This window comes from Staurois parvus, unplaced genomic scaffold, assembly GCF_062004578.1.
Source record: "Staurois parvus isolate SC_StPar_1 unplaced genomic scaffold, SC_StPar_1.0 ptg000678l, whole genome shotgun sequence".
NCBI lineage: Eukaryota > Metazoa > Chordata > Amphibia > Anura > Ranidae > Staurois > Staurois parvus.
The window spans coordinates 1,698,421-1,962,338 of record NW_028318474.1 but is presented as its reverse complement, the minus strand read 5'-3'; the positions used below and the strand labels follow the sequence as shown (position 1 = coordinate 1,962,338).

At 41.8% G+C, this 263,918-nt stretch overlaps 4 protein-coding genes across 6 annotated transcripts; 2 read left to right on the top strand and 2 right to left on the bottom strand.

The window, feature by feature from the left end:
- Positions 1–25,244: 25,244 nt before the first annotated feature.
- Positions 25,245–116,801, bottom strand: LOC149447653 (platelet-activating factor acetylhydrolase-like). 3 transcript variants are annotated; one of them, XM_089652280.1, is made up of 12 exons: positions 93,350–93,486; positions 65,586–65,748; positions 56,518–56,670; positions 52,736–52,886; positions 46,684–46,777; positions 46,421–46,489; positions 44,166–44,313; positions 42,956–43,069; positions 42,368–42,459; positions 40,159–40,329; positions 35,547–35,695; positions 25,245–29,743 (listed from the first exon to the last, which is right to left on the bottom strand). In XM_089652280.1, the coding sequence occupies exons 2-12, from the start codon at positions 65,643–65,645 to the stop codon at positions 29,631–29,633; spliced, it is 1,314 nt and encodes a 437-aa protein (XP_089508406.1). In that variant the 5' UTR covers positions 65,646–65,748; positions 93,350–93,486; the 3' UTR covers positions 25,245–29,630. The 3 variants fall into 3 exon arrangements, with proteins under 3 accessions (XP_089508406.1, XP_089508404.1, XP_089508403.1); XM_089652278.1 differs by lacking the exons at positions 65,586–65,748; positions 93,350–93,486 and adding an exon at positions 116,715–116,801; XM_089652277.1 differs by lacking the exon at positions 65,586–65,748 and having other exon boundaries at positions 93,350–93,547.
- An 8,919-nt stretch (positions 116,802–125,720) lies between these two features.
- Positions 125,721–147,491, top strand: ANKRD66 (ankyrin repeat domain 66). The gene is made up of 4 exons (XM_089652276.1): positions 125,721–125,908; positions 141,546–141,704; positions 142,081–142,309; positions 145,605–147,491. The coding sequence occupies exons 2-4, from the start codon at positions 141,557–141,559 to the stop codon at positions 145,852–145,854; spliced, it is 627 nt and encodes a 208-aa protein (XP_089508402.1). The 5' UTR covers positions 125,721–125,908; positions 141,546–141,556; the 3' UTR covers positions 145,855–147,491.
- A 7,322-nt stretch (positions 147,492–154,813) lies between these two features.
- On the top strand, positions 154,814–203,945 carry LOC149447651 (meprin A subunit alpha-like). The gene is made up of 14 exons (XM_089652275.1): positions 154,814–154,944; positions 157,740–157,761; positions 167,634–167,681; positions 168,991–169,025; positions 172,217–172,292; positions 176,547–176,664; positions 180,049–180,224; positions 183,400–183,621; positions 186,012–186,161; positions 192,362–192,577; positions 194,724–195,197; positions 197,983–198,153; positions 201,365–201,572; positions 203,711–203,945. Exons 1-14 carry the CDS (start codon positions 154,876–154,878, stop codon positions 203,856–203,858), a joined length of 2,133 nt encoding a protein of 710 aa, XP_089508401.1. The 5' UTR covers positions 154,814–154,875; the 3' UTR covers positions 203,859–203,945.
- A 7,564-nt stretch (positions 203,946–211,509) lies between these two features.
- LOC149447650 (adhesion G protein-coupled receptor F3-like) lies at positions 211,510–262,534 on the bottom strand. Its single transcript, XM_089652241.1, has 16 exons — positions 262,454–262,534; positions 257,183–257,225; positions 254,619–254,783; positions 251,452–251,649; positions 246,472–246,575; positions 240,843–240,901; positions 240,623–240,753; positions 239,255–239,482; positions 235,428–235,649; positions 233,774–233,905; positions 230,839–231,038; positions 227,495–227,677; positions 221,057–222,424; positions 217,833–217,871; positions 215,596–215,631; positions 211,510–211,709 (listed from the first exon to the last, which is right to left on the bottom strand). Exons 1-16 carry the CDS (start codon positions 262,532–262,534, stop codon positions 211,644–211,646), a joined length of 3,255 nt encoding a protein of 1,084 aa, XP_089508367.1. The 3' UTR covers positions 211,510–211,643.
- Between the last annotated feature and the right edge of the window lie 1,384 nt (positions 262,535–263,918).

Below are 263,918 nucleotides of genomic sequence, written 5' to 3'. Positions count from 1 at the left end.
AGGCAGGTCTTTGAGCCGCAGGCAATTCCCAGTTCCTGTAGTTTTTCTTGCGCCTATCTGTAATTGTTTGCTGTGTTGCCCTCCTCCTCCGACTGCTTTTGGACATCAAAAAGGTTTCAGACTTCTTGTATCTGTCAGTAGACGAGAAAGAAAAAAAAAAAAGGATTTTGGGCTCACTGTAAAATACTTTTCTTGGACTGCACTGAGGGACACAGATCCCACTCCTCTGTGTGTATGATCATGCTCTTTATACTGCTTTGCTAAAAAAGTTAGCTATGCTGGTTGTAGTTGAGGTAATACATTTTCATTGTCCAATCTTCCTGAAAGTGGCAGGATAACCTGAAGGCTTAAGATTTCCTGCATCCTTCAGTGGCCTTGAAGTATAACTAAAGGCAATCTTTTTTTTTTTTTTTTTTTTGGGTAGAGCTTTTGAGCTCTGACCCGCTTATTGGCCTGGAATTGGTGCCCCTTGTTTTACCATGGGGACTGTACCCACACCCTGCTGTAGACTGCCAAACTGCAATGTTTGCTTTGGGCACTGTATTCTGCATTCACCTTAGCATGGACTGAAACACGTGAAGTTAGCTGCAGGGTGCTTATGTCTATGGAAATGATCAGACCTGAAAGAGATGAACGGTCTTGATGTCACATTTTTGTTTTGTTTTTTCAAATCTGTTTGTGACTTACAGTTGATTTCTAAGCAGACCCGGCACTGACCTTATATTTGCATCCCCTCTTTTTAGTATACTGGTTGATTTTCTATCACTTTACCAATGTGGTAGCATCTCAGAAATGTGTTCCTAAATACAGTTCCTACAAATATGAATTTCTGGGGAGCCTACCGGTTTATTTTTGTACCTTCTGGTTATGTACCTAGGCTGTAGAGCAGTAGTCTCCAAAATGCAGCCATTTTGCCTGCCTTTATCCTGCCCCTGGGGCACTTTTCCTTCCCCTGATACGAGGCACAAATCCTCCAAATTACACAAATGATAAAGCACCATTCTTTCCACTGACCGCAACAGTGGGGCATAATTTCCTCCACTGACTTCAACTATGGGGCACTATTCCTTCCACTGACATCAACGATGGGACAGTATTCTTTCCATTGACACCATCAATGGGGTACTATTTCTCCTGCTAATACCATGGATAGAATACTATTCCTTCCACTAATACCACTGATTGGACATTATTCTACCCCCTACTGACTGCAGGTCGTATGAAATTTTTATACTCCCATGGACAGCCAAGCCTGAGGCATTGTTTACTCTCACTGACACTGGGGCATTTTCTACTCCCACTGGCCAAAATACCCAAAGTCTTAATGACAATAAACTGGTCCTTTTTTATTAACAAAGTTTTGATACCCCAGCTCTAAAGAACCTCTACTTTCAGTATACCAAAGGTGCTTGGTCTAAATCAGAGGTTTCTAAACAAGGGGCCAGTTTACTGTCCTTCAGACTTTGCGAGGGCTGGACTGCAGCCAGTGTGAGTACAAAAGGTCCCGATGTTAGTGGGAAAAAAATAGTGCCCCATTGTTTGGTGTCACTGGAAGGAATTGTGCCCCATCATTGGTGTCATTTGAAGGAGTTGTGCCCCCTTCATTTGTGTAAGTGGGGGGAATTATACCCAATTGTTGGTATCAGTAGATGAAATAATGCCCCAAGGGCCAGATAAAAGCAAGCAAAGGGCCGCAGTTTGGAGACCACTGGTGAGTGAACACCATTTTAAATACAAACAAAGCTACATTATGGGAAGGTAATTTTGTTTCTTAATCTGGTTGCTTTTAGACTGTCACTCATGATGGTCTGGTTTCCATGGAAAGCTGTTTCCTAAAAGCTGCTTGTGCTAGAGAGGGAAATTCCTCTTCCTTTTTTTACTTTTTTTTAAAAAGGTTTATTGTTTTTTTCAACATAAAATGATAGAGTACCAGCAATGGAAGAAGATATGGGGTGGGGTGGGGTGGGGGAGCTAGTCCAGATAGACATTGAACATATCTGTAGCATATTATATCATTGTGGGGCAGCACAGTGACTAAATGGTTAGCTCTTCCGCCTGGCAGTACTAGGGTCCTTGATTTGAATCCCAACCATGACACCATGGACGTTCTCCCTGTCCCTGCATGGGTTTTCTCTGTGTACTCCAGTTTCCTCCCACACTCCAAAGACATGTTGGCAGGTTAAATGTCTAAATTGGCCCTAGTATGTGTATGTAGGAATGTGAATTAGGGACTTTAGATTGTACGCCCCTTGAGGGTTAGGGACTGAGGTGAATGTACGAATATATACCGGCGTATAAGACGACTTTTTACCCCTTGAAAATCTCAAAAGTCGGGGGTCGTCTTATACGCCGGTATACGGCATACTGACACTTTTTAGGGGGGCGGCGCGGTGCCGCCGCCGCCCCCCCCTTCCGACGGAAGGGACACGAAGTACAGGGGTGGGCAGGGGCTGTTTCTTACCTGGCTCCGGTCCCACGACGATCCGGTCCAGGAAGTGCGGCTGCTCCTACAGTTCGGCCACTGGATGTTCGCGTGGCTGCTCGGCTCCGCCTCCTCACCGGTGATTGACCGCCAGAACTGTAGCTCAGGAAAGGCACACAAACGGCCAATCACCGGCGAGGGGGCAGAGCCGAGCGGCCCCGTGAAAATCGAGTGCAGGAGCAGCAGGTAAGTGTTCAGTGTAGAGGTGCTGCTGCAACCACATATGCTGGCTGCAGCAGCACCATACTAGAACAGGGTCAGCAAGTGTAATTGGTGTCAGTGGGAGGAATAGTGCCCCATCACTGATACCAATGATGGAGCACTATTCCTCCCACTGACACCAACGATGGGGCACTATCCCCCCCCCCCCACTGACACCAACGATGGGGCACTATCCCCCCCCCACTGACACCAATGATGGGGCACTGTTCCCCCCCCCCCCCCCCCTCTGACACCAATGATGGGGCACTATCTCTCCCCCCCCCCCCCCACTGACACCAATGATGTGGCACTATTCCACCCCCCACTGACACCAATGATGGAGCACTATTCCACCCCCCACTGACACCAATGATGGAGCACTATTCCACCCCCCACTGACACCAATAATGGGGCACTATTCCACCCCCCACTGACACCAATGATGGGACACCATTCCTCTCACTGACACCAATGTTGGGACACTATTCCTCCCACTGACACCAATGATGGGGCACTATTCCCCCCCACTGATACTAATGATGGGGCGCTATTCCTGCCACTGATACCAATGATGGGGCGCTATTCCTGCCACTGATACCAATGATGGGGCACTATTCCTGCCACTGATACCAATGATGGGGCACTATTCCTCCCACTGATACCAATGATGGGGCGCTATTCCTGCCACTGATACCAATGATGGGGCACTATTCCTGCCACTGATACCAATGATGGGGCACCTATTCCCCCCACTGATACTATTGATGGGGCACTATTCCTGCCACTGATACCAATGATGGGGCACTATTCCCCCCACTGATACTAATGATGGGGCACTATTCCCCCCACTGATACGAATGATGGGGCACTATTCCTGCCACTAATACCAATGATGGGGCACTATTCCTCCCACTGGTGTGCATTGGAAGAGGGGTAGTCTTATACGGCGAGTATAGCTCAAACACTACATTTTAGCAGGAAAAGTAGGGGGTCGTCTTATACGCCCAGTCGTCTTATACGCCGGCAAATACGGTATGTAAAGCGCTGCGTAAAATTGACAGCGCTATATAAGTACCTGTAATAAAAAAATAACTTGTACCACATATTGTATTGGCATATGATAGAGTAAAATAGAAGAGACCATGGCCAAACATCCATTCCTTTTACCCCTATATGGTAAGCTTCTCAAAATGGAGAAGTAATGGAGGGTAGGGGACCCCTTCCTTTAACTAGTTTGTCACAAGATCTAGTGCCAAGTATAGTCTTTATTTCCACACTTTTTCCAGAAGATACAAACAATAGTAGCTATATAAATAGCAAAGCTAGAGTTTGAGAACAGTTCCAGGAGGGAAGTGCAGTTTTAGCAAACATCTTGTGTTACATTGGCCTTCAGAGCACCATTTATATCCAAATGCTTAGGCAGCTGTGTCATAGTTCTCCTTTCATAGTTCTGCAGATGGGATCATATTGTACCCTCTACACTTAAAAAGGTTTAGAGAGGAACCCTGCTTGTCTTTACATGTAATATTACTTGTGCTTTATACGTATGCATAGGTGGGTTTTCCTACACCTTCACAGCATTAAAATGGATCTCCAGCCACAGTGGGAAAGGGTTAGAATCTTTGCTGGGTGGTCATTGTCCTCTTTGAGAATTTCCTCACATTCTGTCCTGAGGACCATAGAGAGAGTTGCAGTGGTTGTAAAGGTAGAAGGTTTTCTTCACCTTACTGCATTCTATGCAACAAGGTAAAAAACCTTCTGCATGCAGCTTCTGCCACAACCCACCCTAAATACATACCTGAGCCTTGTCTCCGCTCTCTCTTCCCTCATTGATTTAGATACAGCAGCAGAAGCCATTGGCTCTCGCTGCTGTCAATCAGAGGCAGTAACAAGGGGTGAGGCCAAGCCCTATTTTGTATGGACACGAGCAGGGCTCGGGTGCAAGCACCCATGAGTGCCCTCGGAGCAAACGACTTGCTCTGGGGGCGCTTGGTGGGGGGGGGGGGGCCCAGAGCGCCAGAGAGGGACCCCAGAAGAGGAGGACCTGGGCTGCTCTGCAAAAACCATTGCACAGAGCAGGTAAGTATGACGAGTGTTATTTTAACCACTTGCCAACTCTATAGCTGAATGACTGCTACAGCGTGGTTGTCCAGTTCTGGGAGGACATCATATGACGCCTTCCCGCGTGCATCCAGAGGTCTCCTTGATCACTGTGTCCTACGGACACACAGCTGATCACTTGATGAGGTAAAAGGCCAATTACAGCGGCCTTTTACCACATGATCAGCTGTGTCCAATGACACAGCAGATCACAATGTAAATAAAATTTTTGGTTATCGGCACCACTTTCCTCATGCTGTCGCAGCGTGAGAAAAGTACTGCTGATAACCAGCAAATGACACAGAGAACATCTGCACTGATCATCAGGGCACTGATAATCCGTGCCCATCAGTGCTACCCAGCAGTGCCGCCAGTCAGTTCTTTCAATCAGTGCCGCCAGTCAACGCTGCTTATCAGTTCTCATCATTGCTGCATATCGGTGCAGCATCATCCGTGTCTCATCAATGACCACCAGTGCCACCTATTAGTGCCCATCAGTTCTGCCTATCCGTGCCACCTCATCAATGCAGCCTCATCAACGCACATCAGTAAAGAAGAAAAAGTACCTGTTTGCAAAAGTTTATAATAGAAGCAAAGAAAAACTTTTTTTTTTTTCTTGTTTAACCAGAAGCCTACAGGGCACTTATACCCCCTTCCTGCCTAGGCCAATTTCCAGCTTTCAGCGCTGTCGCACTTTGACAATTGCGCGGTCATGCAACACTGTACCCATATGAAATTTTTGTCATTTTTTTGTGACAGAGCTTTATTTTGGTGGTATTTAAACACCTCTGGGTTTTTTATTTTTTCTTAAACCAAAAACCACTGAAAATTTTGAAAAGAAAATGTTCTTTCTTAGTTTTTGTTGTAAAATTTTGTAAATAAGTGATTTTTCTCCTTCACTGATGTGCGCTAATGAGGCTGTAGTGATGGGCACTGATAGGCTGCACTGATGGACACTGATAGGTGGCACTGATGGGCATTGACAGGCAGCACTGTTAGGCGGCACTGACTGGCACCGTTAGGCGGCACTGACTGGCACTGTTAGGCGGCACTGACTGGCACTGTTAGGCGGCACTGACTGGCACTGTTAGGCGGCACTGACTGGCAGCACTGATGGGTGACGCTGAAAGGCAGCGATATGTGGCATTGATGTGCACTGGTAGGCACTTATGTGGCATTGATGGGCACTGGCACGAGGCACTGATGAGCACTGACACAAGGCACTGATGAGCACTGACACAAGGCACTGATGAGCACTGACACAAGGCACTGATGGACACTGACAGGTGGCACTGCTGGGGCCACACTGATCATCAGGGCACACTGATCATCAGTGCCCTGATGATCAGTTTACATGTCCCCTCCGTGGAAAGCCGATTACCAGCTCTCCTCTCCTCAAGAGCTGTCAGCGTGACAGCTCGAGAGGAGAGAAATGCCGAAAACTGCATTTCCCTGTTTACATGTGATCAGCTGTGATTGGACACAGCTGATCACATGACCAAGCCGACATCTTCGGCTCTTTCCGTGATCGGTGATCCGCTGTGCCGAGGGACACAGCGCACCGCCGATCACCGCGCTGCGCGCTCCCTGAGCCGCGCATGCGTGGTGAGAATGGGAGGGCGCCATATGACGTCCTCCCAGAACGAGAGAACCACCTTTGCGTCTTTCATATTACTATATGGCCGGCGGGAGGTGGTTAAAATGTTTTGCTCTTTTTTGTTTATAGTGCAAAAAATAAAAGACCCAGTAGTGATACCACCAAAAGAAAGATCTACGTGTTTGAAAAAAAAAAAAAAAATTCATATGGATACAATGTTTCATGACCAAGCAATTGTAATTCAAAGTGCTACAGCACTGAAAGCTGAAAGGGGGTAAAAGTGCCTGGTAGTCAAGTGGTTAAGAAAAAAAACTTGAACCTTAGCCCTCATGCACACGGGATGTTTTAATTTGTGGTTTGTTACTTTTTACCGCATTTTTCAGCATTAGAGTTTTTTTACAGCTAAAAAAACTCTAGAAACCCACTAGTCCTGGGTTTTTTTTCCAGCCAAAAAACGTTGATTACAGTCTATGTGTGCATATACACAAAGGATAACATGCTGGGGGGTTTACTGGCTGTAGAAAAAAACGTCAAAAGCCAGAAACAGCAACTGTAAAAACGTCAAGTGTGCATGAGGACCTAATAGAAAGCTCTTAATGGGGCCACAACAACAGTAAAAAACCTTTTTCTATCTGTTCACAGCAATATCCAAACCATAAAAAGGCTGGAGTTCCACACAATAAAATCTTAAAGGGAGTCATTGCAAATAGACCAGGATGGTACTTGGTACAGATATCCATAGCAATGTTCATTTTAATCAATAATTTTTATTTTTGGAGGTAATCAATACATCTATGCTGTGAGTCAGTCAAGACTCTCTCTCTACACTTTGGGGTGTAGTTAGGCCAGACTAGGACCTTCTGATTCCCCTTTGGACAAATACTGTATATAGTTATGTGACCCACATTACAAACCTATTAGTTACTCCGTTGTCTTCTCCAGTTATTTCCATTCTAATGTAGCTTTGCAGACTGCTACAGTAGGATTACATTGTTTTGAACAAGGCTTTTTTTTTTTTTTTTTTTTTTTTTTGAGGGACATAGAAATCCAGATATGGTCAGATTATACTGTCACCTAAAGGAGGATTGGACACTGGCAAACAAAATAGGAAAAATTGTAGGTCAGCCCAGGATGAGCCTTCCTCCTACCAGCATGCCTCATTTTTTTGCTTTGTCCTGGGGGATGGACATCTTAGGCTAACATTTTTGCAAGCTTTTTCTTCAGTCAAGATTCTTCCACAGTATAGCTGAGCTAATCTGTATATGTGGCTATCCCAATCAGTCTTTCCTAAGTGCCACACCTGACCCCACTAGACTGGATCTCTGGAGCTAGCCTGGAATGGGACCTTTGGGCACTTGTCTTTGTATTGTGGCACTTTCCAGACCTGTACATACTTGTAAATGGTAGCCACTGATTGTATACCATACAGACCACGAACCTATAGCTACCTCAGTACTGTGACTGCTGAGCGTGTTTGAATTTCCTGCTTTCAGTCAGTTTTACACAGAAGGGGTTAACACCGAAGGAATGAGTGCCGACAATGTCTGCTGGGTCTAGTTTTATGGGCGTGCTATGTACTCTTTTCCACGGTTAAGCATTGAGGAAGCATATTCCTACTGCTGCTAATCGCAGGAGCCATATATAACTCCAATCATGGGTTAATTCCTACTGTCCACCTACAGTGACCAGGTCACCTTCAGCCATCTGACCCTGCTGTCCAAGCAACCAGGTCTGAGTATCTGGGGACCTGTTTCATACTGTCAGATCGCCCTCCACCTTGTGGGGAAACACGCCTGATTCTCGACACAGGGACCAGTCCCGCTGTACCAAATGCGCCCAGCTCACACTCTTTAACAGTTTTGGTACTGCTTGAAGTGTACAGAAATCACCTATATACATCAATATGCAGCCTGCAGTGGACCTCAGCATTATTGGGTTAGTAGAACGTCTTCTCCCATCAGGTAAGAGAGATCCATCAACTGGGTAGATAAAAGTGCTCCTGCACCTGTCAGTTATATCCCATGGGCTTCATTTCTTCTGCTACACACGGCATAACTCCCTTATTTTTATCACTATCATTTTTATTAGCTCTATTACTTTTGTTTTATCAGTCCAGAATATTACTGGAAGGTAGGATTTTTTGCTCACTATGTACAGTATATACTGCTACATGAGGCTGAAATAATTCTGCCATATATATATTTTTATTCGAGTTTATTTTTACACATTTATCTGTTTAATCATTCTTTTTAGAATGTATTGATTTATTTTATATGTCTATTATATCCTTTATACGTTTTAAATGGGTCATTTCGCATAGTTACATAGTCAGACTGGTTGAAAAAAGATACAAGTCCATTTAGTTCAACCAAAAAAAAAAATATATATATTTCCTATATACACAATCCAATACCCACAGTTGATCCAGATGAAGGCAAAAAAACCCAGCAAAGCATGATCCAATTTGCTCCTGCAGGGGAAAAAATTCCTTCCGGATTCCCCAAGAGGCAATCAGATACTCCCTGGATCAACTATACCTATAAATGTTAGTATCCAGTTATATTGTGTACATTTAGGATATAATCCGTGTCTTTTTAAAACCCATCTACTGAGCTGAATAAAATAAGAGCTTGTGAGCTGCTATGCCAAATACTCAGTGCCAAAATGTGATAAGTGAATTTTTCCTATGCAAATATTAGCAGATTGCTTGCACCATACACATACTCATACACATGTGCCAATAATAAAGAGTAACAAAACAGTACTGCGCTCCACTTAAAACTGATGAAGCCACGTAACACGGTGGCACAATGCCTAGGGGAGGAGCATTGACGTCATGATGCTCGACGGACAGTGAGAGGTATCAGCTGATTATACATGTCAGAACTGCTAGCGGCATTTGAAGCACTTGTTTTTTTGCAATAAGTGCATCTATACATTATACATGTGAGTGGAATATATCTTATTACAAATTAATGCTTTTTTTAAGGATAAAGCACTATGTTCTGGTTGGTTTTTTTTTTTTTTTTTTACATTTAAACTGACGGAGGAGGACAATTAGAGTGAAGGAAATCCAGACCTGTTGGATACAAATCCCATCTTTACATAACCAAATAAAGGGACACAAGCTCTATGTGAACCTTACTTAACAGTTCAGTCATATATATATATATATATATATATATATATATATATATATATATATATATATATATATATATATAAGGTTAGAGCACAACTGGTGGAGGCACACAATTGTTGGTTTGGTATTAAACACCAGAGGTGAACTGAGGAGCACTTGATTTGTCATACTACAGGGATTTCAGAGAATCACGGATGTAATTCGGACACTTGGATATATTTGTGTTGGAAGATTTTGGTATATATGTATATATATTTATAGTTTGTTGTAGATTTAAGTGGAGCGCGGCACAGTTTTGTTACTTTTTAATCTATTGAGCTGGCCAGAACTAGCTCTTGAGGGAGTCTATTCCACATTTTCACAGCTCTTAGGGCTAGTTCACATTAGATGCAGTTCAGTGCTCATTTTATCTGCAGCAAAAATGCATGCACAGTGTTTTCCATGTATTCCAATGGCCTTGGGTGCAGAAGAAAAAGTAGAACATGCTGCATTTTTTATGCACAGAACCATACTGGAACATGGCAAACTGCATCAAAACTGCACCGGAACTGTGTGTGATGTCAACTGTAAGCAAAAACGTATCCAGAATACATCCGGAGTGTATTTTTTGAAGTGCGATCTGGCCCTTACTGTGAAGAAGCCTTTCCATATTTGGAGATTAAATCTCTTCCTCCTGAAGTAAAGAGTGCCCCCTTGTCCTCTGTGATGACCTTAAAGTGAATAACTCTACACCGAGTTCACTATGTGGACCACTGATGTACGTATACATGTTGATCATATCCGCCCTTAATCTCTTTTCAAGAGAGAATAAATTCAGTTCTGCTAACCTTTCCTCATAGCTGATCTCCTCCATGCCTCTTATCAGTTTGATTGCCCTTCTCTGCACTTTCTCCAGTTCCCCGATATCATTTTTGTGAATTGGTCCCAAAACTGAACTGCATATTCCAGATGAGGTTATGCTAATGATTTGTCCAGGGGTAAAATTATATCTTTCTGAATCTATACCTCTCTTTCTGGCCTTGGGAACTGCAGCTTGGCATTGCATGCCATTTTTCAGCTTATGATCTAAAAGAACCCCCAGATACTTTTCCACCATGGACTCCCCCTAGTTGTACCCCCCTAGTATGTATGATGCATGCATATTCTTAGCCCCCGAGTGCAGAACCTTACATTTATCAACATTAAACCTCATTTGCCACATAGTTGCCCAATTAAACAGTGCATTGAGGTCGGCTTGTAAGTTGGAGACATCCTGTAAGGACGTTATTCCACTGCACAGCTTGGTGTCATCTGCAAAGACTGAAATAGTATTTTTAATCCCAGACCCTATATTGTTTATAAATATATTAAAAAGTAAGGGTCCCAACACTGAACCTTGGGGTACACCACTGACACCCCTAGACCATTCAGAGTATGAATCATTAACCACTACGCTCTGATACGATCTTTTAGCCAGTATTCTATCTATTTACAAACAGATTTTTTTAAGCCTGTAGAGTTTACCTCACACATTAGCCGTGTGTGGGGAATTGTGTCAAATGCTTCTGCAAAATCCAAGTATACCACATCCACCGCCACCCCTCTGTCCAAAGTTTTGCACAACTTCTATCTTTTATGAATTTATGCTGTCCATTACTTAAAATATTTTTTTTTTTTAGCAAGAACTCATCTATGTGGTCTTTTATTAACCACTTGCCCTCCAGGGGATTTACCCCCCTTCCCAACAAGGCCATTTTTTGCGATACGGTGCTGCGCTATGTTAACTGACAATTGCGTGATCATGCAACGTACATAAATTCAATTTCTGTCCTTTTTTCCCACAAATAGAGCTTTCTTTCGGTGGTATTTGATCACCTGTGTGGTTTTAATTTTTTTGCGCTATAAACAAAAAAAGACCAACAATTTTGAAAAAAAACCCCATATTTTTGACTTTTTACTATAAAAAAAAATTTTAATAAAATTTCTTCATAAAAATAAAAAAAATCCCAATACGTGTAAATGAATTGGTTTACATAAGTTATAGGGTCTACAAATGACGGTATGAATACTGGAATTTTTTTTTATTTTTTACTAGTAATGGCAGCGATAAGCGACTTATTGTGGGACATGCGGCGGTTATTCTGACACTGGATGGGAACTGCCACTGACATCCCCAGTGACACTAATACAGTCATCAGTGCTAATAAAAAGCACTGACACTGTACCAATGACACAGGGCAGGAAGGGGTTAACATCTGGGAAGATCAAAGGGGTTAATGGTGCTCTGTGTGTGTTTTACTATGTAAACAAGCTGCTTTGTATTGCTCTGCTGTGCAGAGCAATACAATGCAGCCTGTATGTGCTGATGGGAGAGATCTGTGTTGTTTACACACAGACCTCTCCCCTGTCCGCTCCACCAACGATCACCTAATCCCCGGTGATTGACATGCTGAGGAGCCAATAGCGGCATGGGTAGGGAGCGTGTGCACCCCCTACCCAGAAATGGAAATCACATATATATGTGATTTTGCGCATCCCTGCCGCCCTGTAGCAGTACTTCTGTTATAGGGCGGTTGGTAAGTGGTTAAACTCTCCAGTATCTTCCCAATTGTAGAAGTTCAACTAACAGGTCTGTAGTTACTTGGCAAATACTTTGATCCCTTTTTAAATATAGGCACCATATCTGCTTTGGGCAAGTCCAGTGGTACTATGCCAGCCATTAAAGAGTCCCTAAAAATTAGAAAGCATGGCTTTGCAATGACAGAGCTCAATTCTTTTAGGACCTGTGGGTGTATGCCATCTGGTCCAGGTGCTTCTGGATTTCTGGACCATGTCAATTTTGTGGATCATCTGGAGCTGTGTCAATACCATCCCCATTATGGACAAGAGCTCCCCCATGCTCCTTTGTATACACAGAACTGAAGAAGGTATTTAATAAATTTGCCTTCTCTTTGTCCCCAGTCACCCACTCTAGATTATTTTGTAAAGGACCTACATGTTTGGACCGGACCTTTTTACTATTAATACATTTGAAGAATATTTGGGGGTTTGTTTTTTCTTTTGCAATCTGTCGTTCATTTTGAATATTTGCGTCTTTGATTTTTACATATTCTGTTACATTCTTTGTAACATTTAAATTATAGTGTTCCTTCATTTTTATGTTTTTTAAAAGCTCTTTTCTTATTATTTATAGCTTTTTTATCTTTGGATGTGAACCACATAGATTTTATTTTTTGCCTTATAAATAAGGGCAATAAGTATAAAAGTGTGTATACAATTTTTTTTTTTAAGAATTCGCATTTCTGTTCTCTGTTCATCAATGCCAATTTTCCCTCCCATTCTAAGTCTTGGAGAGCAGTCCTCATCCTTGGAAAGTTTTCTCTCTTCCAGTTAACTGTTTTTTTTATGGTTGAACTAGGTGGATTTTGGTCTTTTTTAAGCCAGACTAACTATGTAACTATCTTTCCAGTATGTTCTTGTTTACAGCTTACATTAAATGAAACCATTTTATGGCCACTGCTACTCAGATGTTTTATATGAACATTCTTAATAAGCTCTGCATGGTTTGAAATTACCAGGTACAGCAGAGCATTATTTCTAGATGGGGCCTCTATGAACTGTACCATAAAATTGTCTTCTAATAGGTTTATAGATTTTTGCCCTTTAACTGTTCCAGCAGTGTCATTACTCCAGTTAATATCAGGGTAGTTCAAATCCCCCATTATTATCCCTGTTCCAGCCCTTGCAACCCTTTCAGTCTGTGCAAGGAGCTGAATCTCCACCTCCTCATGAACACTGGGAGGCCTATAACAAATTTCATTAACTTTGATCTACACACATTCATGCAGTTCCACCCATAATGCTTCAGCCTCATCACACCCTCCATCAACAGGGTCCTCTTTCACACTCGCTTTGAGATCACTTTTCATATAGAGACAGACACCACAATCTTTGCGTTTTACCCTTTATCTCCTAAAGAGAACGTAGCCAGGAATATTTATAGCCCAGTCATGTTAGGAATGAAGCCAAGAATCAGCAATACCAATTAAATCATAGTTCTCTTCGTGCACCAAAGCTTTCAGCGTTTGGCAATTTTCTTGCATTGGTGAACAAACACTTTAATTCATTATCACATTTTGCTCTTGTGTTTTGCATATCAGTTTTGTAGTGCAAATAGTAATATAATTTCCAATGGTTGTTTGTATCATGGGAACCATCTTATCAACTGCCATAACCCTCCCCCATCTATCCCCATTCCACCCACCATTATTGTCTGACCCCTAACTGACCTGTCTTCACCATTCCAATTCTCCCTTCCCCCTCAATCCTAGTTTAAAGACTCCTCCAGCCTTCCCATAAACCCCTCCCCAAATGCAGCAGACCCCCTTCTAATTAGATGCAAACCATCTTTAGCATATAGGTTGTACCTAGATGATTTAAGATATCCTGTAAAGGTGTTAACAGTTAAGTCGGACCAAAGAATTTTTAAAGTTCTTACATCTGGTTACCTTACAGCTTGGACAAAGGGGGACCTGCCCCCGAAACATATTGCCAAAGTAACTTCTCAGTGGGAGTGTCCAACAGTTGTGTCAGCATCAAGAGTTTTCATACTTGTCAGAAGCAGCTGCAGCCCTCCTCTATACAGGTCTCTGTGCAAGGCCTCCTGGCAAGTTATAATTGGCAGGCATGGGAGTGCAACTGTGGGGTAGATTTACTAAAACTGGTTCACTCAGAATCTGGTTCACCTTTGCATGGTAGCCACTCAGCTTCTACCTTCAGCTTGTTCAATTAAGGTTGTACAATAAAACCTGGAAGCTGATTGGTTTCTATGCTGGCGTGCACCTGATTTTGCACTTTCCATGTTTAGTACAGTAAATCAACCCCTGTGTGTAGCATAAAACCCCTAGCCCATGGAGCACAACGAACAGGTGTGGGAGTGCTCTTGTTTCTATTACCTGATGAGGAAGACTTGCTACTACACTACTAGCACTGAGGTCCACAACAGGCTGCATCTTGATGTATAGAGACAGTCCTTGCATCCTCCATGTGTGAGTGCAACATTATGTTTGCTGTTTTATAAATACATTTTGCTGCACTAGGTCTATGTGCTTTGTTTTCCTTAATGTTTTTTTTTCAGCCATACCTCTGCCAAGTGGTGATGTGGAAGCTGTAAGACACTCTGGCGGTTTATTTTCTGGAACCATAGCTCCGTGTTTGTGGATTGTTTTGGGTTTTTTTGGGTGTCATAAACTTTTATTACTCATGTTTATTCATATTTGTAGTATAACTACTTGCCCTCCTTTGGATTTACCCCCCTTCCTGACCAGGCCATTTTTTGCGTTACGTCGCTGTGTTAGTGTGACTAACAATTGCACGGTCATGCAACACTGCACCGAAATGAAATTAACGTCCTTTTTTTTCTCATGAATTGAGCTTTTTTTTGGTGGTATTTGATTGCTTGTGCGGCTTTTATGTTTTGTGCTATTAAAAAAAAAAAAAAAAAAAGCGACAATTTTGAGAAAAAAACTATATTTTTGACATTGCTATTAAACATGTCCAGTAAAAAAAATTAAAAAAAGCAAATTTCATCATAAATTGAAGCCAAAATGTATTCTGCTACATGTCTTTGCTAAAAAAAAAAAAAAAAAAAATCCCAATACCTATAAATTAATTGGTTTACGTGAAAGTTATAGGGTTTACAAATGGCAGTATAGATCTAATGGAATTTTTTTTTTTTTTTTATTAGTAATGACAGCGATCAGCGACCTATAGCGGGACTGCTGCGGACCTTGACACTGAGGGGAACTGACTTGGTGTCACTGATACAGTGATCAGTTCAAATAAAAACACTGACACTGTACTAATGGCACTGGGCAGGAAGGGGTTAACATGAGGGGTGATCAAAGGGTTAACTGTGCAGGGAGTGTTTTACTAGGGGGCCGTGTCAGTGTGCTTCACTGTAAGCACACTGCTTTGGGTGGCTGTGCTGTCTACCCGAGCTGACAGGGAGGAGAACTGTTAGTAAACAAAACAGATCCTTGGTAATCACCGGGCACTGGCGAGTAAATACCCGGAAATGCAAGATCACTTATATATATCTGATTTTGCAGACACATGCCGCTCTAGGGCGGTCGGGAAGTGGTTAATTTGGGGATCCGAGGACCAATTTCTTTATAGAGACAAGTCATTTATACCTTCTGAGTCTTGTACCTGTTTGATAAGGGTTTGGTTTAAAAGTGTACTGCCCGCTCTGTGAATCCAGCAGTATCCCATCTTAAAGCATTTTTCATGCCTGTAGAGGATAAACCTATCTTTAAAGATCCCACCGACAAGCAGTTGGAGGGCCTTTTAAAAAGCTTAGTACCCTCTGGCAGGTCTTGCACTGCAACCTGTCTTCGCTGTGACCTAAATTTTTCATACTGGTCTAAGTTCATTAGAAAGGATCTGCTTTACGGCAGGTTGATTTACTAAAGGAAAATAGACTGTTCACTTTGCAAGGGACATTTGCCCAGAGCTTAGTGAATGAGGTGAAGCTCACCTAACTTCAACATCCAGTTATGTGCATGCAAAAAATGCTGTATTGTCTATTTTCTTGCACATAATTGGGTATTCTTTGCAAAGTAAAATGTGACCACTTTCAGTAAGCTCTGGGAAAAATTACCCTGCATGTTGCAACTTTCCTTGAAAATTCTGTTCACTTGCAAAATGAACAGCTTATGTGCCTTTAGTAAATGAACTCATTCAGATATCTCCTGTACTTTTGAGTATGCAAAAAGGCTAGTACACAGGGGCCAGCACCTTGGAATATACCCAGAGTATCCCTATTGTGGGATATCTTGACAGCCTCCTGCTGAAGGAATAGTTGTCACAGGTTCTGGCAGATACAATAGCCTTTACAAGACCTTTACTCAGGCCTTGCAGAGGTTAATTTGGATCCTGAACCTAAACTGACTCATTGCTCAAAAGTCTAGTCATAGACACAGCTGAATCCAGAAGTTTCCTTTGCCAGGCGAAACTTCAAACTCTACACTCCTAGACCTGGACGACTCTTCTGTCCAGAAGTTGCTGTTGCTCCTGATGTTTACAGGTGTTAATTAGTATCTAGAGGGAGTGGTCCCTACACCCATAGGGGCTTGGGACCTGTATCACAGGTGAGGGATGCCAAAAGTGAACCTCTTGGACTCAACAACAAACTAGACAGGTTTGTATCTAGGTACAGGGAACTTCTAGCAGAAGCAGTGGATTCTCTTGTGGTTCTGTGGCATGATTGCAACCTGGTCTACACATTTCCTTTCCTGAAATTCCTTTCTTGTCTGCTTCACAGGATCAATATGGTGGGCATTCCACTGATCCTCATAGTTGTGGACTGTCCCAGACAGATTTGGTACTCTGACCTGATAAGACTAATAACCGTCTGTGGGCTCTTTCAGACTATCCAAGTCTTCTTTTTCAAGGACTGATTTACTATCCTGCTTAATGGTCATTGGCTTAAATTGAAGCCCAGGTTCTGATAGACAGGATGGGTACCACAATGATGAAAACCAGAAAGTCTATTACAGCCCATGGAAGGCATATTTCATTTGGTGCGAGGCGAGAGCCTTTTTATCCTAATAAATTCTCCCAGGGACAAATGTTGGTCTTTTTGCAGATGGGTCAGTTCCAGAATTCGGCTGTTAGCATCATGAAGGGTAAGGTCTCTGTACTTGCTATCTTGTTCCAGAGATTGCTGGCTTCTTGTCCTTTTGATCAAGATTTTTGTGCAGGATATCTCCCATGTGGCTGTCTTTGCTCGCTCCCCAGTGACTCTGTTGGTTCTAAATTTGGTTCTCTTGGCCCTTCAAAAATCACCTTTTGTACCTATTAGGAAAATCTCCCTTTCCACTACCACAAGGTTGCATTTCTTGATGCAATCCTCTGTGAGGTAAGTGTTTAAGCTGACGACCTTACCCTTTAAAGAACTTTCTTTGGTCTTACACAAGGATGAGGTGGTGTTAAGACCCAAAACTTCTTTCCTACTGAAGGTAGTTTCAGCCTTTCTCCTCAATTAGGTCACCATTGTTCTCCTGTAGGCAGCAGTATAACCACACGGTATCTGAATTCTGGTGAGTACACAAATCCTATTGTACACAAGTGGAGGCCTGTGTGTACAGACACATTCCCTCCATATGTCATTCACTTATCCTGATCTTAATGCAGTGCAGTATGAACCCCGGTGTGATTTCTTGGGGAAATATGTGCTAAAAGCAGATCTAGTCTCCCAACCGATTTCCCAGGGTATCAGTGACAAACCCCCATCACATGGCCTGGGCTCACATTATTCCTGGACTGAGCGGTGTTCAAACTTCACTACTCGAGCACTGGGGGGGGGGGGGGGTCCACACACTGCCGAGGAAGGCCCTGTTAAATGTAGGAGAAGGGGGCTTTAGGACCCTTCAATAAAGATTTGTTGTGGTTATCCTTTGGTTTCCCCAATATGATTGATGTTTTCTAATATCTCATGTTTGGATGTAGATGTTGTCGCCATCTCTCAAGAGGCAGTAGAATGTGCATTGTGCAATGAAGGTACTTGAAGATGAGGAAGAGCACCAATGATCGTGATCAACAGTGACTGCAAGTGTTCTTTACCTCCTGGATGGAGACAAGTTGGACTTTAACAATTGTGTTCTTTTCAGTTTAAATGTCAGTTTTGTTACATTCAAAACACTTTTTGTTACTATATGCTATTATATGCAATTATTTTTCTATGTTGATAGCACATTTGTTTATAAAGAAACCTAGTACTGTCAGGTGACAAATGTTTGTGTGTAATTAAAGTGGTATGAAACCCAAAAGCAAACATTTATTATATTGCAACTTACCCATTTTTAAATGTGATGGTTGTACTAGTTTTCTGTTTTGGGCATTCCTTAATTTTCATCTGGTGATCTAGGCAGTAAGTCTGTTGTTTTTCAGCAGAACAAGTTCTGCTTCAAATGTATTGGTTAAAGTGTTGAGACAACAGGGCATTGTAATACAAGAGGCGAGATAGTGGTCAGATCACCAGGTGAAAACAGGGAATATGCCTAAAAAAGAAAATGAATGCAGCCATCACATCTAATGATTGGTAAGCTGCAATATATTACATTTTGGTTTTGGATTTAATACCACTTTAAGCTCAGCTGACTTTTCATGTATATTGCCAAAAGTGTGCGATTTGAGGCATTTTTTTGTTTGAATTATGCAGATATTGTTCTTTCAGTAAAGTATACTGAATTTTCTTTTTTGAGCCTGTTTTTCTTTTTTCACTCATCACACATACTGGCTTCAACAGTGCTAAAAGATGTGTAAATAGCCTGTACAGTCAAAAACTTGCTTTTGGCAACTAAACTGACCATGCAGAGTACAATGCAATTATGCATCCTTTGTTAGATCTACCAAAAACTGTGTGGTATGAAGGCGTGCCTCATGGGAATAATATTACATAGGTTGTACAGGTATGCCCTTGCATTATATGATATATAACTCTAAAGGAGATTGTACAATCAGATTGAAATGTTTTTTGGCCGATAATCATTGGTGGGTTCTGCAAACTGCAGGGGAGCTGCATTTATTTAAATGACTATTTTCTGAATGGTCTGGAGTTGAGTGAAGTGCCCCAGGGCTCTGTCCTGAGAACAATTCTGTTTAATGTGTTCATAAATGATATGGAAGTTGGAATAAATACAATCCCAATTCCAAAAAGTTGGGATGCTGTTTAAAATTTACAAAATAGAATGCATTGATTTGCAAATCTCATATACCCATATTTTATTCACAATAGAAAATATATCCATTGTTTAAACTGAGAAAATGGGTGATTTTAGGGAAAAATCATGTCATTTTAAAATTGATGGCAGCAATACATCTCCAAAAAAGTCGAAACAGGGTCATGTTTACCATGGTGTAGCATCCCGTTTTTGTTTTATCAACACTTTGTACAGGTCTGGCAACTGAGGAGACCAGTTGAAGTTTTGGGGCAGGAATGGTACCCCATTCTTGCCATATATATGATTCTTACTATTCAACAGTCCTGAGTCATCTGTTATATTTTTGTTTCAAGATGCGCCAAATATTTTCAATTGGTGAAAAGTCTGGACTGCAGATAGGCCATTTAAGCACCCAGAATCTTCTACTACAATGCAATGCTGTTGCCATAGATGCAGTTTAGAATTGTCTTTCTGAAATATGGAAGGCCTTCCCTGAAAGACTTTATCTGGATGGGAACATATGCGGCTGTAAAACCCTGGATATATCTGTCAGCATTGATGTCGCCTTTCCAGATGTGAAAGCTGCCCATTTCATAGAATGTCAAATTTTGATTCGTCTAACCACAGATCAGTCTTCTATTTTGCAACAGACCTTTTTAAATGTGCTTCGGCCCAGAAAAGACAGCAATGTTTTTGGATCATGCTCAAATATGGCTTCTTCTTTGCATGATAAGGCTTTAACTTGCAATTTTGGACAGGACGGTGAACTGTGTTCAGTTTTTTTGGAGGTATTCCTGAGCCCATGCAGTGATGTCTATCACAGAAGCATGCCTGTTTTAATTTAGTGCCGTCTGAGGGCCCGAAGATCACGGACATCCAGCATTTTGGCCTTGTCCCTTGCATGCAGATGATATGTACTGTAGATGATGAAATAAAGTCTTTGAAATTTTATGTTGATGAACATAATTCTGAAATTGTTTAATTTTTAGACAAAGCTTTTTACAGATTGGTGAACCTCTGCCTATCTTTACTTTTGAGACTCTGATTCTATAAATTTTTTTTTATAATCATGTTACTGACCTGTTGCCAATTAACCTAATTAGTTGAAAAATGTTTGTTCAGTTCAGGGGTCGGCAACCCGCGGCTCCGGAGCCACATTTGGCTCCGTCATCAGTCTGCTGTGGCTCCCTGTCACATCCGCCAATGTGTGACAACCGGCCGGACACCTACCCGCACATCCAGCCGGACACCTTGCAGGACACCCCACCAGACTCCTACCCGCATATCCGGCCAGACACCCGGAAGGCTAATCTGAGCAAAAATCATTTCAAGAAGTGGATGAAGTCTGCAAATTCAACACATAATGCTACTAGTTTTGTGGCCGCTCAGGATATAGCTAGGCACGGGAAGCCATTCACAAATGGAGATTATATATAATAATCATTAATATTTCAGAACATCTATTCTATGACTTCAAAAACAAGAGTGAAATTTTGCAGAAAATCAGAGATATGCCCCTCTCTGTAAAGACTGTCAAAGACAGAACCATGAAAATGGCAGAAAACCTCACCAGACAGCAAATTAAAGACTTAAATTCAGTTGTGGTGTACTCAATCGCCTGTGATGAGTCCAAAGACCAAGGCGATATTGAACAAAGGTAAAAAATGATCTATGCAGTGTTATCTTCATTTTATATGTCATAAGGGTTTTATGGCTCCCAGTGTTTTTTTTTTTTTTGTGGGAAGTGGGTCCAAATGGCTCTTTGCGTGTTCAGGGTTGCTGACCCCTGGTCAAGTTCTTCCTTGTTGGTACCACTTACTTTTCCAGATTTTTGTTACCCTGTCCCAACCTTGTTCGGATGTGGTGCTGCCATCAATTTCAAATGTATTTTTTTCTTAAAATGGTACATTTTCCCAGTTTAGTCACTTGCCTACCAGGCCAATTCTGACACTTCTTACATACATACAAAATTCAGCAATTTTTTGCTGGAACATTACTTAGAACCTCCAAACGTACAGTTGTGTTCAAAATAATAGCAGTCAGACATCACTAACCTGATCAATCACTGTTTTTGGTAGAAATGATAATTCTACATGGCAAATAATTTACTAGCAGGTGTAGTAGAGTAATAGAAATCCAACAGACCCAACAGTCATGACATGCATGCTGCTGATTCTGTGTAATTGAATCACTAATTGAAAGGGGCATGTTCAAAATAATAGCAGTGTGGAGTTCTATTAGTGACGTCATTCATTCTTTGAAAAACAGGTGGCACTTATTGCCCTTATTTAAGGAAGGAAGGCAGCAAATGTTGTACATGCTGGTTACAGTGCATTTCGCAGACATTGTTCAGAAGAACAGTGTACCTTGATTAAAAAGTTGATTGGAGAGGGGAAAACATATAAAGAAGTGCAAAAACTGATAGGCTGCTCAGCTAAAATGATTGCAAATGCTTTAAAATGGCAACCAAAACCTGAAAGACGTGGAAGAAAGCAAAAAACTACCATTCGAATGGATAGAAGAATAGCCAAACTGGCAAGAACTCGGCCAACATTCAGCTCCAGGAAGATGAAAGAAGGTGTAAAGTTCCCTGTGAGTACTGTTACAATTAGAAGACGCCTATGTGAAGCCAAGCTATCTGCAAGAAGCCCCGCAAATTCCCACTGTTGAAAAAAAGACATGTGCTGAAGAGGTTACAATTTGCCAAAGAGCCAAAGAGCACATTGACTGGCCTAAAGAGAAATGGTGCAACATTTTGTGGACTGATGAAAGTAAGATTGTTCTTTTTGGGTCTAGTGGCCGGAGACAGTTTGTCAGACGACCCCCAAACACTGAATTCAAGCCACAGTACACTGTGAAGACCGTGAAGGATGGTGGTGCAAGCATCATGATATGGGGATGTTTCTCATACTACGGTGTTGGGCCTATTTATCGCATACCAGGGATCATGGATCAGTTTGAATACATCAGAATACTTGAAGAGGTCATGCTGCCTTATGCTGAAGAGGAAATGCCCTTGAAATGGGTGTTCCAACCCCTCAACGACCCCAAACATACCAGTAAACGTGCAACATTCTGGGTCCAGACCAACAAGATTGACGTTATGGAGTGGCCAGCCCAATCCCCGGATCTTAATCCAATAGAAAACTTGTGGGGTGACATCAAAAATGCAGTTTCTGAGGCAAAACCAAGAAATAGAGAAGAACTGTGGAATGTAGTCCAACCATCCTGGGCTGGAATACCTGTTCACAGGTGCCAGAAGTTGGGTGACTCCATGCAACACAGATGTACAGCAGTTCTCAGAAACAGTGCGACTACAACTAAATATTCATTAAGTGATTCAAAGGAAAGCAAAATCTTCAAACATTTTTCAGTTTATATAGTGAATGTTTGAGTTTGTAAAGAAGAATACAAACACTGCTATTTTTTTTTTTGAACAGTCTAATATTCACTTTTCTTCAATTTTTTTTAGAGGAACACAAATTTGATCTATTTTTCTTCATGTTTTGATTTGGAATAGAATGTATAATGTTCCCAATGCATTTGTGTGTATGGAAATAAAAGCTATTAGAAGGATTTTGATCTTTATTCACGTTTTTCAACACACTGCTATTATTTTGAACACAACTGTATATGTTTTTAAGCAGAGGCCCTAGAGAATAAAGTGGGTGTTTTGCAATTTGCAAGAAAAGGTCCTAAAGTTGAGGTAGCTGGTAGCACATATAGCAGAAGGGTGGGAGAGGCCACATAAATAGATGCTGCAGGCTGTATTTGACAAGGCGTTGCAGGTGTTACAAAAAGGCAAAATGTTCACTGTAATTTTAGCAGGCACACAAAGACACTACAAAGAGTCTGCTACCATCCACATGCTACCTTTCTTCCTCACTGGTGCATTTTAACAGGGAAATGTCTGGCACCTTAAGTCATTACCAAACACTGTGGCTTCACACAAGTGCTGTATTTAGGTTTTGTGCTGCCCTAGGCAACACAAAAATCGTCTGCCCCCATGGATACCGACCAACACCCCCCCCCCCTTCCCTCTCCCACGGAGAAAGCCTGACATTGAACCCACCAGCGATAGACTCATCTTCACAGCTCCGGACATCCCCAGGAACCATACAAACACCATCCGGACATCCCCAGGAACAATACATACACCATCAAGCAGCCTGTAGCCTCCCTTGAATCCCACTTGGTTCCCATAGTGCATGTGTCTCATCTTTCAACCCTTCTTCTGGGGGGGGAGTTGCTGCCCCCCCCCTGAAAATGCTGCCCTAGGAAAGTGCCTTATTTGCCTTGTGGTAAATACGCCCCTGCGTTACACCCTTGAGCCGGGTCACAGGGAAGCAGCCTTTCCAAGAAATTGGAGCTTTCTCCCTAGGGACATTGTACTGATGATGACTTGTGCTCCAAGTTGGGCTTTGGCATAGAAAATGCAGTCTGGAATGAGGGAGAGGAGCACATGTGCCAGCGGCTCCCCCCCTTCTAGTGAGGTTATGCCAGTTTCAGGCTCCAGAAAAAAGTAAAATAGGAAAATGTGTTCCCGCTCACTATTTTACGCTGGTATATTCAAAATTGTGCATACGAGCATAACTGTTAATCTATTTGTCATAGGCATGTATGTATGTAGGTATGCACAAAACAAACATCCAAAACTATGTCCACAAATGCTGATGCTCAAACATCAGTACTGCATGCAAGAGACCTTATGCAGCACAGTTTGTTCTTGATATGTTTGGTGTCAGCAACAACTGCAGGGAAGCACAAAGTCTGAACCAATAGTAACAACCTCCAGGAATGGTGCTAAATTGAGGGCCTACATTTGAGACACATCTGAGATCATTCAAACTCTGATTTGACAAGTGGCCTACATCAACCTTTCTTAACTGGGGTGGCATCTGAAGTCCTCAGGGGTGCCGCGGCATCCTGGCTGGGAGAGGCATTCATATCAGAGCTGGGTTCCCGAGTCCCGCTCCTTCGCCTAACATTGGTGTACCAACAGCTCGACCAAAACAGTCTTGTGTAGGTTAGAGGAAGGGGGATGCTTCTTCCAGAGCCCTGAGCTCTCCCCCTACTGGGCAGAACTGGCATTGCAGGACCCGGTAAAGAATACAGGTACAATACTTCCACATTTTAAGGTGTATATGTTACTTTTAATCCTTTCTTCTAATCCTGTATGATTAGAACAACTTTTTTAGGGCTTGTTCACGGAAGTGGAAAGCACTGCCACTCCTCCTAAAAGCAATCCATGCTTGAATTGCTTTTCAGAGTCATTTGAAAATTGGTGAAGAGGCAATATGTTGCCTCCTGAATGCCCGTTTTAACCCTCTAAATGCAGAATCACCACACCACAGCCACATGCTATCCACATGGTTGTGGGGTGGTTGTAGCGTGGTCCCATTTACCTGGGTATATATTTGCTGCCGCAATCACAGAACGTGTACAGCCTCTGCAGCTAAAGGGGGAGCAGTTGGGAGTTGTTAAAATGTGACCCAACCATGTGGTTTTACCATCCCCCAACCACATAACTGAACGAGCCCTTGGTTCACAAAGGTGCAGCTGCGTAATGCGTGTAGGGCAGCCTATTCATTGCAGTGGGCTGCCCTATCCACAGAAACACAGGGACAGAAGTCCTTGACCCTTTTTTTTTTTGGTCACTGCACCAAAAACGCATGGCGTTTGCCAATGCACGGGGGTACTATTAAGAGTTAATGGCACCCCTGCGCATCTGCTAAAGAGCAGTATGTTTGTCTACATGTCAGGATCACATTTGATCTTTGCATGTTTCCGGCTTGCAGTGATGTTAACCAAGGCTGGGGTGCCTTGAAACTGAAAATACTTTTTAAGGGCACCCCAACTGGAAAAAGGCTGAAAACCACTGACTTACATTAGCTTGGATTTTCTTTCCTATAGACCTCTATGGGAATGCAAGACCTGGTTAAAGTGATGAAAAAGCATGCCAACACAAGCCCTTAGATATCTTAAGGGACCTAAATTGCTGGATTCAAGAATCAGACATATATTTTCAAAATTTAATCCAAATCGCATAATATCATCCACACTACACTTTTGTTTTCTCACGCCATAATGTATATTGATTAATTTCCTGTGTTCTACTGCTATTATATATCAGGGAGAGGGTGATGACTCTATATTAACACGGCAGGAGAGAGCAGTTAAGACAACAATTCGGCTCTAATGTCTTACAGCCCCAGAATAACATCACCCTGACATAAAATAACCGATGGAGGTATTCTTGTAAAAATGACAATACCTGTCATCTGTGTTTATAGCATAGAGTTACAAAAAAGTAACCTAACAATGAAAGAACAGGTTCTATGTTGCTTGCACATAACCATTTTCTCTTCTCTTAAACCCCTATATCAGTTCCTTTACTGCTGTATGCCCCAAACACAGATGCAGCATGAGCTCACTGCCTTTGCCCCTCTGCCAGTCCGCACATCTATTTTTGCCCAGGCCCCTGTGCTGTAGTACACAGGCTGGACATTGAGTTTCATAAGAGATGAATGGGAGAGCCAAGATAACTCTCCCATTCATCTCTACAGAACCGGATATTGTACCTGCATACTAAAGCACTGATGCCCAGCCAAAAAAATAATAGCCAAACTCGGCAGAGGGTGCAGAGTGGTAACTGGGTTTGGACTGTACTTGAGGTCTGTGTGGAGGGCACTAAATAGGAATGGGATATGGGGGTGCCCAGTTAGGGTTCTTAGTAGAAAAGTGTACTTTTAAGCCTTCTCCTGATGGACTGGAATCCATTAAACCTGGCAAAACATGGTACCCAAACGTCAAAGCTCTGACATCTCTCTGAATCCCATATCATTCCTCTTGCTATATTATGGAAACTAGAGGAGGTGGAGTGCTTGACTGGGCTCCAACTTAGAGAGAAGGTGGCCGCTTGCATATGCAGTCAGTAGAAGACTTAGGCTCCATGCACAATAGCGGTTTTTTCTTTTTTAAGCTCGTAAAACGCTGGTAATAGAGTTTATAGTAGCGTTCAGAAGCAGTAGCGTTTTTACAGTACATGTAGAGAGGTTTTTTTTTTTTTTTTAAGCTCGAAAAGCGGTGGATAAAAAATGCTGGTAATAGTGTTTATAGTAGCATTCAGAAGCAGTAGCGTTTTTACAGTACCTGTAGAGAGGAAGGGGAAAAACAAAAAGCTTTTAAGGAGCGTTTAGCATTTTTTTTCTGCTGGATAAACTCTCCAAAAATATGTTTTTCTGTCCCAGACACTGAAGCTCAAAAAAATTCTAATAGCCTAAAGTAGTGTGCATGGACACATAGGATAACAATAATTACCTTCTAGGAGCGGAAAAAAAATATGCAGATAATGGCTTCTAGGGAGCTTAGAAAACACTAGTGTGCGTGGAGCCTAAAAGAACTGAAGAGTATGTGCAAGCATCTTGATTTTACTCCTTTGTATAAAAGGTATAGATTTACAATACAATAAAGCAATTCTAATATCTTGCAATAGCACCTGTTTGTGAAGTCAGGTATTGCAGCACATCCATACATATACTGCATATTAGTTTTCTGTAAGCAGCACTGTATCATGACAGACTTCGGGGTTGATTTACTAAAGTCAAATAGAATGTGCACTTTGCAAGTGCAGTTGCTCCAGAGCCTGGTAAATGAGCAGAAGCTTTGCTGATTTCCATCATCCAATCATGCACAAGCAAAAATGCATTTTTGTTTTAATTTTCCTTGCATATGATTGGGTATTTTTTGGAAAGTGAAGCCACATACCATTTATGAATCTCTGGAGCAACTACACTTTGCAATGCCTTTAGTACAGGGGTGGGCAACTGTGGCCCTCCAGCTGTTGTAGAACTACAAGTCCCATGAGGCATTGCAAAACTGAAAGTTACTAGCATGATTCCCAAAGTCAGAGGCATGATGGGATTTGTAGTTCATCAACAGCTGGAGGGCCACACTTGCCCACCCCTACTTTAGTAAATCAGCCCCTTCATCCCACCAAGCTCTATAAACAGAGAGGCCTGATTATTGTTTGCACTAGCTGGATACTGCACCATCTATGCAGGTGTCTTATGCATTCAAACGGAAAAACCCCTTTGAAGTGCCAATGATCAGCCAGCTAGACAACTGTACACTTCATCTGACAAACTGATTAAACATTCGGAGAATCCAAAAGTATAAAGACCAAATCCATCCTCATATGTTTTTTATATTGTTTTCCATGCTGCACAAGAGACCATCAGTCACTGAATCCATTGCACAAGTATGGCACTGCTACAGATTGATCCATCTCTGTTCACATCTTCACTGTATTCTTATATAAAAAAAATATGTACACAAGCAGCAAGTCTTTGTTTTCAAGCATGTAGTGTTGCTACGGTAATACTTAAAGTGTATCTGAACAAAGATTTACTATATTGCAGCTTACAAATTTTTAGATGTGGTGGCTTCATTAGTTTTCATTTTTCAGGCTAGGTACATTTTTGCAAGTACAAAAAATACCACTTGATCTAGCCAGAAATCTTGTGTGTATGTACCTTTGTTGTGCGTTGAACTGAAACCTCTAGCAGTGTCATCAGCCTTCCCAGTTCTCTTTTGTGAACAACAAAACAATTCCCCTCTATGTAACAGAATGGAGGAGAGTAGGAGGTGATTGTAGTTCAAATGAGAATTGTAGCCTAGGATGGCAATGCTGCTCCTCTGCAGAGTACTGAGTGAACGCTGTCACCCTAGGACAGTGTTTCTCAACTCCAGTCATCATGGACCCCCAACAGGTCATGTTTTCAGGATTTCCATTATTTTGCACAGGTGATTTGATCAGTTTCACTGCCTTAGTAATTACCACAGCTGTTTCATCTGAGGGAAATCCTGAAAACATGACCTGTTGGGGGGCCATGAGGACTGGAGTTGAGAAACACTGCCCTAGGACAAGAAATGTGTTACTAACAGGATCAGCAGACAGAAATATGTACAAAAAAGCCAGAAAAAGAAAACTCATGCAGACAATACATCTAAGGACTGGTAAGCTGCAATATATTACTTTTTGTTTTTAAGTTCAGAAACACTGTAAAACGGAAACAAACCCATCGATTTACCTGTTTCCCAAAAGAAAGCTCAAGTTATAAATGTTATTAAGCCTGGGTTCACACATATGTCGTGCAGGAAATGCCGTGAACTCTGTGCATTTCCTGTACCGCATTGCAATCACACAGTCTGATGCGGGTGTCAATACAAAGTTAACCACATCTCAAATGGATTGCATACGCAGTGCAGTGGATTGCGCGATACAAAATGACCATGCAATCTGGATGCAGTGCGGCTCCAAAAAAGGTGCCTGCACATCTTTGGTGTGATGCGGTGTGATTTGAGCCCATTCAAACCGAATAGGCTCAAGTCGAAACGCATGTGAATTGTACAGGAATGCGTTGCGGTTCCTATGCGATTCATATGTGAGTTATAGTGTGAATCAAAGCTGAATCCTTAAATGTGCCAATGTTTTCTGCAGTGCTTTTATTTATATTCCTACTAGCGCATGTGCAGTGTATGTTACAATAAAGGCTCTACTGAGAACTGTAAACCCATTCTCAACTAAATTTTCAAGCCCTCAAATGGCTGGTGTCATAGCTGGTCGTGTGCAGCACCACAGCAGATTCAGATCTTAATAATGGTTAACATGGCACCATTTTCGGCTGCAAAAGGATAGGGTTTGTTCCGCTTTAAAGCGCAGTAATGAGCCATGCCCCCAAATCCTTTTTAGCAATGTAAAGCATTTGCACAGAACTCATTATATTGCCAACAGGACCACAAAATGTGTGGGCTGAACTGAAGATAATTCCAGCTGAGATTCTGTTGTAATGAATACCTGAGAGTTCCTAGGACAGTGTCTTCATCTGAATTCTGATCATTTTTACATTTACAATGCTAAAAAAGGTGGTGGTGGTGGGGGGGGGCATTGGTTATGTAATGTTCAGAACTACATATCATTTAACACTGGTGTGTGAAAACAGCTCACAGCTAATGAAAAGCACCATAGAATTGTTAGGTGGTATAGTTCACACTGGTAAGGCAGAGCAGCATTCAGTGCTGGCACAGGGCATAGTGCTTTGTTGGCTTATGATGTTACTGAAAGGTATAATACAGTCCTATATAAGGAGTTCAACACTTACATCACAGCCAGCCAAAATCCATCACGTACAAAAGTTTCAATTTAAAAAAAAAATGTCCTTCATAACACTAGATGACAGACTATGGAAAGTCTCTCATTCCTGCACAGATAGTAGTGGTCACTAGTACTGGGTGTCAGGGCGTCCCATGGAAGAGGCACAGCTCTCTCTGCCATCACATAGCAGAATGCTCCCATGGTAGGGAGGAGGTAATAGGCTGCGGGTCACTTCTCATCACTTCGAGTCATTTGGAGCTCTTAGACTGTACTGGAGGTAGATCAAGATTTGTTCCTGGGATGACAAATTCTCCTTCACCTTCAATGAGATGATCCCACTGATTGAAGTCCTTCTGGAGACCTGTTCAGCAGACAAAAAATTAATACAGGATATAAAATGTTTTTCCTTCACAAAAAAGTCATCTTGGCTTAAGGGCGGCTTTATATTGTGTTTCTTCTACTGTTTCTGTATCTCTGATAGAGGGATTCCCCACCCTTCCTGCCACATTCATATAACCAACAAGAAACACAGTAGCAAAACCTGAATGAGGTACTAAACCTTAACTACTTTTTTTTTTAAAGTAAAACAATTGGATGGTGCCAACTCCAAGCAGCTTTTTTTTTATTAGCAAAGTGTGGATAATGTTTTACTTTAATTTGTCACCCTGACGGGGAGATCTTTCCTGATTTCCTGCATCTGTATAACAAATAAACGGGGACAAGAAGGCAAGTACAGTAATAAAAAGTCCGTAGTTTTAACCCATCCCCTCTCTCCGAATGCAGCTTTTTTGTTTGCCTCTGTTGGAGAGATTCCCCATCACTTCCTGTTCTTACAACAGGAATCCAGATGGCAAAAATTGTTAGAATCTCCAAAGCCTGGCACAAACAGGCCGCATATCGGTTGGTTCAACAGAAAGCAGCTGACATTCGGCCCATATGTACAGCAGCCTGGCTGGCTTCCATCGAGTAGGCATGCTGGAAAAACCGTTGCCAACTGGAGGCTGATCAGCACTCACAGCCAATGGCTGCGAGCGCTGACTGGTGTGTTCTGTTGGGGGGGGGGGGGTGGCAGTTCCCATGTCAGAACACAATAGCTCAGAGGGGGAGATGTTGGTATAGCAAGCTCCTCAGTTATTTTTCATTTGGCCCGAATGGAAAAAAAAAAACAAAACAATATGTACCAGGCTCAACCCTTTTCTGCTATATCTAGAACAAACTTTCTGGCTGGAGGATACATGGATACAGTCATGGCCACAAATATTGGCAACCCTGCATTTCTGTCAGATAAAGCCACACTTTGGCTAGAAAATTGTTGCAATTACAAATGTTTAGGCATTCTTGTATTTATTTATTTTGTTTGTATTTGTATGACACAAAAAAGTGGAGAAATAGAAAAGTAAAATCTGATAAATTCCACACAAAACCCCAAATTAAACTGGACAAAATTATTGGCACCCTTAATTTAATACTCGATAGCATACCCCTTAAAAAAAATAACTGAAATCAATCACATCCTGCTCCAGGTCTCCCAGATTGGAAGGGTTCCTTTTCCCAACTGCTATTTTGAGATCTCCCCCCAGGAGCACTATGGGACTGAGATCTGGACTCACTGCTGGCCAATTCGGGTCCTCGCCAGCGCTTTGTCTAAAACCATTTCTGGGTGCTTTTTGACATGTGCTTTAGATCATTGCACAGCCACCCAGAGCAGTGTGTCCGAGCTAACAGGGAGGAAGACCGTTAGTAAACAAAGCAGCCCTCCTCCCCCATCGGAGATCCTCTGTAATCACCGGGCGCCAGCAGGTAATCATTGACAGCCGTGACCACGAATGGCAGCGCGGGTAGGTTGTGCGCATGGCTCGCACGCGCCCACTACCCGGAAATGCAAAATCACATATACAGCTGTGTTCAAAATAATAGTCAGACATCACTAACCTGATCACTGTTTTTGGTAGAAATTATATTTCTACATGGCAAATAATTTACTAACAGGTGTAGTAGAGTAATAGAAATCCAACAGACCCAACAGTCATGACATGCATGCTGCTGATTCTGTGTAATTGAATCACTAATTGAAAGGGACATGTTCAAAATAATAGCAGTGTGGACTTCTATTAGTGAGGTCATTCATTCTTTGAAAAGCAGGTGGCAATTATTGCCCTTATTTAAAGGAAGGAAGGCAGCAAATGTTGTACATGCTGGTTACAGTGCATTTCTCTCTGAAATTCTGAGGAAAATGGGTCGTTCCAAACATGGTTCAGAAGAACAGCGTATCTTGATTAAAACGTGGATTGGAGAGGGGAAAACATATAAAGAAGTGCAGAAAATGATAGGCTGCTCAGCTACAATGATCGTAAATGCTTTAAAATGGCAACAAAAACCTGAAAGACTTGGAAGAAAGCGAAACACTACCATTCGAATGGATAGAAGAATAACCAAAATGGCGCGGACTCAGCCAACAATCAGCTCCAGGAAGATCAAAGGTGGTCTAAAGTTACCTGTGAGTACTGTTACAATTAGAAGACGCCTATGTGAAGCCAAGCTATCTGCAAGAAGCCCCCGCAAAGTCCCACTGTTGAAAAAAAGACGTGCTGAAGAGGTTACAATTTGCCAAAGAGCACATTGACTGGCCTAAAGAGAAATGGCGCAACATTTTGTGGACTGATGAAAGTAAGATTGTTCTTTTTGGGTCTAGTGGCCGGAGACAGTTTGTCAGACGACCCCCCAACACTGAATTCAAGCCACAGTACACTGTGAAGACAGTGAAGCATGGTTGCGCAAGCATCATGATATGGGGATGTTTCTCATACTACTGTGTTGGGCCTATTTATCGCATACCAGGGATCATGGATCAGTTTGAATACATCAGAATACTTGAAGAGGTCATGCTGCCTTATGCTGAAGAGGAAATGCCCTTGAAATGGGTGTTCCAACCCCTCAACGACCCCAAACACACCAGTAAACGGGCAACATCTTGGTTCCAGACCAACAAGATTGACGTTATGGAGTGGCAAACCCAATCCCCGGATCTTAATCCAATAGAAAACGTGTGGGGTGACATCAAAAATGCAGTTTCTGAGGCAAAACCAAGAAATAGAGAAGAACTGTGGAATGTAGTCCAATCATCCTGGGCTGGAATACCTGTTCACAGGTGCCAAAAGTTGGGTGACTCCATGCAACACAGATGTACAGCAGTTCTCAGAAACAGTGCTTATACAACTAAATATTCATTAAGTGATTCAAAGGAAAGCAAAATCTTCAAACATTTTTCAGTTTATATAGTGAATGTTTGAGTTTGTAAAGAAGAATTCAAAAACTGCTATTTTTTTGAACAGTCTAATATTCACTTTTCTTCAATTTTTTTTAGAGGAACAACACAAATTTGATCTATTTTTCTTCATGTTTTGATTTGGAATAGAATGTGTAGTGTTCCCAATGCATTTGTGTGGATGGAAATAAAAGCTATTAGAAGGATTTTCAGCTTTATTCACTTTTTTCAACACACTGCTATTATTTTGAACACAACTGTATTGCGTACCCCTGCCGCCCTGTAGAAGTATATCTGTTATAGGGTGGCAGGGATGTGGTCAAACATTTGTAATTGCAACAATTTTCTGGGCAAAGGGTGATTATCTGACAGAAATTCAGGGGTGCTAATATTTTTGGCCAAGACTGTAGATAGATTAGATTGATAGATACTGACATTAAAGCCCAATTGAAACTCTCGGCTTAAATCTTAGAACTTGGAGAACATATGAACAAAAGACCTGCAACCTTGGAAATCTGAGAAACAGTTGCCTGATGCCAAAAAGCCCATGAAGCACGCATAGGCTTAGTAGAATGCACTTCAACAGGAAACGGTGGAACCTTGTCTTTAAGACCTTTGATGCCTGAGCCACCAAGAAATGATCATGTGAGAGGCTGGTTCCCCTTTACAGGGACTATCAGAAATCACACAGAATGAGTCAGACTTTCTAATAGAAGCAGTGGTTGAGAGGTAAACCAGCACAGCACAAACTTTATCCAGGCAATGGCGGGAAATTTCCTTCTAATGTACAGAGGTTGGACAGGGAGATGTGAATTGAATCTGGTTGAGGTGTAAGACCAAAATCCACCTTGGAAAGAAAAGAGGTTCTAGGCCTTAACTACACCTTGTCTTTTTGTAAGATCAATAGAGGTTCTTTACAAGATGAGGCACCAGCTTCAGACAAACATATGGCGGAGGTAATGGCAACAAATAATAAACCTTGTGAGTGAGGGTAGAAAGGAGACTATCTATGATGGGTTCAAAGGACAGTGCAGAGAGAGCCAAATTCAAATTCCATGGAGTAACAAGTGACTACAGGAGAGGCTACATGAACGTTCTTTACCAAAACAATGGGAGCCTAGCGGTCTCCGGAATAAGAACGCAAGGGCTGAGATTTGCATCTTGATGGTACTTGAGGCCAAATGCTAATCCAGGCCTGATTGGAAAAAGATCAGGATCCTTCATACAGAGTATTTCCTGGGACAAAAGCATCTTTCTTCACACCATGTAAAGTATGCTCTCCATGTGCGATTTTAAACTTTACAAGAGGTAGTTTTAGCAATGTGGAAATTACCAATTCAGAGACCCTGTCTCTTAATATTCTTGCCATTAAGACTATGAAGCAGAGTGGTAACCTGGCCCTTGGGATAGTAGGCTGGGTTGGTTTGGAAGAGCCCATGGAATGTCTGCTAGAAATTTGATAAGGCTTACCAAATCCATCTGGTCCATTTTGGAGCTATGAAGATCACCAGAATGACCACAGTCTTGATCCTTAAGGGTCAAAGTGATCTCCTTCAACTTGAGAATAACATCAGTTGATTAAAACTCTTTATTGGTAAGCTCATCCAGCAAGGGCTTGAGGGATGCCCTGACACTCAAAATCAGCCTTTGCAGACGGTGGCTCAGAAGTCACTAGTTCCAGAGTGTTACTGTAACACACATTACGTGCATTAGCCCATCACAGAGCCATTCATTTTGACAAGACAACACAGCTTCAACGCACAAATACTGCAGCATGCTAGTGCATTGTCAAAAATGGTACATTTTCCATTATTTTGGATGTTTTGGTGTATTGCCAGTCCACACATTCGAATAGGTTGCCTTAAACCACAAGTTAATGCAATGCACCAGGACTCCAAGGTCTGAATGGGTCCCTACAGAATCTGCTGGGGAAGGAGTAGAAGTGCACTTTTGGTCTTTGCAATCAGAGTAAAAAAAATGAGGCTATTTAGGTCATAAATTCCTGCATGACTGCAATAAAAGCTTTAGCCAAGAGGGCAAAGAATCCAGCCAAGGAGAACTCCAAAGGCAAAAGAGACTACAAGCAGAGGACACCATGACTCCAAGCTGCAGACATCAGCACCAGAGGTGGATGTGCTGCAATCATTCCCCAATCCGTTAGTAGAAATTGCTTGGGCACCTGGTACAGTGGAGACCGAATTGAAACAAAAGCAAATAAATTCTTGAAAATCTGGCTGATGGGACAGAATATACCCTGGGCTGGTCTACATTTTGTCTGCCAGTGTGCAGTCCTCCTGTTGATGCTGAATACCGTGACTTTGTGTCCCTCAATGGATAAGAAAAAAAAAGATGTTTAATGTCTTTCTAAAGCACTTCATTTTCATTTTTTAAAGCAGCCACAGCATCAGTAGAAAAGCCTGTTTCTCACATGCTGTAGAGGATCCTTGCTCTGTGTAGGAAAGCAGTGGCCTGCTGAGTTAGACCTATAGATCTGCAACCAACAAAGATCATGCTCCCAGGTGATTGGAGAGCTCCGGGTCTGACTCAGCAGGGGCATGTCAAACCTCTGTAGAGAGGCCACTACTTCCACATAGAAAACAAGGGTCCTTACCTATGCACATCATGCTGGCAGGGGTCATGCTTTCTAATCATGCTGTGGCTGATTTATTAAGAAAACCAACCATATGACTTTTGTCTGATGCTTCTGGAATTTACAGTATTTAGCCAACTTAAACTAAAAGTCCAATTGGGATTTAGGTAATCTTCAGAATATTGGCATGACTGTAAATTAAGTCTATGATGGCCACACAACAGTGTGATCATAGCTCTTATGATCCAACATCACAAATGTATACAATGGATCATGTATGTACAGTATTAGTTCTCTGTAAATACTCACCAAGGTGTCGCTGTAGGAAAGCTAAAGTTACATTGATAATAATGTCCATCCCCACATATGGATCAATTTCTCCCTTTAACTTGAATATTTTCCCTATCAGGTAACCAGTGAGGAATGTGAAGTCAGGGAAGCTCTGATGTACACTGCCCCTGTAGAGGGAAAAAGAACAAACCCATCAGACAAACTGAAAGAGCTCACATACTAGCATGTCATTGTAATCAGCATAGTATTGTTAAACTGGCCATACAGGTAACAACCTGACAGTACAATCCCTGTTAGATTTACAGAGAATTATGTAAGGGTACTGTCTTCAGAATCCATTTAACTCTTTGAGGCAAGTTCTCACACTAGATGGTTGTTGGTAAATCTAACACAGATTATAAAATCGGATTGTAACATGGTCATCTTAAAAGGAAACTTGTAACTAGGACTGTACTCCTGAAAATGGGGTTTTTGCACTCACTGTAACATCCTTTTCTCTGAATTCATTGAAGGACACAGCCATAGTTATGACAGGTGGATTTGAGGTTGCCACCTACAGTTGCAAATCCATTGTGAAGTATGGCTGTGTCCTTCAATGAACGGATGAGATCATGGGATTTCTGTACTCACCGTAAAAATCATTTGCTCTGAGTCCACTGAAGGACATAGCCATACTTCATGATGTGCTCCTGTAGGTGGCAACATTAAGCCCATCTGAAGTATGACTAATGTCCTTCAATGAACTGAAGAGAAATACTGTTTGTTTGACTATCTGTTCTTATCCCTTTCAATGATCTGGAGCAAGCAAACAGCTGATAATCAGACTGAACTGCATATACCCATCCAGCTTGCTTGGTATCTGCCTGGGTACATAATGGGCAGGTGTATATGTATAAATCTGTTAAAGGACAAGTTCACCTTTTGACAAAAAATAGTAAATGCAAATTTTTTTTACAGGTAAAAAATGCATTTATTATTGTTTGTTGCAGGAGCCTGTAAGGCTAGGTTTACACCTATACAGTTTGCATTTGATCCATTTCTGCAGTGCATTTTTGCCACGTTTTCAATGCGTTTTGTGTTTTTTTTTTCTTGTTGCTAGGCAGATTAAAACGCAGCAAAACGTACTACATGCTTTTCTGCAGCGTCTACATTGAAGTCTATAGAAACAAAATGCAACTTTTTGCATTTAAAAAAGTCACTGACACGCACCGGGTGAAAACGAAGAGATGTGAGTGTGTCCCATAGGAAATCATGTTAAATGGACTGTAGCGAGTTTCTGCAAAATGCTGCGGAAAACACTTAGGTGTGACCTTAGCCTAAGACCTGTCAGTATATCTGCTTGCACATAGGGGACGTACAGGCAAGCAGATATACTGACAGGAAGAATCAATGAACTACCACGGTGCTCCACAGCACTGTGGTATTTCATTGAGGACTACAAGCTGACAGCTGCTAAGGCTGCCAGGACTTGTAGTTCATTTATTCACAGAACGCTGTGAATGAATGACACGGCTGTGTGGGCGGGGGCTGCAGCATTGGGAATATGTTACATGTTCCACCCTAAAAACAGGTGGAACATCTAACATGTTCCCAAAGATAAATTTTAACCCCTTGGCGTTTCGTCACATCCGGACTTTTTCAACAGGGATATGCAAGATCCCTGTTGAAAAAGTCCGGATGTGACGAAACGCGTCCGGGGCACGTGACGTGGTGACGTATTGCCGTTTTCCGGAAGTGCCGTGGCGGCCATTTTGGGTTCTGGAACACGCGGTTGTTCCAACCCTGGATACTTCCATTTTTGCCTGGCTCTCCTTCAGAGTGGTATGGTGATTGTAAAGAGTTACCGCTAAGGAGGGGGGTCTCTTCTTCTGGATTATTTCACTATATGGAAGCTGGTTTCATCAAATTTATATGTCTATGGGAAAAGGTTGTAGAAGATGGGAGAACAATGTTTGGAGGCTTTCTCATCTATATTATGGACCCTATGCTGATTGTATTTATGTTGGGGTAATTATGCACTCTTTATATTGTGTGCAGTGGAATTACTAATTGAAGTATTAGAGTCCAGAGTTTTCACGTTTGCTGTGGCACTTCTGTGTATCTGCATGTGACACGTGTGGCACTTTATTTTAATAATTGTGGTAATATACTATGTTGAGATTTTTACCTTTGAGGTATTTGAAGATTTTCTGAAGCACACCGCTAATTTGATTCAGGAAGAAAAGAGCTATTGGGAAATCACGTACAAGGATCCTTTTTGACTTTTGACTTTTTGGACTTTAGGTGTATGGGACTTTACATTTATATCTTATTTATTTATTTAAGTTTGCTTATTATTATTTTTAAAATTTTTGTACTTCAGGGGAAGGAATGCTAAGTAACTTATTGGGTTTTTTGTAGAGGATTTGAGTGCTAATTTTTGTATTTGTCTACTCCTCTCACTGACACCAATGATGTGGCACTACTCCTCCCACTGCAAAATTACAGTTATGAAGTAGCAACGAAAGTAATTTTATGGTTGGGGGTCACCACAACATGAAGAACTGTATTAAAGGGTCGCGGCATTAGGAAGGTTGAGAACCACTGATCTATAGGGTTTACATAGAATGGTCCGAAAAAGAGAAAATATCCAGTAAGTGGCAGTTGTGTGGACAAAAATGCCTTGTTGATGTCAGAGGCCAGATGAGAATGGGCAGACTGGTTGCTGCAAAATTCAGATGGTAGGATCAGAATATGGTGTAAACAACATGAAGGCATGGATCCATCCTGCCTTGTATCAATGGTTCTGGCTGGTGGTGGTGTAATGGTGTGGGGGATATTTTCTTAGCACTAGCAAGGTTTACCTAATAAAGTGGCTGGTGAGTATATATGGCCAGCATTAAGTGCTAGACTAAATGTGGCAGGGGTGTTCAAAGAGCAGGGGGCACTTGATGATTTGATAACCTGTTGTGGGCCACAATGAACTATGGGGTCTTAACACCCCCCAAACCACAAATGTAAATGAGCCCTTACTGTCCTGAGCCCCCTATAATGCTGATGTACTGCAGTTTACCCACACTGTGGGTGCAGCACAGTGCACCTGCTGCTTTCCTGCGGGTCCATTGCGCTTTGCCATAGACTTATATCTGGCAGGTGCGGTGCACTTTCTGAAAGCACACCAAAACTCATGCATTCAGGATCTTTGGTGCACTTTCAGAAAGCACACATGATATAATAGAAGGCTATGTCTCAGTGCAGCTAACCTGCAGGCACACTATGATGCACCCATGGATCGGTGTGAATGCAGCCTAATAGTTGTTAACCCTTTAATAGGTACTAACATGCCCATTGAAAAAACTATTATGCCCAGTGAATGTGTTGTTCGATAAAATGACCTTCTTTTCCTCTTGCAGCTGCTGCTGGTATCACTGTCCAGGGTGCTAGAAAGTATTAGAGTTAGAGTGCAGTTGGTATCACGCCTTGGACAGAAGTCAGTGCTACAGAGGAAGCATCGGTTTATACGGCTCCTGCTCCCTTCACGCCTGCCTACTTCCTCCGCTACTGCCACTGACTCATTGCACTCTGATGCTCTAGGGATGAGAGATTGCCAAGCCTTGATCACGGTCATTGGGTTGCCTACTCCAGGCATGAGCTTCCCTGGTTTGAGGTCCGTGGCCACATCAGAGGGCTCCGTGGGTCACATGTGGCCTGGAGGCCACAGTTTGAGCATCCCTGTCTTATGCTATTCAAGACAACTAATCTATTATTTTTTTTCTGCATACAGTATGTGGCATGGTGGAAACAACAAAATAAATGCTCCTCCATCTATCACTCACAGTGAATGAAACCTAAAGGACAAAAGATTTTGGGACTAGTCATCCTCTCTCCATTATAATCCAGTGTTACTCAGTATCAAGGCCTGCACTTTGCATCTCATTCATAAAATGCAGGCCACTTAAAGTGTAAACCCTTACACAGACTGAGTGAAGTGACTGGCCTCAGGTGATACACAAATATCAAACATCCTCCTACATAAGTTGCACCGGTTTATCTGTAGTCTTCTCTTCTCTAGAGCCTTTCAAAGTCCAGAATTTTTACAGCTTGTCTGAGCTTTCAGAAAGAATGGGGTGGGGAGCTGAAGTTGCACACTGCAAAACTCAGTGAGGAGAGCTTAGGGCTGATTGGAGGGAAGAGACATAGCCCTTCACACAGCACACATGAACAGAGCTGAGACTTTCAATCAAAGGCTGTGTACCGGAGGTCCCTCCCTTGTCACCTTTTTTCTCTTGCTGTCATGAAAACTTGTGAGATGTGACCCATGTTGATAGCAGAGAAATGAGGCAGCAGACAAATGCTCTGGATTGTGACAAGTACAAACTATAGAGGGATATGCTTTGTTCATATTTCATGTCAAAGGTTTACACCCACTTTAATACAGCAAGTCGGTAATGTGGCCTTGAGATGTGGCATATACAGGCTATCATCCAATGTTTTTAACTTCCAATTTTATTGCAATTGGCTTGATTTGGACTTCCCAAGCTAGCAGTGCACAATGTACATATAGAAGCATAACACCGGGCTTTATAAATATGCAGAGCTCTTTTTTTTGCTATTGCAGGTCAGTACATATCTGCAGGGGCTGTAAACATACTTGATGGTAATCATCTTCCTCTCCACGCTGGAGGAATCCATCTTCTTCATAATCATGACATTTTCCACCCACTGGAACTTCTCTGAGTTGACAAATAAAACTGGCTGGTGGATTGTTGTGAAGATTTCGTCTCTGAGAGAGAACATCCAGGAATCCAGAGCTACACCACATCTACAACCACAAGCAGACAAAATATCAACATGTAACTAGATGGCTTCTTGTATTAGGAACACAGGTTCTCATCTTTTTCTGAGTTGTGACACCACAGGCTATCCCCACTTCAGTCTATCATGAATGCTGCTGCCAGACTCATCCACCTTACTAACCGTTCTGTATCTGCCACCCCTCTCTGCCAATCCCTCCACTGGCTTCCAATTGCCCAACGAATAAAATTCAAAACGCTAACACTGACGTATAAAGCCATTTATAACTCTGCCCCAAACTACATCACTGATCTTGTCTCCAAATATCACCCAAACTGTACTCTCCGCTCCTCACAAGACCTCCTACTCTCTAGCTCCCTTGTCTCCTCCTCCCATGCTTGTCTCCATGACTTCTCCAGAGCTTCCCCCATCCTCTGGAACTCCCTACCCCAATCCATCAGACTATCGCCTACTCTACTCACCTTTAGGCGCACTCTGAAAACCTCTCTCTTCAGGGAAGCCTACCCCGACCCCAGCTAATACTGAACTCCTCTACTCCTCCTACCAGTCCATCCCCCACAGCTATTTCCTCCTGTACCACTATCCCCTCCCTCCTAGATTGTAAGCTCCAAGGAGCAGGGCCCTACAACCCCTCTTGTATTGAATCGTATTGTTACTGTACTGTCTCGCGTACTGTCTCCCACCATAATTTAAAACGCTGAGCAAACTATAGGCGCTATATAAATCCTGTATAATAATAATATAATAAGAAATGGAATTATCTAAACTTCATTCCAGAGGAATCTGGAAGATGCAGCTCCAGCCTAACTGCTTTCTTTTAAAAAAAAAGTGTGCTGTCCCTTTAAATCATAAATATATGATTATAGTGCAAAATAAACTAAATGTAAAATATTGTAACACAATTCAAGTATAATATAAATCACACCAAAAGTTCATATACATAAATAGTCCAAAGAAGTGACAAAAGTGCTCCGTGCTTGTAAACTTCTTCACAAAAAGTGCTGAGTGTGACGACATCACATTCCGGCATGCCAGCTGACATTGCGATTGGATGTTTTTATGATAAACTGCTTGTATTTACCTACCTTATGTAAGTGCAATACTTTTATAAATAAATGGAAGTTTACGTTTACTGCACCATGAGGCTTCTCATTTATGATTTACACGTGACTGCAGTGAGCGACATTTGAGACTAAGGCTGCTATTTGGTTTGTCTACATACTTCATCGATGAGGTCACTTAATCTGCTGAGGGTCTGACAGCGAGAATGCCAACCTGGAGTTCGGATTCAATCGCTTTTGATCTGTGTAATTCAAGACCACCTACATTTGGTAAGAGGCCCCTTTATTCTTTAACCACTTGCCCTCCAGAGGATTTACCCCCCTTCCTGACCAGGCCATTTTTTGCGATATGGCGCTGCGTTATTTTAACTGACAATTGCGCGGTCATGCAACGCTGCATCCAAATGAAATTTACATCCTTATTTTCTCACAAATAGAGCTTTCTTTTTCGGTGGTATTTGATAACCTGTGCGTTTTTTATTTTTTGCGCTATAAACAAAAAAGACCTACAATTTTGAAAAAAAAAACATTTTTTAATTTTTGCTATAAAACATATCCAGTTTAAAAATCAGAATTCGTCATAAATTTAGGCCAAAATATATTATGCTACATGAGCACAGGAGCACTTTTTGTGAAGAAGTTGGCAAACACGCAGCACTTTTGTCACTTTTTTGGACTTTTTTGAACTTTTTGACTTGGTTTCTTATTGGTCTGATTTATATTATACTTGAATTGTGTTACAATATTTTACATTTAGTTTATTTTGCACTGAGTGACGGATTGGCTATTTATTTGCAAGAAGGTAAGGCTGGAGTTCCGTTTTAAACAGCCTTCCCCAATAAATAATGGGGCTCAGTTTCAGTAGGTGCAGGTCAAATAGATCATGACGGATGGATGAATGGACTGTAACAACATCAACATCTCAAGTGTTTCTTAATTCCAAAAGCCTGCAGAAAACCTGGTAAGACAGAGTCATGCCCTTACCTAAATCGTGAATCCCTCCCAAGTGCTTTGATTGCTGTAGCTGCCCCAAAGGAGTGTCCCACTGCTGCCACTCTCTGTACATCAATAGAGTCCTAAAAGAGAAGAGTCACACTTGTAAAAATGTCAACCAGAAAGAAGCTTTTGTTAGTGTTTTCATCATGTAATTCAGGCTTTATCAACCAGCAGCTTCAGAGCTTTGTGGAAATAAGTCCATGTTTTTCCTGCCAGATTACCTGCAGTGGGTATAGAAAAGAATCACCCCCCTTTAAAATAATCATATTTTGTTGCTTTGCAGCCAGAAATGAAGACAGACACAGCTTTTGTTTAATCTAGCTGTATAACATTATAACTTATAATATCCAAGTGAAAGATATAACACCATCATGTCAGAATTTTTTTTTTTTAATTCAAGGAGGTCAATTGCAGGCCAAATGCACATGTCAATGAATTCTGAATGATCTCAAAAGAGTGACTGATTCCAAAAGCAGCTGCATTTGTCCATCAAATTTGTCGATGGTGGTCCTACGTAGGAAGCTGCTCGTATAATTCTTTATGTACAGTAAGTGCCTATGCCTCCAATTTACCCACCTTTAACAGTAGCCAGTCAAAATTGGATGGTAATGTGTTGGTTACTGATTTTCCAGCATTGATATCCAGCACAAGGTCCAGAGCCCGGATGCATTCATCCACCCTCTTCTGTACCTACAAATAAAAAGCAGCCAAGGATAATAGATCACAAGAATACATTTATAAAAGAACATAGCACAGGTATAAAGATAACAATTAGTAAAAGATCCTCCCTCTTTCACATTGTAATATAATGTGTGTAAAGTTAGCAATGCTCCCAGAAGTATTCAGTATAAATGCACACAATTAATTACTGGCTTGATTTTCTAAAGATCTATCTGAGATTTATCTATTGGTTGACTCCTCTCTCATTCACTGATGGCAATGAAGTTTGAGGGCCTATTCACACTTGTACTTTAAAAAACATGATATACACTTTCTTGAAAATGCATGTTGTATTTTTATTGTGCTTTTAATGCATTGTGCTACAAATTAGTGCAAAGCGTAGTGCATTTAATCCCCCTCAGGCGCCTAGGAAAAAATGGACTTGTGACTCAAAAAGCACACTAATAAAAAAACATGTTGCGATTTTGGTGCGTTTTTTGTGCACTATCATTGACTATAATGTAAGGTGCGTTGGGAAGAAAATGCACAGAAGATGCAGCAAGCAAGACATTTCAAAAGTGCAGCACAAATTCTCGAACAACAACGCCTTGATATGAACAGTTTTGTATCACTTAATAGTGATTAGCTCTCATGCGCTGGCTCAGTATCTAGCCTAGCCAGTGCTTCCACGTAAGAGCTAACAAACTCATTGACTATTTATACACTGACACTAATTGCAATTTAAAAAGCCACAAATGTGGGACATTAACTGGCATTTTAACCCGTGTGTGTCACCTTGTGTGTCTGTACCAAGGCCAAACATGCCAGGATATGTAAACTTTGGATTCGGGCCATTTGGGTGATTTCTGTTATCATTATGATTTAAAAAGGAGCCAAACAGCTATTTTATAATAAATGGCTTCATATGATCATCATCCTTCAATAAAAGAGCATTTTTTGGCATGATCAGTCATATTTTCAATATCAATGCCAAAATTTCACAATTTCTGCCAGGGTATGCAAACTTTTGAGCACAACTGTATGTAATTAAATGACAGAAAGTGTTTCAGTCCGCTGCCTTCAAGTGGATGACTTTTCCATGTCCTCCTTTCCAACAATCTCTTACCTGCTCAAATCGGAGTGGGAATTCATCTGAGCCTGGTTTCGGAGTCTTGTTATAAATCCACACCTCCTCCAGAGTGTCACACTCCTCCTCACAAGCGTCAGTAGAGGACCTCTCCCGGAAATAAAATGTTGCAGATGCAGATTCATCTCTGTTAAGAGGTAATCCATCAAAGAAATTAACCACTTGCCTACCGGGCACTTATACCCCCTTCCTGCCCAGGCCAATTTTCAGCTTTCAGTGCTGTCGCAATTTGAATGACAATTGTGCGGTCATGCAACACTGTACCCATATGAAATGTTTATCATTTTTTTCACACAAATAGAGCTTTCTTTTGGTGGTATTTAATTGCCACTGGTTGTTTTATTTTTTGCGCTATAAACAAAAAAGGACAAAAATTAAAAAAAAAAAAAAAAAAGTTTCTTTGTTTCCATGAGACACATAGAGCTGCAGTTTGGCCCAGCCACAGGCTCTCTCTTCATTGACTTACTGGCTGTGATTGACAGCAGTGGGAGCCAATCAGGAGAGAGAGACCCAGGACAGCTGAGGCTCCTGTGCACATTGATGGATTGAGAGGTGAGTATAAGGGAGGAGATGTGCGAGAAGCAGTATATAGAATGTTTATACCTCCATTAATATAATTAAAATAAAAAAGCCTTTACAAACACTTTAATACTTTAGCAACCTATAATGCTCAGCTAATGTCACTGTTATTTTTTTTTTTGCTAAGGCAATAAACACAGAATGAATAATATAGGTAAGTGTTTTGTGATGAGATACTCAATGGGATGCTTCCAATGAAAATATGCCTAAAACAAAGGAGGCACAGCAAAATTAGAGTATAACACTAGACTACTAGAAATATACATATATATACACCTCCCTTGCTAGCAGAATGGCTTTACCTAATTAATGCAAATGTACCACTTTTTACATTAACGTATGAGCTTAGAGGGACTACAGAACAGTTTGATAAAATCTGGGTACATTGGATCTCCTCCTTCCGCACACTTCTCCTATTATCCCCTGGTGAGACTTCCACGTAAATGTTTTTCTTTTCTCTCCCATTACTTGCAATATATCCCTTTTAATTCAGGTTAACATGATGGCTTCTTGTTTGGGACACTGTGGACTGTATGCAAATGTCCAGACTTTTCCAGTTTTTCTATTGTAATGTTTACTTTATTGTTCATTTTTGTATTACCTTTATTGTAAAATGTAATTAAAATTACTGTTTAAAAAAAAAAAAAAAAAAAAAAGGATATATACATATACAAAGTACATTTTCAAAACAGGCAGTATATAGAAGATATTTAATACTTGCATAACTAACTTTAGTGTACAATGCATTTGAAATTGTACTGCACTACATTGAAGAGGCACAGCTCTGTTCTTTCCAGGTCTGTGCAATAATCCAGCAATAAACATTTCCTGCACTTTACCTTTGTGCGGGTATACTGCACACACCTGCATTCAAGAGTTTTGGCGCTTTCAGAAAGAGCACTAAACCCGCAGGATATAATAGAAGTCTATGGCTAAGCACAGCAAACCTGCAGGAATGCTGCAGGTACACTGCACTGCCCCCGTGGTGTGGGTAAACCGCAGTGCATCAGTGTGAAAGCAGTCCTATACTATTATGCCCAGTGTATTGCTGCACACTGACCTAAAGATCTCTTTCCTGCTGCTGGCACCATTCTGGAGACCACTAGCCGGGATAAGAGGTGGAGTGCAGTTGGTATGACTCCGCACGGAACATGAGTCAATGCTATACAGAAGGCATCGGCTTATGCAGCTCTTGCTCCCTACTACAGCTCCAACATTACAAGTAGTCCCTCTGCATTGCACTTGGTTTTATGCTCTGGGATAGCAGGTCCCAATCTACCAGTCCCATGGCTGCAGTCTACTGGTAGATCACAATCTACAGGTTGCTGACCCCTGCTTTAAGTCATAAAAGAAAGTTTGTTGCAGAAGTTTATGGCAAGGGGGGACTATAGGAACCAAAAGCCCTCCACTGAACTAGTGAATATAATACAAGGGTCTTCTTAGAACGAAAAAGTATTCACACGTCTCTATTCATCGCAAAAGATAGGACTATTACTTTTTCCAGGATAGTGGGCAGAGCCATACAAATTGTTCTTTCTTACTCTGTTGGCTAACTGTACATCCAGAAACACAGATGTGTATGTTACAGTCATAAACACATTTTTCCAGATAGTACTGTATTCCATCTATAGTATCTTCTAAATGCATCCACTTACCTATGTTCAACTGCGGCAACTATAAAGCCCTGCGATGCCAAGCCGATACAGATAGCTGAATACAACGTTCTGAAAGGATACACCAATTTTAGCAGTTTTTATTGGTACAGACACTTTACCAGCAAAAACAAGAAACAGTAATAAAGAAAATGCATTATGTTACTATTTTGTTTACGTTGAGGTCTGAAAAATTAAATATGAAAATGTTTTAAAAATTGCAGACCATTTCCTCTTTACCTTACATCTGATGTAGTTGTGGTTACCTGAAAGCTCCAAGCCCATGGGAGAATATGACCAGGGGGTATCTTTCTCCTGGTTTGAATGGTGCGTTCAGCTTTGCTGGACATTTCACAGAACCTGCATGTAGAACACAAAGTACATGAATGCCGAATGGCCATAAAAAAATTGGACACAACTGGGGCTTGTTTAATAAAGAGTGCACAAAGTTAAGCACTAACTGTAACGTGCAACAAACAGTAGTAACCAAATCAGAATGCAGACAAATCAATACAAGATGGATTCTCTCTGGTCGCGCCATCTTCCACTTTGCATTCTTGCTCATTACATTATTTTACTGAATCAACCAATATGTGCCAACTTCATACACATTCACAGCTCAAAGTGCCTTTAAAGTAAAATTTTACTTTTGTAAATTGGAGTTTCACTTTAAATGCAGCATTAATTTGTCCCAATGAAGGTAAAGTTGGAAAGTGTAAATCATAAAAATATTGTATCACTTTACAAATTGGCAGGTAAACAATTCTATTTAAACCATATATTTAGTTGCTTGTCTGACATAATCTTCAAATATATGTATTTTTTTTTAATTTTGATAGTGTAGTAATGGGTTAAAACTGTCAAATTGTTATGCCCTGCCAGAGATTTCTCTTCACTTTCTGTCCTTAAAGTACATTTCTCCACAGTGCCTGCAGCTACAGAAGTCAGTGAGAGTTTGTTTTTTTCTGTTTTAGAATATGAAAATACTTTAGCCAGTTAACATCCGCCCTATAGCAGTTTTACTGTTACAGGGCGGCATTCCTGTGCAAAATCACAGCACAAACAGATCTACAAGCACCTGCAGATCATCAGTCAGACAGGAAGAACAGAGATGTATCCAGTTCTTTTGTGACGAGGAGAGTTATGAATCGTGTATCTCTACAGAGCTGAGAACATGATCCATCACTTCCCATAGTAAAAACTAAGTGTGCACCAAGCACATAGCTAGGTGCACACTTAACCCTTTGATCACCCTGGATGTTAACCCCTTTTTCCAACCAGTGTCATTAGCACAGTGATTAGTGTATATTTTTAGCACTGAACACTGTATTAGTGTCACTGGTTCCCGCAAAGTGTAAAAATGCCCACCGCAATATTGCAGTCCCGCTATAAGTCGCTGATCGCTGCCATTACTAGTATAAAAAATAAATAAAAGAAATTCCAGTATATGTACCATAGTTTGTAGACGCTATAACTTTTGCACAAACTAATCAACATACAATTATTTGGATTTTTTTTACCAAAAATATGTAGCAGAATAAATGTTGACCTAAACTTCTAAAGAAATTTGATTTAAAAATTTTTTTTATTGGATATGTTTTATAGCAGAAAATAAAAATATTGGTTCTTTTTCCAAAATTGTTAGCGGTTTTTATAGCGCAAAAAAGTAAAAATCAAGAGGTGATCAAATACCACCAAAAGAAAGCTCTATTTGGGGGAAACAAAAAGGACATAAATTTAATTTGGGTGCAGCGTTGCATGACCATGCAATTGTCAGTTAAAGTAATGCAGTGCTGTATCGCAAAAAATGGCCTGGTCAGGAAGGGGGTAAATCTTCTGGAGGGCAAGTAATGTCCATAGTCTAAGCCCAGGTACACTTTAACACTTTAAATTCCTGTTGAGTTAATATACCTTCACCTTTTGTCCAAAAGACAGAACAGGAAGTCAAAAGAAATCTAAAGTTAGGAAAATTCTCTTTTAAGCTGTCCATACACTTTTAGTTTTTTTTTTTTTCGAACCTGCGAGTATTGATAATGTCTCTATCTTGTTGTGGGAAAAAAAGAGTTTTTCTAATGTTTTTATATGAAGTGGGTTCTGTTATAGGACATCTGAGCCAGATTTTTGGGCAGCAATCCACTTCTGAGCTGATTAGTCGCATTTGCTAGTGGGATTTATAAAGGTTACATAGTTAGTCTGGCTGAAAAAAAAAAAAAGACAAAAGTCAATCCAGTTCAACCATTAAAAGAAAAAAAAGTTATAATCCTATACCCACAGTTGATCCAGGAAGGCAAAACCCCAGCAAAGCATGATCCAATTTGCTCCTGCAGGGAAAAAAAATACCTTCCTGATCCCCCGAGAGGCAATCGGATATTCCCTGGATCAACTTTACCTATAAATGTTAGTATCCAGTTATATTCTGTGTATCTAAGAAAGAATCCAGGACTTTTTTAAAGCAATCCACTGAGCTGGCCAGAACCAACTTTTGAGGAAATCCATTCCACATTTTCACAGCTCTCACTGCGAAGAAACCTTTCCATGTTTGGGGATTAAATTTCTTTTCCTCCAGACTTAAAGAGTGCCCCCTTGTCCTCTGTGATGACCTCAGGGTGAATAGCTCTACACTGAGTTCACTATATGAACCACTGATGTATTTATACATGTTGATCATATCCCCCCTTAATCTCCTCTTCTCAAGAGAGAATAAATTCAGTTCCTCTAATCTTTCCTCATAACTGATCTCCTCCATGCCTCTTATCAGTTTGGTTGCCCTTCTCTGTACTTTCTCCAGTTCCCCAATGTTCTTTTTGTGAATTGCTGCCCAAAACTGAGCTGCACATTCCAGATGAGGTGTTTTTTCAGATGAGGTGCTCAGTAACTGGTGTGATAAGGTTATGAATAACGGGCAAAACGTGTCAACCTTCCCCTTTTCCCCACTGTATGGTGCATTGCCTTAGATTTGTATATGTTAATAAAGAGGATTAAGTTTGGAGTGCGGCTGCTCGTCGATTTTTCTTCTACCTTGTGTGCAGCATGCGAGCTCAGTGAGCAACTTTGCAGCAATGAATTTCTGCAGCCCAGAATGACCTGGAGCAGCGGTATCTCTTGTCTCTGACATGAGGTTGATGAAGGAATCCCCCACTGCTACAACATTCACTGATCAGAGGGTGCACCTAATTGGCTGTAGCTGATGATCAACAAGTTTTCCAACTTGTTCGTTCAACAGAAATCAATCTGACAATGGACTTCTGTCGAACAGGAACAGCCACACACTGATCAAAATTAGGTCGGACCCTGCTGAACTAACCACACTTCGATCATTGTATGGCCAGATTTTAGTTTTCATTGGAACAAATGTCCTCTGGCAGATTTCTTCTCTATTTCTCTTCTAGTTTCTCTTCAATTTCAATCCTGTTATTAATGGTCACCAGGACAAAGAGAAAGGGTGAATCTCCCCAGCAGGGACAGAGCCAATGATAAACACCTGACAGGGGTTCTCCACACTCCTTCCAAAACTAAAAGCAATTTTTGGCTTTAGATACACTTTAATAATTTTCCTGTATAAACAAATTTATGTTATTAACCTTACCAAACTCAACTATAAAACGACTTTGTGCAATATCTTCAATCTCTTATTCTCATAAAAGGTGCTTGACAGAAGAACATATCAAACACGTTCATTAACCGTTTCAATACCGGGCAATTTTACACCTTCCTGCCCAGGCCATTTTTCAGGTTTCAGCGCTCTCGCACTTTGAATGACAATTGCGCGGTCATACAACATTGTACCCAAACTAAAATTTTATCATTTTCTTCACACAACTAGAGCTTTCTTTTGGTGGTATTTAATCACTGCCGGGGTTTTTATTTTTTGCTAAATTAACAAAAAAAGACCAAAAATTTTGAAAAAAACCCACATTTTTCTTTGTTTCTGTTATAAAAGTTTACAAATAAATAATTGTTCTTCATAAATTTAGGCCGAGATGTATTCTGCTACATGTCTTTGGTGAAAATACCCCAAATTAGGATGTATTTTTTAGTTTGTAGGAAAGTTATAGAGTTCACAAACTATGGGATAGATCTGAATATTGATCAATCCTGAAGTACTGACAGCCAATCTAATTTCTTGAGGTCCAAGAATGTCAGAATAGTACACATATCCCCAAATGACCCCTTTTTGCAGAGTAGACAGTCCGACGTACTTCATAAGAGGCATGGCGAGTTTTTTGAAGTTGTATTTTTTTGTCATAATTTTTCGGAAAAAAAAATTATTTTCACTATTTTTTTTTTTTTACATACTGTCACCAGTGCAGTACAGCATCATCATATAACTGGCATGGCGGTGAACAGGGACACTGACTGGTGACAGTATGAAAAAAAAAAAATATATATATATATATATATATATTTTTTTTTTTATTATATTTAATTTTTTATTACATTTTTTTTTTTTTTTTCATATTTTACTATGACCAAAGTAGTACAATGTTACCATAGTAACATTGTACTACTTTGGGGAAGTGATCAGTATTTTTTTTTTTTGCACAATTTGCTTATAGCAAAGAATTACTTTGCTATAAGCAAGCATTTACCTGAATGAAATCGATTCATTCAGCTTTTTTTTTTTTTTTTTTGTACTTAGCTGTGATTTGGTCACAGCTAATCACATGACATGTGCATGTGATTAGCTGTGACCATTCACAGCTAGGCACTAGTATACAATGGATGGCATCATGAATGAAGCCATCCATTGTATACAACGGTCATGTGACCTGCTGTGATTGGTCACAGCAGGTCACATGGTACCAGCAACGGGAGCCGGTACTCGGATCTGTCATCGGCTGTGTCCGAGGTGCACGTCCGGTGACAGATCGCACTGCTGCGCCGCTCTGCATTAGCGCAAACGGCGCATGTGCGGGAGCACACCAAATGGCCTTGCACCCGGAATGCAGGGACACAATTGAAGCCGCCAAACGGCCATTGGCCGGGCAGCTAATGGTTAAGATAGAATCTCCCTCAACATGCTGGATGCAGGTGACCTGCTATCAAATCCATCTAGCTTCATTTAGACACAACCATACAGGTGCCCCAAGTGGGCAGCACAATGGCTAGATGTTTAGCACTTCCGCCGGACAGTACTAGGATCCTCCCAAATCCCAACCACAGCACCACCTGCCTGGAGTTTGCATGTTCTCCCTGTGCCTGCGTGGGTTTCCTCCAGGTACTCCGGTTTCCTCCCATACTCCAAAGACATGCTGGTAGGTGAATTGGCTCCTATCTAAATTGGCCCTAGTATGTGTATGTATGAATGTATAGTAATTTAGGGATCTTATATTGCACACCCCTTGAGGGTTAGGGACTGATGTGAATGTACAATATATATGTAAAGTGCTGCGTAAATTGACAGCGCTATATAACTACCAATCATAAATAAATAAATATGAGATTTTGCATAAGGTCATGTAGCTCTGAAGAGGTGTTCCCCTTGAAATGCAATAACATTGCACACCTGTATGTTTGTGACTAAGCCCCCAGTCATATTGAGTGCTATTTTCATGGCATGCGACTTGCAAATCGTATGCCAAGTCGCACCCTATTGTCCACTATTATTGGTTGGAGCCGCACCAATTTCTAAAGGAGTACATGCACTACTTTTGTTGAGATTTGCATACACATCTGTGTCAGATGTCTTGCAAATCGCAATGAAATCGGCAGGTCACCCGATTTTTAAATCGTGCGACTTCACTGTAAGTCGCACGATTTCAAAATCGGCTTTGATGTGACCCGGGTGTAAGTGAAGCTAGATAAACTCAGCAGTGGGTCACCTGCATCCAGCATGTTGAGGGAGATTCTATCTTAATGAACATGTTTTTTACATTATTTGCCAAAAACATTTTGTGAGCAAAAGAGACATTTTAAAAAATATTTAATAAAAGATATTGCATGAGACCGGGTGATTTCCAGGGGCGGACTGATAACTCATGGGGCCCCTGGGCAATAGGGGATCATGGGGCCCCTGTGTCCTTGCCCAAACTCAAAAAAGCCTATGAAAAAGGTACCAGGGGCATCTCATGGGGCCCCCTACTGACCCCGGGCGGTGCCCGAGTTTCCAAATGGTCAGTCCACCCCTGGTGATTTCTTTTTGTTTATAGGCCAGTTTAAAGATTTCCAAGTCTGGATAGAGCTGCAAGGCCTTAGATATACTTTCATACTGTGTATTGTTATGAGAACATTCTTTGCATGAAATATTGAAAGAAAGTAATCCACTATGAAGATTGTATCCTTTTAGCACTTGAATGCTGACAGTTTTTACACACTTACCAAAGTAATAGCTAAAAACGAAATCAATTAGAGTCCTGTTCAGCTTCAGAGTGTCTGCGAGTCCTAAGTAATACTCTTTACGGGGAATCCATAGAGCCGCTTCATATTCATCGCTATCCACACAAGGGTAGAACAGTCGAAGAAAAGTGCCCTGCACAAAAGACAACCACTCATCAGAATAACATGTAACTATAAGGGGAGCGCAAATAATACTGGCCAATGGAAAAATTCAGATGAGGAAACACATACCAAACACTTTACAATGTCTTCAGATTCTGTTACAAGCAGAAGTTCTGTGACTGTGAAAGCATTCCTGTTTAAGTAATGGATAAAGAAAAAAAAATGGGGAAGAATATGCAGAAAGGAGGAAATGGGGAGGAAAATGGAGGAACTCTCATCTCTGACTTACCTCGGTGGAAGAAGTAGTGATTGGGAAAGATGTTCTAACCTGACCAATAACTACAGTATACTTCCTGGGTTATTGGAGGTTGCCCTATAGGCCTAATGTGGTCCTTTAACTAGTTGCTAAGGTCTACAGGCACCTTAACAGATAATTGGTGGACTATGTTGTCAGTTATCCCTAACATTCTGACATATACAGTTGTGCTCAAAAGTTTGCATACCCTGGCAGAAATTGTTAAATTTTGGCATTGATATTGAAAATATGACCGATCATGCCAAAAATGCTTTTTTATTGAAGGATGATGATCATAGGAAGACATTTATTATCAAATAGTTGTTTGGCTCCTTTTTAAACCATAATGATAACAGAAATCACCCAAATGGCCCGAATCAAAAGTTTCCCTCCCCTTGAATGTTTGGCCTTGGTACAGACACACAAGGTAACACACACGGGTTAAAATGCCAATTGGAGGTTAATGTCCCACATCTGTGGCTTTTTAAATTGCAATTAGTGTCAGTGTATAAATAGTCAATGAGTTTGTTAGCTCTTATGTGGAAGCACCCGGACAATTCTTCTGCCAGTTATGGCTGCAATCTTTCTTGGTCTACCTGACCTTGGGGAGTGTACTCATCCGGAGCATGCGCTGGCCGGGAAAGGCAGAAGTGAGCTCCTTTTTCAAGCTGCTTGAAAAAGGAGAGCACTTCCGCCTTTACCGGCCAGCGTATGCTCCGAAACACGTAACAGTGCACCTTGGGATACTGACGTCATCACGCTCACGCCACCGATGCATTCCAGCATGCGTTCCACCCGGCTCAGAGTGAGGACGTGCACACTGGCCGGAAACTCAGCTGTCTCCCCTCCAGTCACCACGCTGCTCCAGCGGTACGCTGAGACCTTTTACCGATGACAGCTCAGTTATACGGATGACTACACTACCCTGTCCGATGTCACATCATACCATTATACCATGCATTACTTTTACCTCATAAATGTGAGTGTTCCTACCTTTTATCTTCAATAAAGTGTTATGTCGCACTTAGAGGCACTTCTTCTCATCGATGTAAACATTTGATCAGGGCCATTTGGGTGATTTCTGTTATTATTATGATTTAAAAAGGAGCCAAACAACCATTTGATAATAAATGGCTTCATATGATCATCATCCTTCAATAAAAGAGCATTTTTTGGCATGATCAGTCATATTTTCAATATCAATGCCAAAATTTCACAATTTCTACCAGGGTATGCAAACTTTTGAGCGCAACTGTACCTCAGTATGCACCCTTCCTATTCAGAATTAGTGACCGATACTTCACACAGCTGCTAGCTCTGAATACCAGCTTTCTCTGACAGCTCAGTTCCACACTAATGCCCGGTACACACGATAAGAAAATCGTACGAAAAATGTTGTAGAACCACTGATGGAACGATTTTCTCTTCATTGATGAGCAGGATGTTTTAACCAATAACGATATTGTGAATGAAAAAATCCGGTTGAACAACAGTGAAAAATTTTGTCGTTTTGCATACGAACGACTGATTTTCTATGCGGTGGTATGACTGTCGTACGAAAAAAATCTATCAAGCGCTATCACGCATGAGCGGAAACAGAAGATGACCCAGATGTTTATGTCTAAGGAATCTTCGTAAACACGAACGGAAAATCCAACAAAAAGTAACAAAAAGTAAATTGGCCTAATGAGATCATGAAACCAGAATTCTGTATATTATATTTTATGTATCACTATTTATGTATATAGGTAATATAATAAACTATATTATACACATTGCTGTTAATTGCGGAGTATATCGTTCGTTCTGGCCGGAAGGGCGTGGCTACAAGGTCACACGCACACCGCATCACTTCCACTTGTACAGAAGACGTCAACACTACATATTGCCCGACGAACAATTTTTTTAGATTGGTTAATGTGGGCCACGATTTCGACCAACAAACGAATGCCTCTTGATCGTCGGATGACCGATCAGTCAATTTTCTAATCGTGTATTCCCACCTTAAGAATTGAGAACCAATTAGGGTGGATCCTGATCCTGTGATCACCATGTCAGCTAAGAAATAGAGGTTGATTTATAAAAACCGCAGAGTGCAAAATCAGGTGCAGCTGTGCATGACAGCCAATCAGCTTCTAACTTCAGCGTGTTTTAGTAAATCAACTCCATAGTGATCACATGGAAGCTTCAATGACAAATAAAAACTTTAGTCTTTAGATGGCACTGCTACCTGAAAGTGTCAGCATGTATTTGTTTAATACTGTAATTGTGGGATATACTTATGGTATTAACAAAAAATGTAACAATGGTAAGCTTGTACCAAATAAAAGACTTACTTCCTTAGGTATGCAAATGTGTCAGATAATTAGGTTATTAGCAACATACACTCACTGGCCTCTTTATTAGGTACTCCTGTTCAACTGCTGGGTAACACAAATTGCTAATCAGCCAATCACATGGCAGCAACCCAATGCATTTAGTCATCTAGTGGTGAAGACGACTTGCTGAAGTTAAAACCGAGCATCTAAATGGGGAAGAAAGGGGATTTAAGTAACTTTGGACATGGCATGGTTGTTGGTGCCAGATGGGTTGGTCTGAGTATTTCAAAAACTGCTTATCTACTGGGATTTTCACGCACAACCCTCTCTAGGCTTTACAGGGAATGGCTCAAAAAATAAAATATCCAGTGAGTGGCAGTTGTGTGGACGAAAATGGCTTGTTGATGTCAGAGGTCAGAAGAGAATGAGCAGACTGGCTGCTGCAACATTCAAATGGCAGGGTCAAAATTTGGCATAAACAACATGAAAACATGAATCCATCCTGCCTTGTATCAACGGTTCAGGCTGGTGGTGGTGGTGGTGGTGGTGTAATGGTGTGAGGGATATTTCCTTGGCACTAGCAAGGTGTACCTAATAAAGTGGCCGGTGAGTGTATAATGACAGAGTCACTTAAACAATGATTTGTAGAAAGATCACAGTGGTGCAGTAGTTACATATTTTATCTGCTTCGCATTTCAATGTGTGGGTCTAGATGCAGTGAGGTCTAACCTTTGAATCAGAGAACACACCGTTTTGTATTTTTGAAGCTCAGATCACAAGCTGTTTAGCAGAACAGAATACAGCCAACTGTAGGAAGCTTGCAGGGCAGCCAGCAGTAGCCACTAAAAGCACATTAGTCACTTAGAAGTGGGACTGTGTCCTATGAGTTCACATGCACAATTTTCAAGGTTAATGTGTCATGATAATAAAGTTCTGAAATGTTTTTCTTACAGATCCAGAACATTTCCATATTTAATTCTTAATGCTATTATAAGCTATTTTTTTTTTTCAATAACTTAGAAAGAAATGTTCAAAACAATGCTAAATACCTGAATGGTGTGATCACTCATCAGGTCCGTACAGCCCACTGCATGGGGTCCTTTCCCCTTTGGTATCCCACAGAAATGGACGCTGCTGTAACTTCCCATCCTCACTGCTCCTCTAGAGTCTTTCAAGCGTCTGATGGGAAAGCTCTTCAGAGCCTGCAATAAAGTAAGAGATTCATGGATGTGTCTGCAGAAACAAGTCAAAACATTACAGTATATCCAAACTTAAAAAAACAAAAATATAATGTACTGCAGCTTGTCAGTCTTTAGATGTATTGTCTGCATTTGTTTTGTTTTTTTAATTTATCAAAACTTAAATTGAGAAATAAATAAGCAACATAAGAGGAAAAAAACTATAGTAAAAAAAATGGCATACAAATGTAATAAAATGCTAATAAATCAACAAATCTTTGTTAACCTCTGGTTCACATATATGCGCCCGTGCGGGCCACGTTTTGCACGGCACGAGAGCCTATTCATTTGAATGGACTCCTATGCCCCGTAGGGAAGACGACCCTGCACTTCTTTGGAAACCGCAGCCCGCACGGGAACCTCGGTTCCCAGTACGGTTGCGTTTTCCAGTGCGGGCGGCGTGCCATTAGAACTATTGGCACCTGCCCGCGGGTCCGCATTCCTCTATGCAGGTGGTGCGGCTGCATGGATTTTCATGCGGAATCCGCAGCGGCACCACCCGCACATATGTGAACCTAGCCTTAATGGACCTTTCACTTAAACATAAAAAATTATTTTTAAATCACTAGGTGTAAAAAAATTTAGAAAAATCCATTATCCCCCATAAAAACATACTTAGGCTTCCAGCCTGCTGGTCTCACCTAGGTGCCAGGGACATCACTCAGCCTCCTAAGAAAGTCAAGGATGCTACATGACACAAGGATGTGCTCCTGTACGGCATGCAGAGTGAAGTGGAGCAGAAAATATAACAAGGCAACTTACAGACTATTGAATTTTGCAATAGAATACAGTGGTCCAGAAAGTCATGTTTAACATGGTGTACAGAGTGCAATGGTCCATATATTTAATGTACAGCTCTATATTGGGCTGTTTGGAGTACGTAGCATACAGTGCAACCAGTGTGAGGCATGTAATGTACAGATAAGCATGGAGGGCTGTGGTCCAGAGTATGCAACTTATCCCCAAGTCATCTGTCATCCTTTGGTCCTAGCTATTGACCTACTGAAAGCCAAACTTCTACTGATGGGGTAGGAGCAGATAGGCAATGCAGATGGACTTACTTTCAGCAGAGTGGAAGCTCCCAGAAAGAGCCACTCTGTGTCCAGGCAATCATTGGGGGCCCCATTGGGATGTTAGTTACCCCCTGTTGTGAAAGTAGGATTTATGGCTTTGGTCTCTTCCCAGTCGAAGTAGCCATGTCTTCTCTTCACAGTAGGCTTTCTTGTGGAATCAGTGTATGTATTGTACGTGGCACAATAAATAGCAGTTAAATAAAAGGATTTGACCAAAAATTTGCTAAATGATATCCACCCTAATTATAACTTGACATTTGCATAAAAAAAAAAAATCTCTGATATTTGCAACTTGTGTTTTTCAGTTTTGAATACAGCGGAGCAGAGCTAAAAAAAAAATACCATCAGGTTATTTTTGTCTGTGACAACATTGGGGGACTTTGGATCCCTTCTTACCCCGTGACTGACGTACATAAAACTCAGCTTACATTTCATTCCCCTTCATGAAGAGACAGAAGCAAAGCCTAACAACAGATTAGAAAAAAATTCAGGCTATTTGGATGCCCTGGATATCCTGTTTTCTTCCCTCAGGATTTGACCGGAATCTCATGTCGCTATGAGGAATTGAGTGGGCCTGTCCACCATTTACATTTACTCCTGCCCCATCACCCTGTCCTTCCACCACATACCTCTTTGATCTTTCTTCCTGAGGTCACCCCTTAAGCCCCCTCTAGATTATTCCCTTTGCAATTCCCATAATCTACTTGTTCCCATTGGCTGTTATGCCTATACAGATATTTTGTCTATATGAAATCTGTGACACAGTGGACTGTAAAAAATGTACCCATTCATCTCTTTACATAAAATAAAGAAGGTTGAACAAGAAAATTCAGCTTATTGTCCGCTGGTCTCAGGGACAGGATGCATGGCAAAAAAGCCCAATGCTTCCAATAATGAAACTAAACACATTGGCTGGAGTTCCACTGTATACGGAGCTTTTATTGAGACACATAAAAGCCTCTGCTTTTCATATTATTAGGACAGAGATAACAGAAAAACTCTAATAGCGACTCTAATAAAGTTAAATGTTAGTACGTTTGTGTTAACGCGGCACTAAACTGTTTTAGCCACTTGCCCGCCACCCTATAGCAGAACTAATGCTACAGGGCAGCAGGGCTGCGCAAAATTACAAATATATCTATATCTATATATATATCTATATCTATATATCTGTGATTTGCATCTCCAGGTAGGGGGCGCGCACACCGCCCTACCCACACTGCCATTGGTAGCTAGGTATGTCAATGACCGGGTCCCAGCCAGAGATTTCCCGCCGGCACCCGGCTATCGACGTGTAGAACTGACAGGGGAGATACCTGTGTGTAAACAACACAGGTCTCTCTCCTGCCAGCAAGGACATGCTGCTGTGTATTTCTCTGCACAGCAGGGAAATACACAGCAGCACATATACCTAGTAAAACACATACAGCACATTATGTAAAACAGCACACAGCACACTGTTAACCTTTTGATCGCTCAACATGTTAACCCCTTCCTGCCCAGTGTCATTACTACAATGTCAGTTTTTTTTTATTGGCACTGATCACTGTATTAGAGTCATTGGAATGTCAGTGGCAGTCAGTTCCCCCCCAGTGTCAGAATGCCTGCCGCAGTCCCGCTATAAGTCACCGATCACCCCCTTTACTAGTATAAAAAAATAAATAAATAAATAAATAAATAAAAATTCCAGTATGTATATTGCCATTTGTAAATGCTATAACCAATTAATTTACATGTATTGGGATTTTGTTTTAGCAAAGACATAGAGCAGAATTTTTTTTTACTGGATATGTTTTATAGCATAAAATTTGAAAATAAAAAAAATAACATTTAATTTTTTTGTTTATAGCGCAAAAAAATAAAAGCGCACAAGTGATCAAATACCACCGAAAGAAAGCTCTATTTGTGGGAAAAAAAGAACATATATTTCATTTATGTACAGCGTTCCATGACTGCACAATTGCCAGTTCAAGTATTGCAGCGCCGTATCACAAACAATGGCCTGGTCAGGAAGGGGGGTAAATCCTCTGCATGACCGCGCAATTGTCATTCAAAGTGTGATAGCGCTGAAAATTGGCCTGGACAGGAAGGGGGTAAAAATGTCCGGACTTGAAGTGGTTAAGCATTCAAACTGTATGAAAATGGCATCTTGCCATTGTTCATTTATAACTCAGGGCTTTCACAAAAATCAATACAATATGGACTATTATAGGCCAAAGAACACTTGCTACTCTTCTGTGCATATTTTTTCAAGCTACTTTAAAATGAAGTGGCTGTAACTCGTGAATGAATTCCTTTCTTCTGTTTTGCAGTACATACACACACCATAGTTCAGCGATACAGTGAAAAGCTAGCCGTGTATAGAGAAAGAGAAGTGTTCTCTCATAATAAAGAAGAACAGCCAGCTCACAACATGAACAGTTATAAACACATTATTTGGCCATGTCTTCCGAACATGATTGCAACTGCAAGTTTATTTTCCATTCTACGTAAAAGAATTAATAAAAAAACTAACTTTACCCAGGATATGCTCCAATGCATACATTAGCCTTTTTCTACCAGGGTGCCTAGGCACCCTGGGGTGCAATCTGAGGTCTTCAGAGGTTACTTGGCTAAATGTAAAAAAAATGCCCCAAATTACCCCAAAATTGTGTGCAAGCCAACGGGTGGATAAGACTTTTTTTTTGTTACACAAAGCCACAAGTTTTCTTTTTAGGGATACAGGGATATGGATACTAAGATCTGTATCGGTGCCTGTACTGAGCTGCTTTACGAGTACTCATGAAAATGCTCCCAATACCTGGAACCGAAACTTTGCCATGCGATTTGCATCAATACAAAATGTATGGAAGCAAAATGACACCACAAAGAATACTATGTGATTTGAAGAGGAATGCAATTCCTGTCCAAATACCACGCAGTTTCCCACTGCTCCTGTGTGAACCCAGGCTTGTCATATCCTGAGTTCACACAGGAGTTGTGCATGGATCCCATGTTGCCACAGAAGGAAAAGCTAGAGATTTGAAACCCCTGTGGCTTTCTCTCCTCTCAGTGCATGGATGACATTATGGGCTAGACGGCTTTTTATTAGCCAACACCGTGGCACTGCTGACCAATCAGGAGCCATGTAGACTGTACTGTTATCCCTGCAAGGAGAAGAGAGAAAGCCGCTTCACAGGTCTGGAGATTTAAAATCCACACGGCTTTAAAAAACGGTACCAAGGTGATGCATGCAGCTGCATGCATCATTCCAGTATACCCACCAAAAATCCATTGGAGTACAGGTACATCGCTGGTCCAGAAGTGGCTAAAGATCCTTTTCCAATGCCTATAGTAAAATCGTCTTTTCTTAATGAGCAGTTGAAATCCCCTTTTCCTTTCCGGTTATCCTTGGAAGAAAGATTATACTTGCCAATTTTTTATTGCTTTTGGATATATTGATTTATCTACTAAGGTGTCTTTTTTGCAAAACAAACAAGCCCAGCGCATGAGCACTTTTTGCTGGTAAACTATCATTTGTAGACTACAGAAGACGATGCACTTTCACATGCATCTATTTACTTGATATAGTAAGCTTGCACTTGAGTTTGGAGTGCACACTGCATGAAATTCTTATTTCCCAGACCGTGGACATTAACGTATTTACAAGCAGCAAAAGAGCTTGTATTGTGGAGCAATTGATTCCCAAAGGTCACAGCAAAGACTCTAAACTGGGGTTTCATCAGTTTTTAACATTTGCAACGGTACTCATTCATAACAGCAGCTGCACTGAATGCATGGCCACCAGTCTACCAATTAGCCTAAAGCCGGCCATACACGGGTCGAATTCCGAAAGAATTTTCTTTCGAAAATCTTTTCTAAGAATTTTCTTTCCAATTTCACACCATTAGTGGGTCACAGAAACGGCCAATTTTCGTGTGACCATCAAATTTGAGTGATCGGGCATGTTGAAATTTTTTTCGAAAAACAAACGAATTTCGAAAATCGTGCAAGAAATACAAAGCTGTGACCTGGAAAGAAAAGAAAATTCTTGGCCACAAAAATTCTTTTCTGTAGCAACACGAGGCGAAATTGAAGGCTTGGTTGGTTGAATTTTGAAATCAATGGTGGCACCATCGCATTACAAAACGTACAAAATCTCTGATTCATTCGGAATTCAACCCATGTATGGCCTGCATAAGCCGCTGGTGTGCCAATTAGCCTAAGCAGACTTCTAGGGGGATTTACTAAAACTGGAGAGTGCAAAATTTCGTACAGCTGTGCATGGTAGCCAATGAGGTTCTAATGCAGGCCATACGTGGGTCGAATTCCAAACTAACTTTCTTTAGAAAATCGGAAATTTTGTGTATTTTGTAATCCGATGGTGCCACCATTGATTTCGAAATTTGACCAACCAAGCCTTTAACTTCACCTCATGTTGTTACAGAAAATAATTTTTGTATCTTTTCTTTCCAGGCCACAGCTCATGCTCATTTCTCGCACAATTCTCCCATCTTTGATTAGAAATTTGTTCACTTTCAAAAAATATCAAACATGCCGATCACTCAAATTCGATGGTCGCTCTAAAATCAGCTGTTGTTGTGGCCCACTAACAGTGCAAAACAAAAAATCTTAGAAAAGATCTTTTAAAGAAAATTCTTTCGGAACTTGACCCGTGTATGGCCAGCTTAATTTCAGCTTGTTCAATTAGAGTCTTTTCATACGGACATTTCGGTTTTTTATCAGTTCAGTCATGCTTTTTTCCAAGAAAAAATGGATCAGTTCACATCAGTTTTTCATCAGTTCACATCAGTTTTTCTTCAGTTTACATGCATTTTTCATCCACTTTTCATCAGTGTGCATCCGTGTTTCTCCAGTTTACATCCTTTTTTTTTTACATCTTTTACCAACTCAAAAACAGACTGTATATCTGTTTACATCCGTTTTTCATCTGTTAATTTGTTTTCACGGAAGAAAAATAGGGTTTTGTTCCATTCAAAAAAACGGATGTAAACAGATGCGGACATTAAACGGATGTAAACAGATGATCATTCGTTTACATCTGCTAGTTCATAGAAATACATGGGTGTCTGTTTTTCATCTGTAAATGGACATATGAAAACAGACATACGGAAAGAGTGTGAAAGAGCCCTTAAGTTTTGACAAAAAAAAACCTGGAAGCTGATTGACTGATTGGTTTCTAAGCAGAGTTGCATCAGATTGTGCACTCTCAAGTTTTAGTAAATCAACTGCTAAGTACAGAAGTAAGCAGAGAAGTAGACATGATCTCTTACCAGTCAAGCAATTGAGGGATATTTCCTTAGGGTGAACTAGAGCAAGACAGAGAAATGGAAGAACAATGTCTTGGTTAAGGTGGAAGGTAGAGGCCGTCTAAGGCTGGGTGCACACTATCGTTTTTTTCTTCCACCCAGAGGGCTGAACAAAAACAAAATGAAGAGCTCAGAAGGAGCTTGCTGTACTAACGATACAATGTTAGTACAGCGATCTCCTTCCTGAGCTATTGTGTTCTAACAGGGGGAATGCCCCCCCAACCAGAACACATCGTCTGCCAGCACTGCTCAGATGCCGATCGGATGCTTGTTTTTCAGCATGCCCGTTTGATAGACAGGCAGGTGTACACACAGGCCAAATGTCAGCAGGTTTCTATTGAACTGGCCAATACCGGTCGATATTTGGCCTATGTTTAACGGGCTTTAGGAAGAAAAATGGCTCTGGGCCCCAAAATAACTTTATCCTTGAGGAGGTCCAGAAAGAATTGTTTACAAGACAAGGATTCCAACTTTGACAGAAATATGGTTGCAATAAGGAAAGCTGAATATCTCTCATGGGTTCAAAAGGGTGTTCTTTAAACTAAGGAGAAAACAAGGTTGAGATTTCCACTATAGGAATGTTATGTGAGCGTAACAAGACTTGGAGGTCTTAGGAGCCCAGGATTTACGTGTGATCTGGGTCTCAGATTTTGTTTTGGACTTAAGAGGCCTGAGAGAAAGGAAAGGAGCTCCTCTTGCCTTCAGAGGTAGAATAAGTTTTGCCAGTTGGATACTTGGGTTTCTTTGTTGTTGTAAAAAGGTACTTTTACCACCAGTGGCCTCATTAATTAAGTTGTTGAGGGAAGCCCCAAAGAGACTTTCACCATTGAAGGGCTTGCAGAGCAATCGCTTTTTACATTGTTGTTCTGCAGACCAGTATTTTAGCCAGAGAGTCCTCTGCATATTAATAAACAGAAGACTCATTCTGAAAATGAGATGAACAATTATCCACTAATAATTATCATAACAGTACAATGCAGCAGGCACAAGCTGTAAACATTCCATAACTGATTGATCAGTAAGGATGGTTTTGATTTCTTTAGATATTTCCTTAGACTACACCCTCAGGGTTTTGCAAATTTACATTACAAAAATAGCAGGTCGCAGGGCAGGACCTGCTAAGCATACAAGGACTTGGAAAGGGTTTCCAGACGCTTATCAACTTTGTCTCTAAACACCAGAATGGCCACAACATTAAGCCAAAAGTTTTGTTTAGGACTGAGAAGAACGCTGCAGACCACCCCAGAGCTGCAAGAGGATCATGAGCTGGACAGGCCTGTGGGACTTCTCCAACTGTGCTTATGATTTAACATACTGTGGAACAATAGAGGCAGCAATGCACACCAGAAGCATCTGGAATACTCACAACCAACTGCAGAGGACTACGTTATATGGAGCTGGAGTAACTATGAGGTGGCAAATAGGAAAAACAAAAGGTAAAGCCCTGATCACAGTGTCACATACAGAACCCAATTGACATATTACATTCCAGGCAAACGTTGCCCCTACCACGTGCATACTCCTTACAGTGTCTTCAGGGATCAGGATCACACCAGAGGCTATGTCAAGGCCCTGGACCTGTAAAGCACTATGTGGATAACACACCAGTGCATTAGGTGTTTGGGGAGTGCCACAAGCAGAGCCCAGTGCTCAAAGATCACTTCACAGACTAGCCCCACAATCTTCAGTCCAGCAGGGTCCAGGTACGGCTCCAAGGTAGTGCTGAGGATCACCTGATCCAGATAGCTGCATTCACAAAGTCCCAGCTCAGCAGCATAATAAAGCTTTCTGAATGAAGAAACAGTCTTGATATCAGTAAAAAAAAGATCTAGCTTCTCTAGTGGGTCACAGGAATACACTTACTTTTGTTCCCCTTTGACCCAGAGCCAGCTGATAGCGGGATATTGTTCAATAGCAGCTGACGGGGCAGGGCCAATCCAGGCTTTGGAAGGATTCCAACTGTTGAGTTCAACTCAGCGATCTGATTGACAGCTGGCTTCGTCTCTCAGAACGTGGCTGAGAGACTGAGCCAGCTGCGCCCACCCCCTCTCCTCCCTGGCACTACAGTGAGCATTGAAGGAGCAGAGCAGAGAGCAGTGACTGACATTCACTGCTCTCCACTCCGAGCAGGCTAAGAATTGAGCGATCAGCAGTCATGTGATTGCTCAGTTCTCTGTACTAGAGCCGACATGGAACAACCGCACCATCACACTGAAGCTGCAGTATAGCAACCAGTATGGATGTTTATTTATTTTTTTTTTTTGGTAAATGTAAATTCTGTAGTGTACATAGTCTGGGTATAGGTTCACTTAAGGTAACTTGTGCAAACCTATGCTGTACTGTAAGATATATTTTTTGCACAACTTCAGAGTTTTGTAAGAGAGGCATTGCATAACCATAACCTTTTAGTAAATAGTGAAACATATAAAAGCCATTGAGTTGTGAAAGACCGTTCAATGCTACAAAGGTCAAAAGCAAAAAAAAAACACATTCTCACCCTGTGCAGAAAGCGGTTAAGGCCAAACAAATGTCTTGAAAACCCTATGACAGGAGACATCCCAGTCACTCTTCACCCAGCGTATGCTCACTGAGAGTGCTGAGACGAAGTATGTTTCTGTACAAGGATTCAACGTCATGTATCTCAACTATAGATTACAGCCCTGTTTTACATAAAAAAAAAAAGAAATGTCAAATAAATGTCAACTACTTCTACTGGTTAATATGATCAGTTTCTATGCTGGAGAGAAGGTAGACGACAGTGTAAGTAAGAGGTTACAAGGTTCGTCAGAGAGCAAGCCACACAACAAGCAGAGATGCGTCATGCTTAGTATGAAACATTGCCTTCACATCCAACCAAGCTTCTCCTCTGAAATGGCCAACCAGAAGTAACAAGTGAAAATAATTAGGGAACTGCTAATGCAGTCAAGGAAACACTCCAAGCCAGAGAGCCAACTCAAAAATAAAAATGTTAAAAAAAAAAATGTAGGTTTCAAGGTCACAAGCTTGTATGTATCACTTCCTCGGTGGTCTGATAAATGAGGTGTTGCCTCTTGGTAACAAAAAGCCTGAATTGTCACCTGCCAGGATGCCTCTCTCATCCATCCAGTTGGCAATGACACATGGAAACAGATAAGTACGTATTAATATGCTTTGCATAGGAACAGATCGCCATTGTTCCATGACCCTTACTTTGTCTCTCATGGGTGGGAACTTGAGTACTGTAGCAATAATTGCATCAGCACTTACATTTACATTATTGTGTCATTAAGAGGCAGGGGCAGGAAGATGCTGACCATGGATGATGTATAGTGCGGATTGAAGCTGAGGTTTCACAACTAATTGATACGGTAGTTGTTCAGCGGTTCCTGTCAGGTTCACATCAGGTTCAGGACAGGATTAAGTCAGGATTTTATCCTCTTCACACATACGAGGTTTAGAAACGGTTCCCATAGAAGTCAATAGCTTGTAGTCCGCACCTGAACCTGAAGGCACTGCTCAGAAATCGGACATGACTCTTTTTAAATCCATACTGAATCCACATCGCCAGTGCACCTGACATATGTGAACAGGCACCATAGGAAGAAATGTTATTTCACATGTCATGCAGATTGGATGTAATCCAAGCCACATCCAATCCGCATATATGTGAACTGGCTCTAAAAGTTTTGACAGAAGAGTTCTGTAACCTACGTATGTGAGCAGTAACCCCTGCAAGCATTACCCTTCCACATTACATCTGATGCTAAGTGCACTTATAATCTGTTTATATGAACCCAATAAGATGCCAGTTATTAAAGAATCCAAAAAGCAGGGGGTCTGATCACGATCGTGTCTTCAAGAGGATCTGATTCTTTCTGACTTATATCCCAGCCAGAAGAAACTGCCATGATTACACAGTCTTTGCCAGATATGATTTTGCAAATATATGCTGAATTTAGCTCAAAATTTTCCTCTGGTCACCTAAAGGCCTATTAAAAATCTACACTTGCTTCACAATCGCTGATCAGCTGCAGTGTCCCACTTAGAACCCCATTTCTCAATCATCCCCTTCACTTGTAAGGAAGGTTTGGTGGAATCCAGCTCAAGATAAACAGTGTGAGCCAGGGGCGGACTGACAACTCATGGGGCCCCAGGGCAATAGGGGATCATGGGGCCCCTGTGTCCTTGCCCAAACTCAAAAAAGCCTATGAAAAAGGTACCAGGGGCATCTCATGGGGCCCCCTACTGCCCCCGGGCCCTCGGGCAGTGCCTGAGTTTCCAAATAGTCAGTCTGCCCCTGGTGTGAGCACATGCACATGCCTTTCGGATTCGATCAGATCAAATGTGCATCAGTCCCTCGGTCAGTGAGGAAAAAGCTATTTCTAAGTCATTGGCTTTTTTAGACAAATCACAGAAAAAGGAAATAGAGCCAGGAATAAGAGGACAAAAAGTAGGTCCAGCCGAAGGAGAAAAAGGAGGAGGAAGAGAGCGAGAACAACCAAGGGGGAATCTAGTGAAGAATCAGAAACAGGGCAGAACGTGCAGTGGGTAATAGAAAAGGTCCCCCCAAAGATAAGAGAAGTACCCGGTGTTAAGGACTCCCAACTAGATATGAAAGTTGTGAATCTGTCTTACTTTCAGCTACAAGAAAGACATATGAATCTCCTAAAAAAGGTCTATCCTTCTCACCAACGACCTCGATGGACAAATTTGAGGTTTACAAAGATATCAGTCTTTTCCTACGCAAGGTCCTCTTTAGACTGTGGCATCAAAATAGATCGGACACACAGAAAGAGAATAAGCAATCTAGAATAGCTCAGACAGAAAATTATGCTGACCAAGAGGTTCTTGATATATTGGTGTCATTGCTAGACGAGAACGATGATCCAGAATATGAATTAGGTGAACAATGTCCTTCAAACAGGAGATCTAGTTATTTATTGATACGATCAAAAAAGATGCCCCTGCTACACAAATATCAATGGGTTAAAATGTTTCTTGATCTTGTGAAGGAGGATTTATATAAAATTAACTGGACATGGTCAGGCTTAGACAATTTAACAAGCAAAGAGAGAAGAGCCCTATCTGAACTCCAAATTTGGTAATCAAAAAAGTGATAAAGGAGGCAAAGTGGTTCTAATTTCAGAGGAGCAATACGAGAGGGAGGTGATGAGACAACTAAATGATCAGACCACATATGAAAATATTAGAGATAATCCCTTTCCAATTTTAGTAGATTCGCTTCCCATGCCAGAGAAATCTTTTCATTTAACGATTTAACTATCTAAAAAGAAGGATTATCTTACAGTAGATGAATACAATAATCTGATCTTTTCTATCAGCCCTAAATTACATAAATCTCTAAAAAAATCCACCTGGGAGACAAATGGTGTCAGCCATTAAGGGGCCTTTGGAAAGGATCAGTAAATATGTAGATGGACTAATTAAAGATATGGTCTTCAAATTGCCTTCGTTTGTCCAGGATACGTTGGATGTGTTGCAGAAATCACAAACAATTGAAGTCCCCCCAGAGGCCCTGTTGGTCAGTATTGACGTGGAATCTCTACATACTTCTATTCCACATACATGGGGCCTCAGGTGGGTAGCATACTTCCTTGATAGAGACTTCCCCGAGTTCGGAGCCCAAAATGAATTTATACTGGAACTCCTAGAATTTGCATTGGAGAATAATTTCTTACAATTCCTAGAAAAATGATTACCAACAATTGGTGGGAACCTCCATCGGAGCACCATGGGCCCCAGCGTATGCTTGCCTCCACCTGGGTCTGTGGGAGGCGGGGGAAGTCTGTCGATTAACGATGTATCTCAGACATGTGGCCACTTGGCTGAGGTACATCGATGACGTGTTCATGATCTGGAAAGGAGATATGATTGAGCTGTGTCAATTCATTGAGATACTCAATAACAATGAAAGGAATATAATACTGACATTCATAGCCGACTACGCATCTATCTCCTTTCTGGCTCTTTGGATCTCTATCTTGGCGGGGAAGATTGCCACTTGCACTTTCAGAAAGAGTACAGCCGCTAATACACTTTTGAGAGCAGATAGTCATCACCCTATTTCACTGCTTAAAGGAATTCTAGTAGGTCAGTTTCTGCAAGTTCACAGAAATTGTTCAGATGACAATGACTTCAGGAATGAGGCAGTCCACATGTATGATAGGTTTAGAGAAAGAGGCTACAAACGTATTAGAAAAGCTAGAAAAAACGCATGGTCAAAAAAAAAAATCGAGATCACCTGATTAACCCTCCCCCTCATATGGCAACTGAAAATGATCAGAAGGCTCCAGTGAGAATTACAAAGTATGGAGCACAATGGAAACAAGTAAGGAGCATACTAACTAAGCATTGGAACATACTGACCAAGTCTCCAGCTATTGCTGAAATAGTTGGCACTTGCCCCAACTGGTGGCATGACGTGCAAGAAATCTGAGAGATTCTTTGGTTCATTCTGAGTTTAGCAAGAAATTGCAGAGGCCTTGGCTAAACAAAACCCCTTCACTAAAAGGCATGTATGCATGTAGTCACTGTCATATCTGTAAATATGTAGACAGGACGGACATGTTCGCCAATTGGGATCAATCAAGACAGTATATGATTAAAGAATTTATTAACTGTTCGACATCATGCCTAATCTATATGCTAGAATGTCCATGTAAAAAATATTACATAGGAAAGACTAAGCGACAACTCCGAATATGCACTGGTGAACACGTCCGCAGTATTAGAAATATTAAAAAGAACAAAAATAAGGAGGAGGAAAGCCCTATAGCAATACACTTTGCTGAACGCCATAACAGAAATCCAGATGGTCTAAAAGTCAAAGGAATTTTCTTACTTCATCTGTCACCCAGACGTAATACAAAATGTGGATTTTTAGCCTAGGCACCCTGGCCCCACAAGGCCTAAACAGTGAGTGCAATCTACAGGTATTTTTGGAATCATAATATATTAATACACTTTTGTTTAATCGGGATATCCTAAATTCTTGAACTGATATCTTTAATATATGATTTATTGACTCTTTCCCCCCCAATATCTGTATATGCGTGTATATATGTGTACATAACATTATTACTATTTTTTCTCTTGTTAAGAGGCTTTGGTCCTGAGTATGAGAAATATTGCTTTATTTAATACAGCTCTGAATGGAGTGAATTAGACCAATAATAGTATAGAAATGGCTTATTACTCTGTACCCGGTGGAGACACCTGGCATCAATTTGCATGAGTGTGTGTATTGGAAGGCGAATGGGTGGCACCTAGTGGCCAAATTAGCAATAGCTAGACAACTAGCTATAAATATCCTTTGTGTACTGGCCCCGCCTATCTCTGAAGAAGTCCAAGAGCATTAGGTGAAACATGTTGGATTACACGCCCCCAGATATGTCCTGTACGTGACATCACGCACAGCGACTTCATCTCCGGCCTCCATTGCCTTCATGGGCAATACTGCTGAGAATCCCTCACCTACAGTGATGTTCCCCTCCAGCCGACACTACATTATTCAAAGCTCAACTCAATCGCCGCTTGGCGGGACTGTAATGCCTCTGCTCCAAGGATGGCTGGAACCAATGGAAAGTATCTGTTGCAAGGGAGGGTGAGACACTGATGATGGTATATGTCCATTTATGACCACATTAGTCTGCTTCCCATGCATGTGGCCTCAGGACTTTTAGAGCATGAAGAAATCTATTGCCCATTTGTGTTTCACTTCCTAATGTCATTATGTACTTATAGATGGTCATCTAGTGGACATATTACAAGTCACAGACTTCTTTCATCTTTATTATGTGCAGCAATTAATCTTTTTATATGTATTCCACGTGTGGACACTTGGCTGATCAACTATACCTCAACACTATGGAATTCATGTGCCATTCAGGCGACCTATGGGATTGAACTTTCGCGCCCGCAACTTTGATGGCCTCTAACTTATAGGATATCAAGTGTACACTATGGTACCACAGTCACAGTTTTGATGGCTGCAACATTTCTAATGTGACTTAATTTGCTTCTATCCAGCTCATTTATTCCCATGTATGCAAGTGTGTGGCCGGATGAGACGTTCCCTGGGTGTTTAGACAATGTTGTCTATTTAATTTAGTGAAGTGCCCGTGGTGGTTGTTCATCTTTTTAGTTTGTTATGTTACTTTATACTTTTTTCTAATAAAGCCAATTTTTGATAAAGCTGCATGGTCCCTAATGAAACTTTCTCTAGGGGTACCCTTCAGTACCTCTGTCCTTTGTCTATAAAAATACATACTACTTTGCATTTAACCGCTTACCCGCCGCAGTATAGCAGATATACTGCTACTCGCCGGCACCCGGTGATTACCGATAATCTCCGATGGGGAGGAATACTGTTTTGTTTACAAACAATCTTCCTCCTTGTCAGCTCGGGTACATAGCTCGGGATGGCTGCCATTTCGATCAGTGTGCTTACAGTGAAGCATACACCCCGCCCCCTAGTAAAACACTCTCTACACACAGTTAACCCTATAATCGCCCCTCACATTAACCCCTTCCTTAGTCATTAGTACAGTGTCAGTGCTGTTTTTTAGCACTGATCACTGTATTGGTGTCACTGGGGATGTCAGTGACACCAAGTTAGTCTCCCCACCCCCCCCCCCCCCCCGTGTCAGAATGCCTGCTGCAGTCCTGCTAAAAGTCGCTGATCGCCGCCATTACTAGCAGGAATGAAATAAAAATCACAGCATCTATACCACCATTTGTAAACGCTATAACTTTCACGTAAACCAATACATTTACACGTATTGGGATTTTTTCTTAGCAAAGACATGTCGCAGAATACATTTTGGCCTAAATTTATGATGAAATTTTATCTTTTACATTTTTTTACTGCACATGTTTAATAGCAAAAAGTCCAAAATATTGTTGTTTTTTTTCAAAATTGTAGGTCTTTTTTTGATTATAGGACAAAAAAATTAAAAACGCAACGGCTATCAAATACCACTGAAATAAAGCTCAATTCGTGGGGAAAAAGAGAACATAAATTTCATCTGGGTGCAGCGTTGCATGACCGTGAAGTTGTCAGTTAAAGTAACACAGCGCTGTATAGCAAAAAACGGCCTGGTCAGGAAAGGGGGTAAATCCTCTGGAGGGCAAATGGTTAAAGGATTACATATAACCAACTTGTAAATAAGGCTTACCTTATTGGTATACATTTATATTATTTATTAAACGCACACCCGGCTGGTCATTTTTTTACACCCAATAAAATGATGGATCACACGAATGAAAACATCAAGTTCACAACAAGACTGAGCTTTCATGGACTGGGTAAGCTCATCATAAAGCTGAAACTAAATGTAAATGTGCTTTGCCAGAAAGAACATTATAGATGTCCAGCACAATCACAGTGGTGTCTGCTTTGCATTCACACAGAACAAAACCCACTGTACAGCTGAACAGTAGAAAAGCTTTATCTGAAAACAACGTGGGAAGCAGGGGCTGCGTGCTGGACCTCTTCAGCTCTTGGTGTCACAAACATTCTCAGCAGACAAAGAGCAATAAAGTATACATCTACTGCATACAATTAAAGTGAACCTGAACTCAAATGGAGGATCTGCTATCCTATAGAGCAGCCTTTTTCCACCAGGGTGTCATGACACACTGTGGTGCCTTCTGAGTTCTTCAGGGGTGAAAAATGCCAAAACAATTTTCACAAAGTGCCCAAAATAGTCAACAAGCCAGGGAGTGGATCAAGACTGACTTTGGTGTACAAAGCCACAGGTTTGTATTGCTCAGTATTACAACCTTGGGCAGCCACTGGCATCTTAAAGCCAATGACGTCATTGGTTAATAAGGAGGGTTTCAGGCACCTGCACATCATCCTTGTTTGCCCCTCTCTGTCAGCATTGGGGTCACATTAGCAGAGAGAGGGAGAGAAACTGAGGAAGAGAAACACTAGAATACTAGTCTGTACCAATTTGTAAAGTTGGGGGAATAAATCACCTCTAATGTTGGGTGTCCTACCTGTGTGGATGCTGAAATATGTAAAACTATTAGTTTAGTGTTTCACATTTTAGAATGGGATGCCTCTAGATTTTTCAGAATTTAAAGGGTGCCACAACTGAAAAAACACTGCTATAGGGAATGTCTAGAGATGTTAAAGGGGAACTCTGGGCTCAATATAGTGTTTTGACATTTATCATGTAAAAAAATAGATCTCTAGTTTTGAAAAAACTACTTGTCCAGGGACTAAATCAGTGTCCCAATCTACTTGTTCAGATAAAAAAAAAAAAAAAAAAAATTTTTAACCAAAACCGTATTTAAATAAGAGGCGATTTTAGGAATGTCTTTTAACAACAAAAGGGGCTTTATGGCGACTTGTTTTTTCAGTTTTGGATAAAGTGGAATTAGAACACCTGTCAGGTTTTTATTGCTGTCTATGTTCCCTGTTGGGTAGATTCACCCTCTATATTTGTCCTGTTTTACTTTTTTCAAAAGTGAAAGTAAAAAGGAAATTCCAAATTTTGAGAGGACATGGAACATCAATAAGGGGGACATTTTCCAATGGGGATACTAGTTCTGGTGACCCCGGTGACACTCTGGGATTCCCTTGTTTTGCAGGGATTTCCTCTCACTTCCTGTTTTGGCTATTGGACAGGAAGTGAAGGGAAATTTCCCCAATGACACATAGATGACAAAAAAAAAAAAACAAACAAAACGGGTTATACCCTTCCCTTACTCTATCCAAAATGAAAAAAAAAAATGGTTTGCCTTTAGTTCCACTTTAAACTTGCAGGAAAGAAACAGCACTATTTTAATAAAAGAATAATCAAATAAAATCCACAATGATATATGTTCACCATATATGAGAGGATGTTTCCCTGGCCAGTCTATTATAATTTGACTGATAGGCAAACTTCAATTAATTTCAGCGACAGCTATTCGAATTTCCACCAAATTCAACTCAATTTTCTTTAACTTGACAGACCATCAGTAGATAAATATAGTCTGCAAGTGTCATTGAGTAATCCAGTGTTACAATGTATTGCTCCACTGCAGTTTTTATTCAGTTCATATGTAGATCAAAGGTGTGACCTTTGATATGCATATGACATCAGTTAAAGAAACTTTACAATTTTTTTTCAGTTAAATGTATTCTGTTTAACCCCTTATTAGCCACTAGCTAACCCTAATCAGCCCTAATTAAAGTGGTTCTAAAGGCTCAAGGTTTTTTACCTTCATACATTCTATGCATGAAGGTAAATGGCTTTCTACGTGCAGCATCACCCCCACCCCCTCAATACTCACCTCAGTCCCCTCTCCATACAGCAATGTGCGCTGGAGTCTCGGCTATCCTGGGACTCCCTCTTCCCAGTGGTTAAGACAGAAGTGGGAGCCATTGGCTCCCACTGCTGTCAATCACAGCCAGTGAGCCAATGGAAGAGAGAGGGGGTGTGTCAATGGACACACGGAACAGCGGGTGCCCCCATAGCAAGCTGTGTGCTGTACAGGGGGCACCTGACAGAAGGGAGGGGCCATGAGAGCCTGCAGAGGACCCAAGAAGAGAAGGATCCGCACTGTGCAAAACCACAGCACACAGCAGGTAAGTATAGACATGTTTTGTTATTTTTTCTTAAAAAAAAAAAGCCTTTAAAAATCACTAACTCCTTCCTCCTCTGAGCTATTATTTATATACCTATACACAGTGTATATATATATATATATATATATATACACACACACACACACACACACACACACACATACACAAACACACACATATACAGTGGGGCAAAAACGTATTTAGTCAGCCACCAATTGTGCAAGTTCTCCCACTTAAAAAGATGAGAGAGGCCTGTAATTGGCATCATAGGTAGACCTCAACTATGAGAGACAAAATGAGAAAAAAAATCCAGACAATCACATTGGCTGATTTGGAAAGAATTTATTTGCAAATTATGGTGGAAAATAAGTATTTGGTCACCTACAAAGAAGCAAGATTTCTGGCTCTCACAGACCTGGACCTTCTTCTTTAAGAGGCTCCTCTGTCCTGCACTCATTACCTGTATCAATGGCACCTGTTTGAACTTGTTATCAGTATAAAAGACACCTGTCCACAACCTCAAACAGTCACACTCCAAACTCCACTATGGTGAAGACCAAAGAGCTGTCGAAGGACACCAGAAACAAAATTGTAGACCTGCACCAGGCTGGGAAGACTGAATCTGCAATAGGCAAGCAGCTTGGTGTGAACAAATCAACTGTGGGAGCAATAATTAGAAAATGGAAGACATACAAGACCACTGATAATCTCCCTCGATCTGGGGCTCCACGCAAGATCTCACTCCGTGGGGTCAAAATGATCACAAGAACGGTGAGCAAAAATCCCAGGACCACACGGGGGGACCTAGTGAATGACCTGCAGAGAGCTGGGACCAACGTAACAAAGGCTACCATCAGTAACACACTACGCCGCCAGGGACTCAGATCCTGCAGTGCCAGACATGTCCCCCTGCTTAAGTCAGTACATGTCCGGGCCCGTCTGAAGTTTGCTAGAGAGCATTTGGATGATCCAGAAGAGGATTGGGAGAATGTCATATGGTCAGATGAAACCAAAATAGGACAGTTTGGTAGAAACACAACTCGTCGTGTTTGGAGGAGAGATAATGCTGAGTTGCATCCAAAGAACACCATACCTACTGTGAAGCATGGGGGTGGAAACATCATGCTTGGGGCTGTTTCTCCGCAATGGGACCAGGACGACTGATCCATGTACAGGACAGAATGAATGGGGCCATGTATCGCGAGATTTTGAGTGCAAACCTCCTTCCATCAGCAAGCGCATTGAAGATGAAACGTGGCTGGGTCTTCCAACATGACAATGATCCCAAACTTCCCGCCCGGGCAACGAAGGAGTGGCTCCTTAAGAAGCATTTCAAGGTTCTGGAGTGGCCTAGCCGTCTCCAGATCTCAACCCCATAGAAAACCTTTGGAGGGAGTTGAAAGTCCGTGTTGCCCAGTGACAGCCCCAAAACATCACTGCTCTAGAGGAGATCTGCATGGAGGAATGGGCCAACATACCAGCAACAGTGTGTGACAACCTTGTGAAGACTTACAGGAAACGTTTGACCTCTGTCATTGCCAACAAAGGATATATAACAAAGTATTGAGATGAACTTTTCATATTGACCAAATACTTATTTTCCACCATAATTTGCAAATAAATTCTTTCCAAATCAGCCAATGTGATTGTGTGGATTTTTTTTCTCATTTTGTCTCTCATAGTTGAGGTCTCCCTATGATACCAATTACAGGCCTCTCTCATCTTTTTAAGTGGCAGAACTTGCACAATTGGTGGCTGACTAAATACTTTTTTGCCCCACTGTATATACACACACTCACCAGCCACTTTATGAGGTACACATTGCTGTACCGGGTTGGACCCCCTTTTGTTTTCATACTTCGTGGCATAGATTCAGATAAGTTGTTGGAAACATTCCTCTGAGATTTTGCTCCATATGGACATAATAGCATCAAACAGTTGCTGCAGATTTGTCGGCTGCGCATCTATGATCTTCTGCTCCACCACATCTCAAAGGTTCTCTATTGGATTGAGATCTGGTGACTGTGGAGGCAACTGGAGTACAGTGAACTCATTGTCATGTTCAGGAAATCAGTTGGAGATGATTTGAGCTTTGTGACATGATGCATTATCCTACTGGAAGTAGCCATCAGGAGTACACTGCCACCTGCTGAGGTCTTCTGCTGCTGCCCTTAGGGCAGTGCCTTTGGATGTGAAGTTCAGCACGCTCCTGGTCTGCTTGCACGTTGCATGTGCATGTTTGCCTGGGTCTGAGTCGCTTGTATTCATTACACACGCTGTCTATACTGGTGTCAGTCCGGACACCTTGCTTGTAAGTGCATTTCTTCATTAAAGTTTGATGTTTTTTAAAACAAACTGCACCACGATTGTTCGCTTTTTTCTTTCGAGTGACGGTCTGATCATCTCTCAGTTTGGATACTAAATCACCTTTGGATTGGATTTTCAGCTTTGCAGAACATAATCTGTTGGAGTTCATCCCTCATTTCTTCAGTGTTGCTGTCACCATATTAATCATTGCTCCCAGAGTAACAAGTACTATATGCTGGTTTTAACAATCAGCATATTACTCTGGTGAGTTTTAACAATTAATTATTTTGGACATTGATTATTTGAACTTTCTTTTTTGCTGTATTTCACTTTGATTTAAAATATTGTTTTATCACAATTTTTGTTACACTTTTGTATGTATTTAAGCGCAACCTATTTTTTTGAACTTCTGCTGCTGTAGCCCATCTGCTTCAAGGTTCAACATGGTGTGCATTCAGAGATGGTATTCTGCATACCTTGGTTGTAACAAGTGGTTATTTGAGTTACTGTTGCCTTTCTATCAACCAGTCTGTTCAGTCTTCTCTGACATCAACAAAGTAGTTTTGTCCACACAACTGCCACTCATTGGATGTTTTCTCTTTTTCGGACCATTTTCTGCAAACCCTAGAGATGGCTGTTTGTGAAAATCCCAGCAGATCAGCAGTTTTTGAAATACTCAGACCAGCAGGTCTGGCAACAACAACCATGACATGTTCAAAGTCACTTAAATCCCCGTTTTTCCCCATTCTGATGCTTGGTTTGAACTTCAGCAAGTCATCTTCACCTTGTCTAGATGCCTAAATGCATTGAGCTGCTGCCACATGATTGGCTGATTAGCAATTTGTGCTACCAAGCAATTGAACACCTGTACCTAATGAAGTGGGTGGTGAGTGAGTGTATATACAAATATATGTATTTTTTTTGAATTTTGATAAATACCTTTTTTTATTTGAATTAACTTTTGACCAGGGGCAGACTGACCATTTCGAAGCACTGCCCGAGGGCCCGGGGTCAGTAGGGGGCCCCATGAGATGCCTCTGGTACCTTTTTCATAGGCTTTTTTGAGTTTGGGCAAGAACACAGGGGCCCTATCAACCCCTATTGCCCAGGGGCCCCATGAGTTGTCAGTCCGCCCCTGCTTTTGACATGCTTTGCACCACAAACAGAGTTTTAGTGTCATTTTAAACTAGGCAGATAACAGATTAAATATATACTTGCTTTTTTTTAACTAACATTGGTCAAAAGAGAAAAAAGCACTTTTTTTCAAGGTTTTAATTTTTTTGTCTACAGACTACATAGAAAATATAATAATTTTTGCAAGACTATATTGTCAAAAGCCCAGTCTACAAAAGGCATTCAGGGGAATTTCTAAAGCCTGTCTAAGATGCTCTTTAGATTTCCATTGTGCCTCTACATGACAGATCCACTTACCTATTGTAGACAGACAGGTACATAAATCTGGGGCACACACTGAGAGTGGAGACACAATGGGGGAGATTTACTAAAATTTTAGCACTCAGAATCTGGTGCAGCTGTGCAAGGTAGCCAATCGACTTCTAACTTCAGCTTCGACAATAAAACCTGGAAGCTGATTGGTTTCTGTGCAGAGATGCACCATATTTTGCACTCTCCAGATTTAGTAAATAACCCCCAATGAGACCAGAGCATCCACAGTGGTGTATTTAGGATTTTTGCTGCCGTAGGCAACACAAAAATTGTCTGCCCCCACAGACACCAACCAACTCCACCCCCCCTTCCCCCTCCCAAGGAGAGAGCCTGACATTGACCAACAGCCTGAGCCTTCCACTAACCCACCCCCAGGCAATAGAGAGAGACACTCATCTTCTCAGCTTTGGACATCCCCGGGAACGAGAGTCAGGCTCTACATACACCATTAAGCAGCCTGCAGCCTCTCTCAGATCCCACCTGGTTCCTATGGTGAACGTGTACCTTCTTTTATCCCTTCTTCTGGGGGGAGGTACTGCCCCCCTGAAAAATGCCGCCCTAGGAAAGTGCCTTGTTTGCCTTGTGGTAAATACGCCCCTGTCCACAGGTACACTACGCCCTCACATATAACTGTGCTTGGCCCTGCCGCTGCACCTATCAGACAGCACAGCGGTGGGCAGTTGGCAGTTTTGTACTCGGAAGAGCCAAGCTTGATGGAAATTCAGAGACAGTAAAAAAGTGTAAAAGGATCAGCAGGGACCAGCCAAATTTCAATTTATATATGGGCTAGCTCAGCAATGGGCAAACTACGGCCCGGCGGACCTTTTAATCCGGCCCGCGGAGCTAGGCTCCCGCTAGGCTCCTCTCACAGTCCGCCCTGAAGACCGGTGTAGCATGAAAATCTGTCTCCTATGAGGATCTGTCCCCCTCGACGTATCTGCGCATGTGCCGGAGATCGCCGATCGGCTGCCAATGCCTGAAACTGGCACATGCGCAGATACGTCGAGGGGGGACAGATCCTCATAGGAGACAGATTTTCATGCTACACCGGAACGGCGCGGGAACACGGCGAGAGGAACGCGCGGAGCAAAGGTAAGTGAATTGACACAGGGGGACTTGGGGGCTTAATATGGGGAATGAATTACTATATGGGGGATGAATTACTATAGGGGGGATGAATTACTATAGGGGGGATGAATTACTATGGGGGATAAATTACTATGGGGGATAAATTACTATGCTTACTATGGGGGAATATTACTATACTTACTATGGATGACACATACACATCATTCATCTACTCTTGGTCTGGCCCCCGGGTCCAATATATGAACCCATTGCGGCCCTCAAGTCAAAAAGTTTGTCCACCCCTGGGCTAGCTGGTTGTACACAAGTTAGTTTATCGATCACCTTGTGTACAACCGGCCTGTCGGGGTTTGTTTTGTGGTCGGCTATAGCCGGCAACACTGATCATTGTATTCTGCCGGCAGGGAAGGATCCCTAATGGCAGAACACAATAGCTCAGTGGGAGGGATTCCATAAAACATGTGGAAGGGGAAATCAGCACAAAATGTATAATGTATGGTCTGCCTAATAACTACCTGAATCTGCCGCACATGTCAGTAAAGTTACCAAATAGGGAGGAAGGGATTTGCTAATCTGGCACAGGCCATTTTAAAGGGCCATAGCGAAGAAAAACTGTAGAGAGTCCTTTACTGAATTCCCCCGAATGTATGTTATCATGTAATGACAATGTTACTTCTGAATACACAGGCTACTAGAGGACGTGGAAAACTGGCTCTGGTCCATAAGGGGTATACAGGCACGAGAGCTGGAGTGGTTCAGAAAAAGGGAAGTCTGTGGTATGCCAGTTCTATCATGTGGTTGTTCCTTTGACCCTGGGACACTTCAGCAAGCTTGACATCATTTTGGAAGTTACATTCAAAAAGGAAGCTATAGGGCCGGTTCACACTATAGAAACACAGTCCAGATGCACTCCTGATGCCTTTCTGCATGTGCATTTTTTGCATGTCCCGGTTCGTTTTTGACACATTCCAGTGTGTTTTTGATGCTTTCTGGTTAATTTTTCCCCTCTCTTTTGTTTCAATCTAAATAGGGACATATGTGTTCCAGTGCATTTTTGGTGCGTTTTGATGTGTTTGATTTTACCGCGTTCCATTTCTGAGCAGGAAAAGAAGCAGCCTGTTCTACTTTTTTTCTGCAACTTGAACGCACTGGAACTGCAAGCACTGATGTGAACTATGACAATGACAACCATATAACCTACTTTCTGTGTGTTTTGGATGCAGAAAAAAAGCAACTGAAGTAATGTGAACTGGGCCTTACTGTGCTGTACCAGTATATATATGAAATATTTCACAGCACAAGGTAGCTCAATGTACAGTTCAGAAAAAGACACTTGGTTCTAAATACCAGCCACATACCTTCAACATCTAGCCAAAATGTAAAAAATATATAAACTGACAGAGGTTCTATGCTGATGAAGCAGTAAGCCACACAAGTAATTGGGTGTCATAGGACCATACATACTCCATAATAGATCATGTGTTCTAAGCAGGTTCATAAGTGTAAGGAATCCAGAATGGTAAAATGTCAACATATGTATGCCTTCCTTTAAAGTGTTACTAAACCCACAACAGTAAGATCAGGCTGTATATGCAGTAAAGCATGCTTGTTATACTCACTGTGGAACCTAAGGGGTTAATCCTCTGCATTGTGTAAAAAGGCCATTTGATCCTGACTTCTCTGCCCCTCCTCTTGTTCAAATGTCCTCTCTGATAAGACAGACAGAACCCATAGCCCTTCTGTACATGCTCAGTTTAGTGTGTATTGCTAGAGGTTTTTTTTTTTGGGAGAGTACATGTGATCAGCACAGGGCCAATCAGCACTGCCCAGACAGAAGGCCAGGGGTTCTGCATCCTCCTAGAGCAGAAATAAAAAACTCATCCTACAAGCTTTAACCAGTGCTCAGCTGAAGTCACAAAACTGCTATATACTGCTGATAAGAAAAGGTATTTAGCAGTTTATATTTATTCAAATAATTGCATTTCCATGTTCTCTGTACTGTGGGAGACCAGATAGAGTGAATGCGGGGTCCGGGGAGAGCGGATATAGTGAATGCGGGGTCCGGGGAGAGCGGATATAGTGAATGCGGGGTCCGGGGAGAGCGGATATAGTGAATGCGGGGTCCGGGGAGAGCGGATATAGTGAATGCAGGGTCTGGGGAGACCAGATATAGTGAATGCGGGGTCCGGGGAGAGCGGATATAGTGAATGCGGGGTCCGGGGAGAGCGGATATAGTGAATGCGGGGTCCGGGGAGAGCGGATATAGTGAATGCGGGGTCCGGGGAGAGCGGATATAGTGAATGCGGGGTCCGGGGAGAGCGGATATAGTGAATGCGGGGTCCGGGGAGACCGGATATAGTGAATGCGGGGTCCGGGGAGACCGGATATAGTGAATGCGGGGTCCGGGGAGACCGGATATAGTGAATGCGGGGTCCGGGGAGACCGGATATAGTGAATGCGGGGTCCGGGGAGACCGGATATAGTGAATGCGGGGTCCGGGGAGACTGGATATAGTGAATGCGGGGTCCGGGGAGACCGGATATAGTGAATGCAGGGTCCAGGCAAACTCTGGGTCATTAAAAAAAAAAAAAAATGTATTATGTTCAATTTAACCCAGTGAACTTACCAAAAAAGTCTACTTCACCCCTGTCCCCTGTAGGGTGACAATGCTGCTCCTGTTAATATAATAAATAAACCCTTTAGTAAACCTACCCATGAATTCCCAGTATTAGCAAATAAATAATCAAATAAATATATGATAAACAAATAATAAATCAACTACGTAATTAAAATAAATAATAAATAAATGAAAATCCATCAATCCATGCACAAACCATTAGTCCATAATGTGTCCAATTAAAATCCAAAACTGCAATCTCAAATGTGTCCAATAAAGTCCAAAAATTCAAATTTCAAACTCAATCCAATAGGAAGGATTTCAATCCTAAAATAATCCATGAAAAACCTCAAAGAAAAGAAATAATCTATAGTGCATTATCTTCAAACATATACATATATAAATATACAAACTCCAATCAGTGCAAAATCTAAACCACTCCTAAATGTGTCAATAGTGCAAACACACCGCAGAAAAAAAAAAAAATTATATAAATGCTATATAATCCGTGAGTACTCCAAAACCGTGAACACTCTGTGGCCTCACTCAGGGGCGGACTGACCATTTGGAAACTCGGGCACTGCCCGAGGGTCCGGGGTCAGTAGGGGGCCCCATGAGGTGCCTCCGATACCTTTTTCATAGGCTTTTTTGAGTTTGGGCAAGGACACAGGGGCCCCATGATCCCCTATTGCCCGGGGCCCCATGAGTTGTCAGTCTGCCCTGACCACACTAATACAGTGTACACTCTGTGATCCAACCAAAAGTGATACTAAATACTATTACCCTCTGGGAGTATTCATATGCATAGCCAATATCTCTAGCATCAGTTTCTTCTGATTCCTTCACATCAGGAGTTGATCCTCCAAAATCCTCATAAAAGATAAGAAGACTCTTATACAGATATCCAAGTATAGGGACAATTGTATTCGAAAAACTTACATGAAGATAAACAACTTTCAGCTCTCTGGGTGGCTCTGATACAGCCCTGCAAAAATGGCATAAAACCACGTTTTGACAACCAACAAAATGGCCGCAGCGCTGCTCCTCCTGTTGTCACCCTTCAAGGTGCTTCCAAAAAGAACTGCAGGCTGAAGTGCCAACATACAGCACATGTGTACGTACTCACAGCTTGTCCTGGTATGTGCAAAAGCTGTGCACTTGTGATAATATTATTGCACTATGTAATGGAATCTGAGTGACACGCCCACTAAACGAGTGCACAACAATGGTGAAAACAAGAGATAAAATAGTTGAGACAAAAAAGAAATCAATATATACAAATAAAACTTGTGATCAAGCTTTGCCAAGTAGTAGAGCATAATGGGGTGGATTTACTAAAGGCTGTGCACCTTGCAAGTGCAATTACATTCATAAATAAATTATTGTGCTGCGCTCCCTAAAAAAAAAACAGCATGTGCATATATATCAATTTTCAGAAACATGCAATAACCCTCTTAATTGTGTTCCACTAAAAATCCACCCATGTAGCAAAAACATCCCAATATAATACACAAAAAATCCTCATAGAAAATCACCCATGCATCAAAAAACATCCCAGTGTAATAAACAAAAGTCCTCTTTCCCATAAATCAGCTTCAATCAAATGGATTAATTCCAGGTTTCCAAGTTCCTTTATAACAACACTGCTGCTCTATTATGCGCTCACCTCAGTTCATAGCCTATCAGGCTAATAAACACAGTTTATCCCACATGAGGATGAAGGATCCCTTGGATGACCACCACCTTCTTTGGATCTCTCCACACTTCAGTGTTCCTAATTAACCACCTGGACACTTAATCCTCTTCTATGGACAAATGGATAAATGGATATAATATGCCTCTTCCACCCCTCCTGGGGAATGAACCTCCTAAAGATTACTCCAGCAATCTCCACATGTATGGTAATAAAGGGAAACAAAGAATAGTGCTTTATCCTTTTAAAACACTTTATTGCAAAACTAAGTTTGCCACACTCACATTGTAACAGATAAAAACAAGCCCATCAGTAAAAATAGCCATCAGTGTGTATCACACTCTCTCTCAGTACTCGCCGTATCACAGCAAAGCCGATCGAACGCGGTGACGTCAGAGCCCCTCCCTTACATGTTACGCCTCCGGTCACGTGGCTTCATCAGGGGGACCCCGCATTCACTATATCCGCTCTCCCCGGACCCCGCATTCACTATATCCGCTCTCCCCGGACCCCGCATTCACTATATCCGCTCTCCCCGGACCCCGCATTCACTATATCCGCTCTCCCCGGACCCCGCATTCACTATATCCGCTCTCCCCGGACCCCGCATTCACTCTATCTGGTCTCCCACAGTACAGAGAACATGGAAATGCAATTATTTTAATAAATATAAACTGCTAAATACCTTTTCTTATCAGCAGTATATAGCAGTTTTGTGACTTCAACTGAGCACTGGTTAAAGCTTGTAGGATGAGTTTTTTATTTCTGCTCTAGGAGGATGCAGAACCCCTGGCCTTCTGTCTGGGCAGTGCTGATTGGCCCTGTGCTGATCACATGTACTCTCCCAAAAAAAAAAACCTCTAGCAATACACACTAAACTGAGCATGTACAGAAGGGCTATGGGTTCTGTCTGTCTTATCAGAGAGGACATTTGAACAAGAGGAGGGGCAGAGAAGTCAGGATCAAATGGCCTTTTTACACAATGCAGAGGATTAACCCCTTAGGTTCCACAGTGAGTATAACAAGCATGCTTTACTGCATATACAGACTGATCTTACTGTTACGCCTCCGGTCACGTGGCTTCATCAGGGGGAATTGAAGCCACGTGACCGGAGGCGTAACGCGTAGGGGAGGGGCTCTGACATCACCGCGTTCGATCGGCTTTGCTGTGATACGGCGAGTACTGAGAGAGAGTGCGATACACACTGATGGCTATTGTTACTGATGGGCTTGTTTTTATCTGTTACAATGTGAGTGTGGCAAACTTAGTTTTGCAATAAAGTGTTTTAAAAGGATAAAGCACTATTCTTTGTTTCCCTTTATTACCATACATGTGGAGATTGCTGGAGTAATCTTTAGGAGGTTCATTCCCCAGGAGGGGTGGAAGAGGCATATTATATCCATTTATCCGTTTGTCCATAGAAGAGGATTAAGTGTCCAGGTGGTTAATTAGGAACACTGAAGTGTGGAGAGATCCAAAGAAGGTGGTGGTCATCCAAGGGATCCTTCAATCTCATGTGGGATAAACTGTGTTTATAAGGGCTCGTTCACACTAGGCTGTTTTGCCAACGCTTGCCAAACGCCCCTATAGCTTTTGGCAAGCGTTGGTCCGGCGTTTGCGGAGCGTTATTAACGCTCGGCAAACGCCGCATGCGCGGTTTAGCGGCTGTTGCTAGGCGTTTGCCGAGCGTTAATAACGCCCCACAAACGCCTATAATGCAGTTTGAGTGGTGTTACCGCTCCGCAAACGCCCCGCAAACGCCGGCCGGGCGTTTGCGGAGCGGCACCATAGACGAGAATAGGAGGCTTCAAAGCCTCCTGACTCGTCCAGAGGCGTCCGTTTTGCCGCGACGCGACGCAAACGCTCCCGTTAGAACAGCACCATGTGCTGTAATGTGCAGAATTGGCAGAGGTGTTTGGGAAGCGGTAAAAACGCTTACCAAACGCCTCTCTGCCGCCTGCACACAAGGCTAGTGTGAACGTAGCCTTAGCCTGATAGGCTATGAACTGAGGTGAGCGCATAATAGAGCAGCAGTGTTGTTATAAAGGAACTTGGAAACCTGGAATTAATCCATTTGATTGAAGCTGATTTATGGGAAAGAGGACTTTTGTTTATTACACTGGGATGTTTTTTGATGCATGGGTGATTTTCTATGAGGATTTTTTGTGTATTATATTGGGATGTTTTTGCTGCATGGGTGGATTTTTAGTGGAACACAATTAAGAGGGTTATTGCATGTTTCTGAAAATTGATATATATGCACATGCTGTTTTTGTTTTTAGGGAGCGCAGCACAATAATTTATTTATTTACTATTATACACACTATTATATGAGTTGGGTGTGAAGTGTTTGCGAACCACATTGTTTTTATTTTATTTTTGGTTTATTTTATGTTTTTATTCATTTTTTTAAAGAATAGTTACACATTTTGAAGGTGAAAGTCACTATATTGGCTCACGAGTCCTTTTAAAAAAAATTTTTTTGCAATTACATTCATGTTCCCGGGAGCTTAGTAAATGTGGTGACGCGCTGCTGATTTCCATCATCCAATCATGTGTATACAGAAATGCATCTTGTATTTTCCTTGCACCTGATTGGGTATTCTCTACAAAGTGAAGCTTCACCATACTTACATTTACAAAGGAAAATGAGTGCAACTGCACTCCAAAAGTGCACAGTCCATTTGCTTTTTAGTCAATCCACCCCAATGAGTTTTATAGCAAAAGTTTATGCTGGGATCAATCGTGATCTACCCATCAGCAATGTGACGAGTAGCTCACGACCCTGCTGTGCCAGCCATCAGCTGACCCCCGCACTGTGTGCTACATATTACTGACCTCTGAAATCTGCACTGCGTACTACTGATCCTTGCTCTCTGTATTACTTACTACTGACCACTGCAATCAGAATTACATACTCCGGAACTTTGCATTAAATACTACAGACCCCAGCACTCAGAATTTCATACTTCTGAACTTTTATTACATGCTAGTGATCCCTGCACTCAGAATTACATACTTCTAAACTCTGCATTACATACTACTGACCCCTGCACTCTCCATTACTAGGGCTGGTAAGTACATTTTACAGAGGAAGGGGGAATTTGTATTGTGAATGACTGGAACGTAGGGAGGAGATGTTCTGACTGGAAGATGAACATTTTTACTTGTGGGGTGATGTTACTGCCAATCTTTGCAATGTGTGCTAATAACCTCTAAATTATGTCTTGCACTAAAATCTGCATACCACTGACCCCTCCACTCTAAGTCACATACCACTGACCCCTGCTCTCTGCGACATACCACTTGCCCCTCCCCTCTGTGTCACATACCATTGACCCCTGCACTCTGCGTCACATACCACTGAACCCTGCACTCTGCGTCACATACCACTGACCCCTGCACTCTGCGCCACATACCACTGACCCCTGCACTCTGCGCCACATACCACTGACCCCTGCACTCTGCGTCACATACCACTGACCCCTGCACTCTGCGTCATATACCACTGACTCCTGCACTCTGCACCACATACCACTGACCCCTGCACTCTGCGCCACATACCACTGACCCCTGCACTCTGCGCCACATACCACTGACCCCTGCACTCTGCGTCATATACCACTGACCCCTGCACTCTGCGTCATATACCACTGACCCCTGCACTCTGCGTCATATACCACTGACCCCTGCACTCTGCGCCACATACCACTGACCCCCCCACTATGAGTCATATACCACTGACCCCTGCACTCTGCGCCACATACCACTGACCCCTCCACTATGAGTCATATACCACTGACCCCTGCACTCTGAGTCACATATCACTGACCCCTTCAATCTGAGTCACATACCACTGACCCCTGCATTCTGCCTCACATACCACTGACCCCTGCACTCTGTGTCACATACCACTGACCCCCGCACTCTGCATCACATGCCACTAACCCCCCCACTCTGCATCACATGCTACTAACCCCTGCACTCTGCTTCTCATATCACTGACCCCTGCTCTCTATGCGACATACCACTGCACCATGCTGTTTTGTAATCTCTTCCATGTTGTTCAGTTAGCTCTCTGCCTCTGCAGGATTGCATACCACTAGATTCCAGTCTAAAGCTATGTTTAATCCCCCCCCCCATGCTGCCTAAGCTGTGTAAAAAATGTATTTAATTACCTATTTTTAGTCCTCTCCGGTCTCGTCATGTGGCCACTGTGTCCGTGAGCCAATGAGCAGCTGCTGCAGGGGAGAGGACAGAGTGCCAACAACGGCCGGGACAGCCTATGGGTAACATCACAGTTCCTGGAATTCCCAGCCATTGTCAAGCTCTCCCTCCTCTCCCCTGTAGCCCCTCACTGACACGGGATCATGTGACCGGACCTGAGTGGACTGAAAACAGGTTAGTATGTCCATTGAAAGAAAATCCCACATTTTTGGGTTGTCACCAGAACAGGAAAAGAGGGGGAATCTTCCAATGGGAACATTAGTTCTGGTGACAACAAAAGATTTCCTCCCTTTGGAGAGACTTCCTCTCACTTTCTGTTTTGGCTATGGGACAGGAAGTGAACTATAATCTCCCCAATGTAACGCAGGTGGCAAAAAAAAACAAAAAAACTGCCGGGGTTATAAAGCTCCCTTACTCTATCCAAAGTGAAAAAATGTAATAAAAAAGAAAACGTGAAGAGTGTGATGCGTTCACATGCATCCTGCTTCTCCTACACAATGAACACCAGTGTGCAAGGGTTGTATGGAGCGTAATACACATAGGCTGGTGTAAAGGGGCCGTAAGGGCTCATTCACACAAGTGTAGAGGCCCATACAGCATGAAGAACAGGTCTGTTTATGAATTCAGAGCAATTTGAAGAGCAGGCCTGTTTATGCGTCCGGAGCAATATGAAGAACAGGCCTGTTTATGAATTCAGAGCAATTTGAAGAGCAGGCCTGTTTATGAGTCAGGAGCAATATGAAGAGCAGGCTTGTTTATACGTCTGAAGCAATGTAAAGAGTAGGCCTGTTTATATGTCCAGAGCAATGTGAAGAGCAGGCCTGTTTATGCGTTTGGAGCAATGTGAAGAGCAGGCTTGTTTATACGTCCGGAGCAATATGAAGAGCAGGTTTGTTTATGCGTCCAGAGAAACGTAAAGAGCAGGCCTGTTTATGCGTCCGGAGCAATGTGAAGAGCAGGCTTGTTTATATGACCGGAGAAATATGAAGAGCAGGCTTGTTTATATGTCTGGAGCAATATGAAGAGCAGGCTTGTTTATACGTCTGAAGCAATGTAAAGAGTAGGCCTGTTTATACAGTCATGGCCGAAATTGTTGGCACCCTTGATATTTTTCCTGAAAATCAAGTATTTCACACAAAAAAGGTATTGCATTAACACATGTTTTGCTATACACATGTTTATTCCCTTTGTATGTATTGGAACAAATATAAAACAGAGGCAGAAAAGCAAATATGACATAATGTCACACAAAACCCCAAAAATGGGCTGGACAAAAGTATTGGCACCCTTAACTTAATATTTGGTTGCACACCCTTTGGAAAACATAACTGAAATCAGTCGCTTCCTATAACCATCAATAAGCTTCTGACACCTCTCACCCGGAATTTTGGACCACTCTTCCTTTGCAAACAGCTCCAGGTCTCTCTTATTGGAAGGACACCTTTTCCCAACAGCAATTTTAAGATCTCTCCACAGGTGTTCAATGGGATTTAGATCTGGGCTCATTGCTGGCCACTTCAGAACTCTCCAGCGCTTCTTTGCCATCCATTTCTGAGTGCTTTTTGACGTATGTTTGGGGTCATTGTCCTGCTGGAAGACCCAGGATCTTGGACGCAAACCCAGCTTTCTGACACTGGGCCCTACAGTGCGACCCAAAATCCTTTGGTAATCCTCAGATTTCATGATGCCTTGCACACAGTCAAGGCACCCAGTGCCAGAGGCAGCAAAACAACCCCAAAACATCATTGAACCTCCACCATATTTTACCGTAGGTACTGTGTTTTGTTCTTTGTAGGCCTCATTCCGTTTTCGGTAAACAGTAGAATGATGTGCTTTACCGAAAAGCTCTATCTTGGTCTCATCTGTCCACAAGACGTTTTCCCAGAAGGCTTTTGGCTTACTCAAGTACATTTTGGCAAACTGTAGTCTTGCTTTTTTATGTCTCTGTGTCAGCAGTGGGGTCCTCCTGGGTCTCCTGCCATAGCGTTTCATTTCATTTAAATGTCGACGGATAGTTCGCGCTGACACTGATGCTCCCTGAGCCTGCAGGACAGCTTGAATGTCTTTGGAACATGTTTGGGGCTGCTTATCCACCATCCGGACTATTCTGCGTTGCAATCTTTCATCAATTTTCCTCATCCGTCCACGACCAGGGAGATTAGCTACAGTGCCATGGGTTGCAAACTTCTTGATAATGTTGCGCACTGTGGACAAAGGCAAATCTAGTTCTCTGGAGATGGACTTGTAACCTTGAGATTGTTGATATTTTGCCACAATTTTGGTTCTCAGGTCCTCAGACAGTTCTCGTCTCCTCTTTCTGTTGTCCATGCTTAGTGTGGCACAGACAGACACACAATGCAAAGGTTAAGTGAACGTCTCTCCTTTTTATCTGCTTTCAGGTGTGATTTCTATATTGCCCACACCTGTTACTTGCCCCAGGTGAGTTTACAGGAGCATCACATGCTTGTAACATTCTTATTTATCCGCAGTTGTGAAAGGGTGCCAATACTTTTGTCCAGCCCATTTTTGGAGGTTTGTGTGACATTATGTCGAATTTGCTTTCTTTCCTCCCTTTTTTTGTTTTGTCCCAATACACACAAAGGGAATAAACATGTGTATAGCAAAACATGTGTTAATGCAATACGTTTCGTGAGAAATACATGATTTCCTGGAGAAATATCAAGGGTGCCAACAATTTCGGCCATGACTGTATGTCCAGAGCAATATGAAGAGCAGACCTGTTTATGCGTCCGGATCAATGTGAAGAGCAGGCCTGTTTATGCATGCGGAGCAATGTGAAGAGCAAGCCTGTTTATATTAAAGAAATAAATAATTTTAAAATTAATAAGTCCAGTGACAAATAAATCCCAAAATAGCAGTCCCGTGACAAAATTAATTATATTGTAGTTATATTGTAATTTTCATTGGATTCTTCCGTGCCTTTGATCCCTTCACCATCCACCAGTGCAAAACCAACAATAACCGCACTCACCAGATAATGGTGAGTCAAACGCCTTTCAGGGATATTAAGGGCTCCTGGACCCCCTTTGCTTTATATAAGACCTCCAAATAATGCCTCCTCTCGGATATGGATACCTCTTCTGGTTACTCCTCTCACCGAATCCCCCAAGGAAAATCAGGAAGAAGAAAAAACCATTGTGTGATACCGTAGTGGTTTCTCATCAAAAGAATCTCTCCAGACCACTCACATTTTAGCAAGATATAACCCGCATTTTATTGAAACAAAAACGATCTTTCCTTAAAAACGATCCACTAATAATGGATAACGCCCTGTGGGTGGGGCGAAAACGCGTTGACGCACTTCCGGTTGCCTGTTCCGGCGTCTGACGTCATTTCCGGTGAGTGGAACGCACGCCGAGCGGTGCGTTCCAAGGGGCCATTTTTTGCATAGTGGATGAGTCTGCATCTGAGGTCTGCCATCCTGCTGTATACTAGGCTGTGGGGTCTTTATACAAAAGTCGCTGTACATGAAAAGTGGATCGTTTTTAAGGAAAGATCGTTTTTGTTTCAATAAAATGCGGGTTATATCCTGCTAAAATGTGAGTGGTCTGGAGAGATTCTTTTGATGAGAAACCACTACGGTATCACACTATGGTTTTTTCTTCTTCCTGATTTTCCTTGGGGGATTCGGTGAGAGGAGTAACCAGAAGAGGTATCCATATCCGAGAGGAGGCATTATTTGGAGGTCTTATATAAAGCAAAGGGGGTCCAGGAGCCCTTAATATCCCTGAAAGGCGTTTGACTCACCATTATCTGGTGAGTGCGGTTATTGTTGGTTTTGCACTGGTGGATGGTGAAGGGATCAAAGGCACGGAAGAATCCAATGAAAATTACAATATAACTACAATATAATTAATTTTGTCACGGGACTGCTATTTTGGGATTTATTTGTCACTGGACTTATTAATTTTAAAATTATTTATTTATTTATTTATTATTTCACTAACACAAAAGTGGTTTTGTGTCACAGTTTCTAAAGTTTGTTATTTATTTATTATTAATTTAATAGGTTGGGTGATGCAATTTATTATGTGGGTTTGCGCTGGTATTTGATATAAGTTTTTTTGGTTTTTGCACCTGTGTACAGCAGCATCTCACGGGGAATTGTGTGTGTAATAAGAGAGTCCTGGGCGCTGAGGTTTTTTCTTTTCTACAAGCCTGTTTATATGTCCGGAGCAATGTTAATGGCAGGCCTGTTCATATGTCTGAAGCATTCTGAAGAGCAGGCCTGTTTATGAGTCTGGAACAATGTGAAGAGCAGGCTTGTTTATACGTCCAAAGCAATGTGAAGAGCAGGCCTGTTTATACGTCCAAAGCAATGTGAAGAGCAGGCCTGTTTATACGTCCGGAGCCATGTGAAGAGCAGGCCTGTTTATACGTCCGAAGCCATGTGAAGAGCAGGCCTGTTTATACGTCCGGAGACATGTAAAGAGCAGGCCTGTTTATACGTCCGGAGCCATGTGAAGAGCAGGCCTGTTTATACGTCCGGAGACATGTGAAGAGCAGGCCTGTTTATACGTTGGGGGCAATGTGAAGAGCAGGCCTGTTTATGCTTCTGGGGCTGTATAAAGGTGTCCTGTGGAGATGGAGTGGATGGATGATAGGAGTGCAGGGACGGGTGCATGGCTCTGAATGTAGTGTGTGTCCGGAGATACACCCCTGTCCCTCAACTCCTGCAACACTAGGCTGTGTGGGGGAGTTTATACAGCGGCTCATCTCCACAGGCCACCTTCATGCTGCTCTGGACAAGCCTGCTCTTCCAAACACATAAACAGGCCTGCTCTTCATGCAGTACAGACCTTTGTAAATGAGCCCCAAATCTCCTTTCTATGCCCAAGTATTTCCACAGAGCGTTCCTCACACTGCAGCACTGTGCCTGGAGATCAGATTCAGGGATCAGGTCAGCTGACCAGCATGACACACTAAAACCAAGATGGAGGCACAGTTGCTCCTGGCAGCCTGTCTGGGTTGCAAAGTGAGAGGAGAAGGCAGACAAGCACATAGGAAGAACTACCCAACACCTTCACACACATCAATCATTCGAAGCCTACAGATATTAGTCAGCAGGATTAGTTGTCAGTTGCATGCTGGGATATGTAGTTCCACAGCAGAGGGAGGTCAGAGGTTAGCATGTTTGTCTGCCTGTTAGTCATGCATGAAGGCGTTTGTCGGACCCATCCCAGCCCCGGTTATAGGAGGCACTAGACAGAAACAGCGCCTCGTGTTGCCATGGTAACGGCGTCCAGGCCCGGTTCCTGCCCAAACCTCCCAGCGCTCCTTACCTTGCCTGAGGGGTGACCTCCAGTGTGAGGAGGCCGGGCAGACCCCGGTGTGATGGCGGGGCGGCTCCTGTGCTGTGTGGGAAGTGTGTGTGAGCTGTTTCCGTGTGCCTGCCCACTGCTGCAACACAGCCCAGCCATAGACACTGACACAGTGCTGGACGAGCAGAGCCCACTTCCTCCATGTCAGTGCTCCTGGTATTCGTTCTATAGGCCCCAGTACAATCCATGCAATGGCTGACGAGTGAAGAGACCCTGTCACCACTTGTTACAACTAGATATTGTATTACTGCCCAGGAAAAGGCAAGGCCTTGGACTCACCTAGTGCCCAGTCACATCGGTGCCATTTCAGGTCTGATTCACGATTGAAATCGCATCTTACACCCCGGTCACATCAAGCCCGACTTACAGTGAAGTCGCACGATTTCAAAGTCGGGCGAGATGCCAATTTCAATTGCGATTTGCAAGACATCTGCAATAGATGTCTATGCAAATCGCACCAAAAGCAGTGCATCTACTTCTTTAGAAATCGGTGCGGCTCCGACCAAGTCGGAACCGCACCGATTTGACTGCTCTAATGGCGGACAATAGGGTGCGACTTGGCATACGATTTTCAAGTCGCATGCCAAGTCGCACCCGATGTGACCGGGGTGTAAGTCTAGGCTGATACCTATGCATTATCCGCTGCTTTTTACAGAAACGCACAGCAGTCCATTTAACATTTCCTATGGGACAGGTTCACATCGCTGCATTTTCGCCTGGTGCGGTTTTTTGGACTTTTTTAAACGCAAAACATTGTGTTTTTGATTCAATAGACTTCAATGGAAACACTGCACAAATGCATGTAGTGCGTTTTTGATGCGTTTGGCATTTTAATCTGCCCAGCAACAAGTTGGCAAAAAAACGCAAAACACGTCAAAAACGCACTGCAGAAACGGATCAAACGCAAGCTGCATAGGTGTGAACCAAGGGTAATAAATGTGAATGTCGTTGTGTTAACGTGCGATTTGCTGCAGTGCGATTTCTAAAGTAGTTCTTGCAATAGTTTTGCTGCAGTTTTGTTGCAGAATATAATAGAATATAATGGAAATCGCACTGAAAATTGCAAGAAATCATTGACAATCTTCACAAGTAGCAATAAAGTCTGCAGAAATCGCACCTGAAATCGCGCTGAAATTGCACACAAATCACAAGATTTTAAATCACAGAAGTAAGACCAATGACTAAAGGTGGGAAAACAAACCCGCACAAATACCTGCAGCCGCACCACCCGCACAGAGGAATGCGGGAACCGCAGAAATGCAGCCGCACCACCCGCACAGAGGAATGCGGGAACCGCAGAAATGCAGCCGCACCACCCGCACAGAGGAATGCGGGACCCGCACAAATACCTGCAGCCGCACCCCCCACACAGAGGAATGAGGGACCCGCACAAATACCTGCAGCCGCCCCACCCGCACAGAGGAATGAGGGACCCGCACAAATACCTGCAGCCGCCCCACCCGCACAGAGGAATGAGGGACCCGCACAAATACCAGCAGCCACAGTCGCACTGCTCATACATGCCACAGTCGCACTGCTCATACATGCCACAGTCGCACTGCTCATACATGCCACAGTCGCAATGCTCATACATGCCACAGTCGCAATGCTTCACTCCGCGTCTTTAGCAAAAACTGCACAACATGTCTCAAGTGGCGAGCGCGCTGAATATAACCCGTTCAAGCAAACAAGGAAGCACTGCAAACACCAGGTCATCATGTGCAATGCACACAGTTGTGGCACAAAAATTGGACAGTGAGAGGAATCACATTACCCCTTCAGCAATCTGAACGCGGATCGCTCTTCAGGGCTGGTTCACACTATAGAAACACAGTCTAGATGTGTTCCAGATGCGTTTCCACATGCACTTTGACACGTTCTGGTGTTTTTTTTATGCGTTCCAGTGCGTTTTGTATGCATTTAAGTTCATTGTTCCCCTCTCTTTTTTCTTCAATATAAATAGGGACATGTGCTTTCCAGTACCTTTTTGGTGCTTTCTTGTGCATTCTGGTGCGTTTTTGATGCATTTTACTGCGTTCTAGTGCAGTACTGTGCAGCAAAAATGCAGCATGTTCTACTTTTTTTTCTGCAACCGGAACACACTGGAACTGCAAGCACTGATGTGAATTATGACATTGACAATCATATCGCCTACTTTCTGTGCATTTTGAATACAGAAAAAAGCAACTGAAAGGCATGCAGTGTGAACTGGCCCTAAGGCGCTCTGCAAGGGAGTGGTGGATGTAGTCACACGGCTAATTTACCCTTCTACTTACTAATACAATAGATTTAGACATACGGCTACGTTGCTGTGCCTCTGAAAAGTGCCATTGACTACTGTTACTGTCGATCAAATGCTGTGAGGAGGGAGCAGAGGGTGGGGCCAACCCATACTGTGTGTGTCTATAGATACACATAGCCCGGCTGGGGATAGCGCTTGCAAGTCTGCTGCCATAGCAAGCGGCTTGCTGTGTTGCCAAACACAGAAGAGGAGGAGCCTAGATTGCCAGCGGTGAACCCCAGAATAGGGGGTTGGGGGCCACCCTGAGCAATACATTGCACAGTGCAGGTATGTATTTTCATTTATAAAGAATGTCTTTAGAAACATTTCCATTGACTTCAAAGGTAAATGCAGCAAGAAAAAATGCAAAGGTGTGGATCCAGCCACGAATGACGTGCGCCCCCTACCTGGAATTTCAAAATTGTGTATGTGTAATATATATATATATATATATAATGTGATTTTGTGCACCCGTGACACCCTATAGCAGTAGTTCTGCTATAGGGCGGTCGGGAAGCGGTTCAAGTAACGCAGCGCCATATCGCAAAAAATGGTGTGGTCAGGAAGGGGGGTAAATCCTTTGAAGGGCGAGTGGTTAAGGAAACCAGCCGCTGCATCCTTAACAACGGATGACTCATCAGCTGTCAGCGGGTGTCCCACTGACAGCTGAATGTAAACAAAACATGCCGGGTATTACGATGGAAAAAAACAGTGTGGGGTTCCATCCTGGTATGGATTTTAAAGGAAGACCCCACACCAAAATGAATTTAAAGAAAACAGCCCACAGGTCTGGTATGGATTTTGGGGGAACCCCTCACCAAAATAAAAAAAAAAGAAAAAATGGCGTGCGGGTCCCCTCACAATCCTAAGGGATTTTGGGTCTGTTATGGATCTAGGAGGAACCCCATGTCTTTTTTTTATATTTTAGCAAGGCGTTCACCTTAATATCTATACCTGACGCCTAGGGGTTTGGGGGGACCCCCTCGCTGCATCTGAAAAAATACCACCAGCAAATCCCTAGTGATAGATATTGCATCTTTTTTTACTTCCTTTTCTGTTTGTGATTTGGACTTAACAGCTTACAGCATAGTTTTTTTGTGGTATTTACCAACACATTTTAAATTTTTCGTTAAATACCTCAGATACGTGATTTTTTTTTCATGTTACCACACGCAATAATTTATGCAAATGAGTCACGTGACGGTGTTATCACATGCGGTAACCTTTAGTGGATTGACCCCAAAGGCTTTTATTGACAGTTACATGAAGTTTATGCAAAGAGTCAATATTTGCAGGGTTGACCCCTCTTTTTCAAGACCTCTACAATTCACCCTGCCATGCTGTCAATCAACTTTTGGGCCACATCTTGACTGGCATCCCATTCTTGCGCAGTCAATTCTTGGAGTTTGTCTGAATTTGTGGGTTTTTTTGTTCACCCGCCTCTTGAGGATTGACCACAAGTTCTGAATGGGTTTAAGGTCTGGGGAGTTTCTTGGCCATGGACCCAAAATTTTAAAGTTTTGTTCCCCAAGCCTCTTCGTTATCACTTTTGCCTTATGGCAAGGTGCTCCATCATGGAAAAAGCATTGTTCCTCACCAATCTGTTCTTGGATGGTTGGGTGAAGTTGCTTTCAGAGGATGTTTTTGTTCCATTCTTTATTCACAGCTGTGTTCTTAGGTAAAATTGTGAGTGAGCCCACTCCCTTGGCTGAGAAGCCACCCCACACATGAATGGCCTCAGGATGCTTTTGCTGTTGGCATGACACAGGACTGATGGTAATGCTCACCTTTTCTTCTCCGGACACGGTTTTCTCCGGATGCCTTAAACAATTGGAAAGTGGATTCATCAGAGAAAATGACTTTCCCCCAGTCCTCAGCAGTCCAATCCTTGTACCTTTTGCAGAATATCAGTCTGTCCTGATGTTTTTCCTGGACAGAAGTGGCTTCTTTGCTGCCCTTCTTGACACCAGGCCATGCAAAGATGTGTCACAAGGCTTCAGGTCCTGGCATCGTGCATGCACAAAGATGTTCAGGTATGGAAATCTCAAGCTTCAATATCTCTGCTCATGCAGGAAAACCCCCATGCATATGTGCAGCAGGGTTCTGCTGGAACCCAAAGGCTGAGCAGAGCACATGCACCAGGCCAACAAAGATGGTGGTGTTGGATGTGGGGCCAAAGGTAAAGGGGACTGACATTCCTCTGTATTTATTTTTTTTAACTTCACTTAATATGGGTTCTGTTTATAGAGACATCAGGGGACAATTAGACCCCTTGCACTCTCTCCAAGTTGATGAAGGACAGAAAGTCCCTGATCAGCTACTATACCAGTCACCAGCAGCTGCTATATGACATCCGTGAACCAAGAACTGCTCACAACAGGACACTTTTGGGTTCAGGCTTTGGAACTTTATGAATGCACCACTTTCTACTGGGGCTTTGTACCAGGGCTGATTGTACCACTTACTACCAGGGCTAATTTAGCACAGCAGAGACTGTTTGCCTTCGGACTCTCTATTTCTGAGTCTACTGAGCCATCTAAGCACAACAAGGACTGGGTAGGTGAGTCCTCTGCAGTCCTCTGACTTCTTCAGCTGTGTGTAAATTTGACGTCTAGTTAATAAGCTCTGTAAACAACCAGCATTTTTTTTATCAAAACAGTTAAGGTTAGCCTGCACAAATGCGAAAATGAACCTACAGCTCTACCTGCTGGCTTCATATGAAAATTTTAAGTAGTAATTTGCATTATTTTATATGTTCTTGACAAAGATTTTTTTTTATTGTATTGCAATCTATTACAAAAACAAGAAAAACCTTTTGATACCTAAATCCTGTTGCGCAGCCAGTAGTAACTAACACAAAACTTTGTTTGGGACTAAGGTGCAGCGTGTTTGTAGGTCACATGAATACAGGGGCTATTGCCAAATGTCTTTGTCACTTCTTTCAAGTATAGGTCAAGTGTGCCAACGTACATTTAACTGATTACAAAAATGTACACATAGGACTAAAAATACAGTTCTTCCTCTTGTGGTTTATATGTATCAGATGAACTGCCAATCATAAAGAGAGAACCATTCTTATCACAAGTTAATTTGTAGAAGTTTGGTTTCCAGTCTCACCTAATCTTATACAGCAACAAGTAAACGAAAATAACAGCAAATGCTATCCAGAAAGCAAAGCACCTGTGCTTAAAGCCCACTCCAGGCATGAAAAAAACATTTGCCCTCCTGCACTGCAATGGTTAAATGCTTGGTAAATCTAGGGGTAGAGGACACGGCTTTCATACTTACCTTATTGCTTCCTCCCACAGCCACTGGGGATGAGGGGGGTGAGAATGCATTACACACCCCTGACCTCTGCACTCTGTGCATTCCGCACCCCTGCCCTCTGTGCATTCCGCACCCCTGACCCCTGCACTCTGCATTATGCAGAGGCATCCCTAGGGTTGTTGTCACCCGGTGCGGTAACACATGGTGTCACCCCTCCAGAGAGGAAGGAGAGGTGTCAGTGTAAGGGTAAATTGAGTATCCCAACCCGTGAAGATATGTATCCCCTGAAGCAACTACGCATGTACCGGTTTCAGGCCAAAGAAGCCGGTCTCTGACTTTAGCACAGAGCTGCAACAGTTAACCCCTTACAGGCTGCAAACCGCTGAAGCTGATCCCGCGGATCTCTATGGGTTGCAAGATCAGTTAACCAAGTATAGGTTTAACCTATACGTGGGTTAACTGATCTTGCAACCCATAGTGATCCGCGGGATCAGCTTCAGCGGTTTGCAGCCTGTAAGGGGTTAACTGTGGCAGCTCTGTGCTAAAGTCAGAAATTGGCGATCGGCTTCTTCGGCCTGAAACCGGTGCATGCTCAGTTGCTTCAGGGGATACATATCTTCACGTGTCCGGGATTCTCATTTTACCACTACTCCGGGGACAGCTGTCACTGTGCTGGGAATCCAGGATCACCCCAATAACTGGCCAGGACCTTCACAGAGCCCAGAAGCTCTGCTGGCATCCTGCTCCTGCACCCCCTGTGATGGTGTCACCCGGAGCGGCCCGCACCCCCCTAGGGACGCCACTGGCATTATGTATTCCTAAACCCAACAATGACTGCAGCACTCTTTAACTCTTCGCATTACCTTGACCTCTGTAACCATGCATTACACACCCTTGACCCCTTGTGCCCCTTGAACTCTTTGCATTACCTTGACCTCTGTAACCATGCATTACACACCCTTGACCCCTCGTGCCCCTTGAACTTTTGTATTATGCGGTGGCTGCGCAGGTGTAGCAAGACCTTGGCCTTCAGTCATTCTGATTGGCAGAAGGCTGAGATCGTTCCGCACACTATCGCAATCAAATGAATCACTCATTTTAGGGGAAGATGTAAACAACAGTGTATAGGTATCAGCAAAAGTGCAGGCTCAGAATGACCTTGGCCTCAAACTATTCAGCATGAATGCAGGCTAAAATTCTGCGCCTGCTGTGTATATATCTTCCCCTGCCTCGAATTCATTAGGCAGCATTGGCAAGACATATGGCTATACCCATTTACACTTTATGCATGTAAACGGTTGCCCAAACGTTTACATGTATACTGCGTAAACTGGTCAAAACCAGACTGAGGACACACCTTTTTCTTGTTTTGGTTTATGTAGCTAAATGCTACCAACTGAAACATAGCTGTGTGAATGGACAACATGAGCCCTAACGTGCTGGATGTAAATTCAACCAAGCGTTTACTTTTTTTCTTTGAAAAGCCCAAGTAATCTAATTATTTGCTATTTAGTTGCTTGCACTCTTACTATTCATGAAGTGTTGCATAAACATAAGTGTAGAGCAGATTTTCTTGGCCAAGGTGCCAATTGGGTTCCTCCAGAGTACCATAAGCATATGACCTAGTTTGCCCTGGATCAGTGTCATTAGTGTCCATGGTGTGGAAGGGACGGCGACGGGCACCATAACAACCAATGACGTTCTAGGGCATTCATTGTTTTGGTGTTGGTGGCTGGCTTGCTTGTACCTTGGAAACCCATGATGCTGATCCAGGGTAGGAGGCATACAGAGCTACACCCAGCATTCAGGAGAGAATGGAAGTCTGGCTCCTCCAGATCTGCTCCACCCCCTGCCCTCTACCGTGCTGCTGGAGCCAAAGGGTAGGGCTCGATGTGAAGGGTAAGACTCAGTTTTTAGGGGCCTCTGTTATGGGGTGACTATGTGATCTGGACACTTGGTGGTAAGGGGACTCTAATGTAATAAGAATACTCGGTGATGGGAGGAATCTCATGTCATGGGGGGACACTGACCTATAGGGTGGACTCTGACATTAAAGGGGGACTTTGATGTATAGGAGGGACTGACATGATGATGGACTGTGACATTATAAGGGGGACTCTGACATGATGAGTAGCCTCTGACATGAAGAGGTGCTCTGATGTGAGAGGGGGCTTCTGATGCAAAATTATTTTAATGGAGGTAGTGGTGTGCATCATCCCAGGCTCAGGTTTCCCATTGAGAAATAACATTTACATTTTCACATACACTATATTGCCAAAAGTTTTGGGACGCCTGCCTTTACACGCACTTTAATGGCATCCCAGTCTTAGTTCATAGGGTTTCATATTGAGTTGGCCCACCCTTTGTAGCTATAACAGCTTCAACTCTTCTGGGAAGGCTGTCCACAAGGTTTAGGAGTGTGTCTATGGAAATGTTTGACCATTCTTCCAGAAGCGTATTGGTGAGGTCAGGCTCTGATGTCGGATAAGAAGGCCTGGCTTGCAGTCTCCGCTCTAATTCATCCCAAAGGTGTTCTATTGGGTTGAGGTCAGGACTCTGTGCTGGCCAGTAAGTTCCTCCACCTCAAATTCGCTCATCCATGTCTTTATGGATCTTGCTTTGTGCACTGGTACGCAGTTATGTTGGAACAAGAAGGGGCCATCCCCAAAACTGTTCCCACAAAGCTGGGAGCATGAAATTGTCCAAAATGTCTTGGTATGCTAACACTTCCACTAAACTTTACACTTAGCACAATGCAGCCAGGCAAGTACCCTTCTCCTGGCAAACGTCAAACCTAGACACATCCATTGGATTGCTAGTCTGCCAGACAAAGAAGCGTGATTCGTCACTTCAGAGAACATGCTTTACACCATTGCATCCAACGCTTTGCATTGCACTTGGTGATGTAAGGCTTGGATGCAGCTGCTCGGCCATGGAAACCCATTCCATGAAGCTCTCTATGCACTGTTGTTGTGCTAATCTGAAGGCCACACAATGTTTGGGGGTGTTTAGCTGTTGACTCAGACAGTTGTGCGCACTGTGCGCTTCAGCGTGCACTGACCCCGATGTGTCATTTTATGTGGCCTACCACTTTGCGGTTGATTTGCTGTTGTTCCCAGTTGCTTTTACTTTGTTATAATACTACTAACAGTCAACCATGGAATATTTAGTAGCACGGACATTTCATTGATGGACTTAATGCACAGGTGGCAACTTATCATGGTACCACGCTTGAATTCACTGAGCTCCTGAGAGCGACCCATTGTTTCACAATTGTTTTTAGAAGCAGTCTGCATGCCTAGGTGCTTGATTTTATAAATATAAAATGTTGTGCAGCGCTAAAAGAGTTAAATAAACATGAGGTAATATTCAGATGTCAATTGCTGATAAACGTTCATATAGTGATTGAAGTGCTCAATAACCATTTGTCTTCTTGGACTCGGTATGTGCATAAAGATATTATAAGCAGTGCGCACTCACCAGAAGGCGCATGAAAATGCGCATGTGTGTTATTTATGATGTCGTCAAAGGTCACTAAGGGATGACACCAGAAATCCAAGGCTTTTCCTCTGTAAGCAGGAGGGCTTTACCAGTATCGAGGTCTTCCAGAGCTCCCTATAGGTGCGTGTAGTCCTCTATGGTTAGTGGAGGCTCCTTTTCTGGTAGGAAAGCTGTGGATCAAAAACTCCTCACAGGTGTCAGAGTAAAGGGATGCCCATAGTGTAGTAGCTTGGAAAACAATTTATTGCACAAATCCAGGTAAACAACGGGGCATATAAACCAAATGGACTAACCGTCCAAAATAAAAAGATGGCCGCCAGAGCTCCTCGTTGCTCTGGCGGCGTGGCGTCAACGGCGTTACTGTCTCCTGATTTTATACACCTGTAGCCATGGAAGTGATTGGAACATCTGAATCCAATGATTTGGAGGGGTGTCCCAATACTTTTGGCAATATAGTGTATATGTGGATTGGATGCGGTTTGAACCACATCCAATCCGCATGATGTGAAAAAACATTGCTTCCTATGGTGCCTGTTCACATACACTATATTGCCAAAAGTTTTGGGACACCCCTCCAAATCACTGGATTCAGGTGTTCCAATCACCTCCATGGCCACAGGTATAAAATAAAGCACCTAGGCATGCAGACTGCTTCTACAAAAACCTGTGAAAGAATGGGTCGTTCTCAGGAGCTCAGTGAATTCAAGCGTGGTAACGGGATAGGTTGCCACCTGTGCAATAAGTCCATCTGTGAAATTTCCTTGCTAATAATTATTCCACGGTCAACTGTTAGTGGTGTTATAACAAAGTGGAAGTAACTGGGAACAACAGCAACCGCCACCAAGTGGTAGGCCACGTAAAATGACAGAATGGGGTCAGCGCATGCTGAAGTGCACAGAAGTCACCAACTGTCTTCAGAGTCAATAGCTAAAGACCTCCAAACGTCCTGTGGCCTTCAGATTAGCACAATAGTGCATAGAGAGCTTCATGGAATGGGTTTCCATGGCCGAGCAGCTACATCAAAGCCTTACATCACCAAGTTTAATGCAATTCGTTGGATGCAGTGGTGTAAAGCACACTGCCACTGGACTCTAGAGCAGTGGAGACGTGTTCTCTGGAGTGACCAATCACGCTTCTCTGTCTGGTAATCCAATGGACGTGTCAGGCTTTGGCGGTTGCCAGGAGAACAGTACTTGGCTGACTGTATTGTGCCAAGTGTAGAGTTTGGTGGAGGGGGATTATGGTGTGGGGTTGTTTTCAGGGGTTGGGCTTGGCCTGTTAGTTCCAGTGAAGCGAACTCTTAAGGTGTCAGCATACCAAAACATTTTGGACAATTTCATGCTCCCAACTTTCTGGGACCAGTTTAGGGATGGCCCCTTCCTGTTCCAACATGACTGCGCACCAGTGCACAAAGCAAGGTGCATAAAGACATAGTTTGGGATGGGGGAACTTGACTGGCCTGCACAAAGTCCTGACCTCAACCCAATAGAACACCTTTGGGATTAATCAGAGCAGAGCCTGCGAGCCAGGCCTTCTCTTCTGACATCAGTGCCTGACCTCACAAATGCGATTCTGGAAGAATGGTCAAACATTCCCATAGACACCCTCCTAAATCTTGGGGACAGCCTTCCCAGAAGAGTTGAAGCTGTTATAGCTGCAAAGGGTGGGCCAACTCAATATTGCACCCTACGGACTAAAACTGGGATACCATTAAAGTTCATGTGCGTGTAAAGGCAGGCGTCCCAATACTTTTGGAAATAGAGTGCATGTCAGGTGCACTAGCGGTGCGGATTCAGTGTGGTTTGAAAAAGAGTCATGTATGATGTCTGAGCAGTGCGATCTGGTTCAGGTGCGGATTATAGGCTATTGACTTCTATGGGAACCATTTTAAACCACGTATGTGTGACCAGGATAATCCTGAGAGCTAATCCTGTCTTGAACCTGATGTAAACCTGACATGAACCGGGGAACAACTACTGTATCAATTAACTGTGAAACCTGAGCTTCAATCCGCATCAGTGTATCTGGTGTGTCTCTGGATTTTCCATACTTATAAAGAGGGCAGCGACTGAAAAAAAGCTTGAGAAATGCTGCTGTCGACAATGTGTATATGCAGCCTACTGACTTTATAATCATACAGTTGCAAGAAGAAGTATGTGAACCCCTTGGGATTACGTGGAGTTTTGCATGAATTGGGCATAAAATGCGCTCTGAACGTCATCTAAGTCACAACAATAGAAGAACACAGTCTGCTGAACATAATACTACACAAACATTTGATGTTGCCATGGTTTAATTGCACATAACATGTAAACATTCACAGTGCAGGGAGGAAAAAGTATGTGAACCTTTGGACTTAATAACTGGTTGACCCTCCTTTGGCAGCAACAACTTCAACCATACGTTTCCTGTAGTTGCAGATCAGACCTGCACAACGATCTGGAGTCATTTTGGACCACTCCTCTTCACAAAACTGTTTCAGTGTAGCAATATTCTTGGGATGTCTGGTGTGAATCACTCTCTTAAGGTCATGCCACAGCATTTCAATTGGGTTGAGATCAGGACTCTGACTGGGCCACTCCAGAAGGCGTATTCTGTGCTGTTTCAGCCATTGTTTTGTTGAATTACTTGTATGCTTTGGGTCATTGTCCTGTTGCATCACCCATCCTCTGCGGAGCTTCAGTTGGCGGACAGATGGTCGTACGTTTTCCTGCAAAATGTCTTGATAAACTCTGGAATTCATTTTCCCATCAATGACAACAATCCGTCCAGGCCCTGAGGCAGCAAAGCAGCCCCAAACCATGATGCTCCCTCCGCCATGTTTTACAGTGGGGATGAGGTTTTGATGTTGGTGTGCTGTGCCTTTTTTTCTCCACACATAGTGTTGTGTGTTCTTCCCAAACAACTCAATCTTGGTTTCATCTGTCCACAGTATATTGTGCCAGTAGTGCCGTGGAACATCCAGGTGCTCTTTTGCAAACTTCAAACGTGCTGCAATATTCTTTTTGGACAGCAATGGCTTCCTCCGTGGTGTTCTCCCATGTACTCCATTCTTGTTTAATGTTCTCCTTATTGTAGATGTGTCAACAAAAATGTTAGCATGTGCCAGAGATTTCTGTAGGTCTTTAGCTGACACTCTGGGATTCATCTTTACCTCATGCAGCATTCTGCGCTGTGCTCTTGTAGTCATTTTTACAGGACGACCACGCCTATGGAGAGTAGCAACAGTGCTAAACTTTCTCCATTTGTAGACAGTCTGTCTTACCGTGGACACGTGAACATCAAGGCTTTTGGAGGTACTTTTGTAACCCTTTCCAGCTTCATGCAAGTCAACAATTCTTGATCGCAGGTCTTCTGAGAGCTCTTTTCTGTGAGTAATGGTTCACATCAGACAGTGCTTCTTGAAACCAGTAAACCCAAAACAGGTGTGCGTTTTTTTTAAGGGCAGGACAGCTGTCAGCAACACATCCAATATCATCACACTGATTGGAGTCAAGGTTGGCTCACTCCTGGCTCCAATTAGCTCTGGGAGAAGTCATTAAGCTAGGGCCTCACATACTTTTTCCTCCCTGCACTGTGAATGTTTACATGTTATGGCAACATCTAATGTTTGTGTAGTATTATGTTCAGCAGACTGTGTTCTTCTATTGTTGTGACTTAGATGACGTTCAGAGCACATTTTATGCCCAATTCATGCAAAATTCCACGTAATCCCAAGGGGTTCACATACTTTTTCTTGCAACTGTATTTGGATCATTCCTAAAATGTTAAGCACAGACAATACCAAAACAAAACTGAATGCGGCTATATCACTGAGGACAAGTTAGCAGTTTTCACAATTTTAAAAAGTCTGAAACATGTCAATAAGCTACTTCTTTTTTTCTTCAAATTGCAAAACAACATTTTGGGTAAAGGCAGGTTTTGAAAGTTCTTGGCACGGTGAAAAACAACCTCACAAAAAGAAAAGAAAAAAAAAAAAAAACACAAACAACTTACCGGTACTACTAACAACCTACTACTGCCAGAAAGGCAGAGCTTATTCAAAACAGCTACTCTATGGAAAAATTTCAATCAGTCAGTATGTAACTATTTCAGTACATGGATAAACCTAGGAAACGAATGCACTTCAGCTGGCAAAACCTTACTCATAGCTATGAGTAATGCCGGCCATAGACTGTTCGAAAATCGTCCAATTTTCGCACAGTTAGTGGGTTAATTGGTCGGCCGGTTTTTGGGAATTTTAGATTATCGGGCATGTTGGAAAATTCGTGGAAAACGAACGATTTTCGCGGCAATGATGGCCAAATCGGCCGATCGTTTTAACGATAAACAAATCTGCGCATGAGCCGTGACCTGCAAGAGACAGAAGTTTGGCTGTTATATGGGGTGAACTTTATGATTTAGTCGGCCGATTTTTTTTAATCGGTGGTAACGTCGGTTTAACGAACGACCGATTTTTCGTTTATCGTTTGAAAAATCGGCCGATGTTCGACCCATCTTTGGCCTGCATAAGGCTTTATAAGCCCAAAGGAATTAGATTTCTGCTGTAAAGTGGTCCAGTTTAGTAAATAAACTCTGTGGATTACAGTGGGTATAAAAAAGAATCACCCCCTTTAAAACAATCACATTTTGTTGCTTTGCAGCCCGAAATGAAGACAGACACAATTTTTGTTTTATCCAGCTGTATTTACTAGGTGCAACTTACAACATCCAAGTTAAAGATTTAACACCAACATGTCAGAATAAAAATTCAAAAACGGAATCACCGAGTTGGAAAAAGGATCACCCCCTCCTAAAAATGACTTGTAAACTCAATCAGGTGTAGCTAATCAGCTTCTCAATGGCACACAAAGCCATTTGACTTTCAGCTGTGGTCATTATGAGTAGCTCAACATGAAAATAGATTCCTGGAGCATTCCAGTCCCTAGCAGTGCAACTGAAGCAAACAATCAACTAACTATGGGTGGCAAGGCACTGTCAAAACATCTCCAGGATAAAGTTGTGGACAGGCACAAGTCAGGAGATGGATACAAAACAAACTAAAAGGCTTTATCAATGCCTAGAAGCACAGTGAAGTCTATTGTTAAGAAGTGGAAGATATTTGGTGCAACACAGACCCTCCCTGGATCAGGATGTCGCTCTAAACTGGATGAAAGAGCCAGGAGGAAACCAAGAGGCCTACAGCAACTCTGAAGCAGTTGCAGGAATTTATGACAAAGGGTGGTCATTGTGTGCATGTAACAACAATATAATAGAATTATTTGGCCTCAACACTAAACAGTATGTCTGGCAGAACTCCAATACAGCTCGCCATCCAGATAACACCATTCCTACAGTAAAGCATGGAGGTGGTAATATACTGTTAAGGGGGGGGGGCTTCTCTGCAGCAGGGACTGGAGCACTTGTCAGGATAGAAGGAAAAATGGATGGGGCAAAACACCATCAAATTCTTGATGAAAATCTGCTGCCCTCTGCCAGAAAGTTGTCAACAGGAAGAAGGTTTACCTTCCAACAATGACCCAAAGCACACAGCAATAATGACCACACAGTGGGGTTTATTTACTAAAGCTGGTTCCCTCAGAATCTTGTGCACTTCTGCATGGAAACCAATCAGCTTACAAGTTTTACTGCTAAAGCTTAGGTTAGAAGCTGATTGGCGACACGCACAGCTGCATGAGATTCTAAGTGAACCAGCTTTAGAAAATCCGCCATTGGTTCAAGGAGAAAAAGGTGAATGTCCTTTCATGGCCTAGTCAGAGCCATGACTTAAACCCCATTGAAAATCTGTGGAATGACTCGAAGACTGCAGTCCACAAATGGTTACCATCAAATTTAAATGAACTTGAGTAGTTCTGCAAAGAAACGTGGGCAAATACTGCAAAGTCTAGATGTGCAAAGTTAGTAGAGCCATATCCCAACAGACTAAAGGCTGGAATTAAAGCAAACGGTAGTTCAACAAAATACCGATGGGGGTGATCCTTTTGCCAATTCAGTGATTCTGCTTTTGATTTTTTTTTGGACATGTATGTATGAATGATCTCTAGCATTGACTTTTTCAAGCACCAAGTGGATGGGGCTGACAGGAGCCCAGCTGTGAGACTGACACTTGCTGCATGACAATACTAGCTAGCAGGTAGAGCTACATAGTTACACAGTTAATCTGGCTGAAAAAAGACAAAAGTCCATCCAGTTCAACCAAAAAAAAAAAAAAGTTATAATCCTATACCCACAGTTGATCCAGAGGAAGGCAAAAAAACCCAGCAAAGTATGATCCAACTTGCTCCTGTAGGGAAAAACATTCCTTCCTGATCCCCCGAGAGGCAATCGGATATTCCCTGGATCGACTTTACCTATAAATGTTAGTAACCAATTATATTCTGTGTATCCAAGAAAGAATCCAGGACTTTTTTAAAGCAATCCACTGAGCTGGCCAGAACCAACTCTTGAGGTGAAGAAACCTTTCTGGATTTAATCTATTTTCCTCCAGACGTAAAGAGTACCCCCTTGTCCTCTGTGATGACCTCAAGGTGAATAACTCTACACCGAGTTTACTATATTAACCACTGATATATTTATACATGTTATTATGCAGGATTTATATCGCGCACACAGTTTGCTCAGGACTTTACAATATAATGGGAGACAATACAGTTCAATACAAGAGGGATAGGAGGGCCCTGCTCCTTGGAGCTTACAATCTAAGAGGGAGGGGCTAGTGGTACAAAAAGGTAGTAACTGTCGGGGATGGACTGGTAGGAGGAGTAGAAGATTCCATTATTAGCTGAGGGCAGGATAGGCTTCCCAGAAGAGATAGGTTTTCAAAGATCGCCTAAAAGTGAACAGAGTAGGCGATAGTCTGATAAATGGGGTAGAGAGTTCCAGAAGATGGGGGAAGCTCTGGAGAAGTCCTGGAGACGAGCATGGGAGGAGGAGACAAGGGAGCTAGAGAGCAGGAGGTTGTCCAAGGATCGGAGAGTACAGTCTGGGTGATATTTGGAGACAAGATTGGTGATGTAATTTGAGGCAGAGTTATACAGTCATGGCCGAAATTGTTGGCACCCTTGATATTTTTCCTGAAAATCAAGTATTTCACACAAAAAAGGTATTGCATTAACACATGTTTTGCTATACACATGTTTATTCCCTTTGTATGTATTGGAACAAATATAAAACAGAGGCAGAAAAGCAAATATGACATAATGTCACACAAAACCCCAAAAATGGGCTGGACAAAAGTATTGGCACCCTTAACTTAATATTTGGTTGCACACCCTTTGGAAAACATAACTGAAATCAGTCGCTTCCTATAACCATCAATAAGCTTCTGACACCTCTCACCCGGAATTTTGGACCACTCTTCCTTTGCAAACAGCTCCAGGTCTCTCTTATTGGAAGGACACCTTTTCCCAACAGCAATTTTAAGATCTCTCCACAGGTGTTCAATGGGATTTAGATCTGGGCTCATTGCTGGCCACTTCAGAACTCTCCAGCGCTTCTTTGCCATCCATTTCTGAGTGCTTTTTGACGTATGTTTGGGGTCATTGTCCTGCTGGAAGACCCAGGATCTTGGACGCAAACCCAGCTTTCTGACACTGGGCCCTACAGTGCGACCCAAAATCCTTTGGTAATCCTCAGATTTCATGATGCCTTGCACACAGTCAAGGCACCCAGTGCCAGAGGCAGCAAAACAACCCCAAAACATCATTGAACCTCCACCATATTTTACCGTAGGTACTGTGTTTTGTTCTTTGTAGGCCTCATTCCGTTTTCGGTAAACAGTAGAATGATGTGCTTTACCGAAAAGCTCTATCTTGGTCTCATCTGTCCACAAGACGTTTTCCCAGAAGGCTTTTGGCTTACTCAAGTACATTTTGGCAAACTGTAGTCTTGCTTTTTTATGTCTCTGTCTCAGCAGTGGGGTCCTCCTGGGTCTCCTGCCATAGCGTTTCATTTCATTTAAATGTCGACGGATAGTTCGCGCTGACACTGATGCTCCCTGAGCCTGCAGGACAGCTTGAATGTCTTTGGAACATGTTTGGGGCTGCTTATCCACCATCCGGACTATTCTGCGTTGCAATCTTTCATCAATTTTCCTCATCCGTCCACGACCAGGGAGATTAGCTACAGTGCCATGGGTTGCAAACTTCTTGATAATGTTGCGCACTGTGGACAAAGGCAAATCTAGTTCTCTGGAGATGGACTTGTAACCTTGAGATTGTTGATATTTTGCCACAATTTTGGTTCTCAGGTCCTCAGACAGTTCTCGTCTCCTCTTTCTGTTGTCCATGCTTAGTGTGGCACAGACAGACACACAATGCAAAGGTTAAGTGAACGTCTCTCCTTTTTATCTGCTTTCAGGTGTGATTTCTATATTGCCCACACCTGTTACTTGCCCCAGGTGAGTTTACAGGAGCATCACATGCTTGTAACATTCTTATTTATCCGCAGTTGTGAAAGGGTGCCAATACTTTTGTCCAGCCCATTTTTGGAGGTTTGTGTGACATTATGTCGAATTTGCTTTCTTTCCTCCCTTTTTTTGTTTTGTCCCAATACACACAAAGGGAATAAACATGTGTATAGCAAAACATGTGTTAATGCAATACGTTTCGTGAGAAATACATGATTTCCTGGAGAAATATCAAGGGTGCCAACAATTTCGGCCATGACTGTATATGGCTTAATATGTTATTGTTAATGTTTTTGGGAAGCCAGTGGAAAGATTGGCAGAGAGGGGTGGCAGATACGGAATGGTTAGTGAGATGGATGAGTCTGGCAGTAGCGTTCATGATAGACTGAAGAGGGGATAGCCTGCAATTAGGCAGGCCAATGAGGATGGAGTTACAATAGTCAAGGCGAGATATAACCAGGGAGTGAATAAGTTGCTTAGTGGTTTCCGAGGTTAGGAACGATCGTATCTTGGTGATGTGATAGTGTAGTATATTTATTTGGCAAAAAGGGGATAATACATCCAGCACATATATCCAAAAACAGAAAATCAAATGGTCACCTTTAACAACACAGCCTACTGATCTGCTTCCAGGTTTGTATTATAAAGGTGTCCACAAGATAAATAATTGGTGCGTAGGCTGATAAATAATAACCACTCTCAGCTTCCCAATGTACAATAAAAATTGCTGACAAGTGAATCAAGCTGTAGTAAAAAAGTATTAGTCAGCAACAGAGTTCTGCCAGGTATGAAGTAAAGTACTACTGTTGCACAGCCCAATAATCAGCTTAAAAATATCACTAAAGTAGTGTCAGCAGACTAACATATAGTAAGCAGGTAAAAAGGTGTACAGGGATGTGGTGACAGGTGAAAGCAGCTGCTCTGAACAAATTCCACAATGGCCACCGGACCCACGTGCGGCCTCGTCAGCGTGACACCAGCACGGCAAGGCACCCTGACGCGTTTCATGTCAATACACGTTGTCAAAGGGATTATAGACGAAGCGTTCTAGGAGTTTAGAGGTAAATAGCAGCAGGGAGATAGGTCTTAAGTTGTTCATGTTGGTGGGGCCCAGGGAGGGCTTTTTAAATATGGGAGTGATGTGTGCATGCTTTAGAGGGGTGGAGAAGGCACCATTAGAGAGGGAGAGATTGAAGATGTGAGTATGGGAGCATAGGATGAAAGAAGAGGGTGACCGTAGCAGTTGTGAGGGGACAGGATCCAGTGGGCAGGTAGTGAGATGGGCTTCTGAGAAAACCTTAGTGACCTCTTCAGTAGCAGTAAGCTCAAAAGAGGAAAGTGTTGAGGGAGGTTTATGCAGGCCATAGATGGGTCGAAAATCGGCCGATTTTTCGGCCCAAAAAAAAAAAAAAACGGCCGATTTTCAGATTTTTTTTATCGGTAAAGTTTGAAAAAAATCTGCCGATTGGCCGATTTTCGCAGCAATGATGGCCAAAACGGCCGATCTTTTTACCGATAAAAAATCTGCGCATGAGCAGTGACCTGCAAGAGGAAGACAAAAAGAAGAAGATGGAGGATGATGAAGAAGAATTCCAGTCCAGCAAAAAGTATCCCTGCAGAGAGCTCCGCTATTTCTTTGACAGTTCTTTGACATTTATAGCGGCTGCAACAATGTATCTATTTGTTTCCGAATAAAAACAACTGTATCCGAAATGGATACAAATAGATACAATGTTGCAGCCACTATAAATGTCAAAGAACTGTCAAAGAAATAGTGGAGCTCTCTGCAGAGACACTTTTTGCCAGCTGTAGACGGGATGAAAATCGGCCGATTTTTACCGTTCCTGGTAACGTAGGCTGATTGAACAACCGATTTTTGTTTTTTTTTTAAAGAAAAAAAATCGGCCAGTTTTCTCCCCATCTATGGCCTGCATTAGTATAAGGTATGCCAAGTGGGATGGATGTTGTAACGGTCGGGGCTTGATGCTTCGTGCGGTTAGAGGAGCAAGCGAGTCTAATGTGGATGAAAGTGAACTGTTGTAGACAGCAGTGGCCAGGTCAGGGCAGGACAGGGGAGAGATTCTGTCATAGAGGTGGTCAGTTGCAGAGTAGAAAAGAGAAGGGTTAAAGTTGTGAAGGTTTCTGCGGGTAATTATTTGCTGCTTGGAAGGATAGGTGTTTGAAGACGAGGACACTGTGAAGGTGATGAGATTGTGATCAGAGAGAGGAAAGGGGGTGTTTGTGAGGTTGTAGGGAGTGCAAAGACGGGAGAAGACAAGGTCTACTGTAATGTATTCCCATCAGAGTGAGTGGGGGACTGTGTCCATTGCGTTAAGGCAAAAGATGAGGTTAGGTTGAAGAGTTGGGATGTAGCCGGGTTGTTGACAATAATGGGGATGTTAAAATATCCAAGAATGATAGTGGGTGATTCAGAGGAGAGAAAGTAGGGTAGCCAGGCAGAGAAGTCATCAAGAAAGCGGGACACCGGTCCAGGAGGTTGGTAGATCACTGCAATCCTCAGAGAAATGGGCGAAAACAGCCGAATGCAGTGAGTCTCGAAAGAAGAGAAGGACAGGGAGGGAGGGTTATGGAGGACTTGAAAGGTGCTCAGTGGGGATAGAAGCAAACCAACTCCACCACCTTTCTGACCACTGGGTCTGGGTGAGTGAGTCCAGTGGAGGCCTCCATAGGAAAGTGCTGGGGGAGAAGCAGAATCTGCTGCTTGAAGCCAGGTTTGTGTAATTGCTAGTAGGTTAAGGGAGCGGGAGACAAAAAGGTCATGGACAGAGGTGAGCTTATTACAGACAGAGTGGGCGTTCCAGAGCGCACATGAAAAAGTGAGGGTGGTTTTTAGGGCACGGGGATTGAGATTAGATTAAGCGGATTGTGGCTATTCCTGGAGGAAAGAGGGTGCCTGGTGTGGGGGTGAGATAGTGACTTTACCGTATACTTTACCTTACACATTAGCCATGTGTGAAGAACTGTTTCAAAGACTTTTGCAAAATCCAAGTATATCATGTCCACCGCCACCCCTCTGTCCAAGGTTTTGCTCACCTCCTCATAAAAAGAAATCAGATTTGTTTGACAACTTCGGTCTTTCAGGAATCCATGCTGTCTGTTGCTTAAAATATTTTTCCCAACAAAGAACTCATCTATGTGGTCTTTTTATTAAACTCTCCAGTATCTTCCCAACTATAGAAGTTAAACTAACAGGTCTACATTTACTTGATTCATCATTAACCACAATAACACCCACCCCCACCAGCACACACACGCACACTTTATAGTTAAAATTTTAATGGAGTTTTGCAGGTTCTCCCTATGTTCATATGGGTTTCCTCCCACACTCCAAAGACATACTACTAGGTTATTTGGCTCCTGTCTAAATTGTATATATGTACAGATTGGCTATGCACATGTATATTACTTTTTGCATGCTGGTCCCAAGCCAAGCAATTGGGGAGGGTTGAGGAAAGACCTGGTGACCTACCATGTAAAATATTCACCAAGAAAGTTCTATGGAAAAAGGCTTTCAAGCATACCAGACATAGTGACCAGAGAGCGGACCCACTGAATTGCCAAGAGTTGGAAATGACTAAATGGATTTATACACTCTGTGATAATATGATACCCTATAATGGTGTGAAAAGAGGTATGGTTCTTACCCAGGTTAAGGGTCTCCAAGACGTGTTTTTGGTTGTTCAGTATCCACTAGGATTAGGAAGTCCTGGTATGGGTCCTGAAGCCTGGAGCCTTAGTAGAGGGAGGGATGAAGCCTCCAATCCTGGGTCCATGTTTTGCCAGTAGTCAGCACCCTGATTGGGCAAGTGTACACGGCCCTTATGTGTTGGGTGTTTGCAATAGTTTAGGGCTCTTTCTTCCCCATGGAGTGTGTGTGGCTGCCAAAGAGCAGCAATAGCGCACACGCTAGGGGTGTGTGGAAGCAGATGAGGGGTCAGAGCAGAACAAGATAGCCAGGAGGCTGAAGTCAAGCATTTGTGTTACTATAGAAAAGACAGTCTGAAATTGATCAACCCTTTTTGATTTATTGTCAGACTTTCTTTTAAAAAAGTGAGCAATGAAAAAAAAAAGAAAAAAAATTGCGGGTGACCAAGTCCTTGGATATGCTACAAAATTAGGTAAAATTTGGACAAAGTCTCAAGAGTTTTTGATTGCAGACACTGTGGCCGTAATTATAACATTTTGTCACTGGCTTGGATTGTTCCATATCTGCAGCAACATTTCAAGCATGATGAAAGTAACATTGTAACATTGTACTATCAAAATTTAAAGGACCATTCACACCAGCAGCTGCCCTGGAACGTAGCCACTGGTGTGCTATAGAATGACAGTGATGCTGATGCATCGTTCGTAGTGTGTCACACTGTTTAATTATTATTCTTTTTTGTTTAGGCAAACTTTATTGAAATATCACAAAGTGACATTTAATTAATTTCTACTGGCCGCAGCGTGGATTGCGTTGCCCAATACTGCACTGAACAAAAGTTCTGAATGCTGTACTTTTTTCAGCACACACCAATGCAACACACTGGTGTGAACTGGTCAGGTGGGAGATAAGGCATTTTGTCCACTAGTGTATATTGTTTTTGTGCTGTCCTAGGCAACACAAAAATTGAGTGCCCTCCCAAACAAAAAGAAAAAAATGGGGAGAGACAAAAAGCAGCCGGCCATCCACGAAGCCACAGAGAGATGTGTTCTTCCAGCACTCACCTTCACCTCTCCGGAATGAGAGCAGCCAGCCATCCCTGGTATCTCCCTTGTGCGGGAACGAGAGTCGGACTCTATCTACACCCCCGAGAAGCCCGCAGCCTCTCTCGGATCCCATGGCGGAGCTCAGGCAGTGCCTCACCTGGTCACCATCCTCTGTGACCTGCCACGTGAGTCCCTTCTTCCTGGGGCACCCCCTGAAAAATGCCACCCAAGGTAGATGCCTTGTTTGCCTCACAGTTTACCTGGTCTTGTGATGGAACTGCACTGGAATGGATGCTCAATGCAATCCTACAGCACCTAGTGTGAATGGGCCCTACAGCAAAATAGCCTCTAGGTTTGCAGTGAGTACACTACAAATGTCTAGCACATCTTCTGACCTAGACAAGACATTGTTTCTGATACAAATACTGTATAGCCATTGAATGTAAACAGATTCCCCTAGATTAGCATGATGAAGGAAAACTGGAAATTCCCTTTGAAAATGAACTTTAGAGGAAGTCTTTAAAACAAAAGAGCAGGGACCTCTGATTCCTCCAGTACTAAATTGTATTGTAACCAAGGGCGGACTGACAACTCATGGGGCCCCCCGGGCAATACGGGATCATGGGGCCCCTGTGTCCTTGTCTAAACTCAAAAAAGCCTATGAAAAAGGTACCAAGGGCATCTCATGGGGCCCCCTACTGACCCTGGGCCCTCTTTCCAAATGGACAGTCTTCCCCTGATTGTAACTATATTGTCTGCCCTCATTCATGTCGTAAAGCGCTGCGCAAACTCTTGGCACTATATAAACCCTGTATCATAATAACAATATTATTAACTGAACAAAGAGTGACCAATGAATATGTAACAAACAAGAAACAAAGAATGGCAAACAATCGCATTCTCCGGTATATATGTAATCACCATAGTATGAACATTCCTGACGGAGGTGGAGATCGCTGGATAATCTTAGCGTGAAAGTTTGTAAGAATGGCTCATTCTACACACGATTACTGTGGATGTCAGGTTACAGGAATGAAAAGTTCAGTGCAACTTATTTATGGCTGTCAGCCCAGCAGCAGATATCTCAAAAAAACAAAATTTCATGTTTCCTTTCCAAAAATAACATGCAGATCATTAGACGGCGTGCACACGCTTACCTCGGGCTGCAGTTGTAAACTTCCTGGTCTGGATCCCTCACTGGAGCATTGTGTTCCAAGCCTCAGCTGACACATGCACAGCTCTGACCTGCCCTGTATACAGCTGTGTGTTCATAGGGTAGGACGAGCCTCATTCCTGACGTTTGTCTAGGGCATGTAGGGAGGAGCTGCACTTTATCTTACTTTTTTTCACCAGAGATTATGCTACTGTGTACAAGTACAGTAAAGTTGGACAATACACAGTTTTTCTTCTAACAGATTCCTCCATCCAAGGGGCGGACTGACCATTTGGAAACTCGGGCACTGCCCGAGGGCCCGGGGTCAGTAGGGGGCCCCATGAGATGCCCCTGGTACCTTTTTCATAGGCTTTTTTGAGTTTGGGCAAGGACACAGGGGCCCCATGATCCCCTATTGCCCGGGGGCCCCATGAGTTGTCAGTCCGCCCCTGCTCCATCCACACTGTGCAGCACAGATGGATGAATATCCCACTGCGACTATTGTAGTCTGACTACACCAGTTGCTGTCAGAACACTTAAACAGTGCCTGCATCTGATTGTATGCAGTCACTATTTGGCTGGCAATTTTGCATCCTGCTCCTTCAATTTTACTCAAAGGATGTTGGGCAGAAATATGGTAACAAGGCCACCCATGGAGTGAATTTCCCATAATGTATGGTCACTTAATACTATAGGACGTAACATAGACTAGACTAGACTTTACTACTATAAATGCCCCCATTACAGACTACTGGGGCTCAAGGGCTGCACCTCAAACATCAAAGGGAGGAAAAATGTCGCCAGCACGCCGAGTATCACCAATATGGGTCACATGACTGATGAAGGGGTCCTGTGAGACTCCGAAATGTTGCCTTGCTGTAACTATGTGATTGTTCATTAAAACCTTTGGACCCATATTGGTGATCCTCGGTGTGCTGGTGACATTTTTCCTTGCTGATTTTGTTCGGTTCCAGCTGACGGTCGCTGCAGCACCCACTTATACACACAGCCATTTTTAAACCAGGAACGTGTGCGTTTGGATTGTACTCAAACATCAAAGGGCTGCAGGTTTGATACCAGGGTCTACATTGTCCACTTGTGACTATTTCTGAACCTGTGTACACTCTTTGTGCATCACATCCAACTTGAGGAATCTCAAATCCAAAAAAGGTCTAACGTGTAAATTGTCTCCAAATCAGCAAATGTGAATGATCTTGTGAACACCCTTCATGCACTTATATTCTCAAATGATGCTTAAAAAAAAGTATATTAGATAGGTCACACATGCTTTTTACTCATTCAAAGGTTAATTATCCTTGTAGGCACAGTTATTTAATGTCAAACCCCATAGGTAAAGAACAAAGCAGTAGAAAGGGGACATTTCAAAGATTGAAAAAACTTTTTAGAACTCATTAACAAATTAAGGGCATTAAAAATCTTGCATTAGACAAAAAAAAAAAAAAACACTGCTTCTATGGTCTCAGCCAGTCTCAGGCTCTTGACACCCTATTCACCGCATGCACTTATGTTGCCAGACTCCTTCCTCTAAGTGATGACCACAGGACCTTGTCTGGGTCACACTGTGGTTGCCTAATACATCTGAAAATAGTAGGGGTGTCTGATCTTTGTCTGAAAGTAGGGGTCTCTAAACCATGTCTAAAAACAGCAGGATACCCTACCTATGCCTGAAAGGGCCAGGTTTGCCTGAACCATTGTCCATGAACCATCCATGTCTGAAAAGATAAGGGGTACCTGATTCATGTCTGAAAAGATAAGGGGTACCTGATTCATGTCTGAAAAGATAAGGGGCACCTGATCCATGTCTGAAAAGATAAGGGGCACCTGATCCATGTCTGAAAAGATAAGGGGCACCTGATCCATGTCTGAAAAGATAAGGGGCACCTGATCCATGTCTGAAAAGATAAGGGGCACCTGATTCATGTCTGAAAAGATAAGGGGCACCTGATCCATGTCTGAAAAGATAAGGGGCACCTGATCCATGTCTGAAAAGATAAGGGGTACCTTATCCATATCTGAAAAGATAAGGGGTACCTGATCCATGTCTGAAAAGACCAAGGATACCTAATTCATGTCTGAAAAGACCAATGGTACCTAATCCATGTCTTAAAAGGCAAGGGTTACCTAATCCATATCTGAAAAGGGCAGGGGTACACCAACCATGTCTGAAGAGACCAAGGGTACCTTATCCATGTCTGAAAAGATGAAGGGTACCTGATCCACGTCTGAACAAGGGTACCTGATCCATGTCTGAACAAGGGTACCTGATCCATGTGTGAAAAGGGTAGGGGTGACTGGTCCATGTCTGAAGAGACCAAGGGTACCTTATCCATATCTGAAAAGGCAAGGCTCACCTGATTTATGTCTGAAAAGGGCAGGGGTACCTGGTCCATTTCTGAAAAGACTAAGGTTACCCAATCCAGTTTTTTGAAAGCCAAGGGTTACTTGATATACTTCTGAAAAAGCAAGGGTTATGTGATCCAGTTCTGAAAAGGCAATGGTTACATGTATAAAAAGCACAGTGGTGCCCAGTCCATGTTTGAAATATTAGGGTGGCCCAAATCATGTCCAGAATTGCCTAATCCATGTCTAAAAAGGTCAGGGGTGCCCAATCAATGTTTGAAAAAGGCAGGGGTGCTCAATCCATGTCTGAAAACCGCAGGAGTACCAGATTCATGTTTAAAAAGGGCAGGGGTGCCTGATCCATGTCTGAAAAGGGCAGGGGTGCCCAAATCATTTCTGAAAAGTACAGAAGTGCCTGATCCACGGCTAAAATAACTCAATAAAGGGTTTTAATCTTTCCCTAATGTACAATATCTAAAATTAAAAAGGTTTTGGTTGGACACACAACTTTGACATTTTTATTTTGGTGACAGGTTCACTTTAATTTGGATTACTTTGACTTGTACTCCTAAATTGAGAATATACATTGCACAATACAGAAAACATTGATCCCATGTATCGGTGGAGCATGTTCCAAGGTTTTTTTTTTTTCATCCTATGAGGATTTTGTAATTGAAATAACATAGGGAAAGAGGAACTGGAGCTATAGTGGCCCCAGGCAACAGTTGCGAAAGACTTCCAGTACATTGTGCTTCCAGCTGGATTGGATACAGTATTTATCCTGCCAAATATTTATTTACTGGAGGCAAGAATGATATACAGTACAGAAGAAAAATGCCAAGTAATGCAGTTCAGAACTTCTGAGTTACAAGGAAATGTTTGCATACTTTTATTTTCGTCATATGACCATAGACCTTGTCATAGTTTCTATGCCTGTCTCGCCCAGATCTGCCGTTTGTTATTCAGAGAACAGATACCAGCTGCTACAATGTCACAATCATAAAAAGGTATTGAGGGTTATATTACACAATGTTCAGCAGATGATTTCTATAGAAGAAGTTAAAAGTTTATGTCCAGCCATTTTTTGGGAAATACTAGGGAACAGCTAAGGGCTAAGCTGAGGACCTTTTCTTTTTTTCAGTGTCCTGTTGAGGGATCTCCCTTCACTTCCTGTCCTAGTGACAACTTTGCATAGAAATATTTATTAGGGACACAGACAGCAATAAAAATATTAGGCTTTTTAGGTTAGGCTAAGTTTACATGTGATAATTCTCTGAAAAACAATCTGCAGTGGATTGCTTTTCAGAGTGAGGCTAAGCAGCTGAAAATTGCAGAAACTGTTTAATTTCAGCAATTTTCAATGGGGTTTAACCACTTGCCTACTGGGTACCTTTACCCCCTTCAGGCCCAGGCCAATTTTCAGCGCTCTCACAATTTGAATGAAAATTGCGCGGTCACGCAACATTGTGCCCATATGAAATTTTTATAATTTCTTTCACACAAATAGAGCTTTCTTTTGGTGGTATTTAATCACTGTTGGGTGTTTTATTTTTTGCACTATAAACAAAAAAAGAGCAAAAAAATTTGAAAAACAAAGTTTTTCTTTGTTTCTATTATAAAATTTTGCAAACAGATAATTTTTCTCCTTTACTGATGTGCGTTGATGAGGCTGCACTGATAGGCAGCACTGATGAGGTGGCACGGATAGGCGGCACTGATGGGCTGCACTGATGATGTGGCACTGATGAGGCAACACTGGTGGGCATTGATGAGGAGGCACTGATAATGCTGCACTGTTATGCAGCAATGATCGGCACTGATAGGCAGCAGTGATGGGCGACACTGATGGACAGGACTGATTGACAGCACAGACTGATGGCACTGATGGGCACTGGTGGGTGGCACTGCGGGGAGGCACTGCTGGGCACTGATCATCAGGGCACGGATCATCAGTGCCCCAAAGATCAGTGCAGATGTCCTCTGTGACATTTACTGGTTATCGGTAGTACTTTCCTCATGCTGTGGCAGCGTGAGGAAAGTGCAGCTGATAACCGGCAAATGTCGCAGAGGACATCTACTGTGTCATTGGACACAGCTGATCACGTGGTGAAAGGCAACTGTGATTGGCCTTTTACCTCAACATGTGATCAGCAGTGTCCATAGGACACAGCGATCACGGACAGCGACAGGTGCGCACCACTGGGGGCGTGCGGGAGGGTGCGTTCCGGGAGGATGTCATATGACGTCCTCCCAGAACTGGACAACCGCGCTGTAGCCGTCATTGGGCTATAGCGCAGTTGCAAAGTGGTTAATGGCTTGCGGTTGCAGCAGAGCCCCATTGACTTGAATGGGCGAGTTTGAGGCACTGACGCCCTTCAGTTTGATTCAATTTTTTCCATTCGGTTTTGTGCAGCGCAAAGCATTATGGCCTTGGCATGTGAACACTCCACTCCATCTATATGGTCACTCAACTCCCTGTTTTTACCTTCCCCTTGGCCACCCACTTGTACAGTAGTGGAGACAAAGTATTGATCATACCCACTGCTCATCATCTCCGTGTCACATTGTAGTCCATGTGCACCCAACTGACATGAGGTTGAACATTCCTTCATATAGACCTCATTCAAAACAGGCCTTACATCCATACACAGAAAAAGGAAAAACTGATCACCTGCCCAGGTCTATAAATGGCTTTTTAAGCAGTGAACATGGAGGGTGTCACTGTGTGAAAAATTCAAAAAATAGAACTATCCAGTTCAACTTGCCAGCCTACCCCAGTCTAATAATGGCTATTGTCAGCAAGGAACATGGTATAACCTATCAAAAGAGGGGGATAAGAAAGCCAGTTCAGTCTGCCAGCCAGTTAGCCAACTATCAAAAACCAAGTTAACCTGTCTAAGAACATGCGTTTAAAAATAGGGGTTTAGTTAGCACACATTTGCAAATACATACATAAGCCACAGAGCCACGTTACGGCACCCTGAGTATCTGTGGTCCTAACTCCATAAATCTAGAGAATCCTCATAGTGGAGGCACATGCATTTAAATAGATAGAAACAAGGGCAGATAAACCTGAGGGAGCCCACCCCTCATAAAGGTTATGGGAGCGCACCTGACACCCAGCATATAGCACAACGGCAGCTAGGGAGTCCAATGCACCCACTGAACCTACAAAGCATACAAAGAAAAAACTGATCACCCGCCCAGGTCTATAACTGGCTTTTTAACCACTTCCAGTCCAGACATTTTTACCTCCTTCCTGTCCAGGGCAATTTTCAGCTTTCAGCGCTATCACACTTTGAATGACAATTGCGCGGTCATGAAATACTGTACCCATATGAATTTTTTACCATTTTTTGAGACAGATAAAGCTTTATTTTGGTGGTATTTATTCACCGCTGGGATTTTTATTTTTTTTGCTATGTAAATGAAAAATTCCAAAACTTTTTTTAAAAAGTGTTTTTCTTATAAAATTTTGCAAATAAATAATCTTTCATCATAAATCTTGACCAAAATTTATTCTGTTATATTTTTAGTAAAAACAAAATAAGCCAAATTAGTTTATAACAAAAAATTATAATTTTTAAACTTTTTTTTACATTTTTATTTTATTTTTTTATATTATTATTTATGTTTTTTTTTTTTTTTACATACTGTCACCCTAGCAGTACAGTGTCAGCATGGTGACACTGTACTACTTGTGGGGGGTGATGAAGATTTTTTTTTTTTTACAGTGATTGCTTTTACACCCATAAAGGATGTAAAAGCAATCATTTCTCTTTCTCTCTGTCTGCATTCTTGCAGCCATTGAGAAATACTGAGTGAGCTGTGATTGGTCACAGCTTGTCACATGGTACAAGGCTGTTGTGAATAACCTTGTACCATGTGACCTCTGTGATCATTCACAGATTTCACACATAGTAAGCAATGATGTCACAAGTGACATCTTGCTTACTACTTTGCATGTGATCACTGATTGGCCTATCAGTTATCACATGATCGGGACCTCGTACAGAGGTCCCGTCCGACGATCAGTGTTTCACTGTGTCCGGAGGACACAGTGGGCACCGGATCGCGTTGCTGCGCACTCCCAAGGAGCGCACACAGCTAGAAAAGGCGGGTGCCGTTTATGAATGGCAACCCGCCCCTGGAGTGCCGCCGCCCTGCCATTTATAAACAGTAGGCGGACGGCAAGTGGTTAAGCAGTGAACATGGAGGGTGTCACTGTGTGAAAAATTCAAAAAATAGAACTATCCAGTTCAACTTGCCAGCCTACCCCAGTCTAATCACGGCTATTGTCGGCAAGGAACATGGATATGTATAACTTATCAACAGAGGGGATAAGAAAAGCCAGTTCAATCTGCCAGCCAGTTAGCCAACTATCAAAAACCAAATGAACCTATCTAGAAACATGCGTTTAAAAACAGGGGTTTAGTTAGCACACATTTGCATCCATACACCCCTGTGCAGGGCCATCTTTTCCTGCACAGGATGCACAGATGTTCCATGCATCCATGTGCAGACAATCTCTATCATGTCTATTTGGATGCTGCGGCTCCACAGATAGAGTTGCTTGGTCCCAATTTGACAGTCTATTGGGTACACGTCCCCAAACGCACACAGTGTGCATTTAGGGACACCCACACCTGCATGGCTGCCAAACTGGGACCCGTTGCTCATCAGTTTAGTGTAAGATAGGACAGGCCTAGAATTATTGCTCCCACCCTGGCGTTCGTGGCAATATATAACATGTGTGGTGCAATTGCTGTTTACATTCAGGTGCATGCCCTGTGCATGCTCAGCTGGGTGCTGCTCATTTGACCCCCCTCCCCGACTATAGGCAGTCACTCATGGGCCTTGGCTCTCTCCTTTCATTTTCTTGCTGAGAAAGGCTGCTGGCTGCAGACTTGCCTTCCCCCCCCTCCCGCTGCATGCCACAACCTTATAATTACACCGCACTCACATGTATATGTGCCTTAGGACCTGCACAAGGTACATATAGCGCATATGCTTCAGGAAGCCCTAAAGATGCTTAATAACAGATGAAACAGGTGAGGCAGTGTTCCTCAGCTAATATGTTCCATCCCATCCCTAGAGCAGGGGCGGACTAACAACTCATGGGGCCCCCGGGCAATAGGGGATCATGGGGCCCCTGTGTCCTTGCCCACACCCAAAAAAGCCTATGAAAAAGTGAATGAAAGGTACCAGGGGCATCTCATGGGGCCCCCTACTGATCCCAGGCCCTCGGGCAGTGCCCGAGTGCTCAAATGGTCAGTCGGCCCCTGCCCTAGAGCACAAGCCAGCTTCTGGTCTTGGGGTGGCAGCAGCCATCTGAACCATAAGCTCGGTATGTACCTGGTGCCCTAGGCACATATACACATAAGTGTGGTGTAATTGTATGGTTTTATATAGTTAAATAAAGTTGGTTGCTTTGCGCAATGAACCTTTTCCCTGATACTTTTTTTTGAGTGGCAGTGTATTGCATTGGAAGGAAGAGCATCCTGGTACATGTGAATGGTTGTTGGTGACAAGATACACAGTGGGTCCAACCAAAAAGTGAGTGGGAGGAAAGGAGTCGTGTCTTGTATTAATGTGAGGAAAAGTGCCCCGAGGTCCAGATAAAGGCAAGCAAAGGGTCTCACCCAGTCCCCACAGTTTGGAGACCATTGATCTAGGATCAGAACCACTGCCAGCCTATAACCTGACTGAAACCATGTTCAAATTCCCTGAAAGCATGCATGCATAACTGAAAGAGCAGAAGATCTGCTCCAGGTGAGTGCCGAATCTGCATAACCCCTCCACAGACATGTAGGTGCTGGCCTAATCCGTGATCACAGATGCAGTGGAAATACAGAATGGTTGGCCGCACAAACAGCAATGTAGTGGATGAAATCCTTTATTGGACTCCTTTACATGCAATATAAGAACATGACAGCTCCAAGACAGGACAGAGGAGCAGTAGACCTACTGTTCCTCTGCCCTGTCTTGGAGCTGTCATGTTCTTATCATATTGCATGTAAAGGATTCCAATAAAGGATTTCATCCACAACCAGTGGTGGACTGACAACTCATGGGGCCCCTGGGCAATAGGGGATCATGGGGCCCCTGTGTCCTCAACCACACTCAAACCACACCCTAAAAAGCCTATGAAAGGTACCAGGGCAGGGGCAGACTGACCATATGGAAACTCGGGTACTACCCGAGGGCCTGGGGTCAGTAGGGGGCCACATGAGATGCCCCTAGTACCTTTTTCATAGGCTTTTTTGAGTTTGGGCAAGGACACAGGGGCCCCATGATCCCCTATTGCCCGGGGGCCCCATGAGTTGTCAGTCCGCCCCTGTACCAGGGGCATCTCACGGAGCCCCCTACTGACCCTGGGCCCTCGGTTAGTGCCTGAGCGCCCGAATGGCCAGTCCGCCCCTGTCCACCGCATTGCTGTTTGTGCGGCCAACCATTCTGTTTTTCCATAGCATGCATGCATGCAAATCATCAGCAACACAAATCTATGTAAACCCTTAAGGAACACCATTGCTCATTCCATTTAGTTTTCTTTACCACTGAAAGAGTTTTTCTAGCCAGTATCATGTACAGGTCCTTAGAGAGGGAGTAGGCGGTCTACATGTGTTGTCTTGAATGTTTCGAGATTTCCACACATGCTGGACAAAAGGCTGACGTGCACAGTGACACCATACAAATAGATGGGAGGGACTGGTTTCCACAGCAGCCTGTGACAACAGAACACCTCCATTCCTGCTAACGTCTTTTCTCTTGGTTCTCTTCCTCTTGTGAAGGCTGGAAGCCCCTCAGGCTTTCTACACCTCCCAGACAATGACAAAGGTATGACATTCCATCTATCTCTGCAGGAAATTTCATGTTTTTAACCCAAGACTGCTGTGATGTTTTAGGCTGGTCATACACGTTTATATTTTTGTGCAAATGTATGAGGGTCCTGAAAAATGTCATTTGATTGTCAGGACAATGTTATGAATTTTAACATTCAATGTCAGGATGGATGGAAGTAAATGTGATTTGGAATGAGGATTATATTCACAATTAGAACTGCATTCTGGCAGTTAAGAAACAAGAACAGTTTTCCATTTTTCTTTTCCTTCGATTTTCCTCATCACAGTTGTAGACTTGACTACACTTACCAATAGAAAATCGAATGGATGTGTAGCGCACCCTCAAAGGAGCTGCTGCTGCTGAACTTGTTTCCTTTACCCCTAGTTTTTTTTTTTTTTTTTGAACAATGAACTGAAGGATGAGGTGAAGGGAACATGGGATACAAAATCTGAAGAAATTAATACTTTGAAAACTATTCTCTATCTTGCTTAAAGTAAAGTTCCAGCCCTTTATGGCATCCAGCGATGTGCTCACCTGTGCCGTCCCTTCTCTGCCTCTTCTCTTTCCAGCATCACAACTGCGGGCACCAGGCTGTGACAGCTTGCGGCTTCAGAGCTGGGTGCGCACTGCGCATGCGCAAGTCGCGCTGCACATTCTGATTGGTCCGGAAGTCTTCTGGGACCTGTGAATGTTCCCAGGAGACTGCAGGAGGAAGGAGGGGGCCGAACTTCTGGCTCAGTTTGCCGCGGCTAAGCCGGAAGTGGGAGCAGGTACCTGTCAAAAACAGGTATCCGTGCCCCCTCACAAGGTGCCAAATATGGCAGTGGAGGGGGGGGGGAGGAGGCAAACAAGTGGAGCTTCCACTTCTGGGTGGAACTCCACTTCAGTTGCAATATGTCCCACAGAAACTATAAATCTGACAGGTGACTAGAACTCAAAAGTCTAAAAGCTGTATACAGTCACTAACTTCCAGCACCAGTGTCATTTACTCACACAGGATCTTAGGTTGCCTTCTTCTGATATCCACTGGGCACTCTCCAGTAAGGGAGTTGTGGACTCACTCCCCTAACCTCCTGCTGGTACTTTCCAGTGAGCTTCTCCACACCCAAATCAACTCCAGGAATAGGCTTTCCAAATAGAACCCCCCAGCTGATGTTTCAGCTGGGACCTCAATGTCTTCCACATGGCACCTCCAGTACTCCTGCTCCAGAGGTAGAATCCCTGCAAAGGGGTCTCCTCCAGCAGGACTGGACCAAGGAACTCTGCTGCACCTGTCTCAGTCCCCAGACTATTTGTTGGCTCTTCCACCACATACTGGGTACACCTCCACAGGGATTGACTGGAGTTTCATAAATATTCAGCATGCTTCCTCTGTGCTTCCTCCCACTATAATTCTAGAATCCTATTGAACACAGGGGAAGTAACCAGAGCAGCAGCCTGTGAGACACTAAGCAGGCCTGAATAATCAACCACTACCCCACTGACTACAGGGGAACCACTAGAGTGCTAGAGTGTTTCCAAACACAAGTCTAACAGTCTATGGCCAACACTAGTCTGAAAACATTGGATTATTTTTCATTTTCTTTAGACAGGATTCAATTAACCTATCCAATATGTGTATGAATGTAAGTTAGAGACTTTAGATTTATGCCACATCAGGGTTAGGGAGTGATGTGAATGTACAATATATATGTAAAGTGCTGTGTAAATTGATGGCGCTATATAATAAAAATGTTTCTTTAGTGTGAATGATACTCCTGTAACTATGAGGGAAAAGGCTCATCTGTGACTAATAAAACAATTAAATAGTAGTGATGATTTCTATCCTACTTTAAACTTTTTTGTCTGCTCAAAATTTTTTCAAAATTCTAGCGCCTTCCTAGAGTTGTCGGCTAGGCAAATTTTGCTTTGGCTCCCTCTGTAATTAAGCGAGCAGTACTTGTTTTGTCTTGCCCGTTCAGGGTCTCACAGACTGGGAGTTCACCTCTGCCTCTGTAAGAAGCTTCCAGAGCTTAGGGCAGGAGATTCAAATTGACCATCCTGAATATTTATAAGGGTCTGGCCAGTCCCAGGAGAGGAAGTGTCCAGAAGGGGGCTGGAGTGCAGATAAATAGACTGAGACATTGGAGAACAGGGTTCCTTCTCCCCAGGAGGGTTACAGAAGTGCAAGGGCTGCTGCTGCTAGGCAGCTCGGGCATTGAACAGCTACTCTAGGAGGCCTCAGAGGTGTCAGGATCAAAGGTTCAAATGGACATTGCTCAGAGCTGACTGCAGAATCGCGCCGCAAGGTATCCGGTCCTGAGAGACACATCTCACTCACTGTGCTATGTCCGGAGGAAGCTGGGTGTAGGCAGCTGCCCTGGGGATGTGTGAGCAGTGACCTTAAGTAGATCCCCGATACTGTGTACTGGACACTACACTGGGTACCAATAGCTGTGCACTGGCGCAGGGTAACCAGATGCCCAAGGACGTGCCCCATGGTCTTCAGCTGCGGGGTCTTGGACTGTTCACTGTTAGGCACTACTGCTACTACTAGAAAGATTTCATTCTGTTCACTATCTAATGCTGAACGTTTTGGAGTATCCTATACCCCCAACCCCTCCCCTGTTACAAGTTTCTTCAGCAGTACATCTTAAAAAGACAATCCCTAGACTGCTTATTAGAGCCAGAGTGAATGGACTGTTGCTTGGGTGGTTGGCAGCCTCTGCTGTCAGCACAAGAACCACCTAAAATCAGCAGCCCCTGTGAGGGTAGCGCTATATAATATTGCACAGATGGAACAGCAGATTTAACTACCTGATCCTTCACCCCTGGCAGATGATGCTCCTGCAGTGTAGTGTTCCTCAGCATCCTTACATGCAATGCAGGGAATTGGGTCCTGCATTGTTTTTCATGACATCAAAGGACCCTGGGCCGCTGTAACATAGGTTAAAGCAGTGTTTCTCAACTCCAGTCCTCATGGACCCCCAACAGGTCATGTTTTCAGGATTTCCATTATTTTGCACAGGTGATTTGATCAGTTTCACTGCCTTAGTAATTACCACAGCTGTTTCATCTGAGGGAAACCTGAAAACATGACCTGTTGGGGGTCCATGAGGACTGGAGTTGAGAAACACTGGGTTAAAGGAAGCTGCAGGAACCAGTCTAGCAGAGCAAAGGAACCTGCAGGAGCTGAGGACCAGGTAAGTAAAAGTGCTTTACTATGTCCCCTAGACATACAGTAGATATGACTGCGGTTAACCCTTGCAGAGCAGGAGCAGCCCCACTGCAAGGTAGGATTTTTTGGTTTCCTGGAGGTCATCTTTAACTGCTTCTCTGCTGCCCTATAGCACAACTACTGCTACAGGGCAGCAGGGCTGCGCAAAATCACACACACACACATATATATATATATGTGATTTTACATGTCCGGGTAGGGAGTGCACGAGCGGTCCGCCCTACCCGTGCTGCCATTGGCGGCTACAGCTGTCGATAACCGTGTCCTGGCCAGAGATTGCCTGCCGGCACCCAGCAATCGCCAAGGAACAGTGACAGGGGAGAGTTCTATGTGTAAACCCTGTGAGGCTGCTTTGTATTGCTCTGCATGGTAGAGAGATACAAAACAGCATGTCTCCCTAGTAAAACACACACAGCACAGTTAACCCTTTGATCGCCCAAAAGTTAACCCCTTACTGCACAGTGCTATTAGTACAGTGTCAATGCATTTTATTAGCACTGATCAAGGTATTAGTGTCACTGGGGATGTCAGTGGCAGCTAATCAGTTCCCACCCAGCGTCTGAATGCCCGCCGCAGTCCCGCTATAAGTTGCTGATTGCCACCATTGCTAGTATAAAAAAAAAATTCCAGTATATACCGCCACTTGTAGACGCTATAACTTTCATGTAAACCAATTAATTTACACGTATTAGGATTTTTTTTTAGCAAAGACATGTAGAAGAATACAATTTGGCCTAAATTTATGAAGAAATATGATTTTTTTTTATTGGATATGTTTTATAACAAAATAAAATAAAAAATATTGGTTTTTTTTCAAAATTGTTTTTTTTTTGGTTTATAGAGCAAAAAATAAAAACTGCAGAGGTGATCAAATACCACCGAAAGAAAGCTCTATTTGTGAGGAAAAAAAGGACATTATTATTATTATTATACAGGATTTATATAGCGCCAACAGTTTGCTCAGAGCTTTACAATATAACGGGAGACAAAACAGCAACAATACAGTTCAATACAAGAGAGAGGCCCTGCTCCTTGGAGCTTACAATCTAGGACATAAATTTCATTTGGGTGCAGCGTTGCATGTCAGTTAAAGTAGCGCAGCACCGTATCGCAAAAAATGGCCCGGTCAGGAATGGGGTTAAATCCTCTGGAGGGCAAGTGGTTAATAAACACTTAGGTGTTGATTTACTAAAGGCAAATAGACTGTGCACTTTGCAAGGTGCAGTTGCACTCGGCAAGAGCAGTTGCTTCAGAACTTAGTAAATGAGGTAAAGCTTCACTTTGCAAAGAATACCCAATCATATACAAGAAAAATAAGAAAAAATAGCATTTTTGCTTGAATGATTGGATGATGAAATTCAGCAGAGTTTCTGCTCATCTGCTAAGCTCTGGAGCAACTGCACTTCCAGAGTGCACAGCCTATTTGCCTTTTGTAAGTCAACCTCTTTATGTTTATGAGAACAGGCTTTGCGTGTGATCCCGAAGCGCTATTACTGTGATTATACCCCTGAACTTTACACAGGCCACAAATATCCAGCCAAAGATATTCTTGCTATGAGTGTGCCAGATAACAATAACAAATCAGTTATCAGTAAAACACACACAGCACACAGTTAACCCTTTGATCGCCCCTCATGTTAAACCCTTCTTGCCCAGTGCTATTAGTACTGTGTCAGTGCTTTTTATTAGCACTGATCACTGTATTAGTACTCATACACACTGCACATTTTTACAGCAGCTGTTTTTGGCTTTTGACATTTTTTTCTACAGCTAGTAAACTCCCCAGCATGTTATCCTATGTGTCCATGCACACATAGGCTGTAATCAATGTTTTTTTGGCTGGAAAAAAAGCCCAGAACTAGTGGATTTCTAGAGGAGTTTTTTTTAGCTGTAAAAATGCTCTAATGCTGTAAAACACAGTAAATCGCGGCAAACCAGTGTTTCTGGACATTTTTGACCCAAAAAAAATTCTAAAAAACGCGAATGCGAAAAAAACTCGGTAAAACGTCGCTAAACGCTAATACAAAAACGCTAAAAAATGCTGAAAAATTCATGTTTTTAATGTGACTTTACACAGCTAACATTACCAGTGTTATTAAAACTCCCAGTGTGCATAGAGTGTCATTGGGATTTTCAGTGACTCCAAGTCAGTTCCCCCCCAGTGTCAGTCCCGCTGTAAGTCACTGATCGCCGCCATTACTAGTATATAAAAAAAACAAATAAAAATTCCAGTATATATACAGCCACTTTCATGTAAACTAATTAATTTACATGTTTTGGGATTTTTTCTAGCATGCAGCAGAATACAAGGCATGTAGCAGAATACATGTTGGCCTACATAAATGATGAAATTAGATGTTTCTAATTTTTTTACTGGATATGTTTTATAGCAAAAAGTCAAAAATATATTTTTTCAAAAGTGTTGGTCTTTTTTTGTTTATAGTGCAAAAAATAAAAACCGCACAGGTAATCAAATACCACAGAAAGTAAGCTCTATTGGGGGGAAAAAAAGGACATAAATTTCATTTGGGTTCAGCATGGCATGACCGCGCAATTGTCTGTTAAAGTAACGCAGTGCTGTATCACAAAAAATGGCCTGGTCAGGAAGGGGGGTAGATCCTCTGGAGGGCAAGTGGTTAACCACATGCCGCCCAGCCACTGTAGAAATACGGCGGCAGGGTGGCACGGCTGGGCAAAAGCACGTTTTAAAACGTGTGTTTTTAAAACAGGTAGGGGGTGCGCGAGGTGCGCCGCCGCCCTACCTGTCCCGCCGATCACAGCCACGGATGTCAGTCGCCGGGTCACAGCCGGTCGTTACCGGCTATGTCCCGGTGATCGGCGGCAATCACTGACAGAGAGCACAGCTGCAGTAGCTGTGCTTTCTGTCAGTTCCCTGACAGCTCCAGGACACGCTGATCGGGACAGAAGAGTTTCTCTCTCCCGATCAGCGGTGTTTCCTACAGTACACACCCCCGCCCCCTAGTAAAACACTCCCCCTCACACAATTAACCCTTTCCCTGAATAATAAACTTAACCCCTTCCTCCCCAGTGCCATTAGTACAGTATCAGTGTTTTTTTTTTTTTGCACTGATCACTGTATTGGTGTCACTGGGGATGTGAGTGACCCCAAGTCAGTACCCCCCAATGTCAGAATGTCCGCCACAGTCCCGCCATAAGTCGCTGATCGCCGCCATAAGTCACTGATCGCCGCCATAAGTCGCTGATCGCCGCCATTATTAGTATAAAAAAAAACTAAAAATCCCAGTATTTTTCCTGCCATTTGTAAATGCTCTAACTTTCACGTAAACCAATTAATTTACACGTATTAGGTTTTTTTTTTAGCAAAGACATGTCGCAGAATGCATTTTGGCAGAAATTTATGACTAAATTTGATTTTTAAATTTTTTTTTACTGGACATATATTATAGCAAAAAGTCCAAAATATTGTTTTTTTTCCTCAAAATTGTCAGCCTTTTTTTTTATAGCGCAAAAAATAAAAACCGCACAGGAGATCAAATACCACCGATAGAAAGCTCAATTTGTGGGGAAAAAAAGGATGTAAATTTCATTTATGTACCATATTGCATGACCGCGCAATTGTCCGTTAAACTAGCGCAGCACTGTATAGCAAAAAAATGGCGTAAATTGCAGTATCTATACCATAGTTTGTAGACGCTATAACTTTCACACAAAGCAATCAATATACACTTATTGGGATTTTTTTTACCAAAAACATGGAGCAGAATACATTTTGGCCTAAATTTATAACCAACTTTGAGTTTACTATATATTTTTTATAGCTGAAAGTAAAAAATATTGTTTTTCTTCAAAATTTTTGCCTTTTTTTGTTTATAGCGTAAAAAATAAAAAGCGCACAGATAATCAAATACCACCAAAAGAAAGCTCTATTTGTGTGAAAAAAAGGACGTAAATTTTGTTTGGGTGCAGCATTGCATGACTGCGCAATTATCAGTTGAATTAGTGCAGCGCCGAGTAGCAAAAAGAGGCCTGGTCAGGAAGGGGGTAAATCCTCTGGAGGGCAAGTGGTTAAAGTAACGTAAACTCAATCATTGCAATCTCTTATAAGTAGAGATGAGCGAATCGAACTTGGCGAAGTGGAATTCGTTTCGAATATTAGGAAAAATTCGATTCGCACCGAATCCGAATTTTAGCAAACTTCGGATGCACGAATCGAATTTTCCCCGATCAGCCGGCAAAAAGTGTCACTGCAAAGAGCAACGCTATTTCTGACAGTTCTCTGACAGTTCCTTCACATTTACAGCGGTTGAAACATTGTATCTATTTGTTTCCATTTAGGATACAGATGTTTTTATTCGGAAACAAATAGATACAATGTTTCAACCGCTGTAAATGTGAAGGAACTGTCAGAGAACTGTCAGAAATAGCGGAGCTCTCTGCAGATACACTTTTTGCTGTACTGGAATTCTTCTTCTTTTCATTCTTCTTCTTTTCATTCTTCTTCTTCTTCTTCTTCTTTTCATTCTTCTTCTTCTTTTCATTCTTCTTCTTCTTCTTTTCATTCTTCTTCTTTTTCTTTTCATTCTTCTTCTTCTTTTCATTCTTCTTCTTCTTCTTTTCATTCTTCTTCTTCTTCTTTTCATTCTTCTTTTCATTCTTCTTCTTCTTCTTTTCATTCTTCTTCTTCTTCTTTTCATTCTTCTTTTCATTCTTCTCATTCTTCTTTTCATTCTTGTTCTCATTCTTCTTTTCATTCTTCTTCTTCTTTTCATTCTTCTTCTTCTCCTTTTCATTCTTCTTCTTCTTCTTTTCATTCTTCTTTCCATTCTTCTTCTTCTTTTCATTCTTCTTCTTCTTCTTTTCATTCTTCTTTTCATTCTTCTTCTTTTCATTCTTCTTCTTCTTCTTTTCATTCTTCCTTTCATTCTTCTCATTCTTCTTTTCATTCTTCTTTTCATTCTTCTTCTCATTCTTCTTTTCATTCTTCTTCTTCTTCTTTTCATTCTTCTTCTTCTTCTTCTTTTCATTCTTCTTCTTCTTCTTTTCATTCTTCTTCTTCTTTTCATTCTTCTTTTCATTCTTCTTCTTCTTCTTTTTATTCTTCTTCTTCTTCTTTTCATTCTTCTTTTCATTCTTCTTCTTCTTCTTTTCATTCTTCTTCTTCTTTTCATTCTTCTTTTCATTCTTCTTCTTCTTCTTTTCATTCTTCTTTTCATTCTTCTCATTCTTCTTCTCATTCTTCTTTTCATTCTTCTTTTCATTCTTCTTCTTCTTTTCATTCTTCTTCTTCTTCTTTTCATTCTTCTTCTTCTTTTCATTCTTCTTCTTCTTCTTTTCATTCTTCTTTTCATTCTTCTTTTCATTCTTCTTCTTCTTCTTTTCATTCTTCTTTTCATTCTTCTTCTTCTTCTTTTCATTCTTCTTTTCATTCTTCTTTTCATTCTTCTTCTCATTCTTCTTCTTCTTCTTTTCATTCTTCTTCTCTTCTTTTCATTCTTCTTCTTCTTTTCATTCTTCTTTTCATTCTTCTTCTTCTTCTTTTCATTCTTCTTTTCATTCTTCTCATTCTTCTTTTCATTCTTCTTTTCATTCTTCTTTTCATTCTTCTTCTCATTCTTCTTCTTCTTCTTCTTTTCATTCTTCTTCTTCTTCTTTTCATTCTTCTCATTCTTCTTTTCATTCTTCTTCTTCTTCTTTTCATTCTTCTCATTCTTCTTTTCATTCTTCTTCTTCTTCTTTTCATTCTTCTTTTCATTCTTCTTCTTTTCATTCTTCTTTTCATTCTTCTTCTTCTTTTCATTCTTCTTCTTCTTCTTCTTTTCATTCTTCTCATTCTTCTTTTCATTCTTCTTCTCATTCTTCTTTTCATTCTTCTTCTTCTTTTCATTCTTCTTCTTCTTCTTTTCATTCTTCTTCTTCTTCTTTTCATTCTTCTTTTCATTCTTCTTCTTCTTCTTTTCATTCTTCTTTTCATTCTTCTTCTTCTTCTTCTTTTCATTCTTCTCATTCTTCTTTTCATTCTTCTTTTCATTCTTCTTCTTCTTTTCATTCTTCTTTTCATTCTTCTCATTCTTCTTTTCATTCTTCTTTTCATTCTTCTTCTCATTCTTCTTTTCATTCTTCTTCTTCTTTTCATTCTTCTTCTTCTTCTTTTCATTCTTCTTCTTCTTCTTCTTCTTCTTCGTCGTGCCCCGTGACTGCCCAAATGAGTGAAGTGTGCGGTGATTCTAAGATCGACGGCACTCATCTGCATGTCATACTGACTGACAGTATTATTTCTCTTCCCCAGCAGACTCCAAGGGCATTTAAATTAAAGGTACAGTGTTCTGCACTAATATAAAGGCTCTCTGAAGCCTAGAAACCATTTTAATAAGTTAAATTCGCGGCAAATAAATTCGCATTGAATCGAATTTCTCCCGCAAATTCGGCGAATCAGCCGAATCGAATTTTTGAATAATTCGCTCAACTCTACTTATAAGCTTTAACTTGTCAAAGTAATTTCAAAATGTGTTTTCAGTCTTTTTAAATCTGCAGCATTCATTAACATAATGAATAAAAACTGTTTGCGCTAAAGGAGAAAATCCACCTGCAGGGAAACTTGAAATTCCATCCATTGAAATAAATGTTCTAGTTGTTATTATGGGCAGTATGTACTCTTCTGCTGTTTTCTCCAGACTGGGAATACTTATGCAGCTAAAACAGATCAAAGCTCTGATGAAGAAGGTTTGCACTTAAAATGCATCAGCTGAGATGCAAGCTGGAGACAGCACTGGGATGTTGTCTGGCAGGGTCAGTAATGGGGAGTTGTTCTGTGTTCTGTGGGTGGACCAGGTCTGTTCCCGGATGGATTTTATGTCGTAAAGAATGCTTGTGGGTACATAACACCTGCTACAAGATTATATCTTGACATGAGCAATATTCTTACCTTGGAATCTGTAGCTGCACGATTATTCCTGACATCTGTGCAAATTCATGGAGGGGGTAGTCTAAGGGGTCTGTGTTTCAAAACTAAAAAAAAAATACACTAGTATGCCCCCTGTGGGGTTCCTTACATATTTCTGCCTCTGCAGTGGGCCAGTGGTGGATTTAGAACCAGGGGAGCCAGAAGCTCTGCAGCCCAACCACTTCCAGTAATGTTCTCCATATTGGAAGCTTAGTAGTGGTCAGCCTCACTTCCATTCTGTATAACTTTTTAATTTCATTACCCAGTTAAGGCAGCCATTGAAAGACTGAAATTTGGTCGGTTTGGCAGGAACTAGCCAAATTTTATTATTTATTTATTTCAGGTACTTATATAGCACTGTCAATTTACTCAGCGCTTTAGATATATAGTGTACATTTACATCAGCTCCTAACCCTCAAGGGGCATGCAATCTAAAGTCTCTAACTTGCATTCATATACTAAGGCCAATTTAGACAGGTTCCAATTAACCTACCAGCATGTCTTTGGAGTGTGGGAGGAAACTGGAGTACCCAGAGGAAACCCACACAGGCACAGGGAGAACATGCAAACTCCAGGCAGGTGGTGCCGTGGCTGGGATTTGAACCAACAACACTAGTACTGTCAGGCAGAAGTGCTAACCATTTAGCCACTGTGCTGCCCAAATTTTGTGTCAATCTATGGGCAGGCTGATTATGGTGAAGTCGACACTTTAGTATAACCAGCCTGTCAGGTTTTTTTGACTGGTAGTGATCATTGTATTCTGCCGGTGCAAAAGCTTCCCGGTGCTCCCCTCCAGCAGAACACAATAGCACTGCAGAAGGAATTCCCCCATCAACACTGACTGTGTCGATGGGGGAATCAAACAGTTTTCTTTATTTCTTTGAAGGTAAGAAAATTGCATAATGTATGGCCTGCTTTAAGCACCAAAGTGTGGAATGTGGAGTAGAATGGCTCCTCTGCATCCGCTGTTGCCCTGAGCAGAGTATTACCCTCAGCCACAATAATGAAATCAAACAAGGTCACAGATCATTAATTATATTGAACACACCTCCACTCCGTAATTTTAGGGTGGTGGTGAGATTGGTGTGGTTGGTTGGTGGGTCCTTTGCTCCTTGGCTTCAAGCCCATCGTCACCCAAAGAGGAGCCCACATGAGTTGAGTAACCCTGCCTAACCCAATATTATATGACATAACTTCATTTTAAGTAAATATCAGATAATTTATGGGCAACCTGAGTCCTTTATATGTAAAGTGGTGAAGATCTGTAGAAATTCTAGTCTGAGTGATGAATATGTCTTAAGTGGATATTAAATGGCTGATTGCAGACAACAGCTTCTGTAGATGGGAGAATCTGAGTGTTTTGTTTTTTATCAGCCTACTAGTTGTAAAACAACCCATCTATACAGAGCTTAAGAAGGTGGCAATGGATTAAAGGATCACAAGCTTGAGAGCTTAACCCAGGGGTACTCAACCTTTTGAAGAGCGAGGGCCACTTAAGTGATTTGGTAACCAGTCCTGGGTCACACTTAAAATAAATAGTTCAGAATTTAAAATGTTATATTTTGGATTGCTTAAAGTAAAACTAAAGGCAAAACTTTTTAATTTGGACAGTGTGCAGAGAAATTAGAACACTTCTCAGGTGTTATTGCTGTCTGTACCCCCATTAAGGAGATTTACCCTCTCTATTTATCCTGTTTACCATTATCATTGAAAGTGACAGTAAAAGAAAATCCCAAATTTTGAGTTGTCCCCAGAAAAGTAATAGAAGGGAAATATTCCAATGGGGACACTAGTTCTGGTGACTTGGGGGTCCCCAAGGAATTCCATTAATTTGCAGGGATTTTCTCTCACTTTCTGTTTGGCTATGGGACGCAAAGTGACGGGAAATCTCTGCAACTGGACACAGATGATGAAATAAAAACTGACAGGGGTTATAACCCTCCCTTGCTCTATCCTAAATGAAAATAAAAAGTTTTGCCTATAGTTCAACTTTAAAGCGGAGTTCCACCCAAAAGGGGAAGTTCTGCTTTAATGATTGGTCCCACGCTCCCCATTAAGGACTCGCACCTTTGGGGAGTGGGGGGGGGAGCGGGTACCCAAAATTGACAGTTACCCGCTCCCACGTCTGTTGCGATCAGCTAGACAATCGGAAGCAGAAGTTGTCCTCCTACTCTCCCTCCCCGACAGGGCCAATCAGGAACTGCACCGCTACTCGCACATGCGCAGTAGGCACCTGGCTGTGAAGCCGCAAGCTGTCACAGCCGGACACTGAAAATGCCGGCGCCTGGTGAAACCGGTGAAAGGGCTGCAGCGGGGGCACCGCGGGATCGTGGGACAGGTAAGTGGCTGTTTTTTAAAAGTCAGCAGCTACAGTTTTTGTAGCTGCTGATTTTTATTTTTTTACAGAGTGAGTGGAACTCCGCTTTAATTAACATTTTACTCCTGCAGCTGGCAGCAGGGAGAGGAGGAGAAGCGGGCTTTATGAAGTTGCAGGAGGAAAATGGAGAGGATCTGTTCTTGTATATGCATCCTCCACCACCCGTCCTGTCCAAATGTAAAAGATAATATGACAGAGAGGCCAAACAGGCCCTCTGAAACATGAGATGGGGTTGCCCTTGCCACCCTGGCGCAACACCAATGGTTGGGGGTAAATGGTAATAACACATCTCAACTGTGGAATTTTACTGCCTCCAAATGGCAAATGTAAATGAGCCCTTATTGTCCTGGGCCCCCTATAAGGCTGCTTTCAATGTGATGTGCTGCAGGTTACTCACACCGCAGGTGCAGCGCAGTCCACCTGCGGCTTTCCTGTGGGTTAACTGCACTTTGCCATAGACTTCTATTAAATCTTGTGGGTGTGGTGCACTTTCTGAAAGTGCATGCAAAAAACCCCCAGCAAAGCACGATCCAATTTGCTCCTGCTGGGAAAAAAATTCCTTCCTGATCCCCCGAGAGGCAATCAGATATTCCCTGGATCAACTTTACCTATAAATGTTAGTATCCAGTTATATTCTGTGTATCTAGGAAAGAATCCAGGACTTTTTTAAAGCAATCCACTGAGCTGGCCAGAACCAACTCTTGAGGGAGCCTTTTAAAAAATTTCACAGCTCTCACTGTGAAGAAACCTTTCCGTGTTTGGAGATTAAATTTCTTTTCCTCCAGACGTAAAGAGTGCCCTCTTGTTCTCTGTGATGACCTCAGGGTGAATAACTCTACCCCGAGTTCACTATATGAACCACTGATGTATTTATACATGTTGATCATATCCCCCCTTAATCTCCTCTTCTCAAGAGAGAATAAATTCAGTTCCTCTAATCTTTCTTCATAGCTGAGCTCCTCCATGCCTCTTATCAGTTTGGTTGCCCTTCTCTGTACTTTCTCCAGTTCCCCAATGTTCTTTTTTGTGAATTGGTGCCCAAAACTGGACTGCATATTCCAGATGAGGTGATACTAATGATTTGTACCGGGCTAATATGATATCTCTCTCTCTGGAGTCTATACCTCTTTTAACACAAGAGAGGATTTTGCTCTCTTTAGATACCGCAGCTTGGCATTGCATGCCATTATTAAGCTTGTGATCTACCAGAACCCCCAGATCCTTCTCCAACATTGATTCCCCCAGTTGTACCCCCCTAGGATGTATGATGCATGCATATTCTTAGCCCCCAAGTGCAGAACCTTACATTTATCAACATTAAACCTCATTTGTTTAAAGCATTTGATCCAGTGGATTCACAGAGCGATCCTGGGTTGCAGCTGCAGGTATATACAAGGTGTGACAATTGAATTCCTGGAATGGTCTGTAAAAAATGTCTGCTTATAGACTAGCGGCTGTTGTGATCTTCAAAATAGTCCCTTTGTGAAGCGACCACTTTTCTAGATGACTGTGCTACTGCGGGAAACATTCCTGGAGTTCGTCTCCCGGAATGCTGCAAAGTATCTTTGTCGCAGTGCGGTGAATGTCAGGAATGTCATCAAATCTTTGTCTTTTTAAGGGCTCATGTACACGGGACAGTTGGAAAACTCTTCTGAATGATGGAAACTGACCTATGGAAAACGTAGGTTAAAAAACGTTTGTTTAGCCACGTTTGCATAGCGCATTTATGCTCATTTGCAGTTTAGAAGCGTTTTTAAGATAACCTCAGGAGACCTTCCCAAATGCCCAGAATGCACTGAAAAACAGTAAAAAATTAACTATTTCAGACATTTTGAGAGAAATAGAGAGAGCAGAAGCAGAGAGAGCAGTATGTGTTGAGATGATCTGTCTTTTCTGGTTGTATTCACTATGGATCCCATCATGAGCATAATGCAGCGGTTCTACCATTTTTTTCCTTCACACAAAACCTGGAACTGACTGAGCTGGTGTACCGAGTCCATTTGAATACATGGAAAACACTTTGCTTGCATTTATGATGATGAAAAAAGGCTCTGGACAGCAGCTGGATATGGAACAGTTAAAAAACACTTCTAAACGCAAATGCTTATAAAAGCGGTTAGCCGCATTTACAAGCATTTGGCGTTGAAACGCTGATAAAATCTACTCCTGAATGCAAGTTTGGTGCGTTCAAAAAAATGACTGCAAACTCAACTGCCTGTAAATGACGATGTGTACATGGACACATAGGAAAACATTAGGGAGAGTTCAGGGGCTGCTTATAAAAAAATGCAGAAAAGCTCCTGAACGTCAGTTTATTAGCTGCAGTGTACATGAGCCCTAAGGCATTATTTAATTTTGGAAAAAGCCAAAGGTCGCAGGGTGCTAAGACAGGGGGGATAAAGTGGTTGGTCAAACACTTAACGCATCATGAGGAGGAGCATTGTAGTGGTGAAGAATCCACTTGTAAGACCAAAGTTCCAGTCTTTTCTTCCAAACAGATTCCTATAACCTTTTCAGAATTTCCAGGTAACAATGTTGCTTGAACATTGTACCATGTTTTATGAACTCATAGTGAAGTATCCCCTTGTGATAAAAAAAACACACCAGCATGGTTTTGAACTGAGAACGAGCCATGTGTGCTAATTCAGCCTAGTAGGTTGAAAGAAAAAAATTCAAGGTGGATGGGGTAATCCCTCTACTGTTCTTTTGTATGTCAGAACATACTGATCAGCATTGCAGACTATAGCCTGCAGCGGTGATTGAGCAGAAAAAATCCAACAGGGTGGTTGTACAGAAGTCAATCGGTAGATCAACTACCTTACAACGATCTTGGCCATACATTGGTCAAAATTTGTCTGGTCCCTGCTGAACTGGCCAAATTTCAATCCATGTATGGCCTAGAGAGATTTTGAGGCTAAATGTGCATATTATGAAACTGTTAATCTCACAGTCCTACCTTGCAGTATGCATTTAATGGGCAAGGAGGGTTCTATTTGAATAAAGGAACTATCTTTAAAAGAAGACACAACTGTAGTGGAAAATGGCAATATATAGAAATAATCAGTTATCAAAACCAAAAATAGTAACTTTCTTTTCAAAAACTCTGTTTTGGCAGAAAACTTTGAGATGGCTGATGTGACTGAACTCCATCAAGCAGCTGCGCTTGGGGATTATGACTTGGTGTCTGAGATCCTGAAGAAGGAGTTGTATGATCCAAATTATAAGGACATTGACTGGAATGACCGGACTGCTTTGCACTGGGCTGCAGCCAAAGGTACTGGACATTATTCTTGACAGTGCTTTCTTCATCCATTACCCACCCTTGGCCCCTTCCAGAATTTAAATACATATTTTGTATTCCCATACTTTTATTGTACAAGTATAAACTTTTTTTTTTTTGTATTGTGGGACCATAGAAGGTTTTGGAAGAATTTACCGGGCCTGGTCACAATAAGGTTGAGAATTGCTAGTACAGTATAGGGAAAACTGGGCATGAATTGTAAAGGTAATTGGTTGTCAGGTCCTGGGCTGTCTATTAATTGCTATTAGTTTTCAATACTTTCTAAGCAATATTCTGTGTCTCAGGTTAGACAGGAGACCTATTATTACTGTTTGCTTATTTCAGAAAACTTTATTTTTGAATCCACCAGGCCAGTCTGATACAGTGAAGCTATTGATAGATTATGGTGCTCGGCCTTGTCTCAGGACAGACATTGGTTGGACTCCAGCACACTTTGCAGCAGAATCGGGAAAGCTGAGCGTTCTCCGTACTCTCCATTCACTGCATGCTCCCATTGATGCTACAGACATACATGGCGACACCCCTCGCAGAATTGCAGAGATATACGGTCATAGAGACTGTATGAAGTTCCTGGAGATGTAAGTTTTATGTGCTGTATATATGTTCATTATATCTATGTCTATGTGAATTATAGGACTGTCATAGGACCTTCAAAAAAGGCCTGGATTGTTTCTTCGATACACAGAATATAACTGGATACTAACATTTATAGGTAAAGTTGATCCAGGGAATATCCGATTGCCTCTCGGGGGATCAGGAAGGAATTTTTTCCCAGCAGGAGGAAATTGGATCATGCTTTGCGGGGTTTTTTTTGCCTTCCTCTGGATCAACTGTGGGTATAGGATTATAACTTTTTTTTTTCTATGGTTGAACTGGATGGACTTTTGTCTTTTTTCAGACAGACTAACTATGTAACTATGTCATGGATAATAAAATAACATTGGATCCTTAAAGTATTTAAATAGTTTCTTTTAGTTTTGCATAGATTGGAGATGGATTAGACTATCAGTCAGGTTTTTATTGCTGTCTGTGCCCCCATTAGGAAGGGTAATCCTCTCTATTTGTCCTGTTTACCATTATCATCAAAAGTGAACTTAAAAGAAAATCCCAAATTTTTGGTTGACATCAGAATAGTAATAGAAGAGAGATCTTCTAATGAGAATGCAAATTTTGGTGGTTCTGGTGTCATGCCAGGATTCCCCCACTTTGGGGGGATTTCCTGTCACGTGGCTATGGGACAAGAAGGGAAGGGAAATCTCCCCAATGGGATACAGATGGCAAAAAACAAAAAAACTGGCAGAGATTATAACCCTCCCTTACTCTATCTAAATTGAAAACTGCCTAAAGTTACACTTTGATCAGAAAGAGAAATGTTATTGTACAACTAAGCTAGACTTGGACCATACATCCCACTGGTCTCATATCTGGTGAAGTGGACTCATTTTTCAAAACCTTAAGACTGACACCTAGGATTGAGCTTGATTACACTTACATTGGTCCAGCTTGGTTACATCTAATCTTTCATATCTTCTATTGGGATGTGGGCTGGGGATGCATAAATTCACTGTAGCAGCCTGTGCTACAAAAAATTGGCTGATTTATAGTAACACATATTTGATTTTATGGAGAGCACTATGGTCTGTGTTTGTTTTCTCTGAGTCTTCCATCTGGGCGATGATCCTTGCAGCTGATGTGAGCCACAGTTTTCCATCCTTGGAGATTGCCTCATTCCAGCATTAAAGGAAACACACTTTTGACCTTTGTATATAGATCTCTGTGTATTAAAGTGAGAGTCTGGGATATGGTGGAGGTCATACTAACATACTGAATGCTGTTACGAATTGCAATTTGTGAGAATTGAAGAGGGTATTTAAACCTGCCGTAAGCCGATTGAAATTCATCCCATCCAGCAGGAACTGGCCAAGTTTTGATCCATGTTAGGTTTGTGAACTCGTCCCTTTAACCTCCTTAGCGGTATTCCCGAGTGTAGCTCGGGGTAAAATTTGAGTACCAAGAGCGGTAACCCTGAGCTACACTCGGGCTTACCATGCGGCGTTGCTCAGGGGATCCCTGCAGCACTTACCTTGTCCTTCGCTCCCGCGATGTGTCCCCTGCAGCGTCCCCGGCCATCTCCTCCGGCCGATGCCAGCATCCAGCTTCCGTGTTCCGGTCCTTGCGGGAAATTTGAAATTTTTAAAAAATTTCATTTTTGCTGTCATTGCTGTTTCAATGCATTTCACATATTTTTGTCCCTACTGCTTTGTCCTGTGCCCTGCCTGCATTTTGAATGTTCTTTCTGCCTGGAAACTTAGAAAAGCCCATGGTGTCCAAAAAGCGTCCCTTTACATCAAAAGCGGTTTTAGAACAGCGATAGTAAATCAGAACCACTTGCAGAATTGAGTGATAATGATTCGTGGGAAATTCGTCATCAGACACTGAAAACAATTTTGCGACTTTGCTCAGCGATGTGCGAATTTGCCTCTGTATTTCAAATTTCAGTGTTTTTGGTTTGATTATATTATTGAATTAAATTTTTATATTATTATATTATTATTCTTTATGATTATTTAATAAATTATAATTTATGATTTTGTGTTTCAAGTTTTATCATATCCGGAATGTTTACTAGTCTCTTGTTCGTACAGATTTCAGTGAGTTATTCCTAAAAATTACAGCCTACAATAAAAAACTACATATTTCCATGCAAAAAAATGGTACCGCTTTCAGCACAAAAAATCGGAAAGAATCATACCGCCGAGGAGGTTAAACCCAAACTCATACTATTTACATGGGTTCTGAGGCTAGTTGAATGCAGATAAGGCACTAAGTGAGTTTAATTACCACGTTAATGAGCCACAGAACCTGTGGAATTAATATGCGTTCGGGTTTAAAGGGATGAGAGGGCAACCCACCTAAATATCCTGCCCACCATGTACGGGCAGGCATTTTGTACTGAAGTTGATCTGTTGATTGACTTTAGTACTACCAGCCTGTTGTTTTTGTATGTTCAATCACTGCTGGCGGCTATAACAGCAAGCAGTGATCATAGAACCTCCTCGACTTAACGCGCCATCCTATCCTTACAGTGTCACAGTTGCAAAGATCATAACATTACATCAATTCAACAGATGATTGGTCTTCCTTCCAGGTTTGCACTCTCTTGTCACTTTAATAGCTGGGCTGTGACAGCATCCCCTCCGTGCATGTGCATGAGAGTCACCATCATAGCACGGCACTTTGTGCAATCACGGCACCGGCAGTGTGTCATGAATGCAGAGTTAAATGCACATGCGCAAGTGACATCATTGGCCTGGGCTGGCAGGAATATCTTTTTAAGGGTGCAGTTTCGGAACTGGTATGAATCAGTGCTTAATCAATTAAAGTGTATGCAAACACTCACCTTGTAAAATAACCCCTTCAGTTTAAAATAGAAATGAAAGGCAAAACATTTGTGTATAGATATAAAAAAAATATTAAATATATATTTTTTTATTTTTATATAACTGATCATATAGCCTCTGTTCTCAACAGCATAGAGAGGGGAGACAGGAGAAACAGCATACACTGATCTTCCCAGTAAATGGCTATGCAGGGGTGGGGGTTGTTAGCAGAAGTCTGATCATTGGAGGTTTTTAGTAGGAAATCAGAAGGACTGGCAGGAACACCAGGGATTTCACACAAAGGAATCAATACAAAGAGAACAGGATACTTTTTCATACAAGTACTTGGTACAGTAGGCACATATCAAGAATATGAAATGTTGGGTTTACATATTCTTTAAATTCTTATATAAATTCTTATATAATAGGCAAACAAAAATGTTAGATTCAATATCACTTTAATAATACTTATATGTCATAATTTTACTTTCAGAGCAGAGGTGGAATGCAGAGATTATCGCTTGGCTGCAGAGCTGGAAGGAAGCCCCTTGGATGAAGTGGATGAGGACTGGGAGGCGAAGAAACATGAACTTTTCACTTCACTTAGCAAAAAGATGAAGAATCGCACAACCAAGCCAAAAAAATATTCTAACCGGCCTCTCTTTGGTCAAAAGTCCTGCCAAACACATTCTAGAAAACCATTAACTTATGCACACATACGTGATCATATAAATACTAAGTAACATGACATTGCCATTACACAGAATGTATCCATGTGATAAAGACTTGTCACTCCGCTCTTCTCCACTAGGTGGAGTTGTGATGCTTTCTGATGCTCTGCTTGGTATAGTATTAGTTTTACCCTGTGAGACCCATTCACTAAATGAAGATGAATGTGACAGTGATATATGTAATGTTTACATACAGATTTAGTGAGTATATATACAGTGTCTTGAAAAAGTATTCATACCCCCTGAAAGTTTCCAAATTTTGGCATGTTACAACCAAAAATGTAAATGTATTTTATTGGGATTTTATGTGACAGACCAACACAAAGTGGCACATAATTGTGAAGTGGAAGGAAAATGATAAATGGTTTTCAAAACTTTCTGCAAATAAATATCTGAAAAGCGTGGCTTGCATTTGTATTCAGCCCTCTTTACTCTGATACCCCTAACTAAAATCCAGTGAAACCAATTGCCTTCAGAAGTCACCTAATTAGTAAATAGAGTCCACCTGTGTGTAATTTAATCTCAGTATAAATACAGCTGTTCTGTGAAGCCCTCAGAGGTTTGTGAGAACATTATTGAACAGACAGCATCATGAAGTCCAAGGAACACACCAGACAGGTGAGGGATAACGTAGAGAAGTTTAAAGCAGGGTTAGGTTATAAAAAAAATCCAAAGCTTTGAATATCTCACTGTGACATACATGTGACATGAATGTACAGATTTGAGTAGATAAGATGTGACCTGTAGAGAATATGACAATGTAAATCTAGTTCATTCCTTGTTATTAAAGAAATATTCAGTCATAGGTACTCAGACAGATGGTCATCAATTAACACCTGAAAAGAGACAGAGCAGCTTCCTCAGGCTGGAAGTGATGCCTGGGTGCTAATAAGATTTTGTCACCTATACTTAATCAGACTTGGCCACCTTTCTGAAGCTGAAAAGAGAAACGCAGACATTTCGGCTTCATGACAGTAGGAGGTCTCCAATCTGTCTGGGGAGCTCTAAAAGAAATACATACATCAAAGGAAATGTTTCATCTCTGATAAAAGCTAAAATATTAGTTGCAGAGAGATGAAAATGCTTCCCTCTGATGGGGCACTCTGTGGGTCACACCAACATATAAAAACCATATTTGTGGCTTAAGTAGAAGGCCAGGAAAATGCAGAAAATGGTTATGTGGCTCTGGATCACGACAGTCGAACAGTGATTGGTACTGTCGCGATCGTGCTGATGCGCTGGTGTTGGAAATCCAATCCCCGACTTGGTGATCCAAGCAGGTCTTGGTCTGATTGACCTTGGGCAGGTCAGCACCCAGAACATCCTGTGGGCGGGTACAGGAACACGCCCAGGGTCAAATGGCCGATGACTAATGTCCCGCCTACATCCATATCCCCATAAATTGAGTACCTGGACATTGGGGCATGGTAATTCGTATGGAGCTGGTTCGATCGACTAACGGATTATGGACTTTTTCTGACTTGCTCCAGTCGCAGGATAGATCTTGGTAAAAGTTTTATTCTGTTTTATTCCCTTTTATTTTACAGTGAATAGTCATTTTTTTGTCTTCTTGTATTTTTTGTAACTTTTCATACTTTGTACATATTTTATGCACTGCCCACTTTCGGGATATTAAATCTTAAAATTAATTAGTGACTTCTGTGTATTTAAGCACAGGCTCATATTTTCGGAGACATTAGATTGGAGAGATTAGATTGTATTGTATTTTAGTGCCTTTAAACGCTCGGTGAAGCTCATTGCCAATCTGTATGTAATTGCACTGTGTGTGGGCAGATTGCGTGCAGATTGTAAAAGGTAACAGATCTGCCAGACGGAGATCTGTGTGTGTGGGGTGTCTCAACAGACTGTTCTGCGAATAAACTGTTGGGTGGTGGCAGGCTACCTTTTGTGGTGTGTCTGGTGTGGGGGGGTGTGGACAGTGGAAGAGTGATTAACACCGGGGTTCTATCTGTAGGATAGCTGAAGGGACCCTAGAAGGGTGTGTGATTGCTAAGCTGCTCCTCAACTCTAATCAGTGCACCAGATTGTATATAAGATTTGTATCTGCCAGTGTGTGGTCAGCCAGCTGGATTGGAGTGGAGTCTCCCTCTGGTGGTGGCCAAAAGGTAGTGCGGGCTGTGGAAGTACATCACGGCTGGTCTTATATATGGTTTTATATATTCAGTCCCCTTTATTCCCTCTTACCCCAAGTCACGGCTGCACGTGCGTGCCTCGGTTAGCTAGTCGCTGTGGGCGTGGCGTGTGGGGAATCTGTGACACTCACGAAGAACTGTTTAATCCATCAGCCAAAAATGGAAAGAGTATGGCACAACTGCAAACCTACCAAGACATGGCCGTCCACCTAAACTGACAGGACAGCCAAGGAGAGCATTAATCAGAGAAGTAGCCAAGAGGCCCTCGATAACTCTGGAGGAGCTGCAGAGATACACAACTTAGGTGGGAGACTCTATTCACAGGACAACTATTAGTCGTGCACTCCACAAATCTGGCCTTCATGGAAGAGTGACAAGAAGAAAACCATTGTTGAAAGAAACCCATAAGAAGTCCCATTTTCAGTTTGCAAGAAGCCATGTGGAGGACACAGCAAATGTGGAAGAAGGTGCTCTGGTCAGATGAGACCAAAATTGAAATGTTTGGCCTACAAGAAAAACGCAATGTGTGGCGGAAAACTGACACTGCACATCACCCTGAACACACCATCCCCACTGTGAAACATGGTGGTGGCAGCATCATTTTGTGGGGATGCTTTTCTTCAGCAAGGACAGGGAAGCTGGCCAGAGTTGATGGGAAGATGGATGGAGCCAAATACAGGGCAATCTTAAAAGAAAACCTGTTAGAGTCTTCAAAAGACTTGAGACTGGGGTGGAGGTTCACCTTCCAGCAGGACAATAAGACTAAACATCCAGCCAGAGTTACAATGGAATGGTTTAGATCAAAGCATATTCATGTATTAGAATGGGCCAGTCAAAGTCCAGACCTAAATCCAATGAAGAATCTGTGGCAAGACTTGAAAATTGCTATTCACAGACACTTTCCATCCAATCTGACAGAGCTTGAGCTATTTTGCAAAGAATAATGGGCAAAAATGTCTCTCTAGATGTGCAAAGCTGGTAGAGACATCCCCAAAAAGACTTGCAGCTGTAATTGCAGCTAAAGGTGGTTCTACAAAGCATGCCACACTTTTCACATATTTATTTGTAAACAAAATTTGAAAACTATTTATCATTTTCCTTCCACTTCACAATTATGTAGCACTTTGTGTTGGGCTATCACATAAAATCCCAATAAAATACATTTACGTTTTTGATTGTAACATGACAAAATGTGGAAAATTTCAAGGGGTATGAATACTTTTTCAAGGCACTGTACATGAATACCAACTGGTGGCTTCTGGTGTTTAAAAAGATTATGAATTTTGTGGCTTAAAAACTGTAAACGCCTATGAGCCAGGCCCTTTCCTCCTGTATTGAATTGTAATGTAACCAGGGCTTTTGTTCTCAGAAATTAGGTGCCAGAACTCAACCACCTGCATCTCTTTTGTCCCCATCTTGCAGTCAGTGGCAGCCACTCAATAGATCAGATCTGTGGGAGCTTTTGGGAGACAACTGTCACTTGCAAACACAGAAGCCGGACTTCTGTATGTACAGGTAATAATGGTGAGCAGGGAGCAGAGGGCCTGAGCCAGAGGTGGTGAAGTTCTAGCTGAAAAAAAACCCCCTGATTATAACTGTGTTGTATCTCTTTACTTTGTAGAATGCTGCTCAAACTGTTGGTACCATATAAATCCTGTAAAATAATAACAACCTGAAGTAGAATGTTGGCCAGTGAAATGTAATGTAATGATACATTGTAAGTTTTGATAAATGTTTTAACATTTCGAGTGTAAAGGTAGAATTTTTGCTGTGATAAATGGCTGATCTTGACGTTCAAGGCCACGTATGCTAGTTGACCTAACCCCTTGTCTACTGTGGTATGTATATAAATATCAAAGGGTTAAAACAAGCTCACGCCTGCTCCTGCATCTGTAGAGTTGGTATTGTAACATGATCTGTGAATGGGGGAGAAAATCCTGTGATCAGACTCTCCCCCATTCACAGGTCACATTACATTTAGCGGATTCAGTGAAAGATCTTTTCTTAGTGGAGGAGAGAGCAGGAAAGGAAGTGTGTCCATTGGGTCATCATTAGTACAACTGAGCCCAGTGCCCTGAAGCTGTTAAACCCCACAGCACTGGAAATTCAGCAGCAGAAAGAAGACAGAGTAGCCCTGCAGTAAAGATTTCGAAAGGATCCAGCAACCAGGACATCCCTCATTATAGGTGAATAATGTAACTAAAGCTGTAGAGAAAAAAATGTTTTTAGCTAAACTTCAGCTTTAAGGTTTAGATTTAAAGGAGTTGTACGGCCAAAGCTTTTTTTGGCCATACTTCTCCTATGGGTCACAGGAGAAGCCCTCTCCACAGTCTGTCCACTTTCAACTCATCGAATCAATGCTGCAGCCATCTAATTGAGTATGATTTTTTTTTTACATTCCTGCACTTCTCTTTTAAAGAAAATTGGTCCTGATGAAAACATACAAGCCAACATATTTTTAGAGGTGTAGATTCTAGATCATCCCTATCAATTTAGTGCTTGTTCACATCTAGCGCTTTTGAGCTGTGTTGATCTGGGTTGCTCAATGCAGGCTCAATGCAAGGACACAGCAATACTATTTCAGTTTGTAAATTTGAGAAATGGTAGCCTGATGCTGAACATTCTATGCAGCACAGAAAGATTTGGTAGCGTGTTCCATAACAGGAAAGGGAGGAAACTCATCTTTCAGAATGTAAGCTCAGGTGAGGACTTGTCTAATCCACCTGGAAATATTGGATCAAGAGGCAAGATGTCCCTATAGAAACTCCCAGGTATGACAAAGAGAGAATAGGATTGTCTTGAAAAGGCCATAGACTCACTCAGCATGAGCCACATCCAAACAGTGGAGAGAACTCTCTTTGTAATGCTTCAGAGTAGGTAATAAGGAAAAAAAGCACAATGTCCTCGTTAAGACAGAAAGCAGAAACACCTTTGTGAAGGAAAGAGGCCCTAGGTTGTAAGACAAGCTTATTCTGGTGTTACACTAGGAAGGGTTCCCTACATGATAAGTCGCTAACTCAGAGATACGCCCCGCAGATAAAGAAGGTAACCTCATGAGTGAAGGAAGATGGGGATGTCCCTGATAGCCTCGAAGGAAGCTTGCTGAAGAACTGACGATACTAAGGGGAGGTCCCAACAAAGTCACTGAGGGAATGTACAGGGAAAACAGTGTGACCAACACCATACACTATAGCCTTCCTTAAAGATCGAGAGGCAAGTGGTCTCTGGAAAAGAATAGCAAGTACTGAAAATTTACCCAAAATGGTATTTAATCCCAAATGCTGATTCAGATGAGACTGTAAGAAGGATAGGACACCTCACATAGAGTACGTTTTGGGATAACATTTCCTAGTCTTACACCAATGCAAAGTAGGCCTTCCATGTGTGATTATATACTTTGCATGAAGTTGATTTCCTAGCTTTCAGGAGCCATGGGAAGACTGAGTCAGACAGGTCCCTGTCCCTCAAGACCCGGGCTTTAATAGTCATGCCATTAAACCAGCAACCAAGAAGCAGGAAGACTGACCTGCCTCTGGGACAGTTGATTTGACTGATTTGGTAAGGTCCATGTTATATCCGCCAGTAGTTTGATTAGATACAAGCAACAAATCTCCTGGGCCAGTTTGGTACAATGAGGATCATCAGACCACTTTACTTTTTGATCCTGCTAAGCAGATGAGGAAGAAGCTTTAGCGGGGTAAAAGGGCCAAGATTCCCTGGTCCTGATGACAAATTGGCTCAGCTTGTTGCAGCTTGGTACTTGGACATCTGGTGTCCCCCACCTGTGAAAATACCCTTGAGACACCTCTGGGTGAAGCAACTATTCCCCTGGAACCAGACACTGATTACTGAGAAAATCCACCTGCCAAATTTCCTGAAATGTGTACTGCGGATGTTGCTGGAACATGAAGTCCTGCCCAAGCTAGAATGAGGTTTGCTTCTCTTTGAGCTGTGTGACATTTTGTGCCTCCATGATGGCTAATGTAAGCTACAGCCATGGCCTACATCCAATGGAATCTTTAAATGTTTGCCTCATGGGCAAGATATTCAGAGCTGCAGGAACAACTGAATTACCCTGAGCTCCAGAATGTTGATCAGGAGTTGGACTTCTGCCAGTGATTAAGCCTCATGAACTGAGAGGGCACCCAGGACTCCACCCCAACCTGACAGGTTGGTGTTTTCAGTGTAAGCATCTTTCAAGACAATTCTAACACAAACAATCTCTGATGCAACCAGAATGTTCAGCTGCAAAGTTCTGGAGTAAACCTGAGCATATAGTACTGTTTTAAGGACTCACTGTTTCTTCGGTAGGAGATTTTACAAGCAAGTTCACAAACGTTGAGCCCAGAACTACTGCATCAGAGAAGAGAAAGCACTTGTGAGAGGATATGAACCAGAGAAAGAGCTTGCTTCTGTGATGGTGGAGGTGAACAGTAATAGCTAGGAGTCTCTTAGCAATGCCCTAGCAACAAAGCAGGATAGGGTGACCTCTGGGAGTTTTTCAGTTATGCTTCAAGAGGTACATAAATGACCTACACCTATATCAAGGGCATTTTTCAACTTTGAGCAAAACTGCAGAACTTGTTCCCATACCTGCATAGGCAGTTGTTTGGTAAAGGTGAATGATGCTTTTAAAAAATATCCTCCTTCTAGCAAGCAATCCAGTTATGAGGCACATTTACACAAGTTTTTTATGACACATATATGACCTGCCTGCAGTTTATCGGTAATTATTTGTTTCTTTAGTTCAAGTTATTACCACATTCCTGCTGTGTTTCAACTATAGGACCAGCTATAAAGTAAATGTGTTCCTATAGTTTAGTTATACCTATTTTCCCTCCCCTTCTCTGCATTCCTTTCCTCAAATCCTGTGATATATTAGTTTTACAACTCTGTGAACTCATGCATACAGATCATAGTACAAACAGTTACAATAAAGCACTCATGTCATTTCCAAATAAACATGCACAGCTTTCTCATTACAGCAACTTCAATTTAAAAGTAAACTCTGGGTAAGTAATAAAATGCACAGTTGAAATAACTGTATGGGGATTGTTTTGCCAAAGGGTTTGTTATTCTGTCACCTTCACCAGACAACATAGCCAAGTACTAAACATCTTTGAAGCAGAACAGCTTCAAGAACACTCCCCAACCCACAGCTCCCAACTGTCCCTGATTTACCAATTACACAGTAAAGCAGCAGAAGTATTCTGACCAGTCATTGGCAGCCATTAAATGGGGCATTCATTATACATTGCACCTTAATATCGAAGAAGTTTCATAGCTGCATTCTACAACTTCAAATAATAGGAATATTGGCTTCATTGCTTTTAGTTTTAGTTGTATTTTTACATTTTGACTGCAATGCTGTGCTTTCATGACCACATTTAATCTATCATCTAGAGACAGAATTGTGTGCCTTGGATACTAATAGACCCCAACAGCCCTGGGCTTGCACTGAATTCACCCTGTCAGGGTAGAAACATTTTAATTACCATACCATTGTAGACTTGTTTTTAGAAGTGCTGTCTATAGGTCTCTGCTACAGAAGTGCGACCTGGGTGGCAATCTTGGCTCTCTATAGATACTGTGTAGGACTGAGTGTAGCCACCCTAATAGAGGAAGTGGGTTATTCACAGGATTACCAGGTGATTAGGAGATTAATATACAGTACATCTAAGAGATTATTTACATACAGGCAATTACATTCATCTGGAAAACAATATCTTCCAAACTCAAATAAATCTTTGCATCCCTGATCCACTGCTTACCCAAATCACTGATCTGCAGCTTACCAGCTAGTACCAGATGAGATCTGACATCTCTGAATCTGGAAGTGCTAAGAGCTAAGCACTTCCGAGTTCATTCTCGGGGCTGGCCCCGTTCTGCTCCAACCTGAGTGCCGTTCAACATTTTGCATTTCCCCTGCATTGGTCATGAATAGTCAGGTGAAAGGTTAATTGGCTTTTCTCATACTGGCCCTAATGTGTATGAGTGTGGTAGGGATATTTGTGTGTGAGTTCCTATGGGCACATGGACTCCTGGCTCTGTGAACTCTGTGAGCATTGTGTAATCCCAGTGCCATGTGAACCAAAATGAACATAAAACAACCTCAGAAATTTCAGTTTGTTTTAATCTGACTCTTAGACTCTGGATAGGACTGTGGCCTCTTGCCACACAATTATGTTCTGTTTCTCCTCTCTCCCATGCTCCTGTGTATGGCAAGTACATATACTATCCTGAGTCTAGGCCAGAGTGATGACAACCTCAACTCAGAGGAAGAGAGTCAAATGGCACTGGCAGTCATTCGACCTGGAAGGCTGGGGACATCAGAGAAAAAACTTTACTGGACAAAGGATTTTTAATTTTTAAAGCCAAAGCAGAGTTCTGCATTAAAGTGAAACTGTGCTCTGCTGATAGAGTGCTATGTGTTTCTCCGAACAGAATAGAAAGGGATTTGAGAGAAAGTGAGAATGTGCACCTGGGAAAGGTGGTCGTTAAGTCTACCTGTTAGTTTGCCTTGCATGGACAAAGAATACGTTTTTTGTTTTTTTCTTTTATGAAAAATGTTCATGTTTGACTGTAATTCTGTTACATAATTCCAAGTTAATATGTAGAGATATGTGTTATATGGTCAGCCATGACACAAATAAAAGTTAATTCCCCAGCAAGTAAAGAAGTGTCAGTGATCAGTTTATGACTAATTAACTGGTTTAAGATAAAGGTATCATCCCGAGCTCTTAGCGGCTATTATAATTCCTCAGATAACAGCAAAGACTAGTTGACATGAACTTGATAAGTCGTGCAAAGTCCATAGTACCAATATAAGTTTTGGGAGACCAGAAGGGCACTGTCAGTGAGTTTCCACCACTGAGCCAACATGGTGGGCCGGGCACTGCTCGTACTCTGCTGCGTCACACTTTTCTTTGTGAATGTGGCACCTTTTGCGGTAAGTAAGGCTGCAACAGTTGATCATGCAATATTAATTAATTAATTTAATGCAAGAGTTTGGCATAATCAGTTCAAATCACAGCTATTTAAAAAAATTGTCAATTTCAGGAAAGAGTTCTGTTTAATCAGTTCAAATCAGAACTATTTTTTTTTAGGAACTCTATTTTAATGAAAGAGATTTAATATCATACCTTGTTTTTCATATGTGAAACAATTTTCTCTAGCCAAAAATAACTCCAAATTGTCAATTTCAGGAAAGAGTTTTGTTTAATCAGTTCAAATCAGAACTCTTTATTTTTTAAGAATTCTATTTTAAAGAAAGAGATTTAATATCATACCTTGTTTTTCATATGTGAAACAATTTTCTCCAGCCATAAATAATTCCATGGAGTAAAGTTTATAGCAAAAGATCATTTGTGATAAATCAGCAGAAATCATAGCGGTTTTTGACTAAAAATACTTAAACGGGCATTTCTTGGGATACTACAAGTTCAACTGTATAGCTTTGTGCTTAGCCAGGAGACCTTGTTCATATGGGCTTCAGCTTGTATGACAGCACAGCATACTTACAGCTTTCACAAAGCATTTGGGCTTCATTGGAGCCTTTGAGCCTTAGTTTAAAGCATCCTTTGGCTCCAAGTTGGGAATGGTGAGCACAGATCTTAAAGCACAACTCCTTAAAAAAATGATCCATTGAAGTGGGGCTGCACCCACACTGCAGGGGTTAATAGCTTGTTTGGTATATGGAATAGGAGATACAGTTTTACTGATCTGATCCTCCACTACCCTATGGTTCCACGGTGGACTCTCCCTCAGCATCATTACATCCAGGACAGGGCTATGGACTAGGGTTACCACCTCATCCCTTTAAAACCAAAACCATGTTAATTACACAGGTTCTGATGCTAATTTAATGCAGATAAAGCACCAAGTGAGTGTAGTTACCACCTTACACAGCCACAGAACCTGTGTAAATAATATGTGTTCGGTTTTAAAGGGATGAGGTGGCAACCCTACTATGGACCCTGCTTTGGTCTTGATGACATCAAGACGCTAGACTGCTAGAGTGAAGAAGAAGAGACTGCTGGGACTGGTCTAGCTAGCTTTAAGGGCCCATTCACATCAGCCTGTCGGTTCATTTTTATTTATTTATTTCAGATACCTATATAGCGCTGTCAATTTATGCAGCGTTTTACAAACATATATTATACATTCACAGCAGTCCCTAACCCTCAAGGGGCATACAATCTAAAGTCCCTAACTCACATTTATACATACTAGGGCCAATTTAGACAGGAGCCAATTAACCTACCAGTGTGTTTTTGGAGTGTGGGAGGAAACTGGAGGACACCTATGCAGTCACAGGGAGAACATGCAAGCTCCAGGCAGGTGGTGCTGGGGTTGGGATTTGAATCAGCAACCCTAGTACTGCCGGATGGAAGTGCTAACCATTTAGCCACTGTGATGCCCTGGCTGTCTATTTAGCCATTAATTTAAATAGGCTGCCCAATGCACCACGATGAACAAAAAATCTTCTATGCAGCATTATCTGCAGTGCGCATAGTGCATGTTGAAGCATTGAGAAGGTGCATTGGATTGCTATTCAAAATAAATTGGAAAGTCCTTAGACTGAGGTTTACAAACTAAGATTATAACATGCCCATATGAATGCCTGCTGATGCTTCCTAAATCTGAAATCTTTTAGACTTGCGATAGTGATTACCACCCTTTGAAAAGTGATTCATGGTGGATTCCTTTTCAGAGGGCAGCTGACTGCTGTCTCTTAAACGCCTGTTTTTTGTTTTCTTATTTTTAATTTGCCTACATCCAGGGACTGCACCACAACTACTAGACAAGCTTTGCAGTGAACTCAGTGGGGGAATCGTGCCATCTGTCAAAGTTTAAAATACCACAGCTGCAAAGAAAAGCATTGCAGCCGCGGCATGTGTACAGCTCTGTCCAGCTGTATTGTTACAATTTGGCTGGTCAGCCAGAGGGTGGTAAAACTGTTTTTGCCTCAACCGCCTGCCTGCCACTTCTCTTAAAGAGACCTTGAACTACTGTTTTTGCAAGCCAAGTTTTAAAAATGCCCTTGTGTGTACTTAGCCAAGGCTTTCCATAGGCAGGCAAATTCTACATTAAGAATTGTAGGGAAACTTTGAGGCATTATCAAGACTGTTCTATCTTCTATACCTTTTCTATTAGAACTTGGTCACTCTGAGCCACACGAAGGTGCAAACAATTTGACATAATTCATGGCATGGATTTCCCTGTGAAAAACATAGTTAGGGGGTGAACTTGTTCACCAAATTCAGATAATGTTATGCTCTGGCTCACATGCGGGATGCACTTCAATAATTCAATAAAAATGATCCTCAATTGAATAAGTGTCCAGTAGTGGTGAATGTCAGACTGCAGTATCCTTTAACAACCAGCATCAGATCGCAGTTTACTGTACTCTGACTGATCACTGTTTAGTGCTCTTTGTAAATCACCTTGCACTGCTCATTAATTAAGCCTACTGAAAACGGAAATTAACAGTTTTTCTCATTTATGTACAGTCCCCATGAGCATTAATGATCACATCTGATGCTCGCTATCTATCAGTTGTTAACCCTTGTACTGCATGATTATTGCAAGCAGTGCATGATTGTTACATTGCTTGTGGACATTGGACTGTACAACACGGGTGACCTCAGATCCCTTCAGCAGAATAGCAGTTAGAAAAACATTGTTCCACATATGGTTTCCATTGCCTTTAATAATTCATTTTAATGGCATTTTGTTTTTCAGATAAATCACCAATCAAACCCAGGTAAGAGCAAAAATCTGGAATTGTGAGAATTGCTTTATTTCTGTTCCACATATACATGGATATTCATGATGATTACAGAAAAGGATGGATTGTCTGTTGCCCCTATAGATTTATTGGTATTCATGTAGGTTTCTTGGAATCATCGAAGATTAGGGACTTTCAGATCCCTTTCACGCCTATCTGGTATGTTTTGTTGAAGTACTGTAAGCATGTTAATGTGCATTACGGTAAGGTAGTCCATTACTTTTGAAAGGGCTGCCAACATACTACAATGCACCAAAAATGGGATCCTTGTTTTCCAGTGGAACACATCACAATGTACAAATGTTCTCATTGTTGCCTTGTAGTTGGTTGAAATACATGTTTGTTGAGGTGTCGAAACAAATGGCAACACATTGTGGATTGTGTGGTAAAGTGCATTGCTGCACATCTTTGTGTTGTAGTAAAGCATTGTTTAAGAATGGCGCCACGACACACAAGTTTAGTATCAAGCAATGCAGCTCAATAGAAAACACATGCTGCGTGTGTTGGTGCACTGCGGTACAAAAAAGAGTCTGGTACTTTTCTTTGCCATTGAGTTATGTTGAACCACAACAGACAGCAAAGGTCTTCAGGGGACCTTAAATTGGAAACTGTAAGTTCTGGTAAAGTATATATAAAGTCAAAACTTTTTATGTTTTGGAAAAGTAGTAAAAAGTTGAAACATCATGTTACTTTTTTGATGCCTGTCTACTGCTGGGGCAAATTTCCCATCAACCCATGTCTTACAGATGCAGCAGGAAATGAGAGGAAATCTATCCAAAGGAAGATTGGAAGATTTCCCCTCATCTCTTGTTTTCATGTGGGTGGGTGCAGCATGGTGCGGAGGCAGTCATTAAACAGAGTCCAGCTCCAATAAACAGAATTTGTATTAAAGGCAAGGCCCAACCATACAAACAGCCCAGTAGGTAGGTAGGTAGGTGCCTGACTGGGAACACTCACAGTTTTTAACAGGAATGTGGAGCGGAGAAGGTCTCAGATGTGCCAAAAACATCTGTCCATGAGGGTAGAATATGGTCTGGCCAGTCTGTGCCCAAATGGGAGGATTCCTGGAAGGATAGTGTGTCTGCATCCTGTCCCTACTTGACTGGAACCTGTCCATACCGCTTTTCACTTTCCCTGACAGATTGGTGACCTATCCTTACACTGTTCACTCATAAAATGCACACCAAGCCCAGGAGCCAGGGTCTTAAATAGACTCTAAAAACTAAATTCAGAAAATAAGAGTATATAGGCCCATTTAGAGGGACTAAGTTTTAACCAATTGCAAAAACAAGTCACCGTCTCACCTCTTGGTGGGGTCCTTTAAATCTAAATCACACAGTAGTACTAAAACCAAGGAGACCAGAGGGGTCCACCCATAAAACTGGAGCTTAACTTGGGCACCAAAAGCAGTGTAGTCAAGGTATTGAATAAACGTTATTGAGAAAATATCAAAAGTACAATCAGGTCATCTGCAGCATAATGTATAGAAACTGTAGGATGGCGAGATTGTACTTTTGATATTTTCTCAATAAATTATATTCAATACCTTGGTTATACCGCTGGATCCCTCTGGTCTCCTTGGTTTTAGTACTCTTAAATAGACTCTGCCTGACCTAAGATGGCCTCCAGAGTCACATGCAGTGGCAGCATCCAACTGGATTGGTTCCCCAGTGACCCAGGAAACCAGGGAGAAGTATGTTCCTCCTGACTTCCTCTCCCTCTGCAATGTCACTGCAATTGAGCACCACCTAAGTGCAGAAAAGAGACTTTACCTGCCTACACTCAGGACTACTCTAAAATGTTAGATTTGCAGTCATTTTCTGTCACCAGGACAAATAGAGCTGTGAATCTCCCCAGCCAGGACAAGACAGAAATAAACACTTAAAAAAAAGGGTATAACCCTTCCAAAACTAAGAGAAAATGTTTTGTCTGTACATATGGTATGGTTTATTAAACTTTATTGCTGTGCAATGATCTTACGTTTATGTTTTATGAAACTATTGCTCATTCTTTCCTACTGCTTTTCGAAGAAATCGATGTAGATCTTACCAAATCCATCCACAATCATCTTCTAAGTTGGAGAGGCTGTCTTTGTTATAACCATTACTGAAATAAAAAATTAGGGTACCATGAAATAAACTGTAAAAATTAAGTATCAATGAAGTCTAAAATGTCACGGGAGTCCCGTGGAAAAACACAGCACCGGAAATCCAAACACCAGAACCACCATTTAGCAAGTCAAAAGAAAATATATGTGGAACAAAGACAAAGACTTTGTCAAACATACATTTAATAAAACACTCAACCACTTATTTCTAAGCTTCTATGTATATATACTCTATCTAGAATGAATGTATAACTTCACCTATGTTTACTATGTGGAAATACTTGGAAGGGCTTATATTTGATACAAAAGCCATGACGGATGCTTGAAGCAGTGGCATAAAAATAGCCATAGCAGTCCATGTGGCTGCTATGGGGCCTGTGGTGGAAGTTGGCCCCAATAGAGGGGCTGTTGAGGCAATTTAAACATAGAACACTGGTGTCCATATGAAGATAACACATTCCTATCACCAAATTTTTAAGGACGTTTCTATTGACACTAAACTGGTACCCCTTGTGAAATTTCCAATCAAGAAGCGCTAATGTCAGACATACAGAAGGAGACTTCAGAATCGCTGTTACTAGTCACAGATACCTTTTGTAGGTTGTGCAGTATGAAGATTTGTTTAGCTGTCCTGTTAGTGTAGATGTGTTGCAGTTAGAGCTTCTGGTCATCCCAGCAAGCACTGAAATTAAGGTGTTACTAAACCCATGACCCTGCATTCACTATATCTGGTCTCCCACAGTACACAGAGCAGGAAATGCAATTATTTTAGTAAATATAAAGTGCTAAATACTTTTCCTTGCCAGCATTATATAGTAGTCTTGTGACTTCTATCAGTGTCCAGCTGAGCACTAGTTAAAGCTTTTAGAAGGATTTTTCATTCTCCCCTGATTGACCTATGAGGCTGCATAACCCCTTACCCTCTGTCTGGACAGTGCTGATTGTCCCTGTGCTGATCACATGCACTCTCCCACGATAAAAAAAAACCATACACACTGAACTGAGCATGTGCACTGAGTGACTCTCATAGCTCTATACCAGCAATGGGCAAACCGGCCCGTGGAGCGTGATACTGTCAGGATGGCTGTCAGGATGTGTGTAGGTGGGGCAGCGTGACGAACGTGAGGGGAGCTAGGCTCCTCTCACAGTCCGCCCTGAAGACCGGAACGGCGCGGGAACACGGTGAGAGGAACGCGCGGAGCAAAGGTAAGTGAATGAATTACTATGGGGGATGAATTACTATGGGGGATGAATTACTATGGGGGATGAATTACTATATGGGGGATTAATTACTATGGGGGATGAATTACTATGGGGGATGAATTACTATATGGGGGATTAATTACTATGGGGGATGAATTACTATATGGGGGATGAATTACTATGGGGGATGAATTACTATGGGGGATGAATTACTATGGGGGATGAATTACTTTATGGGGGATGAATTACTATGGGGGATGAATTACTATGGGGGATGAATTACTATGGGGGATGAATTACTATATGGGGGATTAAATACTATGGGGGATGAATTACTATGGGGGATGAATTACTATATGGGGGATTAATTACTATGCTTACTATGGGGGAATATTACTATACTTACTATGGATGACACATACACATCATTCATCTACTCTTGGTCCGGCCCCCGGGTCCAATATATGAACCCATTGCGGCCCTCAAGTCAAAAAGTTTGCCCACCCCTGATCTATACAATCAGCAGATGAATAGGGGACAGTAGAAGAAGGGGAGGATCAGAGAAGAAAGTATCAAACAGCCTTTTTACACAATGTGGAGGATTAACCCCTTTTTTTCCACAGTGTGTATAACAAGCATGATTTATTGCATATACAGACTGATTTTACTGTTGTGGGTTTAGTAACACTTTAATTCTGCGTGCCTAACACAGTCTTCTTCAGGCTGTCATAATCCCAGAATCCTTCCTCAAAATAGACAGCTGTTTGTAGTTATGCAAAAAAAAAAAAAAGTTTAGAGAAGTTGCTTTAGTATTGCTACTGCAGCTCTTTATTTTCTTTTTACTGACTACTATACCACCTCTTTCAGCACTTGCTTGCTGTAGTGGCGGAGGAAGTGCGAGGGCTAAGAATTTGCATTGATGCTTTGAGATAATTAAAAAGACTGGCGGTGTGCAGAAAAATTAATATTAAAAGTAAAATTCCCTGCACTGATGCCCACCTATTCCCTGACAACTTCTGTCCACAGCACTGGTCCTAGTTATGTACTATGATGACAGCATAGTCCTTGATTTAGACATAGTTTATGTTAAGGTCAACAACTTTAGGGAGGTCGCTGGGAGGCATCACCACAATTTTGCTATGGGGGTGATATAATCTGTAGATATGCCCTTGGTTGACTATTCTTGATATTTGTGCCCTCATGTCTGTTTGTTACTTTACATGAGTATAAAAAGTAAAAAAAGAATAGAAATGTATAATATTACAATTTACCAGTCCTTAGATATGGTGGCTGCATTATTTTTATTTCTCACACTTTTTAATCCTTTATGTTACCCTGGTGACCCTTTAACACATTTTCTGTCCTATGGTGACAAGGATACTGAGCAGTTTTGTCACACTAGAAAAGGGAGTGTGTTACAACTACACAACACTATGTTAAGACTACATAACACCTCATTCTCTTCTTCATAACAGGGGGAAGCATTTTGTAGTCTGTGGAGATAACAGGGAACAATGCTAACTGATAATGGTTCAAACGAAGAGAGTACCGGAAGTTATCAGTTCACAATATTTCTGGCTGGATAAACAGCTATTTTTTGCTCTTTTTGAACTGATATAATAAAATGATTTTAATGGTATATTTAACAGACCAAAAGAAATTAAATAAGAGAAATGTATTGTTCGAGTCTACGTACATTTTCATGTGAAAATCGATTGCAAGCATGGACCCAAAGTGATACTATGTGACACATTTTGATTAGTTTTCCATCTATATGTCCTTGTTTCTTAGGGCGGACTTTTTTTGTCATGGTCATTCTGTGGTTAGTCCTTCAGGTGATGGTTGGTGCTTGGGTTACGATAGGTGTGCTATATCCGGCACTTTTTGAAAGCATTTCACTAAAATGGGAATTCCTATCAAAAGTATCTGTCAATTGATGGGCAAAAAGCACTGAGCAAATCAAACATAAGAATTTCAAACTCTAGGAACATCCTGTTCATGCAGGGTACAGCGAACCCCACTGGTGCTGCAAAACAAGCATTTTTGAAAGTTTTAGGATATAATAGTGGCTGCTAAATTGAAAAGGAAAAGGAAATTTTTACTCATTAAACTAAAAGTTGACTAGTTTTTTTCCAGAAGGGAATATTAGGGGTTAAAGTGGTTCTGGGCAGGAGGGGAAGTTTCTTTATATTTGATGGATGTCTCCCAAGATTATTCAGGATTGAGACTCAATAACCCTATGGGGACAAAAACGTCCCCTAAAGTGGTTGTAAAGGCCATAGGTTTTTTTACCTTAATGCATTCTCTGCATTAAGGCAAAAAACCTTCAATGCAACTCCACCTATCCCCACATTATACTTACTTTAGCCTGATCTCATTCCAGCTCTGTGCACGAGAGCAGCGGCTCTCTTGGCTCTCTCCCTACTCATTGGCTCAGAGGCAGCAGCAGGAGCCATTGACTCCTGCTGCTGTCAATCAGATTCAGTGAAGTAAGGGGGGTTTGGGCCTAGCCACGCTCTGTGTGTGAATGGACACAGAGAGCTGTCAGGAGCAAGCCTGTACAAATGCCACATAGCAATATGCTTGCTATGGGGGCACTCGGCAGAGTGAAGGAGCCAGGAAACCCATCAAGTGACCCAAGTAGAGGAGGAGGATCAGGGCTGCTCTATGTAAAACCATTGCACAGAACAGGTAAGTATAAGAAGTTTGTTATTTAAAAATAAAATTATGGTTTACAATCCCTTTAAGCTGGTAAGATGTACTCTTCAATTTCTGTTTCATGATATACCCTCTGCCATCAAATATTATAAAAATTGTGTTGCTCCACATTTATTGAACACAGCCAAATGCCTAAATACCCAGATTCTAGTTGCAAACTGCTTGTCCAACTATAATAGATAGCCCCTTTTTCTGGCTTTCCCCATGCATGTGGGACTAACAACCCCAATTCTTACTTGGAGCTTTGTATTGGATAGGCACTGATACATTGAATATGACTATGCTTACAATCATGGCCAAAAATATTGGCACCCCTGCATTTCTGTCAGATAATGCACCACAAATGTTACAAATTACAATTACAAATGTGTAAGCATTCTCATGTTTATTTCTTTTGTTTGTATTGACACAAAAAAGTGGAGAAACAAAAAACCAAATCAGATACAATGGGGCAAAAAAGTATTTAGTCAGCCACCAACTGTGCAAGTTCTCCCACTTAAAAAGATGAGAGAGGCCTGTAATTGGCATCATAGGTAGACCTCAACTATGAGAGACAAAATGAGAAAAAAAATCCAGACAATCATATTGGCTGATTTGGAAAGAATTTATTTGCAAATTATGGTGGAAAATAAGTATTTGGTCAATATCAAAAGTTCATCTCAATACTTTGTTATATATCCTTTGTTGGCAATGACAGAGGTCAAACGTTTCGTGTAAGTCTTCACAAGGTTGGCACACACTGTTGCTGGTATGTTGGCCCATTCCTCCATGCATTTCTCCTCTAGAGCAGTGATGTTTTGGGGCTGTCGCTGGGCAACACGGACTTTCAACTCCCTCCAAAGGTTTCCTATGGGGTTGAGATCTGGAGACTGGCTAGGCCCCTCCAGGACCTTGAAATGCTTCTTACGAAGCCACTCCTTCGTTGCCCGGGCGGTATGTTTGGGATCATTGTCATGTTGGAAGACCCAGCCACGTTTCATCTTCAATGCCCTTGGTGATGGAAGGAGGTTTGCACTGAAAATCTCACGATACATGGCCCCATTCATTCTGTCCTGTACATGGATCAGTTGTCCTGGTCCCTTTGTGGAGAAATAGCCCCAAAGCATGATGTTTCCACCCCCATGCTTCACAGTAGGTATGGTGTTCTTTGGATGCAACTCAGCATTCTCTCTCCTCCAAACATGACGAGTTGTGTTTCTACCAAACAGTTCTATTTTGGTGTCATCTGACCATATGACATTCTCCCAATCCTCTTCTGGATCATCCAAATGCTCTCTAGCAAACTTCAGACGGGCCCGGACATGTACTGGCTTAAGCAGGGGGACACGTCTGGCACTGCAGGATCTGAGTCCCTGGCGGCATAGTGTGTTACTGATGGTAGCCTTTGTTACGTTGGTCCCAGCTCTCTGCAGGTCATTCACTAGGTCCCCCCGTGTGGTCCTGGGATTTTTGCTCACCGTTCTTGTGATCATTTTGACTCCACGGGGTGAGATCTTGCGTGGAGCCTCAGATCGAGGGAGATTATCAGTGGTCTTGTATGTCTTCCATTTTCTAATTATTGCTCCCACAGTTGATTTGTTCACAGCAAGCTGCTTGCCTATTGCAGATTCAGTCTTCCCAGCCTGGTGCAGGTCTACGATTTGTTTCTGGTGTCCTTCGACAGCTCTTTGGTCTTCACCATAGTGGAGTTTGGAGTGTGACTGTTTGAGGTTGTGGACAGGTGTCTTTTATACTGATAACAAGTTCAAACAGTTGCCATTGATACAGGTAATGAGTGCAGGACAGAGGAGCCTCTTAAAGAAGAAGGTACAGGTCTATGAGAGCCAGAAATCTTGCTTGTTTGTAGGTGACCAAATACTTATTTTCCACCATAATTTGCAAATAAATTCTTTCCAAATCAGCCAATGAGATTGTCTGGATTTTTTTTCTCATTTTGTCTCTCATAGTTGAGGTCTGCCTATGATGCCAATTACAGGCCTCTCTCATCTTTTTAAGTGGGAGAACTTGCACAATTGGTGGCTGACTAAATACTTTTTTATCCCACTGTACATTCCACGCAAAACCCCAAAAATGGAATGGACAAAATTATTAGCACTTTCTCAAATTTGTAAGAAATAATTGTAAGAAATAATTGCATTCCAAGTTTGTGATGCTCCTGTAATTTGTAATTAAACTCACCTGTATCAATTAACTGGTGCTGACAATATAGAAATCATACCGGCAACCAGGTAAAATGGTGAAAAATTGACTCAGCCTGTCTATTGTGTGTCTCTGTGTGCCACATGGAGCATGGAGAAGAGAAAGAGCAGTAAAGAATTGTCTGAGGATTTGAGAACAAAAATTGTGGAAAAGCATGGACAATCTTAAGGTTAAAAGTCCATCTCTAGAGTTCTTAATGTTCTTGTGTCCATTGTGCGCAACATTGTCAAGAAGTTTACAGCCCATGGCACTGTAGCTAATCTTTCTGGATGTAGACGAAAGAGAAATATTGAACAAAGATTGCAACAAAGGATTGTTCGAATAGTGGATAAAGAACCTCAATCAACTTCCAGACAAATTCAAGCTGACCTTCAGGCACAGGGTACAACTGTGTCAGCTCACACTATACGTCACCATCTAAATGAAAATGGATGCTATGGTAGGAGACCCAGGAGGACCCCACTGCTGACACAGAAACATAAAAAAGCCAGGATGGAATTTGCCAAAACTTACCTCAGAAAGCCAAAATGCTTTTGGGAGAATGTGTTGTGGATAAAGCAAAATGACAGCTTTTTGGTAAAGCCCATCATTCTACAGTTTTCATAAAAAGAAATGAGGCCTTTAAAGAAGAGAATACAGTCCCTACAGTCAAACATGGTGGAGGTCACTGATGTTTTGGGGTGGCTTTGCTGCTTCAGGAACTGGATGTCTTGACTTTGTGCATGGCATTATGAAATCTGAAGACTACCAAAGAATTCTGTGTGTGCGTGTGTGGAGGGGGAGGGGTTAGGGTTCAGTGTTAGAAAGTTGGGTCTCCATCAGAGGTCATGGGTCTTACAGCAGGACAATGACCCAAGACTCACATCAAATAGCTCCCAGAAATGGTTTCAGACAAAGCACTGGAGAGTACTGAACTGGCTAGCAATGAGTTCAGATCTCAATCCCATAGAGCACCTGTGCAGAGATCTCAAAACAGCAGTTGGGAAAAGGAAACTTCCAATCTGAGAGAACGGGAGCAGTTGAGGAAAGAAGAGTGGTCCAAAATTCCAGTAGAGAGGTGGAAGAAACTCGTTGATGGTCACAGGAAGTGATTTCAGTTATTTTTTACAAGTTGTGTGCTACCAAATTTTAAATTGAGGGTGCCAATAATTTTGTCCAGTCCATTTTGGGGGTTTTGCATGGAATATTTCATATTTGGCCTTTTGTTTCTCCACTTTTTATGTCATACCAATATAAACAAAAGAAATAAACATGAGAATGTCGAAACATTTGTAATTGCAACAATTATCTGGGTGAAGTTGTGCATTATGTGACAGAAATGCAGGGGTGCCAATATTTTTGGCCATGACTGGATTCTCACTTTGTCGATCTCAGCTACAGGACATATATAAATGTATATACATTATAACTATTCTAAGATCTGTAAGTTTTCATTGACTCACTAATTGTGAAGCAATACACAAATCTACTTAAATGTGTCTTTATATCTTGTTTATAAAGATTATACAAAAAAAAACTACAAGTTGAATAGCATGTGTTATATTTAGCATGTTTCATATTTTTTTCAGTGTAGTTGCCCTTTAAAGTTACAATTGTCCTAATTTACCTACCTTTCTTACAGAAAATGATGAAGTTGAAGAATTCAAAGATATCCCTGAATTAAATGCGGGTAAGTAATCATTCTGATCTTGTAAAAATGAGGATAAAGCTGAACTCTAGGGAAAAGAAAGCTAGATACACAGATGGAATACATACAGAGTTGTTAATCTGTCAAAGGATGTGTATTTCTGTCCATCCAGTCCTAATATCTACATAGCTCTGCCACACAGCACAACCCTGTCTGGCAAGGAAGGGGACCTAAAATTTCTCTGCTGCAGGTTTACTTTTATGTTCAGATCTTCTCCCCAACCTCACCCTGTGACTGGCCGTAAAAGGAGGAACAGCAATCTAATGAACTCATCTCTCTGTCATTGACCAATGCTCCTAGGGGTGAATTCACATCTGCAAATGCACTTGCAGTGCAATTAGATGTAAGAACCCCAGCAATAAACAGCCCTACTGAAAGCAATGGGAGACTTCCGACTTCCACAGCTAATTGTGGTCAATCTGCTACAGCTACATAGTCCACAGGCTGCCTTAAAGCGGAGCTCCACCCAAAAGGGGAAGTTCCGCTTTAAGCTTTTGTCCCCCGCTCTCCATTAAGGATTGGCACCTTTGGGGAGTGGGTACCCAAATTTAACAGGTACCCGCTCCCACTTCCGCTGTGATCACGTAGTCGATTGAAAGGAGAAGTTGTCCCCCCCCCACGCTCCCCGTAGTCTTCTGGGACACATGACATGTCCTAGAAGACTACGGGGCCATTCACAAAGCGAAGCGCTTCTTGCACATGCGTAGTGGGCACCCGGCTGTGAAGCCACAAGCTGTCACAGCCGGGTGCCCACACTGAAGATGCCGGTGCCAGGGAGAGAAGATGGCTTGTGAAACCAGGGACAGGTAAGTGTCTATATTTTAAAAGTCAACAGCTACAGTTTTTGTAGCTGATGACTTTTATTTATTTATTTTTTTTCAAGTAGAACTCTGCTTTAAGGGCAGCAGCAGCAGAGGCTTTGGAACCCTCCCTGAAGAAGAAAGAACTCCCTATGCAGGTCTTCAAACTATTTATCATCCTCACAGCCACCTTCTGGACACTCCCCTACAGAGATTGGCTAGAGCTTGAAAAATATTCATACTGGTCCCCAGCCCTATATTCTGGAAACTTCTTCCAGGAGCAGAGGGAATCAGTCAAACTCCCAGCCTGTGAAACTCTGAACAGACCAGAATAAACAATAACTGCTCCCTCAACTACAAAAGGAGTAAAAAACTACAATAATCGAATGTTCTTATGACAACACACATTTATAACACAGTACTATTATGATACATTATGAAGCCTATTTCAGTCCTAGTGACTGTCCTTTGTATTCCCTTTTGATTTCCAGGTCAGAGACTTTTCCAAGGTGATATCATGCTTCCGGTGAGTATTGGCTATTGAGTATTATGGATGGTAGAACCTGGAGTCATTGTTAATGGTTGTAAATGGTTGTTACCAGGCTAGACTGCTAAAAGGAAATGATTACACAAGGAAAGCCTTCAAAATATTGAAATATCACTTTGCTGTGCCAGTAGGAAGACTTTAGTGCAAACCTGTATTTAAACAACACAAACAGCGCAAAAGGATATATAGGTTTAGATCACGACATATATGAATAAAATATAAATGATATTAATAAAATTAATATTAATAGAACAAAAAGTCCCACTCCAAAATAAGCAAAAAAACATGTGAAAAAATCCTTAAAAAACTCAGAAAGTCCTCTGTGTTGTTTAGATATTTTTTGGTGTAGGTTTGCACTGATGAACTGCAGCATTTATTTGTTTTATTCCGTTTTAATTTTGGCGCTGGTGATTTATGCTTACAAACCTGTATTTGCCTATTCAGGGCAAAGGAACAAATTTGGTTTGATGTTTCCCTCCGCAGTGGTGTATAGCAGCAGTTCCATTGAGAAGAGTAAAGAAAATACCCAGTACTTTGGAGTATGGAGAAGCATATGTCTCATTTCCATTGCCAGCATCGGTGTTTGGTAAATGGCCCAGTGCTGGCACATGGAGGCAGAAAACAGTCCTCAGCCCTGTGTAAACTTCTTCACTCCAGGTGGCTGAACAAAGAAGGAGGGGAGCAAACGTAATGCTGGAGTATGGGGCCTTAAACTGATTCTGTTGCTTTGCACTGCATGATGAATGCATTTATTTATTACAGGTACTTATATAGCACCGTCAATTTACACAGCGCTTTACATATATATTGTACATTCACATCAGTCCCTAACCCTCAAGGGGTGTACAATCTAAGGTCCCCAATTCCCATTCATACATGCACATGCTAGGGCCAATTTAGACAGGAGCCACTTAACCTACCAGCATGTCTTTGGAGGGTGGAAGGAAACCAGAGTACCCGGAGGAAACCCACGCAGGCACAGGGAGAACATGCAAACTCCAGGCAGGTGGTGCCATGGTTGGGATTGGAACCAACGACCCTAGTACTGCCAGGAGGAAGTGTTAACCACTTAGCCACTGTGCTGCCCTGTATGGGTTCACTTTAAGAATTTAGATTTAAATTCAGATGCAAAGAACTCCCTCCAGAAAGAGGAAATTACATCTTGGGAATGTTAGGACCTGCACTGTGTTAATCCAGCAGTAAAAAATTCTCCATCCACATAATACCTTGATAAAAATTGTAGTCATCTGCAAAAAAAAAGAGAGCAGTACGTTTAAGGGCACCTTCAGACTAGGGGCGGACTGACCATTTGGAAACTAGGGCACTGCCCGAGTGCCCGGGGTCAGTAGGGAGCCCCATGAGATGCCCCTGGTACCTTTTTCATAGGCTTTTTTGAGTCTGGGCAAGGACACAGGGACCCCATGATCCCCTATTGCCCCATGGGTTGTCAGCCCGCCCGTGCTTCAGACCATTGTGGTCTGTTGTTCCCGTGTTAATGTGGAGTATAGCATGGTTTACCTTGCATTGTGTTAATGTAGCCCAAACAACAAGCATTGTAATCTATTCTGCATTCTAAATTAATGTTACCACAACACACAACGTGCTGCACATTGCAGTACCGTGTAGTAAAAAGTGTTTTACTGAGAATTACCGCAAGATATTGGGCAGAATTATACTCTGCATCGTAATACTGCAATGGGTTTTCATGCATTAAGGTGCAATGTGTTACAGAAGAAGACTCACTTCCAGTTTTATTAATGTGTTCTCTTACCCAGGAAACATAATACACGTAGTACTTTGTCCCATCTGCTAATGTTATGTCTATGGCTAGCTGCGAGGTCAAACAGGGCACACCTACCTCCATGGCTGACCGACAATGAAGGTAGCAAGGAGATGGTTGCTTTAACAGATGGCACTTTTTCTCCATCTGCAAGCACTTGCCCACTTGCCTGAAACATTTAACTAACAAACTCTTCTCTCCCTGCACTCCTCGTAAGATGATTGGCTTGGGCAAAGTGCTTGGAGATGGAGTAATGTGCAGGCTGTCAAAGCAGCTGTCTCCTTGCTAGCTGTGTTGTCATGTGACTGTGGGAATTGAAGGGAGCACCCCTTGTTGATTGTTTGATCGATCGGCAAACCTTGATCCATTTTGATTTAAAAAATTGAATAAATAGGCTGGAAAAAAATTAGGATCAAATAAAAATTGATCATAAACAGGAAGCCCGGTAAGCAATATGAAAGAAAGCAATCAGATTTTCTTTAGGAGTAAAATCCAACAGGGATTTTGAACCATACCCTCTATCCACAAATGATAAAAAATTCATACACTTTATTGATACCTTGTATCCATACTATTAACATGAAATCTCCACATAGGATTACATGACAAGTGACCTTGATTCATGCAGTTAATCTCCCTCTACCTATTAATGACATTACGCTATTAAACAGATCTGAGAATGCTACTGGGTGCCACCATGTTGGATGTAGACTCCAATGAAAAAAGGGCATCCAAGAGGCACTGGGACTTTCCTGTGAGTTTAAACAAAGTAGTGAGAGGGCAAAAACATTTGAAGAGCCCACTGGCTCAGGTTAGGCTGCTCACAACCAACAAGGCTACCCTCCAGTGGGTACCCCAGCAGGTCACCAGAAAAAAACCTGCATATATGGAAGGAGCACCAGGCCAAAAGACACGAGTCCAAATTTATTTATTGATATTGTGTTAAAAGACTGTCAAAGGAACTCCCCCTTCGTCAGGGCTACAACAAACAATAATATCATGTCAATATAATTGTGACTGATAAAATTGTGTGTCTAGTAATCATAAAATATCATGAATAACATACATATACGTTTGTTATGAATATATGCAAAGAAATGAAAATGAAGAGATGAGGAAATATCAGATAGTAACTGATGTGGTGCAGTGGATTCATTTCCAGAATTAACAATAGAATACTCTAGTTTAAAACCAAGCTAGGCTAATACCAAGGGCCAAGCGTAAAAAAACAAAATGCAAACACATGGACCTTTTTCGTTGTCATTAGAAGCACTTGTTGGGCAGAGGTGTCATGTGGTTTGCTGTGTGGACTTAATGGCTCTGGAATCAATTTTATGTGGCCTAGACAACGGTGCATGAATCATATTAAAATATGTTTTTTTCCTTCCAGCGTGAGAGGAATGCTCTGAGGAATGATTCCTATCGGTGGAAGTTCCCCATTCCATACATATTGGCCGACAATCTGGGTAATCTCTTAATTTATCTTTTTTTTATATCTATCTTTTTTTAAATCTATACCGCATATTTCTTCAACCAGGTGTACTAAATTGTACACCCATGCAAAGACCATGTTTGCCCTCACTGGATGCAGACGTGTTCTGTGCATACCTATGCAGGTAGTCCCATTCATGTCTGTTGGGTGACAGAGGCTCCACAGACATGCATTGGTGTTGGTGCATGACCTCAAACCCATATTCATGAAAAACCCACACGGATGTCAGACTAGGATCAGCAGCTGTGTTCGTGCAGCCGTTGTGTCCCAACCCACAATGAAGAAAATATATTTGAAATATATTTTAAAAATTTTCTTCCCAAATATATTGACATATATTTGAAATGCTACAGTTTCAGCCATGTTCAATATATTACAAAATATATTTCAATAAATAAATAATAATAAAAAAAATAAAATTTATATATATATATATATATATATATATATATATATATATATACTGCATGTTGAAATGCGTATTTATTACAAAATATATGAAAAATATTTTTTAAAATACATTTAAAATATACGGTATGTCTTTAAAAATACAAATCCACATTTTTTTAATACATTTACGAATATATGTAAATGACTTTTTTATATTTTAAAAAAAATCTGAAGAATATATTAGAAAAAAAATGTAAATATATTTTTTTTAAATATATTCTTCAGATTTTTTTTTTTAAATATATTGAATATGGCCAAAATATATGGCTAAATATTTGGGAAAAATATTTGGTTAGAATATTTTTAAAATATATTTCAAATATATTTTCTTCCATGTAGGTTGCACAGACACAGCTGCTGATCCTAATTTCACATTTGTGTGGGTTTTCCCGAATGCAAACAGTGTGGGTTTGAGGTCAGGCACCCACACCAATGCGTGTCTGTGGAGCCTCTGTGACCCAACAGACATGAATGGGACTGCCTGCGCACAGATGCACGGAATACCTTTGCATCCAATTTAGGAAAACAAGGCCCTCGCATGGGTTGAGCAAATCTGCTAGGGTTTGATTCACCAAGGGCAAACCCAAATCCCATCAATATCTAGGGGGGGGCATATCCTCTTATTTAATTCTGGCAATTTGTAATGCTGAAAGGATAAGTTTTGCAGGTAACAAAATGTGCATTTATTATTTTTCATTTTGGAGCCTGTAAAGCATTGCACCAGTGATTAGCAGATTGCTGGTTTCATGCAGGTCTCCAGCAGATTGTCACTTTAATCTGTCTGTATGAGCAGACAGTACACTGACAGGAAGACTGAATGAACTCCCACAGCGCTCAACAGCGACATGGTAATTCATTGAAAATTACAAGCTGATATCCGCAGAGGATGTTGGTACTTGTAGTTCATTCATTGACAGAACTCTGGACAGGAGTTTGCTGAGACTGTCCATGTTCCTGCTGGTTTGTATCAAACTATCATTAAAGTGACACTAAACCTAAAAACATGTTTTACCTTAATTCATTCCTTGCAATAAGGTAAAAAATACTTTTTGGGGAAGAGAGGGGAGAATAGATCCAGTGCGGTGCAAGGCTGCAACCCCCTCTCTTCCTTTTCACATGGGACTCGAGCCGTTGGCTCCTGCTGCTGTCAATTAAATGCAATGAAGAGGAAGTGGGGGGGGGGGGGGCTAAGCCCTGATGTGTGTGTCTATGGTGTGTGGCTCCATAGACACAGCTCGGGAACGAGCAGGTACTGTGTGCCCCCATAGCAAACAGCCTAAACGGATACAGATAGGGGTTTTGCTGCAAAAATTGAGTGAAGCAAATGACACAGCAGTGTAAAAATAGTCAGCAGCGGGACAATTGTAAATAGCAAGGCTAGGCCCAAATTTATTAGAGAAAAAGAGCACGAATTGGGACTTTACTATCAGAATTAAGATACCTAATTTTTTTTCTTTCCACCGCTGCAATTTGCTATGGATGGAATGGCAGCTAAAAATTACCGCTGACCTCAAATCAACCATAAATAGACAAAACAAAAACATCAATAAGAACAAAAAAGGCCAACAAAGAGGGTTTCTCCAAAGGGGGCTTATTTGCCAGAAGTTCTCACTATACAGTTTGTCACTTTTCCCTATCCTTTCCCTACAACAGCTTCCAGTACACTGATAGTTTGGCTACTCTGTCCGCCCCCACACACACACACACCCACCTATTATAGTAAGGAGATTGCCTTATTCAGAATTAAAATTAAAATGAATTCAGTAAATTTACTGGGACCATAAATCTCAAATCTGCAGGATTCATCTCAAACTCATAATAGCAGTGAATCCAAGCTTCTTACAGCCTCATACCCAGGGCGGACAGACCATTTGGAAACTTGGGCACTGCCCGAGGGTCCGGGGTCAGTAGGGGGCCCCATGAGATGCCCCTGGTACCTTTTTCATAGGCTTTTTTGAGTTTGGGCAAGGCACAGGGGCCCCATGATCCACTATTTCCCGGGGGCCCCATGAGTTGTCAGTCCGCCCCTGCTCATAACTGTATATCTGTAGTGAGATCTAAGGTTCTGCTGCCTGTCAGGGATTAGAGTGAGAATTGTTCTTCTTGCTGGTGGCTCTGTTATGAGAAAACAAGCCTTGCCTCTAGCAAGATGACCCTCCTCACACAGAGATGCAGTGCAGAACAAGGTATAGTACAGCAGTAATGTGGAAAGATCTGATGTAGTTGCACCACATGCAATACTGGTTGTGAGAAAAATGAGGCCTGACGAACCCCAAATTGAATGGGGAGAATGTGGATTCGTACAGAATACAGCGCCTCCCTCATTTTTCTAAAATTTGTTCAAACAATCAGATTTAGATCTTGTGTGTGGGAAAAGACAAAGTTTCAACACACATCTCCTATAACCTATACCAGAACACAGGTCAGTTTAAAAGCAAGTTGCAACAACAGAAAACAGTCCATCATAAATGCCATTAAACTTAATTAGTAGAAAGTTGTAAACCCCATTAGCAGGATGTCTCTTAATCTAGAGCCACATCCAGTCTATTTTTTTGAACTACACAAAGGTATGTTTTACCAAAACCCATAAAACCTGCTGTAATAAAATAACATTAATATAAAGTGATTATATGTGTATAAGGTGGATGTGGTAAATTACCCCCACATAAGGAAAATATGTATAAGATCCAGAGTATGTTTTTTTTTTAAATCCAATAATTTTTTATTCGAAAACCGGGCATTTTCATAAACTATTAAACAACATCTGGTGATCCACGAAAGGACAAAAAGAAATAAACTGGTCGAAAAAAACCAGAGCTACCAACACAAACTCTAAGTGTATCCATAATCTGGCATCGGAAGGTCTCATCAATGACTGTCTCACAGGACAGGAGCATTGTATGTAAATACAGCCAATAAGACATGTACCTCAGGCATTTGTACAATAAACAAAGTAGAATGAAATGGTGGATACCCAAGAAAAAGTAGCCAAAAACTAAGAATAAACATGAAAAACACATAACGAATAAAAAGGTAAACCAAACTGTGATGGTGTTGTCACTGCATGCAATAACCATTGACATTTCCTAAAATTATCATATATTTGAATTAGCACCTAAGAAGTATCTTGCAGTCAGAAGCAGTAGTTAGGGTCTCATGTCAAGCTAGCATGATATATAAGATCATACAATACTAGAAGGCACATCTCTGCTCAGTAATCTATCTTTAACCAAGTGGAAGGGAGCCAGGCCAAGGGTACCCAACCAGGTCTCCCAAAATTTCAGAAATTTACCAGGACTGGCTCTGAGTTGATAGACCATCTTCTCCCTTGATATCCACATTATGTTTAATGTCTATCAAATCGTGATTTTATTCTATGCAATAACATGTTGGTTGTCAGACTGTAAACCACCCTCAATGCCAATTTTCTAACTATATGCCAACACATTATAGCACAAAAAAGACCAAGTGGTCCATTAAGTGTGTCCCATTTTTTAAATTTATATATATATATTTTTTTTTTGTTTTGTTTTTGTAACTTTTTTTTTGTCTGAGTATAAATCTTTGTCTCAAGCATGTCTGAATTAACTGATTACCTTCCTCTGCTGTAAGTCTATTCCAAGCATCAACTGCTCCTTTTGTAAAATAATACGTGAATACCCCTCAGCATGCCCCTTTAGCACATCACTCTCTGGCTGCCTTTTTTTGGACACAGTTTCCACAGTTCAGTCCCTCTTTAATGAACTGAGTCTCATTAATATTTTATTTTTCATTTCAGACCTAAATGCTAAGGGAGCTATTCTGAAGGTTTTTGAGATGTTTCGTCTGAAGTCTTGTGTAGATTTTAAACCCTATACAGGAGAACAAACATTTATTCATTTCCAGAAATTTGGAGGGTAAGTCACCAAACCAGAAAGAGTGCTGATATTATACATTTGTAATCCACTTTCTTTTATATGTATTTCCTCTTTCACTGTACAGATTCCTAAGTAATGCTGAACCTAACAATCTATTGCCCTTTTTCTCATTTATACTCTGAGGCAGCCTATCTTGACCTTCAGGAAATACATGGAACAGTCATGTGCAAGTTTACAAGGGTATGGCAGAGCTCAGCCATTAACCTGCATGGCAGTTTGTGCATGGCATGTGCTGCGGGAAAGCACACAAACATTCATAAGAAAATTCTTAGGAAAGTTTGTATGAACATTTCAGAACATTTGAATGTCATTCGAGAGTAGTTTAAGATTCACTGTTAGAAATTCATACATTTTAAAAAAAATTCCATCTTGCTCCTTCAAATTTATTTATCACTGCAGTTGAAAAGGAACATCGAACTGATGCCATTAACCACTTGCCGCCCAGCCACCGCATATAAACGGTGGCTGGGCGGCAAAAGCACGTTTTTAAACGGCTGTCTTCAAAACAGGTAGGGGGCGCGCACGAGGCGCGCGCCCGCCCTCCCTGTCCCGCGGGTGTCAACAGCGGGTGTCAGCCGACGGGTCATGGCCGGTTTTTACCGGCCGTTTTCCCGCGATTGACGGTGATTGCTGACACAGAGCAGGGCTGCATTGTTTACACACAGCCCTGTTCTGTGTCAGTTCTCTGACAGCTTGTGAGAAGCTGCAGAGTTTATCTCCCTTGATCAGCTCCCCCCTCCCTCCCCCGTCCAGTACACACCCCCGCCCCCTAGTAAAACACTCCGCTTACACTGCAAATTCTAAAAATGTTAACCCCTTCCTCCCCAGTGACATTAGTACAGTTTCAGTGTTTTTTTTTCACTGATCACTGTATTGGTGTCACTGGGGATGTCAGTGACCCCAAGTCAGTTCCCCCCCCCAGTGTCAAAATGTCCACCGCAGTCCCGCAGTCCTGCCATAAGTCGCTGGTCGCCGTCATATGTCGCTGATTGCCGCCAAAAGTCGCTGATCGGCGCCATTATTAGTATAAATAAAAATTAAAAATCCCAGTATCTTTCCCGCCATTTGTAAACGCTATAACTTTCACGTAAACCAATTAATTTACACGTATTGGGATTTTTTTAACAAAGACATGTCGCAGAATGCATTTTGGCAGAAATTTATGACTAAATTTGATTTTTGCATTTTTTTTACTGGACATGTTTTATAGCAAAAAGTCCAAAATATTGTTTTTTTTTCTCAAAATTGTCAGCCTTTTTTTTTTATAGCGCAAAAAATAAAAAGTGCACAGGCGATCAAATACCACCAAAAGAAAGCTCAATTTGTGGGGAAAAAAGGATGTAAATTTCATTTATGTACCGTATTGCATGACCGCGCAATTGTCCATTAAACTAGCGCAGCACTGTATAGCAGAAAAATGGCGTAAATTGCAGTATTTATACCATAGTTTGTAGACGCTATAACTTCCACACAAAGCAATCAATATACACTTATTGGGATTTTTTTACCAAAAACATGGAGCAGAATACATTTTGGCCTAAATTTTTAACCAACTTTGAGTTTACTATATATTTTTTATAGCTGAAAGTAAAAAATATTGTTTTTCTTCAAAATTTTTGGCCTTTTTTTGTTTATAGTGTGAAAAATAAAAAGCGCACAGGTGATCAAATTACACCGAAAGAAAGCTCTATTTGTGTGAAAAAAGGACGTAAATTTCCTTTGGGTGCAGCATTGCATGACCGCGCAATTATCAGTTGAATTAGTGCAGCGCCAAGTAGCAAAAAGAGGCCTGGTCATTAAGGGGGGTAAATCCTCAGGAGCTCAAGTGGTTAATGGATAGAAAAAACAAAGGACATTTTTACAACATCCTTACAATGGAAATTGTTGAACTAAATACTACTAGTGTATACCCAGCTTTACAATCCCCTTTACAGCAGAACTCAAGTATTGTGAGTGCAAGAGTGAAGCATTGGGAGCCAATCAGGTGTGCTTCATGCATATGTGCTGACAAGGAACAAGCCGATAGGAGGAGAGAGCAAAGTGAGCATATGGGTAACAGCCTGCTGGTATTGTTTTACTATGTAAAAATCAACAGGCAGTGGGTGAAATGATGACACTATTATATGTCTCTTTTCCTAACTGTAACAGTGAAAGTAATGTCATCGTCATGGCGGTGTATATTACTAAACTGAATGGACAGAAAATGCAAACCCTTTTTATGACCAAAACATCATTGTCATATGCATTTCATCTGTGTATTTAGAAGTTCAGCTTTAAACCAGTTATTGGGGGTTTACCAGTTTATGGGGTTATGCCACAAAAGCAAGCTCGTGCTTTCCTGGCTTCTCTGCTTCTCTGTTTGTCTGCCCCAAGGTAACTGTGCCAATCAAAGATCAAAGATCAACAGGAACATGGGATTGCAGACCACATCCCCACCCCTCATGACCAGAATATTCCCCAAATAAGACCATTAAGAAAGAAACCATTAGGAAGATTATGGCGACTAATGGCTGCGGCACTTTATTGGTGTTACACAAAATAAATCATGTACATACTACAATAACCAATCAAGAGATTCAACATGTAAAATATAATAAAACACCTTCTTCTGGCTCAGCTATTGGAACTCGAGCCATCACATAAAACATCTGCACTTCTGAAAACGCCCCCCGTGCGCACGACAAAAAAGGGGGGGAGGGGAGCTCTTCTGCTTGCAGGCTGGCCACTGATCCAAATGATCCAGGTGCCCCTTATATCCCGTCCGCCATTGCTCCAGAAACTTCTGTGAATCCCAATTGGATCCCAGGAATTCTGCTTAACAAAATTTAAAGGGGCCAACACCAAATTTCCCCACACGTGACAAACCCACCATTTACAACTACAAACAAGCCCGTTTGAGAGGGGAGGGGCAGGGGGCGGCCGCAATCCCACGAAAGTGATCCCAAAGGTTTGTGCCCACTTTTGCCATTCTCTTCAACTTTGATCACTGTTAAGATTTCTGGTGGCAATATCTCTTCACCTGAGTCCCAGAGAGACAGATATCAGACAAATCAGTTGTGCAAAATGTCAATATTGCTACTCCTAGGTACTTCTATTGTCAGTCCAGGTCTGTTCTATAGCATGTCTGTATAGGTAGTCACTAGATATGTCACTTGTGTTCCCCTAGTGCAGGGGTAGGCAACCTGAGAGCCGCAGGACTACAAGCTCCATCATGCCTCTGCAAGTCATAGCTGTAACTGACAGTATTGTAATCTTTGCAATGCCTCATGGGAAATGTAGTTCCACAACAGCTAGAGAGCCACAGGTTGCCTACCCCTGCCCTAGTGCAATCATGTGTACATGAAAGATATTTGTTTTCCCTAGATGCTGGTCCTACGTCGGTGACTTCGGAGTTGGTCAGAACCTTTCTATTGGAAGTGGATGTGACCATAAGGCCGTTATAGAACATGAGCTCCTACATGCGCTGGGATTCTACCATGAGCAGTCCAGAACTGATCGCGATGATTACGTAGAGATCTGGTGGGATGAAATCACTGATGGTCAGTTTATATAATACCTATGATATTAACAAAAACATTAAAGGATATCTATGTCCTCCTCTCTCTGCAAGAGTAGAATATGTAAATACTTACAATACTCATGACTACATCTCTACTTCACAAGTTCATCTCCTAAACCTTTTGTTCTAGGTTAGGGAACAGCTAGAACCCTTGCTAGTTTTTTTTTTTTTGTATGTTTTTTTGCTGTCTTTTGTTTCAGTCAGACAGGACAGGAAATGTGGGGCAAATCTCCCAACAACAGCATAACAATGGTAAAGCACTTTGGGGTCCATTTTAAAAAAAAATGCTGTGCTAATGCCTCAGAATTTACAGAGCCATTTCAAATAATTCCCATAATGTGTCTAATACTATGACTTTCCACTCCATCTAGTGGCCACAATGCAGGATTTTTATGATTGAGGTATTTCAGGAAAATACCTCATCATGGCCACCAGATGGAAGTGACGTTCATAGGAAATATTTAAAATAAAGTGAACAGTTCTACTACCTCCTCTTTACCACTAAAAAAATCTATGGTGTAAAAATTATTCTAAAGTGCAATTGTGCATCATATAACCAATAATAAATACATATAAATTATATAAATACAGAAAAAATATGCAATACTGATAATTATTAATAAAGTGTCCCATATATGGGACTTTATTCATATTTATCAGTATTTATTGCATTGATTTTTTTTTTTTTTTTACAATTCACATATTTTTCTGTATTTATATGATTTGTTTGTATTTATGATTGGTTATATAATGCACGGGGTGGCACAGTGGCTTAGTGGTTAGCCATTCTGCCTTGCAGTAATTGGGTCATGGGTTCAATTCCCAACCATGGTGCCTCCTGCATGGAGTTTCCATGTTCTCCCTGTGTTCGCATGGGTTTCCTCCAGGTACTCCAGTTTCCTCCCACATTCCAAAGACATGCTGGTAGGTTAATTGGCTCCTGTCTAAATTGTCCTAGTTTCATCCCTGGCCATGTGGGATCTTCTGCATGGTAGGGGTTGGGGAAAGACCTGACAACCTACCCTGTAAAAATAATTGCTAAGAGAATTCATGGAAGAAGTCGCTTGCGAGTGACGGTCCATGCAATCATCAAGGGTCGGATACAACTGAATGGATAGATATAATGCACAATTGCGCTTTAGAATAATGTTTACACCATAGATATATTTAGTGGTAAAAAGGAGATAGTAGCGCTGTTCACTTTATATAAATATTTTTTTTGGTGGTGTTGAAATCAAATAGGATAACAGCTGCACCTTAGATTAGACCCACTGTGGCGCAGTTCTAATTGCTTTGTATAGATCATAGGAAATACATGTCAGACACAATACAGGGATTATTTGCGATGGGTGTATGAATGCTGAGGCATTCCGATAGCAATTGTTTTTTTAGATACATAGACCCCTTTTTTATTTGTAGGGTTGGAAAATGTTAGAACTTTTGTTAGCTTTTTGATGCTGTCTGTGTCCCCATTTGAAAGATTTTCTCTTGCTTGATACCAGCAGAGCAAGTTAAATTTCCTGAACAAGGATACTGGCTTTCTATTTTGCAGTGCTGCACGATGTTTGTTCCTTCTCACAATTGGTGACTTAAAAACAATGCTCTTCCGGTGTGGCTGATTAAAGTGATTTAAAGTGTGGCTGATTAAACTAAAGTGTTTCTAAACCCACAACAGTAAAATCAGTCTGTATATGCAGTAAAGCATGCTTGTTGTTCTCACTGTGGAACCTAAGGGGTTAATGCTCTGCATTGCGTAAAAAGGCTGTTTGATGCTGTCTTCTCTGATCCTCCCCCTCTTCCAGTGTCCTCCTCTTATCTCCTGATAAGCCATATCATATGGAGACACTCTGCACATGCTCAGTTTGGTGTGCATTGCTAGAGAGGTTTTTTTTTTTCTGGGGAGAGTGCAAGTGATCAGCACAGGGCCAATTAGCACTGTCCAGACAGAGGTCAGGGGTTCTGCATCTTCCTAGAGCAAAATGAAGACTCCTCCTACAATCTTTAACATATGCTCTGCTGGACACTGATACACACAAGACTGCTCTAACTGCTGATGAGAAAAGGTATTTAGCAGTTTATATTTAATAAAATAATTGCACTTCCATGTTCTGCATACTGTGGGAAACCAGATATAGTGAATAAAGAGTCCTGGGTTTAGTAATACTTTAAATTGTTAAGCAGTTGACTTTAGTAAAGCCAGTAGAATACAGAACACCCTCTAGTGGATAACTGGCAATTAAAAAAATTTGGTACAATAGCAAAAATATGGAAGAACAAACAAAAAAAGCACATAGAATATTACTTAACCCCTTACCGCTGGCGCCTCCCAGCCCTTTAAGAGTTTCAGACGCCGGGAGGCGGGGAGGGTGGGGCATGGTTTAGGGATCATGTGACCGCCGTGATGCGTCATCACGGTGGTCACATGATCGGAAAAGGTCCCGATCGAAAGAGCAGACCGGGATCTTTCCGTGAGTACCGGACACGTGTGCTGGGAGTGCGCAGGGCGCGCGCTCTCGGCACATATGTTTTTTGTTACATGAACGCAAATGTGCGGCCGCTCGGTATCTAGGCCCAGATGCCGGGAGGCCGCACATTTGTGTGCGGACGGCGTAAAGGGGTTAAAAACATTGTATGTCTGCATTGAAGATTCACTATACTTTTAATTTTTAAATAATGCACATGTGAAAAATATTTGGCAATTCTGTAACTTTGCTCCTCAGCATATTGTTCCATGTAGAATTGAAGACAATAGGGAAAAAATGATCAAAAAATTATGGTTTTTTCTTTTATTGTTATTAATAAGGAAGGAAGCTGTATGTTGAAAAAAAAAATATTGCTCCCAATGAAGAGAGGTTGATTTTAAATATTTGGGTGGCAGGTTAAATCGCTTTCCTGATTATTTAGCAGATGTGCGTTGACAATCTGATCACCCAATAGTTTGCTTACAATTTTAGGGATCCTCATGGGCAGTACCACATGGAAAAGGCTGGACAATATAAGGAGGGTGGATTGATATCACCACCTGTGATTCTGGCTCAACCCCTTTGTGCAATTTAATTGGCCCATACCAGCAAATTTGCCAATAAACATTTGAAAAACTTGGTCTCCTCTTTCATTCAGAATGTATCTCTTAATTTTGATGTTGACTTTTACAGGAATGGCACACAACTTCAACACATACGATGACAATTACATCACTGATCTGAACACTCCATATGACTATGAGTCCGTTATGCATTACGGTCCCTTTTCTTTCAACAAAAACTCCAGTGTCCCAACCATTACTGCCAAAATCCCAGCCTTCAATGACATCATTGGACAACGCCTGGACTTCTCACAGATAGACCTGGAGCGCCTCAACCGCATGTACAGCTGTAGTACGTAGCAATAATATAAAAGAGAAATCTGTATGAATATACTGTATCATTTCAGATTGTGTTCTGGGATATGTTAATATGAAGACCTTGTTGGCTTTTGACTAGGGGTTGGAAGGTCCAGCTAAATTACTACATGCCAGTTACCTTTTCTTATTTCTTTTCTATTTGGACATTTGTGAGTAAATTCATTAAAAACTAAACTGTCAGTGAAGGTGGTCAGTGTCTACTAATTGGAGTAAAAGATTCTCTTTTCTTTCTCCCCTTTTTCTTTTTCTGAGGCTAAGTGATAGATGATCACATATGGCAGAAAACATGTAGTAGTGCCTTCCCACTTTAGCTTTTTCAAAAATAGCCATGTACATTATACAGGTGTTCCTTCAGAATCCAGATGTCTAAATACAGGGTTAACTGTATATTTCAAGTGTAAAATTTAACTTTTTTTCAAGTGTAAAAGTTAATTTATCAAAGTTATTAAGGGCAGGTCTGCCTGGCTTTAATTCACTAAGGGTTTGGCAAATTTCAGTCAAAATTCAGTAAACCTGAACTTAGAGGCAAATCCCATTAAGGTCTATGGGGGACGGAGGTTGGTGGATCTTCTTTTTACAATCTGGCATTCCGGCCCTTTTTAGGGCTAATAGAAAAACAGCTGTCAAATAAGACATGGGAAGCTGGGCACTGCTATAAGGGAACATACTAACAGCGGGAATAGGGTCTTTTCATATGCCTTTAAGGGCAACATAGAAAATACACAATTCCTTTAAAGTGGACGTTAAGGCAAAACCTAACTAAGGCTAAACCTACTCCCACCCCCATTCCAAGGCTTTTCTATCTAACCCTGTAAAGAAAAGATCTGTATACTTACCTATTCTGAAACCACTCCTGTCCGGTTCCAGGATCAGCTGTCAGTGGTGGCTTCTATATAGAGGAAGTCTATAAGTGACATCTCCTCCTAGGCATTTCCATCCATTGTCTGCAATCTCTCCTCTACACAGAAGCCGCTGCTGGAGACCGGACTGGAGCAGCTTCACAATAGGTAAGTACACAGAACTTTTATTTACAGGGTTAGATAGAATAGGCTTAGACTGGGGATGGAAAGAGGTTTAACCTTAGATTTTGCCTGAACTTTCAATTTAAATAACAAACCTGGGGGATACCTTAAAGCTGTACGTGGTATTACAGAACCTTTATAATGAAGAAGGCTTGGCCAAAATTTACAATGTATAAGAGAAGGCTACAGTCAGATTCTTTACTTCATAAATTAAGAGACAGCAGATGGTCCAGCAGTGTAAAATTGGCCTGCAGCAAGACAATCTTAAATAGCAAGGCTAAGCCTAAATGTACTAGGGACAATATGGCACATACTTGATAGGATAATGAAATGACGCAGTTGGCCTCACTTGTGTCACTAGCCCTGACCCCGCTGGAAGTGGAACAGAGGGTGCCAAGGGACCAAGAGAACAAGAGTGCCAGCAGGTGTTGCCTGAAGAGCTTGCAGTTGGAGTCCTGAAGAGACTGGCAAACCACCGGTTCAGGAACTGTAGTGATGTTTTGGAATCCCACCTGAGTTAAAAGGGCATTTCACTTACACAACAGGTTCAGGATAAGTGACGTGACAGATCTCCCAGCTGACTTGAAGCAGGAACAGTTTATGGTGTGCAGAGCTGGTATGGTAGATCGCCAGGTGGGCACTTGAGCAGGACAGGAAGCTGGGATCAGAGACAGGATCAAGGTCATAGGAATAGCCAAGGTCATCAACAGGCGGACAGTGAGGTACCAAATCATGAGCAAGCCGAAGTCAGAAACAGAGGAACAGGAAGTCAGGAACAGGAACTAGCAACAAGGCAGGAACGGAATCAGAAGTCAGGTCAGGAACAAGCCTGGTCAGCAACAAGGGGATCATACAAGAATACAGCAGGACACAGGGAAATAGCTGAAGACCAGTCAACACTAAGCACAGGCAGAAGCATCCTTTAAATAGTCCGTCTGGCGCCAATATTCACTGTGCGTGTTCCTGTCGCACATTTCTGTGCACATGCGAACATCTGGTCACTATTCTGCGGAGATTGCTGTGCGCATGCGGATTTCTATTAGCCAGCCGTCTCACAGGAATTCCCTTACACAATAGCTTTTAGGGGTTATAAAGCCATTTATTGGGAAAATTGATTGTTTACATTTGTGATATTCATCTTCCTGAACTGACCATATTCAGCAGAAAATAATAATGTGATAAAATAGCAACAAAGGTTAAATAATTCAATAAGTAATAATTAAAAAGTTAAATAATTTAATAATTCTAAGTGAATGAATCCTGATATTGATAACGATATTGTTGCAGAAATGTATAATGAACACAGAATCAATTCCCGTTAATGTGTATCGTTTATTTGCAGCTGCTCCACTCATTCTCCTGGATCAGTGTTCCTTTGAATTCATCAACATCTGTGGAATGGTCCAGGGTACCACGGACGATGCAGATTGGATCCATGAACTCAGCGTTCCCGGGGTTTCTGGGGATCATACCTTGGCAGGACGCTGCAGAGGTAATAAATTCCAATAGGAAACTGCTGACACTACTATGTGTGACCCATAAGAGCATGGTTCTTGTGCAAAGGCCACGTGTTATCATTTAACAACGGGCATAAACACATATTCTACATTGATTGCTCTTGGCAAGGGTCATTTGCCTTGTTTGTTCCAGTTAGATTCTAGGGGAAAGAATGTACTATGATTTGCTCCCAAACTTGATCTAAACTTGTTTACATTGCTGGCACTTGAAAGTGGACTATGAACTTGCCTGTTATACTGAAGACCAGAGAAATTCCTAGAAGGAGATAAGAGTTTAAGTGTATCATGGTTAAAGCTGAACTCAAGCAAGATATGGAAAAGACATATTATTGCAGCTCTGTTCACTAACACATCATGTGTTCATTTTGAATACAAGCAGTGCAAGTAGTTACATTTGAACTGGTGTCAGGCTCTTGCAGTCTTTGCACAGTGGAGCTTATATCAGGACAGGCAGAAGGAGCCAGTGAGTTGTGCTGAGATGCTCGTGCTAGCAAGGGGCATGTTGATAGGAGCAAAAAGCAGAGTGACAGTGAGATGAATTCACTACTGTGCTGCTTCTACTTTCACTGTCTACATGCTGGGGTATGGACAATACCTGGAGGTGTTGCTTGACTGCAGAAGAGACAAATCAGGTCTCCCACTATGACAGTCAGGGCTGTGATGTGTAAATCTCACAATTGGATGGACAGAAATTTGAATCTCTTGCCAGGTAAAAAAGATCCTTTATATATGCAGGTTACCAGTGTATTAAGCTGTTTACCTGGAGTTCAGCTTTAAAAGTCAAAAATCATTGCATTGTCTAGGAAGGTCCGGGTGGATCACAAACAATACAAAATTAACTTGTTCAGGACTAGCATTCCTTCTTTAATTCAGCCATAGCCAGCGTGACTCCAATCAGCCCTGAGCTTACAAAGGGACCTTTAAATAGATTTAAAAGTAAACACAATGGGGTGGATTTCCTAAAGGCAAATAGTCTGTACACTTTGCAAGTGCAGTTGCACTGATTTTCCCCAGAGCTTAGTAAATGTGTTAAAGCTCTATGAACTTCCATCATTCAATCATATGGAAGCAAAAATTTAGTTTTTTTAAAATTTTCCTTCCTTATTTGGTATTATTTGCAAAGTGAATTTTACCACATTTACTAAGCTCTGGGGAAAATCACTGCAATTGCTCATGCAAAGTGTACAGACTTTTTGCCTTTAGGAAATCCATCTCAATGGGTATGATTTACTAATGGCAAATGGGTTGGAGGGGTATTTGCACTTTACATATTATTAAGGTAAATTTGCAGACAGCTGCAAAGAAATGTAACAGCACCATGGGAAATTATTGTGTATCTGAAGCATTTGTTACTAAAGTGGCCCAATCGCTGCTCCAAACAGTCATATCGCTTACTGTTATCAGGTGTATAGGATGCTGAGGATGGATGGGTGTTATGTTTCTCAATATATTTGGGTTGTGGTCCCTTTAAGGGGGACTGGTGTACTCAGGGTTCTCACCCGTGCAGGGTGAGAGATTCCAGAAGAGTTTGATCATAGACTTACAGTCTATTTGTGTTAATTGTCTATTTGGGATTCAGAATTTTGGAGGTTCTTATTCGGGTGAGAAAGAAACTACACCCCTGAATACATGGGCTCTGGACCCGAATGGATTAAGATTACCTCCAGGAAGCAGCACTTAAAGCGGAGTTTGACCCAAAAAGGAAAGTTCCGCTTTAAGTCTTTGTCCCCCACTCCCCATTAGGATTGGCACCTTTGAGGAGTGTGGGGGGGGGGGGGGAGCGGGTACCGGAATTTGAACGGTAACCGCTCCCACTTCCTCTGTGATCGTCTAGGCGATCGGAAGCGTAAGTTGTCCTCCCTCCCTGTAGTCTTCTGGGACACGTGACAGGTCCCAGAAGACTTTGGGGCCTTTCACAAAGCGCAGCGCTTCTTGCTCATGCACAGTGGGCACCTGGCTGTGAAGCCGCAAGCTGTCACAGCCGGGTGCCCACAATGAAGATGCCAGTGCCAGGGAGAGAAGACGGCCGGTGAAACCAGCAGTGGTGAGGACACCACTGGACCGAGGGACAGGTAAATGGCTGTATTTTAAAAGTCAGCAGCTACAGTTTTTGTAGCTGCTGACTTTTATTTTTTTTTTTCAGGTGGAACTCCACTTTAAGACATGTTGCTCCTAGTGCAGGGTGTGGAGTAGTGGGAGTTTGGGAGAGGAGACATCTCTCTGTGTGCTGAATGCTACAAGCTGCTAAATCAACAGAATCTAGACTTTCCCAACTTTTGGCAAATCCATTATGTGAAATTTGCATGTGTTAGGCCCCTTTTAGATGGGTAAGTGTGATCCGCCTTTGCTCAGCGGGGGATCTCTCCACTGATCTCCACTGAGCAGGTGGACGCAGACCCTGTCCACAGATTTCAATGGGACAGTTGGATGGAAGCAGACCACCTGTCCGTTTCCACCTGATTGTCATCTAATCTGATCCGCTAGACAGATGGGGAACAGATTGATTTTGATCGTACAGGATTGGATTGGAAGCAGCAACCGATCCATTGAAGTCTATGGATGGACCAGGCGAACCCTATCGGTCCGCTCGAGTGTAATGCGCCTTATGCTTCATCTGTGCTGAAGATAAGTGGACTTTTGCTTATTGTTGCTGAAGCTAGGCGATTTATGTTTGCTGCTGGATGCTCTGTTTTTTGTTTGCCTTAATAAAGACTTAGGGGTTGATTTACTAAAGGCAAATAGACTGTGCACTTAGCAAAGTTCAGTTGCACTCTGCAAGAGCAGTTTCTCCAGAGCTTAGTGAATGAGGTAAAGCTTTACTTTGCAAAGAATACCCAATCACGTGCACAGGGGTGGACTGACAACTCATGGGGCCCTCGGGCAATAGGGGATCATGGGGCCCCTGTGTCCTTGCCCAAACTCAAAAAAGCCTATGAAAAAGGTACCAGGGGCATCTCATGGGGCCCCCTACGGACCCCGGGCCCTCAGGCAGTGCCTGAGTTTCCAAATGGTCAGTCCGCCCCTGCATGTGTAAGAAAAATGAAAACAAAAAAACAGCATTTATTCTTGAATGATTGGATGATGAAAGTCAGCAGAGTTTCTGCTCATTTACTAAGCTTTGGAGCAACTGCACTTGCAGAGGGCACAGCCTATTTTCCTTTAGTAAATCAACCTCTTTATGTTTATGAGAACAGGCTTTGTGTGTGATCCCGAAACGCTATCACTGTGACTATACCCCTGAACTTTACACAGGCCACAAATATGCAGTGGTCCATACCGTACATTATACATAGTTACATCGTTAGTCTGGCTGAAAAAAGACAAAAGTCCATCCAGTTCCACCATTAAAAAAAAAAAAAAGTTATAATCCTATACCCACAGTTGATCCAGAGGAAGGCAAAAACAGAATACAAACACAGAAAAAAAGAAAGCAAACGGATGACACTTACTAAAGTGTCACCGGTTGTTGCATACTAGAGAGCAAGTGACTAATTCTGTCCACTTACAAATCCGTAGGAGTGAAAGCAAAAGATACATAAGCATTTAAAAAACACTTATGTAGCTGGGTGCACAATGTAGAAGCTATGACACTAAGCATTATTGGGGCTGCCATCACACCAGAGTCTTGAAAAAGCAATTGTATTTGTGCATAATATGAGAAAACTCAAGTAGGCTGACACTGTAGATATAAAACAATAATTAGGAACAGGTATCAGCAAACTGTAACCAATGATCGTATATCTTATTGTATTTATTAGGACACCCCTGACTAGCATATATAAATTTCTCAAGATGTAAAGAACTATTGTTGCAGGTGTGGTAGGGACAGCCTGGATCCATTGGCATGCCAATAATTTTCTAGCACTAAATAGAGTCTCATGAAGAAATAGAAGCAGATATTTATCAGCATCAGGGTAGAGAAATAAACCCAACAGGCACTATTTAGGGTCCAGGAATAGGGGAAATCCCATGTGGTCATGTAAATATCTCAATTGTAGATTTACCCTTACTTTGAAGAGATTCTACTCACTTCCTGTTGTGGGATGAAAGACAATATTCCCTAGTAGGACAGAGGCACCAAATATAAACCTGAAAGGATTATTATCCATTACCTACTCTATACAAAACAAAACAAAGAAAGGATAAAGGTTTTGTCTTTAGATATGTATTTTAGTGTACAGGGGGCGTTCAAGTCAAATCGGGACTTTTGAGTTTATATAATAAAAGAACAAATTCAAGGAGTGGAAACTGCATTTATTTTCAACATACTCCCCTGTTACATTCATACACTTATCCCAGCATTTAACCCATGCCTGGAAAGCTTTGGCATAGAAAGATTTGTCAGTATACGTGAACCATCCTAGGACAATCTGCTTCACTTCGTCATCATTGAGTTCACCGTTCCTACAGAAAGTTGTCTCTTGTGCAATTTCACAACAGATTATGCATTGATTTTCCAGGATCAGGAATTCCATGCACTGAATGTTCACAGGAATGATTGCTTTGGACTGGGAACCACCATGGATGAGATTGTCACTAACAGACGTACGGCCATCTTTGAAATGTTTTCACCATTTAAATGTCTTACTGCGGCTGAGCGTCTCATTACCGTACTGGCTTCTGTAGATATTCACGGGTTTTATGCCTTTGTTCACAAGAAACCTCATCATCACATGCTGTCCCATGCACACACTAACACTGTTGTCTGCCATCTTGATTAATGGTCTCTGGACTGGTGCACAACATGTGCACTGCCTATCAGTGATAGGACACACTTGCTACTCACTACTGTGTGTAGTACCATCACGCTAGCATCTCTTCTTATACCTGTAAAATTAAAAGTCCCAGTTTGACTTGAACACTCCTCGTATAAATCCTCTGAAATCGATTTGAGGGGGATAGTTTTTGGTGAATAATACTTGTAGGAAAGGTGTATGCTAAATGGCCAAGTAAGGAATATACTTGTTGCGCATTTGAATTGAAATGGACTGTAGCACTGGGTGACTGGTTTTCACCAGTAGAAGATGCCCTGCAGAGGGTGATGCAACAACAGATTTAGGCAAGCAAAGGGCATTAAGGAATTACTAGGGATGGAAGACAAGGAAAATCTCCCATATAGAAGACAAGTTCCTTGACAGATATTTATTGAACACCTAATTGAAATAGTCTAATAAGACTGTTTAACCTCCCTGGTGGTATTCCCGAGTGTAGCTCGGGATAAAGTTTCAGTACCACAAGCTGTAACCCCGAGCTACACTCGGGCTTACCATGCACCGCTGCTCCGCGATCCCTCGATCACTTACCTTGTCCTGTGCTCCCGTGATGTCCCGCAGTCTCCCCTGTAATGTAATCCGGCGGATGCCGGCATCTGTCATCTGGGTTCCGTACTCTGCGAGCGTTGGGACGTACGGGGACGTAACCGGCGGGAAATTTGAAAATGACAACAAGTGACATTCACTAAAATCACTAAAATCACATAGTAAAACATTACTGTATCAAACCATTTCACATACATTTTGTCCTGAGTGCTTTGTCCTGTGCCCTGCCTGCATTTTTACTGTCCTTTCTGCCTGGAAACTGAGAAATGTCCATGGCGTCCAAAAAGCGTCCCTTTAGGTCAAAAGTGGTTTTAGACCAGTTAGAGAACAGCGATAGTAAATTAGAACCACTTGAAGAATTGAGTGATAATGATTCGTGGGGAATTTCGTCATCAGACACTGAAAATGATTTTGCGACTTTGCTCAGTGATGTGCGAACTTGGCGCTATATTTCAAATTTCAGTGTTTTTGGTTTGATTATAATATTGAATTAAATTTATTATTATTATTTTTTATGAATATTTACTAAATTATAATTTATGATTTCGTGTTTCAAATTTTATCCTACCCAGGATGACTAGACTCTTTTTCCGACAGATTTCAGTGAGTTATTCCTAAAAATTACAGGCCTACAATAAAAAAAAATACACATTTCCATGCAAAAAAATGTACCGCTTTGAGCACAGAAATATGGACATAATCAGACCGCTAGGGAGGTTAAGAATGACAATCAAACACTTAGAATATTGTTTAGGAATGCCAAAATACTTTTTTCATTATAATTTCTATTAGCTGTTTTTCTGTTGTTATACTGTAGTACTCTATGATGGGTTTTTCATACAATCTTCTTCCTGCAGAGGCTGGTTATTTCATGTCCTTTAACACCCATGGAGGAAGTGTTGGAAAAACTGCTGTGCTGGAGTCCAGGATCCTCTACCCCAAGAGGACAGAGCAGTGTCTTCAGTTCTTCCACAAGATGGATGGCAGCCTGAAGGACAAACTCACCATCTGGCTTCGCCTTGATGATGGCACTGGGACTGTGAGAAGGATGAGGAAAATTAACACAATTTATGGTATGTATTTTAACAAGCATTATTTTCAGCCAAGAGGAGCAAAGTGGGATCTAGGAAGGGTATAGGAAGCCAATTGTAGGGTGAGGTGTTATTGGTTTGGTCATTGCTACCTCATGCATTAGGACATTCCAGAGTTCTCAGTATAAATAATCCTTCCATATTCTGATGGAAAGAAAACATAATTTCTTCATACACAACTGATGTCTAAGCAGCTAAAAATCAGAAATATCCCTAACTGGAACACAGACAGCTGTAAAAAATATTTTAAAAAGAGTGAGGACAGAATAGAACCACTCTTAGGTTCCACAGTCTTGATGTGAAATACTCACAAAGTTTCTGGTAGCCAGTTCCCATGTAAAGCTGGCCTAGGAAGCCAAGGTAGATCAGATGCATACACATTTTTAGTCAATGGGAAGATGAAATATTTACAGTCTTAAAAAATAATGGTAATAATATATTAACTTTCAAGTTGGCATTGCAAGCAGGCTTGTTCAGTTTAGCCAAACACAATAATGCTGTGCAAGTGCATTTCAGTTTTCATATTAAGATTTCAGTAGAGAACAGTAAAAAGTTTTTGTCCATTTGCTCCAAGTTAATAGACCTTGTTCTTTGCCTTTAAACCCCTCCCCCCAAGGTTAGCACCATAAAGAGTTGTGTTAGAGAGGACTATAAAATTGGGTCTTTTTATTTAAGTAGATCTAATATTATATTTTTTGGTTAGGTATGTCCCCTGTTACAAATTACATGTAATACGTTGTCCCATTAAGTGCTTTCTAACCGTAGTGAAGTCCGACTTGCCCCACCTCCCCTCCTGCCGTTGAAGATCTGAAAACGTATTTAGAGGTTGGGCTTCTTGAACGTATTTAGAGTAGTTCACTTTATTTCATCCAGTTTTCTTTGTCTTTTTTTGTGGGATCTCTGTCTAATTTATAATTGTGCACTCTCATTTTAAAGGAAAGTTCGTCAAAATAAATAAATAAATGTGCATTTACTTTTTTTTTTGGTAGGAGCCCGGAAAGCAGTGCACCCGCGATCAGCAAATCGAGGGTGCCATGCAGAGGTCTCCTACAGACCGTCAGTGTAAGCTGTCTGGGGCAGGAAGAATCAATGAACTACCAGAGTGTTCAACAGTGTCTTGGTAGTTTCATTGAGAACTACATGCCGACACTAGCTACAAAGGCGGTTGGAACTTGTAGTTTTCACATTCACAGAACTCTGCATCTTTTTTAAATTGTGACAGCGAGCTGAGGGAGAAAATTCCTCACTCGCTGTCACAATGAGGGATCAGGGGGGTGTGGGGGCCGGTGCTACAGTAACATATTACATGATACACCCTGAAAATGTTACAAAAGGTGAACCTTTGAACTTTTTTTTTCACTGAATGTTTTTTTTCTTTCTCCAGGAATAAAAAATGAAAAGTAATAATGCTAATTAGGGGCCATTTTTTGGTGCAAGTCCAGCTTAGTTGGAAGGACTTTATGTAATGCACAGATTCTTTTTCACAGCCCTTATGAAAATAATGAATTTCACCATAATATCCCTATATTCGCTGACCTTTTGGGGAAATTAAAGTGGTTGTCAAAGTTCAAGGTTTTTTACCTTCATGCATTCATGTCCCTCATAATACTTTCTTGAGCCCACTCTTGATCCAGCGATTGTGCATGATAGCAGCAGCTCTAAAGGGACTCTTCTTCCTCATTGGCTGAGATAGCAGCAGGAGCCATTGGCTCCTGCTACTATCAATCACAGCTTGTGAGCCAATGAGGAGAGAGCGGGGGTGGGACCGAGCTACGCTAGTGTCTAAATGGACGCATAGAGCAGTGGCTCAGGAGTGAGCCTGCTCGGGTGTCCCCATAGCAAGCTGCTTGCTATGAGGTCACTCAGCAGGAGGGAGGGAACAGGAGTTCCAGCAGGGGGCCGGAGAATAGGAGAACGGAGAATAGGATTGAAGATGCTCTGTGCAAAACCACTGCACAGAGCAGGTCAGTAGGACATGTTTGTTATAAAAAAAAAAATCTGCCTTTAATATCACTTTAAATCTCTCGCAGTCTGTCTCTCTATGAGACTTCACATAAAAATCATGTATACAAAGAAACTATACTTTTCTTTAACCTGATCCAAACCTTCTTTGTATTATTTTGTACAGCCGACAATGACCATGACTGGAAACTCACCCATGTGACACTGAACGCCGACAAAAAGTTCCGTTACGTTTTCCAAGGTATTCAGGGAGATTCCACAACAACCAGAGGTGGCATTGTCCTTGATGACATCACTTTGTCCGAACTGCCCTGCCCCAATGGCGTCTGGACCATCCGCAACTTCAGCCAGATCCTTGCTAGTACTGTTAAAGGAGAGCGTGTTGTCAGCCCGTGTTTCTATTCCCCTGAAGGCTATGGTTATGGTGTGGGTTTATATCCTCATGGACAAAGTGCATCCACTTACACTGGTTACACTGGTATATCTTTCCACCTGTGCAGTGGGGAGGATGATGCTGCATTGGAATGGCCCGTATTGAACCACCAGATTATTATAACAGTGTTTGACCAGGATCCAGACGCTCGTCTAAGGATGTCTTCTAGCAGAAGCTATACCACATCCACTGATCAGGTTATTGCACGTAAGTATCATAACTGGCATAAACACATGTAAAATACAGTATTTTCCAGATATCTGTATTTAAAGTGAGAGTCCTCTTCTCAAGTTTAAATATTGTCGGTCAAATAAGAAGGGAGAACACAAGACAGGACTGAGAGAAGCCACACTGTTCTGTGCAATGATGGTATATGTCCCTATGGAAAAATAGGAGACAGATGACATATTAAGAGGAAGGTGTGGAAAGCCTATGACCTTTGAGATGTTCAGCCAGCAGAGCTGAAACCAAGGAGAGAGAGGGAGGGAGGGAGAGGGAGAGAGAGAGAGAAGAGGGGAGAGAGAGAGGAGAGAGAGAGAGAAGGGAAGGGGAAGAGAGAGAGAGACAGAGAAGATGGGAGAGAAGGGAAGGGGAAGAAAGAGGGGGCGGGAGAGGGAGAGAGAGAGAAGAGAGAGGGAGGGAGGGAGAGGGAGGGAGAGAAGGGAAGGGGAAGAGAGAGAGGGAGGGAAAGAGAGAGAGGGAGGGAGAGGGAGAGAAAGAAGAGGGGAGAGAGAGAAGGGGGGGGGGGGAGAGGAGGGGGAAAGAGAGAAGAGAGAGAAGGGGAGGGGAAGAGAGAGCGAGAGGAGAGAGGGGAGAGAGAGAAGAGGGGGGAGAAAGAGAGAGAGAAGGGAAGGGGGGAGAGGGGAGAGAGAGAGAGAGGAGGGGGATACAAAGAGAGAAGAGAGAAGGAAAGGGGAAGAGAGAGAGAGAAGAGGGGAGAGGGGAGAGAGAGAAGAGGGGAAGGGGGAGAAAGAGAGAGAAGGGAAGGGGAAGAGAGAGAGGGGGGGGGGGGGGTAAGAAGACACAAGGCTGGGTGGATGTGTGGGCGGGGCAGACACAGGAGGAGAGGGCAGGAGGAGGAGAGGCAGCTTTCTCTCTGCTCTCCTGTGTGTGTGAGGGGGGGGGGACTGTCAGTATTGGGGACTGCATATGCTGACAGATCCCCTGCAGTGCTGGGGGGGGGGCGTAGGGGAGCATACAGGAGCTGACCTCATGCAGGAGATGGATAGGGGAGGCACATAGAGCAAACGAGAAATGCACGGTCCTCTATGTGCCACCCGTCTCCCTCTCCAGCCGACTCCATGGCTGACAGGTTCTTGGTCTCCTCACCCATCCTCACTGCCAAGCACACACAAACCCGCCCAAACACGCCCCGCTCTAGCACACACGAGCACGCCCCCCTGGCCAAGCACAGCCCTTTGCAGTGACGGCATTGGTCCCTTCTGCCTTGGGGCGATGCCGCCCCCCTGAAAAGTGCCGCCTAAGGCAGATGCCGAGAGAGAGAGGGAGAGGGGGAGGGGGGAGAAACACCCAAAATGCAGCATGCTGAACCATTTTCCAAAGCACTTCTACACAACATGTTGGAATTAATCCATTCTATTGAAAACAATGGGTGGTCTCATATCTATGCTTTTTACTTAAAGTGGAATATGCAGCAAAATGGTCTTCTGGACATCTGCTGTTAAGAAACCCTGAATCATTAAGGCCATCTTTTAACACAGTAGCTGTATGAAGGAAACTTCAGAATGCCTAGAGTTTAGAACAACCAGGGTTCTGTGAAACCCTCAGGTTCCTCCAGAGGTTGCTAGGGGTTTCTTGAGCTATGGCTAATTTGACCTCCTATCTGATGATGCATTCATAGATCCAGGTCCATCACCCCTTGGCAGAGCCAGTAGCATGACACCAGTGATCTTTAAAGCTGTCTGTAATGGTGAAATCCTAATCACCACTGTGTGGGCAAATTCTTCCTACTGGCCACCAATGTAAGAGGTATTTTCCTATATATCTGTCAGGGATCCAGGTATGACCAGAAATGTGTGGGCTAACACAGGGAAACGCAGGCTCAAGTATGGTATAAACAATATAATTTATTAGAGGCTATACAAAAATATAAACACACAATATAAACAAAACCAAACCTCCAACTGATAACGGAAAGTACAAGCACACAGACAAGAATAGTCAGGGCTGGTGAGGTGGAGTGGTTAGGCAGGCCGGATCAGGAACCATCGGGCAGACAAGGTACAAAGGAGCAGGCAGAGCGTAGTCAGACGGGCCGGGTCAGGAACAATCAGGCAGACAAGGTACCTGAGGAGCAGGCAGGAGAGTGGTCAGGAATAGCCAAGGTCAGTGCAGGCAGAGTTCTATCAATGTCAGGAGTCAGGCAGAGGGATCAGGCAGGCAGATGACAGGATCAGGTTCAGGCACAGGGGCTCATGGGAACAATACACCAAGGCACTGATTGCAAGCCTGGTCCTACTTAAATACACCTCCTGCAATCAGCCTCAGGTGATGGCTTGACTGCAGGAGTGAGATTCTGGCTGCTGAGAGCACCCGCTGGCCAGCACTGGTACTGCAGCCCACAAGGCAGGTGAGTCCCAGCATCAGTGGCAAGTCCATTCCTGACAATATCCCCAATTGACTAATCTTAGAAAGGGAAAAGATGTGAAAATTATTTTAAGGTGTTCCTTTGGGGTAAAAACATTGAGACAGGCTGGTTTAGAGTGTTCATAGAGGAACATACACTTTAAAGAAACCTTTTTTTTCTACTGTCTGGAGCAGTCATTTACTTTTTAATTTGGTCCTGAACAAAACATTCCTAGAATTTGAAGCAAGATGTTTGCATTGTGGGCAGTGGAGAACATGAGCACCACATCAGTGAACACACAAATTGAGTACAGATCGTGCCCTATTGAAAGCTGAACCCAGGATCCCAGTGCAGGAATGCAACCATGCTATCTACATTCACATAACTTGTGTTATATTTTAACAGCTCAGAATATATCTCGCTGGGAAAGACCCTCTAAAACTGGCACCTGGGATCCCAATTGTAACTGCTATCGGACTACTGATTTTGGGTGGTACACCTTCATAACCCACTCCAGTCTACAGCGCAGGAGCTTCCTGAAAAATGATGATCTTATCCTGTTTGTGGAATTCGTTGGTAAGTTATGGCCATAGTTTAATGGCTTTAAGATATACACCAATCAGCCATAACTTTATGACAACCCACCTAATATTGAGTAGGTCCCTCTTTTTCTGCCAGAACTGCCCTGGCTTCTTGAGGCATGAACTCCACAAGACCTCTGAAGGTATACTGTGGTATCTGACACAAAGCCATCCGTAGCAGATAATTTAAGTCCTGTAAATTGTGAGGTGGAGTCTCCTTGGATTGGACTTATTTTTTCAGCACATCCCACAGATGCTCAATTGGATTGAGATCTGGAGAATTTGGAGGTTGAGTCAACACCTCAAACTCATTATAATGTTCCTCAAACCATTCTTGAATCATTTTTGCAGTGTGGCAGGGCGCATTAGGCTGCTGAAAGAGGCCACTGCCATCAGGGAATACCATTTCTATTAAGTGGTGTACTTTGTCAGCAACATCACACTGTGTCTGTCGGCTTGACTTCTTCTCATACTGTATTATGGTATCATCTCTTTCCCAGGTAAGCAACCCACACACACCTGGCCATCCACATGATATAAAAGAAAATGTGATTCATCAGACCAGGCCACCATCTTCTATTTCTCTGTGATTCAGGTCTGATGCTCTTGCGGCCATTGTAAGCACTTTTGGCTGTAGACACGGGTATGCATGGGCACCCTGACTGGTCTGCAGCCTCACAGCCCCATACACAACAAACTGCAATGCCCAATTTTTCTGCTTTCAACACAACTTCAGGGACAACATGTTTACTGTGGACAGGTGTCTTATATACAGGTAACAAAATTAGATTAGCAGCACTCCCTTTAAGAGACTGCTTCTAATCTCAGCTTGTTACCTGTATGAAAGACACCTGGTAGCCAGAAATCCTGCTGAATGATAGGGGATCAAATACTTATTTCCCTCATGAACATGCAAATCAGAGCATAATTTGTTAGACATGCATTTCTTTTGAATTTTTTGTTGCTATTCTGTCGCTCAGTGTTACAATACACCTACCATTCGATTTTTAGACTGATCATTTCTTTGTGAGTGGGCAAACATTCAAAATCAGCAGGGGATCAAATACTTATTTCCTTCACTGTATATCCCACCCACTTTCAGACTCTCAGATGCCATTGTAACAAAATAACTGATGTTATTCCCTTAAACTGTCTGTGGTCATAAAGTTATGGCTCATTGCATATTATTGCCTGTGACTGATCTTGGAAATACTGTAATACATCTTTTTCTCATCATTTTCCTGCACTCACACATTGCACTGGCAGCACTGAGTAACAGCCACACCCCTCATCACATGTGTCCTCACATAAACTTGTATTGCACAGGAAGAGAGAGGGTGTGTCTGACCAAGTCTGTTACTGAGTACTGATTACTGAGGGCACTGGGTCCATCTCTAGTGCATTTTGCACTGCAGTTATATTTTGACATCCTGCTGTAACAGGAAAGTGGAGGTAAGCACATTAAAATAGAGGTTGTAAGTATAAGATGTTTCCGACTGCATATCTCTTTCTGAGACTTCAATTGGTCTTTAAGCTTCACAACTTCCTGCATCCCCAGTCTACTCATTTAACAGTGAATAAGCAATACAGTGTGTGCCCAAATAAAATTCGGGCGACACAGGAAAATACTGAAAATATTGGATATGTTTGTATCTATACTGTATATTTAATGGGTTAGGTCTGCATTTACTGCAAAATTATTTGCACAGGATACTATTGGCAGAAAGATTCTTTGTAAAGTGTTGCCTGTACAGAGGCTGCCAGGGCAGCATAATGGCTAAATAGCATTTCTGCCTGGTTTCTCGTTGGTTTGAATCCCAGCCATGGCACCTCCTGCTTGGAGTTTGCATGTTCTCCCTGTGCCTGCGTGGGTTTCCTCTGGGTACTCAGGTTTCCTCCCACACTTCAAAGACATGCTGGAAGGTGAATTAGAGCCTGTCTAAATTGGCCCTAGTATGTGTATGCATGTAAATTAGGGACCTTAGTTTGTAGGCTCCTTGAGGGTTAGGGACTGATGTGAATGTACAATATATATGTAAAGCGCTGCGTAAATTGACGGCGCTATATAAGTACCTGAAATAAATAAATACACTGTATGCATGTAATGTTTGTGCTACATTTACGTACATACGGTATACAGCATAAATTACCCATACTGGCCATTGTTACTGTTCAGGGCCCACATGTAAATATCAATACCACCACAGCGGAATACCCACCATTGAAGTTTACATGTCAGAACTGACTGAATCATTCATGTAGCTGCGGTGCATTCACAGAATGACCAACCGTATCTGCATTATTGAAAGCCGAGTTCATTCAGTGCATGTGTCGCTGCCCCATGAATTCAGTACCGCCATGTAAATATCAATGTGCAATCAGCGGCAGCGGCACCACTGCTTACACATTATTGAAGCAGCGGCAGTAGCCAAAAGGTCCACATACTGTATGTTGTAGGGTGTCCACATGTAAATGTTAGCACAAATATTTACATGCAAACAACATAGTATATAAAACAAAATCTGACCCTGAACAGAGCTTTCTTCTGATGACAGTATGTGAATGGGCCTACAGTCTTTTATACTGCTGCATAAAGATGCATATAAAACTATACCTTTCTATCTAAAGGAAGGGGGAGGTGGTACAAAAGGTAATAGCTGTAGGCGATGATCTGATGAAGGTGGCTGAAGTACAGTTCTTAGGTGGAGGTGGGGTAGGCTTCCCTGAATAAATGAGTTTTCAAAGATCGCCTAAAGGCAGACAGGGTGGGGGCTGACCGGACATGCTGTGGTAGGGAGTTCCAGAGGATGGGAGAGGCTCTGGAGAAGTCATGGAGGTGAGTGGGAAGAGGTGATGAGGGAGCTAGAGAGGAAGATGTCTTGGGAGGAGCAGAGTGGGCAATTTGGGCGATATCTGCAGATGAGGTTGGCGATGTAGCTAGGGGCAGTGTTGTGGATGGCTTTGTAAGCTGTGGTTAGTATTTTGAATTTTATATGTTGGGTTAGTGGAAGCCAGTGGAGGGATTGGCACAGAGGGGCATCAGTTGCTGATTGGTTGGTAAGGTGTATGAGTCCAGCAGCAGCATTCATAATAGACTGAAGGGGGGATAACCTTTGTAACAGTAGACCAGTGAGGAGGGAGTTGCAGTAAACGTTAATAATGAAGCCAGTCTTGTAAAGTAGAATGGTATTCTTCCTGCTTTTTAGATTTGACGCATCTAATAAAGACTGAAGTTCCCATTCGGCAGGCTGTCCAGAAATATGAAGAAGAGGAAGTGTATTATAGGAAGAAGCGATCTCTGGAGAGCCAAGCAGATTCCATAGATTATGGTGCCCAACCAATTGAAATGTGTGGTGAAAACTCTTGCCTGAACGGTGGAGCATGCGTGATTGAGAATGGAAAAGCAAGCTGCAGGTACAGTACATGCCTATCTTACTGTTAGCCAAGAAAATTTTGTCATGTTATGTTTGGGCTCAACCTGTGCTAACCTTGATAATATTCACACCTGTTTAATTTATAGGGGACTCTATTGATAGAAATGCTAGAACTCTAGAGTGTATGGCTAACTTTTTATCTCGCATAAAGAGAATTTTTTGAGGCAAATGGACTTTCCTAGTACCGACATAAATATTACATTTATCAAGTTAAGAATTAATATTTTTAATTACAGAATACATTAAAATAACTAAAAACATTATTACAAAGATTTCACAAAAGACAAAGAAAAATAAATCTCTTTTTGTACAAATATTGGGATGTAAGTACTTTTTAAGATCATTATCAAATCTATCTAGCACACTTTCTAAACCTTTTTATCTCACATGGTGAATTTGAATATATAGGAATATAAAGGGTAAAAGAGGAGATGGCTTTTAGAGATTGTGTTTTTAGAGGCTATGCTCAGGTTAAAGCCGTGTTCACATCATACATGCATGAAAACTGATGGGAAAACTGCAGATTTTACTTGCAGAGACATCAGTTTCACATCAGTTTTCATGCATGTTTCAGTGAGTTTTTATGCACATTGATATCAGTTTTCATGTGCATCAGTTATGTGCCCCGTTCACACCACAGTGTTGATGTCATGTCAGTTTTTTCCCACGCAGAGAACTGCATACAAGTTGCAGATTCCTGTGCAGAAAAAATCTATACATGATACCAGCGTTGTGGTGTGAACAGGGCTCATAGAGAACAATTGTGGTTTTTTGTGCCCTTGCAGAAAGCGTGTAGAAAAAACGACGTCTCTGTACCATGGTGTGAGCAAGCTGGTCATGTACTTTGCAAAGTAATCTAATTGATTGTAAAATTATATTGCAATTACTTTGCAATATAATTTTACAATCAATTAGATTTGCCAAAACTATGTAATATGATTGCCCAAGCAATTCATTCAGTTTATATGAAATCAGGCAGGAACTACTCTACAGTTGTTGGTAGAACCTAAAGCGGAACTAAAACCATCTATTTAGAAGTTTAAAAAACTGTTATATTCCTGGCATGCCGGGAATGTTACCTGTCAGATTTGCTTGTGCTCTTAACCAAACTGTCAGAACATCAAATGGCTCATAACTGGTCACATGTGCAGTGCCATGGCAGTTGCAAATTAAACAGAGGCTAAGATGGCAGCTTCCTTGGCTGAAAAGGATAGTAGGGTTTAGTACCGCTTTAAGGAGATTGTTCAGTCAGATTGTAACTTGTATGGTTAGATTAAAACCCAGGCTGAGGGGTGAGGTTCATGGTTTGCTGATGTTTACTGTCTAAACATTCTAACCTAATGTCAGGTAAGACCTTATTTTTAGGTTTAACAAATGAAGCACCGAGGCATAATCAGTGTATAATAATTCATGCAACAAAGCTATTCTTGCTGTAACAGTAGGTTAAAATCTTTGGTGCTGAAACAAATACATCAGTTTTTCAGTAGAGATCTCTTTGCTTGAGTTCCCAGGTCTGTATATATGCCACTGTCTTTAAGAAGAGTCCTACTCTTCTTTTTGGATTTTTGTTGGGAAGTAATAATGAGCCATGCCACGTGGGGGACTTGATTCTGGTGACAACTTGCCAGCAGCAGGATTGCAAAGAGACCATTTTCCTGTTCTAAAAGGAGCCTCTCCCTTGCTAGCAAGGGTTTTTTGGCAACATTTCAGGCTAGCGAAGCAGCAATTCCAAAGAGGTAAGTGAATGTCTCTCCTGGGTGATTTTGCTGCTGGCAATGTGTCTAGGAACCAAGACAACTATGATGAGCTGTTTCCACAGGAATCCCCAGGAGATGTAGAAAGTCAGAAGATAACAGCTTACCATGCTTTATATATATATATATATATATGTAATATATCACTTGTTAGTGGAGTGGCACATTGATATTTTTGTTTACCAACCTGTATTTGCGCAGACTGAAGGTATTTGTTAGCAGAACTATGGTTATCCGGTTGAGTTTAGGGTTTGGATATCATTTGGTTGATGAAACCCATGTAGGCCTCTATCAGAAACAGTCATGACATTTGTGAAACCCTTTCATGATGTTCAAGTATATCCTTTTTGACCTATCTTTGTAGATGTGCATCAAGCCAAGCATTTATGTACACGGGTAAATTCTGTGAGACGGCACAGCTTCATGGGAATGTCCTCGGCATGATGATTGGAGGAGTGGCTGGACTCATTGCTATGACTATTGCAATACTGTCTGTGATGGGCAGAAGATAAATTCACTGTATAAAATCAAATGGAAATCTGTACAATCTGCCTACAGAAACATCACTCATATTATTAAAATTATATAAATGGTACAAATGGTTGTCTGGTGTTTAACTGGTGTTTAAAAGAAAACAGATATGTGCTAAACCTAGCTCAGACGGCCAGTAGAGCAATGTAGGTGTTCTAGGGATAAACTGTTAGCTGTTCCAGTAATGAGACACTGCTATTTTTCAATGGCATTATGGATATCTCCTTGTATAGCAATGACTGTCCACTGAATGCACAACAGCACTGAGGGGGTCTGTATTCATAGGGTCTAACATGGTCAGCCTAAAGCTCAATTCGCACTGAATTGAAAACTCTGTACTTATTACTGTAATGCAGTCAAACTGCATATACATGTAGCATTACCCCCGTAGGAGCCAGCAATTTGTTGGGTTCCTAGGTCTTTTCCCGTAATTGCCCACAGCCAGGCACACATGCACAGTCACTCAATTGGCTCAAGAAAAAGTTTAGGGGATTTTTCTGATGCTTTAAGAAGAGGTTGAAGTTGGGTAGGGGTGGGAAGTGGTGGGATGCTCAAGTAACTCCTAGTAACAAACTTGAGAACACTAGAACACTAAGCCCAGTCCCTGTATGAGCAGATAATAGACAGGCTCTGCAGTAGCAGTACTGAGAAGGTTATATCTTACTCCGTGGATGGTGCAAGCAAAGTCCCTTCACAAAGAACTAGACAGACTATGCTCTTCAGGGCAACAGTTACAATGTCCACTCGGTTGACTTTATAACATACAGGAGGGGTGGCAGAAGCACTTTCCATGATTGCTCACCCTTGTCTGTACTCACTGATGCCTCTGGATAAACCTGGTTGCTCCCTACCAGCATTCTGCAGACATTTGCTCCCAGAAGTACCAGAATAGATCCTTAGATGACAGCCCCTCAGTCAGCCTCAGTAACCCTTAGTAGCTCCAGGCCCTCCAGCCACCCAGATGGGGCCTCCACTTAGAAAAGTATATGACAGAAGTGTCCAGGGAGGGCCCCTAGGCTGTGATCTTTCCCTCTGGAAGAAGACCCAGCTCCTCTAGGTTCCAAGGTATTTATGCATTCTCCAAGAATCCTCTGGGCCAGGGCTATTGGCTAGAGCTACATAAATATTAAGCTGCTGCCCTTGTTCTCCAACAGTCCCACTCTTCCTCTGCACAGTGTTCCATTGCTCTGTAAATGAGAGCATTATTGTTTAGAGCACTGTGCAGGAGAAGTGTCATAGCACTGGAGAGCACTGTGTTGTGTGTGAAAGCAGAGGTCTGGCTCTCCAGTATGCTGTTACCACAAGAAAATGTAACCCTTGCCGCAGCACTTAGTATGTTAGAAAACACAGAAAGAAGTGTATTTATTATTGTATAGGCAATGCAGTAATAAATACCAAGGCCTCAACTAAGATTAAAATAAAAAAAAAACAGTACTAACTAAAACAACAACAACAAAAGAACTTTTGCTGCATTACTCACTGTCTCTTTATTGCTGTCCACCACAGACAATCTGCTTTGTGGTCCAGTGCCAGTCATCCTCCATGTTTAAAGGACTATATACTTTAGATATCATTGTTTTGCGTTACTAGAACAACATTACTAATGAAAACCAGCACAAGGCAAAGTACTACGTGACAGGAACCTATCAGTATGGAAAATATTTAAAGTGAATAAAAACAACAAATATTTGCAGGGATGCCTGGAATGGAATCCCATTTTACATAGGCTAATATTAGACAGAATGACAGCCAGGTGTATTTGCACAAGCTGAAGGCAAACAGTATTTATCCTGCACTAAAATAAGATGTGAAATACCCAGGTTTTTATCAGAGGGAAAAGTAGCATATATTGCTTAACTAATACAGCTCCAAGATTCCAGCTTCTCCACTTGATGCAGCTCTCTCAAAAGTGATCTTACTTAGCCTCTTCCTAAATAAATCAATTTATAATATATTATGCCAAAATATTAGGTTAAAATCATGTGCTAATCTCGCTACTATAATGAAATGGAAGTAATCATCAAAACAATATCTTCAAACTGGATGTCACAATACTGAATTATTCCTCATTATGAACCAACATCTCCTTCCTGCTTGGAGGTGCCAGCCAATTGATGCCAAAATTAGCAGCTGACCTCCCAATGAAATGATAGTCAACAAAAAGGTAAATCTCTCAGAAGCAAATACATTTTAATTATCTGTGTAGCCCTGGGCTTAATGTGCCTTTTCCCACTACTGATTATGTGTAGCAATGACCCCAAAAGAACTGCTGGATTTTAATGGGTCCTTAATATCTTGGGGAGAGACAGTTAGGGGTACAGGGTATCGCTTGACCTCTTCTACAAGTTAGCTATAGACTCTTTGGGCCTCTGCCACAGGTCAATGTAACTCTGTAGGTACTTATGAGTGGCTACCTTTGTTTCTTTGGCCTGTGTCACGGTCCAGTTTAGGGCACACTAGGCTCAGATGGTTAGCTAAGAGAACAAAAACATTCTTTTTCTGGCTTCCTCCTCTAGACACAGGGCCTGGGAGGCAAAGACTGGACCTCTCATGGCATTGTTCTCAGGCAGAGTGTCTTGGAGAGCAAAATAACTCCTTCTACACAGACATCCTGACTAGGAAAGCTTAGGAGGCAAGAGCCCTTCTAGAAGGTCCCCTCAAATATTTATTATCTTCCCAGACCCAGTAATGACTTGTCTCTTCATGAGACCTCCACGCCTGTCCTAATTGTAGCTGAGACAATCACTGCAGGCAGGACCTCTCATGGTATTGTTCTCCTCAGGCAGAGAGTCTTGGAGAGCAAAATAACTCCTTCAACACAGACACCTTGACTAGGAAAGCTTAGGAGGCAAGAGCCCTTCTAGAAGGTCTGCTCAAATATTTATTATCTTCCCAGACCCAGTAATGACTTGTCTCTTCATGAGACCTCCACGCCTGTTCTAATTGTAGCTGAGACAATCACTGCAGGCAAGACCTCTCATGGTATTGTTCTCCTCAGGCAGAGAGTCTTGGAGAGCAAAATAACTTCTTCAACACAGACACCCTGACTAGGAAAGCTTAGGAGGCAAGAGCCCTTCTAGAAGGTCTGCTCAAATATTTATTATCTTCCCAGACCCAGTAATGACTTGTGTCTTCATGAGACCTCCACGCCTGTCCTAAATGTAGCTGAGACAATCACTGCAGGCAATCTTCAACAAATAGCTGAACTCACTATACACTTGGAATATTTTTTTCCACAAAAGATTTATTGAATAGAAAAAAAGAGGGTCACGGAGATAAGCATGGGTTACATCTGATCGATATATTGCTAGGAACATCTAAAATATACAATGAGAGTGTATCAAAAGTAAATCACAACATTTAGCACCATCAAACTGGTGGGGCGGACCCCATAAGAAAACTGGGAAGAATAAGAGGAAGACGTGAGCCTAGATGGGAAACGAAGAGGAAAGGGCTCATATGAATTGCGATATGGAGAAGTATCGCCAAGGTCATATGTTTATATGTAGTGAACCAGGGGGGGATTCATAGATAGAATGGGGTATTTTGGAGAATGCATGGGGATCAAGTGGTCTGAGGTATGTTAGCTCTTGTTATGACTCTAGATCAATCATAGTCATATCGGTTCCTAACAACTAGGGACACTAACCCTTGAGAAGGAGGCATATGGTAAGGGATCAACACTTGGAATAATTTTATTGCATGCAGAAGGGTTGAGGCAAAGCAAAATGATGCAATGGGTGTTGGCATTAGCAACATTTGAAGGTAAAAAGGAATATTTCTTTCAGAGCTTCAATGTGTGTCTTGCAGGAACAATACAGGAACGCACAATGAGGAAGAAAGGAAATGACATCATACAGTAAGAGGGAGGATACACAGAAATTTGAAGGGAATTAAAACAATGATGACATGGTAGCAGCATAATCATAAACAATTTAATTAGTGAAATGGCAAAGGAAATATACATAGATGTAATTGCATTGCTCATATACTGTAATTACTGAAGGCAACTGGCATAAACCCCTCAGTGATTGTCCAGGGCAAATACATTTTCATAACCCAATACATTTTATTTTACCACTCATCATTAGCATGCAGAAGCAATGTCCTTTGGCTTAGGGCACAGATATCAAACTGGCGGCCCTCCAGCTCTTGCCAAACTCCCATGATGCATTGCAGGATTGACAGTTACAAGTATGACACCCAAAGGCAGAGGCATGATGTGACTTGTAGTTTCGCAACAGCTGGAGGGACGCCAGTTTGACACCCCTGGCTTAGGGGAAACCCAACAAACACAGATAACATAAACAAAGCTCAAACTTGCTATAGCCTAGCTGCAAACACGAAATGTAGATGTTGCCAGCGAGGAGGGAATGGGGGCAGTGCTGAGCCACATTTTGTGATTCTCATAGAAACACGGGTGGCCTGGGAGCGAGCATGCACGAGTGCCCCCAAAACAAGCGGCTTACAATGGGGTCACTTAGCAGGGGGGAGAAGCATAGAGCTGCGGCGGCCGATCCGAGAAGAGGATTGGTGCTGCTCTGTCGAAAACCTTTGCACAGAGCAGGCAAGCATGACATGTTTGTTATTTTTTTTTTAAATGGAACCTTTACAGTCGCTTTAAGGCAAGGTCCCTACATTTTTTATCATGCTTCATAATTAATATATTTCATTGTAGCAGCCTGAAATGTTTCACTTTTAGTACTTTTTGCTGGATTATGCATGCATATTGGTTTAAGCATTAGGGAAATCAAGGAATTTTAAATTTCATGACAGATCATTCCCTGTGAATCTGAGGAGGAGAGCAGGACAGTTTAGAGATTTAACTTGATGACTTTGGTCTCCCAAGATGCATCTGGAAGGCAGCAAACTGCCTAGATTGTGACTAGGAATTCTGATTTTTATTTTTTGCATTGTGTCACTTTCCTGCCTATTTTATGGTGTCACCCATGTGACTTTATATTGCTTGCGTTTAGACTTTAGGAGGACTTTGAAAAGGTTCTGTCACTGGGTGAAAGAGAGAATACTGCTACACATGTAGAGCATACCTGCAGTAGCTCCCCAAACCCAAAGGCCATTCTAACAAGCAAAGCTTTGACACTTCCTGACAGATTTCTGCCCTCTTCTCATTCCTATTGGCCAATAAGGCTGGGAGAGGTGGGGTTTAACACTGACCACTGCATACAATCGTGGAACCAAGAGCATCAAAACCTCAGCACATTGTAGTGTTAAAACAGTAGAGGAAAAAAAATTAAATAAAACAAAAGAAAAAAAGAAATGAAGTAAAATGTTTACAATGTAAAACAACAACAAAAAACAGATGGATACAATTACAAAGAAGTACAGACGTAAAAAATTACATTTGAGATGCACTTTAAAGAGAAGGTAAGGTGTATTTTCAGTAACTTTTATCATTATTAATTTTTATAGCATTTTCACATTTTTACAAGCTTGCTTCAACATTTTTGTTACTGTATATTGATTTGTAGATTACTTACTAAGGGAACAAATATTCAATCTGCAATCCATAAAACTAAACTCTTTCAATCAGCATTAACTATTTTTAAAACTTATACCGCTAGCATTTGTAAATATATAGGAAGGTATATATTATAGTTACTTGTTTTAACCTTTTTTTTTAACATAACTAGTCTCTGGCATAGGTAAAAAATGATATTATACACCCCAGGAGTCTTTGTGGGCATTTTTTTTTCTTTCATCTGGAGAAGAAGAGGAAATGCTAGGCATTGTTTTTCAAAGTGATGTGTCAACAAAATAAAGCTTGGAGATTTCTGTGAATGGGTAAGTTTTCTGTGAATATTTAAAGTGAATAAATAACATTTTCAGTTTGTGGTGCTCAGATACTGTTTAGTTCTACTTTAAACTGAATGCTTCAGCAAAATCAAAAATCAAAAACATAATTATATCATCTCTGCAGTACACGCACTCTTCCCCATGGTCTGTCTCCTAAAACATGAAAAAAAATTACTTGAGGATCTGCCAGAAATCCAGTGAACGCACAACATCCTGTGGTGAACTGACAAATCTGTCTCTGCAGCACTGAAGTACCAAGCAGTGTTGTCAACCCGGCCGAGTTCTCCCTTTTGGACTACAGAACCCCCCTTAATGTTCATAACATAAAGAGGAGGTGATCTGTAGTCTAATAGAGGAGAACTCAGGGATGGTTGCTTGGGATTTCAGTGCAGCAGAAGCACTGTGCTGTCGTCTCACTACAGCAGTGTTTCTCAACTCCAGTCCTCATGGACCCCCAACAGGTCATGTTTTCAGGATTTCCCTCAGATGAAACAGCTGTGGTAAATACTAAGGCAGTGAAACTGATCAAATCACCTGTGCAAAATAATGGAAATCCTGAAAACATGACCTGTTGGGGGTCCATGAGGACTGGAGTTGAGAAACACTGCACTACAGGAAGTTTAATCAGAAATAGATTTCTGGCAGATCACCAGGTATTTCTATATGCTGATAGTATTTTAAAAGAGACAGAATATGGGGAGATGAGCAGAACATGTTTTTTTTTTGCCCAGACATACACAATAACAACTATTGATATACGAGGCAGTATGAAAAATTTTCGACACTAGACTACTTTATTTATCTATGTTTACATACTAACACCTTCAAAATAGTCCCCTTGCACAGCAATACAGCTCTCCCAGCGTTCCTGCCCCTTCTGGAATGTGTTCTGGTAGTCTTCTTTTTGAAGCGTGTCAAGCACCTTCTGTGATTCGTGCTGGATCTCCACAATGTTGTCAAAACGGCGACCTTTGATTTGGATCTTGATCTTTGAGAAGAGGGCGAAGTCTACAGGAGCCAAATCTGATGAATAGGGTGGGTGCGGAAGTTGCTGAAGGGTTTTCGACATTTTCAGGGGTTGAGCTCGTTGACGGTCTTCCTGATCTCTGGTCGTCTTCCAGTGATGTTCTTCCGCTCTTGAAGCACACGTGCCAATCAAAACATCTGGAATGACTTGCCGATTCATGTCAAACATCTCTGTGGCAGATTTTCCCCGTTTCAAGCAGAATTTCACGTTTGCTCTTTGTTTTAACTTGCTATCCATGATGAAATAGCAGATGTGGTAACGCAAATGGTCAAAACCAGCACCAGTTGCACAGCTCCCGATATACACAGGACTAGATTGTAAGCTCCAAGGAGCAGGGCCCTCCTAACCCTCTTGTACTGAACTGTATTGTTGCTGTATTCTCTCCCATTATATTGTAAAGCGCTGAGCACTGTTGGTGCACTGTTGGTTGGTGCACTGTTGGTGCTATATAAATCCTGTATAATAATAATAATGTCTTTTGGCACACTGACTTATGAAGGTCAGTGCTCCCTGTGGCTGTGTGTGTTGCCAACTGTTGGTGTGTTACAAAAGTAGTCTCGAAACTTTTTGATTCCACCTCATAAGATATCAGATATGGCTGCCAACATGTACATACAGATTTACAAGTTCTACAAAGGAATTTGGGATTTTAGGACATTAGCACATATGCATAAAATTATTTACATCAAGATGATCTCTTTTTCATGTATATCATTACTCACTGAAAAGACTTTAAATTCTATTTAGGTTTACAGGTACCTGTATAATCACACAAACATATATACACCAGATAATATTTAAGTTTTTTAATAAACATTGGAGGAAATGTAACTTTATCCTGATTGGCTTGTATAGGCAACACAGAATCTTCCCTTTAGTCTTGATGAATGTAGAAAAAAAAATGAGATTACAGTACTGTGGGCCCTCACTTCTTTTTTATGTGGTCACTGGAAGCATCAGAGGTGGACATTGTTGTGGCTGTTGAAGTTTTCTATGGAATAAAAAAAAAAATAGCTTTCTATTAGTACGATAAAAATACCAACTAGGTATTAATTTTTATGGATCATTGTTTTTTTATCGTATGTATTTGGTTCTCTCTGATATATGCTGAATCTGGGAGAAGTGGTAAGTAATATGCTGGCCACAGGATGAAGAAGCTCATGAGATGCATGGGAAATCTAACTGACTCCTCATGGATAGAAGAATCTCCCCTATCAGCTGTTGTATTCAGCAGCCGCAGCTACCGTGGCTGTCTGAATACCTAAACAGTGTCTGCATCTGAGAAAATACAATCACTATTCAGTCACAAATTTTCCACTTACTTCCTTCAATGTTTTTATTAAAGTTTGTCAAGCTGGGTGAAGCCAACAGGGTTCAAATTTTGTCCAATTCTGCACAAAATGTGAGCAGTGTAGGGCCAGCCTAGCTTAAAGCCTAAACCCAGCCACATTGTTTTCCAAAATGTTTCCCCTGGAGTTGGACTTTGAGTGCCTGTTCACACTTCAGCAGTCCCCTTGCAGGCCGCTGTAGTAATGTGCATTATGTTAAGGCAGTACATTCACTATGAATGGACTGCTAACACTCAAAAAAGAATCAAAAAATAGACATGACATTCCATTCAAACCACAATTCAAGACGCTGCAACATTGTGCATTTGAGAAAGGTGTCATACACAAAAAATTGCACCAAAATGCATCAAAGCACGTAACATGCGCAACATGTTGCAGTATCATGCATATTTATCGCAATTGGCGTGACTGAGCCCTGATGCAATACAGAACAGCACAATGCACAGTATGCACTGTACTGTACAATGCATTGGAGTACAATTCAAAACACACTGCACACAGTACAAGTGCATTGCCTGGAGTTGTGGTGCATCGCTGCAATGCACAGATATGAAAGGGGCCTAAAATGTAGTAAATAGTGAAATGTCTGCTCACCTCCACCATGCCGTATTCAAGGAGTAGTGGTTAATGATTCATACACTGAATGGTCTAGGGTTGTTAGTGGTGTACCCCAAGGTTCAGTGTTGGGACCCTTACTTTTTAATATATTTATAAACGATATAGGGTCTGGGATTAAAAATCCCATTTCAGTCTTTGCAGATGACACCAAGCTGTGCAGTGGAATAACGTCCTTACAGGATGTCTCCAATTTACAAGCCGACCTCAATGTACTGTGTAATTGGGCAACTATCTGGCAAATGATGTTTAATGATAAATGTAAGGTTTTGCACTTGGGGGCTAAGAATATGCATGCATCATACATACTAGGGGGGGGTACAACTGGGGGAATCAATGGTGGAGAAGGATCTGGGGGTTCTGGTAGATCACAAGCTTAATAATGGCATGCAATGCCAAGCTACGGTTTCTAAAGCAAGCAAAATCCTCTCTTGTAATAAAAGAGGTATAGACTCCAGAGAGAGAGATATCATATTACCCCGGTACAAATCATTAGTAAGACCTCTTCTGGAATATGCAGTTCAGTTTTGGGCACCAATTCACAAAAAGAACATTGGGGAACTGGAGAAAGTGCAGAGAAGGGCAACCAAACTGATACGAGGCATGGAGGAGCTCAGCTATGAGGAAAGATTAGAGGAACTGAATTTAATCTCTCTTGAGAAGAGGAGACTAAGGGAGGATATGATCAACATGTATAAATACATCAGTGGTTCATATAGTGAACTCGGGGTAGAGCTATTCACCCTGAGGTCATCACAGAGGACAAGGGGGCACTCTTTACGTCTGGAGGAAAAGAAATTTAATCTCCAAACACAGAAAAGTTTCTTCACAGTGAGAGCTGAGAAAATGTGGAATAGACTCCCTCAAGAGTTGGTTCTAGCCAGCTCAGTAGATTGCTTTAAAAAAGGCCTGGATTCTTTCTTAGATAAACAGAATATAACTGGATACTAAAATTTTTAGGTAAAGTTGATCCAGGGAATATCCAATTGGCTCTTGGGGGATCAGGAAGGATATTTGTTCCCTGCAGGAGCAAATTGGATCATTCTTTGCTGGGTTTTTTTTCCCTTTCTCTAGATCAACTGTGGGTACAGGATTAAATCTTTTTTTTTTGTTAATGGTTGAACTGGATGGACTTTTGTCTTTTTTTCAGCCAAACTAACTATGTAACTATATATGTAACTATGTAAAAATTGCCATGTGCATTGGTCCACCCTACTAGGCATTTTTGGGGTACATCACTTTGACATATAAAAGAGGATCAGGAACTTCATACATTACTCTTCTTTTTATATTAAGTGTGTAGCAGGTTTAGAACAGTGTCAAAAAACAAAACACCATCTCTAGACTCTCTGACTCCAAGGTCTCATTACCCTTTCTCAAGCAGAAGTTAAAGTGATGCGTTAGCTCAGAGGTGCTCAACCTTTTGAAGAGCAAGGGCTGCTTAAGTGATTTGGTAACCAGTTGCAAGCCACGATAAAATTAAATGGTTCAAAATATCAAATTTTTTATTTTGAATAGCATAATGAACATTTTCCTCCTGCAGCCGCTGAATGCCAGCGGGAGGGAGAGGAGGAGAAGCTGGTCTACAGCAGCTGCAGGCGGAAAATGAAAAGGATAGGTTCCTGTATTTGCAGCCCCTCCTTTCCCAGTGTAAAACAGAAATGTGACAGGAAGGCCGCACAGGCCCCTGGAGCATGGGGGCGGGGTCACCATTGCCACTCCTAAGGCTACACCAGTGGTTGGGAGGGGAGAAATGGTAAAAACACATCTCAACTATGGGGTTTTACCACCCCCAAAACCAAAAATGTAAACAAACCCTTACTGTTCTGAGCCCCCTATAAGGCTACGTTCACACTGATGCACTGCGGTTTACCTGCACCACGGGTGCAGCTTAGTGCACCTGCGGCTTTCATGCAGGTTAGCTGAGCTATGCCATAGACTTCTAATTTATCCTGCAGGTGTGGCGCACTTTTTGTAAGAGCAAAACTCCTGCATTCCGTATGGGGTTGAGGGACACATCAGAGGGCTCTGAGGGACACATCAGAGGGCTCCGTGGGCCACAGGTTGGGCACCTCCGATTTAGCTCTTGCTTGAGGAAGGGCAACATGAGAGCCTAATTAGGGTGAAGATGGAGCTTTATTTCTGACACTGTTCCCATTATGTTATACTTATGATGTGTTGAATGTATCGATGCATACACTACTATATAGACCAGTCGATGCCTGAGTGTGGCATGTTTGTTTTTTATATCTCCCAAGCATGAACAGTGACCGCACTGCAAAAACTGTATGGAACTAAGAGGTGGTTCTTGTTCTGTAATGTTCTGCAGTGCAGCTCTGCAATGGCTATCAGAGGAACACTCAAAAAATAGGTTTATATTCATTCCCAGTGAGTTTTTTTCTCCTGGAAATACCAGGAGAATATGATGAAGTAATGCCCCATACACATGATGAGAATATCTGACAAATGGACGTCCCATTTCTTTTTTTTCCCCTGCTAGTCTCATGTCAAAAATAAAGCTGTGTACTAATGATCAGATTATTGTACGATCCCTTCAAAAGCAATTTTTTGTACGTTAGTGGAAAATATGGAACAATGGCATCTATGCCGCAAGACTTATAGCACTGGCATTGAACTACTCCATATTGAATCTCAGCAGCAGAGTGTTTGGTACCATGTTAGCAATTGACAAAATGAGATACTTAGGGCGAACATTTATTGGCTAACAAAATAGATAGCAGTGCAAGCTTTCAAGGCACAATGGCCTCTTCTTCAGGCTTCTTCAGGCCTGAAGAAGAGGCCAGCTTGTCTTGAAAGCTTGTAGTACAATCTATTTAGTTAGCCAATAATTAGAATCATCATAAATCCAATCTTCTCATATTGAGCTTCACAAATGAAAGACCAGAAACTTACAGCTGAGGATCCCTTGTTGAAGAGCACTTCCCGAACCTAAATGTAGATAAAACAACAGTTATGTTTTAGTATTAATACTAACTGTGACTCACTGATGTTTAATGACAAGAAGACAACCACTATGCCAAAGCAACATATCTTGAAAAGAAGATATAGGCACAGAGAGCATTGCAGGAGATTGTTAGGGGATTGTTTTAAGATTAACCTCAAGAGATGTACAAAGTTTATACTTTGCTATAAGGTTGAGTCCCTTGAGCCTGTTTAGTCATTTCAGAGGTGTTTTTAGAGATGACAACCAAAGGTAAATAGGCTGATTGGGCACCCTTGTTCTCTCCTCTGGTCTACGACCAACACTGAAACCTCCTTTCATAGAAATCTTTTGCTTGGACCCATGTAGTTCACGTTATCTATATGGAGTATGTGTAGGGTTAAATTTGCCCTGTCTTCCCTGTGTTCCCCCTTGACCAATGTCATATTTAATCCCTGTCTCCCAGATAGCCTGGCCTTGACTCATGTGCGTCCCTTGACCGAGGCCAATCTATTTCATTTGCGACACTTGGTCCACCCAGCGACTCGTAAGCTTAAACCCTTCTCTGAGATTCAAAAAGCCACTTGTATGTCACCCCACCAATATTATGTGTATCTACAGATACATCATTTCTTTTCCTCCAAGGCCTCTTCTTTGACTCTTGAGAAACCTACCCCCTTTGAGCGTACCTGCATTCAAGGCTGTACCAACCGGGCATAATTTCCTCTATGTATAAGCTGCTGTTAGATGCCTGCCCCCTTTCTATTGATCTTTATATGCATAAATGGCCCCGAATCCTCCAATGTGACATTGCCTTGGATCAATGGAGCAGGATTTGGGAGGTTGCCTCCAGATCTTCTGTATGTGTTGTATATAAAGAAAAAACTTACAAAATTCTGATGTTTTAGTATAGGACTCCCGAGGTTCTCCATGCTCATAATCCAAATGTTTCTTCTGTCTGCTGGCATTGTGGCAAGGAAACTGGCGCTCTTTTCCACACTTTTTGGGCTTGCCAGTACATTGCACCCTTTTGGAGAGAGGTCCTTAACCTGCTATGGCTACTTTTGCACGCTCCTATTTCATTTGATCCCATCCACTTTTTGTTGAGCCTACCTTTTTCATGCCTCTCCAAATTTGCAAGGAAACTTTCCACCCACATTTTATCAGCGGCCAGGATTACCATTCCCATGCATTGGCTTTCTACTACGCCTCCTACGCTATCAGAATTGTTGAACGTTATAGCGGAAATTAGACAAATGGAGTACCTCACTGCTTTGCACGCTAACTTTGTACCCACTTTTGAAGCAGTTTGGGAACCATGGGATACTTCCAATTCCAATTTGTCTACTCAATTGTCTGTAAATGATTGTTAATTCACTGTTCTGTATTGACATTATGTGTATTTATGTACCTCTCATCTATGAGCCTATTTCTCTGTCCTTTTGTTGCATTGTTTTTGTCATACCGTGTTTCTATGCAACTCTGCTTGTTGTAAATGTTTGAAAATCAATAAAAAAGTGAATCACAAAAAAATAGGCTGATTGGATGTTAGGTGAGACCCTAGGTGCACTTCATACCTTGGAAACCTTTTAATTCTAGTCTCTATAGTCAGGTATACAATGTCTTAAAACAAAAAATACAAAAGTACTTACTAGTCCTCCACTAATCTTGGGTATTCATTTAAATACTCCCAACATTAGTTACCTGAACTGGTCTGTTTCTCACAACCCCATCTGCAATCCTAAACCACAAAATAACAACAACCAAACTTTGACTACCAACCCCCTAATTCCTACAAGTAAAATTAACATTATATGACATGTTCAGTTTTAAATAAAACATATTCACCTTTATTAACACCATATTATAAATTATTGAGGATTTTTTTTTATCAGTGAGGCATCTGGTTATTCCTATACACAAACTCTTTTTCACCCTGTGTGTATATGCAACCCAACCTGCAAATTTTGTACAAACAATCCTGTCCCAAACCTATATTTTTATCACTCCCATTTTGTAAGTGAAATGATTTTTTCTCTAAACATAGTTCTACTTTACTAATATAAAAGGGACAATTCATTCAGTTGTATATACATAAGTCACCTGATTCATGGAAAAAGTTATAGTGGGTCTGTATTAAAATTGAAAAATAGCATTTCCAAAAATCTGCAACTTCATTTTTTGTAATAAGTCTACAGGTTAAGCATACCTTTTTTTCTGTGATACAAGTCAGCAAAATGAAGAAGCCCTGTGAAAAGGTTAAAATTAAAATACATCAATAAAATTTCGGTACATTAAAAAGTTAGTACACCCAAAACAGAAAATAAAAGAGATTGTGATCATTATGAGGGGCTTCCACTCTTCCTGCTGGAATTTCAAATCTATTTTATATTATGAAGGATGTAACAGGACTTTGGACTCATCAAGATAGATGGGAATGCCCAATACCCCCACAGAACTGGAACAGAGTCAGGAATTATGGCAAGGAAATTGCGTTGTTGGCATACAACTGTATATATGAAGCCAGGGTAACTCATCATACCATACTCCTATTATTAAATATCATCTTTAGGTGGGCTGACCCTTTAAAAGATAAGTAAATTTTAATAAAACTAATTTGGGTAGAAATTGTATTTTCTACATATTTCCTTGTCTGTACATACTGACCCATCTGAACATATAAGTAAGATTTCATCTTACTTCTGGACCACTTGTCATCAAGGCAGGAATGGAAGGAAATTTTTGGAAACAGAAAGGCTACTTAAACCTAACAAAATGTTAACTCTTCCGTGCTCTCCACATTGCAGAGTCAAAAGCTATAGTACACACTATGAGAAAATCGGACAAACGATCATCTGATTTTCCATGAAAATGCATATCATGATGTAGTTGAAGTGGTATTGACTTGTAAGGAAATTTTGGCCAACAAAGGCAAATGTAGGCAAACGTAGCTACATACTAGCGTAGCAGAAGAGGAAGTGTAGGGTCATTCTTTGCTACTGATCATGAGCATTTTTTTCTATTCGATTATTTCTGTACGATTATTGCACAAATTAACAGAAAATTGGACTTGTGTTGACATACGATACAAATGTTCCAGCTTGCATCCTAGGTTTTCGTTGAAAGCACTATACTAATGATCATATAATCGTCTGATCGTTCCTAATATGAACATTTTCGTATGATTTTCTTATTATGTGTATTATGTGTATGGGTCATTACCCTTACTTCCTGTGCTGGTGACCACTTGACACAAAGGCAGGAAGTGAGGGGGAGTCTGCAAATCTTTTATTTCAGTCGCCTTGTTACACAAATGCACTTAGTATGGTCTGAAACAACATATTATCTCCTCTCCATAATATACAGATAATTGACCCATATGAAGTGTCTCTCACTTTCTATAAATTATAGTTTATAAGTAGCATGCTATGATGTAAGAATAGATTTTCAGAGCTAAGAAATCCTGTGTAAATTCTGCACTTGGAATGGATGTAGGGGACAGATGGCTGTAAATAAACAAGTACAACTTATGTAGGGGAATTTGTTTAGTCTCTGTGTATCACTTGAGGCCAGTCACTTCACTGGGGTAGGAGGAGTTTAAGAAATGACACTTGGCCTAGGAGGGAAAGGAAGCATAAGTTTAGCCCTGGAAATGTTCACTTGAAGTTTTGAAAAAAAGAAAAAAAAAATACTCCCACTTTTCAGGACTATGTAGGGAAAAATATTTGGAGAGCTCACTGGCTCAAGTTAGGCTGCTCACAACAGACAGGACACCCCTCCAGTGGGTACCCAGCAGGTTACCAGACAAAAAATAAAAAGTGCACCAACGAAAGAAATGCCAAACCAAAGGATAAAAGAGTTCAAGTTAATTTATTGGCTTATACTAAAACACCAGCCGGTGGTCTGTTGTTGTTGGGGGGGTATTTTGTTGCAGGTGGTCCATCGTTGCTGGAGGGTCTATTGTGGCTGGCTGCAGGGGATCTATCTTACTGCTTTTCTTGCTATCATTAACGCATTCTATACAAAGTGCTTAGCACCACAAAATAACACTTGGTTCTGTATTCTCTAAAATGCCAGTACTGGGAGGTGGGTAGGGGGTAGAACCAAGGAACAGTTCTTGGAGGTGGGTAGAGGTGAAGACAAGGGGATTTGGAAAGGGAGAACTCCTGCAACTATTCTCTCAGGGTAAAGACTCTGCTCACAAACCATGTGAATGAAGCTACACATCTGTAGCACAGTTTTACATAAGACTTGGCGTACTCCAAAGCTCGGGAGAACTTCACTGGGATCCTAGCTGGCTTACACAATTCAAGGGTTATACCCTCTTTATCAAAGCCAAACCTTCAGGACCCTCTCAACACCTTCTCAGCACAGGTTTGGCTCTTATGAAGAGGATATAGCTCTCAAAATGTGTAAGCCAGCTAGGATCCCGGTGATGTTCTCCAGAGCTTTTGAGTACACTGAGTCTTATGTACAACTGTGCTATAGATTTGTAGCTTGATAAGCTGTTTCATTCACATAGCGTGTGTGTATATTTTAACGTGGATTAGTAATAAACGTCACATGGGATAATGCACTAGGCTGGTGCACCCTCTGTTGCTTGTGTTTTATATTTGGTTTTGGTACTTCTGCAGTCCTCAGAGGGCAGTTAGGCTGGAAGTAGTTGTCCTGTGTTGTGAAGCAGATACTTATGAAGAACCATTAACAGACTAGAAGGAGGTGGTTGTTTTGTACGTTATATTCTCTACTTTTGTACTTCTCTACGTTATATTCTCTACTGATGACTTATTGACCTATGCCATCTTCAGGTATGATAACCTTTACATTCATAGACTGAAATGCTTGTCATATCTCTTTTACACAACATAACATTTTGTTTTAGGATTTTGGGTCTAAACCCAATCACTAAAACATCAAATAAGGTTTAATATAATGTAATTGTAAAAGTTGCTCTCAAGTTTTTTAAATCTGCAGTCTTCATTAAAATAGTACATGGTTACCCTGCTGGTCCTTGTTTGGGCATTTTACATTATAAAATGACAACCATTTCACAACTGTGCCCTGTGTGTGAAGTTCACATTTTTCTACATGCAAGCCTGGTACTAACTACAAGTGGCTGTGCCAATGAATTGTGCAGGCCTGAACCCATATTGTCACTATGAGGGAGCCTGTCCAAAGCAATGATAGAGAGCCAATGCTCAAGCAAGTACATACAGACAGGAAGTATCTAAGTTTGGATGAAGGCGATCAGCAGCACTGATATACAAAAATGGATAACACAATACGGTAAAACAGTAATTTGTCATGGAAACTATTAAAATTAAACAGTGCTTTAGCAAATGTTTTTCAGATAGGGTTTACATCAGCTTTAAGATCTAATGTCATCCAATAACCAATAATTACAATAGCTATTTTTCCTGGGTAGTGTGTTACCTGAAAAGCATTCATCCCAGCAAATCCATAGGTAAAAACTTGTCTTGTTAGATCATCAAGATTTGTTAACAAAGCAAAGCCAAAAGACCAAGTCAATCCAAACACAGGCGTTAATACCACAATAGCCTTTAAGATGCTCTTAGCAGTCTCCTTGTCATCTGGTTGATTGGCATCAGAAACTGATGGCCGGGCTAACTTGGCTATGACTACCAACAGTGCAAAGAAGTTAAACACAATAATGGAACCAGCTGGGACTGCAAACGCATAGATAGCTCCGCTTTCTGGGTTCAACCAACAGATTTTTTCATGGCGGTATTTGCCTTTTGGGTAATAATACAAGAATGTGCCAGCAGCAATAATGGCTGGGAAAAAATATCCAGCGGTAAATGAAAGAGAGACAAATATTTTTTTACGTAGATGGTGGAACACAAAAAGGAGCTGGTGGAGGAGCATTACACTTTGAGCAAAGGTCCAGAAGAAAAGGGCCAGGTAGAAAAAATGGTTTAGGAAGGTTATTGACAAGCAGATCAATTGCTTTGCTATTATTGAAGGAAAGGCAGATGACAAGAAGAACACGTCTGCACATAGCAAGGACACTGTAATGTTGACCAAAGAGATGTGTCGGAAATATGAGATGTTGGTCCTTGTGACTGTCTTCCACACAAAGCCTTCTATCAAGACACAGATGCAAAGGGAGCATATGGAAATCCCAAGACCAGCATAAGTAATTTCATCAATTAGCACCAAAGAATCTACATTGATTGACATGAGTACGGCAAATGAGGTTAAGTGGCTACAACTGCAGAATGTCGTATTAGTCCCCAACATTGATGTACATCCAACATCTGACCAAGACCCACCGAAGCCTGGCAGAGAGAAGTCCCAGAACACACAGTGCTGGGAATACATTTCATCCGATGTATTTACCATGAATGACATCTGGATATTGGATGAAGCATAGCTTGAATCTGACATCTTTATAGAAGTAGACTGCACAATGCTGTTTAGCTGTGAATCATTACTGTTCTCAAATATACTTGGTAAGAGGTTTCCGATGGTGCTGAACACCACACTAGTGATCTTGAGGTTGTTTTGTTGAAGGAGTGATGATATTGTCTGCTTATCTATTGATACACTCACTGTGGCAAATGTCTTTTGATAATCTTCTTTCTTACTTCCTTGCCCATAAGAGTTGCCCTTTATTTGGATATTATCAAGGTCAATCTCAAAGCTTTTATTTCCTGCCTGCAGGAGCTGGCTGAAGCATTCTACAGACTGTAGTACTTTGGAAGCTGGTGGACTTGTGGAGCTTCTCCACAATGGGGAAAAGTCAGGATCTATGAGGTTGCTGGCAAGTGTGAGAAACTTCTGAAATGAAACACAAAAAGCCATATTTTAAAGCTGCGCTCCAGGCAAACATAAATATGCAGATAAAACACACTGTTTAAGGGTCCATATTTCTGTCCATCTAGAGGTTTTTACAACTCTGCCACACAGCACAGCCCTGTCTTGCAGGGCAGAAGAACTGATTTTTTTTAGCTACAGTTAAAGCAGAGTTCCACTCACTCTGTAAAAAAATAAAAGTCAGCAGCTACAAAAACTTTAGCCACTCACCTGTCCCACGATCCCGCGTTGCCCCCGCCGCAGCCCGTTTCACCGGCCGTCCTGTATTCCAGGTGCCGGCATCTTCAGTGTGGGCACCCGGCTATGACAGCTTATGGCTTCACAGCTGGGTGCCCACTGCGCATGGGCGAGTAGCACTTCGCTTCCTGAATGGCCCCATCGTCTTCTGGGACCTTTCACGTGTCCCACAAGACTTTGGGGAGGGAGGGTAGGAGGACAACTTCCACTTCCAATCGCCTAGGTGATCGCAGCAGAAGTGGGAGCGGGTACCTGTCAGATTCGGGTACCTGGTCCCCCCCGCTCCCCAAAGGTGCCAATCCTTAATGGGGAGCGGGGGACCAATCGTTAAAGTGGAACTTCCCCTTTTGGGTGAAACTCCGCTTTCAGTAACACTTAGAAATCTTGCCCCTCTCCCAGCCTGTGACTAGACAAACAATGATAAACTAATTTCTCTTTCAGTTTGCTCTTCCCTACTATCGTCAGGTTTCTTGTTAGCACCTGAGCACTACAGCACAACTGATTGGCTCCTTTCCTTTGAGCTCTGCTATACAGGGGCTGCAAGAGGCTGGTACCAAGTCAGATACAGGCCCTTAAACTTCTTAGAAAAATACATTAACGATGTATTAATGGTTACATAGTTGTAGTAATCTGTGTATTTTCATATCTGCCCATAGTTAAGCTTTAAAGTGAACCTGAAGTCTGAATAAAGTTACAAAGTCAAACAGTAAAGTTTTACTATGTTATAAGGAACCTTGGAAATGTTAAATTTGCATAAGCAGCGACCTAAAAATGTACATTTTGTCTTCAGTTTCTTTGCCTCAACTCGTTGAAAAACCTCAGTCCCTTTTGCACACCTGGTTAAAAGAAAGTACTGAAAGCACTTATAAGAACACCACCTTAACCTTGACTGTGAGTTAGTACCAGAAAATGGACACAAGACCATGTAGTGGTAAATTAACTCAATGTATTGGTAAGGGTTAGACTAAATGGTGGTTTGAACATAAATGAGCATACAGATGATAGGTTCAGAAACAGTCTGCTAGACAGTATAATCACTATGCCAAAATAACTAGAAATAAGTTCTGTAACAATAGACTGGAATCAATGCATACATCAGCAAAGTCAGCAATAGAAAGTGTGTATATAAGCATTAACTGCAGTGTGAATAATAATTCTATAACTAGTATAGATTACGCTCCAGGAGAATGGCTAAGGGTATGGCACATTGTTCCCTGAGAGACACCTCTGAGCATGAGCATTAAGTAAAGGTCCCTGTGAAGCAGCTGTAAAGAGGCAGTCTTTAGTCATAACCCTTCAGTTGGCTAGCATTTGGGCCCAGTTGTATCATTGATGCACATGAGAACAGTCCTAGTCAAACCAGCAGGGAGCAATAAAGCTACTAGATGACTGTATGGTCAGTTCCTAAAGGACTCAGTCTCTCTAGTAGCAGATAGTAAATCCTCACAGCAGCAGCGCACCCAGTGATATCACAGCTAACCATCTAGTCATACACAGTGATTAGTCCACTTTCTGTACTGCCCAGGTGACTTTGGCTATCGGTATCTCCCAACTCAGCACTGCAGATCCCGGCCAGGCCTCTGATATGCAGCAGTGATGGTGCACATTGGACAGTGATGTGCACTCTCTGGTCTCCCTCATGGCAAAAGGAGGTTAATCCCAGTACAGTCCGGAAAATTACGGCTCTTGCCCCTCCACTTGGCAATCTCCTCTTTGGGGTATGTAGTTCAAAAGCTTTTGAGCACCAAGGCAGAGTCCCTGCAGTGCTGACTGACTCAGTCTATTGAAGTCTTCCTGCTCAGCACCTCAAAGCAATATCTACAGAGAGCAGCTGCAGCCAGTGTTTCTCTCACTCTCCATTCTTAGCCATGTACCTGGCTACACACCGTACATTTTTCTGTCTTTTCATACTTGTTTACTATGGAAGGAACAACCTGTGATGTTTATTTGGGTGGAAAATATGTTTTACAATAAAATGATCTAATTAAAAAAAAGTGGTTGTAAGCCTAAAAAACTACATTTTGCTGGCAGGTAGGGTCTTTTGGTGGAAGGAAATGTATAGTCTCTTCTGCAAAAATTAGTTTACTCACTAGAGAGCACATTTTTCAAATATGTACACTGATTGAACATACACGCAGTACAGTGTACCCAGTGGTGTATTAACTCATTGTGCTGCCCTAGGCAACAATGAAATAGGGCACCATTCCCCCCCCCAACCCCCCATCCACGGGTGGCAGCACAACTTTCAGACAGGGCCTTCTTTAATATTGATTAGACCCTGGGCAACCATTTTCTTGCCCCCCCCATGAAATATTGTTCCCCACCCCAACATCAGCAAAAACAAACACACACACACATAGACTTATCTGAAAAAAAATTTAGTAATATAAACATAAACATAAACTCACTGGTTGCTAGAGGTTACTACACATCCTTACTGTTCACTGATAGGTTGCTATAGGTTACTGCTTATTACCGCTCAATGATTGGTTGCTAGAGGTTACAGCACATCATTACTCCAGACATACTACAGGAGACGGTCAGAGACGGCCGACATAATACAGGAGATGGTCAGAGACTACAGACATACTACAGGAGATGGTCAGAGACAGCGGACATACTACAGGAGGTGGTCAGAGACTGCGGACATACTACAGGAGACGGTCAGAGACTGAGGACATACTACAGGAGATGGTCAGAGATGATGGACATACTACAGGAGATGGTCAGGGACAGCGGACATACTACAGGAGGTGGTCAGGGACAGCGGACATACTACAGGAGGTGGTCAGAGACTGCAGACATACTACAGGAGAGGGGCAGAGATGATGGACATACTACAGGAGACGGTCAGAGACTGCGAACATAGTAAAGGAGAATGAAGATGTCAGAGGGTACATCACCCTATGTCTGTTCTCCTATCCCTGTATATTGCCTGCTAAACACTGCACACATAATGGTTATTCCTGATCACCATAACAGGAACTCTCAGTGTCCCCACACACCAAATTTACTTACTGCTGTTTTACACCGACAGATCCCTGGCTCCTAGTGCAGGGCAGAGAACCCCCCACCCTTACCTCACCTCATTAGTCACATCTCCAGTTGTCAGGGGGCAGAGTGATCAGCTGTTAGAGGCATGTGGTGTTCATGTGATGGCTGGATGGAACTCAGGAGACAGGAGAGGCAAAGGAGCACTGAGCTAGCAGATTCAAGAGGTGAGAGAGAGAGAGAGCCAAGCAGGCATCCAACTGGACCCGCCTAAGTCAAACTCTGCCCAATGAGCATTCAGCCAACCATAGCCTTGGTTTTCAGTCCTCAATCCAACAACCGCCCCCACCTCAAACCCCAACCCACCCCACCCCCTTGGCGGAAACACCGCTCTCCCCCAAACCAGCAACCCCCAAACTGCCTGATTAAACTACTAACCTTAAAAGAAGCAGTTGGCCACGCTCCAGCAGTGAGCAGCTTGGAGGATCACTGGCAGTACTTCACTAGGTCCCCATCCCTGCAGCTTGTGCCATTTCTTCCAGGGGGCGGCCACCCTAGGCAAACGCCTTGTTTGCCTCGCTGAGGCAAACAAGGCATTGAATATGTCACTTATGAATATAAGTGTACTGTCAAGGCATCTACCTGACACCAGGAATGGAGCCAAGTGTTAAAATAGTGTAACTCTAGTACACATGCATGGCAGTTGTACCATCATTGACTGCTCAATGGACTGAGCAAGGAGATGGCAGACCTGAAAGAAGACAGGGACATGGCACCAGTGGGGAGAAAGTGGCTTCAGATAACTTGGGCCCCAGAGCACTGCAGGAGAGCACACCCAGAGGTAAATGTGTCATAATGTACAAATATGCTGTGCATACTTTATTATGTCCTCCCCAATCCCTCCAAAATACATTAAGAATGCATTAAAGAATATGTAAACCCAACATTTCATATTCCTGATATGAGAGTGGTCAGTTTTCTAGCTGTGCAGGGAACTTACTGTGCTCTCCTCCAATGATCAGATTTATCCTGACATCCCCTTCCCCTGCACAGCCTTTCACTTTGAAGATCAGTGTTCTTTTGTTTCTCCTCCCCTAGCCCTTATGTATGAGAACAAAGGATATGTTATCACTTATAATAAAAATGGGGGAAAAAAGGTATTTTTAATGCTTTTTATATCTATACAAAAATGTGTTGCCTTTCATTACTATTTTAGACTGAATGAGTTTTTTTTACAATGCAAGGGTTTACAATCACTTTAAACGATAAGTTCACTTTTTGTAGCATGTTACATGTTACACCCATATTCAGGCTGTAACATGTTACAGATGCACCAGCCTCCGCACCCCCCCCCCCCTTCCCGATCCCCTGTTTTGACAGCGAGTGGGATATCTTCTCGCATCATTGTTCTGTGAATGTGAAAGAGACAAGTACCGATTGCCTTTGCAGCTGTCAATTTGTAGTTCTCAATGAACAAGTTGAGAGTGTGCTGTTGGGCACTCTAGGTAGTTAATTGACCTTCCTATCAGATTGTAGCTTCCTGCCTGTATCCGAGAGAACATCACAGACAGTCTGCAGGACCATGTCATTACACCCACGATCTGCGGATTGTGGGCACAATGCTTTACAGTCTCCTAACAAAAAAAAATGCATATTTTCTTACCTGCAAAAAAATGTGCATTTATTAATTTTTTTGTAAAGCTGAACTTATCCTTTAGGACCATCAAGACAAAATGTACTGATTCCTCCTACTGAACAGTCATGTCTGCTAATATGACACATTTCATAGTAAAATTGACCAATTACCGTGACAACACTTGCGTCAAATGTGCTGTTCTGGGCGGCTGCTATATTAGACATGGATCCCAAGATGTTCACTACTGCTGACACCTCTGCTGTATTGTTAACAAAAGTCCCACTGCTATTGGACATCTGTTGGATAATATCAGGAACTTTAACCTGAGCACTTCCTAGACCTTGTTCCAGGGTCTGTAAAGTGCAAAAAAAAAAAAAAAAAATAATTATTCATTCAGATCATTATTTATTCAGCTTACTTACTGAAATATGCATTTGTTTCACATTAAACATATCTAAACCCCCAAAACACTGCATATTGTCTGAAAGCAGAAGCCCTGTAGAATAAAATTATGGCAGTTGCAAATTTTATTGTTAGTAGTTGCACATTACAAACATGTTTATCTGTTACCAGTGATTTAAATCCACCCAAATCACTTCTGCGTGAAAGGCCAAGGTCGGCTGAAGAAATGTAAACAAACCCTCAGATGCTGTTGTGGCCATGAGTTTGTTTACATGCCAGTAAAGCCACCATAGTAGTTTTGGGATGGCAGAAATAGGGTTAAAGCATACGTAAACTCAACATTTCAAATTCCTGATATGTGCCTGCGGTGCCATGTACTTGTATGAAAAAGTATCCTGTTCTCCTGGCTCCTGCCAGCTTCACAACCAAAACCTCTTAATCCAGCTTTAGCCCACACCCTGGGAATTTTGGACACCTGTAAATACTCAGTGGGCTTGCTGTCCCCTCATTTGCCGTTATTAAAACCGTTTGAATGCACTTTGCTCCCTCCGGGGGTAACGAATATACCTGCTTTCTCATTTTGGATTTCTCATGTTTTTGTGATAGTACACTCTATGCTGACTGTGAAGGGCCTCCACACTTTGACAGTTTGGAGAAAATCACTATATTCCTCCCAATTAAATCTTCTGCTACTTACAACTGCTTAATTTCCTTGCACCCCTAGTCTGAAACCTTGCTTCGTCGAAGTCTCTTATGGGTTTTGAATCCATCTGTAAGTTGACGGCTCCAATGAAGGGTACACTGTCCTTGATCTATGCCTCCATTCAAGGCCACTCTTCTGAACCCTTGCATTCATATTGCACTGATTGGGCTTGGGACTTGCGAGAGTCCTTGACTATAGCTGATTAGGCGCTGATCTGGCAGGAAATTTTTAAATGCTCCGGGGGATATACAAACTTTAGAAAATTCATCCAAAGTACTCACCAGATGGTATTTTACTCCGGTGCGCATAGCAAAATACGTCCCTAGCTATAGCTTGTTATGCTTCCGAAGCTTCAAGGCCGAAGGGGCTATGTTCCATGTTTGGTGGTCCTGCCTGGTAGCTCACTGCTTATGGTCCAGAGTGTACAATATGATCCATTCAGTCACACAATTTAATATCCGCAAAAATCCAATTGAAGCCCTCCTCCATAGATCACTCAAGAATGTTGCGCAACTGTCCCACATTCTCACTTAGTTCTATTTTATTGCAACAAAGCATGGACATTACCATCTCTAAATTTCGAGGAAGTTAAGTTCAGAATTCAGGGATTCTTCATTAACAAAAAATTAACAGTGGTGCTTGAGGACAAACATGATAAATTTCTCTCAAATTGGCAGCCCTGGCTCAGCTATCGACCAGTCTCCCATTTCACCACAAGGCTGCTCCAACTCTAATCTGGTAGTTCGTTACTACTCCCCCTGAGTTTGAGAGGGCAGAACCGTAGTCACCTAATCCCTGTGGCAGATATTCCCTACCTTTCCTCTCTTCATCACATTTGCCCTTCTAACACTTTTCTCTTTTCTTTTTTTTTTTTTTACAGGGGACCCCCCCTTCTATTGGCAATGACCGTGTCATCTTTTCTGTTCCCCCCTTTTTTTTTCATTTTATTCTTTTTCTGTTTTTTATTATTTTTTCCTTTTAATGTTACCTAGACTTTATGAGTGCTCTTCCCCCATGAAACATGTTCCCAAAGGAGAACGTATCCTTTACATGTTCAGTTGGCTTTAAACAGCTCTTGATAGTTACAGGAGCTCCTTTCAAATATCCTGGACTTGTTCTTGTGCCAAAAATTTTCCCTTGTTATCTTCATTATTTTACATTATTCTTAACAAAAAAAACAAAAGACAATTGAAAAAAATGTTAACTAAAACCTTTAAAGTGAGAGCGCACAAATAAAGTCCTCATAATGCAATATATATATATATATATATATATATATATATATTTAAAATAAACCACCCTACAGACACACCCTTTAAATAAAAAAAGTAGATTTTTTTTTCCTTTTTTAGCAAATTTTGCCAAGTGCTCAATGAGCAAAACTGAGAGTTTTTTCTTCCACGGACAAATCAAATTTGACAAAATATTTCAGCTTATTCCTACAGGGTGTGTCATATGTTTCTTAACCACGTAACACCATTTATGTACATGAGCCGGACGGGAACAGTGCAGGAGCAGGTTGCCGTTCATAAACGGCGCCCGCATTTACAGCCTGTGCTTGCTTCCTCTCTGTGCGGGACCTTTGTGTGAGGTCCTGATCATGTGATCACTGATTGGACAATCCGTGATCACATGAATAGTAGTAAACAAGATGTCACTTCTGACATCATTGCTTACTACTTGTGAAATCTGTGAATGATCACAGAGGTCACATGGTACAAGGCTATTCACAGCAGCCTTGTACCATGTGACAAGCTCTCACAGTATTTCTCAATGGCTGCAAGAATGCTGCCAGAGAGAAGGATAAATTATTGTTTTTACAGCCTTTATGGGTGTAAAAGCAATCAGTGTAAAAAAGAAAAAAAAAAAATCTTCATCACCCCCCACAAGTAGTACAGTGTCACTATAGTGACACTGTACTGCTAGGGTGACAGTATGTATAAAAAAATAAAACCCATAAATAATAATAGAAAAAAATTAAATAAAAATGTAAAAAACAAATTTGAAAAATTATAATTTTTGGTTATAAACTAACTTGGGTTATATTTTTTTTACTAAAAAGATAACTGAATACATTTTGGCCAAGATTTATGAAGAAAGAATATTTATTTGCAAATTTTTATAAGAAAAGCACTATTTTTCAAAATGTTTGGACTTTTTAATTTATATAGCAAAAAATAAAAATCCCAGTGGTGAATAAATACCACCAAAATAAAGTTTTATCTGTCTCAAAAAAATGCTAAAAATTCATATGGGTACAGTGTTGCATGACCGCGCAATTGTCATTCAAAGTGTGATAGCACTGAAAGCTGAAAATTGGCCTGGACTGGTAGGGGTTAAGTGTTCGGACTTGAAGTGGATAATCCCATTTCATGTAAGAGCTGTAGGTCAGCCACTAGGACGTGTTACCTGAACACTGCTTAGCGCAGTCTGTAGTTGCTGGCTAATACAGTTATCCTTCACAGCGAGCCACACTCCATCTGCCGAGCAATCTCGGGTTTTAAATCCTGATTTTCCCAGAGGACAGGTAGCAGAAGCAGACATTCCTCCTCTTGTCACGTTCCAAGTAACACCATCTATCAAACTGATGCTGCAATATATATCTTTTGCTAGGGTAGAAAAAAAAACATATCCATCACTGCTGTATTGCTATACTGTACTATCACATACCTGCATGTTGGCTAAGTGGCTTCATTTCTACGTAAAGTAGTTGCATGCAGTTAGCTTATTCTCCCCATATTTTGAGTGGGTTTCCTTCCAAAACCCAAATAATATTTGTTGCTTTATCACTAAATGAAAAGTGAATGTGCGTACTTGTACAATGAATGCTGCGCATGTTGCAGGAAATGAGAATGCTGTTGGCACACTGAAGGAAAGCCATGGAAGTGTCCTTCAGTTAATGCCGTCTGCAACTCTTGTGACCTTTTCTTAGCCGATGGATCTATTGGTGTTCCATGTGTACCCAATGGATGAATCTGTCTGCAGTTTTTAGTGTACGTGGCTGTCATGGGTTTTTGTCCTTTGACTATATGAATTATTACAAACACCGCTTAAGAGGATACGCGTTAAAACGCGTTGGTTCACTGATAAATGAAACATATAATAGTGACTGCAAGACATCTATGAAATGCATGTGTATGCTGAATTGAGCACTGATAAAACTGTGTATTATACATAACAAGAACAATATGTTCTAAAGTATAAGAAGCCATGATTGTTGTTTTTAAAATTTTTTCATGTTTAGTAATAAAGATATATTTTATAGATATATACAGTAAGTGCATTTAAAGTTGCTAATGATTCGTTTTTGTCTTTGTAGTATTCAGTATGGAATGTTGGCACATTAGCACTTAATGGTCCTATAGTTTGTGTAATACTATTCCTCTCAATTTCTGTAAGGGTGACGGGATTGGAGAACAGAAAGAGAACATAAATTTGCTCTTTGCAGACACATAATTTATGAAAAACTGACAAATGTTGGGTAAGATGGCTATTCTAAATACTTCCATATTTGGAAACCCTTGGTAAAATATACAGTATTCACCCAACTATAGCTATCAACAGCTTAATGACTTATAAACATCTCAAACTGAAGCCCAATAATAACCTGAAAACCAAGGCTTTCTTAGACATATATGCAGCATCTGGATTTCTTGTTTTGTTATTACAGATAACCTGCTTTATACTTACTTTGAAAAGTCCAATAAAACATTAAAACAAAAAAAATTATATAGCCAGAGTTGCCACCACTCATCAATGTATGATTACCTCTCCTTCCTCGCTCCTGGAGTGGGCCCAGGTTTTCACTGACATGTTGGCGATGGAAATTTTGGTGGCAGAAGATAGGGTGGACCCCGAAAAATTCACATGACCTGGACTTGTTGGCGGGCGTATAGTGATACTACAAAATTTTGGGACCTCCTTGTTTAATGCCTCCTCCTGCTTTAAGCTATAGGCATGTCATTGGGCACTTCTCTAAATGTTTAAGGTAGAGCTATCTTCAGATTTTGTGCTTTGTTACGGTTTCTAAAGCGAACAAAATCCTCTCTTGTATTAAAAGAGGTATAGACTCCAGAAAGAGAAATATCATATTACCCCTGTACAAATCATTAGTAACACCTCACCTGGAATATGCAGTTCAGTGTTGTGCACAAATTCACAAAAAGAACATTGGGGAACTAGAGAAAGTACAGAGAAGGGCAACCAAACTGATACGAGGCATGGAGGAGCTCAGCTATGAGGAAAGATTAGAGGAACTGAATTTATTCTCTCTTAAGAAGAGGAGATTAAGGGAGGATATGATCAACATGTATAAATTCATCAGTGAGAATAAATTCATCTTTCCTCATAGCTGATCTCCTCCATGCCTCGTATCAGTTTAGTTGCCTTTCTCTGTACTTTCTCCAGTTCCCCAATGTTCTTTTTGTGAATTGGTGCCCCAAACTAAACTGCATATTCCAGATGAGGTATTACTAATGATTTGTACATTGAACTCGGTGTAGAGCTATTCACCCTGAGGTCATCACAGAGGACAAGGGGGCACTCTTTACGTCTTGAGGAAAAGAAATTTAATCTCCAAACACAAAAAGGTTTCTTCACAGTTAGAGCTGTGAAAATGTGGAATAGATTCCCTCAAGAGTTGGTTCTGGCCAGCTCAGTGCATTGCTTTAAAAAAGGCCTGGATTCTTTCTTGGATACACAGAATATAACTGGATACTAACATTTATAGGTAACGTTGATCCAGGGAATATCCAATTGCTTCTTGGGGGATCAGGAAGGAATTTATTTCGCAGCAGGAGGAAATTGAATCATGCTTTGCTGGGGTTTTTTTGCCTTTCTCTGGATCAACTGTGGGTATAGGATTATAACTTTTTTTTTTTTTTTATGGTTGAACTGGATGGACTGTTGTCTTTTTTCAGCCAGACTAACTATGTAACTTTGTTACATATTTTTCTTTTCAAGGCCTCCCCAACTGTTCCTGAGTCCCAGCATTTGCCTGTTCAGATGTACAGATAGTATTTGTGTATGGCCTCTAACTCTCTCTTGTTAATCCATAAGTGTGCATTATTCTTTTTTACTTACATATTTTTGTGATGTATTTTGGCATTGTATATTGTGCATCTGTGAAACCCTTTAAAACCATTTGAACAGACAACTATTTGACTAAAAAAAAAAAACTGAAAAATGATTTTGTCTTTTGTATATTTGCTTGTCAGTACAGAATTTATTTGATCTCCTTGGCCTGTCTTGGTAATTTTGGGGTAGTTCAGTCTATCTTTTTTGTTTTTTACTGATCCATCAATATGGTACTTTATGTTGCTCCGTGTACATTTAGTGTACATACCTTGTATTACAGTTACAGGAATCACATTTGATTTTTGCTGGCCAGCCTTGTTCATAAATGTACAGGTGTAGTTAGTGTCATTAGTAGGGCGTGGAGGAGACAATGTGTAACAGTTCAAGTCTGTCCTTCTAGCTGTCAAAAAAAAAGAAGTTTTTAACCTCAGAAAATTCATATTAATAGGTCAGTTCGTAGTTGGAACATTTGAAACCAGTATGTTCAACCAATCAATTATCAAGCAATGAGCAATGTTTTTAAAAGTTGCATATAGGCAATTTATCAAGCTTCTGTGTACTCCAAAATTGCCCCAAATCTCAGCAACACTGGAAACAAACTACATAGCATGCACTTTGCTGTATTATTCAACAAATATATTTTTCTGAACTAAAAAAAAATTCCCAGCTATAACATCTGTAATTGTGAATTAACCCTAGGGATATGATTGGAATGGAATATGAGCACATGAACTAGAAAAACTTCACACCAACCTGCATCATAAGACTTCAGAGGCACAAAAAGAGTAACACCACTTACACCTAAAATGACTCAATCACATGAAGCAAATTAAATTCCAAACAATCACATCCCGCGATGCCTCCTATTTGAGGAATACTTCCTTACATGGCAAAGTTATAAATTAAATGAGGATCCTTATGTGCCCACCCTCCTCCTTAGCACAGGCACGGATACATAAAGCAAAACTATAGGCAAATATTTATTTTTTATTTTGGATAGAGTAATGGAGGGTTACAACCCCTGTCAGATTTTTTTTTTAACATCTGTGTCCCATTGGGTAGATTTATCTTAATTTCCCATTCCATATCAAAAGCAGGAAGTGGGAGGAATTCCCTGGAAATTAAGGGATTGCCTTGGGGCCCCCTGGTTACCAGAACTAATATCCCTATTGGAAGATTCCCCATCTACTACTTTTCTGTGGAAAATCCAGAACGAATAGAGAGGGCAAATCTTCCTAATGGGGGCACATAAGGCAATAAAAACCTGACATATGTTCTAATCCCTCTCCACTCTGTCCAAAACTAAAAAAAGTTTTACCTTTAGTTATACTTTAGCCAAGATCCTAAAGTTGGCTGGTTACCGAAAAACCTGCTTATGAGCTTCAAAAACTGAGAAAAAGAAATTATAATTAAAATAAAAGTACAGAATGTATAGAAAGGCTTTTTTTCTAAATTTACTTATGGATGAATCAATAGCTCAGCCCAAGGATCAATATAGCAATGATGGGGATACAATTCTTTCACAAAGGAAATAGTTGAGCCTCTTCAAGTAAAGAACTACTCAACCAATAAAATAAGTTGGCCAGGACATCTTGTCATGATGTTGTTCATTAAAGATGAATTTAAACTGGATACCTGCTGGCTCTATTTGATATTTCTCCTTTGGTTAATTGTGGCTGATCTCCTCCTCTCATGTAGGCTTCTCTTAAGTCATGTAGGCTATTTTAATCAGGAATTTCCCTTCCTCTAGGCTTCAAACTAGAGTGTACTTTCTATAAATGTATGCAGAGCTAATTAATCATGGATGAAGAGTGATGATGTTGTCATTCTCCACCCATGATGTTATGAATTAGGAGTCTTCACACACATTCTTTTGTGGGGTGAATTTTTGAATAAAACCACACAATAGACATATCACTAACCAGATGTTGCTGCCAATGTTAACTTGTCATACGTCCAGGTGACATTATAGTTCTCTCCGTCATAGGGCACACAGCATTCTAATTGTAGCTTGGATGTGTCCTGAGAGGTTAGACTCTTCTGTAATGGGTTGATGGAGATCGCCAATGGAAGGAGGGTGATGTTGACTTCTGCCGTTGCTATATGTACCAGGCTATCATTGGAGAATTGGCAGTAATATTTCCCTGGAACAAACCAAACCATAAGCTTCTGCTAATGACTTATCATTCATTATCTGAAAGGGAGCATTAAATTGACACCTTTGCGTTTATATAACAAATAAAGGTTTTGAAGCATCTAATCCATACCTTGGGATTAATATTAAACTATCATGAGAAACAGGCTTCCTTTTTAAGGATTACTTTTGGTAGCCCAGTATAAAAGCTGGATTTTCCACACGATTGGTTGTCTAACTGAGCATGCATTCCCATCTAACTGTTCCTGTGCAACACATACAGCTGGTGCAGACCCAATGTGCCACTTTTCCAATGTTTACTATGTGCAAGTTGAAGCATGCATGCACCACATATACAGAACTACAATTACCATGATATTCAATCATTGGTGAATATATTATGAAGAGAAGGTGAGCAAAAACCTAGCTTTAATAAATGAGGTGTGTATACTATATAAGATTAGATTTAAATACATGTCAAGTATATGCTGAAACCATGAACTTCCTTATGCTGGTACCTAGAGATATTCTGGTGAAGTGAGCATTACTTGTAAGTCTTTGCAAGAACGGTGAATATAGCTTTGTGAGGTATCAGATTAAAATTACAGTAAATACTGTTTGTTAAGTTTCTGAATTTTGACAGTGAACCCATAACGTGTTTTGTGCAATCAAGCCAAGCAGCAGCAGAAAAACAGCTTTTAACTGAGATGACCTGCAGGAGCTAGTAAGATTTAAAATATCAAATGATTCAAGGTTATTGATCCATACCAAGTTCAGCATGTATACAAACTGACTGCTATTTTTTTTGCTGCCAGTTCAGACTGCAGGTACAAGCTGATCAAATATTTCACCTAAATGGCATATAGGTAGGGGTTAGTACCCCATTTAGGGAGACCCCTCCCTTGGGTGGAAACTGCGAGTGGGGCTAAATGAATCCCTTATATTCTAGTACTGAAGAGCTTGGGGCAGAGGATGATGGGAAGAGGCTAACCCTGGTATGCTACTATGTAAGCTTGTAGTCTCAGAAAGCAAACCCTTCGAGGTAGGCTCTGTTGGAGTACTCAACCTAAAGAGGACTACAGTGAGAAACTGGTCAGCAACCCTATGTTTAAGTTAAGCTTGAACTATACAATTCTACTGATGTTAGGAGTAAAAGGCAGAGGCGAAGTTGTATTTTGGCAAAGAATTGTACATTCTGTTCCTGCTACAGTAAAAAGTTTAAAAAGGCTGAACGTGTGACATTTCTTTATTACCAGAGTTGCGCCTTGGGCCAGAAGAATATGAGTAACCACGACTGCGGCGTTCCTCCACGTTGTTTTTGTGCATCCAATCTTGATCATGTTGCAGTACAATGGTGGGAGGGGCCCTTGGCCAGCATGACTATTGCTGGCGGCAAATCAGTCTCCTGATTACAGAAACATACTGTATCTAACAAGACAGGCATTACTCCTAGTGAGTGCTACTACACAATTCAGTATGAAGGGTGACAAACTGAGGAATTGTACATCGTACTGCCACAATGTGGTTGGACGTCTACTCCACTTTCCTCCTCAGTAATTCTGGTAGCATGTACTAGAGCTGAAATGTCCTGTGTTTGTGAACATGGAAATGCAATTATTTTAGTAAATATAAACTACTAAATACCTTTTCTTATTCATTTTTATTAATTAATAAATATTTATAATATAAAAAAAAATACCTTTTCTTATCATCAGTTAGAGCAGTCTTGTGACTTCTATCAGTGTCCAGCAGAGCACTGGTTAAAGCTTGTAGGAGTTTTCATTCTGCTGTAGGAAGATGAAGAACCCCTGACCTCTGTCTGAACAGTGCTAATTGGCCCTGTGCTGATCCCATGCACTTCCCCAAGAAAAAAAACCTCTCTAGCAATACACACCAAACTGAGCATGTGCAGAGTGACTCCACAGGAGATAAGAGGGGGACACTGGAAGAAGGGGAGGATCAGAGAAGACAGGATGAAATACAATGCAGAGGCTTAACCCCTTAGGTTCCACAGTGAGTATAACAAGCATGCTTTACTGCATATACAGACTGATTTTACTGTTGTGGGTTAAGTGACACTTTAATTTGTTAACTGAGGACTTCTGCAAAATATACAGTTGGAGATGAAGTGAAGTGAGGTGATAGTGATAAAGTTCTCTCAGATCAAACCAATCTCTGAGCCTTCGGACCCTAAATCAGCCCTCATTCCTGTACCTTCACACCTCAGATCATGCCAATTCTTGCAGCTTCACACCTCCGACCACTCAAAAGCCTGCACTTTTGCACCCCAGATCAGGCCCAATTCATGTTTTCTCAGGCCTCAGATCAGCTCCAGCTTCTGCACTTTCAAGCCCCAGCTCAGCCCCAATTCGTGCACCTTTACACCTCAGATCACCCCAATTCTTGCACTTTCACACCCCAGACAGCCAAAATTCCTGCACCTCCAGACCTCAGATCAGCTCCAATTCCTGCATCTTCACACTTCAGATCAGCTCCAATTCCTGCATCTCCAGACCTCAGATCACCCAAATTCCTGCACCTTCACACCTCAGATCACCCAAATTCCTGTACCTTCAGACCTCAGATCACCCACATTCCTGCACCTTCACATCTCAGATCACCCAAATTCCTGTACCTTCACACCTCAGATCACCCAAATTCCTGCACCTTCACATCTCAGCTCACACCAATGCCTGCACCTTCACCCTTCAGATCACCCCAATGTTTGTATTTTTACATGCCAGATCAGGTGGATCTCCCAGGACTCCTTTGGATGCCGTCCTTGATGCTGGCGCGTGCCACCTCTGGCACTAATGCTGGGAGTTGCCTACCCCTGCTCTATAGGGATGCAGTGGCTGCATGAACGCAGCCACAGGTCCTAATTGGACAAGTGTAGAGGTGAATAGCCCCGAATGCACACTGTCTGTGTTCGGGGCTGTATACCAGCACCCACGTGTCTGTGAAATTAAAATTTTTAGCTGTGTTCGTATAACCACCTTAGTCCCCACAGAGTAACACAGGTTGTCAACACACAGCTCTAGCCACATAAAAAGAAAAGGCTGATTCACACTGTAAAGGCCATCAAGCCTCATTCACGCACAGTGCTTTATTTATTAACGCAATACAGTTTAACCCTTCAGATATTGCAGGTGTTTGGAAGTTATATTGTGTTTGTGTCTGCTAATAATAATTTTACTGTATTTTTAGCAAGAATATTATCTATTGCCATATATTGTCCGATAGGCTGTGCAGGGCCCTGTGAATTCTAATAGCAGTCCTGGTCCCATTAATCCACCATGACCAGAAGATAAACAAAGGCAGACATGTTTGAAGTGCAACTCTTTTGACAACTATGGCTCTCCATAGATTTAATGGAAAAAAATGTAGACATGATGGAACAGGATATGTGTAATTTGCAGGTTAGCCAAGTGAAAATAAAGGAAAAGAAACTAAGGCAGCCATTACATCTAAGGATTGGTAAGAATATATTAACATTTTTGTTTTTTCGGTAATATACACATTAATTACATGTAGCTGTAAACTGCACAGCCTCTTGTCCCATAACCTTCCTTAGATCCTTTGTGTGCTTGAACTTTAGACATCAACAACACTGACCTTTCCACCACTGATCGGCATGACCGATTGTAAGGACAGAGACAGTTGAGCTGGACAGTTGCTGAGTTGACACATCCACATTATCTCCGCCAGCAAACAAAGGATTGGTGACATTATTGGCAACGAGTGTCCAGTTCACGGATGTCATGGTTTCATTTATCTGGCAGACCAGCTGGATGTGGTCACCAAATTTCACTTCCAATTGCATGGGCTCAATAGTCACCATTCCTGCAAAATGTAAGAGCAATCCAATATGTTAGGTTTATTTTAATGTTTTCTCTCTTTGCCTTTCTTTTTTCTTCTCAGCTCTTTTTGAGAGCACCAAAATCTCCCTTAACTCTCTGATATGATGTGCCCGCCTCAAAGAGAACTGATCTCTAGGATCTCATCGTGAGGAGCCAATCATGAGGGCTGAGACTGCTGGGTCAAATGACCACCAAGCGTATGGTTTCAGACTTGTTACATGCCAGAATTGATGTGCGGAACTACAGAGTTTAATCCCTTACCACCTTCAGCTAATGCAATAGAGACAGATCCTTACTTAACAGCCCATTAGTTATCTTTTGAGAACAGCTACATGTGCACCACCTTACAGAAGGGCCCCAGTGAAAGCCAGCTAACTTCCACAATTAGGCGCCAGATACTTTAGACAACACCAGGGGTACATCTATGTCAGTACACATACAAACACCTTCTATTTTGGCTGTATGCATACAGGAACGCTGTTTGAGAAACTATTGCTAAGAATTACAGTGAGCTTTCTTTTATGCCATTCATGATTTCACGGTTGATGCTATTCTTACTGATATTGTGTGAATTAGTGTAATGAGACATAGCCTTATTGCGGCATAAGTTAATGGCCATAGGTGAGGCTGAACTGCCCATCATTTACTCTAACGTATTCTGTTGACCTGTTGATTTGATCTATGCATTGCATTTGCTTACCCCTCAATAAAATATTCATCTTATTAATTCTTAAGTTGCTTGTGGTCTATTTACTGTGTGCTATCATACAAGCGTAGAATATTAACACTTAAGTTACGCAGGTGTGAGTAACCTACAACCGGGTGTGTTGGTGGGGACTGAGCAGGGTAAGAAGTCGTGGTAGAGCCATCAAACTAAGCGGATCTTCAGGGAGTAGTGCTACGTCACCTCAAAAACCCTAATTTGGTCTTGTTAATATTTGCTTTAAACATCTGAAGAATACAGTAAAAACATAATTCAATAACCAAAAGCAGTTTGAACACACTAACCAACAATATTTTCATTCAGAAGCTGAAATACAATAAAATAAAATTTACTTTGTAAAGTGTGCAAATAGGAAAGTTAGGAGCAAAAGCGAAGCATTCCATGAAAAAAAATTATTACCTGCTGTTGATATCTGTAATGATATGACACTGGAGAGAGACTGAGATACCAAAGCATTGCTGGACGCAAGTTGCGTTGAGGAAACTGGACTCGACACCAACATCCTGTAACTGGCTATCACACTTCCTGGACTTGATATAAGCACAGATGTCTTTAGCATGCAGGTTATTTGTTACTCAATTTTTGCATAGGAAAAGCTTTTCAATACATGGTTTGTTACCTGAAGCCAAGCATCGCCACAGACAATGGATTGCAATTCTTCGTGTAAGCATGTAGAAGCTGATAAAAAGAACACGTAATGATTATAAAAGCAACTCTCTTGTTCAAAACCAGTTTTTATCCATTTAGTAGAAACAATTGAGCACTGACGTGATACTTTTTTTATTTGCACTAACATACAATTTTGAGGACAAGCTTTCGGGGTATGTCCCCTTCTTCAAGGTCCAAGCAGTACTTTTAGTACAATTGTTTGTCCTTTGTTGTTTGTTGCATTTTCTTTAACAAAGAACCACTATCTTGAAAAAGGATGATTTTAGAATGTGCTCAAGAGAAAGTGATTTGATTGGGCAGTAAGAAGGGGGTTAATGGTTGGCTCAGGTTTGTAAGGAGCAGGAATGTTGCAGCAAAGGATTCTGGCAGTGTTCTTGGGATCCATGCCCCTTCTGAGGCCAATACCTAGAGCTAAGACCTTGACTAGGAGTTTTATTTGGGAAAACATGAAACTGATGCTAAAATGCTACTGTAATTTTGGGGTATCCTAATTGGATTTTACCTTCTTTCTCTTAAAGTCCTTACTGCTATTGATTATATTGAGTGTTGTACTAGCTATGGATTATTACAAAAAAATTTGAAGTTTAATTAGCAAGTATGTAAAGTTCATTTGTCAGGGAAAAGAATTTAAAGTGGAACTTTTGCTAGCATGCCCAGAATTTTGGTTAAAATGCCCTTTAACTTTATGTTAGTTTAATGAATAAGAAGATAATGTTTGATCAATTTTCTGGTTCAACTGCCCCTCCACCTCTAGGCAATAATGGCCATTTAAACATTTTGTTTTCATTAGGGCAGGTTCACGCAACCTTACGTGTTCGAAGCTGAGGAGCGGTGCCTTGTGTTTTATAATGCAAGGCTCAGTCTCTCTTTTTTTCTAAACATTAATGGAATGCCAGAAAGTTACATTCCATTAATTTCTATGTACAGGAGCTCAGCTGCCATAAATAGAAAGGCAGGGACATGCAGGGCGGGTTCGCACTATAGCAGAGAACTGCATTTATCTGTCATTGGTATACACTCCCACTTGCTCAGGTTTTGTGAAACTATAAGATACAGTCAGAATTCTGTTTGAACAATTTCTAACTATATACACATGCTTTTAACACATATATCTTTAAATACCTTAATTTAATATAGAGGATTAATCCCGGACTGGCATCATGGGCCTGGGGACCACCATCCACATCAAATTCCAGTCTGGGATTTACCTTCTACTTTAGCTGTGAAACACATGGAAATAAGTTTCATGTATCCATACTATGTAATATACTTGTAAAATGTATCGTACCAAGTTCAAACCACATTTGTTTTAACTGATTTATAATTAAAGTTGAACTTTACTAATAGAGTAAACTTTGGTACAATTCTTGGCACCTTTAAAGTCACATAACTAGAAGAAACTGTGTTTGTATCTATTGATCCAAGGGATGTTGGTGCCTATCCACACAATTCTGGCATCAGATATATATCCTATATGTGTATTTCAAATGTTCATTTAGCCGTTTGCCCACAGTTCAGCCTTCTTTTGACATATTTAACTACTTCCCACCTGTAGAACGTCACATGACGTCCTGGACTTGAAGTGGAGATATTGGGATGATGCCTGCAGCTATAGGCATCATCACGGTATCTTTTTTTTTCAGCCAGTGATTCCCTTAAATGTAAAAGCTGTTCTAGCAGCTGATTAGCCACTGGATTGTTTTTACAGGCAGCAGGAGGGGATGTCCCCCTGTCATGTACCTGGTAAAGATCAGACTGGAGAGGGGGCTTCTCTTGCACCTCTTGTCCAACAGTGATGACAGAGAGTGTAGAGACTCAGAGTGGCACGAGGGCCGGTGTAGCAGGCAGCGCCAGCTGGGGTTTGCAGGAAGCAGATGACTGTATATCACCAGGCAGGACCAGAAATTGGAAAACGGTGACACTGGCTTGGGAGACAGGTGTATAGCCAGGACACAAGCCAAAAGGTCATCAACAGGTGGGAAGCGAGGCACAGGAACATCAGGCAGGACACAAGCCAGGATCAGTACACAGCTGGGCAGTTAGGCACAGGAACACAGTACAGGAGCCGAGGTCAAAATAGGCAGGCAGAAATCCAAGGACAGGTCAGGGGAAAGTCGAGTCTTACATACAGTTGCAAGAAAAAGTATGTGAACCTCTTGGGATTACATGGAGTTTTGCATGAATTGGGCATAAAATGTGCTCTGAATGTCATCTAAGTCACAACAATAGAAGAACACAGTCTGCTGAACATAATACTACACAAACATTAGATGTTGCCATAACATGTAAACATTCACAGTGCAGGGAGGAAAAAGTATGTGAACCTTTGGACTTAATAACTGGTTGACCCTCCTTTGGCAGCAATAACCTCAACCAAACGTTTCCTGTAGTTGCAGATCAGACCTGCACAACGATCTGGAGTAATTTTGGATCACTCCTCTTCACAAAACTGTTTCAGTGTAGCAATATTCTTGGGATGTCTGGTGTGAATCGCTCTCTTAAGGTCATGCCACAGCATTTCAATCGGGTTGAGGTCAGGACTCTGACTGGGCCACTCCAGAAGGTGTATTCTGTGCTGTTGCAGCCATTGTTTTGTTGAATTACTTGTATGCTTTGGGTCATTGTCCTGCTGCATCACCCATCCTCTGCGGAGCTTCAGTTGGCTGACAGATGGTCGTACGTTTTCCTGCAAAATGTCTTGATAAACTCTGGAATTCATTTTCCCATCAATGACAACAATCTGTCCAGGCCCTGAGGCAGCAAAGCAGCCCCAAACCATGATGCTCCCTCCGCCATGTTTTACAGTGGGGATGAGGTTTTGATGTTGGTGTGCTGTGCCTTTTTTTCTCCACACATAGTGTTGTGTGTTCTTCCCAAACAACTCAATCTTGGTTTCATCTGTCCACAGTATATTTTGCCAGTAGTGCTGTGGAACATCCAGGTGCTCTTTTGCAAACTTCAAACATGCTGCAATATTCTTTTTGGACAGCAATGGCTTCCTCCGTGGTGTCCTCCCATGTACTCCATTCTTGTTTAATGTTTTCCTTATTGTAGATGTGTCAACAAAAATGTTAGCATGTGCCAGAGATTTCTGTAGGTCTTTAGCTGACACTCTGGGATTCTTCTTTACCTCATGCAGCATTCTGCGCTGTGCTCTTGCAGTCATTTTTACAGGACGACCATGCCTAGGGAGAGTAGCAACAGTGCTAAACTTTCTCCATTTGTAGACAGTCTGTCTTACCGTGGACACCTGAACATCAAGGCTTTTGGAGATACTTTTGTAACCCTTTCCAGCTTCATGCAAGTCAACAATTCTTGATCGTAAATCTTCTGAGAGCTCTTTTCTGCGAGGCATGGTTCACATCAGACAGTGCTTCTTGAAACCAGTAAACCCAAAACAGGTGTGTGTTTTTTAAAGGCAGGACAGCTGTCAGCAACACATCCAATATCATCACACTGATTGGAGTCAAGGTTGGCTCACTCCTGGCTCCAATTAGCTCTGGGAGAAGTCATTAAGCTAGGGCCTCACATACTTTTTCCTCCCTGCACTGTGAATGTTTACATGTTATGTGCAATTAAACCATGGCAACATCTAATGTTTGTGTAGTATTATGTTCAGCAGACTGTGTTCTTCTATTGTTGTGACTTAGATGACATTCAGAGAACATTTTATGCCCAATTCATGCAAAACTCCACATAATCCCAAGGGGTTCACATACTTTTTCTTGCAACTGTAGGTAAGCAGGTATGGCAGGTCAAGGCTCAGATAAAGCAGGAACTATCTGAAGACCACTCAGCAATCCATCCATGTCAGCGTCCAGCCTAAATAGGCCATTTGGCACCAGTGCCCTTACGTGTGTGCGTGTAGATGCACATGTGCATATGAGTTCTGCAAATGCTAATACATTTGCGTGGGTGTGAAAATGCCTGTTTTGCATTGAGCTTTTGCTCAGAATTATTCCCATGCCCAAAAGTATGAGCATGTGCCAGACATGTACTGAGCTTCTTTTATACCCTCCTCCTGGAGCCCACTGGCTCCTCCTTAGGCTCTTCCATGTGATCGGGAAGCCCGGTATCCAGCCCTGAGGTGCCATTGGGTCATCATAGAGCTGGCCATGGACCGGATGGTCCCCAGCAATCTCTATGGTCCTGGGAAGCCGGAAGCAAAGGCATGATGTCACTTCCTGTTCTGGCAGATGTAAACACTGCCATTTTTTTCCCTGGAAAGCAGAGATCAATGTAGTTTTTTTAATTTCATGCTTTCAAAGGTAGAGGAGATATCTGGGGCCTTATTGACCCTAGAGGATCTGCCATGCCTTATTTCTATCACAAGGGATGTTTACATTTCTTGTGATAGGAATAAAAGTGATCATATGCACCCACATATGTAAAAGGTGTTCACACCACACATGTGAGGTATCACCACGAACGTTATAGCAAGAACAATATTTCTAGCGCTTGACCTCCTTTTTAACTCTAAACTGGTAACCTGTTGAAATTTTTAAAGCATCACCTACTGAGAAGTACTGTGGTTCCACTAGTGTGTGCAATTTGAAAGCATAGCATGTTAGGTACCTATTTACTCAGCATAACATAATCTCTTATATTTGACCAAAATTGGGTTATATATTGTGTTTTTTTCATTAAAATTCAATAAAGTGTATTTTTTTCAAAAAATTGTGTTTGAAAAATTGCTGTGTAAATACAGTGTGACAAGAAAAATTGCAGCACCCACCATTTTATACTCTAGGGCCTCTGCTTAAAATATACCAGGGGTGTTCAAGTCAAACCAGGACTTTTCAGTTTATATAATAAAGGAACAAATTTCAAGGAGTGGAAACTGCGTTTATTTTTCAACATACTCCCTTGTAACATGTATACACTTATCCCAGTGTTTAACTAATGCCTGGAAAGGTTCGGCATAAGAAGATTTGTCAGTACGCCTGAACCATCCTAGGACAGCCTGCTTTACTTCATCATCATTGTGTTCATCAGTCCCACAGAAAGATTCATCTCTTGTGCAATTTCACATCTGAATGTTCACAGGAATGACTGCTGTGGGCTGGGAACCAGCACGGCTGAGATTTTCATTGACAGCTGTAGGGCCATATTTGAAAAGTTTACATCATTCAAATGTCTTACTGCAGCTGAGCGTCTCATCACTGTGCTTGAAGTTTTCTGTAGACATCCGCGGGTTTTACACCTTCGTTTACAAGAAACTTCATCACCACATGCTGTTCCATGCACGCACTAACACTGTTGTCTGCCATCTTGATTAATGGTCCCTGGACTGGCCTGCAACATGTGCGCCGCCTATCAGTAATAAGACACACTTGCCATTTACTACTGCGTGTAATACTGCCACACCAGCATCTTTTTTATACCTGTAAAATTAAAAATCCTAGTTTGACTTGAACGTCCCTCATATATAATGTTTAGGGGTTCTGAGTAACTTTCTAGCAAAAAAAGTATGATTTTTACATGTAGGAGAGAAATGTCAGAATTGGCCTAGGGAAGAGGGTTGGGGAGAGGTTTGTTAAATGTTTGCTTTATTTAACTTCTCAGAATTTAATACTTACAGCCAGTGTTATATTGGACTCCATGGCTTGGTACTTTGGAGAGCTTGAATCTAGTAGATCTGTTGTAAATGTTTCATTCATGGTAAGTAATCCATTAATGTCAACTGGAAAGAGAGGGAAGCACACTTTTTTTTAACATATTTGAGTGTGGAAACCTTACACATCATTTCCCATATCTTCTAAGCCCTCCTTGAACCCTGCATCTTATTGTTGACCCCTCACTTCTTTGTAATTTCCCTTTTGTAGTATGTTGTATTAGAATTTGTGTAACTTGTAGTGATGTACTGATTCTTAATAACAGTCAGGTTTGTCATGGACCTCCAGATACAGCAAGGAAACTGTTTAAATTAGAACTATGGCCTCCGAATAAAAAATATATTTGTCACGGAACCTAATTCTAAGTCTGTCTACACTTATAGTTTTCTTAGCCCCACTGCAAAATTCCACAAATATCTATTGAGCCTGCCAGTGAAGTCCTCTGCTTTCAGAAAATATATATACTGTTTTGGAAGTTTTGTGTAATTTTCAGGCCTAAAATGATTTTTGAAGCATGTGTGCAAAAGAATGCTCTGGCAGCGAAAGGCTTAATGGAAGAACTAACCCATAAAAAATCGTACAAGGTACGGGTACACTGGATAATCTTTTAGGGCCAGTTCACACTACATGTGTTTCAGTGTGCTTTTTTCTGAATCCAAAATGCACAAAAAGTAGGTTATATGGTTGCCAATGTCATAGTTCACATCAGTGCTTTTAGCTGAAAAACAAAAAAAGTAGAGCAGGCTGCGTTTTTCCTGCACAGAACTGTACTGGAACACGGTAAAATGCCCTCAAAAATGCACCAGAAAGCACATGTCCCTATTTTAATTGAAAAAAAGAGGGGGGGAAATGAATCAGAAAGCATCAAAAACACTTTATATCAACATTCACCCAACTGGCACCCCTAGAGAGAGAGAACATTCTTGTAAGTATGGCAATAATATAAAGACATTGCTCTGGAACGCCCCCCAATGCACCCCTTATGTCCACCATCTTTCCTTGTCTAGGTTTTTTTTTTCCAATATTTAACAGCTCCCAGTTCTTTGGGGGTTTACACTCTGTTTGCCTATACACAGTGGTCAAGGGGGGTGAGATGGTAGTAGTATGTCCTCTGGCTGGTTTGAACATGTTTGCTGTGAGCAGTTCTATAGATGCCTTGGTGTTGTACATTTATTTGTAACAACCATTTTTATTTTAACCAACTCATGCCCATTTTGCGTGTCATTCAAGTATTTTGCTGATTTCATTCAGTCATTAAAGTACAACTAAAGGTTCCTGTATGATAATCTGATCAAGTACCAAATCCAATATGGAATGCAGGTGCCACTGCACACTGTATTCAACTCTGATGCCAGGTAAATGAAAAACACCCCATTTGGCTTAATCGTAGAGGTCCTCTATGACTAAGCCCAATGTGGGTGAAACATGTCAGAGGGGCATGACCAATGGGCTGGGATCTGAGTTGATCTGAGTTGAAGTTGAGTTTTTCATTTACCTTACACTGGAGTTGACTGCAATGTGCTGCTTGACATATATTTTGGAACGAGATGTGTTCTGCCTCTGCCAGCACCTGAATACAGAGTGTAAACCTGGGAGACTGATACTGCAGGATTGGAGCAGTGCTGATCTGTTATTGTATGTTATGTTGTATTGTATTGTTATGTTACATGAAATCATAAGGTTTCAGAAACCTAAAATTTCAGTGAAAATCACACAAAAGTGAATTTTAGGGCAAAAAGACACAATAAATTACCCACAATTTTGGTAAAATATAAAAGACGAGGTTGTGCCGAGTAAATAGAAACCTAGTATGTGAAACCTTAAATTTGTGTGCGCCTATGAAATTGTATCAAACTTCAGTACCCTATATTTTCTATAGGCGACACTTCAAAAGCCCCTACAGGTCATCAGTTTAGTGTTACATAGGAGGTCTGGCATTAAAATTATTGCTCTCATTCCGGCATGCACAGCGATATGTAACGCATATCGTAATCAATATTTTCACACGTACGTTCCCTGATGTATGCGTTTACGTTCATGCCTGTGTATATGTGGGAGTGGGGGAGCCTCAAATTTTTTTTTTGGGGAGGATGTTATGTGCTTGTGTGTAACTTTATTTTTTATACCAAAAAAAATAATTTTTACTTTTTTTTTACTTTTTTTTCATCACATAGAGCACACAGAGTCCTGTATGTGATGATTTGTTTTGGTGACAGGTTCTCTTTTTTGAGACATGCAGAGTCTAAAAGACCCTGCCTGTGTCCTCTGAGCTTCATTAGATGAACTGCAAACCGCATTGCAATCCATCTTTCCCCCAGCTATTCTAGCCAAGAAAGTGACAGCCGTGACCCGGAAGTGACAACGCAGACGTCACCTTCCAGGTCACACAAACAAGGGGAGGGGAGAAGATGCTCATCTGCTCTCCTCTCTCCCCTCCACCCACCGGCATCCACCATGGTGGGAGCTGACTTGTGGGGGAGCACCGGAACTGGGGGCTGTGGAAGCGATCTGTGGCAGTGGAGCTGCCTGACTGCTTCCACCTGACAGGCAGGAGTCTGCCTGTCACTCTCATACACAATCCCGGTGACTGCAGCCACTGGATTGTGTATAAAACCCACCGCTGTCAGGTCCGTATGGCGTAAGGACCTGGCAGTGAAAGTGTTAATCTGATATCATCACAGAAAACTACTTGAGTGGACTTTACCGGTACCAAATGGAGACGCAACTTTTCAAAATGTTCCATTCCACGTGGCAAACCTTAAAGTGGTTGTAAACCTCAGACATGACATAAGTGTAGCGCCCTCCTAGTTTAGCTAGAGGCAGCTAGACCCTAAAAGTTAGTAAGGAGCTTGTTAGCAGTTCAGGTGAGACAACCAGAGGGGTCAAATTCTGGTCAGGGCTGAGAGACTCTGCAGGCCCCACTGGAATTTCCCTCTGCTCTGAGGTTTTTGGAGGAGGGTGGATCTGAGGAGTGGCTGGCTGCACTCTTGAGGAGCCTCAGCCAATCCCCAACAGAAGGCTTTGCAAGGGGCTGGGGCTCCCTTAAAACTGAAAGGGCCTGCTCAGTAGGAGGTGGAAGGCTGCCAGGAGGCCTAGTGGGATGGGGCCTGCTTGCGAACCCGGAGCTGGAAAGGAGGAAAATGTGGGACTGACTGCCCCCCTGAGAGAGGACAACCTGTATGGCAGGGAAGGAACTGCCCAGCTGATAGGACTGGTAGCAGCAGCCACCCCGCAAGCGGTACAAGAGAGGATCTGAGTGAGTACACCTGTACCCCCTGGGCAGATAGGGGAAGGAGCACACTGGTGGGAAACCAGATTAGCCCCCTGCTAGTAAATGTACACTTTATTTAAAAGAGCAGGAGTCAGATCTCCTGCTCAGGAAGGAAGTCTCTAGATTGCTGGGTGAAGAGGAGTTCATCTAGGGTCTGGGGTGGTACAACTAGGAGCTGCTGGCTAGCACTCCACTAGAGACTGTGTTGCTGAAGAAGAGAAGCTTGTGAATAGTTTGGGAAGTTGTCCTCAGATATTGGTTCCTTTGGGCATCCTATACCCCCTTACGCTATCCTAGTACCAATCCCCTCAATAAATACCAAAACCAAAGCTCAAGGCCTGGTTTGTGTCTCAGGATAAAAGTCTGTGTGAGAAGGACTGGCTGTGCAGAACTATATGGGGACCCAAATCCATCAGCAGTCCCTAAGGGGGTAGTGCTACATATGAACAAGGCATATCCCTTCTATTGTGTGTACCTGTCTCAGTTAGGGACACTAAGGGGTTTATTTACTAAAGCTGGAGAGTGCAAAATCAGGCTCACTTTTGCATCAGGACATTGAACAGATGTAGAGAAGAGAAGACTGCAGACAGGCAGGTACAACTTATGTAGGATTTGTTTCATCTCTGTGTATTACCTGAGGCCAGTCACTTCACTAGGTATATGTAAGGGTTTACAACCACTTTAATATAGTTCACAAATTATCAATCCATTAAATGTTACAATCACAAATGTAATACAATACTCCAATGTGGAATTCATTAATAATGTAGTAAACTGTGGGATGGCTTTCCATGACATGCACTAACGTGTGCTTTTTAGGGCCACGGGTCCACTGTATTAAAAACTTAAAAATTGACCTATAAAAATTTTAATATTTTAAAGTTGTGTTTGTATTTGGTACTAGTAGAGTCTGCCAAAGTATTTTGTGTGGTGTTTTATATGGATGTGGTACCTGGTTGGCCCACATCTTCTTTTCTAGTCTGATATAATCGATTTTTTAAAACCACTTTAATAGATGCTATGGTCTATAGCAGGGGTCTGAACTTTCTGAACAAAGTGCCACTTTACTGTCCTTCAGACTTCAGGGGAGCTGGTCTGTGGCCATTGGGTGTTGAAACTGTCCTGGTGTCAGTTGGAGTAAAAATGCAACTTTGGTATTAGGGGGATGAATAGTGCTGGTGTCAGTGGGAGGAATAGTGCCCTACCGTTGGTGTCAGTTCGAGTGCCTCATCATTGGTGTCAGTGGAAGGAGTAATGTCCTGTTGTTGGTGTCAGTGGGAGAAATAGGGCCCCTTTGTTTGTGTCAATGGGCGCCATTGATGTCAGCAGTTGCAAGTATGCCCCATTGTTGGTGCCAGTGGGAGGAATAGTGTCTTGTATCAGTGGGTGGAAAAGTCCCTCAAGGGCCCGATAAAGGCAAGCAAAGGGCCGCATCCAGCCCCCGGGCCGCATTTTGGAGACTACTGGTCTATAGTATCTAATAGATAGGGATAAGTGATTTTACTGCATTGAGCAAGTGCAGGTTTAAAGACTGCTTGTATTGGCTAACTGGAAGATCCGTACAATGGAAGAAGGATTGCAAAGGTTCCAAGGGAGGTGCAAAGCCTTCTAGTTTTTTAATATATACAGCATCTCTATAAAGCAGTTTTCATAATGGAAGCTTTTAATCTTACCCTTCTGGTCTGAGATATTTTTTGGGGCCTCACAAACTGGAATATTGTCATCTTGAATGAACAGGCAGGAGCAGAAGTTGGAGGAGTTACTACAAGGAGGATAGGTGTAACACATAGTGAGGTTCCAACTGTATCCGGCGTTGCAGGTACACATCTTCCCTATGACATTCCCAGTAATATTCCAAGTAACGTTACATTCTACAAGACAAAATATAAATACTGGCTTTGAATGTGGTCTATATCAAGCATACACTTTCACTATGCTTTCCAAAAATATATTTTTTGGTCAAAGGATAACTTACCTGTAAAATCAGACGTATGTCAAATTGGTGTCAAATGTAAGCTGAATTTACTTTAAAGAGTAATTCCACTTTTGTTGAGAAAAAAAAAATCTTCTTTGGGGGATCTATGTACATTGCCAAGGATTTTCACAAACTTCGTATTAGATTCCTACCTTTTATTATTCTGAGAAAACAGCTGTTTGTTTGCCTGGGTCCATATGCAAAGTAAATCTGAATAGGAGTGATTTTATAATTATCAATCAGCTGCTGCACTTGCAGTGTTCTAATGAGGAAAGTAGAAGGGCCTGAATCCCTCAAGGGTATATTCACACCAGATGCAGCAGAGCAGCTTTGGACGGCTATTTTAGCACAGTCCCACTATATGGACAAGGCAAAAAGCCTTGTCTGCACCTGTGTTGCGGTGGTGTGCAGGCACAGTGCGCTGATAAAAAGTACTTGGTCTGGCAATTGAACTTTATGAGATGTCTTTATGTCTTTGTGACATCTGAATAAAGTTTGTTTAAAAGAAAAACAAAGGCCACTTTGCGATTTGCCTAGCTCAATGCACAATCACTGTGCATCATCCTTGTGATGTGTGAACCAGCCCTTAGATGTAATTTCCCCATTGGGAATATCTCACCAAAAATGATGTTTTTGTTACAGGGGAAGCCTAAAATCCGACTTGTACCTTAATGGAAACTTCTGGGAAAATGCGTAAGTCAAACACAAGAAATTACATTTCTGGGGGCGTTCCTTACACCATTTGTGTACAGAACACCTCCAGGTTGCCACATTGCAATACATTTTACAGAGAATTACAGCACTGCATATTGAAGAGGAAAGACCATTTTAATGGTTTGTGTAACAATTGTATAGGCTATATTACTTTTTCTTATTTGCTATTTTTTTCTACATGAAAGTGGAGTTACACTTTAAGGATGCTGCATTTTCCATCTACACAAGCCCCTAAATTTAAAGTTTTGGATAGACATAGACCCAATTTGCTCCCAAACCTTTGATTCCCCTTTAAATTGTGTCCCAGTATATATGTTTTCTTTTACTAGGTGCATGTAGTGAAAGAAAAGCTTTTATTGCTTTCTGTGACTTTAGCACTAATTTTGTAAAAAACTTTGCAGGGGAAGATGCTGTGAGCTAATTTCCTATCCATATAGGTCCCCGCCCAGATCTACATCCCCCAAGAGCCTTTGGCTTGGGTATGAAGCCAAACTCCTCCACTCAGAGAAGCATTTAGTCTTTTTATGTCATCACTCTTTTAGTCGTCTGTGTTTCTTAGGCTCACCATATATGCTACATTCTGAGCATACAATCTCTACACAATCTACTTGAGATTTACCAAAACTAAGTCATACAAAGACTTACCTAAACTATACAATCAATTTATAACCAATAAAGCAGGCACTACATACTTGTTGTTCAATCTGTAGGTGATTATGCTATCAGATCGTAACGTGTGGTGAGCTTAAAGGCTTTTTAATCCATCCATTCTATGGATGAAGTTAAAAAAATCTTTTGTGAGCAGCAGCCTCCCCCCCCAGCCCCCCATAATACTTACCTGAGGCCCATCACAATTCAGCGATGAGCAGAAGAGCTTCAGCTCTCTGAGGACTCTCCCTCTTCATTGGCTGAAACACCATTGGCTCCCGCTGCTGTCAATCAATGCCAGTGAGCCAATGAAAAGAGAAAAGGAGAGGGGGTGAGCCGTGGCTCTGTGTGTGAATGGACGTGCAGAGCAGTGGCTCGGCAGTGAGCCTGCTCGGGTGCTCCCAGAGCATGCTGCTTGCTCTGGGGGCACTCAGCAGGAGGGAGGGGCCAAGAGCACAAGTGGGGAGAGGAGAAGAGGAGGATCAGGGCTGCTCTGTGTAAAACCATTGCACAGAGCAGGTAAGTATAATATGTCTGTTATTTTTTTTATCTTTATCTTCTGTCTTTAATATCAATTTGAGGCAACAGTATTGTATAGCTGTAAAAGAACTCATTGTATGCATGTAAAGAGGGGCAAAGAGGGATAGAGATGAGCAGTTGGTATTACTGCTTGGTATTACAATGAATAAGGTTCAGCATTGTCAGCCAATGGGAAATATTTTAGGGTCTCACACAGTGTTGGGACAGGTTCATCCAGTGCCCAGGGCAAGGATGCAGAACTAGAATGAGTGTACCACTCTGCATCCATTCTCTATCCCTGTGCTCCAGTTGCCCTTGGTTGAAATGGAGTTTGCGCTGCACATTCATGGTCAATTGCTTTCTAGCAGCTAGAAGGTAGTTGTGCATGAACGTGTGTTTTTGGGAGGATGGGGTAGAGAGTGAGCATGTTGGAGCACAGTGTGAGAGCAATAGCTGTCAGAGCAAACATGAAGCCATGGCCCACTGGTTGCCAGCAACTGGTCTGGAGTGATGGTGTGCTATTGTGCTATAAGAGATGGTGCCTTCCTTACCACTGCATTCAGGGCAGCTGCCCCTCCTGCCCACCCTTTGTTCTGGACCTACAGGATCCCCATTTTTTTCTGTACTTGCAGTGTATTTAAAAGGCTAAAACATGGGAAATGCACCCACGATGCATAAAGGTACGAAATATTTTTTTTCCCAGACATACACTTTAAATACACAAAGTATTGTCTTTGCATAGGTGCATGTTGACATGTTTCTATTGCATTTGCATTAAGTTTGCTTGTAATTGTGGTTTTTCAGTTGTCCAAGGCATGCATGGAGCACAACCCGTTTCATAAAACCACTGGAAAGGAAAAGTTTTCCCACACTGGGCTTTGTATGACCCCACCAGTCAGAAGAAAGCATTCGGAAGGTTAGGGACATGTGGACGGGTATGAACTATCCACTATCCTTTTCCCAGCTCTTGCACATGGGTCTTACCTGTAGTTATTTCTATCTGCACCACGCTGATATAGACCGAGGAATTCAAGAACAGTGTGTATGGTAATATTGATGTGTTTGTTAAGTACATCTCCACAAGACTGCTTCCATACCCTTCCACAAGGACGTCCGTGTAGTACGTGTACTCAAATGCACTCCAGTTAGCTGTGAAAACACAAATATTTATTATTATTTTATTATTACTCAGTAATTGCATTCCTGCACAGGTATTTTGCTGTGACTGATTTCCTTTAAAGCGGAGTTCCAGCTGAAAAAAAAAAAAGTCAGCAGCTACAAAAACTGTAGCTGCTGACTTTTAAAATACAGCCAATTACCTGTCCCTCGGTCCAGCAGTGTCCTCATCACCGCTGGTTTCACCGGCCGTCTTCTCTCCCGGGCGCCGCCATCTTTAGTGTGGGCACCCGGCTGTGACAGCTTGTGGCTTCATAGCCGGGAACCCACTGCACATTTGTGAGAAGTGCTGCACTTTGTGAATGACCCCGTAGTCTTCTGGGACCTGTCAAGTGTCCCAGAAGACTACGGGAAGGGAGGGGAGGAGGACAACTTCCGCTTCCGATCGCGATCGCCTAGGCAAAGTGGGACGGGTACCTGTCAAATTTGGGTACCCGCTCCCCAAAGGTGCCAATCCTTAATGGGGAGCGGGGGACAATGCATTAAAGCGGAACTTCCCCTTTTGTGTGGAACTCTGCTTTAAGATAAAGTGATCCTTGCAAAAAAAAAATATCTTCAAAATCAAACAAACAGTGGTAACTTTGCATGTTTGAATGAATAAATATCTGACACCTCACAATGGGCTCCATTCATTGCCAGGATTTGTGGTGGACCATGTCTATGCAATGTCTGTTGGCATGGTCGCATGTAGGGGTACATGTAACAAAAGGAAAAACACAGAAACATGATTATGAGACATCCCATTACTGGAATTGTCTCAATATGGACCTTGCAGATTTAAAAAGGTTGAAAACAGCTCTTGAAATGATTGAAATGATATTTCTGTGTTGAAGCTCATATAACAATTAAGTGGTTGGGTTTAGATCTACAAAGCTAAATTTGATAAGAGCTTGTGCTCAGTGAAAATACTTTCAAATTTGCAACCCTATACTAATTACTCGCTTGCTAACTGCCTCACTTAGGAGTATGGAGGCAAAGTGGCAGATCACGTATCTGATATTTGAGTTAGCTCTTTAGGTAGGGGGCATGTGCACGAGCCCGCCGTCCCGGCTGTGCTGTGATTAGCTACAGCACAATCTGATCAGCGGGTCCCAGCAAAGCCGATGACAGGATAGAACTCTGTGATTGTAAATAACACAGAGCTCTGCCCTGACAACGGGGATGTGCCGGTTTTCTTTTCCCTGCAAAACAGGGAATAAAAAACGACACATCCCTTAGTAAAATCAGCACACAGTAAATACACCAAGCATTGTTAGGCATGCAGTTAACTTTTTGATTGCCCCTAGATGTTAACAACTTTCTAGCCAATGTCATTAGTACAGTGTCAGTGTATATTAGCTTTATAGTTTTGACCACTGTATTAGTGTCACTTGATATGTAAGTGGCAGTTAGTCAGTTTCCACAAAGTGTCAGTCAGTGTCATATTGGCCGACGTCCTATCACAGTCCCGCTTTAAGTCACTGCTCACCGCCATTAATAGTATTAAATAAATAAATAAATAAATAATAATTTTAGTATATACCATAGTTTGTAGATGCTATAACGGTTATGCAAACCAATTAATATACACTTATTTGGATTTTTGTTTACCAAAAATATGTAGAATACATTTTGGTCTAAATTTTTGAAGAAACGTGTTTTCTGTAATTCTATCATTGGATATTTTTTTTATAGTTGAACTGGATGGGCTTTAGTCTTTTTTCAGCCAAATTAACTATGTAACTATGATACGTTTTATCGCAGAAATGAAAAAAAAAAGTATTTTTTCAAAATTGCTGGTCTTTTAATGTTTATATAGTAAAAAATAAAAAAACCAAGTGGTGGTCAAATATCACCAAAAGAAAGCTCTATTTGTGTGAAAAAAAATTATATACATTTTATTTGGGTAGTGACTGGATGATAGTGCAATTGACAGTTAGGCTCCATGCACACGGGGCATTTTGATAACGCTGGTAACGTTAGCTGTGTAAAGTCAAGTTAAAAATGTGAGTTTTCAGCTTTTTTTAGCGTTTTTGCATTAAGGTTTAGCGGAGTTTTGCCACAATTTTCTTTTTGGTCAAAAAAAGTCCAAAAATGCTGGATTGCACATTTTGCACCGTTAGAGTGTTTTTCCAGCTAAAAAACTCTTCTAGAAACCCACTAGTCCTGGGTTTTTTTCCAGCCAAAAAACATCCCTGCCAAAAAACATTGTTTACAGTCTGTGTGCATGTACACATAGGATAACATGCTGGGGGGTTTATTGGCTGTAGAAAAAAAACGTCAAAAGCCAAAAACAGTCACGTTAAACATGTCCAGTGTGCATGCTCTGGTCAGGAAGGGGGTAAAAACCCTCCGGAGGGCAAGTGGTTAAAACTGAGCTCATAAATACTTACTTGCTAGTTGCCTTCTGACTCTATGATTATTGTGTTCCTTTTCCTGGTATAAAAAAAAGATGCAAACAAATACAGATTTAAAACTCACTACATGAGTCCCAGATGTACTAAAAAATGTATATTCATTCATAAGGATAGTACGTATTCTATATGTTTGTACAACTATCATTGTGTGTTTCTCACATAAATATATTAAATTATATTATATACCATCACCTTGATGTACCTGATGAGTGACCATTAATTCCACAGGTAAAAAAAGTGTTGTGAATACAATAAAGTACTCACATGGGCTTAAAACATACTTGTACACTGTGCTGTGCAGTAAAAACGGTGTTGCCACTGGTGCAGGCACGCTGTGCTCTCAATGGACGGTGCGCCGTCCATTGAGAGAGATGTGCGAAGCCCACGGGAATGACATCATCGTGGCTCGGCCATTTAAAGGGCCACAGCCTGTGAACCCGAAAGGAAAACCAGGTGGAGATGGAAGCCCTGTCAGCAGTGACAGCGCACCACTGGAGGACTTTGTTTTCAGGTAAGTCTTTCATAATGTGCCAGTACTGTATATGATGCATACTAGCACATTATGCTCTTAACTCACAGGGAGATGATTTTTTTTGTTTTCTTTTTTTGTGGTTTACATGAAATGTGTTATAAATAATCATGATGGCTGCCATTAAGGACTTGCCTCTCTCTGGGGCCCAAAGGCCTCATTAGCAATCAAGGCAAAGGGGACAGCTTTCTTGTGTCCACCAGTTCAGTGGCCCACCAGAACATCCTCCAGTTGAAGCTTGCTATCTAAGCACCGCAGACAGAAAAACTCTCCTCTGGCCACTTGTTATGGACTTGTGGTCATAGGGTATGTCATAATACTCAGGAGGCAGGAAGAGGCTAGGTTTTTCTGTTTCCTCCATGGCAAGTGCCTAATATGAGGATATGGGTGCTCTTCTTATAACAAAAATGCGACCTGGCCTGGGAAATGGCCTGGGATCCAAGCTGCAGTGCTTAGATAGCAGGATACACATGCCAACATGTGTAATAAGAGCTCGTTCACATGGGTGGCCAAGATTGTAAACACAGGTGGTTGAGCCACGGTTTTGTTGCCCCCCCTGAACAACATATTTTAAATATATTTTAAAAATGTTCTTCCCAAATATATTGACATATATTGGAAATACTCCAATTTTGGCCGCATATATATATATATATACATATATATATATACATACATACAGTGTATGTTGAAATGCGTTTTTGTTACAAAATATAAGAAAAATATTTTTAAAAATACATTTTCAAATATACTGTATGTCTTTAAATATACATTTAGTCTACATTTTTGGAATGCATTTCCAAATATATGTAAAATGATATGTTAAAATTATTTTTTTATATGTTAAAAAAAATCTGAAGAGTATATTTAAAAAAAAAATCTATTTTTAAAATTTGTTTTCATTTATTCTGTAATATATAAAAAATGCATCTCAACATGCAGTGTGTATGTATGTATATATATATATATATATATATATATACAGTCAGGTCCATAAATATTGGGTCTCAGTTACAACCCTGAGCGCTTATATTGCTGTGTTCAGGTGAGTATTCCCCACATGGAAGAAAAATATATTTGAAATATATTTCAAAAATATTATTTCCAAATGTATTGACATATATTTGAAATACTACAATCCTGGCCGTACTCTATATATATATATATACAGTCAGGTCCATAAATATTGGGACATCGACACAATTCTAACATTTTTGGCTCTATATACCACCACAATGGATTTGAAATGAAACGAACAAGATTTGCTTTAACTGCAGACTGTCAGCTTTAATTTGAGGGTATTTACATCCAAATTAGGTGAACGGTGTAGGAATTACAACAGTTTGCATATGTGCCTCCCACTTGTTAAGAGACCAAAAGTAATGGGACAGAATAATAATCATAAATCAAACTTTCACTTTTTAATACTTGGTTGCAAATCCTTTGCAGTCAATTACAGCCTGAAGTCTGGAACGCATAGACATCACCAGACGCTGGGTTTCATCCCTGGTGATGCTCTGCCAGGCCTCTACTGCAACTGTCTTCAGTTCCTGCTTGTTCTTGGGGCATTTTCCCTTCAGTTTTGTCTTCAGCAAGTGAAATGCATGCTCAATCGGATTCAGGTCAGGTGATTAACTTGGCCATTGCATAACATTCCACTTCTTTCCCTTAAAAAACTCTTTGGTTGCTTTTGCAGTATGCTTTGGGTCATTGTCCATCTGCACTGTGAAGCGCGTCCAATGAGTTCTGAAGCATTTGGCTGAATATGAGCAGATAATATTGCCCGAAACATTTCAGAATTCATCCTGCTGCTTTTGTCAGCAGTCACATCATCAATAAATACAAGAGAACCAGTTCCATTGGCAGCCATACGTGCCCACGCCATGACACTACCACCACCATGCTTCACTGATGAGGTGGTATGCTTAGGATCATGAGCAGTTCCTTTCCTTCTCCATACTCTTCTCTTCCCATCACTCTGGTACAAGTTGATCTTGGTCTCATCTGTCCATAGGATGTTGTTCCAGAACTGTGAAGGCTTTTTTAGATGTTGTTTGCAAACTCTAATCTGGCCTTCCTGTTTTTGAGGCTCACCAATGGTTTACATCTTGTGGTGAACCCTCTGTATTCACTCTGGTGAAGTCTTCTCTTGATTGTTGACTTTGACACACATACACCTACCTCCTGGAGAGTGTTCTTGATCTGGCTAACTGTTGTGAAGGGTGTTTTCTTCACCAGGGAAAGAAATCTTCGGTCATCCACCACAGTTGTTTTCCGTGGTCTTCCGGGTCTTTTGGTGTTATTGAGCTCACCGATGCGTTCCTTCTTTTTAAGAATGTTCCAAACAGTTGTTTTGGCCACGCCTAATGTTTTTCCTATCTCTCTGATGGGTTTGTTTTGTTTTTTCAGCCTAATGATGGCTTGCTTCACTGATAGTGACAGCTCTTTGGATCTCATCTTGAGAGTTGACAGCAACAGATTCCAAGTGCAAATAGCACACTTGAAATGAACTCTGGACCTTTTATCTGCTCATTGTAATTGGGATAATGAGGGAATAACACACACCTGGCCTTGGAACAGCTGAGAAGCTGTTGTAATTCTTACACCGTATTTATGGACCTGACTGTATATATATATAGAGTATGGCCAGGATTGTAATTTTCAAATATATGTCAATACATTTGGAAATAATATTTTTGAAATATATTTCAAATATATTTTTCTTCCATGTGGGGAATACTCACCTGAACACAGCAATAGAAGCGCTCAGGGTTGTAACTGAGACTCAAAGCAAAGCATTAAGAAATCCAAAAATTAAACAGCATGATGCATTTGGCAGGTGGTACTGCCACTGCACAAAACCTATTCTAGGGAATTGGACTGCATTGCAACTGCCTGGTATGCGTTGAGTCAGCATTTTGAGGGTTTAAAGTAGAAATCTGGGCTAGAATTAACTAAGCTTGAAACCGCTCCCACCCACCTTCTATCACCTATACTAGCTACCCTGTAGAAGGAAGATGCTTAGACTTACCCATTCTCAGAGAGGTCTGGTCACATGATCGGCCCCCAGCAGCAGGGAAAGGAGGGACAGCCAACAATGGATGGTCCATACTAAGCCTATGGCATCTATTGTCAGCACTCTTTCCACTCCCCTGAAGCCGGCTGCTGGAGAGATCACTTGACTGGACCAGAGCACTCTGAGAATAGGTAAGTATATGTATCTTCCTTCTACAGGGTAGTTAGCAGGGGCGGACTGACAACTCATGGGGCCCCCGGGCAATAGGGGATCATGGGGCCCCTGTGTCCTTGCCCAAACTCAAAAAAGCCTATGAAAAAGGTACCAGGGGCATCTCATGGGGCCCCCTACTGACCCCGGGCCCTCGGGCAGTGCCCGAGTTTCCAAATGGTCAGTCCGCCCCTGGTAGTTAGTATAGGAGTAAGAAGGTGGGTGGGAGTCGTTTCAAGCAGTTCTAGACCAGACTTCTACATTAAGCAGAAGTTGAGGGGGGAACATATCACTTCCTCACCACCTGTCAGATGCTTCTGGCAGCTGATTTACTGAGGATTGATTTTCAGAGGACTTCAAGCACTGCCGCACATAACTCAAAAATACATGAATTGTGGGCTTCAGGGCTGTGAGTGGACAGTCTCTGCATTTTTGAGACAGGGTCTGGACAGGACCAACTGCACAGTGGGTGCGATGAGAGGTCCCCAAAAATTCAGAGGCATGGTCAGGTGGAACTCACCTGTAAAGTGGCATGATTTGGTCACGCAAACCTCAAAAGTGGACTGATGAAATGAGGACCATGGGCAAGATTAACAATGTGGGACCATAATGTTGGTAAGTATGCAAACACTTTTTAATGATAATATTATAGGATATTGAAATTACCATAAATTTAATGTTCATAATATTTTATGTCCTTTAAAATTATAATCAGAAAATTCATCTGTGAATGGATCTGATAGTGACACCTTTGTGAAACATAGTGCATAGTACATATAGAACATTGTTTTTATTGCAGGGCTTCCAGCACAGAGAACAAGTCAAAATCTGCAGCTCCTGCAACAATAACAACAAGGTATTACCTATACTAGTGGTTCTCAACCTTTTTGAGACCAGGGCCCAGTAAGTTCTTACAAAACCTTCAATACCTCGACAGTGGAAAAAAAAGTATGAAGTCACACAATAAAAAGTATGGGAATGCAAAAAATGTATGGGGATTATTTAGAGGGTTGGGGGACTCTGCAGAGTGGGGGATGGAGTCCCTGGAGGTGGTTGGGGACTTTGCTGTGGCACTGTGGGAGACTGGAAGATGCTGCAGGGGCTGAGGGGACTGTGAGAGTTAGGGGCCGGAGTCAAACACTGTTGGAGGTTGAGATCACTGTGGGGGGGGGGCTGGACATTTTACATTAGGTTTGTGGAAAACTGCAGGTGGGTGGGAGGCAATGTGGGAGGTTGGAGCGCACTGTGGGAGCTTGGGGGTACTATGGGAGATGGGCGGCACTGTGGAAGGTTACAGGAACTGCAGCTAGCTGGAGGTCCAGTAGAAGGGTGGCTGTGGCCGTCATTGGCCTAGGGCCTGGTGGTTGAGAACCACTGCCCTATACTAAAGCTGTCTCCAACACTTAACCCTCAGCTACCTGACCACAGCACCTGACCTAATCCTGGCATATTTTTAATATGTCTATTGTCATATCTACTATGTCTCCCTTACCTGGTCATTGCTTACAGAAGAATTCAGATAGCAGGATAAAGACATCACCAGACACAGGACTATCACAACGGTGGCTCCCATCCTAAAGTATAGGTAAAAGTTATCATTGTAAAACCTCAAATTAACCAAACACACTCACATGTTTCCGACAATGAGGCTGATTGTGCAACAATAGAGGCTGACGTTTAAAGTGAACGTCCAGAAGCTCCATATACTGTAAGTCCAACTATTTTAGTCATTTTAGATCTTTCTTCTAACAAGGCTTCACCAAACACATTAGCAGGTGCGGTTAGCTGGTTTGCCACTAGGTGGCTCTGTTCCCAATATAGTGTGGTAGAGGGAAATATGTAATTGGGTTTTAGGCCCCTTAAGAGGAATCCTTCCTGCAGCGATGTGGTGGGTGGAGTTAGTGCCCATATAAATGCAGGGAGGGGCCTAGAGAGTTGGGGCATGGGAACCAAGCACCCCAGAGCCATTGGGATGTAGTCAGCTACTGCCAAGGGCCCTTAACAGAGCTGAAGTACCAGATGAGGTAGTTCAACACCCAGAAGGACCAGCTGTAATCACCCTTACTCCTTTATGATCTGAAGAGCACTGTGTGTGGGATACAAAAGACCTTTGACATAGTTACATAGTTAGTCTGGTTGAAAAAAGACACAAATCCATCTAGTTCAACAAATAAAAAAGAAAAAAAAAACTAATTGTATAATCCTATACACACCATCCTATACCCACAGTAGATCCAGATGAAGGCCCCCCCCCCCAGCAAAGCATTATCCAATTTACTCCAGCAGGGACAAAAAAATCCTTCCTGATCCTCTAAGAGACAATCTGATATTCCCTGGATCAACGTTACCTATAAATATTAGTATCCAGTTATATTGTGCACATTTAGGAAAGAATCCAGGCCTTTTTAAAAGTAATCTAGTGAGCTGTCCAGAACCAGCTCTAGAGGGAGTCTACTCCACAGCTCTTACTGTGAAAAAGGCTTTTCGTATTTAGAGATTAAATCTCTTTCCTCCAGACATAAAGAGTGCTCCCTCATCGTCTGTGATGACCTCACGGTGAATAACTCTACACCGAGTTCACTATATGGACCACCTATGTATACATTCATGTTGACCATGTCCCCCCTTAATCGCCTCTTCTCAAGAGAGAATAAATTCAGTTCCTCTAATCTTTCCTCATAGCTGAGCTCCTCCATGCCTCTTATCAGTTTGGTTGCCCTTGTCTGTACTTTCTCCAGTTCCCCAATGTTCTTTTTGTGAATTGGTGCCCAAAACTGAACTGTATATTCCAGATGAGGTGTTACTAATGATTTGTAGCGGGGTAGAATCATATTTCTCTCTTTCTCTCTCTGCAGTCTCTACCTTTTTTAATTTGAGAGAGGATTTTGTTCACTTTGGAAACCACAGCTTGGCAATGCATGCCATTATTTAGCTTGTGATCTACCACAACTCCCAGA

What these genes read in the sequence shown, in the direction of transcription:
- LOC149447653 (XM_089652277.1), bottom strand. Translation starts at nt 93,487, where the DNA reads ATGGCTGGGCTGTGTTGCAGCAGTGGGCAGGCACACGGAAACAGCTCA. An exon ending in TCCCACTCCGATTTGAGCAG is followed by an intron (nt 43,070 to 44,165) that starts GTAAGAGATTGT and finishes TTTTATTTGTAG; the next exon opens with GTACAGAAGAGGGTGGATGA. An exon ending in TTTCCTACAGCGACACCTTG is followed by an intron (nt 29,744 to 35,546) that starts GTGAGTATTTAC and finishes TCTGCTGAACAG; the next exon opens with GTCTCCAGAAGGACTTCAAT.
- ANKRD66 (XM_089652276.1), top strand. Translation starts at nt 141,557, where the DNA reads ATGGCTGATGTGACTGAACTCCATCAAGCAGCTGCGCTTGGGGATTAT. An exon ending in GCACTGGGCTGCAGCCAAAG is followed by an intron (nt 141,705 to 142,080) that starts GTACTGGACATT and finishes TGAATCCACCAG; the next exon opens with GCCAGTCTGATACAGTGAAG. An exon ending in TGTATGAAGTTCCTGGAGAT is followed by an intron (nt 142,310 to 145,604) that starts GTAAGTTTTATG and finishes TTTTACTTTCAG; the next exon opens with AGCAGAGGTGGAATGCAGAG.
- LOC149447651 (XM_089652275.1), top strand. Translation starts at nt 154,876, where the DNA reads ATGGTGGGCCGGGCACTGCTCGTACTCTGCTGCGTCACACTTTTCTTT. An exon ending in TGAATGTGGCACCTTTTGCG is followed by an intron (nt 154,945 to 157,739) that starts GTAAGTAAGGCT and finishes TTTGTTTTTCAG; the next exon opens with ATAAATCACCAATCAAACCC. An exon ending in AAATCACCAATCAAACCCAG is followed by an intron (nt 157,762 to 167,633) that starts GTAAGAGCAAAA and finishes CCTTTCTTACAG; the next exon opens with AAAATGATGAAGTTGAAGAA.
- LOC149447650 (XM_089652241.1), bottom strand. Translation starts at nt 262,534, where the DNA reads ATGGGAGCCACCGTTGTGATAGTCCTGTGTCTGGTGATGTCTTTATCC. An exon ending in GCAGATAGAAATAACTACAG is followed by an intron (nt 251,650 to 254,618) that starts GTAAGACCCATG and finishes TTTGTCTTGTAG; the next exon opens with AATGTAACGTTACTTGGAAT. An exon ending in TCCTGTAACTGTAATACAAG is followed by an intron (nt 231,039 to 233,773) that starts GTATGTACACTA and finishes TTTCTACCCTAG; the next exon opens with CAAAAGATATATATTGCAGC.